At 37.8% G+C, this 280,725-nt stretch overlaps 4 protein-coding genes and 8 long non-coding RNA genes across 38 annotated transcripts; 6 read left to right on the top strand and 6 right to left on the bottom strand.

The window, feature by feature from the left end:
* Window positions 1-15,945: 15,945 nt before the first annotated feature.
* tbrg1 (transforming growth factor beta regulator 1) lies at window positions 15,946-41,354 on the bottom strand. 4 transcript variants are annotated; one of them, XM_087292631.1, is made up of 15 exons: window positions 41,224-41,354; window positions 38,109-38,226; window positions 36,285-36,342; window positions 36,113-36,195; window positions 34,744-34,780; window positions 34,422-34,484; window positions 32,497-32,709; window positions 32,354-32,424; window positions 30,221-30,453; window positions 29,105-29,244; window positions 28,622-28,768; window positions 23,514-23,611; window positions 20,416-20,526; window positions 20,130-20,284; window positions 15,946-16,235 (listed from the first exon to the last, which is right to left on the bottom strand). In XM_087292631.1, the coding sequence occupies exons 2-15, from the start codon at window positions 38,222-38,224 to the stop codon at window positions 16,147-16,149; spliced, it is 1,614 nt and encodes a 537-aa protein (XP_087148757.1). In that variant the 5' UTR covers window positions 38,225-38,226; window positions 41,224-41,354; the 3' UTR covers window positions 15,946-16,146.
* Window positions 38,084-41,738, top strand: LOC141378749 (uncharacterized). Its single transcript, XR_015515166.1, has 4 exons — window positions 38,084-38,576; window positions 38,855-39,051; window positions 40,815-40,953; window positions 41,330-41,738. It is a non-coding gene; the product is annotated as an uncharacterized LOC141378749 (long non-coding RNA).
* Window positions 41,739-66,181: 24,443 nt separating this feature from the next.
* LOC147832899 (uncharacterized) lies at window positions 66,182-70,627 on the top strand. The gene is made up of 2 exons (XR_015515187.1): window positions 66,182-68,739; window positions 69,098-70,627. It is a non-coding gene; the product is annotated as an uncharacterized LOC147832899 (long non-coding RNA).
* Window positions 70,628-72,928: 2,301 nt separating this feature from the next.
* cfap45 (cilia and flagella associated protein 45) lies at window positions 72,929-95,488 on the bottom strand. Of its 2 annotated transcripts, NM_001082996.2 has the most exon segments (12): window positions 73,373-73,490; window positions 82,512-82,736; window positions 84,380-84,573; window positions 84,744-84,857; window positions 86,655-86,801; window positions 86,897-87,026; window positions 87,111-87,289; window positions 87,366-87,536; window positions 89,558-89,702; window positions 90,060-90,199; window positions 94,325-94,444; window positions 95,301-95,488. In NM_001082996.2, coding segments are annotated over 12 exon segments (1,632 nt in total). In that variant the 5' UTR covers window positions 95,304-95,488; the 3' UTR covers window positions 73,373-73,426.
* Window positions 95,489-97,327: 1,839 nt separating this feature from the next.
* LOC147832898 (uncharacterized) lies at window positions 97,328-105,177 on the top strand. 11 transcript variants are annotated; one of them, XR_015515152.1, is made up of 11 exons: window positions 97,328-97,411; window positions 97,824-97,914; window positions 98,584-98,633; window positions 99,541-99,648; window positions 99,862-99,997; window positions 100,129-100,172; window positions 100,302-100,392; window positions 100,472-100,619; window positions 101,834-101,905; window positions 102,372-102,459; window positions 104,982-105,176. It is a non-coding gene; the product is annotated as an uncharacterized LOC147832898 (long non-coding RNA). The 11 variants fall into 11 exon arrangements; XR_015515153.1 differs by having other exon boundaries at window positions 100,126-100,172; window positions 100,489-100,619; window positions 101,834-102,000; XR_015515151.1 differs by having other exon boundaries at window positions 99,350-99,648; window positions 100,489-100,619.
* A 3,452-nt stretch (window positions 105,178-108,629) lies between these two features.
* Window positions 108,630-113,265, bottom strand: LOC147832897 (uncharacterized). The gene is made up of 4 exons (XR_015515178.1): window positions 113,130-113,265; window positions 109,561-109,593; window positions 109,426-109,461; window positions 108,630-109,266 (listed from the first exon to the last, which is right to left on the bottom strand). It is a non-coding gene; the product is annotated as an uncharacterized LOC147832897 (long non-coding RNA).
* Window positions 113,266-121,030: 7,765 nt separating this feature from the next.
* si:ch211-195m9.3 lies at window positions 121,031-172,994 on the bottom strand. 9 transcript variants are annotated; one of them, XM_087293336.1, is made up of 15 exons: window positions 172,840-172,981; window positions 151,635-152,245; window positions 143,544-143,721; window positions 141,210-141,331; window positions 141,037-141,081; window positions 139,652-139,679; window positions 138,876-138,970; window positions 138,641-138,775; window positions 137,721-137,894; window positions 137,583-137,622; window positions 137,034-137,053; window positions 134,956-135,035; window positions 134,590-134,810; window positions 125,931-126,280; window positions 121,031-122,375 (listed from the first exon to the last, which is right to left on the bottom strand). In XM_087293336.1, the coding sequence occupies exons 4-15, from the start codon at window positions 141,232-141,234 to the stop codon at window positions 122,089-122,091; spliced, it is 1,500 nt and encodes a 499-aa protein (XP_087149462.1). In that variant the 5' UTR covers window positions 141,235-141,331; window positions 143,544-143,721; window positions 151,635-152,245; window positions 172,840-172,981; the 3' UTR covers window positions 121,031-122,088. The 9 variants fall into 8 exon arrangements, 8 of the variants coding, with proteins under 8 accessions (XP_087149462.1, XP_087149463.1, XP_087149461.1 ...); XM_087293337.1 differs by having other exon boundaries at window positions 151,639-152,245; XM_087293335.1 differs by lacking the exon at window positions 143,544-143,721 and having other exon boundaries at window positions 141,210-141,385.
* LOC141378750 (uncharacterized) lies at window positions 142,493-147,935 on the top strand. Of its 2 annotated transcripts, none has more exons than XR_015515185.1 (2): window positions 142,493-142,565; window positions 143,364-147,935. It is a non-coding gene; the product is annotated as an uncharacterized LOC141378750 (long non-coding RNA). The 2 variants fall into 2 exon arrangements; XR_015515184.1 differs by having other exon boundaries at window positions 143,293-147,666.
* LOC141378748 (uncharacterized) lies at window positions 168,025-213,392 on the top strand. The gene is made up of 3 exons (XR_015515167.1): window positions 168,025-168,137; window positions 200,527-201,342; window positions 209,273-213,392. It is a non-coding gene; the product is annotated as an uncharacterized LOC141378748 (long non-coding RNA).
* Window positions 213,393-231,196: 17,804 nt separating this feature from the next.
* On the bottom strand, window positions 231,197-250,992 carry LOC147832896 (uncharacterized). 4 transcript variants are annotated; one of them, XR_015515508.1, is made up of 4 exons: window positions 250,888-250,992; window positions 234,940-235,410; window positions 233,839-234,774; window positions 231,197-231,614 (listed from the first exon to the last, which is right to left on the bottom strand). It is a non-coding gene; the product is annotated as an uncharacterized LOC147832896 (long non-coding RNA). The 4 variants fall into 4 exon arrangements; XR_015515507.1 differs by lacking the exon at window positions 231,197-231,614 and having other exon boundaries at window positions 232,546-234,774; window positions 234,965-235,410; XR_015515509.1 differs by lacking the exon at window positions 231,197-231,614 and having other exon boundaries at window positions 232,839-234,766; window positions 234,973-235,410.
* Window positions 250,993-265,455: 14,463 nt separating this feature from the next.
* LOC141378747 (E3 SUMO-protein ligase ZBED1-like) lies at window positions 265,456-269,497 on the bottom strand. The gene is made up of 2 exons (XM_087293345.1): window positions 267,794-269,497; window positions 265,456-267,570 (listed from the first exon to the last, which is right to left on the bottom strand). The coding sequence occupies exons 1-2, from the start codon at window positions 268,235-268,237 to the stop codon at window positions 267,481-267,483; spliced, it is 534 nt and encodes a 177-aa protein (XP_087149471.1). The 5' UTR covers window positions 268,238-269,497; the 3' UTR covers window positions 265,456-267,480.
* A 7,624-nt stretch (window positions 269,498-277,121) lies between these two features.
* Window positions 277,122-279,719, top strand: LOC141378751 (uncharacterized). Its single transcript, XR_015515191.1, has 3 exons — window positions 277,122-277,355; window positions 278,556-278,902; window positions 278,983-279,719. It is a non-coding gene; the product is annotated as an uncharacterized LOC141378751 (long non-coding RNA).
* Window positions 279,720-280,725: the final 1,006 nt, after the last annotated feature.

Here is a 280,725-nt window from a genome sequence, read left to right as displayed (position 1 = left end):
GATCTCAGATCAGTTTATCCAGACATTCTAATCTGATTCGCGAACTCATTTGAAGAACCAAATTAGCGAGAGATCAGTTATCAAGATTAAAAGATCCGGGATCTGCCAAATAATCTTAGATCAATTAAGCGAGGTACAAAGAACGGACCCCAAGGCTGCATTTCTTTCATCAAAAATACAGAACAAATCATAAAATTGCTAAATGTTATTGCACTATAAAAATAACTGTTTAAAGGTAGTTTATCATTTAATTGAATCATTTATCCCAGTGATTTAAAAGATGCATTTTCAGCTTCATTACTCCAGTCTTCAGAGTTACATGATCCTTCAGAAATCACTCTAATATGAATTATCATTATTGTTATTAATATTATTATTATTACTAATGGTAATATTAATAAAAGCAATAATGTCAGGAGTAATAATTTCACTTGAAACTTCATACAATAAGAAAGCAGTTATTTATTTATTCATTCATTCATTCATTCATTTTCTTGTTGGCTTAGTCCCTTTATTAATCCAGGGTCGCCACAGCGGAATGAACCGCCAACTTATCCAGCAAGTTTTTACGCAGCGGATGCCCTTCCAGTCGTAACCCATCTCTGGGAAACATCCACACACATATTCACGCACACTCATACACTACGGACAATTTAGCCTACCCAATTCACCTGTACCGCATGTCTTTGGACTGTGGGGGAAACCGGAGCACCCGGAGAAAACCCACGCGAAGGCAGGGAGAACATGCAAACTCCACACAGAAACACCAACTGAGCCGAGGTTCGAACCAGCGACCTTCTTGCTGTGAGGCAACAGCGCTACCTACTGCGCCACAGCCAATAATAATTTAATCAATTTTGCAATGAAGAACAGACTTTTCATTAAAAAGAAACCCTAACTTTTGAGCGGTAATGTGCCTGGACTCGTACCAGAGGGACCAAGCCTGAAAAGAGTTGACAGAGGCAGCAGGTGAACATGGTGTGTAAAGTGGTTGTGATTGGCTGTTGTCATTATGACAGTCGTGTCAGCACAAAATGCGATGCATAAAAACTCTAGTCAGTCCCCCTTTTCATCAGTCACATATGGTGTAAACAGGGTCTCATCATTTTAGCGTATTTAAAATAATTTTTGTTTATATGTCATACTTTAAGGTGTATCCTTCAACAGAAGTTTTTCAGTTGTTTCAAAAGAGAGTTCTTTTTTAAACAACAGTGTGATGAGGCGCTGTGCGTCTCTTTCACACTGCGCGTTTTTTTTTTTTTTATGTCAGGATTTCTAATCTCTGGCACTTTCAAGCCAGTCGCCCTTTACAGTGAAAACAGTCATGGCTGCCATATTGATGCATCATTCCATGCTCAAAACTGGTCACTTAGAAGGACTCTTCAGAATGAACCATTCCAAAGGTTACAACAGATGAACATTTCAGGCCTTCATGAATCTTTAGACAGTGTAGTTGATTGGTGTCACACACTGTGTTATATTCAAGAGGGCACATCCCTACACCCTAATCCCTTTAAATCAGTCACTCTGTAGTCCAAACCTTCTGTAGGCTTAAAGCTGGATTTATGCTTTCATCTGGTGCTGCATCGCGCATCTCCGCTGACCGCACATCGCAAAATGGACGAGGCTTTTATACTTGCTGTGTTCGCTGTTGTGATGTTCTTTACAACGACAGGGGGGCAGTCAAAAGAAACCCACCGTAAAATCAGACGGATAAACTGAAAAGTTGAAAGTTTCCGGAACTACGTCATATCATTAATATCATTCAGCATTTTTAAACGACTTATTTTTAAAGTTATTTTAATGATTATAAGGATTTTTATAATTATTCAAGATTTTTTTTAATCAAACTTTGATGCATCACTTGATTTTGTTCACATCTCGGACAGTTTTACCTTTAAAAGTTTATTAAAATAGTAATGACAAGAAAAAGAGTTGCTCTACAAATATATTTTTATTATGGCAAGAATAAAATCAACAAAAAAAGTACACTTACTAAAAATACAGGTGTTTATTAGAGCCCGCTCCACAGTCCACACATTACTGTCTGGCTAATTTCTGTCCTCTTCTTATGCTAAAAAGGCAATAATAGTCCAACATGCCTGACAATTATCACCAATAAAACCTAGAAAAACAGGGCATCAATATATTTTAAACTGATAAGTCAGTGTTAAACCTATGAATGATGGAAAAACAGATTCTGTAACTGTGTACCCGGGTCTCCACTTTTGCCATGATCTCTTTTGGTTTTAACAAACTTATCCTTCAGGTTTTCCCAAACCTTTTAACAAAAACTTTGTCCTTTCCCACGACTGTTGCAGTTTCTAGCCAAGAATTATTGATCATTAGTTTATTTCTATGATCAGGGATCATAAAGATGTCTGTACAGTCGTACTGCTTCAGACAAAATCTCTTCAGAGTGTTTCATATTCAACTCAAATCAAACAGGGCGCCGTGTCTCAAAAAAAAAAAAAAAAAAAACATGCGCACTGCCAGCCGAAACTATGTCGCGCACACCCAAAGCGAACATCATGAAACTCCGCGATGGCATTACATTCGCTGCGCGCAAATCAAGCAAACAAGCGGACGTGTCGAGTTTAAACCAGTCTTACCTTGTCAAACTCAGTTCCTGCAGGGCCACAGCTCTGCTTCATTTACTTCTAACTCTAATAAAGTACACCTGATCAAACTATTTGAGTCCTTCAGTCTTGTTTGAAACCTACAGGTAAGTGTGTTGGAGCAGGGTTGGAACTGAACTCTGCAGGAACTGAGTTTGACAGACCGGGGTTAGGGCTTTGAGCCCTTCTAAATGAAACACAGTGTTAGGTTTCAATAGTTGTGCAAATCGTGATTTTATTTTCAAATTTGTATTCAAATACACAAGAATCAGATCATCATTCTTATAATTCAATTGAAGAATATACATTCTTTATAGAAGCCAATGGTTCAGTGAATCCATGTAATTAACCCCAAAGCCATTTTTAACACACATTTTACACCTCTTGAGAGATAATTTTGAGCCCTGTCAGGTCAAAAATGAGTTTGAAAGAAGAGCAAGTGTTATTAAGGCCAGTAGTTCAACATCTTTGAATACTGAATATTTAATTGTGTTCTATTGTGTTTACACTTGTGCCCTATATATTCGTACACATTTGTTTGATTGTTTGAAGAGTGTGTGTGTTTGTGAGCATGTAAGTGTTAATGTGTGACTGTTAACGTATTTGTGGATGGTTTGCCATAAATTTCCACAAAGCCATCCACATTACTGCAACTCCCTGACTTTTTGATACACAAGTAAAACAGTATATCTGTGTCTGTGATTGATATTTGAAGGACTCGTGGAGAAAGATAGCAGCGCTGACTGATAAAGTGCCAGGCGACATCTTTAATTATCTTGCTAATTATTGCCCGTCGTGTTGGAGATGTAAAAGATGTATGATTTTTATAATTTTTGGATGTATATAGTGCTGCTGTACATATTTTGTACATATCAATTTTTGCCATTTTTTTTGTACGCCGACTTCTTGCAAAACGATGCCATTTTTATTTCCTGTTCTCACTCTTTTCAATATTTGCCGCAGGATTGAAATGTAATTAAAGTGCATTTATCAACCAAAACGTGTTTTCGTGAGCGATCATTAAAGGAATTGGTTTAACAGGGTGTGTGTTCAGTAATCTTGTTCACTGACTCTTCCTTATTGTCTAATTGCCTTTTGGTAAGCTGAGAGAAATGAATAAACTATCTGGGACCTCGTTTATAAAATGTTGAGCAGAATTTGTGCTAAATTGGTTCATTTATAAGATCATTTCACAAATGTGCGAAAGTGTGATTCGGAGAAACCGAATGTGTGCACACATAAACCTGTGCTTATGCCACTCTTCCAAATGTGACGTTATGTTTGCGTCCGAAAATGCAAATTAGATTGATGCACAAAACTGGAACACAGCATAAAACGTGTCCATCCAATGAAATAGAATTGAAATAAAGTTAATAATGAAAAAGAAACTTTTGCTAAGCCATTTTATAATGACAACATTTCAGATGCTTGGTCAGATTGCTGGTTTGTCCATTAATATCGTCCTATCTTGCCTACTTTGCTGTCACATGACTTTAAAATTACATTGTTTATGTGTATGTTGGAATTTATTCAGCAAATGTCTTTCCGTAGTAGTATCATTCATTCATTTATTTTCTTGTCGGCTTAGTCCCAACATTAATCTGGGGTCGCCACAGCGGAATGAACCATTAACTTATCCTACACGTTTTTACGCAGCGAACGCCTTACCAGCCGCAACCTATCTCTGGGAAACATCCATTCCACACACTCATACACTACGGACAATTTAGCCTACCCAATTCACCTGCACCGCATGTCTTTGGACTGTGGGGGAAACCAGAGCACCCCGAAGAAACCCACAATGCAGGGAGAATATGCAAACTCCACACAGAAACGCCAACTGAACGGAGGTTCGAATCAGCGACATTCTTGCTGTTAGGTGACAGCACTACCTACTGCACCACTGCATCGCCCCTCCTTAGTAGTTTATGAACATTTTTTTTCCAATCAGCTGTGCGCATCAATTTTTAATGCTCTTTTTCGCATGGTGGCATAGTGGGTAGCTCTTACAGCAAGAAGGTCATTGGTTTGAGTCTTAGCTGGGTCAGTAGGTATTTCTGTGTGGAGTTTGCATGTACTCCCTGTGTTTGTGTTTCCTCCAGCCTGATCTCACGAGGAAACATTATACATAAGTATTTTACATTTTGTCAGTTTAGTGGCTAATTCGTACTAGTTCAGTACGAGTACTATTTTAAAAAAGAGACGTGGCACCCATTCCCACCTCTAACCCTAACCGTCATTGGGTGATGAGTAAATCGTACTAAATTGTATGAATTAGATTAGACAAATTAATACGAATTAGCCATTGAATCAAAAAGTTACGAATTGTTGTGAGATTGCGTTGGTTTCTTCCAGGTGCTCAGGTTTCCCTCACAGTCCAAAGACATGTGCTATGGGATAATTGGGTAAGCTAAATTGTCCGTAGTGTATGCGTGTATGTTTTAGTCTTCCAGGTTGAGGGTTGAGCGTTGGACTAACAACCCACCTTGTAAAAATTAGATGTTCGATGTCAACATGGTGAGGCTAAATATCAACTTCGATATACACAGCCCTGGTAATACCGTTTTTACAAATTTACGTGGACTGAACATAAAACAATCAAGTTGTCTCAAACAAAACTCAAGATTTGTGAATTGATTCAGCTCATTTTAAATTAGTTTGAACAAGCAGCAAAAAAATTATTATTTTTTTTTTTACATATACTCTCCCTCGTGTGGTTTCTTTCTTCTGTTGAACACAAAAGATGATCTGTTGCTGCCTGACTATATTCAATGAAGAAAAATATACTGAAGTTTTTTCCTTTCCAAATTTACAGCAGTTATGTACAATTAAAACTTGACAAAGTACTCTATTTTGGTTTAATTTCTGTACCAATTACACAATGCTTGCTGCTTGTTCAAACTATTTATTTAAAATGAACGGGAAACAATTATCAGTTTTTAGCAGTCAGAAACAACCTCCTGCTCTCCCTCATGAAGCAAATACGGAAAAACTGAAACTGCAATTCATAGAAATTCTGCTGGTCCTGACTCCTGGCTCCATAATAGAGCAGCTTTCTATTGACCCGACTTTTAAAATGGCCAACATTACAACAGAAAAAAGGTGTTAACAGCCTGGTACTAAAAACAATTTTGGTTCATATAGCTAATATAACCTTGATGACACCTGTTATTTTTTTTATAACTCATCCGTTTCTTTATATTAGGTTATTTTAAGGGCATACTCACACGATGTACAGTTGCCTTGAACCGGGCCGAAGCACACTTGTCCCCCCTCCCGTCTCTCCCGATGGCCAGCACTCACATCACATTCTTGCCTGAGCACACTTACGTCATCGATGATAGGTATTAGGAGGTATGCTAAAGGTGCAGCTGTTGTGCAGTGAGGGGTTTGCGTCTTTAATAATCCACGACAGTTTGCGTTTATTGAACAGTAAGAATGATTAATAAATCCACATGAAAAAGTCCATTAAAAGTCACGTCTTGTCTTCAGTTTGGAGCTCAGTCGCACTTTGCACTCACACTACAAGCGTACCGCGCCTGAGCCTGTGCTTGGCACACTTCTTCCAACAGGGTCAGGGCCGGCCAAGTGAACCGTGCCTGAGCCAAATTCAGAGCACTCAGACTTCTCAAACAAACCGAGAAACAGGCCTAGGCACGGTTCGGAGAGCATAGTGTGAATACGCCCTAAGTCTGCATAATTAAGGTCGTGGACACTTGAGTGGTCTCGCTGGTTGCAGTCACTTCACCTCAGCTGATTCCGGCTGATTAGCCGCTGAACTCGGCATGTACATCGTATTTTTGTGTTGTTTTATGCGTCTTTACACAGTAAGTTGCCTTTTGGAATTTGCAATCCTACAATTATCAGATGATAAGGCCTGCTGTGTTCACTTATTTGTGCTCACAAACCTTTCACGTGAGGTAAATGATATACTTATACCATTTCTATAAATGTATTTGTTTTATTTAAGATCATTTATCATTTATAATTTTCTTTTGACCTGTAATGCACTCCAGAATCTGACAGATTGATTTGCTGTAGGCTATTAAACAGTCATCTGAAGCGTTGTCAAACAGTTTTGTGCCTTATTTCATAAATAGCCTTGCATTTACTAACACAGATTAGATTTGAAAGTAGTTGGAGTAATTCACATTTTCCTCCTCTTAAAAACATCATACGAACAATGTTCAGTGGCTCAATGTATTACAATAGTGTTTTTAAAGACTTAAGACTAAACATTGATACAATACACAACCAAGCACATGAGGTCAGAACACAAATGAGTCGCAGGTAATGAAGTATTAAGAGTTTCTCCCAAAGAGGCGTCTGTAGCTCTGCTCATCGCTCCACCTCTTACCCCTTGTTTGGTATTCTCGGTCGGTGCGATGATGCGCAAAAGAAATAGCGACGGTTGGCCACGCCTACTTGTAGCTTCTTTTGCGTTCTTCAGAAACCTATGGGTGACGTCACGGATACTACGTCCATATCTTTTATAGTCTATGGTTTTAGGGTGGCAACTTAATTATTTTACATTCAATGCACCTAAATTTTTAAAAACTACAGAGTAAACTTAATTCCTTCATGTTGTCCCATCACATTGATTGCGTGGAGCGCAGCATTTTAACAGTGTATCAGTATTTGTAATAACAAAACCAGAAAATGAAATACCTTTGAACCTAACTCTACAAACGTGTTAGAATTTGCTTTCAAATAACAATACCTGCACAGCACAGTGGAGTTGGCCAGGGTCAGAATGACTGCACTTTTCACAACAGTGAAAGTGAGTGAGAGGTCAGCAGAAAGTGAGAGTGCCAGACTCGTAGGTATGACAAATGTGAACTGTGACCTCTCACAGACAGGCAATGGGCGGATATAAATCTTGGCTTCCTGTTCCCACCCGTCCGTGAGGAAATGTAGGAAGTTCAGTCCTCTTAAAACACAGAAACGAGCCCAGTGTCATGGCGGCAGTGACCGTGATGAAGCTGAAGCCTCCCTCCCTCCACACCTGCTGGGTCTCAGGATACCCAGCCTTCCCCTCATTCACTGCATTGTGCTCAAGACCAGCAGGTCACACTCTGAATTAGTCTTTTTCCTGTCTTAGCTGTCAAATGTCTCTAATGTGAAGTCACAGTTGCTGAGGTGTTCTGCCCTTAAAAGGTTTGTTCACCAAAAATGAAAATAATGCTGTTAATTACACACCCTTATGCCGTTCCAATCACCTAAGGCATTTGTTCATCTTCAGAGCTCAAATGAAGTTATTTTGGTAACATTTTACTTGAAGGGGGTGTTCATATGACTGTCATGAAACCTTTATGTCATGAATTTGATTTAGATTGTGACAACTGTCATTAAGTGATCTGATCGTTCATATGAAATGCAAAGGTGACATTTGGGATGTCTCTTATGATAACTTGACATTGTAAAGGCTTGTCATAAAATCTTATCTTATAAAAAATAAGACTTGTAATAAATCTGTCATAAACATGATTGTAATGAGGACATTATAATTGTCATAAATTTTATAACGTCATCAATAATATTTTTTCTGAAATTTAATTTGTCATTAAAATGTCCTTTAAATTCAATATATATATATATATATATATATATATATATATATATATATATATATATATATATATATATATATATATATATATATATATATATCAGGGGTGGCGAACCCGCGGCTCGCGAGCCGCTTGCGGCTCTTTTACTGCTCTTGTGCGGCTCAACCTCTCGCGCGATTTAACATACATTAACCAATTGACTGACGCCCCATTCACACGGGGCTTCTGCGTCTCTTTCTGCTTTTGTGCGGCTCAACCTCTTGTGCGATTTAACATACATTAACCAATTGACTAATGCCCCATTCACACGGGGCTTCAGCGTTGCTCGCTGCAGAAGCTGGGAGTAGCTCAACTTTTCAATTTCAAAAAATTTCAATTTCAATTTCAATCTGATTTTTCCAATCAGATCGCTGTATGCAAATACACCTGCTAGACAGTGGCCTATTGCTGACTGAATTTCATTTTCTGACGCTTCTATGACGATCGTTTCAACTCTAACTTCAGACACGCCTTCAGTCAAGGGTTGACACTGAAGCCCCGTGTGATTGGGGCGCAACACGAGTGACGTGCAGTTCGTTAATATCAATCGTCATGGCAGAGTCAGGAAAGCGTACATCTAAGCGTAAATACAAAGATGAGCGCAGAACATTTTTATCTGAAAAAAATCTCATTTTTATCTGAGGATTTATATTTTTTGTTGAAAGAAATGGAAAGCCATTCTGCTTGATATGCCAGACTTCGTTGTCACATTTTAAGGCTTCAAATCTCGAGCGCCATTTCACCTCTCTTCATTCTGCCATAGCCCGGGAAATTCCCAAAGGCAGTGAACTTCCCAAGCACAAGGTAAAGACACTGAAAGGTCAGGCAGAAAAGCAAACTCAGTTTTTCCGAAAATTTACTAAGCATTCAGAGACGGTCACATTAGCATCATATCAGCTAGCATGGAACATTGCTCGTGCAAAAAAGCCATACCTTGAAGGAGAATTTGTTAAAAAGTGCCTCAGTGATGCTGTTGCTATTCTTTGTCCCGAAAATGAAAATTTGAAACGTTCAGTAAAGGACCTTCAACTGTCATGACACACTGTTGAACAGAGAATATCGGACATTGACAATTCAGTAGAAACACATTTACTGTCAGATCTTCAGAAGTGCCAGTATATTAGCATTGCGTTGGATGAGTCCTGCGATGTTCAAGACAAGCCACAATTGGCAATATTTGTACGGTTTGTGTCAGAAGACTGCACAATTAGGGAAGAGCTGCTTGACATAGTGCCGCTAAAAGACAGAACTCGTGGCATCGATCTGAAAGAGACACTGATGACTGCTGTTGAGAAAGCAAATTTGCAGTTATCAAAACTAACAGCCATAGTCATGGACGGAGCTCCAGCCATGCTGGGATCTGAGAGAGGTCTTGTAGGGCTGTGTTAAGCTGACGACCGTTTTCCAGTATTTTGGACTTTCCACTGTATTATCCATCAAGAGCACTTGGTGTCTAAAAAGCTAAACTTAGACCACATTATGAAACCTGTGCTGGAAATTGTCAATTTTGTACGCACACATGCTCTCAATCACAGACAGTTCAAAAATCTCATTGATGAACTTGATGAAGACCTTCCATCTGATCTGCTTTTTCACTGTGCCGTGCGATGGCTTTCAAGAGGACATATGCTTTCTCGTTTCTTTGAGCTTTTGAATCCAGTGAAGCTGTTCCTCGCAGAGAAACATAAGGACTATCCTGAGCTACATGATCCCCAGTGGATTTCAGATTTGGCTTTTTTGGTTGACGTGCTGCATTATCTGAATGGACTGAATTTGGATCTGCAAGGGAAGTTAAAGATGCTGCCTGACCTGGTGCAAAGTGTTTTTGCATTTGTCAACAAACTAAAGCTGTTCAAGACACATCTACAAAAGAGAGACTACACACATTTTCCAACCTTGTTAAAGGCAAGTGGACAAGAAGCAGAGGTTGTAAAAGGGAGTACTGCACGGTATGCTACGCTACTTGAAAATCTTGAGCAAAGTTTTGAGGAAAGATTCTCCAACCTACGACAAAAAAGACAACAGATAACATTTCTGATCAACCCATTCACTGCTGAATCAGGCTGTTTAAAAGCCCCTTTAGTGGAAGATGAAGCAGCATCTCAGCTTGAAATGATTGAACTTTCTGAGGATGACAGACTTAAAAGTGTCCTGAGGGAAGGAACCATGGAGTTTTGGAAGATTGTGCCCGTTGAGAGATATCCCAATGTCAAACAGGCTGCACTCAAACTGTTGTCAATGTTTGGGTCAACTTATGTCTGTGAATCACTTTTTTCGACACTGAAACTAGTGAAATCAAAGCATCGCTCTGTTCTTACTGACACACATGTGAAAGAGTTACTACGAGTAGCCACAACTGAATACGAGCCAGACCTGAAAAAGATTGTGGAAACCAAGGAATGTCAGGTGTCCCACTGAGTCAAGTAAAATGAGGTAGGCTAATTTAAATCCATGAAAACTATTGCGTTATATAATTAGGTGTATAAGTTATTGTGACAGATATACTGTGGTTTGCGCATCTGTTGTGTGGCTCTTTGCAGTGATAAAAGTTTTTTTTTTGGCTCATCATGCCAAACAGGTTCGCCACCCCTGATATATATATATATATATATATATATATATATATATATATATATATATATATATATATATATATATATATATATATGTGTGTGTGTATATATATATATATGTATATATATATATATATATATATATATATATATATGTATATATATATATATATATATATATATATATATGTATATATATATATATATATATATATATATATATATATATATATATATATATATATATATATATATATATATACATACATACATACATATACACACACATATATATATATTTTTTTTCTTTTTTATATTCCCCAAATGATGTTTACCAGAGCAAGGAAATTTTCACAGTATGTCTGATAATATTTTTTCTTCTAGATAAAGTCTTATTTGTTTTATTTTGGCTAGAATAAAAGCAGCTTTAATTTTTTAAAAACCATTTTAAGGTCAAAATTATTAGCCCCTTTAAGCTATTTTTTTTCTATAGTCTACAGAACAAACCACTCTTACTACAATAACTCACCTAATTACCCTAACCTGTCTAGTTAACCTAATTAACCTAGTTAAGCCTTTAAATGTCACTTTAGGCTGTATAGAAGTGTTTTGAAAAATATCTAGTCAAATATTATTCACTGTCTTCATGGAAAAGATAAAATAAATCAGTTATTAGAAATGAGTTATTAAAACTATTATGTATAGAAATGTGTTGAAAAAAATCAGCTCTCTGTAAAACAGAAATTGGGGAAAAAAATAAACGGGGGCAAATAAATCTGACTTCAACTGTATATAAGTTATTACTCATCATATTTCATATAATAATTTAAGAGTATTGGCACCTTCACTGAGATTTTTTTTTAAATTACAATTTTATTTTGCTCCACTGTGTGATCAATCAAAAATACACTAATGATAATTGTATAAGCCTCATGACAATCCAGTTTAAGACAGGTTTATAACAGTTATATTGTCTTGGTAATGTTAAGCTGTCATAAAGACGTCTCAAACAATGTCAATTTTGATTTAATAATATCGTAACTGAGCTCATGACACTTAATAACAGTTGTCAAATGCATGCATGCAATCTTCATGTTCATGAGATGTGTCATGTCATGATTTTAAAGGTTTCATGTCAGTGTTATGCCTTATGATCACCACTTACAGTGTCTTACAGATATTTTGGATGAAATCTGAAAGCTTTCTCATTCTCAGACAGCTATAATCCCAAGACGGTGAAAAATAATAAAAACGATTTCAAATGAGACCATTTGTCTCAATCAGAATACATTCAATCAGAATACATACAATCAGAATACATTCAACATTTTGACAATATACTTATAAAAACTTGGACTGATAGACGAATATTAAGAAAATGATTTGATAGTTTCCTAGGTCTGGACCTTTTAAAACAAAAATAACTTTGTAATAGGAAAGCTTTGATGATGGGGCAATGAATTATTTGTTTTGATGTTTCAGATTTCTAAATATTTCAGATGTATGAAAATTGCAAATTTGGATGATTTAAGAAAAACGGCTTTGGTACTTTAAGTATTGTATTTTTCAAAAAAAAAAATAAAAATAAAGTCTGTGTAAAATCAAAAGTTGCACTGTTTATCTAGCTAGCGCACATGGTTATTCTTTAGGTGAACAATCTCTGAAGGTTAATCCACTGAAAAAAAAGTTTCAGCGTTTAGATTGGTGGTCCTTCTCCATTGATGTCAGTCAGCCACAAAATTCGTAACCACAACCATTAGTTTGTTAAAAGGGATTGATGGACAAAAAGATAGCCATACTACTCTTTCAGTTGGAAGTACATCACCATACTTAAAAGTCTCTGCAACTTCCTAATACACATTGCTGATTTTGAACTGCCTGTCTAAACTATCCTGTGCGGAAAAAAATAACTGATAAAAAGACCAGGAAAACAAAAAGTTAATGATGGCCCAAAGATGGCACCTGCCTATTTCTTTACCTGTACGGCATTGGCTGCTTCAGGCTTATGATATATAATGTTAGAACTTTCAACAGCCAGAATAAATAAAGCAAAAGACTCAACTCTAGAGGCAAAGAAAGCAACTGCAGACAAACTGATAGAAAGGAAGAAGGCATTAAAGATGGCAGAACTTAAGACCTGAATCTTTACACCTCTGATGACCTAAGAGCTCTAATTACCTGCATTTATGTTTAAATTAACTTGTATTAATCTTTCCCGGTATTTTGATTGCAATTTGTAAAATGGCATGGGCCATGGACATGAGTTGGTTTGGAGAGAAGGGGTTTGGATGGCTGGGAAAGTGATGTGGTCAAAGGGTGAATCTATTTTGCTTATTGTCAGAAAGACTTGAACATTCTGTGTGACCATTGTAAAGTCAATACAATATGCATCTAAAGTAAAAGCTTTACATTCAAAGCTTTGAAAAAACAACAGCAAGATCACTACTGACTACCATATACACATAAATGGTGAACAAAAAAGCACAAACAATATAAAGCTGGTTTGTAATGCAGGTTTATTTAAACAAGTATTTTACATATGAACAGTTAAGTTGTGTCACATTACATACACTGTCAACGCATATGATGTGAAGGCATCGTTTTTTCGCAGCTCTACAGTGACCTCTAGTGGCCGTCTGAGGCATTTTAACCTCCAAATATTACATCAGCAGGACACGTCTGTCGGAGCATCAAATGCCAACAGTTCTAGTCCAAAAGTCCTATCATTTACCACATGATGACAGCATTATAAATGCCAAGAAAGGTATGATGTCATTTCTTTACGAAATCTGTTATTCGAGGAGAATCTCAGGAGATCTACTCTAAGGGTACAAAATCTTTTCAACGCATACACAGAATAACCTACTACATAAAGACAAAATGAAGCCTAAAAGCGTATTGTACTCTGCTCTAAAGAAACTGGAAAAACAAGTTGAAATTTAAAACTTAAAGACCTGTTCACACCAAGCGTGTTCACTGAAATGCTACATATAGCTTAAAAAATGCTCCACTATTTACAATAATAGCCCACATTTGTAGACTGGAAAAGTCAGATTTCTTTAAATAAATACCACATTCATAGGAAAACTGATTTAAACAGTAAATAATGAACTATAAAGAGCTGCTGCTGTGGGCTCAGATGTTGATAATCTGTTGAATATTCTTTTGATAAAGTCTTATGTTTACATTAATTCACATTTTTTAAAACCATGTTTACTGGCTAAATCAATGCAGGAAACCTCTATTGTCCATTCACTCTTTATAAGACACTCATTGAAATCCTCAGCTAGTCTAACTTAAAGCTTTAATAAGTGATTTTATTTAGAAGCAACTTGCATCAAAGGCATCACGGTGGCCCAGTGGGTAGTATGATCGCCTCACAGCAAGGAGGTCACCGGATCAAGCTCCGGCTGGGTCATTCAGAATTTCTGTGTGGAGTTTGCATGTTCTCCCTGTGTTTGCGTGGGTTTCCTCAGGGTGCTCCGGTTTCCCCCACACGTCCAAAGACATGTAGTATGGGTGAATTAAATAAGCTAAATTGGCCATGGTGTATGTGTGCGAAGGCAAGAGTGTATAGGTGTTTCCCATTGTTGGGTTGTGGCTGGAAGGGCATCCGCTGTGTAAAATATATGGATCAGGGTTTCTGCAGGTTTCACAGAGTTCAATTTAAGACTTAAGAACTTTTTATGACAATTACAAATAAAATTTTAGACCCATAAAATCATTAATTAAAAAAAAGAAAATTCCTCACTGCTCTGGACTAGCTAAAGTGTTTTTCTTACAGTGAAGATGCTTAAAGCACAGTTTGTTTCATATTTTTATTCTATTGTATTTATTTCTCTTTTCTTTACAGGGTGGAAAATAATATATGCAGTTGAAGTCAGAATTATTAGCCCTCCTGAATATTAACAACCCTTTTCCTCCCCAATTTCTGTTTAATGGAAAGAAGATTTCTAAACAAAATAGTTTTAATGACTCATATCTAATTTCTTTATCTTTGCTATGATAACAGCACATAATATGTGACTGGATATTTTTTAAACTACAATCATTCAGACTCAAAGTGCAATTCAAAGGCTTAATTAGAGTAATTAGGCAGCTCATTGTGTAACAGTAGTTTCTTCTGCAGACAATCAAACAATATATTGCTTAAGTGGGCTAATATTTTAGACCTTAAAATGGGTTTTCAAAATATTTAAACCTGCTTTTATTCTAGCCGGAAAAAAAGCCTTTCTCCAGAAGAAAAAAATATTATAGGAAATACTGTTTTAATTCCTTGCTCTATTAACCATAATTTGGGAAATATTTATATAAAAAAAAAAAAATCTCAGGAGCGCTAATAATTTTGACTTCAACTGATAATCATTTTGAATAATCGTGATTACAATTATGACCAAAATAATTGTGATTATGATTTTTACCAAAATCCAGCAGCCCTAATGTTAGGTCCAAACATATTCTGTTCAGCCTGTCGGTCAAAAAAACATCTAATTGTAATTTGTAAAAACAAAATGCACACCCTATTTGTACAGAAAGGATTACAAAATATTGTAAAACAAATCCAGATGAAAAAGCAGATGTCACTAACATTCTCTGTTTCATTAACAGCAGAGAAAAACATTATTATAGGACTCAGAATCCATCCTGCATTGTAGAGCACTGAAAGCAACACTGCAGCATTTGTTGGTGTGAAAACTGTACAGTTACCATTTTTGGAATGAACAGGGTTTACCACTAAAAGCTCAAAGTTTGATTTAGTCCCCTACTTCTGTCATTTTTTTAATCTTAAGTATTTCAAAGTAAGGATCACCACATTTCAATTTAAAGGAATAGTCCAACCAAACATTCTGCCATTTACCCATCTTCTAGCTGCTGCAAACAATGCTTCAGTTTTTTTTTTCTTCTGTTGAACAGGCATCCATTTTTTTTGGATGGCTGCTATTTTCAAATATTTTTTCAATTTTCTTTCCGATAATAAAGTTTAGAATCACTTGAGTGTGAGTAAATGTTGAGGAAATCGTCAAATTGCTTAAGTGAACTATTCCTTTCATAACAAATTAAGAAGTGAAAAAAAAAGAAAAAAATAAGAGTGATTATTTTTCTTTGCAAGGATGTTGTGGAATTGATTATAAAAATAGACTACTGTTACTCAATCCAATGGTTATTTTATTCAGCATTTCTTGGCCATAATGCAGATGCGAGTATCACATTATAAATATTATAAAAGGCTTTACCACAATGTAGGAATTATTTCATTAACAGGAATCGTTTGGGTAAGAGCTTATCGTTTGAAAGTTTGAAAGCTAACCTTGGTTTAAGCTCTCTGTCAGAGGTGTTTGAATGAGCTCAAGTGCTGGAGAGAGACGTCCCAACACTGGCCTGCAGGGCTGCTGGACTCAGAAGGTGAGAGGAGATGTTTGGCTGCTGGGCTCGAACTGTAAATTAAACAAATTTCATTTATTTCCTTCATAAAAGACATTCAATTTAATTTTTAAGGTTGTATGCAAAACATCCCACATGAAAAAACATATATTATAGTCATTTATAGTAACCAGTGTTTTTAATCATGCCATAGTAAAGTCAAACATACTGTACATATTATAGCATTTGCTTTACTTTTTACTACAGTAAACATACAGTGTGTTGTAGTGTTTCAATGTAATGAACACAGTACAGTATGTAATCATTTTTTTGTATTATTATTATTATTATTATTATTATTATTATTATTATTACAGTTTTTGTATTACCATAGCAACTACAGCACTTCCAAAGCTGATTAAGAGTTTTCTGTACAGGGCTGTCACTAAGCTAAAAAAAAAATCTCTGATATGGTCATTGATGTGAATGTGAAAAGCTGAAAAAGCCATTATAAATAAAAAACTGGAGCTCTTTAATAGCCACTGTGAGAACAACAATCAATATTTTTTTGTGTGGCTGTGAAGTGCTTGCTCGCACATAAATTGATACCTCAATAATAGTTTTACAAACATCACATGTATTTGTTTTCTTATTAAAATTATTTATATTTCAATTAAAAATGAATTCTGTCATCTAACCAACCATCACTTGTTTAAAACCTTTACGAGTTTCATTCTTTTGTTAAAGACAGATGGAGATATTTTGGAAAATGTTGTGAACCTGTAACCATTGACTTCCATAGAACAAAAATAAATACCATGGATGTCAATGGTCAATGTTTTCAGCTTTCTTCGTAATATCTTCTTTTGTGTTCAACAAAAGAAAATAAACTTAAAGGTTTAGAACCAGTTGGAGAAGAGTAAACAAAGAGTAAATAAAATTTTTGTGGTGAACTATCCCTTTAAGCTACCTACATTTGAAAATTATAAAAGGAATAAAAATGTAGCTGAAAAATCATACCAGACTTGAAAGGTTAAATCAATGGGATTAAAAAAAAGAAAATAATGGAAACTACAATTGAAAGTGATAAACAAAACACTCTGATATTTCATGACGTGGACAAAAATAACTAAACCCTCCCAGCCTTTAAATACCAGGAATTTACCTTTTTAAATACCATGATATTCCAAATATTTATTAGCATTCCTACTTTGTGTAAATGAGGGGCAACATTGCTACATTAATAGTTATTAAACAACACTAGACTTGACTGAAGTGAATTATCATACTTTTATTGTCTGTAGAGCTGCTTTACAACTGAAATTAAACATTATAATATTATATATACACACACCAGCCAATTAGCCAATCACAAGGCAGCAGTTAAACGCACATATGCCTTTAAACTATAGAAGGGATCCAGCTCTGGCCAGAAGTTAACAATAATTATTTATTTTATTTATTAAACTACCCATTACATTGTGTTTTATTAATGTCTACCCCCATCCCAACCCTAAACCTACCAATCACAACAATGTAAAAATAGCTATTACTGTTGCACAGTTTAACAAAAAGTATGCTAAACGAATAAGTACAGCTGTATCCCTACTAGACTTGCAGACATGATGTGCCTTAATCAGCTTTCTTGAAGAACACATTACACCTGTACTGGTTTCTCTACACTGGCTGCCAATCCAGTTAGAATTCAGTACAAAGTACTGTTGTACGTTTTTAAATCTCTCCATGGCCTGGCCCCGAAGTATATTTCTGAGCTTATTAATATACACCAACCCGTGAGATCTCTTCGCTCTAAGGATCGTCTCTATTTGACAGTTTCACGATCACGCTTAAAATGTCGAGGTGATGGAGCTTTTTCAGTGGCAGCTCCAAGACTTTGGAACGATCTTCCAATCTCCTTAAGAAAAGCTCCAACTTTTGAGTCTTTTCAGAGGTCTTTGAAAATACACTTATTTTCTTTAGCTTTTAATCATTTGTTGTGAGTTTTTGTACTTTGGCTTCTTTTATGTTTGCATGTGCTTTGTGTGTTTTTATGTACAGTATTTTCGCACCCATTGTGGTTGAGTAACTATGTTCATTTATTTAGAAAAAAGCAAACATTTTATTATGTTACAGCAAGTTTGTTCATTATTCATGTTTTGTGCTTCAGAATTCCCTTAAGGGAACAGTGAACATCAAAGTAGAGATCTGCATTTCAGAATAAAGCGTGGGAGCAGTCGGTCACTGGTTTAATTTTGGACGGGAGCAGACGGTCTAACAATATATAACAATAATGTATGTGTGTGAATGAATGCTGCGTTTAGCTTGTTTGTTGCTGTGTGTGTGTTTATACAGACAGCTTGTTATAGGCTGTTTGGACTCTGTATAGCAGGGTGGTTTTCTCCCCCTGTTCGTTAGCGGGAATGGCCGAGGCGGGTAGAAAACGGGGTGGGGCGGGCATGATAAAGACAACCTGTTAAAAATGAGCATCAAAATTGATAAAATTTCATTCAGTCATTTAAATTGACTGAAAGTGTCATGGTTGTTGGTGCAAGACTTTAAGGTCTACTGTCTACTTAAATTTTTACAAACAAACATCTCGATTTTACAGAGAATGGCTTGGATCATAAAAAAAAAAAAGTCCAGTGTCAGTTCTATGGGTAAAAACGTCATATTGAAGAAAGAGGAGAACTGCCAGAATGATTATAAGAACATAAGGCAACACTAACTCAGTGGTTAAATGTTGTGAGGGATATTTTTCTTGGCACACTTTGGGCCACTTAGTAGCAAATTGAGGATAATTTCATGATGAAATTAAATTTATGAAGTGACAATGAAATTTAATCTGGGCAACCTCAAAATTTGAGAGCATCTGTGCAAGTGCGGTGGCTGTTGTGGTGTGAGCGGTTTTCATTCCCTTACATAATCATGCCAATTCTTGCACATTATGGGGGAATAGAGAATCACCATTGGAGAAATAGGCTTACAATTGTCAGAAAGAGAGAGCAGTCTTTACTGTTTCATTGAAGTAAAAATAAACAACATAACAAATAAAAACAGAGAAGGTCAAAGATCAGCCCGATGTTCACAATGCTTAAAATACTGGAAGAAAAATCGAAATACTCAATAGAGTATTTGGATATGGATTTTTCGATTTTTCCAAAAAAAGGTTTCCATTGGCATTTTACTGTCATTTTACATCAATTTAGGAACAAATGTCCTACACAATCACAAAAGGAAAAAAAAAAAATAGAGATAATCATGACATATGCAAATGACAATTTGATGTTGCTTACTTTTTCGTGGGTGCTCCAAATATTAGCTTGCACCTCCAAACGTTTTGTTACCAAGTAAAAAAAAAAGTTTAATTTGAAGCCCTGACATTACAATGAGTTCCCTACACTCAAATGACCTCCTCAGTCACATCTCAATCCAATAGAGTAGCTTTGGGATCTACTGGAATGAGGGATTTCTATCATGCATGTGAAGCTAGCAAACCAATGCATCCTACGATCTTGTTAATATGGACGGAAATCTCTGAAGAATGTTTTCCGCACCTTCTTTATTCTATACCACAAAGAATTAAAGCAGTTCCGAGGACAAAAAAGAATCCAATTTGTATTAATAAGCTGTAACTAATAAAGTGGCCAGTAAGCAAACATTAACTTCTTTAGACCTAAATTATGTTCCAAGGAAATTGTAGAAGTGCATTTTCTCTGCTCTGTTGTAGACTAAACACAAATAATAAAAATGTCAAAATACAGCTGTTCTGCAAAAACAATACAGCAAGGTGAAACTAAAAATCTGTCTTAACTTCAAGCTTCTTCTGAAGGTTACAAACTTGAAATTTATAACATTTAAGAAGCATAGAGGAAGCTGAATTCAAGCTAAACATAAGTAAAACATCACCTGACTTGACAAAATAAATGAATGCAAATAGGATTAGCTGGGGTTTGTGGTAGTTGTCCTACCTGTGCTGCTGTATTCTGCCTGATTGCTCAGACTCTCCTCACAGCTCTGCAATCGCTGAAAGGACTCAAAGTTCACAGATGCATCGTCCTCAGAAAGACCATGAGCCACCTGTCCATCACCAGGACGACAAACTTCAAAACGCACCCACTGATAACTACAGTAGAGAAAAAAAATAAGACAATTTATCTGTATTCACAAGGCACAGATAAGGACAAAGTGTTCCTTTTATGTCATTAGTGCATTAATATGTAAATAATTACAACACAAGTTGTTGTTGTTACTCACTTGCTACATTTGCGAGCCCCAGGGCAGCTCTGGATTAGGTTCTGAATGGTGGGATGAGAGAAACCAAAAAAGTCTGCTCCAGATGGAACAACGCTGGTCAAGGGTTTGCCTCTACATTAAAAAACAATCATGAATGAATATCTTTATTTGTAATAATTTCTTAGATTATTTACACAGATTTTAAAAGTTAAAATATATATTTAGCTTTATAAAAGTAGCTTTAAAAAAAACTCATATGCACATAAGGCTATATTTGTTAAAATAAAAAAATAAGTAAAACAGTTATTATATTATAAAATGTAATTCAATTTTTTTTTATTTTTTTTTTAAATGTAATTGTAGTGTTGTTGCAATACTGGAACTTAGAAACTTTATATGGCACCATAAGAATATCTGTAATCAGTGATGTAAGGAAATACTGCCACAAAATAAAGAGCATCAAATTTGAATTCTACGGAGACCCTGAAGGGACGTGATGGTGGAGAAAAACATCTTCCCTTGTGAAGATGTTTTGCGTAATCTCGCAAAGATGTTTTGCGTTGTCTCGCAAAGATGTTTTTCGTTATCTTGTAAAGATGTTTTTCGTTATCTTGTAAAGATGTTTTTCTTTATCTTGTAAAGATGTTTTTCTTTATCTTGTAAAGATGTTTTTCTTTATCTTGTAAAGATGTTTTTCTTTATCTTGTAAAGATGTTTTGCGTTATCTTGCAAAGATGTTTTGCGTTGTCTCGCAAAGATGTTTTGCATTGTCTCGCAAAGATGTTTTGCGTTGTCTCGCAAAGATGTTTTGCGTTGTCTCGCAAAGATGTTTTTCGTTATCTTGTAAAGATGTTTTTCGTTATCTTGTAAAGATGTTTTTCGTTATCTTGTAAAGATGTTTTGCGTTATCTTGCAAAGATGTTTTGCGTTGTCTCGCAAAGATGTTTTGCGTTGTCTCGCAAAGATGTTTTGCGTTGTCTCGCAAAGATGTTTTGCGTTGTCTCGCAAAGATTTTTTTCGTTATCTTGTAAAGATGTTTTTCGTTATCTTGTAAAGATGTTTTTCGTTATCTTGTAAAGATGTTTTGCGTTATCTTGCAAAGATGTTTTGCGTTGTCTCGCAAAGATGTTTTGCGTTGTCTCGCAAAGATGTTTTGCGTTGTCTCGCAAAGATGTTTTGCGTTGTCTCGCAAAGATGTTTTGCGTTATCTTGCAAATATATTTTGCGTTACCTTGCAAATATGTTTTGCGTTGTCTCGCAAAGATGTTTTGCGAGGAAACGCAAATATGTTTTGCCAGGAATTGTAAATATGTTTTGCGTTCCCTCGCAAAACTGTTCGACAAACACTTCACTTCATACATGACAACACTCCTGTTTTTGCTGAGATTCTTACCTTTACATCCTATTATTAGGTACTTTCCCATATTTCTCTCATATTTTTAAACTTGAAAGCATGTTGAAATGAATATAAAAATGTCTGCGTTCACTTTCTTTCCATTAAAGCTGTGTGTCGATCAGCGGCCCTCATATGCAATCTCTGAACCAGTGAATGCATGAATAAGCGCTGACTGACTTCCAGATCAGCTGTACACGCCATTTAAAGAGGAGCTGAAGTGCAGGACAATTTGGGATTGAGGTGTGTGTTTAAACAGACAAATACTCTTAATAATATGTAAACATGCCCAGACGCCCTGCGGGTTTTATTTTAAACACAACTAATTTCCGTTTAAATGAGCACAAACAGTTAAAGTATGCTGTCGTTATATATCAGTGCGTTCGTTAAGTGAAACCTCTGTTATCAAACAAAACAAAATGAGAGATTAATTTGCTGCTCTTTACTTGTTTAATAACAGAGGTGTCACTTTAACTGGCATGTACAGAAGCTGATCTGGGATCAGTTTATCATACGTAGCGCGTCCGTCAGTCAGCGCTTAAAGATGCATTCACTGATTCAAAGGGTGCATATGAGGGGTGCTGATCGAAGCACAGGTTTAATAGAAAAGTGAATGCAAACATTTCTATATTCACTTTAACATGCTTTTAAGATTAAAAATATGAGAGAAATATGGGAAAATACCTAATAATAGGATATAATGGTAAAATATGGGACAATCCTGGCAAAAACAGGAGGGTTGTCATGTATGAAGTGAAGTGTTTCAGTTTTGCGAGGGATATAAAACATCTTTGCGAGGGAACACAAAAACTTTCAAAAATATGTTTACCTATCACTCGTTTTTTTTCTCCCACCCATTTTTTTTCTCCACCATCACGTTCCTTCCGTGTCACCGTAGAGTTCTAGGCAACAAATCTTATAATTTAAAGTTAAATGCAAGAAAATTGGACAATATAGTCACAGATTCATATTTTGGGGCTGAAATACAACTAAAACAATTCATAACAGTTTTTCAGGTAGGTCGAACAGTAAATAAGTTTCAACTACCCAGAGTTAATGTGCATTTGAAGTAACGCATGCCAAACGACGATTGGTTGGTTTTGGATTTGTGTGAATAAGAATTATGCGTGAATAACGGGAGATGGAAATGATTTGCAGAATAAACTGAAAGGTTTCTGTTGACTACTAGGCTACCACTCTCAGCAATCAGTTGTTAGGAATTAGGAAACATGCCTAATTCATAATTGGGATTTTTTTTTATTGTTTTCATTTGCTTCATGTTAGGTTGGAAACCACACAAGTGATTGCCTTTCTGTCTTGTGGTGTTTAGCAATGGCTGACAGCAGAAGTTATTTTAAGTTCCTGTCATTATATGGGTCAATAATAATACACAGATCCAAAATACTGATATACGTCTGAACCATTCATCTTTATTATTTACTTTTGAACTATACTATAGAAAGGTTGACATTCATCTGTAAACACCAGTGAAAGAGAGCTTGATTCAGCATTCATGGGCTGTCCGAGAGATGCATGTCTGTGCTCCCACACCAACAACAGAACCTTATTTATTCAATTACACTTAAAATCTTCATAATAAAAGCTGGTTTGCAATATATGCAGATTGGTCTCATGTTAATCATTTATCAGTATCACTGTACACTAAATTTGTGGCACTGAGGTAAAATTTCTTCAAAAAGTTCTGAATAATCCTACATGACTTCACCTGCGAGCAGCAACGGCTTTGAGCAGGTTAGCATGGCAGGTGAGGGCTGACGAAGCCACGATTGCGTTCTGTGGGTCGTCCTCTGGAGCAATCTCAAACTAAATAATACAAAAAAAAAAGATAGTTAAGATACTTCTGTTAATAAGTTAGTCATAGTTAATAGTTTCTGCAAAAAAGTTCTGCTTCAAATGTGGAGGTATTTCACCACCTTTACTACAATATTTATAGAAGCACAAACACTGATTTTTTTTTATGTAATGGAGCATTTTAAAAAAAAGTACAGCATGTCTGAACAATCAATAGGGTATATGCCAAAGCATGCTAATAGGACTTTTAATTTGCCAGCAACCTGGGTTAAGCGCTTCTGGCGAACTGTATGCCAATGCAAAAACCGGGGCATTTAAGGGCTGTTTTCTTTAAAAATCAGCAATCTCCACTAGCTGAGTGATATCTGATATAAAGTGGGTATCAGATTGTACAAGAGACACAGCATTAAATTACATTTTCCCCCGCCGGGTCTTTATAATATGAGCATTTATTTTACCTGCACTCTAATCAATGGAACTTCTGCGCTAGCCTGCCGATGCCGATGTGCGTGCAAGTAAATGGCTTTTACGCTTAAGCAACTAAATGAACGCCAAAAACTATTTAACTGAATGTATTTTAATGACATTACAACATCGATGCTGTAAAAGGAACTGTATAAAATGGAAAAAAAAAGTTCACAATAACAGGTCACCGGAAGTTTATCAGTATGGGAAAAACACTAGCTCGACATATACCCTATTCGGATTGGCTGGAAGGGAATTTTAATCCAACTTTTATTAGTAACATAGCTTTGCTAGTATAGGAGTGTGTGTATTTATCAGCAGTTTATTTTATTTTTATTTACTTATTTGCAAAATTAGAATATCCCACATGAAAAAAAAAAAAAACACTGTAGTATTTTATAGTAAGTACTATAGTTTTAGTTATTATCACTACTAAAGTGAATTGTATTCTACTGTACATATTACAGTACATGTATATAGTACATTAACCCTTGGTTAATGAATGCTACAACATACTATAGGAATCAGTAATAAATACTGCAGAACACCTTTTAATTTTAACTACAGTAAAGTGTAGTGTATTAAAGTGTAATATTTACAGCATATTATTACATCAACTATAGATATTAATTCAAAAACTTTACTATAGAATAGTTCAAAAACATTATAGTATGTGTTACACATTACTATTTCTTTATGTGGGATGACAAAAAACATTTGCAAAAATGACACTGACAACAACCAAGAATCAAAAGAGTAAAATCATCAAATTCCGGGACACTAGAATGATAAATAAACAAATTCCTGCAAGTGGGGACACCACAACTTTCTCCTCCATGATAAATGCACTGCGCCTCAGAGGGGCAGAAACCTCACACAATAACAAAAGCTGTCATGTTATCTTGGGTTTGGTGAGGGTATATGATTTTGGGGAATACAATAATGTAAGATATTTCTGGAAGGCAATTATACAAAATGATTTGAACAACATTTGCGATAATATGACTAAGATGTACTTGTTTGTCTATTATCCAAATGGCATCATCCATTGAGGAAAAATGGCAACATTTTTTTTAATCGTAGCTCATGAAGTTTTGTTACAGCCTGGAATCCCCACTACTCCGGCATCTTGAAAACACTAAAGACCCTTTTTTAGCTTGGAAAAGCTGGCATTTAGTTTCAGTATAGATTGACTGAGGTGCTGTTTAAACTAGTGCGCTTTCCTTTTAATATGATTTAGAATAAAATCATGCCTCGTCAAGACTCCAGACTTGCTTTACAGAAAAACAATCTCTGTGCATTAGAAGTAAATGGTACACTTATACAACCCAAACCATCAGGGTACAGGCACAGTTCAATTCAAGTATTCGGACAACAAAAACAGTCAGTCCACAGGCGCCAATAACTAGACAGAAAAAGATGACAATAGTGCAACAACTTAGGTGCCATTCACACAGAACTTGTCTTTGCATCTAAAAATATGAGATTCAGCATTCAGGAATGATTAAAAAATAACTTTGACTTTCAAAATTTCTATGTGTTTTTAGCATCACTTCCCATGGTACAACCAATAGTTTCCAGGATAGTAATTATCTCTAAATAATCTTTTAAAAGAGGGTTTTACCTCAAGCAGTGTGCTTCTCAACAGTGTTGTCTGTATCTTTAAATAGTGTGAGCCCTTTAATTTTTCTTAAAGTGATCCCAACGGGTTCGTTCCTCTGTATCTTTATTGCTGTAGATAACGTTGTGAACTATGCCATTCTTTTTTACTGTGAATGTTTTTTTGTTTTTGTTTTTTTGTTATCTGTGTAGTTATCATGCTTGGTGTGTGAACCCCTACTCCACTATTTTGTGCCTCCATGTGAAATATCTATCTTGATTTGATTATTTTAATTAGAGGGGTAAAGGGAAGGGCAAAAATTGTTAGAAATGCAACAGCTTTTTTTTTTTTTTTTTTTTTTTAATAATAAGGATTTTAGGGACAAATTATTATTTTGTCAAATTTAATTTTCCAGAAATTGTTAAAAATGCAACTGTTTATTTTTTTTTTATAATGAGGATTTTGAAAGACAATTTATTATTTTATTTGTCACATTTAATATTGTGTGTTTATGCTGATGGTAATATTCTTATTCTTACATTAACTAAAATCAAAACAGTAATATCAAATCATGTTTTATGTTTGATAACTGAGGATCTGAGAGCATACCATGTTAGAAATAGTACAAAGCAATACATTTAAATTACGCATTATAACATAACATTAATTACACTTGTACATTTCTCAGAGTTACATCAACAATATATGCCGACCTATGATGATGTAATGCAGTGTACCAGTGGTGTCCCATCTCTAGGTGAATATGTTCACCCTTACCTCTTGTCACTCTGTTTCAAAGAGCAAGAGTAGGCAAAGGAATATAAAAATATATAATGTACATTATACATATAATGTATATGTATAAAATAGAGCTTAAAGTGAGCCATAAAGTGTGCAGAACGTTACTGACAGGCATGTGTTCAACCAAAGACAAAAAAGAAGAAACACTATATATATATATATATATATATATATATATATATATATATATATATATATATATATATATATATATATATATATATATATAGGTTGATTTGTGTGTATTTAAAAAATAATAATACAAAAAATAATACATAATATTCTTTTTATAAATATTTGTTATTGGCCACACAATTTAAGTAATTTTTTTTTTTTGTTTTATCAGTTTAAATGTTTAGCAGTTTAATAGTCACCTAAATCAGGGATTCTCAACTAGTGAGCCTCAGCGATCCTGCAGGTGGGCCGCAAGATAGCTTAAAATTTAATTAAACATTATACTATAATTATTTGATTTCATTATTAAATATGTCATATTAAAATTATAGTAGTAATGGCATTTCCCGCTCGCACGTACCTCACGTCTGTAACTTGTGCTGTATCAAAGTCACACAAGTTCGTTGATGCACAAACTATGCGTGCTTTCTCTGTGTGAACACTTTCAAATATTCGCATAGTTGTCCAAATTAACATCCTGCAAGCATTTTCTAACTGACGCACGTCCGTACAGGACAATAATGTCCAGCTACAAACCAAACCACCTTCAGATTGAGGTGTTTTAACAGACTTAGAGGGTTTTTACCGTATTTTACATTTAGCGTTAGGTTGTTTATTTTAATAGATATAGATCAATAGATGAATAGACGTCAGTCTAATTCAAAGCAGCTATCTCCTGTAGTCCTGTCAGGCTCCTTTACTGAAGAAAAGGCCTAAATACTTTGCAGTTGTAAAGAATAACTGAAGTAATAAATTCAGGAGCTTTGATCCTGTCTGTGTGTTGTTTTATTATATTGAAATAAATTATTATATTTTATGAGAAAAAAAGAAATGTTTTGCTAATAAATAAAGCTTCAAAATAAGCATTTTCTCTAGACAATCAGTCTTAGAGAGGCCTTCAAAAGAACTTTGGAGAAATAGGAGGGCCTCGAAATTAAAAAGGTTGAGAACCCCTGACCTAAATAATATTTAATAGGTTTATAATTGTACCTCAATATCAGGACAGATCCACAAACCGCCGCCAGATGGCGCAACTAACTCGGTTAGTTCTGTTGTCTAAAGAATATAATTTACCTGTAATTTAGTAGACTCTTTATTCCACGTAATAAACTATTAGTCTGTCAACAATGTCGAAGAGTGAAAATATTAAGCCCAGTTGAATTGAGTAGCCTTATATGTTTTAACATTATGCTCCATAAAAGATATCATACACTGATAAAAATAGTTTATCACTTTCCCTTCTCTTCACTGTAGTCCCTACTTTTTAATATTTTAGAATTATTAAAACTATATTTTTAAATGTGTAATATCATCTAAACCTAACTTTCTGGTACTAAACTTCAGGTGATAGGCTGTAGCACTAAATAAATGAAGACGTAAGGACAGATGACTTGGAGAGAATAAAAACAAATGTGCATCCTGGCCTTATTTATAATGTATAGAGCGCACGTGGTCATGATGTGCAAATGTGAAAGCAGAAAAAGTGCACAGACGAGCGTGCATTCAAAGCCATTTCATAATATTGCATATTGTCAGCTGCTTCATCATCTGTGTACATTATAGGACTATATTATATGCACAGTTGTCTAATAGGTCATCCCTGAATAACGTCCGGAATTAACCAGTTCCTTCTTGTGCACAATAATGAACAATGACGGCACAAACCATCAATTAGAATCTCTGCTTTGATGACAATGAACCTTATAGAGACACCCCCCCCCCCCCCCCCCCACATTAAAATAAAAAACATTAAGGCAAATTACAGGGGTCGCCCCACTAAGCTCAGAAAATACGGAAATCCCTACTTATACAGAACAATCACATCCCTGAGTGAGCACATTACACACAAATCACATTAAACGAATCTAGCTGTGAATTATCTCTTATATATTCCATTTAAAAAGCATTAGTGCTTGTGTATTTATACATATTTCTCAAAGTAAATTAGAGATACTTAAATTAACACATAAATAAGTGTGCACCTGTGGTCCTTGGCCGCCATCTTTGATTTGGCAGGTGTACAGACACTTCTGATCAGGGTTCTTCATGCTGGCGAAAACTCTAGTGCTGCAGAACCCCACAGGATAGATAGCGGTGTCATCATGAAACAGAGCCCTGTCTGTGATAATCTGCGATTAAAAGCACAAACATAAAACAATAATTATAATCAGCAACCCTTGTCTGGTTGATCTTCAATATATAATAGTATTTTAGTTATTCTAAGACCAAAATCGAGAGTCTAGAGCGCGAAAACAAGAGTACGCTAATTTGACTGCCTGGCTTTCAGTTAATAAAGCGAATTAATTCCCTATTCAAAGAAAATAGTTTTTTAGCTGGTAAAAAAAAATGACTGGTAAGCTTTCTAACATTCCCAGCCATTGGCAAAAATGTTTACATGAATGCAACTTCAAGGAAACAGCATAAAGACTGTATAAGGACACATTAGGATTGAATAACTGTCTGACCTCCCCGAGGCTATAAACAGTGAGTCCACCGAGCACAATGGGAAAGAGTGGCCTTCCAGAAGAGTCTAGCGAGATGGGCTGCACGAGCTTGCGTGCTCCTCCCTCAGCTACCTTCCTCTTCTTACAAATCTTCCTCATGACTGTAAGTAAAGCAAACAAACATATGCAATTTCAAAATACAGACAAATATGCAGTTTCACATAATTTCACACAATATTCATCTTAAATAGTTCTAAAAAAAAAAAAAAAAAATCATAATAGTTTTTGGAGAAAAATAAAGTTAGTGTGTCCCATAATCAGAGTATCTTTAAATAAGTAACCTAAAGTTACATATTGGGTCTATTATTTCCTGTAGAATTTCATAGTGCAGACCTATCTTATTTTAAATGGCACATTGCGTGTTGAGCTGTGAATTTGATTGGAACTACAAACATTGGTAAAAGTGTTAAAAAACTACAAACCTAGTAAGTGAAGAAGCTTTGAATGATTACTGAAATGTGGAGAATGTGACCAGATTGACAGGGCTTGTAGCCAAGCAGCATAAAGGTTCATTAATGATGTAGTATGTATCAAACTAGAGATCTGCCCGGGACTAAATTTTGAATCCCGCACCCGCCAGGTTTTAGCCCGAACAAAACCGCTCCCGCTTATATTAAGAATTTATTGTCCCGCTGCCCGACCCGCCCCGTTTTCTGGCCGCCGCGCCCGATCCCGCTAAAGAGCGGGGGAGAACAAAACCGAAAATCTCCCAGCTATACAGTCCAGACAGCCAAGCTGTCTGTATAAACACACACACACACAGCACCAAGCACACACACACAGACAAATCTCTCTCTCATACACGGGCGCATGCGCGCACTAACACACACACAAGCACCAAGCAGACACACAGGCGTTTGCTGTTATATCAACTCAAAGGCTTGTAATACCATGTATCAAGTACCAATGTAATACCAAAAGGTTTTATATAAAAGTATATAAATACTGTCGCGCCAGCTCCGGGCCGCAGTGCACATTACTCTCGGCCCGATTCCGGCGCGGATGCGGCAGTGTCGGCTCGCTTACGGCGATTAATGCACACACAATGTAGAAAACACTTTGGTCAGAAATACATACGTTCTTCCCTGCTGGTCTCTCTTCCTCTCTCTTTTCGCTCTTTTTTGGGTTTCTTCAAAAGGCTGTCTTCAGGTCCTGAGAGCCCAGTGGTCAGGCTGTGACTCCCTGCTAGAGTAGCGCCACCTGGTGTGCTGGAGCTCAGAGCGACAGGTGTATGTGTGCTGCAGCCAGGAGTCACCACGGGCTCTCCTTCAGCCACTGACTGATACTGCAACAAAGACTTCAGCAGGAATCTGGAAAAACAGAAAGCAGACTTTATGTCAGGGGTCAGGTTTGCAAACAATGACCATTACTTTACTCATTAAATAGAGCGCAAAGCATATACAAGTACACCGCTTTTGAAAATGAACATTTTAATCCCTTTCTTAGTGAATGTAGACAATATACTTTGGTGGATTTCAACAAAAAACATTTGATTAAACAGTTGTATTCAAATTCTAAAATTAGATTATGGTAACCCAAGATCTCTAGAAAGAGAAAGATAACAATTCATTTAAATTAATTAAAAATAATAATAATTACAAACAACAATGTACCAACTAACTCTAACATGGTTTGTGATTGTCCTGATTTTTCCTTTTTATTAAAATTAATTTCAATATTTTTCCACAACATATTCATTGTAATTTTTGCACTGTGATCTTAAGTAATTTAGTAAGTAAGTTAAGTAATTAGTTCCTAAATCATTAGTTTTGGCTTTGGTACCAATTATTCTAATGTATATGCACAAAAATCTCATTGCATAGCATGCCATGTAAATTATTCATTTAAAAGAGAATCGAAATACAGTATAACCAGTAATACTTTACAATAAAGTATAAAATGTTAACATTAGATATTACAGAAGCTAACATGAACTAATAGTATACCATATTTAGTATGCTTTATAATAGTATGCTCCTAGCTAGCTCTATCAAACCTCTTCAGATGCTTCAGAACGCAGCAGCAAGAGTGGTCTTTAATGAACCGAAAAGAGCACATGTCACTCCGCTACTCATCCGTTTGCACTGGCTCCAAGTTGCTGCTCGCATCAATTTCAAAGCTCTGATAGTAGCTTACAAAGCGATTTCTGGCTGCGCCCTTTCTTATCTGCTCTCACTTCAGCAGATTTATAGGCCCTCCAGAAACTTGATTCTGTGAATGAACGTGGCCTCGTGGTTCCATCTCAAAGAGGGAAGAAATCACTTTCCCGAACTCTTGCGCTCAATCTGCCCAGTTGGTGGAATGAACTCCCTAACAGCATCAGAATTGCAGAGTCACTCACTGTCTTAAAAAAAACGACTAAAAACTCAACTATTTAGTCTCCACTTTCCTTTCTAATATGCAATTCCCTCTCTGACTTCTCCAATAACTACATTAAAAAAAATACTAATGTTTTGCTTATTACACTTTCTTTGCATACCTGAAACTTGCCTATAGCACTTATTCATTGTTTCTCTTATAGTTGTGTAAATTGCTTCCTTGTCCTCATTTATAAGTCGGTTTGGATTAAAGCGTCTGCTAAATGACTAAATGTAAATGTAAATATTTTTAGGGCATTTATTAATCTTGTAATATCTAAAAGCAGTAAAACTTTAATTGTTTATGTTAGTTTACAGTGTTTTGCTTAACAGAAGTTAATTCTCTGAATTTTAAAAACTTAACTCATTTTCACTTATTGTAAACATATTTTGGAGTATTGTGCAAATGATTAGCATTTATGTCGCATCATAGTAAGCTGTTTAGGGGCTCAAAGCACACTTTTTTTAAATGACTGATGTTGAAAAAGTTGTGTTTAATATTTTAGTTAGAATTTTTATACAAATTTAGTTTGAAGATTCTTAAGCTTTTTGAATTGAACTATTTTGCAACATTAAATACATTAACTGTCGCTTAATGCATTCTTGCTAAAAACAAACTAAGAAAAATACATTTTGGGAATACAAAAAAAGTATTAAATGAGGACATTTACCAAATACAAATTTTGACAGAGATTTTTCTGTAAACCTCTTTATTAAATTATTATGATTAAGCAATCTGAATTTTATTTTAAAAAACAAAAGGACAAACAAATAAACAAATACACTAACAAATAAATAGTAATGTAAAAAGTAATGTAATGTAACAAAAAATAAATAAAGAGTGCGGACATACCTCCTTTCTTCTTTTGCCCTGACAAACTTTTCTTCCAGGTGAGCAATCTCATCATATAATGCTGCATTTTCCTGTGAGTCGAAAGTCACCAGTTCAAGCATGGGCACCATAATAATGTCCAAAAAACCTTTTCATTTACTCACAAATATCATGGCACGAGAAGCTTTGCGAAGGCGGATATACTTCAACCGGTACTTCTCATTTTGGTTCTTGCGAGGACCTTTCCTGACTTTAGATCTGGACTCAGTGTGGCTCGTTGGAGAAGGAAGGGGTCCCAGAGATGAGCCAGAACCTGAACTTGAAAAGGCCGACTGGGCAGAGAACGCCTGCAATGCATGCTGTCTCTCTTCATCCGTCTGCATACACGAGATGCAAATAATTAAAGAGTTAACAATAAAGAAGTTCAGCAGTGATGAGAGAGAAGTTTATTCTTTATATGCCATTAAATTGATGAAAACTATGTAGTACAATAGGGTTGGGTGCTTTCAAGGTAATTCTTTTTGAACTTTTGAAAGCTTTAAAAATTATTTGCAACCTGCAGTTCAGAGCGCATAGAGTGAATTCAGTAAAAGAAGCTTTCTTATGCTACAACTGTATGTTTTGACTAATAACCAATGCAACATGCTATGCCTAGTTAGTAGATTGTATTGCTAGATATTACTTATGCGAACAATACTATTACTATTTTCACTTGTAATTAGGAATGAGTGTATTGTTACAAGCAATACATTTTACATTTTTGCCATAGCCTTCTATGAGATCTTTGATTAGCGTGTATCCCATGTGTGACTGGTGCATACTGCCGGGTTTTAGAGGCAGTTCTAGAACATACATTAGGTTCTAGAACTAATATACTTATTTTTATACTACTAATAACATTTGAAATAACTACTAGCATCTCATAAATGTGTACTAGTATGTCTTGAATATATACAACAGCTAAAAAAATAGTAAATAAATAGTAATAATAATAAGATAAATAGTAGTCCATTAGGTATTTTACCCTTGTAATCGATATAATTACTAGTATGTAATGATTAAGTGTGAGTATCTATTGATAGGTACTAGTATTTGAAAAAATATATAGTATATCGTACCTATATAAGTGCATACAAAGTATGTACTCGTCACAGTTGTAATACACAATAGTAAAAGCTGAATAGCAGAGACTTCAGAGACAGATTCCAATAAGTCAATGAAAAAAAAACTAACCCATAGCAAATAAAATATAAACATTCTAGTCACTAATTAAACAACTACTACTGTATTATTATCCATTTATTAAGCACTAATATCTAAGCGCTACTAACTTAAAATACAAATATAACAAAAGATAATTAATATTAAAAGTGTCAAACGACATTTTTATACTACACCAACACCAGTAATAAATGTAAATGTATAAATGTTTGAGCTGTGTTTGTTGCATTTAGAATTGCTGCAGCCTTCTGACCAGCAGGTGTCAGTGGTGTTTGAATTTTGATGGCACTGAAAAAGCAAATCATTTAATTTCATAAAAATAGATAAGAAAAATTACTTGAGATAATTTTTTAAAACTTCATTTTAAGTTCTGGTTGTTTTTAGTTCAACTCAATTCAATTTGACTTCTTTATTCCTGTAGTAATGTAAATTATTTTAGACAAAGTCGCTTAAAATGCTTAAAAAGCCAAAATAATATCTTAGATTTTAGAAAATTCAATCATATAAAAGCAGAAGAATATAGTAGAGTAGTTTTAGTCATTTAATATGTCAAAGCATATTTTAACCTTTGTAACAAATAATTAACAACTGCAAACCAGTAATGTAGACATTAAGTTTGCATAAACGCATTTTGCACTTCAAAGCATGCTTAATTATTTGTGTGGATGACCTTGATGTAGAATCTGAACAACATTCAAAATATGAAATAAAAAATGATAAGAAAATTGATGACTGGACATCAAAAATAGCCCAAAAATAACTTAAAACATCAAAGAGATGTGGCACACATCGTCCTAAACACTATTTCTAAGTTAAAAGCAGTCTAAAACACTTACAGCTAGCTGACATGTGCTGACAATCAACTTACCAACAAAGCAAAAACTCCATTTCTGCTCTCAATCCTCTTGAAGCGTCTGCTCCCTTTCTGTGTCTGTAACACACCGTCAAACTAAAGCAAATGCTGTAGAGCGAACGCTGACCTCTCATTATGAAGACTCTCTGAGCGAGAGACTGCTCTGACTTTACAGTTTTTTTCCCTATATTATTAATTCTCGAGCTTCAATGAATGCAAACATGAAAGACAAATAAATATGAAATCATGCACAAAAGTAAACAGTAAAGGAAACTGACACTGAATGGGAAAACAAAGAAATATGGTAAATAGCAGTGTGTAGTGACGTGAATCTTACCTCTCGATACATGACCGCCTCAAGGCTTGACTTTGCACTTTGAAAAAATAGCAAAAGAAACAGATACTGTTAGAAAGATGCAGATACAGATGCACCAATGTATAAGTCACCCAAGTCCATTAAATGATTTTTTATCAATATAAAACAATTTTATATAGCAGGAAAGAAGCAGCTATAATAAACTGAAATAACTGAAGGGATAGTTCACTCAAATAAAATGTATTCTGTCATAATCTACTCACCCTTTACTTGTTTCATACCAGTTGGAGTTTTTGTTGGTTCTGTTGAACCCAAAAGAAGATATTTAGGGAAAATCAGTAACCACTGACTTCCATAGTAGGAGAAACAAATACTATGGAAGTCAGTGGTCACAGGTTTCAACATTTTTCAATTCATCTCCATTTTTTGTTTAAAGGTCAGGACACAACAAGCAGATGGTCAGCCTTTGTCGGGCTGGTGTGTTCGTTCCTAGAGTTGGCATCAAATGTTGGCTTAAGAGAGTGCTCTGATTGGTTATTCAGCAACAAATCAGCATGTGAAAATAAAAACTGCAGTGACGTACCCAAGTAAACAATTCAAGTCAAAAAGTAACACAAAGTCAGCAGTAATTTTGCGACATTTCTCAAATATTTGCAAATGATATGGATTATTAGATTATCAGACATATTTGGTCCAGGGTAAGTAACAATTACTGTGATAATGTTACTTAATGATTTGTCTCTTCGCATTTAATTTTCTGCTTACCCATTGCCAAATGAGAAAACAGATTGCTGCATCCAGCAGCTGCAGAAAAAACACACACTCTTATTTCAGTCGGCTACCATACGTTTGGTTTGTTCACACTTAGCTTAGCTTTTTGGTCCAGATGGGACCAGAAGTGAGCCGATGTGAGCTGACAACACAGTTGGCTTTGGTTGGGTCCTGGCCCTAACAGAACAGAAAAACTCAAACTGGTATGAAACAAGTAAAAGGTGAGTAAATGATGACAATTTTCATTTTTCAGTGAACTATCCCTTTAGTGAACAGCAAAAAAAATTAAAATAAAATAAAAAAAACATGAAAAGGGAAACAGAGATGCATCAATGTAAAGTATCGGCCATCGATATTTATCAGACCTTTTTGGACAGTTGTAAAGGCAGTCATGCGAATAATAATAATCATCTGATGATGCAGCAATAACCAACTAAACTTTTAAATTATCTTCAAATGAGTGGTTAAATTAAAGTGAGCAAGTGACAAATACTGGTATCAAAATCAGCCAAAAATGTATATCAGTTAAATATTACTTTTGGTGCATCCCAAATATAAATATGAACTGAAAAAAATGTAAACATGGCAATATTTATTCATTTTTAAACTGTTTCTGTACTTTGACTGCACCAGTCCGCGATCAATGATCCGCTGCTTGATCTCTTTGATGTGCATGGGCCGTCCAGCCTCTTCCAAAACAATCTTGAAAATAAGAAAAGTTATTGAATTGATGACAGGAAATTGGTGTCAATTAACCACAACATAATTTAAAAAAAAAAGATTATTTTTACCTGAGCAGCATCGAGCCATGTGAGGTTTGGTTTATCTGCAACCTCGCTGGGGGTTTCACTGAAACACAGCAGCAGTATAATTAAAACACTTCACACAAACCCACTCCAGCTCTTGTTTAGAAATCATGGTTCATGATCAAGTATTGACAATGCACAAATTAAAACATTGGGTCATTTTTATTAACAAATGCCATGAATAAATAAGTGTGAATTAGGTGATAAACAAACAGAACATTAAAAACTACTATGGTTCAAAATGACCTTAGACATGCTTTCTTCTTGGTGTTAAAGAGTAGCATAAATACCATTAAATTAACGACATAATAAATTTAATAGATTTTTTATTTCAATTGATTAAATTTAATAAATAAATTATGCTACTAATTTAAACACCCCTTCCAAAAAATGCTCAAAAGTTCTTAAATCATAAGGGTTTAATATTCTTTGGTGTGCATAATGTACACATAAACTTAAGTATTGACTATTATACTACAGGATGACACAAAAGTAAAAGTAATTACATTTAATATTATTCATTCATGCATTTATTTTTATTTCAGCTTAGTCCCTTTATTAATTAGGGGTTGCCACAGTGGAATGAACCACCAACTTATCCAGCATGTTTTACGCAGCAGAGAGACTAAGCCAAAAAGAAAATGAATGAATGAATGAATGAACGCCCTTCCAGCTGCAACCCAACACTGGGAAACACCCATATACTCTTGCATTCACACACATACACTATGGACAATTTAGCTTATAGCTTATTCAATTCACCTATAATGCATGTCTTTGGACTTTGGGGGTAACCGGAGGAAACGCACGCAAACACGGGGAGAACATGAGAACTTCACACAGAAATGCCAACTAACCCAGCCGGGGCTCGAATCAGGGACCTTTTTGCTGTGAGGCGATGGTGCTACCCACTGCGCCACCATGACGCCCCACATTTATTTTATCATCTTTAATATAATTAAACTGGACTGTAAATAACATGCAGTTAATTGCTCAAAACCAAATACAATAAGAAATGTAAAAGTGTAAAAGCATTATTTTTCATAAAAGAGGGACAGATCTATTTTTTTTTTTATTGAGACAGACCCCTTTAAACTCAATACTTGCAGCTTTTGATGGAAGATTCACCCAAAAATAAAAATCTACTTATCCTCAAGTGGTTAGTAACTTTCATGAGCTCCTTTCTTATGTTAAACACTAAATAAAAAGCTGAACATTAAATACAACTGGCACTGACATCCGCAGTCAGAAAAAACAAAGACTATGGAAGTTAATGGCAAACGTTACAGGATTTCAACTTTCATCAAAATATTTAAAGTTCAACAGATGAAAAAAAAAAAATCTAACAGGTTTGGAAGTGAAGAACAATTTTCATTATTAGGTGAACTTAATTATTTTTTTTTATTGTAAAACTACAGTAGGCATCAGATGGCATCATGTATTTGTAGCACTCAGGGTTCACTACATTCAAGTGCTTTTCTTTACATGATAACTTGAGTAAAAAACACTAAGGTTATCACAATGTTTTAGCTGTTGTGCTATAATATCTTACTAGAATGTTTGGGACGTGCACTACAGCACTGTCTTCTGAACATTTTTCATGGTAACGTAAATTAAAGTCAGAGGGCGATGATATTTGAGTCTGGCACCTATCGTGGGACTATAACGTTAGTTAAATTGAATTTCAAACCTAGCAATTCTTCCACGCCCTAAACATGACGCCAGGAACTGGATTTGGAGCATTTTTGTGAAGTAAGATCACACAGCTTGGAAAAATAATGCAACAATCAATCCTCTTATTAAACTCACGGGTCAAGACTCTCGGCGGCTCCAGTCAGGCTGCTCATGCTGTCCAGCGCTGGAAACAGAGAGTAACTGCCCTGCCCATCCGCCTCCATCTCAGACTCAAAGTTCAGGGAATCCATAGCTGTGAAATCAGTGTTTTACTGCTGTGTCGTGAACGAAAAAACATACAGCATCGGTGATGCTAAGCTAAAAACAGGAAACACGCGTTCCACCTATTTAACGTTAGGATTAAGACACGGTTTAAAGTCGCCTGTGATCTCAGTCGATATTTACTATGGAGTGAGTACTCATGCTGTGCAAATGAAAAAATGAATATGATCTTTAATTGCTGATATGTTTGGTTTAGGATTTAGTGGAACGCTTATACAATAATTGGCTCGTTTTTGTTTGCGGGGGACCTATTTAAAGAGCACACATTATCGTGAGCTTGCGTTAGTGCCATCTACTGGACTGAACTCTCAACAAGTCTTGGTACGAACCGCAGAAATTTGTAGCTTTTCTTTTCAAGTCCTTGTATAACAAAACCAAATTTTTAATAGATAGATAGATAGATAGATAGATAGATAGATAGATAGATAGATAGATAGATAGATAGATAGATAGATAGATAGATAGATAGATAGATAGATAGATAGATAGATAGATAGATAGATAGATAGATAGATAGATAGATTCAACTAACCTGTTTTTACATTTTAAGATCTTTTATGTTTAAAATAATAATAAGATCTGTGCTTCTACTGTTTCAGTTTATATTCTTATATCAGTATCACAGCTATTTGGGTTGTGATCACAGAGGGCCCTCCGGAGCAGCTGCAAAAACAGTCAGGATGAAAGTCCTCACTGAGGATGTTTCAGTGGAAGTTGTTCAGGATGTGCATGTGTGGAAGTTGGTCAGAACATCACATCCGAGGACCGGTTGCACTGCAGATTTTACAATGAGAATGTGAGTTCATTAATGGGTGACCAGTCTTTGCCAGTAATATATTTCCACCAAAGTCAGGCTCGTAGCCAGCTTGGTGAAAGAGGTGGTTGTTTTTTTCTCAAAAAGTTGAACTATTTACAAATAAGCATCATTTTCTGCAACAAGAATCAGTCCAAGGCACTCGAGTAAAGTGAATAAATTAAAAAGCCTTTATTCACATGGCTAGATCTCTAAAAACCAACGCGTTTCGGCAGAAGTCTGCCTTCATCAGGGTAAAAGTCAAGAAGGCAGACTTCTGCCGAAACGCGTTGGTTTTTAGAGATCTAGCCATGTGAATAAAGGCTTTTTAATTTTTTCACTTTACTCGAGTGCCTTGGACTGATTCTTGTTGCAGATTTGATGAATCTCTTACCCAAAGAGCACCGACCATACATTTGAACTTACCCCAGAGCGCTTTTTGTTTTGTTTTTTTCTGAAGCATCATTTTCTATTTAATTATGACATGTAAATACATTTTAAGCACTATTTTTAGCTGAATAAGCTTGTTGGATGGTCATCATAACCACACATTTTGATGTACCAAAATATTTACAAAAGATTTAGAATAAAGAAAAAAAAACATTTAAATACAAAATTATTACATTATATATCATTGGATATATATATATATATATATATATATATATATATATATATATATATATATATATATATCCTATTTGCATTTTTAAGTTGTGCAAACAACATTTTTTGTCTGCAGGACTGAAATGGCATAAGTTGAGTGAACAAGAAAATACAAAAGGAAATTAGTACTGAGAAATTATATGTTATCAGAGCAAAAGTTGTGTTAACTGAACATTTCTTGTCTGAATGGCCTGAAATTACAGAAGTTAAGTGAACAAGAAAATACAGAAGGAAATTAGTACTAAGAAATTATGTTATCCGAGCAAACACACATGGCTCAGTTTTTTTAAGTTGTGCTAACTGAACATTTCTTGTCTAAATGGCCTGTAATGATAGAAGTTGAGTGAACCAAAAATACTATTGGAAATTAGTACTGATAAATAAAATGTTATCAGAGTAAACACACATGGCAAAAAAACAGACACAAAATTTTACCAAAACATTAATTTTCTTGCAGTACTTCACTATAGTACAAAAACGAGGTAGTGTATCTGTAAAAAAAATAAAATAAAAAAATAAACACACACACAAACACTAATAGTCAGAAGAATCACATAAACAAACAATTAAATTGTTATTGTTGTATGACATTACAGCACATCTGTGAAACTACCTTACACTATTAATTTTAATAACCTTAGAATATCCCATAAATTATTCATAACACCCTGCTGAAAAAACAGCATATGCTGGTAAGGTATATTTTGATGTTGGTCTCAATGCTGGTTTTGCTGGTCTAAGTGCTGCTCCTGACCAGCATTGAGACCAGCAAGACTAACATTGAGACCAGCAAAACCAGCATTGAGACCAACAAAACTAGCATTTATATATATATATATATATATATATATATATATATATATATATATATATATATATATACACAAATTCCTTACGGATTGAATCGGCTTGAGCCAATGACTCAGAGGAAAAATAATTTTGAGTGTAGCCTATTCGATTCAAAAGTTAAGATAAAACTATGTGAAATTTTAGACAAGTGGTGGCGCTAGAGAGTTTGAGTTAGGAAGTCCAAATTTGTTGTTGGTGAAGATCAAACTGTCCTCTATCAGTGTGCCAAAGTTTGCGCAAATGCTTCATAGGGCTGCCTTTGACTCCCAGAGTGGAAGAAGAAGAAGAGGAAGCTGGAAGAAAGACCCGGAATGGAGTCTTTCCATCATCTCTCCTCATCCACCACCAGTGTGCAGCATCCACCTGGATGACGCGACGTGATGAAGCCAAGTACGAAATGGGGATGGTTAGGAGGCCATGATGAACAGAGGCCAGTGGGCAAATTTGGCCAGGATGCATATATAGATTGCACCACCAAACACATTAAAATGAAAGTAATGAACGTGGTTTAAGAATGTAAGGACTGGAAAATAAAAATATTTATGTAAAAATAAGGAGTAAAAGTAAAAAGCTGATAGACAAATAAATAGTGAAGCAAAGTACTGATAAATCCACTTAAGGACTAAAATTTACTTAAGGACAGTAACAAAGTATTTGTACCTTGTTCCTTCCCATCTCTGTCCAGCAGTGAAAATCTTGGCTGTGGACAATGAGAAAATGTATTGTTCTCTTATAATTCCCCCTTCACTGTTTTTCCCCCATTCAGGATTGTTACAGTGTGGGAAAACCACAAAGAATATCTCAGGCAGTCGTTGGATTTACCCAGTTCACCAGGACACGCACACCTGTTCCCAATCACCTGATTTCTAATTACCAGCACCTGAGCACAGACACACGCACGCACGCACGCACTATAAGAGCACTTCTGTTCACTTCACCACTGCCGGTTCTGATGAGTGTTCACCCGATCCTTCTCCAGCAATTCTCCTGCTCCAGCATCTTAGTGTTTCTCCTCAGCGTCTCTGTGTTACTCCCAGGCTCCTGGTTTCCCATTGTGTGTGTGCGGTGTGCGTCTGCACCGGATTTCCCCATCTCTTCTTTAAACTCTCATTCAAAAGATAAGACTTTGAATACATTGTTGTTGTTTTCAATAAACTGTTTTGATTTCTACACTTCTCATGCCAAATCCTCATTGTGTTGTGACAGAAGCTTACCACCCAGATTGTTGCATGACTAGAAGTATACATGCAATATTAAAATAATTGGGTTAAAAATACCCAACTTAACATATAACATATACAGTTTTCAATAATGCTGAAAATGCTTATTTCCATTACATTTTAATTTCCAGACATGTGTGTTAAAATATATCAAGAATCACAAACAATGAAGAAACAGAACAAAGTAGACAGCCATAAACTGTCAAGCAGAAAATTATGTGTTGATGGAGCAGAATATGGACTTCTGTGTGCCAAAGAGCCTGTTCAGCAGCTGCAGCAGGCTGCACTCAGTCTCCACAATGAGCAATACATTTAACCACATCCAAACACTTCGAAAAGATGGTCTTGCTTTGGTGATACTCCTCCCATGATAATGAAGATTTTGTACTTTGGGATTTTATCCCAAAACTCCACGACATGATGGATTTGCCAGTACATACCAATTGATGTCTACTCTAACCTTAAAAAAGAAATAAAAAATTGTAAATTTGCACATGTATGCAGGACCAAATAACAAATATCATGTACTTACCTAGTTTAGCAATAGAGAAATGATAACTGGAAAGCTGCAGAAGGTCATCTCCAGGGCCCGGTTTTTCAAAAGTAATCCACTAGGATTTTGGATAAGGGATTGGATCAAATCTTGAAAATGGGTTTTTCAAAAGAAAAAATGGATTACATAATCGGATTAGATCACGTAATCCAATCTTGGTTTTAATCCGGATCAAACCTTTAGTTTGGGTTTTTCGGACCTTTTTTGTAGGATCTGGATCACTTTGATCCAAAAAACATGGATTAAACTGATCCCATCAGAAGGGTGGATTTAGCGTGGATTTCATGCCTAAAATGTAATGAAAACTTAAAAAATTTATTAAACAATACTATTTCTGGATCATGCAGTATCTTACGAGATATACTATGTATTCATAAGGTTTTAATTTTATTTGTTTATCTGTCAGGCTATAGTTATTATTGGCTTTAACGTATTTAGCCTTTCTGTATAGGCCTCCAGCAAAGTAGAAAGAGTTTAGCCTCATAAAATAATTCCCCAAACAGCTGTCAAAACTGACCAAAAACAATCAATTTTATTCTGTCACTAATTGATATATATATATATATATATATATATATATATATATATATATATATATATATATATATATATATATATATTCATCACAATGGAAAATATTTTTCTTTTAGAATATTTATTAATGATGATAGCAATGATTACAGAATAAACAAAAAATGCAAGAAATGGCAATGACTGATTTTTGAAATCTCTTTCAACAATTGCAAAAAGAGACTGAAAGGGCAGAAGCACAACTTCGCCTGGCAGAGGAACAACTGACTCTGACCAAGCTGCAGCAAACCAAGGCCAGACTTGAGATCCCCCTCCTAAAGGATACGCTTCACATCAGATGAGGAAGTCTGAGATTATTGTGGAGTTTTTGACATTGAGTATTTTTTTTATTTACATCTATATTGGAAACTTATTATAAATATCCTCAATGTACAGTGTTTGTGTTGTAGGTCTCAGATGAGCGGACTGCTGGAAAAGGATGGGGTAGGCTTTTTCTTGTTTTTCTTATTTATTATTATTATTAATTTAATATTTATTACATTTTCTTAGTTTTCATTTAAAAAAAATAAATTATATTGACCCCACGCTGGCTATTCTACTTGTCGCTCTTAACATATCTACAGTTCTACATTGTGATTTCCTATCCTGTTTGAGCACTGGTAATCCAGATTTAGTGATCCTGAAAAGTTCCTATCCAGATCAGATTGATCCAATCCAATGTCGCTTTGAAAAACTGGCTCAAAAAGTAAGCTGGATTACCTGATCACGGATCGCAAAAATAGAATTACTAAATCTGGATCAATTTGATCCGGATTAAACCTTTTGAAAAACCGGGCCCAGGGGTATCTTAAACAGATAGAGAGAGATAAAGAAACTATGAAAATGTGCAATTTTAAAGCCGCAGGATTAGTCTTTTGTGTGAGTTTTTAGGGTACATCACATTTGCAAATTGGGTGGGCAAATTTGTCAGTGGTGCACTGCTGTGCATCAGTGTGCTCAATTCTCATGCCCGGCCTCCTACACCAGCTGGGTTAAAAATGTGAATTTCAGCAGTCAACCAATTTAATTGACACAGAACAGCTGTCTTAATATGCATGCCTAATGTTTATTTAAGCCTAAAGTTTATTTAAGCTATAACATATAACATATATAATGCAATTATATCCTTTTTTTTTATCAAATTACCACTCTGTGTTATGTTTTTTTTTATATCTTTTTCTCCAGCACTTTTAATTACTGATGATACAAACGTGCGCTTCATAGTCTTTTTATATTGAACGGATTAAACTCTTTCTCTAGCTCCCTTGTTTATCTTTGCAGTTGTGCATAAACCACTCGGCCACTGCTAACGAATGCTTACAAGCAGACATGGTTGCAGTGGGCTCATACACATATGAAGACTAATATTCAAACAGTCTTGTTAACTTATGAGTGCTGTGCAACCCTGGATGGTACAGATGGATGGAGTAGTGGATGGATGATGGATGGCCATCATGTCCCAACAAGGCTGTGACATCAGCAAGAAGGTTTTGGAGTCATGTTTTGGGCTCGAATCATGGAGAGAGAGAGAGAGAGCTGGTAGGCCTTAAAATATTAAAAAATGACCTCAGCAAAGTATAGAGTTTCTGACTGACCAATTCCTTCCAAACATAAAAATAACCATGCCTTGGTAGCAAAATCAGCTTCATACATGACAATGCACCATTTCATACTGCAAAAATACTTCTGTAGCTGCTATGGGCATAAATTGGTGTGGCCACCATCCTCTCCTAAACTCAACCCTATTGGAAACAATTGGAACAGTTAGCATTTTTTGGTAATCTTCAATCAAAGTCGTACTGTCTGCTTTATTCGGTTGACTTTAACCCAATGGCTTTTATAGCAACTGCATATCAATAACCATGGTCCTCTTACCATTAGTTTGCTATAAGAAAATGATACACAGTAGACGGCACTTCCCCTAATCAATATTCTGTTTCGGTTGGAAGTACATTCGAATACTGAAACAAAAGTGTCAGCAACTTGTGGTTCACGAGGACTTTAAGCCTCCACATAATTTACTGGATATATGATTTGGGGGATTAATCAAAACTTTAATATTTATTTTTCCAGGCAGGTTTAAAATGTGAATTGACCTTATTCTCCGCCGACGAGGGGGCGCAGCCATTTGAATCTTTTTGGCACGAGACTTCCGGTCTCATTCACTTCCATTCATTTTTAGACATTAAAAACCGCTCGTTTCGTTGTTTGATGTTGCAAACTGATATTTCCTTGTTGTATTATTCTACTTGGTCTGTATATTCATGCAAACATTTGTTTGTAGAGCAAGTAGTTTGACCGTTTTTTGATGTTTATTATTCCTTGTCATTTCTCCCATAGGCAACTGAAATGGAAGTTCTAAGACAATCGCGAAAACATGCGCACTTCCGCATTTGAGAATAAGGTCAATAGAAAATGAACACAAAATAAACAACAGCTTAGCCTAGCATACAAAAACACAAAATAACATACCATTCTAAGAATAATTGTATAAAGCCAGCATACCTGGAAATAGGAAGGGACACAAAGAGGCTGTGCAGGAAGTCTGGCAACAGAATCTTCTCTAAGTGATTCACCAGGTCACTTTAAATACCCAGATACAGCTATAGCTATTTATCACCCTTTGTTTTGAATTTCAGTGCCTCTAAGGTTTGCATATTTGCTTAGGGATGAGACAAAGGTTATCAAAAAGGCAAGCGGAGGAGGCATTTTTCTCTTTATTTTGGCCTGCTATGTTGATGAGTAATCAAAACATTTTTACGTCACATGGAAGCAGCCCCGTGCAAACACTATCCAATGTGGGGGGTGTTGTCCTATGTGGGACAACATAGGTTGAGCCCCATCTGTGCACGTGCCAGCACGGAAGTACTTATACTTGACCCTAAACATTTTCAATGCCAGAGGGGAAGGATAGGTTATTTGTTCTTTCTTGTATGTCTTCATATTCCAGAGTTGTATTATTTCATTGTTATTTCATATTGAGTAAAATCCATCCTTACAGCAATATGAGTATTACATTAAACATTGAATCTAACTGCACAATATCAGTCTCATCTGACTGATATCTCAAGTATATTCAATATTAGTTTTAATATGAAAAAAAAAAAAACTAAAACAAAACAATGGCTTATGAGAAACAATGACTTGTGAATAACGTATTGACATTGCGTTAATAGTATATCACCATGTAATCCATAAAAAAAGTAGCTGTAGCCTGATTACAAGTATTTAAAAAAAGTGATTTTTGGATTCTGATTGCATTATACAGATTACATATAATGTGTTCCTCCTCAGCTCTGCCTACATCTTGAATAGCCATTAGGTAGTAAATGAATGTGTATTTAACATTTGTTTGTTCATTTAACTTGCTACAATAACTCTTTCATTCTATGATATTAAAAGACAATACAAAAAGAGTAAAAAATCATCAGAAAAGAAAAAATTTGAGTGCAATTTTGAATGCCTGACCATATAACTTTGCAGTTGTAATCATTTCTTCCTGTAGTTTTGCAAGTCTGGCAGCCTTGTCTGACAGTATATGGCGACACAGAATGTATTAAATTACAAATGCTTAAACTCTGTCTTTCAGCCTGCTGATGTTTTTTTATTCAGCTGTTCTCACACCTCTTTGAGAACTTTACAGCCAATCCAGGATGTTAAGAATTTATAGCAGTTGGAACAATTGTTACAGTTGTTAACATAAATAAAAAGACTGCAAATTTTGTGAAGAGAATCGGAACGTTTGAAGTTTATAACTGATTGACCTACATTGCCAGTAAAGCCATTCATCCCTTTCCAGGAAATAAACATCTAAACTGCGGCTTTGATTTTCCTGGCCCCAGGCCTGTGTCCTGTCTCCTATATCCTGCTCAATTCTCGCTGCAGACAACTGCTGACAGATGCAGACAATTACCACATTTTTAGGTCTCAGACATTCAATGATCCTATTCTTGTATTCAGCATGTTCAATCAAGAACAAACTGTGACAGAGTTAAAGGGATGAACATGTTAGTCATTATTAGTATTGTTTTACTAATTATTATTATTATTTTACTCATTAAGTAATTTCAAACCTTTAGGATTTTCTTTATTCTGTTGGAAGAAAGCGGAAAACCTGTAGTAATTGACTTCAAAAGAAATATGGAGGTCGGTGGTTACAGGTTTTCATAATCTTTCTAAATATCTTTTTTTGTTTTCAACAGAAGGAAGAAACTCATTAAGGCCTGAAACAAGTAAAGGGGGATGATAAACAATGACAGAATTATTATTTTTTTTTTTTAGGGGGAACTATCTTTTAAATACTTGGTAACTTATGTGAGCCAAGTAGTATTCATTCATTCATTTTCTTTTCAGTCCCTTTTATTAATCTAGGGTCGCCACAGCAGAATGAACCACCAACTTATCCAGCATATGTTTTATACAGCGGATGCCCTTCCAGCTGCAAACCATTATTGGCAAACACTCATACACTCACTACAATCTATTTTAGCATACCCAATTCACCTATACCACATGTATTTGGTCTTGTGGGGGAAACCAGAGCACCCAGAAGAAAACCCAAGCGAACCCAGGGAGAACAGGCAAACTTCACACAGAAATGCCAACTGACCCAGCTGAGACTCGAACCAGCGACCTTCTTGTTGTGAGGCAAACATGCTACCCACTGCGCCACCAAGTAGTATGACCTAATTCATATTTTCATAAAACAGTAGGGGCCAAAGAACTCAGATTACTTACTACTTATAGACAGATCTTGGAGTGACAATTGAAACATGATAGATGCAGAACAGTTTGCCCAGATTTCACTTTTACCAATCATATTCATACTATGAATTTACATTATTATCAGTTCAGAAATAAGTAATGTGTGTGCATTGTGAGGAATTGCAGAATGTGTGCTGTCAAACGGATGAAGATCATTTCTTAATTTGCTGGCATTTTTTGTAATTGCATGTGTTTTGTTAAATTGCAGCACCGTAATTTTAGCCTTATTCTGCTTCATACTAATCTGATGTTAAGTTTTCAACCCAGGCTCATTCTGAAAATGTACCTCCATATACATTTCTGGAGAGCGCCAAATACATCCACCAGAGGCTGCTGTGTATGTTTTTGAAGATTTCAAATTTCTCTCGCGAGTGCCATTCACGCCTGCCCTTCTTGCATAAATCCACCAGATGCCGCTGTCAACTTACTGACTGACCAACCGATTCCCCCACCCACCCACTTCCCTAAATCCAACCGAGTGTGTTTTGAAAACTGGTAACAGCAAAAAAGCTATCCATATGGAGGTAAGTGCTCAACTGCTAGCGAAAAGGAACGGCATCATACTGCCCAATAGTGTTTGTTTTAAAAATGAAATGCAGCCATTTGTAATTCTAGCTACATAAATCGCAATCTCCAGGAATGTATAGGGCTATGTTTTCAGAATGTGCCTATGTTGCAAGTTTTGAATACTTTGAAATTGTAAACTTAATTTCTGCAGGATTGCCATAGGACGTAATGAAGACAATGGCTGCATCCAGTAGGTACTCAATTTGAATTTAAATGTACTACTAGATTGTTAGAAAAGTATGTTCTATACAGTATGAACGTGAGTAGTATAAATGGAACTCATCCGCCATTTTGTCATGATCATGTGACCTACCAGCATCTGTTGTGTCACTTCAGTCCCATTTATAAATTTTCTCAAGGAGTATCAAGGGATATATTAGCGAGAATCATATGCGCACTTCAGAATCTAGCTGGAAGTAGTAAGTCATCCAGGTACTTCTCGCATACTGTTTTCGAATTCTTTAAATTCAGACATATTACTCAGTTTGCATACTCATTTTAGCATACTACGTTGTATGGAAGTTTGCGATTTTGGACGCAGCCAATGACTCCCATGTTTCCACACTCAGACGTGTGCTGCATCCCGATTCGCATGTCCGTCCTAAATAGTATTTGAAAATATAATTAGTATGTCCCAAACCATAGTATGTTGAAAAGAGTATGCCAGAGGTTCCTGGATGATTTGCTATTTCCGGTAAAAAATGTAAGTGTAGAACCGTCCATACTCTAACCACTAATATTGCCCACAATACATTGTGTATTGGACACAAGTTTGATTAGAACTACAAACGCGTGTGAAAAGTGTAAATAAACTGCAAAAATTATGGACGCGCGAGACCAACCGTCAAGTAGAGGCTTCGGTAAAGATGTTTGAATAACTGTTAGTCAATATCTAGCCAACTGGAAAATATTTAAATCACATTATCTGTGTTATATGCTCTTTATCGATTACAGTTCCGCATTCAACACAGTTATCCCCCATAAACTCACCCACAAGCTGTCTGAACTCGGATTACACTCCACACTCTGTGACTGGCTCTTAGATTTCCTCACTGGCAGACCGCAATCTGTCAAATAAAATAAAACAAAATAAAAAATAAAAGCTGGAAATAAAAGCTCAAGCACCATTCTCACCAACATCGGCACCCCACAGGGATGTGTTCTAAGCCCCATCCTCTACACTTTATTCACACATGACTGTGTCGCATCTCACAAGAACAACACTATCATTAAGTTTGCGGATGACACTGCAGTGATAGGACGTATCACTGGGGGAGATGAGGCAGCTTACAGGAGGGAGGTGGCCAGTCTAGTGACATGGTGTGATGACAACAACCTCACCCTCAACACAGACAAGACCAAGGAGATGATAGTGGACATGAGGAAGGAAAGGAGAACTCATCAGCCACTGTTGATCCGCGAATTTGAAGTGGAAAGAGTGAGCAGTTTTAAATACCTAGGGGTCCACATCAGTGAGGACCTCACCTGGACACTGAACACCACCCAGCTGGTCAAGAAAGCACAACAGCGGCTGTACTTCTTAAGGAAGCTAAGGAAACTGCATTACTGTATGGTATGGCAACGCTACTGTAAAGGACCACAAACGTCTGCAGAGAGTGGTGAGGACTGCAGAGAAGATCATCAGGTCCCCACTGCCTTCTCTGCAGACTGTCTACCATCCCAGAGTCCACAAGAGAACTGCCTCCATCCTGAAAGACCCCACGCACCCACAACACAGATTATTCACACTGTTTAGGAGTGTGAGATGCAGGACTACCAGACTCAAGAACTCTTTCTTCCCATCAGCTATCAGACTTTTAAACAGATAACCAATGCACATAAACAGTCTCTTTTTCTGCTCAGTACAACACTACATTCCCCATCCCAGTTTGCACTATTTTTTTTGCACATAACTCAATTGCACTAGGCACTTTTTGCATAATAAGTACAATTTAAGAACCACTATACATTGTTTACATCTGTTTCATTACTCCAAAATCAGTTTTATATATTGTTTACTTTCATAGATATTTATATACTTAGATTTTATAACTATACTTCAGTCACTTCTGTGTATATATGTGTATTTATGTGTATGTCGTGTATGATGTGTATGTTGTGTGTATGACTTCACTGTGGACGGCAAAGTAAGAATCTCATTGTACAGGGAAACGTGTTTCCTTACTGTGCACATGACAATAAACAATTGAATTGAATTGAATTGAATTATATTTCATCTGCAACAACAACACTGAACTTATATAAAGACACGTTTGGAAGTCTGAACGTCTGAATGCAGAATTATCCAAAGACCTGATGAGATTTCTCTGCATGAAAACTCATGAATGGGAGATTAACCTGCTGCTGCTTCTCCAATAAGGTAGGAAATTAAATAGGACAGAAATGTGGATGGTGTGTGGATGATTGACCGAGGGCATAACTAAGCAACACAATGATCTGTAAAAGAGGAAGTAGTATGTCCCAAAGCTTGCATTCTCTTCTGTTGCACACTCAAAAGTCTAAACTTTTCCTTCACAAAAACAGTACATACTTTTGGGGCGTAGTATGAGTATGTGAATTGGGACGCAGCAATGGTGTCATGAAACTACACATTTGTTTGTTGTGAATACACACCCTCTAGTGGCGACAATTACATACGTAATTAAATACATGGGACTACTATAAAATGTCATGTGAAGGGTTTTCAAAGAAAACTTTATTTTAGTAGCATTTTATGTGTAAATCAGCTGTAAAAAAAATGTCATTATACCAAATGAATAACCTTTTTATTATTTATTTATTCAAACAGGTTTACAAAAAAGTTTGATTCATGTGGACAATTGGGAAAGCCTAACAGTGGACTATTGGCATGTTGGTAATAGGATATAGGACAATAGGATAATAACTGTTTTAAGGACACAATGCTGGCACACAGAGTGAATATACAGCATTCTGATTTTTTCCTGTCTCCTTCATGTCTGATTTCTTTTCCTGTTGGATACAATCACTTATGGCATCAATATACAGTTAAACAGATTAGAGGATTAGGTTCCATATAATTGCGCATATTATATATACATACTTATACATATTATAAACCCTTTGATGGGATTTTGAAAAATACATTTCATGCAGTGAGTAATGAAGTGAATAACAACATACAACTGGGGTTTAAATCTGCCCACCCATTGCCCACCCAATTCATTATTACCAATGGAAGTGACATGCTTGCATATTCCATGCGCATCTCATTGAAAATATCTCAACTTTTTAGAATGCTGTGAGCGCACCACGAGTCATGTGACAAAAACTGTCTGATCAGCTTTACACTTTGTATGGAATATACCAGTATGATCTCACAACGAAACATCAGTATTTTACGTTTTGTCAGTTTAGTGGTTAATTCGTATGAATTTGTACGAGTTCAGTCATACAAAAATTTATGATTTTAAAAAGGAGGTGTGGCACCCAATCCCACCCCTAACCCCAACTGTGTCACGGTATGGGGGTGGATGGAGGAGGCGAGGACCCAATTGCAGGAAGTGAAGGATTTATTGAAAAAATAAAACAATAAAAAAACTCAGATCTCCCCATGTGGGGAAAAACACAACATTATTATACACACACAACTAGACTCGATCTCGGCATGATACACTAATTTAAATCACTGTTGTAGAACAGATACGAACAGACCTCATACAACAGAAAAGGGAAACAATTAACAGTGGACCAGCACAGAACAGAGCACACTAGGAGAATAAATAGCAAAGACAAACCAATAAACAGACAGGCGGACAGGTGAAAATAATAATTACAAACAAGATAACAAGGTGGGTGGGACAAGACAATAGACAGGAGAGCGCATGACAGAGACGAGACAAGCCATGCGCTCACATAAAACAGGACAAGAACATGCAGCCAATGAGAGAGCTCATTAACCGCATGTTCATGACAACACAAACACAACACTGAAGCACACGACTAAAGCACGTGACCACAATGTAAACACCTAGCCACATGCTTTGACAAGAGACGCAAGACACGAGCACACGATAGATAAACACCTTACCCTGCGCTCACACATAAGCAACGCGCATGCTTCATCTCAACGCCAACCAAAACTGAAACCAACTAGACGGAGACACCGAGAATAAAGCAGCGTGATGCTGACAGAACAAACACTAGTACAAGAGTGCGCGCGGCCGCATCAAGCGGCAGCACGCACACTCTGCGTACACCTACAACGGCGCGCGCGCACAGAGACAGAAACAGGACCAGACATGGGTAGTGTCAGAGCTCTGCCACCAAAACAAGAATTTACAAGACCAGAGTGGCAGAACCCTGACAAACGGTCATTGGGTGATGAGCAAAATCGTACTAAATTAGCCACTAAATCAAAAAGTTAAAAATTGCCGTGAGATTGCATTGAATATACACATTTCAGTAGATTAATTACTTCAGAAAAACACAGATCACCCAAACACTGCAGTGCTTCTTTATTTTTCCATAAATAAAACTTGTTTCAGAACTGCAGCAATATTTTGTCATCCTCTGAGAAAACCGTTGATGGTCGCCAAACAACAGCAAAAGACCATGATCGCAAAGCTAAGTAAGTTTTGGAAATGATGAGGAAAGCAGTGCGCTCACACTTTCCACATGATTTTAGGCGTGATATGTAAACAGTCCCTAACCCTGCACCACCACAGCCCCTTAACCCCACACCACCACAACCCTCCAACCCTCACCCCAAACACTGTAGGGCTTTAGAATAATTAATCGCGAAACAAATTATTTTCCCAGAGATGGGTTGTGGCTGGAAGGGCATTCGCTGCGTAAAAACGTGTCGGATAAGTTGATGGTTAATTCCGCTGTGGCGACCCCAGATTAATAAAGGGACTAAGCCGACAAGAAAATAAATGAATGAATAAACAAATCATGAGTTGATGGACTAATTAGATATTAATACATGAGACAATGAATGTGATTTTTTTGACCTTGCTTGCATGTAAGCCTGTCTTTGAACACCCTTAAACCTGTAAGGTCCACCCGGTTGGTCCAATGACGGTATCCACTGGTGGATGAAGGTTCACTGCATGTTCGGTCTTTCCAGTGTACAATGTTGATTTATAGTAAACTTAACTCATATCTGACTCCAATTTTAGTATGAGGTGGTTTAGAATATTAATATATTTATCCTCGTTTTATCTGACTCCAATTATAAAACATTAAGAAGATTATATCAATATCTAATTTAGATAAATGTTTGAACCGTTTGTCTTCACTAGTAACTATTACATCCGTTCATTCGGGTGCTCATGTCGCTCAGAGAAATCGCCTCGGCCGAAGGCGTCCCTCACGATCACACTCCGGTCAGTCTTGAATATTAAACAGAGGTAAATTGACTAATACTTTAGATGGCCGCTACCAGTGCGCTCGTTCTAAAATACTTTAGTTAGTCCCGCTTAGATGTACACCTTTGAGTTAAGACAATCATCATTTCTAATTAGAGGTTAGGGCATTAATATAAATGTACCCGACTACTGGACTCTATAGTAACTTTGGATTTCACCAAGCCCATGGTTTCCCATATGAACTTAATTTAGAATAATATTACCTTCAAACAAAGGTCGGGTACCCAATCTAGGTTAGTCGTGCAATACCTTGTTGACCTAGACGGAAGTTATCGCCCTTTCCACCTAAGTACACATAAATCAATATCAAGAGTCAGCCGGATCGCTAAAACACAATTAGTGTGCCAATGCTCCATCTCAATTGGATTTTAGTCCGTCTACTGACCTGACGCAAGACGTGCGGAAACAAGGATACAGCGTAATCTACTTGAATTAATAATTACAGAGTGAGCAAAATATGGTCAAACATTACAATTTATTAGTCAGGTAAATGTATTATGCCAATTCAATCAGTCAATTCATAAATGATCAATACAAAACATCAAATTATCAAAGATAAATCCAAGATGAAAAAGATGCATTCCTGACTTTGTAATATACATAACATGGCGCAAGCCATGTTATGGGCTGATCTGGTTAGGCAGAATTGCCCTGAGTTTTTCTCAAACCTTGCCTTAAATAATCCAAGAATTCCCTCAAGGAAGGGTGTGTGTGTAAAAAGTCACACCCTTCACAGTGGTTCAAAAGATGCCTGAAGTTATATATTTATTGTGTTGATTATATCTATTTCTGAGAAAATGAGACCATTGTACCAATCGCACTGAGACATTTCAAATGATATCAAACATGATAATTAAAGTCAGTTTGGTTAATCTAAAACATTCAAACATTGAAATGACCATATGCGTGAGTTGGGGGGATAAAGCTGAGTCTCAGCATAGTCAGATGCAAATGCAGCAGGAACTGGTTTTTCACGCATTCCCCCCTGGTGGGTTGTGGAGTCCATTGGCCCTGTCTTCAGCTCATGTTTTGAATTGTCAAAGACATCAAAAATATTTGTAATATTTCAATTCTTACAAACCCAAACTATGACTTTTTGTAATCCATAATAGAAGCACATTAATGAATCGTAATGGAACTGGAATAGATTTTAAGATGTTAGTTTTAGAGTTTCCTCTAAATTCTTTCATTCTTTCAAATACACGCAGACACTCAAAACCATTTATGTGTGAATTTACATTCAAGCTATGTAGAGCTGACTCCACATCTGTGATGAGTAGGTTGCAAACCCATGTCAGATTATGGGAGGATTAATGGTGCTGCTGCCTGTGGCTTTCAGTTCATTTAAATTGAAGGCTTATAAACAGATCATAATTTGTGCTCATAAAGGTATTTATGGAGACACAGTTAAACTTCCAGTTATGTCCGCAAAGTTTTATAAGATATACAAAGACAATGTCTTTGATGTTGTGCCAACCAAACATCCAAGCCAGTTGGACGCAACTCCAAAGAATGTACTGGTTCTTTGATTATCTGAAGAATCTTTTGCACTGAAGGATTTTTTGTGTAGTTCTTAAAACGATCGATGGAATTAGTCTCCTTTTTAGCAGCAAGTTCACACAGCAAGAAATAATTTATTTGTAAACAAGCCTGCGCTGGTCCTTTAACTTTCAACTTTTGCCATATGACCCAAAGATAAGTGTGGTAAGAAAAGCTGAATTAGAAAGAATTAATGAGGTTATTAGACAACACAATAAAACAAGAAACTCAGTCTGTTAAAACTAAACAGTTCAATAGACAATACCCTAAAAACAGTACAAAAATTAAAGTGTGCTGTAAACATCTCAGTGATAGTTTCCCAGTGCATATATACAAACTAAAAGAGTGATAATACCCTTCTGAAAAATAAAGTTTGCAGGTTCAGTACATTCTAAAAATGTAGGTTCAGACATAGGTAACTTCAAAATCCAGAAAAGTTTGCAAGCTGTTAGTAGCCCTCTTGCGTTGGCCATGCTGCTCTCTGTATATTGTTTCTTACCTCCTGTCAGGTGACTGGTCTTACTGTTGGCCATACTTTTTTTTAAAGACATAGGCTGCGTTCGAATGCGCTTACTGCTCTTCTAATGTATAGAAAAAGCAGTACGCAAGTGATTGAGTATGTTTGAATCCCCAATGTTCAAAAAAAGAGTAGGCGAGTATTACTTTAATCCTCACAAGATTCAGCCATACGTATACTCAATTTGCTCAATTGCTCAATTTGATACAGTATGTGCATACTCATGTAACGTACAGTCCACAGATAAAATTTCTTATTGATTTTATCACGGTCTGGCTTTGGTCGACAGAAAAGTTTTACGACTCCTGGCTCCAAGAAGTCTGGATTTTCGTGACAGCTTAAGTAATCTAGGGAGCCTGGAGAGATAGGCCTGTCACTTCAAAGACATTCCTGCCCAAATACACACACACACACACAACCACGAGGCTGTTCCGACAGAAAGAAAATGAACTCATCAAATCCTGAACCAGCACAAAACTATGGTGTTATGTTTTGTAAACTTTGTATCTCATTTCTGACTTTTCTTACCTGTGTAACCTCTCTTATAACCTGTATGTATGTTCCCTTTAGGCCTTTGTAAAGCATAAATATTGTAAGGATATGAAAAATTATGTTGATGTACTTTAAACCCCCCCATGTTTGGTACCGATGGGTTTCTGCTGACATTTTACCACACATGATGCATAGAGAAAGACCATAACTTGCATTGCTTTATTCTTTAAAGCCCTGTATTAAATGCCTGTCCGCATGCTTTAGGCGGACACTCAAATTTGCATACGAGCAGCCCCGAGACAAAGGAAGGTTCGCGCGCAAACTTTCCCCTGAAATCATTGGTCAGAATACTGTACGGGTTGTCACGTGACCTGCAGGTATAAGCAGACCTTCTGCCCAAACATCTGAGCAGAAAGAGAACGTCCTAAAAAGAACATCATTGACGGTGGCCCTCGTGCCACACGTGGCTTTCTAAGCCGCATGGACTTTTTCCCACCACGCTTTCTTTATTTTCCGGCAAAGTAAACTCAGTTTAAAGTTTTTCGATTGTGTTCGTCCGAACTGCATTACAAACTCCACGCATCAAGAAGGACATCAAAAAGAGTTTCATCAGGACGGAAGCATAAAGAGAGAGACTCCAGACATGAAAGACCAGGTGATTTTAGTTATGCGATTAAGCTGTGCCCCTTTTATCAAAAAGGTGTTTTTTTATAACCTTGGTGGTCCGTAATGGTGCATGTGGAACTGAAAGTTTTGTCACTCTTTTATCTGAAATCTGTATTTCCTAGCTTTACTATGTCTCTTTGCTGTTACACGTTCTATAGACCCAATATCTCCACGTGGTTTACCTTTGTTTTGTGTTTAATGTATGTTTGTGCGTTTGTTTTTTCGTTACGTCTGACTAGTCAATAAATTCCATTTATAATCAAATGAATTGTATTGTTTGCCTCACGAGAAAATGTCACTGAAATACAGATTCCCCTGCCTAGCTATTATAAGTTGTTTAAAACTTTTGAATGATTAATCTACTTCACAAGAAGTAGCAATTAAATTCCCTTTTTCTAAATGAATAGATTACCGTGTCCGCTCGGAAGAGCGGCAGCTCTGCTTGTGTTCGTTTGGTCAAATTAACAATAAATTGATCCGGAATTTTAATGATTAATAACAATTCGTTATTGTTGATAATTAATATTCATAATCTGGGAATCCGCTCGGTCGCGCGAGCATGATCATTTACAATCATATGTTTGTTTGACCAAATTGACTGAAGCTTAAGCCGGAATATTAATAATTAAGAATAAACCGTTATTGTTGATTTATTAATATTCATAAAATGAGCTAATTTCATGTTACACTCACCTACAACACAATGGGACAAAACAGTACGTGAAGAAAGAAGTACGTTTGAAACTTTTAAGTAAAAATGGGACGCAGACAATTTGAAACGCAAGTTATTGGAAAGCAAAGAGAAACCCCCCTGAGTTAAATCGCATTTGTTGAGCTAACGTTAATGTTAGTGTACAGTAAATATAAAGTGGTATAGAATGAACTAAAATGTTAATTCCCCACTTCAAATTTTGGTCATGTAAAATAAGCAGGCTAAAGCACTACTTTACACAAAGATGAACATCACTCTTGGATGTCCTACAGTAAGTAACAGCACACTATTGATGCCAATATAATAAAATATTACAAGAATTCTCCGTATCTTCTGGTATATATATATGAAGAGTTCAGATGCAAAAACCTTTAAATGCCATCTGTTCTAAAATTTTGTAAGCTTCAGTGTGTATGTTCAGTAAATCCATTTTTATGGTAAAAATAGGTTCTTTGCATTGACTTTAAAGTGACATAACTACAAAAATATTGGAGGCTGAGAAAAATGCTCATTTCAGAAGAATATTTCAGATGGCACAAATTTTTGCATTTAAACGCTATATATATATATATATATATATATATATATATATATATATATATATATATATATATATATATGTATATATATATATATATATATATATATATATATATATATATATATATATGTATATATATATATATATATATATATATATATATATATATATATATATATTTTTTTTAAGAAAATGCGTTGAAAACTATTTGGTCGATTGCGAGGTGCTTCTGTCCGTTATCTTATTTATATTATTATTATGGGATTGTTATAATTGTTAATAATAATTAAAGGACTTATAATTTACAAAGGCTCTGAAAAACATGGTTGTATCGTTTACAATTAACAAAAATGATGTAAACGTGATGGTGTTTCTTGTATCATATGAGATTATTTGCAAACAAATCTACAATGAGAAGGTTAATTATATCTGCATTGAATAATCAAACAAGTCAGAAAAACAAAGGTTACTTGTAGATAAGAATTGTTATACAAACAATAAAGACAACAAAAATTCATGTGAACCTTTATAAAAATAAATATATTAATTTAAATTAAGATTCATTACTACAAAAATATTGGAGGCAGAGAAAAATGCTCATTTCAGATGAAAGTTTTTGATGGCGCTGGTGTTTGCATATGAACTCTTGTTTAGGTTACTTGTATTATATGAGATTATATGCACACAAATGCACAATGAGAAGGTTAAATATATTTGATTAATCTAACAAGACAGGAAAACAAACTGTAACAAACAGGACTAGTAACCACCATCCAGCCAGCAAAGGGAGCCTTCGCCCGAATTCTGACTGCCTATTCTTCGTTGGTTACTTCCTGTTTGGTGGCCATATTAACCTGGCCACATCAAACACAGTGCGGAGTATTGGCAGTATCTGCTGCCTTACCAAGCGTTTCACCTTGTGTTTTACTGCTTTTCTGCTCTAACCTTTGTGCCTGATTTGTTGTCTACTGCTCTTGGATTTCTGGATTACTACGACTGAGCCTTATGATTTGGATTTGTTTGCTGAGCACTATTAAACTTTTGCACTTGGATCTAATCTGTCTCCATGTTGTCATCACCGCCATTGTCACAGAATACTTTGCCCAACATGGATTCAGCAGAAGTTTCTCAAGTACAGGCTACGTTTGCTTATCAAAGTGATTTACTCAAGGGATATAAGAAACAACTGAAGTGTAAGTAATATGGCCGACCAGACACATAAATATTTTGCATTTTAGTCCACAACCGAGCCAACTTTGCCAGAGAAGACTCGAAACCTGATTCCAAGGTATTTACGACCCAAAGGAATGTGCTATGCGGCATTAAACACAGGAACAACTTACAAATGACTCTTTAAACTGCTTGTTTAACACTGATGTTTTCATATAAACTTTACTCTCTTTATGTTTAATCATATGTTTTGCAAAGTTTCCCTTTCTCTTGTATTAATATTTTTGGTTTTAATACCCCTGCATATAATGTTTACTGTACCTAAGCTAAACATCCTCTCATACTGTTCAAGTTTGGACTTTTTGAAAAGCTTACTCGTTGTACAAATCGATCGTTGACATTTTATTTTAATATGAGTGCAACATATTAACGCTATAAGAGACTTTAACATTTCTGTCCCGATTTGCATAAAATTTGCCTATGCAAATTCTTCTGCCTCGGACAAAGACCCATAAATTTAATATTCCAGGAAGTTAGCTTTTAATTGGTCAACTTTCCATGGAGGGTGAATCTGAACCCACCCTATAAGTTAGGACCAAGCTAAACTTGCTCTCTCTTCTCTTTGAAACGCTCTTGGGATCTCTCTTCGCACCCGCTCTGTTCAACCTCTCTCCCCCAACTCCAGGCAACCGCCCTCTCTGCTCTGGAAACACGTTGCTTTAAACTTTCTTCAACTCTATACAACTTCCTCAGAGAATGAGAAACCTCCAAGAAAGTAGGCAGAAACCCAGACAGAAAAGGTTAATCGCACCACGCTCAGATATTTCACCGCCCAGAATCCTTTTTGCAACTTCAAACACTACAAGCCTCGTGGAGAACAAAGGATCAGCCAGCCAACCACGTGCTTTAACAACGGGAGCTCGGACATAACAAACAGACCGCAAGTTACACCTTTCTCCCAGCATCTAAACTGGTGTGAACTAAATTCAGCCCTAAAGAGACAATAGAAGGGTTATATTAAATTTGATTACGTTTGGTTTGCTTGGTTTGTTCTTACAAACTCCGAGGCTTTCCCATCATTACACCTTCTCAACCTCTTACCTCACGTTACTCTTCCCTATGCTTGTATGAATGTGTGTTTGTGTTAGGTGTTAGTTTCTCTTAGATTAGTCACTAAAGTTTAATTTTGTATAAAGAAAGGTGCCTGTGTATATTAATGAATCTAATGTCTTGAACTTTGATCTTGCTACCCTGCTCAAATTTTATGTTGATAGCATCGCTGAACGATTCGTTTGTTCGGATCAAAAGAGTCGATTCATTTGAAGCCCCGTTCAATTGAATCTTCCTCCCGCTAAGCTAGCCTGCTATATAATGTTCCAGTAGGTACGCGAGCATTGAAATCTAAATCATAACTCGCAACATTATAACGGCGGAAAAGGTGCGGGAAGAATAACTTTGAGCTAATTTACTACAGTAATAATGGTGTAGATATGCGAGCACTTTAATCTACAGTATAATTTGTGACAGATTATTAATGTGGATACATGTGCAAGTTAATCGACATTATTATTATAATTTGCTACATGTTTATTTGTGGAGAATAAACAAAGCATGAAATATGTAATTATTACAGATGCAATTATCAAATGTCAACGATCACCTTACTCAATACATCCGGTCACTTCCTTCTCCTCAAAGCTCTCCGGTAAGATAAGCTTAGCCTAACAAATTTGATGGCTCACCTGAGCAATGCCGTGGGTCTGTTCGCCAGTGTAAAATATTCTTTACCAACCAACCTGATACTTATGTGCAAGAGACTCAGAAGTGTGCAGTGTTAATGTCATTGTTAACTGGACGAGCCCTAGATTGGGCATCAGCGGTTTGGGAGAGTCATGCTAACATACAAACATTGTTTGATTGTTTTATCTCCCAACTACATGAGGTGTTGGCTTATCTTGAAGGGGGGCAGGTAATTTCTAAGCGTCTCCTAAACTTAAAACAAGGAGTACGCACCGCAGCTGACTACGCTATTGAATTCAGAACGCTGGCAGCTCAAAGTGGATGGAACTATGTTGCCCTCAAAGCAGCATTTATTAAGTGGGGATTAGATACGAAAATACAAACCAAACTAGCCTGCAAGGCGGTAGATACTACATACAGTGACACACCCTGGCCATCAAGATAGATTATTTGCTACATAACCAAGAACACCTTTATAAACAACAAGCAACCAACCTGGAACAAGCCCAGACACTCTCCAACCCAGGCAAATGGCAGCCGCTCGTCTCTCAACTAAGGAAAGAGACCATTGTCAGCATGAAAACCTGTGTTACAACTGTGGATAGGAGAATCATCGCTCTGTTTTCTATCCCCACAAGACCAGCCAATCCTCCCAAGCTAAATACAGTGTGAGTACCATTGAACTTCCTACTACTTCTAACCACAGTTTTCTTTTGAGCTGTGAGGTAAGTTTTGATACTACCTCTCAATGGGTTTCGACATCTGGATCAGCAGTAAATGTTGTTAGCCAAGAACTAATCAACACATTAAATGCTACAACATGCCCCTGTGTCCCCGCCATCAGCACAACCACCGTTGACAATGGTACTATTGGTTCTAGGATAACAGCCATTACTCAACCCATGTCACTTTGCATTTGACTCTTCCATAAGGAGACCATAACTTTCTACGTTGTCAAATCATGCAAATATGAAGTAATTTTAGGGCACCCATGGCTTACCATCCATGACCCAACCATCTCCTGGAATAAAGGTAAACTCACACGCTGGTCAACGCATTGCCATCAACAATGCTTTACTAACCTCTTGTCTCTACATTGCCTATCCACTAGCATAGAAAGCCCAGAAGTCCAATCACAAATCATGTTACCACCAGCCTATGCAGAATATGCAGAGTTGTTCAGCAAGTCCAAAGCAGCTCAACTACCACCTCAGCGATCTTGGGACTGTGCAATTAAACTGTTGCCTAATATGTCTTCACCTAAAAGTAAAGTTTATCCCCTGTCTTGCCCTGAAACACAGGCCATGAAAACCTACGTTGAGGAGGCCCTAGCATCGGGTTACATTCAACCCTCCACTTCCCCTGCCGCAGCGGGATTCTTCTTTATAGGAAAGAAGGATGGAGGCCTACTTCCTTGTATTGACTACAAAGGATTGAATAATATCACCGTCAAGTATCGCTACCCTCTTCCCCTGGTCCCTCCAGCCCTGGAACAATTACGTGATGCCCATATCTATATTAAACCTGACCTTAGGAGTGCTTATAACCTTATTCGTATTTGAGAGGGCGACGAATGGAAAACCGCATTCTTGACCATTAGGGGCACTATGAAAACCTCGTTATGCCCTATGGACTTGCTAACTCACCTGCTGTCTTCCAATCCTTCATAAATGAAATATTCAGAGACCTGCTGAACAAATGTGTCATAGCTTAAATAAAAGAAATTTTGATTTATTCTCCCAACCTAGAGCAACATATCAAGGATGTCAAAGCAGTCTTAGCACGCTTGCAACAGAACCATCTCTACGCCAAACTAGAGAAATGTGAATTCCATATGTCCAAAACCAAGTTCTTGGGATATATTATCAGCCATCAAGGAGTGTAAATGAACGATTGTAGGGTACAGGCAGTCACTGTTTGGCCTCTCCCCAAAACTGTGAAAGAACTACAACTTTTTTGGGAGTTTGCTAACTTTTATCGCAGGTTCATTAGAAACTACAGCCTTACTGCAGCCCCCCTTACCTCAAGCCATGTAAAATCAACTGGAATCTGGAACTACCCTTCATTGTGGAAGTGGATGCTTCAGACTGTGGCATTGGAGCTGTCCTCCCACAACGTCATGGAAATCCAGGTAAACTCCACCCTTCTGCTTATTTTTCTCTTAAACTGACTGCTGCTGAAAGAAATTATGATGTCTCTTTTCAGTTCACTTAATAAAATAAAAGAATCTCTTATTTGCCATAAAAGCGAAATTACTGAATCTGCACATAGCAACCTGAGAAAAATGATCATTGTAGAAGAAAATTCTTCTAATTTCAGGGGGAAAATGAGCAACGCTGAGGTCTCTCAACAAGTCAGTAAAAAGGGGTAGTGCTGCTTTAATTGCATGGAAAACTAAAGTGGGCTGCCAACACAATGCCTGCAAAATCCTAGAAAAAAATATCATGGCCTGCTCACACAGATCCTGCAGTCAACCTACAACTGTGGGCCACAACCAGACAAACCAGCACTGAGTCCATTTAGATTTAGTGTGGGCAGACTTTAAACCTATTGTCCCCATAAAAAGCAGGCATGGGCCCTGCAAGAGCATGCAAGGAACAGGCTGACATTATGGGATTAATAGTCCTCTTGTGTGGCCTGCCCACACAGAGCCAATGGTGAGCCTACAGCTGTGGGCCACACCTGGACTAGATCACACTAGGCCTGGGCTGGTCATACCTCACTGTGACCGCAAAAAGCCAGCATAGGCCCTGCAGAAGCATGTTTTGCAGTGATAGGATTGTTGTTATTCATAGGAATATGAGAACAAAATGAAATACCAGTGATGTTGATCAGATTAATGCATGCCAAACAAAAATACAGGCACAGTATATTAAAGACATACACATACAGTAGAGAAAGCTAAGGCTAGGCTGGTGGCATTTAAATGTTTGTACTTTTTAAGCCTGATATTTTATGTTGTAATACAATTAGATTCTAAGATTCTAAATTTGTCATTTTAAAAGCATACTATAAAAATATGGCCAAACATTCAATTATTTTGTACTTAGCAGGCATTTAATAGACCTAACAACAGAGTTTTGCACACATTCTAGACTTTTTCTTATCACTAATAATTGGTTTTCTAGTTGGCCACATGCACGATTTTACAACATCACTTAAATCTATTTAATTACTATAAAAACAGACACTAAAAATACAGGAGGATCTATGATTGTGATATAATACAAAAACACATATACGTTTCGCTCTCCGACAGCGAGTCGACTCGCCTCTGACCTGTCACTCCTCTAAATACATTCTGAATGGCGGCGCGGGAATGAAGGTATTGCGCAATTACTCATCTCTGCAAATGTGGCGAGTGCTTTATTTTAACACGAGAGAGCGCATTCATGTACGCAAATCGCTAAAACAGATATGCGAGCTCTTAAATAGGCTTTTTTTTTTTTCAAATGTACTGCAAGTGCTCTCAAGATCGCATGTGTGCTCAGATTGAATACAATCGCGGTCTTTCTACTATTAAAGTAGACATTATTTATCTTTGTTCCTTGACTAAATTTATTCAAAAGTATTCAAAGTTATCAAGTATTTAGAAATAGATTATACATGATCGATGAAAATGCTAATGGTCTTATTTGGCTGTGTTGTGAAGTGAAACTTACTTTTAGCAAAGGTGGAACTTTTTTTTATTTCTTTACGACAAAAGAATTATGCTGGAAATGTTTCTGGATGAGGTATTTGTGTGATTTATAAATTTAGCTGTATTCTGATCTGTCCTAAAGCATTACAGATCAAAGCAATCCATTGTTACTTATTGTTTATTTTTCAAAATTAACAATAAGGCTTTAAAAGCACTGCTTTGATAAATGTAGTGTTGTCATATTTCAAATACCTCAAGTAAAATGAAGTCATTTGTTTTATTTTATTTTTTTACTGACAGTGTACTTGTATTTTTTTTTTAGTTTCTATTTTAGATTAGGTTAAATGTAAAATAAAATCTACATGTGATGTACAGCTTTTTAAGAAACAAATTTGCCATATTGTAAAGAAAAATAGTGTAAAATATGCAAATAAAAGGCTAAATTTAAATCTTTTTACCATATACTTCAATTAAACCTTTCAAAGCTTGTAAATATCGTTTTAAAAAATGGGCAAAAAGTGTCTCTATGGCCTTAAAGATTATTTGGTAGTTTTACCAGTGCTATTGAAAAAGAATAATTGTCATGAAAGGAAAAATCGACCATACTTCCTTTGTTAGTGCAATTTCCTATACATGCAGCTTTGGGATTTAAGCAATTAAACCATTCAATCAGGTTTACACGTAAAAAAGTTATTTTATAATGAAAATCAGTTTTTTTTTCCAAAAGTAACCAACTAGTACTTTTTAAAAGAGTACTTTGTACTTTTACCTATTAGTATTATTTACTAAAATGTGTGTTGTTTTAGCAGTGTAACAGTATTTTTACCTGAGTACAAAAAAGACTTCACAAGCATTTAGTGCAGGTTTATTATATTATTAATATATGATTAATAAATATTATTTTTAATGATTTTTATTTGTATCTATTCCTATGCAATGTTTTATGGGTTGCTGAGAATACTTTTCAGGTCTTCAATACATAGCATGTCAGTCTTGAAAAAAAAAAAATAGGTGCTGGAATTGATTTTCATTAGGCTGTGCCTGTATGAACCCTGTCATATGTACATTTAACATATATTTCAAGATTGTCTGAAAGTGTAGGAATATGACATATATCCTATATTCATAAGGTCCAAGCAAAATCTCCAGCTTTTGATGAATAGGCTACAATGAATACTTTAGATTTAAGTACAGCAGTTTTCTTTTTACTTTTTAAGAACAGGTCATTTTTTTATGAACTTTTAAAAGCACATTTTAACTAAAACTTTTTTTTTTATCTGCAAGCACAGTTAATGTTCAGACTATCACAAATGTTTAAAGTGACTGATAATAATACATATTCTTAATAATAGGAATTAATCTGCATCATTTTAAAACTGTGCACACCTGTAGCTGCTCAATTAGGGCTACCACGCTATTTTTTAATACTGGTTAAAAAATAGCATCGTAAGGTGGTACTTGGAGAGACAATTTTTTTCTAAGGTGGTACTTGGTGAAAAAAGTTTGAGAACCACTGATCTAGATACAATCCCTTCTTGTACTTACTGCTATTGTCAGATCTTTTTGAATAGCAAGACAGGAAATGGATAGATCTTATTGTGTATTTAAATCACTGAAAGACCCCTCTATAAATCACATAAAACTTACCTCTATCACTCCATTCACCAAAATATCTAACAGGTGAACTGAGAATGCCATTGTCTTAGCTATCCACTTTGCCCAGAACGCACCTAGATAGAACCAGCATATGCTTTTTCAGTTTCACCTTTAATACTGTGATCAAAGCTAATCTCTGAGCTCTTTGATCTTAGCATCAGATCCTCCATCTGTAACAAGATCCTGGAATCTCTCAAACCACAGACATTTAGGATCAGTAACCACATCTTCTCCATTCTCCCATCAAACAAATTGGTGGACAAACCACAAACTCAAAACTTAAAGAATAAAGAGCAGATTGTGGACCACCTGCTAACAAAGCACCACACGCAAACAAACAAACTCTCTCTTTCTCTGATCTACATCAATAGGATAGCAATGGAGTGCATGGCTAGTTAAGTTCCTTTGTGTTTGCCCCTCTGATCTCTCTTGTACCCACACTATCAATCATACTTTGTTTTAAATTAGCACAAATGCTGCCTGAAGAGAATGAATATAAAGTATTGTCTACCTGATTGTGTCTCCTCTTTTATCTGGGAGACATTATAGGAGTCTTTAAGACTCAAGTGGCAAAACGAAGCATTTAAGGCCTCTATTTAGTCTGCAAATACAAGTGTTGTTTCAGAGGGGATGGACTGAAATGCTCTTTCGAAAACTTAGCAAAATCGATTTTTGACTGGTTTTCTGGAAAATTGCATAGCGATACCAGATTCATTATGCTCCTAAAAAGTACATACTTTTTATAACGTTAGCTTTTGGACATACCACTCTCTCAATAACAGACCATTCAGGTTACATGCCCTGTAAATCATCTTGTCACGTCATCTTCATTTCTTTCTTAATTCATTTTATTTCAATTGACTTTTTTTTTAAACATGGCAGTATCCTCATAATAAGTCCCCATGAAATCAAGGCAAGGCAAGTTTATATATATAGCACATTTCATACACAGTGGCAATTCAAGGTGCTTTACATAAACAGCAATAAAATAATAAAAATTATTAAAAACGGATAAAAACAGATTAAAATGTGTTTCAAAAAACAGTTTGTAAAAGAATGGAAAAGATCAGAAAGACATATTAGTGTGATCTGTCGGACGTAGCAAAGTGCTCATCGGGAAGGTCGGTGAGGAGGGCCTTACAGTAATCCAACCTGCTGCTGATAAAAGCATGAGGAAGTTTCTCCAAGTCTTAACTGGAAACAAAGCATCTACTTCTTGCAATGTTTTTGAGATGATAGTATGCTGATTTACGGATTGCTTTGACAAGACTACTGAAACTCAGATCTGACTCCAGAGTTTCACCAAGATTCTTGACCTTATTTTTTGTTGTTTGACCTTTAGAGCCAAGGTACACATTCACCTTGAGAACCTCATCTCTGTTCCCAAAGGCAATCACTTCAGTTTTCTCACATCTTCATAGAAAAGGCTGATGTAGATGGTTCATCCCTACTGTAACTTGGCTTCTTTAAAGTGCCAGTTTTTAACCAGGTGTTCGTTTTAATGAATATAGTAAGTAAAAAAAAATTACAATTGTACTATCGCTTAGCCCATAATGGGAAAGGGCGGGGCTATTGTGACGCAGACTTTAAACCGCGAGATGAGTGTGTATGTATAGGTTGTATATTACAATTTGTAGTGTGACTTTTTTTCTCTTTCAGTGAATTTCTTTACTCACAAAAATATGACATGAGAGTGCATGAAAATAATAAAAGATAAAAATTTTCAGCCATTACAAACATTCTCTTGCACGCCCCTGGTGGTCAGACTGCACACTTCTAGGGGTGCACACACCCTAGTTTGGGAACTGCTGCCCTACATGGTACTCCAATATCTGTGACATTGTCTCTCAGTACACCCCTTCTTGTTCCCTGCGGTCTGTTGATACTCTCACAATTCAACAGCCACCATGTAGATTAAAATCAAAGGGGGGAAGCCTTCTCTGTTGCTGCACCCAGGTTATGGAATGCTCCCACACTAAAGTGTGGAAGAAATACTTCCACACTAGCTAGCCCAAAGAAGATCTTAGAAACTCATCCTTTTAAGACTGCATTTTTAGATTCCTAAACATTCTAATGTATTTTTATATTATATAATTTTTTTTCTGTGTTGAATCCTTGCATGTAATTGCATGTTTGACTTCTCTGTTGTTGAAGAGCTTTTGGTTTTAGAAAAGCACATATATAAGTAAAATGTTTTCTTATTATTTTAAAATTTAACTGAATTTCAGGCAAATTAACATTTAAATTTGAATTTCAGGTGTTGAACATTTCCCTTGATGGATCATCTAATGCTTTAAAAATGCACTGTACAATAACCTCATTCTCACTACACACACACACACACTACTTTCTCTGCTCATATTTTGCTATTTTATTCTATCATATCGTAATGCTATTTGCACTGGTCATTGACCATTTGTAATTTACACACCTTCTTAGGGTGGGGCAGTACGTAGTGCTGTCGCCTCACAGCAAGAAGGTCGCTGGTTCGAGCCTCGGCTGGGTCGGTTGCCATTTCTGTGCGGAGTTTGCATGTTCTCCCCGTTTTGATGAGGGTTTTTTTTCCGGGTGCTCAGGTTTCCCGCTCAAGTCCAAAGACATGTGGTACATGTCTAAATTGTCCATAATTGTCCGTAGTGTATGTGTGTGAATTAGAGTGTATTGTGTTTCCCATTGATGGGTTGCAGCTGAAAGGGCAACTGCTGTGTAAAACATATGCTGGATAAGTTGGCGGTTCATTCCACCGTGGCGACCATTGATTTATGAAGGGACCAAGCCAAAAAGAAAATGAATGGATGAATAAACCTTCTTATTTGCACTTCTAAATGCTAACTGAATTTCATTTTTACTCTGCACATTGGCAATAAAGTTGAATCTAACCCAATCTAAGTTCTGTGAAAATTAAATGTTTATTGTCCATAATGAGACTGTGGGTGCTTTGGGCAAAGTTTTCCCTTTGAATTTTTATCACATGCTGCATGCATCATGTATAATTTGCTGCATTCCATGAATCAGCGTGACATCTCTGCCCCCTCCTTTTCCATTTCCTAACTTTCTTGGCAACACAAACCCTTTTGCTCTTTCATTTTTCATGCTTCCGTGTAGGAAAACTCAATGGGAGGACATCAAAACAGGTCATTCAGGGGTCTACTGCCTATGAGGTCCACTGTTAACATCTGGACATATCCTGGCTAATCACAAGCTGAGAACTTCATGATCGAAAAAAGAACAATTTAAAATAGTTTCAAATAGAGCAAGAAGAAAGTAGAAGCTAATATTCTGATTACTTTCTAGTATTTTGTACAGAATGCAGCCAGAGCCAAATTACATAATTATTCTGGAGTGGATGCACCTTCATAAGTCACAAACTCATAGATTAACTCATTTTTCATGGTTGATAATTAGTCATGTAATCTCCACAAACTTTTTGATAAAATTTGATCTTCAATATTTTGCCATATGTTTTGGGACACCCCTCTAAATAACTGAATAACATTGTTTAATCACTTCCATGTAGAAAATCTGTAGAAAATCTTCAAACATTTGTGAAAGAATGGGAAGCTCTCAGGAGCTCAGTGAATGCTGGAAATCTAGTGAAATTAGAAATAATTGTGACATTTCCTCACTACTAGAATTCGAAAGTTGAATGTTATTTATTCTCAGCCTCAGATGTCTGCAGCGTTTCTGGAAACACTTCAGCAGATACTCAGTTATCCTCTGATTTTTGGGAGTCGAGTTTGCAACAGTCTTAACCAGCCGGTAAACAAGTTTAATCAATAAAAAAAAAAAAAGAACTGGGATGCTCATTAATAGATGTTTTACATGCAGGATTCTTAAAATTCCTAGTTAAATTTGAGACACTCGTGATTGAGTAATTTACAGCCTACACACCTGTCTGTTATTGTAGGGATAACTTTGTGACGATTAGCATTTACTTACATGACGTGAATGCAGGATTATTAAAAGTATGCAAAACTCACTGCATAAAAGCTTCAACCCGTTTTGTTGCACGCAGGTATGCTAATACTTCTTTTTTTTCTAATGGCAGAGAAAAAAATTTGATATTGTGTAATGTTGGTCATAAATACATTATTCCACAAATACATCATTTGCATTTATAGAACAATGGAAACTTTCACTTAATTGTCATCCCAGTCTGCGTGAGCTTTATTTAAAAATTCATCAACAAAATAATCAATGTCCTACTACTTCCTATATGTTTTGCTGACAGATCATTAAGCATATTGATGGGTCATTGTTGTACATTTTAAAGAGGCTAGTTAATAAATGATGCATGGTTGCGTGCCGCCTGGGCTGTTACTCTGTAAATATTTCCACAACCTTAAACATCACACAGCACAAAAGGAAACGTGACTGGTTGGATAACCTGTTAGTCAAATAGCATTGTGAGCAGCAGGAGCGGCTCCAGGATTTTTCAAAGGCATTCTTTACGGCATAATTTGTTTCCTTTTTAATTTCAATCTTTTGTTGAAATCTAAATGTAATTAAAGCACATCAGCAACAATGAAGAATATATATATATATATATATATATATATATATATAAATTGAAAATATATGACAGAAGATTGTAATACATTTCAATTAGTGAACCAACAATAAAATCCTTACTCTTCACTGACTGAAAATCATCCATCCGCAGAAGTTGAGTAGTGGACGGGCTCAAACAAAATATAATTTGTACATTTTTCTTGGAAAAAAAATCTTTTAAAATGAATTTCGTATATAGTTTGTCTCTTTGTTTACATATTTTTCTTGGTCAGTTATCTTCTAAATAAAATAGAAAAACAAACAACATTTGAGGTGAAGTGCATCAAAACAAATCCGCTAGGCCTATGCTTCAACAATACCAAATCACGAACTTGATTGTCAATGAAATAATAATCTAGCCTAAATAAAATTAAAGTGAAATATTCAATTTCAGAGAAGCCTATATTAAACAATTTTCCATGTTGCTCCAGTCAATTACAATTTAATTTAATCAAACAATTTGAATAAGCAGGACAGGCATTTACAATATTTACAACTACACTGAACATGTTCCCACATTACCTCGGTGGCACAAACTCGGTTGGAAGGGTGAGAAAACTCAGAAACTCTTTATGAGAATGGAGATGTCTGCTTAGTTATGCCAGTCTGTCAGATAAAATTGTTTAAAACACCTTGAATGATTCCGTTCCATACGAAGAGGCTGCACAGCAGCTGGATCTGATCTGTCTGATGATTGTGATTGCTGCCAGCTTTGTACGCTGACACCACCAATTCATTGGCATTTCATTGGCCCGTTTTATTGCTCTTTCAGATGATTGGCTTCTTATGAAATTCCCATAGTAGAAGTTTCAACATAGCATTTCCGTAAAAAAAACTTGTTTTAAACAATAGCTATCTGAATTGAATTGAATTAATTTTTAGTGTGCAGAAAAACAGCCAGCAAAACTAAAGCCAATAGATTTCTTTACCCATCTTCCACCATGCAAGTACATACACACTTTAAAACACACAAACGTACACCTTTATTTATTCTCATTCTTTCTTGATTTGTCACTATATTGTAGTTTATACTGTTTAATAATCAATTTAAATGATGTAATAAATAAATAAATAAGCGCCATTAATTCCTGCCCTCTCATGGTAGGTACGCACAGTGCGTACAGCCGTACGGCTGCAGGCGCCACTGGTGAACAGTCGTTGACCATTTAAAGTGGCCAAAGTTTTCTGACCTTCAGCCATCTGTCAAAAGCCTGTTTTACACAGCAAGCATGAGCAGCGCGTGTCTTTTTAGCATCCATGTTAACAGATTAGAGCTTTTATACTGCACACAGAAGCAGCGTGTCAGTGCGAAGCGTGATCGTCGATAAAGCAGCAGTGTCACAATAGTTTTGGTGCTGGGTCTATTTTTGACATGCTACTCACGGTCATTTAAAGTGGCATTACATTGATGATGACCAAAAACACGATGAATGGCAATAAAAAGTAGCAATTTTACCCAACAAATGCATCGATAATATCCACTGATTTTTATATATTCAATTAAATGAACTTAAATGATTAAAAACGGCAGCAAATATTTACTTGGCCCCGAACTACAAAACAAAATTTAAAAGAATTTTAGTATTAGTTTTGCTTAAGTTGACTGATTGTTTGATTGATTGTGTATAAATAGCATTATAATAATTATATTGCAATTATTCATATCACTTATTGTTCAATTATTCATATTGCAATAATTACTCATATCCTAGTGAGTATTGATGGCAGATGGTCACAGATCAAATTAACCAGTGGATTAAATGTGAACAGTTGTATACTGAATATGTCCTGTAATGGAAATTGAGAATAAACTTTTTTTTTTTTAATGAAAAAACCCTTTACCCTTATTTTCTGATTGTATTCTAATAAAAATGATTACAAATGGTCATTATATCATCACTAAAAAAGTGTGATGGTGGCCTAAAACCTTATCCCAGTACTGAATATTATTAGGTCATTCCAGGATTTTATATATATATATATATATATATATATATATATATATATATATATATATATACTTTTTAGTGGTTACTTAAGAAAACACTTTAAAACATTTACATTTTAATAATCCTTTATTTCTTGAATGCTTGTCAGTACATTACACTTTAACCATATTTTAAAGCCAACAGCAGCATATAATTATGAAATTATATATAAAGATGTGCTTAAGACCCACTGTACTTAAATGGGTAAAAAACACAACTTTACCCAACTACAAATAATTCATGACATGTCTTGAAATATTACAACTAATTTGCAATTCATATACTAAGAATATTATCTTTGTAATACAGTGTTCTGTTTTAAACTGCAGTAACATGTACAGATTTTTCATAAGAGGTTGATTAAATTGCACTACATCAACAAAGAATGATTTTTGGCATCAAAAGTCATTATGTTGCAGTCATATTGCATCAGCCAGATAGGAGTGTCAAATGTGTTTATGTTTATTCAGTTCTTTCACACGAGTCTTACCGTCACTGAAAACCACATTTCCTTTTTTTGTATACTTGGTGGTTTCTCTCGCTTCTGCTCCTCCTCAGTTTAAAAGTCATGGAAGGACACAAGCCTTCCGCTCCACCTCCTTGTAGTACTTGGGTGAAAGCCCAGCTGCCCTGAGTCAAAAGAAAAACACATTTTCCAAAACAGGTCAGGTCAATTCACAGAAGAAACAATTAATAAAAACAGACAAGACAATTAAATGACCCCAGAAAAACATTTATTTTTTCATTGTACAAATCACCAATATTTCAAGCTTTTGTGTTTGTATTTTTTTTTCACATCCTCTTTCTAAAATACAGGGTCTAAAAAATGCACCTGGACACTTAAAATGTTAATAGCAAAAAGAAGAACATTGCTAATGGGAACATGTTCACAGCTAATGTGCTTCAAATAATCTTCTAAAAGTAAATGTTTTTTAGTCCTGCTATCTTTAAGTGTAATTATTGGTAACACTTTAGTTTACAACCCGCAAATTGCAGTGAAATAGCGGTTTACTTTTCTGTAAGTATAGTATAAGTATAAAGAACGTATGTGTAGGTATAAGGAAACAAACTGTAATGCTTGGGTAACTAGGGGGTAACAACCAGATATACAACATGCAAAGTACAGTGTATATTGAATTTACAGTGTACTTTTCTATAAAGTGCAAATGAACAAACCGTAATGTTTGGGTAATAAGGAAGTAACAACAACATATTCAACACGCAAAGTACCACGCAACTATATTGAATTTACAGTTTACTTTTCTGTAAGTATTGCATACATATAAAAAATTATGCAAGGGGGTGTCAACCTTATGCAACCAGCAATAACCTGCGTCAGTACATTAATAATAGTATGCTTATTCAGTGCTTGGGTTTTATATGGTGTGTTTGATAAATAAATAGTTTACAGCGGGTAATCTATCATAATCTATATCATAAAGATTTTTTTTTAATTAATTTAGTTTTGCATAACACAGCACTTTTACTAATGGGTGCTTATTGAATGATTTTTGACAAGTAGTACTTTCTGGGCAACAACAATAACCACCTGTTTATTAATTAATTTATTTATTTATTTATTTATTTTGTTTTAATAACTCATTTCTAATAACTGATTTATTTTATCTTTGCTATGATGGCACTAAATAATATTTTAGTAGATTTTTTAAGACACTTCTATACAGCTTAAAATGACATTTAAAGGCTTAATTAGGATAACCCCATTTTTTTTCCTAATTTAAAATATAAAAAACGTTTACAGATTCAAATTTTTCTGCTCCCACAACTCTATGGCTAGTTGTTTTGAAAAATTTAAAGATGTTTTAATATAATGTTAACATATTCTTCCTCTGTTAATTTATGTTTAGAGATTTTACTGCAAATGTCATAATCCATAACGCTGGAATTGCTCTTTTTTTTTTTTTTTTTTTTTAAATTTCACTTCAGACAAATCTTTGGTTTTTAACAAAGTAGATTTTCTTTTGCATCAAAACCAACTAAATCCATGTCTACTTTTAATGCAAAACCCTCTAAATCCACCATTGGGACAAGGCGTGTAATTAGAATTTTTTTACCTGCTGTTCTTAGAATGGTTCGACATAGTGGGAAAGCAGCTGAAAAATAGTTCAAAAGAAGTGAGCCTGTGGCCTGAAGAGGGTTGATTGGTGTTTTTTTTCATACTGAGAAGACTCCAGAATATGCCTTTTTTGTCTTATGCTTTCTTTCTTTTTTCTGCAGAAGTTGCGAGGAGAGCTATTCACCTTCATCACTGTTTACTACAACACTGTTAATGGCTGATCAGACAGGAAACATTACCTGAACATCATTCTCACAACCCTCTTGTATACTCTTGAGATCTCTCTGTAGATACCTTCAAGGCACTTAACCATAAAGGGGGGCCAAAAGGGACGTGTAGGTATTTTTGTTCAATGTGATGTGCCTCGAATTTGGGCCAACCAAGACTCACATTATTCTGAGACATCAGCCTACATAAGTTTCCACCACTAAGGTGCAAGCTCAGATAGTGAAGTAATGTAAGTGATGACTTTAGAGGAAACAGACCCAACTTTGCATTCACTGCGTCTTGTTCGTTTTGTGGACTGCACACAAAGCTTTAGAGATGCTAAGCAGCTGTTTGTGTGCTTTGGGGGTCAGTGAAAGCACAAGGCAAAGTTGTGTTCAAACAGATGTTGCTATTGACCTTTATGACTATTTGGAAATGTTGGACTATTGTCAGAATCAGGGGAGTAGGGTGCATACCAACTCATCATCACATCATCGACCACCCCCATAACCCCATCCCCCCACAACCCACCCTATTCACCCCTCTTGCTTTTCATTTTCGAGATCACTAACATCACTATCAAAACCCCTCAATAAACACAGGGAGAACATGCAAACTTTACACCATAATGCCAACTGGCTGAGCTGGGACTCGAAGCAGCAACTTTCTTACTGTGAGAAGACAGTGCTAAACACTGTGCCACCTTTTTGACCCCATCAAATTGCACTAGCCTTTTTCATGCTACTCAGGTCTGAGTAGCATTAGACATTATCTATTTCGATATGTTGTTTACATGCCCACTTTAATATGGAATGCACACACCCGTCTGTCCTGTTTTCTGGCTTTCTTTCTGTCTATATAAGTTCAGTTGAATTATTTCTGAAGCACAATCTTTTTAAAGGAAAATTGTGACGTAGAAGCAAAGTAATTGGTTTAAATCTTTCACATTGCTGAATATTTATTTTATTCGGGTTACAGAAAGGTTTATCCCACCTCTCTCAAACCGAGTACAAATTCATTTGGTTTGAGCATTTTTATTAGGATTGAGGTGTTTATATGGAGCATTTTCATTGGGATTGGACACTTAAACAATAAAGATGCATTTTTCAGAGGTGACTGGTGTTAGCAGGAGTTAGACAGGATGTGTTTATTTTTACTTAAATACACATGCAAACACACAAAATAAATAAAATAATAATTCTGACCCACATTCATGAATGAGGCCCAGTGTGTATAACCCCGTTTTTTCTTTTTTTACACTTTTCTACTTTTTCTTTTCCTTTTGTGGAAAGCATCCAAAAGACCATGCATTGAAACACTAAAATCTGTTTCACATAAAGTATGTGCTGTGGTTCAAATTATTTCAATGACGCATTTTGACGTAAATGTAATGCCTCCTCCCCTGGATATTTTGGCTTTAGTTCCTAAAGAATAGCAACCTTAAAAGTATCACCCTAAACTTTGGTGTGAAATGTTGTTGCCAGTGAAAAGAAATGTATTCTAAACTATTTTTAAGGGTCACTGTGTCTTCTCACCTGTATGTAATCAATAATTTATTACTTAAAAATCAAACAGTTACTATGTAACCCTCGTTATGTGGGAGGGGGGTAGGGGTGTGGGGGGGATAGTCAGAAGCTAATCACCTGAAAGAGTAAAAAACAGGCCAATGAAATGGCGGCGTCAGTGTACACAGCTTGCAGCAATCACAATCATTTGTGTATAAAGATGCCAGCTGTGCATCGCAAAGATACCTTTTCTAGCTGAAAGCGAAAAAAAGTGTTAGAGGAGCGTGAACACGACACAGCAATGAAAGGGCTGGGTCTGCCTCCTTTGAAGGCATCGCTTGCCGGCTCACTACCTGTTCTTCAAATGGTGTGGTAGGAACCTTGGACACATATCCAGGCCAGGGTGTCAGGATCACAAGAGAGAAAGCCGGGCCGAATTCCAGGCACAAATCACTGACCGAAAATGTCTCTATGTCCCCGACCCTCTTGATCAATGCCAACATGATCAACAGAGAAATCTCAAGGATACTGAGTGGAGTGGTTTGAACGGGTCTCCGCGTAGGCTCATAAGCACTACAGAGAGATCCCAAGAAGACATGAGAGGAGTGCGCAGTGGATCTAATCCCCTCATGCCTTTTTGCTACCGGATGATAAGGTTATGCCTCCCAACGGTGCCACCATCCACCACACCAAGATGAGCAGCAATGGCAGCAAAGTAAACCTTCAATGTGTAAGATGACAGCCTCTGCTCTAACCTATCCTTAAAATAAAAGAAAGCACAACACTTATCTGGCAAATCCGGGGTTCTTATTAGAGAGAAGCGCACCATTCAGTGAATAAACTCCATTTCAGGGCATAAGCATGTCTCGTAGAGGGTGCTCAAGCCTGAGTGATGGTGTTATCCACTGCAACCGGTAGGTCATCTAAGTCTTCTTGCTCAATCTATGGAACACATGTCCAGGTTCCAGTGATCTGGGCGTGGGTGCCAGATGGAGCCCTGTCCATGAAGAAGAAGGTCCTTCCACAAAAGGATCGGCCAGAAGGGGGGTGCTGGAGGAGTAAAGGAGAGGAGAGTTCTGATATCCAGGTCTGGTTGGGCCAGAGAGGTGCAACTAGCAAGACCCGCTCCTCGTTCTCCCTGACCCTACACAGAGTCTGTGTGAGTAAGTTCCCTGGGGGGAACACATATTTGCGCATGCCCCGAGGCCAACTGTAATCCAGTGCATCCATGTTGAGCGAACCTTCTCCGAACTTCTCTGAAGTGCGTCCATATCAGATGAACAGACTTGGGGTGGAGCCTCCATTCTCCTGGGCTGCCAGGTTGAGCTTGCCGGGGATGTGAATGGCATGCAGCGATTTCAGCTGCATATGACTCCATAGGAGCAGACGGCAAGCAAACTAAGACATGTGGCGGGAGCGGATACTCCTCCTTATCAATTAATTTTATCCTCCTTACACTGGCTGCCTGTTAAGTTTCATATTAAATTTAAAATATTACTTCTCACCTATAAAGCTCTAAATAATCTAGCTCCTGTTTATCTAACCAACCTTCTGTCTCGCTACAATCCAGCTTGCTCTTTCAGATCTCAAAACTCAGGGCTTCTGGTAATACCTAGAATAGCAAAGTCGAGTAAAGGAGGTCGAGCCTTCTCCTTTACGGCTCCTAAACTCTGGAATAGCCTTCCTGATAATGTCAGAGGCTCTGACACACTCTCTCAGTTCAAAACTAGATTATAGACCTATCTGTTAAGTAAAGCATACACTCAGTGCATCACTTAGCGGGTTTCCACACAAGTTTCTACATCTTGTTTATATACACTATAAACAGCAGCTACGCTAATTATTCTCCATTTCCACCAGGGGATACTCATCCCGAGACCCTTAGATTATGCGGAGTCACTGATTGAATCCAAGACCAGTGACGAATTGATCCCACAGTGTCCATATCCAGGACCAGGCCGTATCCTGAGCTGCTGCTGCGCTGTTGGTCATAGGGGAGTGGAGAGCATGAGACTGATTCCAGTGATGCTCCAGGGACAGACAAGTTTTCGCTGAGGCCAGCTTACAGCCTTCACGCATGAGACTGCAGCTCTGCACAAGACTTTTGGCCAGCGGAGTAATTAAAATGGTCGTGCCGAACTGAGTCTGGTTCTCTCAAGGTTTTTTTTCTTCACTCTTCTATTGGTAAAGTTTTTTTTTCCCTCTCCGCTGTCGCCACTGGCTTGCATGGTTCAGGATCTGTAAAGCTATGCATCGATGAATTTGCTCTTCAGTGTTTGGACTCTCAGTAATGATTTCAAACCACACTGAACTGAGCTAAACTGAACACTAAAAACTGAACTACCCTGATCCAGTTACTATGACCATTTATGTAAAGCTGCTTTGACACAATCTACATTGTAAAAGCGCTATACAAATAAACCTGAATTGAATTGAATTGAAAACTCCACATACGGTTGAAATACTCCACTGTCGCCGTGCTGTCCCCTCTAGTACCAATAAAAAACGATGGAGAGCAAAATACACTGCCAACAGCTCCAGGCAATTGATATGCTAATGCAACTGGGATCCTTTCCATGGACCCGCAGCTGCATGCCCACAACACATGGCCCCCCAGCCCTTGTTGGAAGCATCTGTCGAGACGATGACATCCTGGACACTTGTTCTAGAGGCACTCTGGCCTGTTGAAATGCAGTGCCCATACAGGGGCTTAGGGCATGGCGGCACAGTAGAGTGACAGTTACTCAGTGTGCTCCCGCTTGCCATGCACGTCTGGAAACTTGATTGTGACGTCAGTGCTGAAGCGATGTCATATAGAGCAATCTGAGCGGCAAGACAGCAGCTGCGGATGCCAAATGCCCCAGGAGCCTCGGGAATAATTTTAAAGAGGCCACTGTCGAACTCCCTCAGACAGATCAGCATAAGCTCGGCACTCTCGGGAGAGGCACACAATCATGGTGATTGAGTCTAGCTCCAACCAGAGAAAGGAGATTCTCTGCACCAGGGCAAATTTGCTCTATTCTCAGTTGGTCAACCTCAACTGGTCGAGGTGCTGAAGCACCCTGTCTCTGGGCAGAATCAATTGATCCCGCGAGTGAGCTAAAATCAGCCAGTCATTGAGATAATTGAGTATGCAGATGCGTAAGAGCCGAAGGGGTGCTAGGGCACCCTCCGTGAGTCTTCACCAAGCTCAGAGAGAGCCCAAAGGGGAGGATTTTGTATTGCCAACCTCGACCCTCGAACGTAAACTGCAGAAACTGGTGGTGGCATGGAAGAATAGAAACATGAAAGTACGGCCTATTGCTGCAAACCAATCCTGAAGAGGCACACATCAGAGGATGCGCCTCTGCATGATCATTCTAAATAGCAGCTTGTGTCAGCGCTAATCAGGCTGGCAAAGGTTGCGCAAGTGGCAATTGTGCTGGAAGCGAGACAGTCCTCCAACACAGTCAAAGCTGCTGGCTAACAAGGGTGTGCTGAGAAAGCGGACTATGTCAATGTCTCACATATCAGCCAGGTTTATCCATAGCCCGCTTGGTGGTACGCAGAGCATAGTCAGTTGTGGACCAACACCTGTGCTTGAAGGCCATAGCATGCAGGGCAGAAGCAGCCTGGCCTGCGGCTGTGTAGGCTCTGGCCCTGAGGTTCACAGATAACTTGCACACCTTGGGCGGGATAACACGCATCTAGACGCATAACACGCATTTAGATGGTCCGACAGGGGGACTGGGGGATGAACAATCTCCAGACCCAGAGCAGAAGCAGCCCTGGAATGCACGGCCATCACATCAGCCTCTATATCTGATGCCTTAATCACCACCCTGGAGGGAGGGAACTGGTTTGGATCCTCGTCAGATAATGACAGCCCACCCTCTGATGCAGTGATGTACATCTGATCCTTGGTGTTATTAAGTGAGAGGTGACCATCCAAGAGAATGGAGCATTTCCCTTACTTGAAGCTTGGAAGGAGTGCGCTGAAGAGCGGGGGGTCCAAGAGCCTGAGGGCGGTAACCCTCACATCTGCCCGAGTGGTAACCGCAGTGGCGTAGCGCAAAATGCGGAGGTTGGGGGGGTTGGGGGACGGGCGTATACACATATACACATAGATGTACACATATACACATATATCTGTGATCGGGAGTTTTCCTGGATGTTAGTATGCATTTTTTTTAATTATGAAAATTTTTATTTGACATCACTTTTCTACATTGATGGATCACTTATCGCACGGGCATTCCTGACAAAAAGCTTGTATTTGTGTGTATGGAAATGTACTATTCACTCTCCCTGTTAAATTTGATCTAATCATGTGCTGAAACATAATCATACTGACGGAGGGAGCGATTCGTTTGTGAATGAATCTCCGTTATGAACGACTCTTTTGCTAGCCGACAATAATACAAGTTTCTGGCAGTGCAGCATCTCTTTGTCATATTTCTTTTGCATTGCTTGCTGATTTATTCAACAAACCTAGCATAAACCGAGTGTTTAGTGCGGGTTGGTGCTACTTTGCCTTATGGTGAATGCAGTAAGTAACTATAGCTATTATTATCAAAAACGTGACCTGTTTAGCACAAATTTCAAAACATACAAAAACGTAAAAAACTTAATCCTATGAAATGTTCTGCCTTTGTGCTTTGTTTCCTTTGTTTGCTCGTTACTACACTCGTAGACAGCGCTTAAGTCCAGCATCTTCACGTAATAACACTGTCTTGACTAGTGCGGTTGAATGACATTTGTCCTGGGAGCACTGTACCAATGTGGCGGCGCTATGGACGCATGCTCAGGGTCCCTATGCGATATCTAGTGTATATATCTCTGTCACAAATTGAGGAGCGGGGAAAGGAGGCGGGGTGGCGTGACAACGCGGGGAATCCTTTACAAACTAAGGAGCGATCACAAACTGAAAGTGGCGAGAGCGTCAAAGTAGCCAGAAGTCATTCATTTTTTAACGAGAACTGGTGGTGAGAAACAGCGGCGCGTCTTCATTGGCTATGACGCGGTCCAGCGGCAAGCAATTAGAATTAAGTAGTCCACCGCTTGAGCGGAGTTCAGAGAACACAGACCTGTAAACTTTGGTTCCGACCACAGTTGTTCCCAAGAGTTTGATTATTGCGGTTCCTGGATTTTCAATTATTAAAAATCACGACGACGTGGGGCCCTTAATCACGCGGGGCCCCCCCCCCGCGGTGCGTGCCCTGCGGGCCCGTCTGCTACGCCACTGGCCAACCTACTTGCAGGGGTGGTTTGTTCTTTTGCAAGAACAAGCCATAATCTTAGCTGCGCAACAGAGAATGCCATCGCGGTGACGGCATGCGGTGCCCGTAAGCACTGCATTATCATGCTGGACCTCTAAACTTCAGTGCTCGTGCTCATCCTTCGGGGACAGGAGACCATCTCATCCAGAAATGCACAGTCAGAACGACATCTTGAAAAAGATGTCGCACGACGAAAAAGAGCTGCACGACCGTGTTGCTTTTTTAGTACCCAGAGAATGCCCAGGCAAGGGAGAATACCCAGCTCAAACGTCTGCCACTGCGTGGAACACACTCTTTCACCGGGAGAAACAGTCTGTCAAACACTGGCAGCTTTCTCGTTCCCTTTCTCTTTTTCTTCTTTCGAATGAGGTTTTGAAGGAACCTGAAGACTTTCTTAGTATTGTGAGGCTTTATTAGCGAATAGGTATCTCTGCGATGCACAGTTGGTATTACGAATGGTTGTGATTGCTGCCAGCTGTGCATTTTATTAGTCTTATAGATGACTTACGATTTCTGACGAAATCCCCATAGTGGACGTTTCCACATGACATTGAACCCCCCCCACCCCCCATGTTTTCTTTTATGTTTTACGTTGAGAACATACTTGAGTTCCTTGAGCTTCTTTTCTTTAATCTCATCCAGTCGGGCTCTGCGATTGCGTGCCTCCTCCTCCAGCCGTTCTCTCTCTCTGAACATCTCCCGGCGCTGAGTGACGGCCTGCATCTCTCTCTCCCGAACCTGCTGCCTAACAGCATCTGCATGCTTTTGGATTTGCTGCTGCCGCTGCTCCTCTTTTTCATATTCTCTCTCAATGAGCTCCTGCTGTGCCCTGGAAAAAGATTACAAAGCATAAATATTTTATCTTAGTCCATTCTGTCTTAAACTTTATAATATAAAATGTTCTGTCTTAGTGTAAACTTTCTGGTTTGCATGGATCTTTGAGATGCTTGTATAAGTTTCAGGTTGACACACCTAAGGGTAGATTTTGTAATACTTAAAATATTGAGAATTATTTTACATATGTATAACTGAAACTAGTTGAAAGCTCACACTGAGAATGAATGAGAAATGGCTCTTTCCTGTATAACCGTGAATATAACGTATGTGCTATTTCTCACTTAGCACTAGAGGGATCCCTCACGCGAATAGTGACACTGTTACCCCGGACTTCTACATAATCCTTGAACCTGATATTTATTGCTTTTACCCACATGGTTTAAGCCACATAAATCCACCATCAAGTTGTGAAACCTTTATTTGGAAAGTGGCTGAAATTCCTGTATCTTTCTGCCTAGCCTGTTATGACCTTCTTTTAACTTTTTTTTTCCTGGCCTGTACCTGTAAAAATTTGCTGCCTGCAAATTATTTTACAGTCTATGTGCACTATTCCAGTACATTCAGCCTTTCTTTAGGTTCTTATTGAAAATCTAATTCATATTCTTAAAAGTATTGTTTTCAACATCTTCAGAGTCAATACTTGGATAGCTGAAAGCTCCACAATCAAGAAAATCCACCAAAGGAAGCAGTCACACTGATAGAAATACAAAAAAAAAAAATACAAATAAAAATGGAGAGAGTGATGAATGACATCTAATTTGCCATGTTTAAAGTGTTACATTGTGTGAATAAAAGTGACCTTACTTAAAATAAATACACATTGGGATTGAGAGACACTCCTTGATTTTACCATCATTAAATAAATCCTTAATTAATGATTATGAGCTTCAGACTTTTTTGTGATACTATGTATTATCTGTTCAGTCTGTAGGCATGCACTGATAATTCATAACCAAAAAAAAAAAAAATACAATACAAAATACAAAAGATGACTTCATGATCATTTTTGCACTTGCAGATAGGGTTTCTTTAAAAAGTGAAATTGCCAAACATTTGCCTGCCATACAAAACACAGCATTTTAAAATCAGAATTCACAAATCCATGTCAACCAGGATCATTTTGCCAATATTATTAATTATTTTTATTAATATGATATATTACTGAAATTGTATATCATCATTATATTAGTGTATACACATTAAAATTATGTATTTTCATACATAGTATGTAAAAAATATATTACACACATAAAACACACACACACACACACACACACACAAATAAAAACTTTAGTACATTTTTAGTTCATTGTTGTCATGTAAACACCCTTAGTTTTAATGTTTTTTTTTTCCACACAGTATTTCATTCCTTTATTTGGTAGTCAGCAGATTGTTATCATAGTTGCTCATTTGTTATCATAGCTACTTATACCTAGAGCACAACACCTGTCCTGTGTTGAACTTATTTATTTTTAGACAAAGCCAAAAAAGCATTGTATTAGTATAAATGATTGATTTTTCTTTTATGGTCAAAATCATTAGAAGGTAAAAATCATGTTCCATGTAACCATTTATTACATTTCCTACTGTAAATATATCAAAACTCAGTTTTTCATGAGTACTGTGTGTTTGTACCTCAGAACCCTTTCAAACTCTGCTCTCTCTCGTCCAGCTTCAATGGACAGCAAGTGTTCCTTATGAGTGACTTGCTCCAAACGAGCAGCTTTCAGTCTCTCTTCCACCTCCAGCTTTCTCTTAGCCTGCTCCTTCTCTTTTCTTCTCCATTCCCTCGCAGCCGCTTCCTGGTTCCTCCGTGCTCTGATCTCATCCTTACGGTTCAGAGAAAAAACTCATTTATGCAGAATCTAGACTGTAAATACAAAGCTGTCCATTCAACACTGTCCATAATCACTTAAATTAACTATCAAATTAATTCCGCCATCATGAATGTCCATCTCATATGGTACAAATGCACTGTATCCATTAATATTATCTTTACCTGCTCAGCTTTATGGTCCCTGTCCCTTTCTTGAAGAGCTCTCAGTCGTGCCACTTCCTTCTCTTTGTCTTTCTTGATTCGTATCTGCTCAGCTTCATATTCTGCTTCTCGTTCCTAAAAACACATCTTAGATGTATGTGGCTCTCATAGCATTTAGGTATATTCAGGACTAATCAGGACTAATTACACAGACTATATACATCTCTCAAACACACACATGCTGCTGAGTCTTGTTTCACAGTTTTGTGACATTAGGACGCGGTTTCCTTGCCCTGCCGTGTTTGTGTGTTTGTTTATGTTGTCTGCTACCTGCCTGTTCTGACCTAACGCCTGTTTTTTTTTACTATGACTCTGGATTTGCCTCCATACATCTGTTTGCTCCTGATTGTGACTGTTGCTTGTCCAACCATTCTCAATAAACCTGTGTTTGGATCTGCATTTTTTTATCAGTGTCCCACTTCACATTACACTACATTTTTGTTTTTAAAGATGAGGAGCTAATTTTTTTTTTCTGTTTAAACAAGTGTTTCTTATTTCTAGTCCTCATGATCCACAGCTCTGCTTATTTAGCATCATTCTCTTATTAAACACACCTGATTATTTGAACTGGGAGCTTCCTGCATAAATGGACAGGGTACACACAGGGTGCAAATTACAGGGGGGGTTGGGGGGATTGACCCCCAGATTTGGGCTTCTGCACATGCACAGATGTGTTGCTCAGCCACTGAAATCTTCTGGCGAAAAATTGATGTGACTATTTTCAGTTTCATAAGGGACCTTTTACAGCATCGATAATGTAGATTTTTATTTAGTTTAACAACAGAACGTCAGTAAATAGCGCTATTCCACCTAGCCTGCTTTACTGAGCTGAAGTTGCTTTTATATTCACAATGGTTCATTTTTGAACAATGACAGCCTCCCTATACTGTTTACCATGGTACTCTGAATGTTCGCTATAAAATAGCATGTAACTGTGACTTAGTAATAAGTGAATTCCTGCACATCGCCAGCCAACCACTAGCTACATTTCTAACTGCCGAATGACATGAACTAGTGGGTTGTCTGCTGTCATGTCGCGGTGTGCATGTTTGCAGTTTCAGGAGGTGTAGCTTTGAAATACTGTCCCTCCCCTGCCATCCAAAGATAATATGCTAAACGGTTAGCATTTTGGCAGATCACCTACTGCACCTTTAATAATAAAAAATAATATATAATATATACATTTTACCACCCTATAGCGGTTCATACCACTGTAGATTCATAATGGAGCCAATGCCTATGTGAGAAAAATACTAATTCAACAGTCTGAATCTGGGAGATATACACCACCGATATACATCTTAAGTGTTAAAAATACACCTTTCAAGTAAAATAGCTGTTAGTATTTAGATATAGCCCAAAAGTAAAGTCAAATTAGACACAGTTTTTATAGTTTAAGTTAAAGTAACCTCTGAAATAGCTAATCAGACGTTACTGTAGGTCGAAATACACTAAATATCCCTCAAAACAAAGTAAACCTGAATAAGTTTATTAGGAAATTATATGTAATTTCATTAAATACATTCATTTGATTCAATAAAGCATGTTAGGCAAATGAAGATTACCAAAATATACATTATACATTAACCCCCATTCGTCAATGTATAATTCGCACCCTGGGAACTTTGGAACTTGTTAGCATTAATTGAATCTAGGATATTTCTGCTACATATAAAGATCGTATAAAGATCTGATAAACATTTTAAAAGGTCTTTACTTCACTTTGCAACATTTGGAACATTCTGGGATCATTCGTTGATAAGTGCGATGCCCTGCTTGCAGTTTCTTCACACACAGACAACACTTACTACAGAAGACCTGCCAAGACACTTGAAAAAAAAATAGAGAAAAAGCAATAAAGACTTTCCTTACCAATTTATTGCGTGTGTACTCTACAGCACGTAGATCTGCTAATCTTTCTTCTTCCTTCTTTTGCTCTTTAGCAAGCAGATTCTCTTCATTTATCTTTTGAATCTCCTGAAGCAATTTCTTCTGCTCCTCCTTTTTCTTTTCTATACCCTGTGGTACCATCACACACAGAAATAAACTCAAATACACTGCGGCTTAAAACAGCTACTCGAAATTTGAAGTGATTTAGATATTCCGTTGTGAACCTTGAGCTCCTCCATCTGCATCCTCTCCATGTTTTCCAGCAACTGCTGACCCTCCTGTTCCTTCATCTCATCCTGTAGCAGTTTCTCCTCCTGACGTGTCTGTATCTGGTCTATGATGCACATCTTCCCCCTTTAATTACCCCCACCCATTAACTGTAGAGAGCAATACATTGTGTTGCAGTGTGTTCAGAATATAGAGTGTGAGCATGCTTACTGAATCCTCTGCTGTTTGCGAAGCTGTTCAATTTGTTCCTGAGCTTCTAAAGCCTGGCGGCGCTCCACCTCCATCATGGCGTCCAGTCTCTTCTCCTCGGCCAGCCACTCTGCAGAGTTTAGTTTCCTCTCCTGAATCTGTACATCCCGGACAGCATGGCACTGCACTTTCTGAATCAGCTGAACAAGCAGAAAGACAACATGTTGGCAACAACTTGTGGCTCACAGTTTGACATTTTAGTCTGGTGCTTTTTACCTCATTGAGCTTCTTGACTTCGTCCTCTTGTTCCATTCTCAGGGTGTTGGCCCGTTCCAATAGATACTGGGCCCGGTCCCTCGCCTCAGCTTCGAGCTCACTGAGGTTCTGGTTCTTCTGACGAGATAGGTCAGCCTGGCGCATTTGTGCTTTCCTCTGCTCTGCAGCATCCTTACAACATCAAAAGAACTAGATTTACTGAAGGACATAACAGTTTTTACTGTTTGTACAATGACAAAGTGATTCAAAGATGATTCCTTGGACTAACAAAAAAAAAAAAAGTTAAGTGGTTGTAAACAATTTATTTGTGTGGAATTTAAACAAACAAATTTACTAAATTTTAGTTGTTTAACTTCAATCCATATACGTTTTTTGCAGAAATCATTTATTTTTTTCAGTGTATGACAAATGGCAGAGAGGGAGTCCATGAGCAGCACTAAGTTGGTGATGTTAGGTAAATTATAAGGACCGTCCCAGACTCTCCAGAGATCTGCTTTATACAGTAGGCAATAAATCTCATCATCTTTCATAGGCCCCAAAAATGCACATGCATACATATACGCATATGCATAATGCACATCAGGAATCACAAGATATCTCTAGTAGACCAAGCAATTAAACAAAAATTCCATTAAATTTGACATTCGTAGTATCAGATGAATGTAAACTGTCCAAGATTTCTTTGGTGCCTCGTATAAAGATTTTCTACAGCGTCAAAGTGTTCAGTTTATGGAAAGTGTTCATAGTTGATGATAATTCTAGGTACAGTAATTCAAATAGTGAAAACAGTGCTTAACAAAGAGATCATGAGGGGGTTTTCACCTCTGTACCAACATTTTCTTTGTAGCAGATGAAGCAGGCAACCAACATATTTGGACCTTTGCAAAAGACAATGTCCAGCACAAAATCCCAAAGTTTTGTAGGTATCCAGACACTGGTTCACAAAATTTACAATAAAGATCTGGGAATGTTATGATATTTGATAAAAGATTCTGAAGTGCACAAATGTTTATTACAAGCACTACTACGTCATACACATAAAAATAAGAAGAGTCAAATTTGATTTCATTCCAACTTTTTTTGTAAGTTTACAATGGATGCTTGTTAATTACAGTAAAACAATTTATTCCTTACACATAGATTTAAAAAGATTACTGTAATTTGGTATATACACTGCTGGTCAAAAGTTTATGTTATTATTATTAATTTTATTTAATAATTTAAAGAAAATTATTCTGTTCATTAATGTGGCATTCATTAAATGTAAAAAAAAATATTGTTAAATAATTATTTATTAAATATTTATTTATTACTTATTTTATGTAGTTACTATTACCATCAATAATAATAATTATAATAATTAATATCAGAGTGATTTCAGAAGGATCATGCAACTCTGAAGACTGGAGTAATAAAGCTAAAATTCATCTTTTAAATCACTGGAATAAATTATTAAATTAAATGATAAACTACTTTTGAACAGTTATTTTAGAGTACAATAACATTTCACAACTTTACAATTTTCTATAGTTAAATAAATGCAGCCTTGGTGAGCCGGATACGCGTATTTCAAAACATTTAAAAATCTTACTGACGATTATGTATTTTTTCAAATACAAGTATTTTACATTGCAATACACCGCATGCTGTAATTCTCTAAATAGAAGCCTTTCTGTGGTAAAGTCTGTTAAGTTGCTGTAATAAAAAAGTAAGCTGCAGTATAGATGCAAGTTATTTTTAAAATGTAGTATCTAACATGTTATGCCTCTTTAAGATGCTTCTCATTTGCTTTTCAGTTGATGATGATCTGTATAACATCGAATTAAAATGCACATTACAAAGAACTTCAAGGGACCTTTAATAGCAAAATGCAAAAATATTACCATTAATGAGGCTGTGAAGAACATTCCACCAATCAGTACTATTGACTTTTAGCTTCACCAAGACTCGTGAAACACCATGAAGACATAATCGGGTCAAATGAAAGATTGTAATGTTGTCATTTACTTCAGAACTGTTTTTTTTTTTTTAGTGCATGTAATAAGAAAGGTAAAAATACTTCTAGTAGCAGGTCTGCTGTAAAAGTAGCTGGGGACTAATGCAGCGGTTACTGTTACTTTTAGAGTCCAAATGTATGATTTTAAAGTACTAAGGTCAAATTTCAGAGTTAGATTTTAAAATGTTTGGCTCACCATGGCTTCCTCGAGTGCTTGGCGTTGGGCCTCTAGCCTAGCTGTTTTCTCTTCTTCACTGGGAACATGAGACTCTGCCATGATTCGCCTGAACTCATTCGAGGAAAGAATGACAGATTGCCCAGATGGGTCCTCACTTGGGATTCTGGTTCAAACGAACAATACACCAAGAGCATGATTAAAAATGGTGAAATACAACTGGTGAAATTATGCAAATCTGAGATAAAGACATACGCTTAAATTATTATGTAATTTGTTAAAATTCCTATTTTTACTGTTTTTCACATTTGCTGATAGACATTGATTTTTAATGTAGATTTAAAAGTCTGTTAAAGACAATTAAGGGTGTGATGTTGTTGTGGCAACCAGATACATTGCACACAAAATACTTGTCCTTTGACCGTGCAAGCAATAAACATGTAGAAAGCAAAAATGTTCAACACAATTTCAAAGTAAGCTTTAATTTAGCAAATTAAGAATTATCCACAGTGACTGCACTTGCCTGAGATCCCTGATGAGGTCTTTAGTAATGATGCGTATTGTCTCTGACTTTGGCTCTTTAGATGAAGGAGCAGAGTGTGACAGTGACCTTGTCCTCTCATTCTCACCTTCAGGATGGTTGTGCATATCAGCAGTGGAATGCTGATGAAGATACCAAAAGACAATTGGAAATAACAATCCATTTAACAATCTATAAAACATGCTAGTACCTTTTTCATGCTACTTGTCTACTAGAATTTATTTTTTATACTAGTTTCATTTTCATTAAGTATTCATACTTATTTGCCACTAAGTGCGAATAAAGTTATGAGAACGACTTTCTTGAAGTGTTTTCTTACAGACTGATACTGCATGGCACTTAAAGATAGGCTTCATTTTGTTCTAAATAAGATCCTGGCCTATATCTAATGCCACTCCAAAGCCTCCAAAACCTGTGAGGAAAATAATATATAGTATACTTTAAGTTTTCTTTCTTTTTAAAGATACATTTTTACACTATTAGTTCTTACTTGTTAGATACTTATACATATTATATATATATAAACTATAGAAAGATGAACTATTTCTTCATTTAACTCACTCTTCAGCAGGTTTCGTCTTAGTTGAATGAATTACTTTAGAATATGTTTTACCGGTAGATGCCCTTCCTGCCGCAAACCAGCACTGAGAGAACTCTACACTCTCTCTTACCCACACATGATGGTCAATTCACAGTTTATCCAATTCACCGACAGTAGACCACGTCTTTGGCTTGTGGGGGATACCGGAGCACCCGGGGAAGAACTCTGCAGAGAAAGGCCTTCTATAGCCCAGTCGGGACTCAAACTAGGTACTTTCTTGCTGTTGTCCCAACATTGCTGCCAACCGAGCCATGTGCCGCCCTTATTTATTAATGACTTATAATTAGATATTATTGATTAGCTACAAGTACTAAAAACTTCTAACTTAATACATACTAGTTCACACATTTGAACAAAACTGAACATTGAAAAAAATACATTATTAAGCCCATTCTATAAAAACTTAATTAGTTAGAGTCTACACTGTAAAAACAACTGCTGATATCCTGACAACAACATACATTTTTATTAAACCAGTAATAATTCTGTACAAAACTATGCACTCTGTTTTAAGTAAGTGTTCAGGTAACAGAAGCCTCAAAACATTTGGCTGTGTGAGAACTCACACTCTGTACCCTCCTTCACTATACCCTACACCTGATTAGTCTACTTGACCGAGTGAAAGAACAAATAATTTAATTCAGACACTGGTAAACAGATTGAAAGAGAAACAAGAAATCATTTAAAGCTAAGCCACAGCTTTCGATGTGCAGTAATCGGTTTAATTAAAACACATAAAACACACTATAATAACACTAATTGGGTTGGGTCTCACCTCCAAATTTTGATTCAGAGTCAATAAATTGAGACTTCCACATTTAATATGGGCTTTAGATTAGCTCATAAGCAGTGTGTAGAGATCTTCATGGCTTTGGTCAAAATAATTTTTATTTAGATTTTTAAAAATAGTTTTTATAACTTCAGTAATGAAAAAATCCTTAATCTTTCACTTTGCCCAAAAATCGACATCTATAAAAAGTGACTGTAAACACTAAAATTCAAAGCTTTTGAAAATGTATTTGTCCAACAAAATCCAACATAAAGCCGATCAATCATATACCTAAATGGAAGTTTAGTGTCATAGAAATGTTGGATATTATGACATTTGGTCCCACTTTAAATTAAGTGTCCTTAACTACTGTGTACTTACATAAAAAAAATACAATGTATTTACTGTGTTTATAATGTATTTGAGAAAACTTGTGGTGCTTTTGAGTTGGGATAGAGGTTGGGTTACGGACAGGTTTGGTGGCATGGGTAGGTTTAAGGGTGGATTAAGGTGTAAGGGATGGTCAACAGTGTATTTACAAATGTAATTACAGATGTAGTTACATACATGTATTTAATCAAGCATAAGTACACAGTAAATATATTTATTTACACAATAAGTACATTGTAACAAACTATTAATTTATGTGTAAGTACATATTAGTTAAGGCCACTTAATATAAAGTGGGACTCCTGAAGTAAGATAAATATTATCTATAACATTAAAATAAGCATATCTTTACATAAACATTTAACTGAAAAAATAAACATTTTCAAATGGTTTATTTATCTTAATGGTTAAAGACTTGTCTACTTTCTATAAGTTTTCGGTTGGCCTTGACCTCTAGAAAAAGAACTAAATGTTTAAATGCACCCAAGATATTTTTAACAAATTTCCTGTTCCCAACTTCATGTGAACATTTTGGCAATGGCCCCTTCCTGTTCCATAACATGAGATGATCAAGTTGGTGTTGAGAAACATTTACTTCCATGCACCACTCCTGACCTTAACCAGACATAATTCCTTTGGGATAAATTAAAGAAGAGATACAGGCCAGTAGACCTTCTAATTCCCACATATAAACATCTAGAAAAAACGGTCAATAATTCCCACACTCTGAAACCTTCCAAAAAAAGTGAAGCTGCTATCGTTGCAAAGGTGGGGTCAACTTCATGTTGAACACAGATTTAAACTCTTGATTAGTAATGTGATGTGTAATGTGTATTTAAATAGCACATTTATTGTGTATGGCCATCCATCCAAAGTGCTTCACAATCATCTCTCCACACCACCACCAGTGTCCAGCATCCACTTGGATGATGCAACGGCAGCCACAAAACAACGACGCCAGTGCTCTCACTATACATCAGCTATTGGTGAAGACGAGAGATGGTGAAAGAGTGAATTCTGTGAATGGGGATGATTGGGGCTCTACGAGAAGTGCCATGGGATTTTTTAATGACCACAGAGAGTCAGGACTTTGGTTTAACATCTTATTTGAAAGATGGCGCTTACTGACTGTGTTGTGTACCCTTCACTTCACTGGGGCATTAGGACTCACACAGACCGCAGGTTGTGTTCCTCCTGCTGGCCTCACTAACACCACTTCCAACAGCAACCCGGTTTTCCCAAATGGTCACCTATCCAGGTACTGAACAGACTCAACAATGCATAGCTTCAGTAAGGTCTTGGGCTGCAGGGTGATATGGCTGTGGCTAAAGTTATGGATTTGTAAGATCTCAGCAGAGGGTCACTATAACTCCAAAAACAGCATCATCATTATCAGCTGCAGTTATTACATCACAGTTCAAGTTTTCATGTCAATGATTACCAAAGAAACATTGATGTTTTGCTCTTTGTTCTATTATTTATGTTCAATGATTGGGCTTCCGAGAATCCTGAAAGGTCCACATTGATAAATAATGCGGCAGCTGTTTTAACGTTAAAATATGATGCAGTTGCCTCTTCTTAGTTAATAAATTAGTTTGACAACAAGCAGGAAATCTTCATAGGCCAGTGACAATACCACATTGAAATTGCCTATAGGTGTAAATTATTAACATGCTATAATATTACTTTATTGTTTGCGTGGGTTTCCTCCGGGTGCTCTGGTTTCCTCCACAGTTCAAAGACATGCGGTACAGGTGAATTGGGTAGGCTAAATTGTCTGTAGTGCATGATTGTGTGTGTGGATGTTTCCCTGGGTTGCGGCTGGAAGGGTATCCACTGTGTAAAACTGTGCTGGATAAGTTGCCGCTTTATTCCGCTGTGGCGACTCCGGATTAATAAAGGGACTAAGCTGACAAGAAAATGAATGAATTTTACACATCATGACAATGGTGTGTGATGATATTTACTGGTACCTGAATAAGTAGTAGTTATAAGCTATATAAAAAAGTACAGCATAATAATTAAGTACGAGTATCTAGCACTATATTGAATAAAATACTAGTCAAAATAAAAACCATTTTCTAAACAGATACTTAACCTAAAGAATAAACACTAAGCTTTATTTATTTTAGTAAGCTTTAAGTATTTTATGTTTTGTCAGTTTAGTGTCTAATTTGTACAAATTTGTACGAGTTCAATTGTACGAAAATGTACGATTTTAAAAGACGTGACAACCAGCCTTGCCCCTAAACCCAATTGTCATTGGGTGATGAGCAAACTGTACTTAATTTTATGAATTAGATCGTCCAAATTCATATGAATTAGCCACTAAATCAAAAAGTTCCAAATTGCCGTGAAATTGAGGTGTAATTTATTGAAAATATACTGTATTAGCATCTAAAAAACTACAATGAAAATGAATATCAATAATTTTTATAACTATAAAAAACTGTCCCTTTATCTTTGTAATGTGTATGTGCAGTTTACCAGTTTGGGGCTCCCAAAGAGACTCTCGTCCACATGAGAGGTCAGAGCTCGTGTGCGATAGCGGCGAGTGAAAGCACTGCCGCCTGAAAGCTTTCCACTTGAGGATGCAGCACTTTGAGGCTGAAAGCATGTGAATCAAAATCATTTTTATATTTCCTGGAACAAATATCCTGTGAACAGCTAATTATAACTATAATTTGTGACTGATGATTACTACAACAAAAACAGTTCAACTTTTTTTTATTTTTTTTATTATTATTACATTTTACAACATTTATGTAAACACCCATAACTGTTATCTATGGAAAAGTGTACCTGTTATGTTCTATAGACACCATTATTGGTTGCAATGTAGTCACACAGCCAGCATACTTAAGTATTAGGCCTGTTTGCAAGCAGTACATAAAGTCTGAACAGTGTTAAAGATTATTTTTAAATGTTGCCAAAAAAGCAGCTGTCACGATGTAGCAATTACCTATATGTGTGTTTAAGTAAACTCTTATCAGCATTAATATACAATTTTTTCAGCTAAATTGCTATGTTTTTCAAAACTAATCTAAAATGCTAAATAATAGGCCTGATTGTAGGGATAGAATAACGTTAAATCCATTGGCATGTATAAAGTTTGGGTAGTTAGATTCTTAAGTTAAATTCTGTTAGAAATGAAAAAGCAATAACATTTTATTTATTTAGTTTTCAAAAACATGTTATTTAGGTGGTATTTATTTTGTAGAACATATTACAGAGTAACAATCCGATAAATGCTATTATTAGGCATTTTTATGAAAAAAATGAGACAACGTTACAGATGCACACTCAAAATCATATTGTTTTGATCACTGAACAAAGACATGCCCTAATTCAGAAATAAATAAAGCAGCTTATTAATAGCAGTTTATAGTTTAGTATCGATAAATTAAAGCAGAAATATTTAACAACCTTCGGACAAAGAAAAATCTAATAAAGCAGTACTTACCATTTCTTTTCAGCTGTGATGAAAAGGCTCAAAGGACAGACGTTAGCACGGGTACACAACAAGGTAAACACCTGATCGTCAACCAGGAATTTATGAATGAAACAGGTGTTGAAATGCCGCTAAAATAAAAACAACCGGAGAACAGCAATAGTGTTCACCAGTGTCCACAGCTACTTGCAGTGAACTGTAACGTTGCGCACCAAAGAAGTGTTTGTTGTTTGGCTTCCATGGATACGCCGTTACTGCGGGGACTGCCTCGCTTCAGCCTGCCTTTGTGTACAGCAGCAAAAGCGCATGTTTGCTGTTAACAAGAATCATCAATTGATTATACGGTTATCACACGCGTCTTCAGTCTTTTATTTTGGAAACTCTCATGGTTGAAATATTGTCCAAAGTCTTTTATTATGTCACGCATTTTGCTGAGAAAAACAAAACAAAATCTATAATTTTTATGGCTATAAATTATATTCTGTTTAATAGTAGCCACTAGCCAGCTAATGGTCTTGGTTTCTAGTGGTGATGTTTGCCTTCTATTTACAGCAATAATCATTTTTAATGAAGTATTAAATTTGAAAACGCAATAAAAATCATTCATTCATTTTCTTTTCAGCTTAGTCCCTTTATTAATATGGGGTCGTCACAGCGGAATGAACCGCCAACTTATCCAGCACATGTTTTACACAGCGGATGCCCTTCCAGCTGCAACCCATCTCTCGGCAACATCCATACACACTCACACTCAGACAATTACCTAATTCACCTGTACTGCATGTTTTTGGACTGTGGGGGAAACCGGAGCACCTGCAGGAATCCAACTGACCCAGCCGAGGCTCGAATCAGCGACCTTCTTGCTGTGGTGCGACAGCCCTACCTACTGCGCCAACGCGTCGCCCCAACAAAAATCATTAGAATGTTAATAAAAAATAATAATTTAGAACAAACAATTAAGCTATCCCCCCTCTTGTTTCTAAATAAAATAATGCACTGAAATGAAGTTTACAATGGACCAATGCAAGTTCTCTGTATGGTGTTTAAAAATAAAATTAACTTTTTTTCTAATGTTTTATTTGTACACTAACAAGAAAGGTTTAAATTCTGATATGTACAGGGTGTTTATAATAGTCAAAAGTGCAGAGGAAGTTACAATTAAAAGACCAGGAGTCAGAAATACTATTCCCAGACAGCACACATACGTTGGGCCGACGTCGGCCGAAGGTCAACACGTCGGCCCCTTTAATTCTAACATCGGTATATGGTCGGCCAAACATACGCATGATCGTTCGGTCGTGTGTTCTATTGTTCCAGCTCAACAAACGTCGGCTCTGCATCGGTTAACGACCAGAGGCCGACGAAGCACTTCATAAGCACTTTATCTCTCATGCCCATGAAAGAATCCGGCAACATATTTGGTTTACAAGTAGGTTTTTGCGTGCATAATAAATTAGACAAATGCGACATGCATCATGTCTATACTGCGTCGGTCGGTCCAGCTTTAAATAGCCTACATTAATACAGTAAAACTGACCAAAATGCCTACAATACTTGATTTCAATTCATTAAAATATAAAAAGTTTTATTGTTATGCTTTAATAATGAAAACGTTGTTTTTTTCTGGTGTTAACTGCTGTTTGCTTTTTTTTATTGTGGCTTTTTCTAATACATTTTCCCAGTGTAAAAATCAAGTATGTTCTGCAATTCGGCTGTTTAATTAAAATAAACACCTTTTTACAGAGTGACATCTTTGTTTTATATATACTTGCATTTATATTTATTGGTTATTTATTTTTGACAGTGAATCTGATGCACAAATAAAGTGTTTGTTTTGTAACAGTTTAGTAGTCTATAAAGCTCGTCTTAAAGATAATAGCGTATATAAAACTGCTAAATACATTTTAAATTCAAGATTTAAAATACAAGGTTATTATTTAAATTGTCTATGGAGTGATCATGTTTATAAATGTAATACTGCAAGACTTTAATGTGCGCGCGCGCGTCTTCCAACACTGGAGCGGAGGGGATGTTGCTATGGGAAACGAAGCTACAACACGACACGACACCACCTAAAAGACACAACACGACTTCTCTCAAGCTGCCGTTTTGACTGTTTTCAGGTAAGTTTAGTCCCTAAAACAAAGCAAATACTACATAAAACTGTTCCTCACACATTTATTATTGGCAATTGATGAATATTCAGTTGAATATTATGTTATATAAGAGTGGTAAGTCTTCGTAAAAGTCCGTTAGCATATTAGCACTGGTAACGTTAGCGTCGGGGTAATATTACGTTAACTTACTTAATGTTAGCTCTTGTTAAACTTGTTTGTTAAAGTTTTGGCTTTTATTTATTCTTTATGTGTAGATGAGAGGTTTTGTCAATGTTTTATTGAATGCACTTCATATGTAGTCTAAAATACGCATTGTAATGTTACTGTAAAGGACCGTGAATCAAAAGTTCAATCGTGTTTTGATATTTCATGGTATCTTAAACTAAATGTTAAGTAAAAAAGTGTTCTGTGGTTTCAGGAGTGAGAGAATAACCTCCTGCTACAGAAAATATAACTCAAGATTCCTAAATTTCTGAAGGGAGCTGATCACAGAGATGCAGGAAAGACAGGTAACTTTAAGCAGAGGATTAATTCATATGAATTTCCATTGCACATCATTATGCACATGTTACATGTCTATATATTATGCATCTGTTACTTGTCTTTATTGCAGTTGTTTTAAGAAAGTTTTGACATTTGAAACATGTGAGTGGTATTAAATTTCACATCACATGATTCTTCAGAACTTAGTAAATATATAGATTTGCTGCTAATGAAGTAATATTTGTGATTTTCATTTTGTTTAATTTTTTATGATTAATTGATTTATTAAATCTTAGAAAAAAGTTTACACTAAATTATTTGTCATCACATCTGTTTTTAGCATTGATAGCAATCCGAAATGTTTCTTGAGCAGCAAATCAGCACCATTTGATAATCACCATTATATTAGTTCAACCTCAAGCACTAAATCAACATCTTAAAAAAAGATTTCTGAAAGATCAAGTGACACTGAAGACTTGAGTAATGATGCTGAAAATTTAGCTTTACATCATAGCTATGAATTACATGTATATTTACACTGTTCACCCATCCCTTACACCTTAACTCATCCTCAAACAAGTCAATTTAAGCCCTAAATGAATAATTTTTGATTTGTACAGGCATGATATGCAACTTGTATTCAGTCGTTTTGTTTTTTCTTTCTTTTGCTTTTGTTTTCCACATCAACTGAAAAGGAGGTCTAAGTTTAACCTAAGTGCCGTGTTGCTGATGAACATCTTTATATGTAAGTATATTTTTGACTGACTGCCAGACACTTGTCAAACAGTGATGAGCAAACGAGGTGCCGTTCTTTTAAAAAGATCAGTGAGATGCAAGTCTGGAGATTAATATACATTTTAATTCAAAATTGATTTATCTGGAAATATTTCATAATGTTTTGAGATATGTGCCCTATATGCATTTAGATGTCCATGCATGTTTAAAATACTTTTAAATTTAACAACGGCTGCAAGTTATAAAAACATAAACAAACACAAAAATGTTAATGTAAATTGAGAAAACATTTTCATCAGTTTGACAACATACACAATCTCACAAATAGCATAGAAAAAGTGACAAAGCTGTCTTCTTTGTCTGTGTTTTATTACTCTCTTTGCACTCTCGGCCACTATGTAACAGTGATTAGTATAATGTAACAGTAGACAGATGAGGAATGTGAATATGTAGTTTAATTTTAAGGAGCATTACTACTGGAACCATTTTTTTGTACAAATATATATATATATATATATATATATATATATATATATATATATATATATATATATATATATATATATATATTTATTTATTTATTTATTTATTTATTTATTTATTGATTTACCTGTTAAAAAAATTAAGCAAAAAATTAATTAAAAGGTAGATCAGCTCCTGACAGACATGTTAACAAATCAGTTTAACTCTTATTAAATTTATTCATTCATTTTCTTTTCTGCTTAGTCCCTTTATTAATCTGGGGTAACCACAGCGGAATGAACTGTCAACTTATCCAGCATATGTTTTACGCAGTGGATGCCCTTCCAGCTGCAAGCCATCACTGGGAAACAACCATATACGCTTATTCTCACTTATACACTACAGACAATTTAGCCTACCCAATTCACCTGTACACCATGTCTTTGGACTTGTAGGCAAAACCGGAGCACCCAGAGAAAACCCACGCAAACGCCGGGAGAATTTGCAAACTCCACACAGAAATGCCAGCTGATCCAGCCGAGGCTCGAGTCAGCATCCTTGCTGTAAGGCAACAGCACTATTGTGCCACCACGTCACGCTCTTATTAAATTATATTTATATAATGTTGTGTTTCAGTACATGCTATTTTGGGAAGACAAAATATATTCATAAGCTCTCAGAAAATTCAATAAGAGAATTAACTGCACAATTACTTGAAATGTGTGGATGGGATTACATTATTTGTTAACCCAAAGTGAGTTTCTCTTTCTTTGCAGTATTGGATGCCTGATTGCAGTTCAACTCCAAACTCAGTTGGACCAGCTGATCAGTGTCTTCAGTATTACCACAAGCTACTGGGCAGATGTGTGGACATGACAGCTATGAGCCAAACTTGGGACGTTTGGTTTTTAGGTAATACCAGTGACAAAGTATTCAGTAAATTGCTTATAATAAAAGATGCTCACTGCTTACCCCCTTATAGTTAAGTTGTTTGCAGTTTCGTTGTTGGAAAAATACCATACTTTTTCCTTTTTTATCAGCAGGTGGAGAGACCGTCTGGGCAGCAGAAACAAGACAACTTATCATAGTTGAGTTGAGATTAGTATTATTAGCTTGACTAGTTTGGTTGCAGACTTCTTCAATACTTAACAATTTGTATAAGTTACAAGATCAATGGTCCTGCTATCAATGTTTTTGTAACTTAAATTCATTACAGTTTAGATACAATCAAATGTCCAAACCATCTCTGAGTGAATGACATCAAGGAAACAGGATCAAAAGATCATTTATTATAGGCCGTTTCATAGGTAACAGCACATCCTTTGTGAAAAATAATTTATTTTTGTGTCATCATCACAAGACAAAATACATTTCAACGGATTTCAGTTGGTTATATTTTTTAGGTTCTCCTGATCATTCTGTTCTCCTGGTTGTGAGGATGTGCAGAGGCTGTATTTGTCAGTGTTAAAAGACTTGTGCAGGTGTATCCAGACATACAAGCAGCCGACAAAGAGTTCTGGAGCAGGACAGACAGGTAGTTCACAGTGGCTAGGCTAGAAGTTTATACTTGGGTGACCAGAAAGTGGCCTCCGCTATTTTGGGGGGTCCATACAAATACACCAGTGTAAGCGATACTATTGCACAGAAAAAATTAAATGAAAGAATTAATTAATCGGTTGAACACAAAATATTTTAAAGAAAGCTTAAGTATCAAGGTGGCAATATACAGTATGTTACATTGTAGTACATGAGCTGGCTAATACAGAGTCGTAAATGTTTAGTTGTTAAGATTAGTTAAATACTAAATCCTAAACTTGAGACCGGCTGCATATACAGCTTTAACTGAACTGAATTTAACTAGAACTACACCAGCATTCCAAGTGCTCTAGACTAGCTTTTTGCACTGGTGCGTCTAAAATGTTTGATGGCATTGCAATTAACACTGCAATTTTACATGTTAATTTTTTTTTAAATCACAATCCATATAGGCAATATTGACTTGTAAATGATTAACTAAAATCGGGTCAACACACATTATGGGGATTGTGTGTAGAATTATTAGGAAATTAATGAATTTAATCCATTTTGAAATAAGACTGAAACATTAAAAATGTGGAAAAAGTAAGCGCTATCAATACTTTCCGGATGCATTGTATATGGTTTTTAGTGCGTTATCAAAGACTTAAAAAAATAGTCCAACATTATCTACAGCAGCAAAAGACCCTCCACATCAAAAGCTACTGGTCAGCTCACGATTCAGCAAACATCTGAAAAACAAATAGCTTATTATGCCTTCACAAGAAATCAGTGTTTTTGAGTCTAATGAAGATAGTACTATTTTATTAAATTATTGTTTAGCCTGGCATGTTTACTGTTACAAAATATTTTAAATGTTTCTTAAAATAAAACATATTGTGTTCAATGGGGGAAAAGTAGCTGTTTTTTACACAGAGATTAAAAAAACACATTTCAGAGCAGTAATCACAATACTGTGAAACTGTGATATTTTTATCCAAGATTATACCCTCAGAATTTTTTTATTTATTTATTTTTTCAGTTGTCCTATATTCTGTTTTTCTATGTTCTTGGAAATGCTGCTGTGTATGAAAATGTGACGATATATCCAGGTTCTATAGTTAATTCTGAAATAAATCTTAAAATGAAACAATATTTAAAAATGCAATATTTAATGTGTTAGACACTAAATAAACATGTCAACTCATTTATATTAATCTGATTCCTTAACAGGGCCGCACGGTGGCGCAGAGGGTAGCACGTTTGCCTCACAGCAAGAAGGTTGCTGCTTCAAGCTTCGGCTGGGTCAGTTGGCGTTTCTGTGTGAAGTTTGCATGCTCTCCCCGTGTTGGCGTGGGTTTCCTCCGGGTGCTCCGGTTTTCCCAAGTCCAAAGACATAGGTGAATTGGGTATGCTAAAATTGACCATAGTGTATAAGTGTGTGTGAATGAGTGTGTATTGGTTGCAGCTGGAAGGGCATCCGCTGCGTAAAACATATGCTGGATAAGTTGGCCTTTCATTCCGCTGTGGCGACCCCAGATTAATAAAGGGACTAAGCCCAAAAGAAAATGAATGAATGAATGAATCCTTAACAGTTAAAATTAACCATTTGAGCGTGCTTAGTGTGGGGTATGTTGTGCCATTAAATTGTCAATAGGTTTTATTTTTTTCTACATTTTAAATCTGCTTTAGCTTTCCTCTTTCCTATAAACCTGGAAATATAAAATATATATATTTTTGGTTTTTAACAAATTGCTTATTTTATTCTTAGATTGGTGTACGCTGATGGTCTGCTGAGAATTCTGCTGAGTTGAAGGGATCCTCCTGTCAGACAACCTCTCCAAAGTACAACAGGACTAGTAAGTAACATCTTAAACATACACTACTGTTTCATAGCTTTTAGGTTGGTATGGTAAATTCCAGGGATGTAACGGTATCAGAATTTCACGGTACGGTAAGACCTCGGTATGAATGTCACGGTACGGTATTTATTGAATCATTTACAGGAAAAAACAAAACTTATGAAAATACTCCAAAAAAGTGCCAAAAGTGTCAATGACATACAAATTAGTCATCTATCTGTAAGCTTTGAAACACTAACTTCAATTTTAATAACAAAAAAATATTAAACCATGTAAAAAAAATAAAGTTTCAATTTAGTATTGTTGAAAACTCATCACATTCAACATTTAATCACTCACTCACTTAGATAGAGATGGGTTTAAAGGAAAATTATCATATAAATATAATCTGGTAAAAGCTGGTATCTCTGGGTATTTACAATGTCCCCTGCAACAGAAAAAACCCCTCTCATTTGGGACTGAGGTTTCTGGGACAAGAGAGATATGACTTGGCCCAGGTTGACAGCAGTGTGGTAACGTTGTGCATTGTCTTTTCCCCACTTGAGAAGACAAACCATGAGTGAGATAGAGGTCTCATGTCTGCATCAATCTGAACAGTGTGCTGTGTTTCTGCAGTCCCCATGACTGATCATTAGTCGTATTCCCCAACTTGCAGGCACGTGCACACATAGGGCTCAACCTGTGCAGTGTACATGCCCTTTTTAGTCTTGGATAGAAAATGCCCTTCCAAAACGATCAAAAGTGCCCCCGCGACGCGACACAACCTCCGTCCAATCCAGCCCTTCAGTAGGCGCGCGACAACACCTCTCTTGAATATGCGCGCTCAACCCCCCCTCGGCGCTTTACAATACGCGCGCCACAACACAGCTGATCAGAACGCGCGCGACAGCACCGCTATTCAGCACGCGCGCGGCGACAACACCCGCTTTAGGTTCGATCATTTCTATCTTTTTTTCATCTCCGCTACTAGCAGCACACTCCATTTCCGCATTACTGGATCTGTAGCGACAACAGACCGCAAAAGATTATGGCCACGCCTGGGCTGATGGGAAATGTAGTTTCAGCTACGTCCCGTTCGCTTCATTCGCCTGAGCAAATTTTCTCAGGAGACCTATAGTTTTACCGAGTCATGCGACTTCGGTAATATCGAAAAATTTAATATTGCGGTATGACGGTATTTACAATACCGTTACATCCCTAGTAAATTCTCTTCTGATAGTGTCAACTTTATTTAATTAATACAGTCAAGCAGTAATACTGTGAATTTAATACAATGTATATAATTAATAGTGTCACATGATCCTTCTGAAAAAATAGTACTCCAATGTACTGATTATCTCCTCAAGCTGTTTTTTTTTAAATATAAAACATTTTAAATAAACATATTTTTAGTATTCTTGATGTATGAAAAGTTTATTTTTAAGAGCATAGTATTTATTTGAAAAAAAAAAGCTTGCTCTTTGATGATTGCTAGCAATCAGACATGTTTCTTTAGAACAAAAAGAATTTGTGCAAAAAAGTATTCTCACTGAGCGTTGTCCAACTGTGGTCCAACACGTCATTTAAGTTTTCAAATAAGCCTAAAAGACTTGATTAGCTGCATAAGGTGCATTTAATTAGAGACTTGAATATATCATTTCTTTATATATCCTCCTCTATAGCCTACATATAGTAGAAGTTGTTTGCTGAAAAACCTTTTTGTAGCAGAAATAAAGCTATGATTAGGCCCACTCGGATTTTTCGCAGAACTCCGCAAATGTTTAGCCTATCATTAATTCTGTTTATTTACTTGAGTAAATGTGTGTAAATCTATATTTATTCAGTTTTTTAATTAATTTCAGTAATATTATTGACTAATGTGAAAATGTTCATCTGATTTATGTACAATGCAGTTTGTACAGTAATATTTTCTGTCTTACTAGATATGTTATATGAAAAACTTGCTTTATTTACCAAATAAAGTGAATCTAATTGGATTTGCATTTTAAACATTAAATAAAACTTAAAAATATATTATTTTTTATTTCATATATTAAGGTTTTAGTTATGATACTCCCAAAATAATTCCGCAGAAATCCGCAGACTTCCACCAAAATTTTAAGCAGAAATAGCAAAAAACATCTGCAGATTCCTCCTGGCCCTAGCTATGATATATTAAATGTGGTGTACAGTGTGACATTTTAGTTGACGAAACTTAGTTTAATTTGCATGTAATGTGGTATCTGAAGATTAGACATATATTTAGATACAGATTTATACTAACACAATGATACTAAAAACCAAAAAAAAAAAAAAAAACATTCATTATGATTTCACAAGGAATTTAACTTTCAAATGGCTTTTCTGAAAATTAGTGCTCAGACACACTCTTTACGTTTAAATTAAATGACACATTTTAGCTAGGCACTTGCATAACACATACTCCAGTTGTATGTCATGAAACAAATAATATATATTTGTGGTAATATGAACTGCTGCAATGCTAATCTTTCTCTTTTTGGTTTCTTGCTTTATTTAAGGGTTCCCACTACAAGGATTAGATTTGGCTACTGCAGTCCCGGTTTGGGCCAGCCTCACTTGTGAAGACTAAAGATGAAGACAACATACAAGAACAATTTAGAGAATGGCGACACATTTTTTATTCCACCTATTTATCCCCTTTTATGTGTAAGCAACATTCCACAAGATAACTAAATGGCAGCTTATTTCTTTTCATTTTGTCTGTTTTCTTGGCACATTGTACACAATTTACAACCAGTTTTATATATATATATATATATATATATATATATATATATATATATATATATATATATATATATATATATATAGGTCAGAGCAAGAAAATGTTATGTTTTCTTCTGGAGAAAGTCTTATTTCTTTTATTTCGGCTAGAATCAAAACAGTTTTGAATTTTTTAAAAAACATTTTAAGGTCAATGTTATCAGCCCCTTTAAACAATTGTTTTCGACTGTCTACAGAACAAACCATCGATATACAATAACTTGCCTAATTACCCTGACCTGCCTAGTTAAGCTAATTAACCTAGTTAAGCCTTTAAATGTCACTTTAAGCTGTATTGAAGTGTCTTGAAGAAAATCTAGTCAAATATTATTTACTCAGTTATTAGAAATGAGTTATTAAAACTATTGTGATTAGAAGTGTGTTAAAAATATTTCCGTTAAACAGAAATTAAGGGATTTTATATATATATATATATATATATAATGACAAAATCTGTTTTGTGTTGTGCATTAGAGTTTGCTTAAAAAAACTGGTTATCTCTGAGAAAGTATTGTTATTTTATATTATTGATGTGTTATTAGTTCAGAGGAGATTGCAAATTGTTAAATTCCATTTATAAAAAAATTGTAAAAAATAAATTGACTACAGACTTTAATAAGATTTTATCAGACAATTATTTTAATTTGTATGATTGTATTTACTACTGTAAATATTGTTTGCTTGGTATTTATTTTGTGTTTGTGTACTCTTTTATTATTGTAACTCCCTGAAGAAAGTCTTTTGGATACTGAACACATGACTGGTATTATCTTGTATTTTAAAATTATAGTCTTGGAAACATGCGTTTTCTTTAACACTTTTTAAGAAATTATAAGCATTATAACATGTGTTGACACAAGTTATTTGTGTTTTTACTATAGTAAACTATAGTCACCCTTAGTGTACATGTTTTGAAGTACTTTTAAATATTCCTATGGTCTTAATGTAAATGCTGCAATGGACTTTGTATTTAAAATCTTTATTGCACAGCAGTTCAGCCATGGTTATAGTACAACTTGTTGGTTTTGTTTTAAACGTGGTAAAACATGGTTATGTGTGATAAAAGTATGTTAATCTATTTGTATGTTTGTGAAAATATTAATAAATCTTCAACTGTTATTGAGAGTGGTGTGTCGTGTTTATTATAAGCAGCTGCTGCAGCTAGTGGTCCATAAGTATGAGCAAAACGCCTGAGAACAGCGCCTCCGCGGAGCGGCCGGCATTTCCGGTTGCGTCGTCCTAACATCGGCCGGACAGCGTTTCCGATCATTTGCCGACGTCGCGGCGACATTTTGCCAATTAGCAAACGCTCCCTGAGCGACATCGCGCCGATGGAATTTTGAAAGTCGGCACGACGTCGGCCCAACGTATGTGTGCTGTCTGGGTTATAGATAGTTTTTAATATGCTGATAAATAATTTGCAGATTCATCATCAAAAGCCAATAGGCTACTCACAAAAAATTAGGCCACTTTGTGTGCATGATCAAGACTTTAGCAATAATTGTAACAGATCGGTAAATACCAGGTAACATAAGTAAACAATTCGGGTAGGTTGAAATATAGATAACTTCAAAATCTCCACACAACATAAATCAAAGCAATTATAGGAGAAACACAGGAAACTCTGCTCCTCAAGTGCCAGAACATCACAGATGTGCAGACAATCTTGGAAACAGAACAGTTGTAAAGCCAAATATCACAGACCACATTTTCACAGGAGTTATAGGAGTATAGGATTTCCAAAATCCAGATTTTAAATGATAGCTGTCCATGTTAGTTTTAAATTTAGCTGTATTAAAAAAAACCCTTATAAGTATATTTTGACATTTTTTGCAGAAAAAAATAATATAACTCAAAACTTATTTGAATTATGTCTGCTGTATGTTTAAATAAAATGTCTGATTTATTTTTTACCATAATTTTTGTGACAATTCTAAAATAAACATCGTTGGTAATCTAAATCACTAACCCTATTCCTGAGAGTTATGCCTTCCTGCAGAGTTCAGCTCTAACCCTGACCAAACACAGCTGAACTTGAAGAAGCAGACAATTAGAGACTGGTGTGTTTGGTCAGGGTTGCAACTAAAATCTGCAGAAAGGTAGTTCTCCAGGAATAACTTTCCTGATTTCAATAAAAAAAAAGTTTGAAACTGTTGATTTCTGTGCATATATTCTTTTAATCAATGCACAAAATGTTCTCCACTTCACTAATTATACAAATGCAGTCTAATTTCACTGATGTGTCAAACAACAGTAAATAAATTGAGCAACAAATACTGTATCTCCATATGGTCATAGTTGTTCCTTACCTGATCCAAAGAGCATTGCAAACAAAAACAAGATTGCCAGTACTGCGAAGTTAACAGAAAAGTTATCAAATTTAATTATATAAATGCATCCAGCGACAACCAACTTTTAAAGTTTTGTTAATTGGGAAATGTGTAACCATATGGTCAGATCAGTCTCAGTGTTTTGGCTCTTACCCCTTTTCTTGCAGGTTTGGCTCTTTGCCACTTTTCCTTGGATGACAAGTTGTTCAAGACCTGATAGGGGTTCAGTAAGGAAGGGTTTTCTTTGGCAGATTGTGGACAAATGTTTGTCATGGCAGTGTGGAGCTGAGATTCAAACTTGTCTCCCACATCACATTCCTCTGACTGTGACAGTTTATGGTTACTGACTGGAATGTTTTCTTGGTGAGTGTTAGGGTAAAAACAGTGGTGTTTTCTAAGATTTCTGGGTTCTAATTTCTGTGAAAGACCTCCCCCTTTAGGTTTTGTGTTGTTGCAGAACAGGTGGCTGTCATTTTTTCTTTCCCAGAGTGATAGCCAATGAATGTGTTGGCTAATGAACAGTAACAAAGTATTTCTGTTTCCTCTGCTGAAAAATAAACGGTTTCCTTTGAGAGTAAGCAGTTGCAAGAAGCTAAATTTGTGTCTATGCAGTCACATACTTTGGAGCTTGAGGAGGGGGATGATAGCCTGGATGTTTCCACAGAAGTGGTTGTTTGAATGGAGGTTGTTAAAAAAAATTCTGAAGTTCTAAAAAGTTGTCTTTTGAATTGTCTCATCTGTAATTAATGACCAACAACAGGATGTGATCGGTTTGGTGAGGATTTTTCCTGAACTGCATGACTGCATCTGGAAAACCTTGCGGTGCACTGTAAAAATAGTTAGTTCACTTAACTTATTCAAGTCATCCTGTTGCATTGTATTAACTTAATTCTCTAAGTTTTCCCAAGTTAAAATGTTTAGTTGACAGAGTTAAATAATTGAGCCATCTACTTATTTCAAGTTAACTGGACTTGCAAAGTGTAAATACATTAACTTACCTTATCAAGTTAGCAGAACTTGTAAAGTTTAGTTTAAACACAACTGACAACAAAACACTTTACATATTTTATTAAAGGTCTTTACTCCCAATTTAGCAATTATACATAACGTATTTACAACATAGTTGTCTTTTTATTTAGTATTTTTTCTTACAAAGTATTTCTTTACAACATAATTGTAAAGTAAAATTAATCTCAAGACGAGAAAATTTTTTATAAAATATCTGTAAAACTGTAAAATACGCAACTAACACTGCCTCTCTGGGAAAAAAAATGAGACAAGAACATCTGATCTCAACATATGTATTTCAATGTATTGAGTCTGTTTTGAGTCAGTATGTTTTGAGTCAGTGTACTCTTGCAGTGCAGATATCTGCTCCAATGTTCATCAACAGTTTTTGATTTCCAGTAGTCATTCCTCTGCTCAGCTCTTCTTCAGAATCTGTGTGCTTTATATTTAAATACAAACAATGTAAAAATCTTCTTTTTTTTACATTACAATATCTAAAACACTAAAGCTGAAAGACACAAACACAACATGTACACTAAATCTTGTTTAATAAATCATTGCTTGCGTGATAGCAATGCTTCAGCTTTTCGTGTCTTATAAGAATTCATTGATTGGTTGTTATAAAACTTGCAGCTCCTCTTAATTTATCAACACCAAATGCCCCACACTGCTTGTAGTAATCCTTTGAATAAAAGAAAAAAAAAAATAAACCAAAACATATTAGTGTACACAACCAAGATCAGATTAATCACTAAATCTTTGACATATAAATTATGTCTACTTTTGCTTAAATATTTGTTTACTGTAAGCATATTATGGGATATATTTGGTAAAATCTCACCTGTAGAAAGTCAGTCTTTCTCTGGGACTGCTGCAACTTTAAAGAATGAGAAAATAGGATTTATATGTTTAGTAAAATCATAATAGTAAAATGTTGTAAGTCAATCTGGCCCTGGAAATACAGGTAAAATCTCACCTTTAATATGTCAGTCTGCTCTCTGGGAACAACCTTTAGAATAAGAAAAGTATATTTAAATGAATTACTGTTTATATTTTTCCAAAATATATTGTACTGTATAATAATAGGAGATCTATTAAAATATATGATCACTTTTAATCTTTATAATTGTGGCCAAACACCACAAGTATTAGCAAAGGTCTAATCTGCTCTAGAAACATTTATACTGGGAACAATACATTGACAATCGTTCATATGTCATTTTACATGTTATAGCACATTTGAAGAAGCATTACTTACCAAATGTGATAATTGAACAATTCAAAAATCTGGTGAAAAATATCCCATGTGTTTGACTTCTTCTGGTGTTTAATTGGTAGTTGGCAAACTGACTTAATGGTGCATATTCTGCTACCTGCTTGATTGAAAGCATTAGGCGCAACTTAAAGGATGCTGGTTCAGCATATGTTTTTAAGTTGAGACAAACACTCTATTACAGACTAGTTGAGACAGCAAAAACTTCCCAGATTAAGTTTAAATACCAACTTTGTTGGTTCAACTTACAAAATCATGTTGAAAACAATAAAATGCAGATTCATTTTTAACTGTGTAGGCAGCACAAGACCCGGTATAAACAGCATGCGTATCACTGTCCTAAAGGTGAGAGGGATGAAGCATGAAATGCAGTATTTGATGGAGATTGGCTTTGCTAAAAGAGCCACCAGTCTTAAGAGTTTACCATGCGTATTAGTTCTAAAGGCAGTAATTTCTGTGATTGCACTGCATGCTATTCCAGCCTGATCTCACGAGAAAACGTAAGTATTTTACGTTTTGCCAGTTTAGTGGCTAATTCGTACGAATTCGTACGAGTTCAGTCGTACGAAATGGTACGATTTTTAAAAGGAGGCGTGGCGTTTCTGGAGAAAGTCTTATTTGATTTATTTTGGCTTAACTAAAAGCAGTTTTACATTTTAAAAGATGTTTTTAAGGTCAAAATAATTAGCCCCTTTAAGCTATATATATATATATATATATATATATATATATATATATATATACATATATATATACAACAGTTCTGTCTGGTTCTCGAATCTGATTGGCCGATAGCCGTGATATATTTAAGTAATATCAGCACCCGTACAGCCTCTTTACCCTTTGTGTATTACTCCACCCACATACAGCCAGCAAAAAGCAGACACCACAGATCTAAAGTTTAAAAGATGCTTGCTCCGCTGTTTAACTGTCAGCCTATGATTTGAATCCAAACCGGAAGAAAGTCGTTAAAAAAGGGTTTTTGAGATTCTCCATATTTAATTTTGTTTTTATATACATAATTATGCCGTCAAACTGTTGTATAAATGCAATATCACACTCCTAGCAGTGCGATATGGCTGTATATAGGCTGTATATAATTTTTTCTACTAATCTACAGAACACACCATCATTATACAATAACTTGCCTAATTAACCTAGCCTACCTAGTTACCCTAATTAACCTATAAGCCTTTAAATGTCATAAATTGTGCAACTATTTTATTTATGTTAAAACAGCTTAGCTAGAGTGCTGACAAAGTTATTTTTTATTTCTATATTTGTTTTACTTTTTAAAAATGATTTTACTTAGCTGACAGCAAACACCGTTGATCAATGAATAATATTTTGAAAGAAAAAAAATGGTGTAGTATCGAATTAGTATCCGAATCGTATCGAAGTAAAAATGTTGGTATTGTGCAACACTAGGTGCCAGATGGGGCCTTTAGAAATGCACGTCTCAGGGAACAGAATGCCATGACCAACCACAGTTACTTTATTCTCAGTAGTGGCCAATTCTAAAGGTGAAGGACTCTTGGTGGCTGTTTCTTTATGGAAGGTGGAGATGTTTTCTCCATGTTTTGTTCATATTTGCTAAAATCTTATACAATGCTTTTCACAGAGGTCAGTTAAATGTTCTTTGATTAGACTGGTCACCAATGAACTGTTAAAGCCAAAACAAATGGTAAAATACAGGTTGCAAATTAATTTTACATAGTTTAAATAAATAAATAAAATATAATTAAACAGCGTATATATATATATATATATATATATATATATATATATATATATATATATATATATATATATATATTGTTGGCTAAATAAATATAACATAGTTCTGTATGTGTGAACAGGCCCTTTTTGAAAATACCAGTACATTTTTTCTGGCAATTTTCTGGAAAGAGAAGTTGTAACATTATCGGTAATTGTCGGAATGCTGCTCTGTGTGTACGCAGAAGGAAGATTGTCAGAAATAACATGCTCACAATTAGAACGTGCTGACGTGAGACGTCTATTTCAGCCAATCAACCAACGTCACACATGACATCTCACAGGTCCCTTGCAGTCAAAAACCAACAAACATGTGCAAACATGTGGTGTTGTGCGGTAGGATGCCAAAAATAGAAAACTTAACTTTTACCATACACCACATTTCTTTAATGCCAACTGCAGACGTCTTTGGCTAAAAGGGAGCTGAATGAAGTGACGACCTAATTAGAAATGCTCGACTCTGCAGTTCTCATGTTATATGAGGTAAGTATGCTGAATCACTTTACATATAATTAAACTGCGGGAGATGAATGCTAAGAATGAAAGTGAAAGTGTAAGCTATTAAGGTAACGTTGGTTTTATATTCACACATTCATTCAGTGACAACTTGTGACACTCCCTATATTGTTTACCACGGCACTTTGAATATTCGGTCTGAAATAACCTGCAAGTGTGACTTGAAAAAGACATTAACACTGTTTATTTGACTGTGACTTATACTTTGATAGTCATTGGCTGCTAATATGATTTTGCTATTTAGAGTTTGCAAATGATACTTTTATGAAATTATATTATTAATGAGAAAGTCAGAATGTGCGATTATAAAACCAACTTTACCTCTATGTGTTAGTTCACATAACCTGCCGTACAGGTGTAGTTCGCTGTCAGAATGCAGTTGTTTTGCTTGTCGATGATTAATTACCCAGGCCTAGAACAGTTCCGTCTTCTTTCCTTGTCTTTGGCCAGGCAGAACCTCGGTTTTAGCACTACATAGTGTTAAATCTGGTAAGCACATGGAACATTATTTCTGGCACATGACCACACAGAACAACATTGTTGGCATCCAAAGACTTGAAGGCCTTTAACTTCTCCCTTGTAAAATCACTTGGAGCTTCAATGAGATTGTATATTTTGGGCTGGATGCTTGGACATTTCATTGTATCCAATATTCAATGGGAGCGTGCTATCACAAATGGACCTGTCAGATGAATGCTGCTCAGTTTACTGTTAATTTTGTCAAATTATTGTGCTTATCACTGGGTGACAAGCTGTTATACACCGAAAGCATTATGTAAATTATATATATAATTGTAAATGCTAGTGCTCCAGGTTTGTTTCTGCCACCTCCCTGCACGTGCATCCTGAATGTTTACAAACATGGTAATTTGTCTATATTTTTCCAGACACACTTAGCAGATAGATGTTAGTCAGATAAAGTTTCAGTGTTCATTATAAATGCCAATGTGGAAAACAGTATTGATAAAATGCTTGCAAACCTGCAGCTGAATGAGCGCTCCGGGGAGTGCTAGCACACAAACACATGTCCTTCATGACATGCGAAAGTGTTCCTCCATATGTTTACATCGAAGTTGTTCTCAATACTTATCCGTCCACAGAATTTGTCACCAGTTCTCTCTCTTTTTTCTGCTGTGTATGCCCTCCAGTCTTAAATAGCATATCTTCTGCTCAATCAATGGATAGACACAGGTGTTAGTCATGCATCAACTGAACTTTCTCTCCTCTTCTGAGAAGCGCTTGACCACACCTTGCGAATAGCTGTTATGTTTCAACATGTTTAAATGTGTCTGAATAATTCTGTGGTGTTTAATAATTTCATTAAATTATATTTGTCAGGTGACAGTTATAAAACATCCAAAACTAAATTGTGTTACATAAGTTGAAGTGTTAGTTTTAAAAAAAGTGTATGAACACAACACCACAATTATAATATCATGCAACATCTACAGTAACAGAAACAGTGTTTGAAACTGAGTACCATGCTCTACAATGTTTCTGGGTGTTTAATTGCAGGAAAATATTTAGAAAAATGTTAACCAAAAGAAATATCTTTAGTCAAACATTTAAAAAAATGTGTAAAGGCACTATAAATACTGAATGTTGACAGCTCTTCCCCTAAAAACATAAAGGGTCATCCATGATCTGACTAAATCTAATGGAGGTGAAAGTATTAAAACAAACAGCAGTTGGACTCGTCATAAAACTTGCTAAACTCTATCTGACCCTTGAAACAGACATGAACTTTTCATACTTCCATTCCAATGAGCACTGTAACCACACCAGAGATTACAAATTACCTCCAGGCACAAAATCTCTACACCACAATAACAAATACAGCAGTTGAAACACAATTATTTTTGAATTAATCTATCTAAACTCTATCTGGCCCCTTATGGGAAACTCAACTCACCTGTGAAACATGTTGACAGTGAATGAACATCTAGGATGTGCTTGCCAAGACAGAAATTGTAAAACACATCACTGAATCTTTGATGACAGTTTACTGGAAAGTACTCAATTTGACCCACATTAATCATGACTGAGGAATGAGCTGAAGGAAAGTAAATTAGTGCAATAGGGTGAAGACATTTGGAATGCACATTTTTACTGAAAAAATAAGAACAAAACCAATTCAGATTATTGAAATAATGAAGCCAATAAATATAGTGTATATTTGCTGGATAGGCGTCACAGTGGTGCAGTGGGTAGCACAATCGCCTCATAGCAAGAAGGTCGGTGATTTGATCCCTGGCTGTGTCATTTCTGTGTGGCATTTCTGTGTGGAATTTCCGCTTGGATTGCTCAATATGAGACCGCTTTAGCACTGGCTTCACAATCAAGTGTCTAGATGCGCATGGCACACAGACACGCACCAAGTGACTGTCACTCTGCTGTGACGCCGAACCGTCAGCCCCAGGATGGACTCTGCCTTTCTATGGGCCAAATGGCCTCTAGAACAAGTGTCCAAGCATGTCTTTGTATCGACGGATGCCTCCAGCACGGGCTGAGGGGCCATGTGTTGCGGACATGCAGCTGAGGGTCCATGGAAGGGAACCCGTTTCCATTGTCATATTAGTGCCTAGAGCTGTTGCCAGTGTATCTCACTCTCTGCTATTTTTCTAGAATTTTGTTCCTAGGTCCTAGAAGAAAAACACATGCTGGTCAGCAGGGCCGAAGTGGGACACCTTTTCAGCCCTGGAGTTTCAAGCCTCAGACCGGCCCACCTCAGTTCACGACTGACTATATTAAAATAAGGTCATTTCCAAATCAGTTTCTAATGACACTATCACGTCTTTTTTTGAAAAAAACAGCTGCTTTAGAACTTTAAATGTTCAACAACCCTACAGTATTATATGTCTTAACAATAAAAACGAAAACAATAAGTTACTCTAATGAGGATCGAACCCAGGTCCGCAGCGTCTTAAACTAACATGCTAACCGCTGGACCACAGTAGCTGTGTACAGACCAGAGACACATATGAGTTTTATAATCATTAAATTAGATGAAAAGAGAAGAGTTACGATAAAACAATGAATAAAAAGGCTGTGGTCAAGTAAATAAATAAATTTAAAAAGTGTGACTGCTGAGAGCAAAAGATTCTGAAGCTATGGACACCGGCCCTCGCGGCCAAAAAACGGACCAGCCCACCAGGAATTCTCCCGGTCCTCCCGATTAGCCAATCCGGGCCTGCTGGTCAGGACTCCTGTTGCATGTCTCAGCTCAGAGAAGCCCTGGTCGACCTGTTTGCTTCCTCCGAGAGCGCTCATTGTCAGTGTTTTTTTTTTTTTTTTTCCCCTGACCGAGGGCTCCTTTAGAATGTACGCACTGGCCCACAGCTGGCCTCGGGGCATGCACAAATTCATGTTTACTCGCGCAGACTCTGTGCAAAGTCAGGGAGGACGAGGAGTGGGTCTTGGTTGTTGCGCATATCTGGCCCAACCTGACCTGAATTTCAGAACTCTTTTTCCTCATGGCGGCCCCCCGCTGGCAGATCCGTTTGGGGAAGGACTTTTTTTCTCAGGGACAGGACACCATCTGGCACCCACGGTCAGATCTCTGGAACCTCCACATGTGGTCCATAGATGGAGCGAGGAAGACTTAGGCCCGGTTTGCAAAAGTGCGTTTTAGTTTTAAAACGGCGTTTTAGAACGAAAACAATCCACGTCCACACTAGCGTTTCACCCAGCTTTTTTGAACAGCTCTCTGTCTACACCAAAACACTGAAAACGCACTTCACGTGCCCACACAGCACAGCACTCCTGGCATGCGCTGCAGCATATCTAGCCAGATGAGAACTCTGCTCGTCTGAGTGTTCATCAAGGATCTCCCGCTAGATCTAATCTCACAATATTTGTTAAACAGCATATTTAATTTATCTTGTTGTCTATATCTAACTACATATTCCCTGACTTTAGTCTTTTGAATCTATTATTTGTTCTCAGGTAACGTGCTTTGGCTGAGCGCAATTAGTTAATAATTAATGTAACCACGTACATTCTGTGTATTGACTGATTGTATAAACTTAATGTATGTTATACTTTTATAAAGGCCATTATTGATTATTAAAACTGATATTCAGCAAAAGAGAGGGTTTGTTATTTTCAATGAAATTGAAAGGGGGCAGTGATGTTATAGGCTCCGTTTTGTTATGAATTTGTATACAGCGAAGATGACGCTCATATATACAGCTACATAACGCCTCAACATTTCTGCTGTCTGTTAAGTTGCTAATATCAAAATGAAAATAGCAACTCCTTATATCAGCTTTTCATTATATTATTAAAATAAAGTGAAACAACGTAACCAAGATGATGTGAATAAGGTCATAAAGTACACTGTTCCCTTTGAAGATTTACCGGTCCTCAGGAGTCTGTTTTCCATATCAAACTTGCAAAGTCTGAACTTACAAGAAGAGAATGCAGGACTTAACTGTGTGTAGGGTACTTCTTATTGAGGGAAAAGCCCCAATCAGAGTGGCGAATGACTGCAGCACCACCTCCGTTTTCAGATGTCTCCGTTTTCCCCATCCACACTGAGACGGAGCAGCAGCGTTTTAGAATGAAAACAGCCTCTTCAGCGTTTTCAAAACGCTCCATTTTTGGCGCTCGAAAACTCCGGCGTTGTGTGGACAGATGGTGTAACTGTAGCAAAACTTGCTACGCATATGCTTTTTTGAAAACGCATAAGTGTAAACGGGGCATCAGGTGACCCACCGGCCACGTAGGTTAACACCATCACTCAGGCTAGAGCACCCTCTGCGAGGCATGCCATTGCCCTGAAGTGAAGTCTTGTCACTGAATGGTGCGCTTCTAGCAGAGTAAACCGCTGAACTTGCCACATAAGTGTTGTGCTTTGTTTCCTTTAGGATAGGTTGGAGCGGAGGCTGTCACCCTCCACACTAAAGGTTTACGCTGATGCCTTTTTTGCTCACCTAGATGCGGTGGATGGCGGAACCACGGGCAGCCCTTTCATTGCTGTGTCCTGTTCACGCTCTGCATATTTGTGTGGACCACACTCAGAGGTTTAAATCCTCTAAGCAGCTCTTTGTCTGTTAAGGCTGTTGGCACAAGGGAAGTGCCGCATCCAAACAAAAGTTGTCCCACTGGATAGTGAATGCCATCTCCCTCCCTTATTTCAGCCAGGGCAAGCTGTGTCCCCCTGGAGTAAGAGCGCACTACACTAGGAGCGTCGCTTCCTATTGGGGGTTAGCAGGCAGTGCCTCTCTAGCAGTTATCTGTAGAGCTGCATGCTGGGCGACACCTAATATATTTGCAAGACTTTATCCTTTTTGATATCCTCATGGGTGCTGGTGAACTCCAATGAATAAGTTAAATTTAGCTTGGTGCTGTAACACACTTGCTGCGCCTTTCTCTTTAACACAGAGATACTTGTGCTTTTTTAACTCTGTTCAGTTGAGTTCCCCTTCTGGCGAACCCTTCAGAGTTCCTCCAAGACCCCCAGCACCTGACTCAGCGAAGGAATCAGGTGCACTGCCCATTTTGTTGTTGGCATGACCGCTGGTCAGCCCGCGTTCTAGGTATAGGAGCCTGCTATGCGCGATCCCCACTGACGATCCCAGATGCTTCACTCAGCCACGGTATAGTTCCCCCTTCGTAGGCGGGCCCGTGTCTCCTTACCCACTAACCATTTAGGCAGCAGGTGGCCTCCGCAGTATCCTCCCTATTAGGACTGCACGCTTTCCCAATGTACTGTCATATTTTTAAATTCCTAGAGAATTAACTAGGTGTATTTTTATGACTCCTCCCAAAATATAAATTAGCCTTAAATTCTTAACAGATAAGTGAGGTAAATTAGGGCCAGTGTGCACGTTGAAGGGCTGCGTCTCGGTTAATGATGGTGCACTCATGCTAAGAGCCTGGCAAACCTCTCAGCAATGAAGTGGTAGAGTTTAATCGCTGTGGCGTTTTCTTTACATTTCCCCATAGTGGAAGTTTCCACATAGCATTGAAGTTCCCCTCCTGCTGGATGTAAGAAACAATTACTAAAGTAACCCTCGTTTCCCGAGGGGGGGAATGGAAATGCTATGTTCCTTCACCACAAGCGATTGTGCCTTAGCTGACAGCTGTAGTTCGGCTCTTCAGCTAGAAAGGTGAAGGTTGCAGCTGGAAGGGCATGCGCTGCGTAGAACATTCATTCATTCATTCATTCATTCATTCATTCATTTTCTTGTCAGCTTAGTCCCTTTTTTAATGTGAGGTCACCACAGCGGAATGAACCGCCAACTTATCCCGCAAGTTTTTACGCAGCGGATGCCCTTCCAGCCGCAACCCATCTCTGGGTCCACACACACACTCAAACACTACGGACAATTTAGCCTACCCAATTCACCTGTACTGCATGTCTTTGGACAGTGGGGGAAACCGGAGCACCCGGAGTAAACCTATGCGAACACAGGGAGAACATGCAAACTCCACACAGAAACACCAACTGAGCCGAGGATCAAACCAGCAACCCAGCGACCTTCTTGCTGTCCATGTGGTTGCTACAGTTCCTTTGCCATCTGAAACATATTAATTTATTCTTTTTTCCACTTCGTTTGTTTTTTGCCTCTGTGGGAATGTTTTGTATTTCCATGACATGGAATAAAGTGCTTTAGGTGACAGAATCAAACAGAAAAAATAGCACGGTAAGAACATAATGAATAAAGTTGTGACTGAAAAAGTTAACTTTTTTCATACTTAGTTTTAATTTTATATAAAGGTTACATTTCAGCTGTGATTTCAATGTTTTCAGAAGTTATTGTATAACAACATTGATTCAATGATATGAGAATTTTGTTTTCCTTCCAACCTAAATAGTGTGTTTAGGGTTTCATGGTGGCGCAGTTAGTAGCACAATCTCACAGCAAAAATTTCGCTGCTTCGAGTCTCAGCTGGGTTAGACGGTATTTCTGTGTGGAGTTTGCACCTCTTTTCTCCTCTTGCTCGTGTAGGTTTTCCAAACCGGATGTTCCAGTTTCTCCCACAAGTCTAAAGACATGCGGTATTGGTGAAATGAGTAAACTATTGTCCATATTGTATGTGTGTGAATTAGTCTGTATGCATGTTTCCCAGTGATGGGTTGCAGCTGAAAGGGAATCCACTGCGTAAAACATAAGCTGAATAAGTGGGCGGTTCATTCCGCTGTGGCGACCCCTGGTTAATAAAGGGACTAAGCCGAAGGAAAATGAATGAAATACTGTTTTGTATGTAATTGAGGGACCAAAAGTGAGGTGGTTGTGGTACTTATGACATTTATCTAAATAAAAATGGCCTGGAGTGTGAAATGACTGTATTAACCATAAATTCTGAGAAAGATAAACATGATAGTTCAAAAAACATGAAAGTCACCTTTAATTGCTGCCCAAAAGGTAATGACAGTGGTCAAGCCAGTACACTGTATGCTAACAATTAACAGTGAATACTTCACAGATATTTTGTTTATATGGGTAAAGCCAAGTCAACCAGGTTTTAAAATATAAATATGGTCTGTGAAGGCAGCCAAGAATATGAGGTCCAAGAAGCTTAGACCAATACAGGCTTCTTTAGATAAATAACATATTTAATTCATACACGGAATAATTCCCAACATTAGCCCTAACCAAAGTGGCAACCTTTGAAAATCCTATAAATAACTTTGAGGTTACAAACTCAGCAAATGTTTTTATTAAAAATTCATGTAAGCCACTAATTTCAAGTTAAACACAGAATGAGAGGAGCCCTTTTTAAGGACAAGAGTAGTCTCTGTTCATTTATATGGAAAAAAAATTAAAAATTGTAAAAAAATAAAATAAAATCCTGTGGAGCTCCAGTTTCCCCTACAAGTCCAAAGACATGCTCTATTTGGGTAAGCTAATTTGTCCATAGTGTGTGTGTGTGTGTGTGTGTGTGTGTGTGTGTGTGTGAATGAGTGTATGGATGTTTCCCAGTAATGGGTTGCAGCGGAAAGGGCATCTGCTGCGTAAAACATATGCTACATAAGTTTGTCAGTTCATTCAGTTCATTATATGAATTTGTATAATCTCATTCGTACAATTTAGTATGATTTTCTTACCCCCAAATGATGGTTGGGTTTAGGGGTAAGGTTTGGTGCCATGCCTCCTTTTAAAAGAACTTACACTTTTATTATCTCCGAACTTGTACAAATTAACCACTGAATTGACAAAACATTAAATAATTGTTTCCTCATGAGATAAGGCTGGTAAATAAATACCATAGCGGTTGACTATAATTTTGAACAAGTTAAATACCACACATTTTACAAGGACAATACATTTATGTTAGATTTTCCCCAACATGATAATAGAACAGTAAATGTACAGCAAACCATGTTTTACTTTTTAAAGTTACTTGAATGTCAATCAGGTTTGTATTTAGGCCCTAAACCTTTGACTGGGTACATTTCTTTTTACCCTTTTAATTTTAATTTAAATGTTTTTTGTTCGTTTTTACATTATACACAGATTACTAGTGGAAACATTACTCCCTTTAACACACAAAACATTGCAAGAACTTGATTTACAGACAAAAAAAAAAAAATGCATTTCAGGCAGCACAGTGGCACAGTGGGTAGCAGTGGGTCAGTTGGCATTTCAGTGTGGAGTTTGCATGTTCTCTTCGTGTTTGTGTGGGATTTCTCTGGGTGCTCCGGTTTCCCCCACAAGTCCTAAAATGTGTTATAGGTGAATTGGGTGTGCTAAAATTGTCAATAGTGTATGTGTGTACATGAGTGTGTATGGATGTTTCCCAGTGATTGGATTGCAGCTGGAAGGGCATCCGCTATGTAAAACATAGACTGTATTAGTTGGTAGTTCATTCCACTGTGATGACCCCAAATTAATAAAGGGACTAAGTCGAAATGAAAATGAATGAATGGAAATGCATTTCAATGCTTCTAATGCTTTATTTAGAAAATTGTTTGACATACAATCACAAATGGCAATGATTATAGCATTTCTTGCCAAGTGCAATATCTGCAAGTCGAAATTTAACTCACATTAGCAAACACGAGTCACACAATGATTATATGGAATCTGTCTGATTAGCACTTCTTCACAGTTGTTTGTGTATAAATCTAGAAGTTACAAAATAAATTATCTGTATTGCATACAATTAGTCTCATTTACTAATAATTATGTAGTGTAGATTCCTACTTTTGTATTTGTAAATACAGGAGAACTTCACAAAAAAATGGTGTGAGATTCACAACAGGTCCAATTGCACATTAATACAAAGTGTGTCTTAGCACATCACATTCCAAAATTGTAAACTTACCTACAAAAATATATTTAGTGCAAATTTATCAGTGAACCAAGACTTGAGACCAAGAAAAAAAAGTCATTTGAAGATTTCTCTCTACAAAAATGTTGACTTTTATTAGTAAATGAAGACCAATGTTTGGCTAGTAGTAACAAACCTACCAATCTTTCATTCAGTGAAAAGAAGTAAAATGAGAAATACTCAGCTCCAAGCTTATTGCTGTTAAAAAAGTAAGATAACCAGCAAATATGCAGAAAATATATTTGAGTGTGTTATTATAAAGAACATTCTTTAAAACGACAATTAAGTTTAAAAGCACCTTTTAAACTATAGCACATAGTCCTTCAGACTTGTCAAATTGTTAAAACATAAATTTGATAGACCTGAGACTGATAATATATAAAAATACAGTACAAGAAAAATGCTTATATAATGTTTGTATGATAACTCGGTATACTGTTGTTACTGATTAATAGCTTAACAGATCACTCCAAACAAGATCAGTTCACTGTAGGCAACAATGACAGATGTGCAACGTGTGATGCCTCTGCCATAATCATGCCTACACTAACTGACACTTTGTTTGATTTAAGGTTGAAATAAATGTTCAGCTTACAAATACAGTGACCATTCAATTACTGGGGTCAGAAATCTCATGATAGACCTCATTCCACATTTCTATCCATTTTTGTGATCCTTAAATTGGTAACATAAAAAATAGAACATGTGAATGTCAGAGGCTTGGTCAATAGGGTGTGACAGAAGCTTAGACCCATTGGCCTCTTTCTCCCAAAGGTAGATCATGCCTTTCTCAATAACAGGAGAGCTGCAGTGATCCATGAACACGTGATCCCAAGAGTCTTTAGTGACATTTCTCAACTTCAAATCCACCTGCCAAACGACTTGCAACAGAACATGACGCCAAGAGGTTTTAAGGGTCATGCTCTCCACTTTGCCAAAGAACACTAGAAACAAACACAAAAATAGTTAGGACCATTTACTCCACTTCTAAAATGTTATATTTTATGGCTTATTTCCACTGAGTAGTACAGTTCAGTACAGTATGTATTTATTATTGTTTCCACCATCAGAAGTACGATAGTACTGTAACACTATTTAAACCCTCACTTTAAGGTGTAGTAGGAGATCTGAGAAAACTGGCATAATAGCATTGAAAATGCACATCCCTTCCTGCAGTCTAAATCCATGCCTAAATCATGAACGGACACTGAATAGATGACCATAGACAACCCAATCACACTACATGGCTCAAATTAACCTCTTTTCTTGGTAGCACCGGTGCTCCTAACTTCAAAAATGTCACACCCACCAAAGATTATGAGCACCGTTACAACACGTTTTATATTAACAAATATAAAAGCTAGATCATTAACAAATATCAAAGCTAGCAAATAAACTAAAATCTACATGCGCCCACCGGTCTTGTATACACTACTAGACGTGAAAGAAATTAACAACTCTGCTGTTCTTTGGTGTAACTTCAGATGGTGTCTGAAACTAAATCTGTCAGTGTTGTTTTCATTCTCTCGGATGCAGACTTTTATATTCTTGCGGCTGTAGCTCCATGTCATTGGAACTCAGTAATTGACGGCTGATATTAACCAATCCATTCACGTTCTGTTCTAGCACAGTGGGCTAATAAGAAACACTTGAAGGCGGGACAAGCATTGCGGGCATTGTTTCCTGCAGCAAGTTGAAATGTCAACTGTTTTAAACCATTCCTGAGCGCTACGTTTGGTGTTTTTAGGTGCAAAATGCGTAATACGTAAATGCCTCCTAAATCCGTGCATGTGGTGAACATTTTGCTGTAAAAACTGGTTGCACGACAACAGTTTTATGCACTCGCACAAATGCTCCTAAATATATTTTGAGGTCGCACAGATAAAATTTCAGGTGCATATGCGACTAAAACAGTCGCAATTTCGAGCCCTGCACTAGATCAGGGGTGGGCAAACTCGGTTCTGGAGAGCCGGTGTCCTGCATAGTTTAGCTGCAACACTAATCAAACACACCTGAACATGATAATCAGTGTCTTCAAGATCATCAGAAATCTATAAGCAGTTGTGTGTGATCAGAGTTGGAGCTAAACTGTAGCAGGAACTGGCCCTCCAAGACAGAGTTTGTCCACCCCTGCACTTGATCATCTCATTAAACCGCTAGACAACTTTATAATACTACAATTGTAGAGACTGCAATTGTCAATATAAAGATTGCTAAAACTAAACTGTAAAAAGTTTAAATGTTAGAATGTTCTAAAAGAATAGGAGGGTTCAAAAATGGGTTTCAATATTGTTTTTGGATTATGGAATGTTTTTGTGATGCACAACTTTGAAAGGCGTGTGTTATTGCTATAATAATCTGTCAGATCTGTGGTTCAAGCGCGAGAGAAAAACAGTATCCTAAGCCATGTTTATTTTCATTCTGCTTAATCACGTGCCCCCCAAAAAGAAATTTAAAATAAACAAAACATTATGATGTCTTTAGACTGCTTCCTTTAATAACTACATTACACACTACTTGTGCTTTTAATTTCAGTACTTGAGTAGTACATTTTGAAATGAACTACTTGCAATACTTAAGTACAATAAATGTTGAATACCTTAGTACTTCCACTAAACTTCTACTCAAGTCACTTTTTGATGAGTACTTGTACTTTTACTTAAGTCTGGCTATCTAGTACTTTATACATCTCTGGTTGTGTTACGAGTAGTTGTTGTGGTGTAATATGGTGGTGTTTTTTTTTCTCTCTCGCTCTATCTCATTTCTAATTATTTGCAGTTGCAGTGGATTACGCTGGATTGTGATTGGCGCTTGGATTGGCGGTGGCTGTATTTAAAACCTCTGAGTGCATGGATTCAGTGGCTCCCCGCTCTCTCTCTCTCTCGATTCCTCATACATTATTCCCTGTAGAAATATTATTACTCGAGTAATATAAATGAGTGTTTGTTGCTGATGTCTCCTATATGGCGTTTTGTGAGATGCCGATGTGAAGTTGTACATTCTCACCGGAGAAACCCAGTTTTCTGTCTCCCTGTCTGGCTTGGAGCATGTTAGGGAGGTTTGGTACCTTCTATTTATTATTTTCGTTTTCTCCTGTGTTGTTAGTATGGAAGTAAGTTTTCATTATTTTATTTTATTCTCTACTATCCAGGGAAGTTTACTCTAATTTAGTTAACTTGGTTTATTATCATTCAATTTGGCTGAACCCCTCTTGATGTTCTTTTTGCTCCTTATTTTCTGTAAATAAATAATATTTTCTGGTTAATTCTCAGTGGTTGTGTTTTTGGTTTAAATTTTGGGGAGAGAGAGCTTAGGGGCACCAGGGATTATGTTTTTAATCCCTGTTACCAAGTTTTGGTTCAACCTCTTTTTGATTAAAGATTTTAAATTTAATTCATAACAGTTGGCTAACATAGTATTCGCAAACGTACCCCTGGACAAAAAAACATTTTTCTGAAAACAATCACCTCTTACACGTTGAAGGGTAGCACAACAAAAAGGTGGAGCTAGATGCGGCAGAAAATCATTGGTTTACAGAGAGTCATCACTTGAGTACAGAGGAAGCCAGGGTAACAAAAACACAGGAAACATCCTTTTTAAATACACAGCCAAAACATGACATCCTAATATGTAATGACAGCATGCAGGAATGCAATTTGGTGAACCCAAGGTCAAACAAAGGTTATCATCATCTAGTGACAAACAGCTACAATCCAAGAAGCAAGAACAATATCTGCTGTAAGTCCTTAATTGTTGATTATGGTGCCATTCACATCTTACATCTAAATCTGTGGAAAGCGTAAAGGGTGCTGCTCACTCTGTTTGCATACACTTGTAAACTGCAAAAAATGCTTTTCTTATTAAGATTTTTTGTCTTGTTTTTAGTCCAAATATCTACAAATTCTTAAATCAAGAAGCATTTTCTAGACAAGCAAAACATATTGTCTTGTTTTAAGAAATAATATGCCAAAATGAAGCAAGTTTTTTCTTAAATCAAGCTAAATAATCTGCCAATGGGGTAAGCAAAATAATCTTGTTTTTCGATTTGTGATAAAATTATTTTGCTTACTCCATTGGCAGATTATTTAGCTTGATTTAAGATAAAACTCACTTAATTTTGGCATATTGTTTCTTAAAACGACAATATGTTTTGCTTGTCTAGAAAATGCTTCTTGATTTAAGAACTTTTTGATATTTGGACTAGAAACGAGACAAAAAATCTATGTAAGAAAAGCATTTTTTGCACTGTACATTTGACAATGAACTTAAGCCAGCAAAAGTGATTTATGAATACGCCCTATGGATTTCATTGAACAAGGATTACATCAGTCATCACTTTCTGGCATTCATCTTACCTACAAATTAAGAGTACTGTTGGCAGTGGAAACGCAAGCATGATCAGGGTGACCTGTACCAAATTCTACTGCTCTGTACCGCTCAGTGGTAATGAGGCATATTATTTTAGGCAGCAACATAAAAATATTTTCAAGACACCTCACCTGGTTTTTTGCATATGTCTGGGATAAGCTCCATTAGTGGTTTAGTCCTGTAGTCTGCAAGAGGGGTGTGACGCTCCGGTGTTGGTTTAAGGTGTTCAGCACAGCAACTCCAGATGGACTTGTTGTAGTAGTAATGCCCACAGCAATGGTGATTCAATTTGGTGAAATATTTCACGGCCAGGGTTGAGGAGGAACAGCAAATTTGATTTTTTTCCAGCAAGTGGTTTCCACAGCACTCTACTTCTCCACTAGGTGTACTGTAAAGATGATCAGAGCAGCACCTCAAGGACGTGTTGTGGTGGTCATAGACTTTGGAACCACAACAGACATTACCATTTTTCTTGTTGTGTCTGAATAGACAAAACGCAATAGAAAAAACAAAGGTCAGGTCAGTTTTACATTTGCAAACATGCCAGAAAAATACTGCTGTACCTGGATTGAGTTTTCTTTGGAAATAGTGATGACCAATCGAGAATTAATTCTTTTTTTTTTTTTAACCGGATCTTCTAAGACAGCGGTTTTCAAACTTTTTTCATCAAGTACCACCTCAGAAAAAAATAGTCTCTCCAAGTACCACCAAAATAAGCACTATTCAAATACAGTAGCGTAGTAGGCCCAGTAAAGCAGCTACAACTCTGCACAGTTAAAAAAACGTGGCAGACTACCTCAGAAATATAGGCTATATGTCACATATGACATATTATATACATCATTTTTGATACATTTTTTAATGTGTGTAGCATGTACATGACATATTTAATTTCTCCGCGTACCACTAGAAGGAAGCATGCGTACCACTAGTGGAACACGTACTACAGTTTGAGAACCACTGTTCTAAGAGAACTGGTCAAACCAGTTCACCAAATCAAACTGGATCAATTTAAATAGTTCACATCTCCAGTAATCCTTATCCACAAGTTACTTAAGTTGTGACATGCCCAATGTCCTTTCTGACTCTGACTTCTCAATAAACATATTTCCCGAGTTCAGGTACTAGAACAGTACACTTAGATCAGATTTAAGCAGAGATGTATAGTAACGAAGTAGAACTACTTCACTACTGTACTTAAGTACTAAAAGGCGGTATCTGTACTTTACTGGAGTATTATTTTTTTCTCCTACTTCCACTTTTACTTAAGTACATATTTTCCATGAGTTTAATACTTTTACTCCGATAGATTTTTTATGTGCTGCATCGTTACTCGTTACTAGGGGTGTCAAAATGATTGATATCAGTTCAGTAATAGGTCATAACCGGTTATTACGTGATGACGTCATTTATCTCCTATGCGCGATGTCGCAATACTATGGCGAAGGACGGAGGCGCGAGGGCGAGGCGGCACAGCACTCCAGCCGCTAGTTTACTGTTAGGGAGAAATGTTGTAAAACTATCTGCCTATCTCTCGCTCTCTCACTTTGGACATTTGACCCGCTGGCCAGTTTGTAAGGTAACTTTTCCTCTCTTCTTAGCTGTTAAAGCTGTGGATCCAGACATGAGCATGTCTCATGTGCAATTAAGTTTTCTCCACTGTGTCTATTACCTGTGATAATCGCGTATTTTTCCCGCCATGGGTGAACAGCGCTTATATTTCTAAAGCCCTTTCTGTTGAGGACAATAACCAATCATAGCCGTGTAAGACCCGCCTGTCAGAGCTCAATAAGCAGGCGGGATAATATTGACATGAGTTTATTTGCTGTAAATGCTCGTGCTGTCTTCTGTGCATGAGTTTTGTTTGATACATCCAGAAAGAGTGTTTTCTTTGAGCAGGTCAAATTAAGGGCACAGTTTGTATATCTGACTGCTGTATTAAAGGACAAAATTTTATTACAAAAACCCTTTAACTGTCACACCAAGACAAAAGCAATAGAATTTTTTTGATTGCATTTCTTAACTCCTAATGTCGCTAGTTAACACAATCAGTGCATTTTTATTCAACACATCACATTATTTCTAAAATATCAGCCTCTACCAAATGGTTGAGATGTTGGTTTATGGTAAAAGTACCAGAATTAATAAATATATTACAGAAAATATGAACTGTAAGACCAATTTCATTAAAAACATGATAAAAATAAATAACAATTATTACTAAATCATAGCCATAAGCCATAAAATATTTCAGATTTTCATTTAACACAGTAATATACACATTTTCCTGTTTTTTTTTTTTTTACAATAAAATCAAAATCAAGTTAATTAGTGAAGCAGGATTTAGTTTGCTTGTTTAGTTTAGTTTCACGAGTGCTTCCAGAAGACAGAACTCCTGTTCATTGTGGTATTAGAGAGTACAGTATGTATGTGAGTGAACATGCTGAATTATCTCATCAGTGAAGAGATTTTCTGGTTAAAGGGCCTGACGATGTAAGCTCTTGTACCATAGAAACTATTTACAGAGAAAAACAGTATCATAACCCATGTTTCTTTTCGTTCTGCTTAATCAAGTACCCCAAAAAAGATATTTAAAATAAACAAAACAATTAGTGTATTTTGACTGCTTTCTTTAATAACTACATTACACAATACTTGTACTTTTACTTTCAGTACTTGAGTAGTAAATTTTGAAATAAACTACTTGCAATACTTAAGTACAAAAAATGTTGAATACTTTTGTACTTCCACTTAAGTATGGTGCTTAAAGAGCACTTCTACTTCTACTCAAGTCACTTTTTGATAAAGCACTTGTACTTTTACTTAAGTATGGGTCTCTAGTACTTTATACATCTCTGGATTTAAGTATAGATGAACTGATAATACAGCAAGTGCGTGATTCAAATATTGATTTAAATACAACAAATATATTTCCTCCACATTCCATTATGCACAGAGCATGGGCCTACGGCAGCTGGATTAGTCCAAAAAGGCGCAGTACTTTTTGCGGTTGGGTCTGTTTTAGTTCGAATCATATTCTCACCACAAACAAACTGCTCCAGGGTTTGTTTGAAAGTCTCGGTACACTTTTTTTGTCTGCTTTTGGTGCGCACTCGAGTACGATTGCTACATTCACACCTGGCCAAACAAACTGCACCAAGAGGGAAAACAAACTCTAGCCCGATTCAACCAAACTAAATAATCGGCCCCTAAGGCAGGTGTGAAAGCACCCTTACAATGTCACGCAACTTCACAAGAACTTGCGAACAACTAACTTCAGACATGACTTGTACTTGAAGACAGACTTAGTATTTCTTATTATGTTCTTGCATTACTACCCAACATATTCACATAAAACATTATATTTTAATCCCTTCTTCATTTAGGTTTGTAAAGGCATGTCTAGGTGCTTCATATTATACTTGTGTACATAGAAGTGATTGAAGCACTTCATTGATTTAAAGGACTGTCTTAAATCTTTTCACAATAAAGGGTCCAGCCACATTACATTTGGCCACATAAATGTGTCTCTGTCGCCCGGAGCTGCAAAAAAGTGCTGGATTAAACAAGATGATAAAACATAAAAAAAGCAAGTAATGTTTCAAATTTCTGTCCAGAGAGGTCATATTTTGATTCTCGATTGGTCTCACGCAGTCTAGTAATGCGATTTCGCAGGTCAGAGTTCACCAAGCTTGAACTTTGCACCGCAGCAACCTGTGAAACTTAATGCATGATACTACGTTTCCGGTCTGACGCATTCACATACACATACGCATGTGTATGAATGGAAGTCTATGGGAGGAAAAGCCCAGTGTGACCGCAGCTTTAGGCATGTAGACATGGTCGAGGCAATCAGCTGCAGTTCAAACGGAGCATAAGAATGGGGAAGGAAGGTGATTTAAGTGACTTTGAACGTGGCATGGTTGTTGGTGCCAGACAGTGTGGTCTATGTATTTCAGAAACTGCTGATCTACTGAGATTTTTATGCACAACCGTCTCTAGGGTTTACAGAGAATGGTCCGAAAAAGAAAAAATATCCAGTGAGTGGCAGTTCTGTGGGTGCAAATGCCTTGTTGATGCCAAAGGTCAATAAAGAATGACCAGACTGGTTTGAGCTGATATAAAAGGCAACAGTTACTCAAATAACCACTCAATGCAACCGAAGTATGCAGTAGAGCATCTCAGAATAAAGCATCATGTCATAAAGCTCAAATCATCTCAGACTGGTTTTTTGAACATGACAAGGAGTTCACTGTACACAAATGGCCTCCACAATCCCTAGATCTCAATCAAATACAGAACCTTTGAGATGTGGTGGAACGGGAGATTCACATCATGAATGTGCAGCCAACAAATCTATAGCAACTGTAGCAACTGCTTGATGCCATCATGTCAATAAGGACCGTGTGATGTTTCTCATATATAAATAAATATATATATATATATATATATATATATATATATATATATATATATATATATATATATATATATATATATATATATATATATATATATATATATATGTCTGTCTGTCTGGGCACAGGTTGGTCACAATATTCAGTTGTAGTACAATGAGTATGTGTTCTTCCTGCAATCAGCATTTTACAATGATTTTTGAAGAATCATGTGACCTGAGCTGTTGCTTGGAATGCAGTCTATTTATTTTTTATGTTTCGAATTCATTTCGATTCAAATGTTATTACTTTACAGTTCCATGTATTTATTTTTAAACAAATACATTTCAGATCATTTAAACATTCAGCACAAGTCAAGTTTAACACATAAACAACAATCACAACAAATTTCTCCAGAACACATTTGTTTTGGTGAGCATCCATTAAAAAACCCTACATTATTTTGGACAGCTACTGTAACTGAATATTACAGTGACTGAGATTATTATGGATTTGCTTATTATGCAGTGACTGTTGGTCAGTAAAGTTGTTTGTGACCTGAAGGTTAGTTTTTTTTTGTTTATTTTAACACCCTGATGAAAATATTTATTTCAAATTATACCTTTTGCATATTATTAGTCTAAATAAACTGACCATAAACTGTGAATTTTTATTAGATAACTAAATTAACTTAATACTTGTATAATATATAAGGACAACATTATACAAATACAACATGCTAACATCAGTCTCAGGGGGCTTCTGGGAGCAGCTTACAAAAATCGACATAAGCATGCCCCACACATGCAAGGGGTATAATTGTGCATCGGCCGCAAGATGCAAAAAAAAACAACAAAGGATAGCTATTCAAACCAAAGTATATTCAGACAAAGCAAATCTACACTGTTTATCTTGGTTACAAGCTTACTGGTACTCCAGTATAAACTCAACTCTGGATACCAATATCTACTCATCGGTGCATTTAATCACTTATGTTTAAAATTTTCACTTTTTGCAAAACAAAAAAAAAGAACACCTACATCTCCAAATGACTAAATGCTGTTTTGTTTAAGCCGACTAAGAGAAGACCCAGTCCAGGAGAAGGTCACAAAGAAGGTTGCTGGCCCTAACAACTAGAGCTGTGAACCTACACTGGTCTCACGATTCGGTTCAATTCGATTTCTCAGTGCATCACGGTGTACTGACGATGCTTTCCATACACAATGTTATATTTTGGGGGGAGGCTACAACAAGCTGTTACAACACACAGACACACAGCCCCACACTGTCTCTCATTCAAACACGTACACAAACATAGACAGCACCAAACAAACTAACAAACTAACACACACACAAACACAAACACACACAAACACTTAAGCCCTCGCAATATGCGTTTCGCTAGGAGAGCTCATGCTGAGCAGAGCAAGGAAAAAAAAACGAAAAAAATAAGCACTTTTTTAACGGTCCCTTACTGAGAGCTCCAATCCGCGCAAGCTCTCCTGGCTAAATGCATATTGCGAGGGCTAAAGGGAGCAGTGGTCGTAATGTAGAGCAAAAAAAGAGAAAAAGACAGCTGTGAAACATAACCAGCTTTGTCTTTTTGTAGGAAACACACTTTTAGGGTTGGGTATTGAAACCTAGAGATGGTGAAATGAAGCTTTCTGAACCAGTGAAGCGCTCGACTCAATTGTATCGGAAAAAGGTTCGTTACTCGAAGCTTTCTAAATCAGAGCTCGATGAGGACCTCTTCTGGTTAAAGTGTGGGAAAGCACTGTGCTGCCACAATGTCAAATGTTCACAACTGACCAACTCATTCATGTAGTAATACAACAACAGCAATATAAACAAATTACTCAATTACTGTAGTTTTTACACAAGATATATTACAATACACAACTGATGACTTTAGTAAAATCCAAGGTATTCAAAAATTTATCATAATACAACTAGTCATGTTCCAAGTGGGAATCGAACCAGCGATTCCTGCATGGGAGGCGAGTGCTCTAGAAGGAAGCTATGTAAGTGATGTTTCAGAGATGCCAGCCAGCTGGTCTCTGTTAAACACAATACTACGATATGCGGTGGTTTTCTTTAAAGAAAGTTGTAAAAAAAATACGCTAATACACTTTAGTATGGTTCAAAACCTTTTTACTAAAAATTACTATTGTATTTTAGTTTAATTACTGGTTTGTGGGACTGGTGCAGTGCTTTGAAACAGTACAAATGTATGTAATCGACGCCTAATCTCTCGCTATACACTTTACTATGAGGGTGTTTAAACCTTTGAATCAAAATTAGAAGCAGTCACGTGGGTATAGACGAAAATGAAGCTTCGGACGTCACTGATCACGTGATGATAGCAAAATGAATCAAGCTCAGGTACACTGCTTCACTATGAGATGTATCGTTTTTTTAATACGTGCTTCGAAGCCTCGGCGCACTTGGAACCGGTATGCACCGGATCAAATCAGCATATGAATTTCGGTGCCTAATTTCGGTGCTGCAATAAGAAGATATAGCAGGTTGCGCACCAGACGCTCAGCGATGTACAGCGCCATAAATTCGCAAGTCAGCGGCTGTCCGCAGTGCCCAGGCACGACTTATGACTGTTTATATTTCTGCCATGCCACAGAGCGCCATCTGAATAGTTTCATTTTAAATAACATGCGAATGTGCACGTCTGGTGTGTGATCAACTGTCATGTGCACGCCGTGCCGCGGCTCTGAGCGGCGCATCCGCTGACGCCCTTAAGAAGCACAAAAGGGTGCGTTAAAGGCACACGTGAGTAAGCGTTGTGTCACACTATCTCTAAATGTTTAAATCTAAACAGCTTTGAGGGATACGGATGTCAGCGATGTCAGGTGTTTGTTATTGTAGCTTATAGTAGGCAAAGCGTGCAGTACAGTGCATGCGGCGAGAAACTCACTTCATCAACACGCATGATCGCGTTCATCTAATTTGCTTAAACTAATCATTCTAAAGTATGGCTATATTTTATAAGCAAGGATTCTGACACACCAACATGCAGCAGATGTTACTAAAGTTGCGTGTAAGGGAGAAACACGTCAAACTTAATAACATGTGAAGGCTCATGGAATCACCTTAAAGGTGAGGAATGGACTGTCTTTGACAGCTTGTGACATCATCTGAAACATTATCTGTGTACGTTTTCCTGGACACCAATACTCTGATTTTAATATGATTAAGACAATACTCTGATCACGAGTCTACCACGTAAACAGTGATGTTTGATCTTAAAGGACCACGGACACAAACTGCGGAGTAAACATTAGGCTGGTCGTGACACAATGATGTTAGTGATCTATGTGCTAAAACATTTAATTGGGAATCATGAATGTAACAGCATGTAAAGCAGCTCATGTAAACACCTGAATCATATTATTGTCTTATTCAGATTAAGGCAAATCATTAGATCACTGTTGTCCATGTAAAAGTAGTCACAAGCCCTAAACCCAGAAAAAAGGTGCTTTCAGATTTTGATGACAGCCCTCCACAGGTTAGTAGTAAGCTAAAGTAATGTTAATAGCATAATGCAAATCTTGCATTTATGCTAATAAACAAATGATCAAAAGAAATATATTAATGCAATTCAAATAAATAAAATATGAATTGATGTTTACTTTAAACGTATTATAAATACTTATTTATATTATTAAATTTTAATGATATATATATATATATAATTTTTTTTTTTTTTGTCGATTAATTTTGTGGCTAAAAGGTATCGGTTCAGGCACCGTTTTGGCACGGTACCGTTTTAAAAGTATTGATTTAAAAAAAAAAAAACGATACCCAATCCTAGGGGTAAGAGGTTTTTGAGTTATTGTCCCTATAGCTGAACGTTTCAGGAGTATCGAAAACAAAACCAACTTAACCGCGCTCATTTCTGGATGTACAGCGCCTTAGCATTTGCCTATACTGCCTATGCCACGGGCTGGCCCTGAGTTGGCTCCTGAGTGAGATAAATGACATCAGTACATAATAACCGGTTATGATTATTACTGAACCGTTACCGAATTCTCTACTCTGCATCGCGGTGCACCGAAAAAAACAAATAATTTTGACACCCCTACTATCAACATAACTAGCTATGTACTGTATGAAGAGAATGTACTGCATAGCTGACAGATATCCAAACTGATATTTTGAGCCAGACCACCACCAAGTGCCAAAGAAATCATCTGTGTACTGTCTGGGGTCAGTACTGTCATCACACAGAACTAACCCCAATAACGATAAAGTGCTTTGAGAGGCTAGTCATGTCTAGTCAAATTATATCAGTTTGCATAACATCCAAACCCTTTCCCAGACAAAGTAATGTCTTCCAACTTCCAACTAGCTCTTACTCACCAAGACTCTGTGGGCTTACCTGTGTCCATTACAGCAAATATGGATAAGAGGATCGAAGGTTTGATTTCCACAACAGTGCTCGCCAATTTGGGGACGAACAGGCAGATGGCATGTAGTGTTTCCTGGAGAATATACAACACCTCCAATACATTCTGACTTCTCAGGCATATCTCGATGCAAGATTCCATTACAACACAGAACGTTTCCCTCGGAGAAAGTGTAAAGGTGTTTTCCGCAGCACTGAGGACACAGATATACAAAGTTGTTTGTTCAAAGTTTTTGAATACTCTATATAAATTCTTCAAATTCTCCATATGCACATTTTACTGGAAAATTACAGAATCATTTAACTTTATGGGATGTTTAGGTCCAAAAGTAATTCTACCTTAGTAAGTTCTGATGCCTTCCTGTACAGAAACCCTGAGCAACAAATATGTGTCTGAGGATCATAGGATCCACAATTCTCTAGAAGAGAATGAAATTAGTGAGGGAGTGGAATTATTGCTTGAATAACCATGCAACCACAATCATTTCCATGGTGACTAATAATTCACTCAAGTTATACACCTGGAATATATCAGTTTAGGCCATTTACACAGTTGGCATAATTTTGATCTTATTTTACATTATAATCCTGACGTGTAAGTCATGCTTTCCAAACCATCCAGGGGTGCGTTTCCCAAAACCATCGTTAGTCAACTAAGGTCACAAGTTCTTCGTCACAAGCATAGTTTGTTGATTGGCCTTTTCCCTCATCCATCGCTCCAACGAACATTCGCAACTGCTTCGCAAACTTGAGCACTTGCAACTAAAGCTCTGGAACTGTTAGAAACATAGTTCCGACTGTGTTCTATTCCCACTTATTCCCCCTATGCCCTATTCATATAGAACATTCTAACATTCAAAGTTGGAATTATTAAAAATAAAAAAAGCATTAAGCTCATCTCCCTTAGGTGTAATTTGCTTTCAAACTATTTTTACAGTTCAGTTTTAGCAATTTTCATGTTTACAATTGTGCTCCCTTCGCAGTGCACTTTGAAAACATTAATGTCATTTTGAACACAGCCTCAAGCGAAAGATATAGGTGACCTATTATTTAAAAGAGGAATTTATGTTATGTCTCCAAAGCTTGTGAAAACAAAAAGCATACGTTAATTCTTTTCATTTTTAGTGGGTTATTTATTAAGTATCTGTACTGTATATGACAGTTTGCATGTGTCAAATTGTAAAAGTAGACTTTTCTAAAAAAAAAAAAAAAGAAACAATACCTTACTTTTTTTCATTTTTTAATGCATAATAATAATATTAATTATTATTATCATCATCATCCTCATAATCATCATTAGTATTAATAATATTGTTATTAAATTAGGATTTTTTTTCATTTCCTAATATGTAATAAATTTTAAATTTTATTTTATAATAAATAGACTTTTATTTATTTATTCATATGATTTATATATAATATTAGAATATGTATTAGCTTTTGTAAGTGATTTTTTTTAGAATAGGATATGTCATATTCTCAATATTTTAAAGGAAACAAAGGTTCTATATGTGGCATTTTCTTAGAATTCGGTTAATTTGGAAAGCGAGTGCATGTTTTTACCAAAACTAATATTGGATTTTTTTTTTAAATGCGTGTTTGTGTAAAAAATTTAATTTGCACAAAGAAATGATGGGGTTCTTCTCTAAAGAAGTAGTTCCTCCACCCCGTTTAGAGCGACATTATGGGCGTTTTACGTTATGACTAATTTGGTTCTGTAATGTAATGTGGATGTATCTGTGGAGGAGAAACTACGGTAAAACACTCGTCACTACATTGTTCTTTTCCCAAACGATGCATCATACTATTATAGCTCAGCCGTGAGTTACGTCGTTGTTTGGGAAACGCACCCCAGAGTGTTTTTTTTTTGTTGTTGCATATTTTAAAGTTGAAAATTTATATTTTCTGATAAAAGTTCCCTACACTAAGATCATGTCAATTAGTGACAAGTGTGTATAATAAGAACATAAGAAAAAACAAAAATGGAGATGGTGCTAAATTATTATGGCTCAGATAAATGTTTTGTGTTTAATTGTTTAGTTTTGTGGCAAGTAGCTGTATAATAAACAAGAAACTGAAAATCCATCAGCTGTTTTCGCAAAATAAAGCCCTCCAGTCTATACAACAACTCTCTGCTTTGCGTTGTTAACAAAACTATTACCTAATTACCATAGCTAGCATTAATATTTACTCAGCAACAGTCACCAATTAATAACAGCAGTCTATCGGAAATGTAAGTATACTTGAGGTGACATGCCGTCAGAACACTGAACACTTTTTTTGATGAAAAGGGCCACTTGTCAGCATTTTCTTGCAAAAACATTTAATTAAAAACAAAACAAATGTGAACATGCCAACTAAGAAGGGAACTAGACTTGCTTTTAGTAACAAATAGATTAGACTACGAGGATATTTACCTGCAATATTGTTGTGCGCTCTTGTAGGTTTTTCAAGTCCCACATAAACACAAACACACAGAGAAAATTATGATACAATAAAACTATATTTTAATAAATTGTTAAATGTCTTTTGTTATTTTTTGGATTTTTAATAAACTGAATAAAATGGTTATTTATTATTATTAATGTTATTGTACGCAATAATAATTAAGCCGGATGATAATATGTTGTAAAACCAAAGTACAGTAATATATAGTCTACTGAAAATATTATAGTCACTATGTTTCCATGTTTAGGATTATAGAACCTACTACAAATTTCTACATTTTTTTAGGTACCATGGCTGTGGGACATTAGTTTTGCATTATTTATTATTGTAAACTTAATCAAACCATGATTTTGGTTGCTGTAATTATTTATGCATTTTCAAAAGATACACTTTCCAAAATGAAACCTGTTAAAGCATTTTGATATTTTTGTATTCAACAAATGCTGTGACTAGATACGGCTTTTATGTGTCTTTTAAAAATAATTTGAGGACTCATCTGTGACAGCATAGAGACTTACCCAGAGGCCTGAGAGCATTGTGAGGATTCAGATTTTTCAACTGTGAGAAAAATACACTGATTATAACATACTAACAACACTGTTTGCCATTAATTTGATGTTAATAAAATTATTACTGTAAGAGCTGTATACACACACCTGGTTTAGTCTGACAGCAAGGATCACTTTTGGGCTTTATTGCTAAGACTAGGTCTTGGTCACAGCAGCACTCGGTCAGTGTGTCAAATAGTTCCTTGCCACAACATTTCTTCTTTTGTTGTTTTTTCAGCAATACATCACCACAACATATATGATTCGTTGTTTGGTAAGGGTCTGTAAATGAATGTAAGTAAGAAAAGTAATTCAGTAACTCAGAAAATGCTGGTAAGTACAAGGTATAATTGTATTTGCATTTTTCTGTTCAGGAGTCTCATTTAGGGGTTGTGACCAGTGGTTACCCAGGCAAGGAATAAACTTTCCTTCTTGCAAAAAGGAATACCTGTGTGTGCTTGTGCGTGAAAAGGACAGAATATGAATGAGTGCGAGCAAAGGCTGTGTGGATTGTGTGCATGCCACACAAATGACAGTAGTCACCATGCGCAAGTTAAGGAAGACATCACGTTTAACTCTTGATCATCAACAGTATTTTCAGCCAATCAGCCTTCTTATGTTTACAATCACTCTCATTAGTTGGTGATTGTTTTGTGTGCAGTAAGCAGCAAAAATAAATAAAAGCACCGTGGCCTACCTTAATTATATTTGTATTTTCAAATTGGCAGTCACTCATATTTTCATTTTTTTTAAAGCCACGATTAAATCTGAATATGAGCCTGATCAAAAAAGATCTTGAGAAGATAAAACTGCGGATTAACTAAAATAATTTCCTGTTCCAACAATGCAAAAAAATGGGTAGCTCTGTCAATATTTTCAGAACTAAGAATATGTTACTCTGGTTTGAAACACCTATTATAAAGAACTCACTGTAGTACACTGAGCAACAACCTCAATGCCAAAGAGTGTTAAAACTGAACTATGGTAAACAATGGCAAGGTATTAGTCACACCAAGTGCATTGCTTACCCTTGCCACAGCATTTAGTGTGAGCACTAGTTCGAATGAAAATACTGCCACTACAGCAAATCTCATTTAGGGGATTGTAGGGTACAGAACCACAGCAGTAAGTCACAAGCTGGCTTAATCCCAGAGTTAAATTACCTGAAACACATTCAAATAAAACACAAATCCCATTCAATATTCAACTTTTGTAATTTCTCTGTAAACCATTACTTTCACGACTCACCAGGTATAGACCTACCATTGCAGCAGGAGCTTCTTAAGATGTTGTAAGACTGATTTCCACAACAGTGCAGGTTATTGCTGCCTTCCATCTCGCCACTAAAACCTGTGTTTCTGGTGGTTTTACAAAAAAAAAAATAATAATAATAATACATATATATTATATACAGTTGAAGTCAGAATTATTAGTCCCCTTTGATTTTTTGTTTTTTGTGTCTTTTTTAAATGTTTCCGAAATTATTTTTAACAGAGCAAGGAAATTTTCACAGTATGTCTGATAATATTTTTTTTATCAGAAAGTCTTATTTGTTTAACTGTGGCTAGAATAAAAGCAGTTTTTAAATTTTTTAAAAGCCATTTTAAGGACAAAATTTTTAGCCCCTTTAAGAAGATTTTTTTTTTCGATAGTCTACAGAACAAATCACCATTATACAATAACTTGCCTATTTACTCTAACCTGCCTGGTTAACCTAATTAACCTAGTTAAGCCTTTAAATGTCACATTAAGCTGTATAGAAGTGTCTTGAAAAATATCTAGTCAAATATTATTTACTGTCATCATGACAAAGATAAAATAAATTAGTTATTAGAAATGAGTTATTAAAACTATTGTGTTTAGAAATGTGTACAATTTTTTTTTCTCTGCGTTAATCAGAAATTAAGGAAAAAAATTAATAGGGGGGCTAATAATTCAGGGGGCTAATAATTCTAACTTCAACTGTATGTATCACTAATTCTACTATTACTAAAAAATAGTCTCTTGTGAAACTGTAAAGGATATGTGCAGTTACTTACTGCTTCCCCCTGTCATGATGGCAGATTCCTGAAAAAACAAAGATATGATTCAATATAAAAAGTGTTGTCTTTGCAAAAAATACGTTTTAATCATTCAATTGACTTAATGTAAGTGCATGACCTTTAGTCGTTCACACTAAACAAAATTATTGAATGAAAAAATGAATGAATGAATGAATGAATGAATGAATGAATGAATGAATGAATGAATGAATGAATGAATGTTATGTCTGTGGGCAACCTCCCACCCACCTGGCTCTATTCAGTTCTATGATAGCCTAAAGCAGTTACTTTCACAATTTCTAAAAAAAATAATAATAATAATAAAAAAAAACTTCCATAAAGTAGTCAAAAAGGAGAATAGGCATAATCATTCTAGTGGTAACTTAGCAAATGATAAAATAAATACGATTTTAGCAAATGATAAAATAAAAAAGGCAAACCATTTTTGTTGAATTTCTACCCCAACCAACCACTATTTACAAACAGGCTGCGCACATGAAAATGGACTGCGTCACGTGTGAAGAGACATTTTTCAAGTTCTCAAGAGTCTTGTTATCGGTTCTTGGCAGTTTTGACTGTAGCAGGCTTGTTTGTTCAAATAAATTAGCTGTTACTCCAACAAGCCTTTAAAACAGGCATGTTTTCGTTCGGCTAAGAATGCTAAGCAGTTCCAAACAAATACAGACAAGAAACTATAACATTATTGCCATATGCAGCATTTCTAAAGACAACATATGCGCGCACATACAGCCATTCTGCAACGAAATACTGACTGACAACTTGCTATGATAGATCGATAAAGAAATAGCAGAACTCTACTCGGAATCACATTCAACAATACAGAGCACGTCTAAACGGAGACAAAACAACGGCTTTTATCATAACATCAAACAAGCGCTAAGTAAGATACACCACAGGATAAAATAAGCTGTGTACTAGTGCAAATATCAAATCACGCTACCACAGTCATAGAGTACTTTCCCTCGTTGCTCTGTCAACATTGTATCCAGTGTAGGTGGGTGTGTAACTATTCCTTGCTTTACACTTCCAGGCTCAGTTGGTGCGTGTGCGCACATCAGTAATCTGATTCTGCGCTCTGTGCTTCAGAGCGCGAGCAACAGTTCGTCACTCAACAAATGTAAAATAATTTCTATGGATCAGATTCGTCTCTCCACCACCAAAAAAGTTAATAAAAAATGAGTAACAAAGTAAATAAATAAACATAAGGAGAAAAAGCTTGCCATGTATTGTTTTGGTGGTTAAAGAAATAAATACTAATAATAATTGAAATGATAAAATCCACATTATTTAGACACATGTGGAATTCTAATGGCCAGTGTTAAATAGTAAAGGTGTAATTATAGCAGTGTTCCCTTGCTTACCTTGTGCAGAGGATGTGGCAAAAATCCACAATATTGTCACCACACCTGGAATACAATTAATTAATTAATTAATTAAATAAATAAATAAAAAATATATAAAATTACATTTTTACAATAAAAATCGAAAAATCTACAATATACTAAGCAACTAAATAAAAAATGAGCTGTCATACATGAAGTTGATCTGTAGACTTTCATTGTAGTCAATACCCCTGTTCAAAAGCTTGAATTTCCAAGCTAAGTGAGATGACAATTTATGTACTCCAAAAATAAAATTTAGGTCCGCCTCCACAGGCTGCATCACTGGATTAAGGAAGGATCACATGTAGTTTTTGATTCCTTGCAGCACCTAAAGGAAATGACAATTATGGGCATTCTATTTTAAATATCTAGAGCTTTAGATCTGATGCCCTTTTGAAGTTTTCATTTAGCTAAACATGGATCTGCGTGGGATCATGTAAGTAATCCACGCAGCTCACTGATAAGACTTTACGCTGTAGTAATAATCTCTCAAAGGTTTCTCCTGTAAAGTACTGCATAAAATTGCTTTGGAATATTGCCATTGCAAAATAAACAAGAAAAGAAAATCTGAAAAAACCTGGTGGCAGCAATTCACTACAAGAATGATTCAAAATGATTAAGCAAGCCACTGATAATTTTCTGAATGGGCAACTGATCACTGTACTTTTCATGTTTCATTTTATTATAGTGTTTCTGAATTAAAGAATATTTCTAAAATATTAATATATTAATAACAATAATAATAATTATAACATTATATATATATATATATATATATATATATATATATATATATATATATATATATATATATATATATATATATATATATATATTGTGTGTGTGTGTGTCTGTGTTTAATTTCATGCAGGCATATATTTCTGCAGTAACACATTCACATATCCAGAATCAGTGGTTTCCTCAGATCATCACCAGAGGTCACCATCACCAGAATATTGACTGTATCCCCAAACTCCACTTCCTACTATCCACTGAACACATTTGCACCTGTTCCATGTCAGATGGATTATTTTAGTCACACACATAAATTTTTCCTGGTAACTCCTTTTGATTACTGTGTTTGACTTTGGATTGTTAGCTAATTTTTCATTCTGTATGTTTTCTGTGGTAGTTCTGGGTAAATTGTCAAGAAAGTTCGGAGAAATAGATGGTCAAATTGTTGAAGAGCCTCCTGTGTATACGTCTCCTGCTCCTGGACAGACATAGGATATAGCAGCTTAATTGGAGTTTACCTGTGATGAAATTAGTTGATTGGACATGATTTGAAAAGGCATATGTGATACACACAAAGTGTATATTCAATTGTGTTGTTTTGTTTAAATAAGATGGGTTTAAAAGTTATAAAATATGTTCGTGCAGTATTTGTTTGCAAAATAGTGGACATTTGCGTTTTCATGGAGAGGACTTTTATTTTGACACTCGATCCACGGAGCTGCAAGGGAGCAGACGTGACTCCGTGGTTTTCATTTCATTATCCTGTTTTACAGGTAAATATGGACAAACTAAACATAATATTACAGTGAATGTGTATTATTTTGACGTGTGGAATATGTACAAGTGTATAAGGTGATTTAAAAGTATGTTTGAGTGCCGATTATATGTTTTGTTTGCACTAATGTACAAAAATAAGTTGTTAAGTGTGCTCCAGTGATCGCTATAGCAGTCTATGTTATTGTAATATTTATTTTAAGGTAAAAGCCACCTGTTTAGACATGTAAAGAGTTAATTTATTATGGTTAAATGGCTCCGTGAGGCTCACTCAGCACTCGCGTTTGGCGCGCTTAATGGTCACGTGACCACTCACTGAAGGGAAGCACAAAGAGCTGCTGCAGCTAAGGGGTTTCTCCTAAAATGCCTCTACATGAGAGAAAATGGTGCAGTTCAGTTCACATTGACTGAGAATAAGAGTATTGCTGAGTGTATACTAGTTTTACAGCTTCATATGTACGTCTATAAATAATATATTTGTAATTAATAATTGTTAATACTGATTAAGATGTGTATTGAGTATTCTAAGGACAACTAAAAGGGAAAAAAAGAGAAGATAAGACAGAGTGTGATTGATTTTCAATGTTGTAGACACTAGAGTGATTATATGGTTGATTTTATCTGTTCTAAAGTGACAAAATGTGTGAGACAGACAGTTTATTGTGAATCGTGAATGATTTAAAAAGCAAATTTATTGTTATTTTCTGATGCTGTACAATAAATTAGCAGATCGCCAGAGGAGCTGCAAGGGAGCAGACGTGACTCCGTGGTTTTCATTTCATTATCCTGTTTTACAGTTAAACAGTAATCTGTCTGCTGGGTCTCCGGAGGCAGGGCCTGCAACACATACACTTGTCTATATAAGGTCCCAGAGTTGACAGTGCATGTCAAAGCACAAACCAAGCACGAAGACAAAGGAATTGTCTGTAGACCTCCAAGACAGGATTGTCTCGAGGCACAAGGCTGGGGAAGGATACGGAAAAAAAGTTCCAATGAGCACAGTGGCCTCCATGATCTGTAAGTGGAAGATGTTTGGAACCATCAGGACTCTTCCTCGAGCTGGCCAGCCATCTAAGCTGAGTGATCGGGGGAGAAGGGCCTTAGTCAGGGAGGTGATCAATAGCCTGATGATCACTCTGTCTGAGCCCCAGCGTTCTGTTGTGGAGAGAGGAGAAACTTGTATGGTAGAGTGGCCAGAGGGAAGCCGCTCCGTGCCTGGAATTTTCTAAAAGGCATCTAAAGGACTCTCAGACCATAAGAAACAAAATTCTCTGGTCTGATGAGACTAAAATTTAACTCTTTGGAGGGAATGCCAGGCGTCACACATCACCAGGCTAATACCATACCTACAGTGAAGCATGGTGTTGGCAGCATCATGCTGTGGGGATGTTTTTCAGCAGCATGAACTGGAAGACTAGTCAGGATAGAGGGGAAGATGAATGCTGCAATGTTCAGAGACAACCTGAATGAAAACCTGCTTCAGAAGGCTCTTGACCTCAGAATGGGCGACGTTTTATCTTTCAGCAGGACAATGACCCAAAGCACAAAATATCAATGGAGTGGCTTAACAACAACTTGGTGAATGCCCTTGAGAGGCCCAGCCAGAGCCCATATCTAAATCCTATTGAACATCTCTAGAGAGATCTGAAAGTTGCTAAAAATGACCAAAGACAGGTGTGCCAAGCGTATGGCATGATATTCAAAAGACTTGAGGCTGTAATTGCTGCCAAAAGTGCATCAACAAAGTATTGAGCAAAGGCTGTCAATACTTATGTACATGAGATTTTTCCCTTTTTTTTGAGGAAGTAAATTAATTTAATCCATGTTGGAATAAGGCTGTAACATAAAAAAGTGAAGAGCTATAGATACTTTCTGGACGCACTTGATACTCAACATTTAAGGAAATTTAGCAGCCAGTGAGTAGATAGGTGATAGCTAAGGGGGTAGATAGGTTGCTGCCTGTTTGCTGAAAAAATCCTGGAACAACATGTATTTAGATAAGATTATTGGGATATATTGGGTTTTATGGTGCATATTACAGCATTTTTATTTTTTTTATATGGTCTTAGGTCTTAAATTGAGATATAGGCTGAGAAGTAATATCTATTTTACATATATGCTAATACAATACTTTAATATCTTATAATAAAATGAAGTGACAATTATTGATATGTTAAAGAGTAGCGAGATTTATATAGTCTGCCCCCTTGAGGGCAGCTATAATGCTGAAGTGGGCCTTATGATAAGTTTGGCAGTCATCCATATGGTGTTTGGCGCAGTGAGCATGTTGACTTGACTGTGGAGACCATCTGTAGAAGAGCTTACTTTGGCATTTACATAAAAAAAAAAAAGTATTGCAGTCTTGCATCATCTGAATCATGTAAAAAAGAAAAGAGGAAAAGTCTGTCTTTTCTTTAAACCTTCTGACAATGATCAATAATCCCTTGAAAAAATCTTTTTGTTTTCCCATCTGTTTCTCTAGTGGGCTGTTTAAGGCCACAGAAGTCTCTCCAAGAGTTTAAAATAATAAGAAGGGAAACACTTTTGCACGTACACTATCTTTGATAGACATTAGTTTTTGTTCTTTTCCCTCTGTTAGACACACCTTTATCAACACTGAGAAAACTGACAATAAATCAATGAATGAATCAATCAATCAATCAATGAATCAATCAATCAATCAACCATTCAATCAGTCAATCAATCATAGCACTTATATAAGTGCTATCTGGATCTTTTAAATATGAAGACCACTAACAAAAGCCCTGCTCACACTATGGAATTTTAGCCACGATTTGGTCATTTGAGACAAATTTGGGAAATCTTAAAAGACTTTTGAAATCTTAGGCTAAAACCTGTGATATTTAATCGTTGCTTTCACATGTTCATAGACTGCCGCTTATTGGCTGTTGCATGATTTCCCTCCCTTCTGGCATTGTCAGTTAAACTTTCCTGTAATGTTACAACAGCTGTGACAAAAGTCAATCCAAAAACCAATGGGAGCATCAAATGTGATGATGCAACAACAAACCACTGCGGGGAAATGTCAAAACAGCTTTTTTTCCTGGTTATATTATTGAGGCACACCGTGTGCAAAATCGCAGCTACAGATTGTTTTTGTTTGCTTTGTGGGATCATTTCAAAAAACAAGATAGTGAAAGTGTCACGGATAAATGACCTCAAACTCTAGATGAGTTTTCTTTCATGTTTGGCACATCTTTACTTTTGTTCAGACGTTATGACAGCTGAGATATTACAGTGTGATGTGGAAGTCATGTTAGTGCAGTCTGACATTATTCTACAATCATTTTGGTTTATATATATAAAAAATTTAAAGTGTGAGCCTGGCTTAAGTGGCATTTTAGTCTTAAAGGGCTCATATTAAGGGTTTTTGAAAATGCCCTGCCATGTAGTGTGTAACACAGCTCTAAGTGAAGTGAAGTACCAGCTAAGGCTTACATCTGTAAGTGTACAGTGTTTAAAACTGTTGATTCATCTATAAAAGAATCTACTCATAGTCCTTTAAACGAGTCGCCTTGATAACAAGTCATTAGGTGTTTCGCCATGACGTACTAACGAAACCAAGTTATTCACGTGCACGCGCAAAACCGGGAGATTTGAAACCTGCAGCCCCGCCCTCTAACACAGAAACCCCCCCACACACACACAAACATTGAAACAAACGATTGAAGTCACACCGCAGATGGATATTATTGAGTCTCTACCCAAAGATGAAACCTCAGCATAAGGCTAGCTTTAAGCAGTTAGAAACTACTGGAAACTACATGCTACAAAGAATACTTCATCGGCGTTTGTTAAAGGAAGGATCAGTAAAGAGTAACTTACTGATGGACATGTCAGGATGGGTTTCTTCCTCCATTTCTCAAGTGTAAGTACGTGTGATTAAAGTTGTTGCCTCGTTTACTCTAGCTTGCATATGCATTTAGTTGTGATTTGTTACTTGTAACCGCGTGTACTGTATGAGGTTAACTCGCTATATTCTCATATTGCGTGCAAAGCCACATTAAAAACACAACGCGTGCTGCTTTGTTTACGGAGCTCCGTGGAGGAGGGTAGTGTGTGTGCGTGCGCTGTCATCCGGAGGTGTGTTTGTGTGTGTGCGCGCATTGTCGTCCGGAGGAGGATTAAGTGTGTGTGTGTTTGTGTGTGTGTGTGTGTGTGTGTGCGCGCAAGGACAAGGGCAATTTGTGTGTGTGTGTGTGTGTATGTCTGTGAAAAGAGCAGAGTGAGAAGCTAGGAGATCTCCAAGACAGTTTTTGGAGTTTTTGCTAAATAAATTGTTAGTCGTCTGTATTTTCTGTATTTACATTGACCCACTGACAGCTAAAATCCACGCCTACACTATCGAGCGTGTATGAACTGTGACTACTTTTATATTGCTGATTAGTCTGTCACTGAAGGCAGTCAACCAATTGCAACAGACTGTCATCGGTCCAATCAGCGCAGATTAGCTTGGTGCTAAGGAGTGGTTTGGGAACAAATGAATCACTGGACAATTCATACGGGTGTCGCTGGGAAAATTAGGTAAAATAAATGCAGATTATAAGACCATGAAAGTTTTTTTTGAGCTTGCATGCATATTAGACTGTTGTTGGAGACCCTTACAACCAAAATATTACCCTATTTCATGTATAATATAGGCTCTTTAAGTGCTGTTTATTCGTAAAATTGATACTTCTACTGCTATTTCAACTTAAAAAGTATAAAAGTAAATGATCAAATTTCAAAAGCTAACAATTACCCTCCAAGTTATTTAAGAGGTCTCTCAAGTGGTTTGGAGTTCCCAGTAGTAGCTTGTGGTGGAACTGTGGCATACAGAACAGTGTGTTGTTGTTTTTTCCCCAGTGACCTCAATGAATAAACAGTGATGGCCTGAAACCGTAACGCAGACACCATGCTCGACTACAGAAAAATTTCACTTTGCAAAAAAGTTGCAGCCAGATAGCAATTCAGAATTGGCCACTTCCCATGTGAATCATCTATTTATTTATTGTGTCTCGTCTTGAGTGCCTAACTTCAAATGCCCAAAGCTCTTTCAGCACACTGTAGGGGTGTTTATTAAATCTGTTGAAACACAAACAAGCTTGAGTTTATATCACAGTTTATATCACTTCCATATGACAGTGGACACACTATACCTGCAAACAGTTCTGTGTGTCACAACATTGTCACAACATTGATTCTGCATGATAGGTGCCCTTTAAGAAAAGAGTTTTTCATTTTTATTAGTTGTGTTTTCTATCACAACCTATGTAGAAGATCATTATTGAAGTACTGGAAACATTAGAATGTACCGTATGTTACATTTACAAATAAACATGACAGTATGTTCACTTTCAAGCTGAAAATGTACATGCTGGTCTAGGTTAAAGGTGCAGTAGGTGATTATCATTAGATGTCTTCAAAGTCTATTCATATTTCAATAGTGATGATTAAAGTAAATGATCTAAATGTATTTAAATGTATTTTTATATTCTGGGCATAACACTAATGTTCATCCAATTAAATATTGTCGGACCATCAAATAACTTAATTACAACATCATCTCAAACTTTTTGTCAACAAATTTAATTTGAAATTCTGCGCAGCCACTTTACAGTGTTGCCAATTTAACAACCTTGTCATTATATTTAGCGACTTTTCAGACCCCCCTAGCGACAAATATTTTAAAAAGCGACTAGCGACAAATCTAGCAACTTTTTTGTGTGTTACTGGAGATTTTTATAGATTATCATTTGTCCATACTGTACCACCCCTACTCAACGTCCCTTCTCAACGAGCTGCGGGTGATGCCGCCGGTCCCTCCCCCATCTCAGAGCACTGACAGGCAGCCCAGTCCTCGTACACCAGCCTCTCCCACCTGCAGACTGAGAGCAGATCACTCCTCTGCATACCAATGACAAATGATTTGGCACTGGGAGTATGAAGTTATTTCCCTTGTACAGTCACACCGAGCTGCTTCTCCTTTATTTTAACAATTTATTGAAATTACAATCGCAGATATTTTAAATGAGAGTTTCATAACTTGTCTGAGTTTATTACGTCTGAGAGATTACTGCAATTACACTACGCATCTATAATGATATACGGTATTCAAACAGCAATAAATTGAGTTAAATTGACATGCTTGAATAAAGCGTAGTGCAAATATAAAAACCCCTTTATTAACTATAGGCTGTTAAACAAACAGAAATGCTAGAACGTGATGACGTCAGTAATATGCAAATTGACGTATGATGTAATCTAGCGACTTTTCAGGCAGAGCTTAGCGTCTTTTTGTTGAAAATAGTTGGCAATAGAGCCTCTTTAAGCAAACAGATACATCACTCCCGCCATGTCGAGCATACACGTGAAGTATAGATCTACCGCTGACAGAGAGACGTCATCAGGCAAACTCTGCATCAGTCTGAACTTCTTTCTGAAAGATCAATGTGGTATTGTATGCATGAAAAGAAGGGTTGTTTCTGAAAGTGCTTCTGCCAAAAATGCAGAATCAACACTTTTCTAAACCCTGAATCAATATCGTAATTACGTTTGCACACTGGAGGGAAATGATGTTATGCACAAAACAACGATCTAAAGGGTGACACCATGGCTGAAGTATTACATTTAGACAGGTTTAGGTTTTAAAGGGCACCTAGTTTTACCCCTTTTTAAAGATTTAATATTAATATTATGGTTCTTCTAAGTGTGCCTATTTAGGTTCACTTCAAAACACAATTCAGATTTTTTTATTATAATGTGTTAAAAAAGAGTCATTTTGGGGGCGTGTACACAGGTCGTTGTTTTAGGGGTGTAATGCTTCACATGAAAATTAGTTTCAACTTCCTGCCCAACTTAACAAGTGGGCAGAACCAAGAGCTCCACCGCTGTGAGTATGGCAACAGACAGGCAGACAGAGAGAAGCAACATGAGTGAGAGGACCAGTAATTAGCCGTACATGTTGGACACAGCCCAAGCAGAGACCACTGTTAAGGAATTATAATTCCTAATGTGCCAGAATGTATCTAGTAGTAGTATTTAGTATGAGTAGAAGTTACAAAATCATTTGTGTCTTTGTATATTTTTACAGCCACTATGTAACGATGTATGTGTCATCCGTGTAGGGTTGTAATGATTAACAGCACTTTAATTTGTCATGATTAATTGATTAATAAGGCTTCTCAACACGCTGAGACTAATAACCACGCACACTGGATTTATGTCTATCAATATTGGTGGGCGGGTGATCTGCTCTCCTACATCAAGTTGTGGTCGGTTTCAAAACCGCTCCAATTGGTCACCATTTTGATGTTGTTAAATTGAAAAAAGTACCGGGTGTGTTTATATCACCCTAATATGACAATCTATACACTATACACACGTCTGTTCAAACTGATTTTTCCCCATAGGTGCCCTTTAAAACAATTTTAGCCACTCAAAGCGGTAACACTTTACAATAACAGTACATGAATAATGATGTATTAATATGTAAACTAAACATTACTTTATTATGAATTAATAATGTGTTAAGGTATGCACTAATTATGAATTAACTTTAACTGCAACATGATTCACATGAGTTCATGTGTGAATAATGGCTACCTTAATTACTTGTTAGTTCATGATTGTTTGTTAATTAATGTATTAATTACCACATTAGTTTATGCTTAATTTAACCATGATGAACTCATGATATGTTAATGTATAATTATGTTGTGACTTTACTTGGAGGGTCACATCATCATTAACCAATTCTTAACTTCTCATGAACTCCTTATGCACGTCCAACTAGTGAGTTTACACTGAATAACAATAGAAAAGTGTTCTGTCAACATCAACATGAAGAGGAGTTCATAAGTAGTTAAGGATGAGTTAATAGTGATGTGCCCCTCCAAGTAAAGTCATGACATAACTATACATTAACAGCTCTTGAGTTCATGTTGGTTACATTTAGCCGAAACTTAAATGTTAATTAATACATTAATTAACAACATGTACTAACAAGTAATTAAGGTAGTCGTTATTCACACATGAACTCATGTGACTCATGTTGTACTTAAAGTTAATTCATGACTAGTGCATACCTTAACTCATCATTTATTCATAATAAATTAATGTTTAGTTTACATATTAATACGTCATTATTCATGTACTGTTATTGTAAAGTGTTACCCTCAAAGCTTATGTAGATTGTGTTCTTGCTTATGAATGTGTTTATATGCACGGAAGTATGTTTCAGCCGATGAAAACATCTGGCGTTTTCGATAATATAGTTTGTTAAATAGACTTGGGCATTCGTTTAGGTGATGAAAACAAGCGATGTACGAGAGGATCAGCGAGCACAATTAAAAATGAAAAGTCACTCGTTGTCTTAGTGTAATGTAAAAAGATAACAGGATATTTCTGTTTTAGCACATTTAGCACATAGCATTTTTTTTCTCGTAATTTTTATACACAGTAGTTGAATAACAAATCATTGGGAATAACAAGATTGTTTGTTTTTTTGTTTTGGGTTTTTTTTTATTCATTCCAGGTTTTTACCCACTTTAGATAATGGCAATACTGTTTACATGAATGCGTCATTGTATTTACTAAAAAGTTTGGATAACATTTATCATTCTGCATTGTGTTTTATTTCCAATGCTTACTCACACACCTACCATAGTTTACTGTACAATAATGTTGGCTTTAATGTATCGTCTTTCGGACGAGACATTAAAACAAGGTCCTGATTCTCTGTCGTCATAAAAAAATCCCATTTTAACTTTTCGTAAAGAGTAGGGGTGTAACCCCAGTGTCCTGGCCAAATTCCCTCCATCTGCCCTTACAATCATGGCCTCACAATTTATCACTATCCATCAAATTGGCTGTATCACTCTCTCCACTCCACCAATAGCTGGTGTGTGGTGAGTGCACTGGCGCCACTGTCCTGTGGCTGCTGTTGCATCATCCAAGTGGATGCTGCACACTAGTGGTGGTGTGGAGAGACTCCCTTTATGATTGTGAAGTGCTTTGGGTGTATGGTCATACACAATAAATGTGCTATATAAATACACATTACGTACTTACTTACTTGGCTGGTCCTCCTTACATCAAATAAGAAAATCATATATGTTGCTGTTTATAGTAAATGCATTGTGGGGTATGCTTTCAAAATATATTTCTAGTTCTAGTAATGCTTGGTCAGAAATAACTATCAGTCTAGATCTGGATTTAATTAGAAGTGTCTGAATTGCATTCAGAACATGGAAAATCAGCAATTCCTTCTTTGAATCATTTTGAAAGTTTATTGCACCCTGAATTGAGTAAGCCTTGTTGTCGTTTTAATTAGGAGGTTTATGTGTGATCCCAGCAATGCAGTGGCAGGGCAGTAGGTAGTGCTGTGGCCTCAAACCAAGAGGGTAACTGGTTCGAGCCTCAGCTGGCTCAGTTGGCGTTTCTGTGTGGAGTTTGCATGTTCTCCCTGCATTCGTGTGGGCTTCCTCCGGGTGCTCCGCTTTCCCCCACAGTCCAAAGACATATGGTACAGGTGAAGTGGGCAGGCTAAATTGTCAGTAGTGTATGAATGTTTCCCAGAGATAGGTTGCAGTTGGAAGGGCATCCACTGTGTAAAACGTGCTGGATAAGTTGGCGGTTCATTCCACTGTGGTGACCCCAGATTAATAAAGGGTCTAAGCTGAAAAGAAAATAAATGAATGAATGAATAATCCCTGTTGTTTTATGGTAAATACATATAATGACATTGCGTTATCTTACAAGTATTTTTTTATTTATTTATTTTTTGGCCAGAACTTCCTGGAAAAATACGTTTTATTAATCTCAATGGGACCTGAGAAAGGAAAGAAAGAAACAAACAAACAAAAAGAGAGAAAGCAATATAGATCCATACATGCATACATACATACATATATGTATATATACACATACATACATACATACATGCATACATACATATCTTCCTGCTGTGAGACAACAATGCTAACCGCTGAGCCACTGTGCTGCAAATAGCTGTATCTTAGTGAAATATTGTCCTGCACTCTCATAAATAAAGGTACATGAGCTGTCACTGGGGTGGTACCTTTCCAAAAGGTACACATTTGTACATAAAGGGTCCACATTGGTACCCTTAAATGTATATATGAGTACGTAAAAATTGAGAGGAACACTTCTGTACTTTTCATTTTAAAGATTTATTTTTGGCTTTTTTTTAGGTAGGACAGTAATGAGATAGGAAGCAAAGTGGAAGTGAGAGGGGTAGGATTGAGAAATGTCCTGAGCTGGGATTCAAACTCGGGACACCCTGATGTGCTACTGCACCATATGTCAACCATGCTAACCACTAGGCTACTGCGCCAACACCTTTGTACTTTTTAGGTACTAATATGTACCCTTGTGGTATTAATATGGATCCTGTAAAAAATCTCTATTTCCAAATGTATACACTTGAGACTTGTTTTGTGGTCCATATATGATGTCAACATGTCTGTACTCCACTAAGAATCCAGTTCATGTAAAATAAAACTTTTATCAGGCATCTGATATGTTCATGTGAGTTTTCGTGTGTGTGTGTGAGAGAAAACAGTTAATGAGTGCACTTTTAGATGAAAACATAACATGTTTTCATATATGAAATATTATCTTCACAATTGTTCTATAAACACATTAGGCTGGTCTTGAGAAACTGCACCCATACTCCAGCTTCACCCCTTCCTTTTACGTCAAGATATCTGTATTCAATTCCCTAAGAAAACGTCACACCCAGGGCAGGACTTATTATTTTCAGTGAATACTGAATACTCTGGCTTTTATTATTACGGAGTAGCATAGCCAAAAAATTCACAAAAAAAGAAAATTGCATTGAGGTTTCATGCAATCACGTGGTTGAGGTAATAAAAATTCATTATAATAAAATTTAAATCAGAAAGTTTTTTTCTTATTTGAAGAACTGAAGTGTTATCTAACCTGGCCAGCTGATAGAAGAGAAAATTGAGAAAAAGAGTTGTATGAGTGCTAAAAAAAGTTCCCTTCAAGGAGATTTGTTCTGCATCATGAATAGCAATAAAATCACAATGACATTGTGTGATGACATCAGACTGTGAAATCTAGCCAATGTTGTGGTGTGACCTCATAGATTGGACAGTGAAGATACAACTGCAACTAAAATAAAGCAGAGTGTCTTCTCTTCAGCAAGCGCTCTGTGTGTAATAGTGTTCCTTTGTCTGGTGTTATTTGTTTCCAAGCATAACTCACTTTATCTTAAACAACAGCAATTTAGAGAACGTTTTAATGTTGATTATAATCAAAAATGCCTGTAGCCACTCAGGCTAGCACATGTTTGCATAAAACAGTATATAATTATATCTTTGTCTACATACAGTGGCTTTTGTCTCAGCCATATCCCTTGCTAATTTCAGGAACTGCCACAATGCAGGAGGTTTGAACAGTAGTGGTCTGGAACCTTCCAGAAATAAGACATGATGCAGTGTGCGCTTTCATTTAAAATAAATATAAATCTTGCACAACAATCATGGGTTTTATTCCTTGGCCAGGGATGAATGGGGCACATTTTTAGCCCAGGAAATTCCACACTCACCCAGGCCCTCTTTTAGTATATGAACTGATCACAGATTTGTACGATTTGGCCAATACAACAATATAAAGAGTGTGACACTTTAGAGTTTGTCAATCATTTCTGTATTCTGTCTTTGGTGAGTAGTTGGCAGTTACCCCTGATAAATCAGAGACTAAGACAATCGGAAATTAATGAAAGAATGTGTCCATTTTAGACAAAAATGGTGTTTAATCTTCCCATATAGCAAAATTTCTCTGGTCCTGCTCTGGCCCACACAATCAAGTTTTGCTTGGCCCACAGGCCGCAGCAAATTACGGTACATGACTGGACCAAATCTGGCTTCAAAACAAGGGCCAAACATGGACCATATCTGGGCCAAGTCTCAGCCAAGTTAATAACCCATAACTGGACCTGAACTGGGCCAGATAGGTTGGTGTGTCACAATTGCAATGAAATTGATAAACCCATGAAGTGTTGCGCTTTATGCAACTATGGGCATACTTTTTCTCAGTGACCTGATTGGTAGAATTTTTTTCTTTACTCAAAAGTTATTTTAATGTATTTCAAATGTGGGTCAAGACTGGCCAAATTCACGTGGCCCACATATCAATTTTTCAAATCTAGGCCAAATACTACGTTTTACATCTGGCCCAAGTCTTGTGTGCCGCCTTAAAGATGGTGCCACCTCTGCCAAACCCGGGCCATGTTTGACTCACAAGCTGTATGCCAGTGCCGGATGAATGCCTGCTGTGCCAGCTTTATGCCAAATCTGGGCCAGAATTCTTTACTACTAGGGTTATTGTCTCAATTCTACTATGTTATTTATACAGGGGATTAATCATGAGCAGAGGTCACATTAACTGAAATATGTCAGCAATGACAGATTTTTTATGAACAATGGACAAACTGTGATTCATCTCAAAATTGGTTTTGTTTTTTAGTAATGTTTTTATATATGTACAGTTGAAGTCAGAATTATTAGCCCCCTTTTGATTTTTTTTCTTTTTTACATATTTCCCAAATTATGTTTGACAGAGCAAGGAAATGTTCACAGTATGTCTGATAATATTTTTCCATCTAGAAAAAGTTTTATTTGTTTTATTTCGGCTAGAATAAAAGCAGTTTTGAATTTTTTAAAAACTATTTTTGGGACAAAATTATAAGCTCCTTTAAGCTAATTTTTTTTTTCCGATAGTCTACCGAACAAACCATCGTTATAGAATAACTTGCCTTATAACCCTAACTTGCCTAGTTCACTTTATTAACCTAGTTAAGCCTTTAAATGTAACTGTAAGCTGTATAGAAGTGTCTTGAAAAATATCAAGTTAAATATTATTTACTGTCATCATGGCAAAGATAAAATAAATCAGTTATTAGAAATAGGTTTTTAAAACTATTATGCTTAGAAATGTGCTGAAACAATTTTTCCTCCAATAAACAGAAATTGGAGAAAAAAATAAACAGGGGCGCTAATAATTCAGGGGGGCTAATAATTCTGACTTCAACTCTATATATAGTGCACTCTATATAGTGTATAGAACAGTTATGTCTGGATCTTCAATCTGTTTGGCTGATAGCCTTGTGATATTTTGTAATATCAGCACTTGTACAGCCTCTTTACCTGTGTTTATTACTCTGCCCACACGAGAAAGGAGAGGACTCACTGCATTTTGACAAGTATTGCAGCTGTTGGACCACATAATGTACTTTTGAGGCTTTCTGGGTGAGAATGTAGGTGTTTAGATTGAAGCTACAGTTTATTTATAAGAATAGCCTACTTGAAAATATGTTTGCACAATTTCAGAGATGGGAATTCCAGCACGTCCGTTGCCATTAGCCTGTCAAATTGAGCAAAGAGCAAAGAAATGGATGGTTGATGTTTCACTACAAGATGGTGACAGAAAATATTAAGTTCTTAGGGTGTGAAAAAGTTTTTCTCAAGAGTAAATTTAAAACTACAGCTGAACAAATCATTATAGTACAGGTAAGTGACATTCTAAGTTAATCTCTATTTTGTATTGCTGTATATATACCATAGTTATCTAGCAGTTTGCTTTGCTTTGGGTTTTTTTGGGATTATTTTTGTGAAATCCCGATTGCAACTGAAATACTGGGAGATCTCTATAGACTAGGGCTGGACTGGGACAAAAAAAATCAACCCTGGCATTTTGGGCCAGAGCGGCCCACTACATACAATCAAAATGCTACCCATCTGTGCACACCCTTGATATGTTTACCAACTCCTATTCTATAAAAGCACAAAAGCTGCATATATAGGAAATAATGAGAATTGACAAATTAAAAACTTTAAAAATGTAATTATTTTGTTATTATTTTAATAAAAGTATAATCCACACTGGAAGTCCATTTTGTGTGTGCCTTTGTGTTTTGAGGGAGCCTATATTAAATAATGAACTTAAAAACTGCCTGCTGATGCACACAGTTAATGTTGATTAATATAATAACGATAAATAATAAAAGAAATGTGTCAGAGACCCCTAAAGATGTTTATATATATATATATATATATATATATATATATATATATATATATATATATATATATATATATATATATATATATATGTACAATACGTATTTATATGTATGTATATGAGCAATATTACATGAGTAGCAGTGCGATGGGGCTGTATATCGTCACTGGAAAAAAAAGAAAATCAAACATGGAGACTCTTAATACCCTTTTGTATGAGGAACTACTTTCTTCTGCTATTCATTAACATCTGCAGCTGATGTCAGAACAGCAGAAGCCCTTACTAACTCACTAATGTCACTTTAGAGCTAGTATTCTAATGATTCTCTAGCGGTAATGTGGAAAGTGATGACACATTTTACACATTTTTCACATTTTTGCTCACATTTTAAGATTAAAAGGCTGAACGGCATTAAATGTTATCTTAGTCTACAAAGATTTCCAAATACCTCTCTGTTGCAAACACACATCACAATAATAAACTAAAAGCCAAAAGCAACACAGTCACTACTGGAATGCTCTTTGTTTGTGATAACGAAAAATGCTAAACACATGAGGGCATCTGTTCTTTCATTCTGTTTACGGAACTACTCTGCAATAGCGAAAACAGGAGTCGCATTAGAAACAGATGACCATCTCAGTTTTAAGACTTTAGGATGAGTCCCATCTCACACTCAACACACTACAATTATTATGATATAAATACAGCACTACAACATACAAAAAAAAGAGATCAACTTAAAAAGCCGCTTACCAGTTTTATGATTTGATCAGCTGTAGTTTAAAATTACGCTGAGTTTTTCCTCATCTGTAAGGACTTATTATGCAGTCTCTGTTCCCCTGTTGTGGATGGACAACGTCAACCATATTTGGTCTGGTCAATGACTACGTTTACATGGACATCAGTAATCGAATTATCTGCCTTAATCTAATTAAGACAATTGTAGCTGCTGTCAAAAGCAATTCTCATATATTACACTCTATAAACATACACTTTACATTAAAAGGTTCAATAAATAGTTAAAGTGTTCAGATTAATCATAAAAATAAATAAGTAATGTATATTTGTTGTTAATGCACGTTAATTAATTTAAAGTTATTTAACTAAAACTATAAGGGGGAGGGGGGAACCTTTTCTTGTTATGTTTAGCTTGGGAATTATTTCATTGTTGCAATCAAGATATTCTTCCGTTGCACTACAAGTAGTACAGCTACAAGGTGCAGTGCTAATTACATGTTTTTAAGGATTAATAAGTGCAAAGAAGTTTAAGAGAAACTGCAACCCTTCAAGTTTATTCCTCTAGAATTAAAGAGGCCAATGAGGTATGTGTCGTATAGTGCTCACGGATGTGACATGTATGATTATGTGTCCGTATGTTAATTTATAATTAGCCAATTAAGTGTATTTCTTTACATTTTGAATGTGCACTTTATCTTTTGGTTGTATGTATGTTGTTCATTACATGCAACATCACCTTTAAAGGGTTAATTTAAGTTTATGTATTTATTTTCGTAGTTCTGACGGCAATATTGGTGACATAAAGGAGTGCAAGGCTAGAATGTACAAGACATACAACAGACTCGTGTCCGAATAAATGTCAGTTAAAATCAAGAATGACTGGAGCCTTTGTTTCATCTCGAGGAGAGTAACAACAATAACAAGATTAAGGTGTTTACATGAGTTGCTTTTTGAATGTTTCTTTCGTGATTGCGTTTTACATGTTATAGCACATGCTCAGATTAACGTCATTGCTTCACCACGTAATCCGCATTTTCTCTGAAGTATCATGTAATTTTGGATGTTTTATTATTATTTTGTAAACTTTAACTGAGGTTTGGCACTTCACTTTCATTCGAGCATACCTCCAGTGACAAACGAGATATTGGATGCAATGAACTGCTGGAAGAGTTGTTTTAATGGAAGTTCATACCACAAGCTGAATGGAAGAAAAAAAAAAAAAAGCTCCGCATTTCAAGAGGCAGGTGTCTGTGGTCTGCACTGACTGGGTAGGTGCAAAGAGTGTCAAACAGCCGTGTGTGTGTGGACTATCCTGTCGTAAAATGCGGCAAAAAGCCCTACATGATGGTAATAATTCGATTAAGGTGTTTACATGTCTGTAATGCACTTTAATAACGTGACTAAAATCGGCATACTCCAAACGTCTTAATTTGATTTCTCTTTAGGTCGATTATGACCTTAATCTGATTAAATGAATCAAAAATCTCTGTTTACATGGTCGATTCTTAATTAGAGTATTGTCTTAATCGCATTAAAATTATTGGTGTCCATGTAAACATAATCAATGATAGGCTAATGGACGCCGATGCAGAGTCTCTCAGAAATTATAAGTATTTTAAAATAGCTACCATCTTTATAAATAAACTGCATAATTGCAATCTAAACAATGTATGACTTAAAAAGCCCCAAACGTACAGTATGTTGCCCAACAGCAGGACTATTTGTCAAACTGTAGAGTGTCCTCTGCTTGTCGCTGTATGTGGGCGGAGTAATCCAAAGGTGAAGAGGCTGTTATTGCAAAATATCATATGGCTATCAGCAAATCAGATTCTTTAACCCGACAGAACTGTTGTATACACACACACACACACACACACACACACACACATATATATATATATATATATATATATATATATATATATATATATATATATATATATATATATATATATATATATATATATATATATTTGAAGTCACAACTATTAGCCCCCTTGAATTTTTATTTAAATATTTAAAAATGAAAAAATCTAATACACACACACACACACACACACACACACATTATACTTTGATAGTCCAATTTGGACAGTGAGCTTATTCCAACACTTATCTCAGAGTGGAATCTGAGACAAACATAATTTAACTTTGATAAGAAGGACTGTATGACATCATGCTAGGAATGTGGTTGCCTACTACTGGTGCAATGAAAATCCCCTGTGAGATGTCATCTGTTAGAAACCTTTGTAAGCAGAGCTCTTTTTCTTTCCCAACCCCCCAACTGAGGTACACATGTTCAGCTCAGCTAACACAGTTAAGTTGTCCAAGTTTATGTAGTTTATGCAAGCATGACATATTATTTGACAAAAATAGTACATTGTCTCATGAGTGTAAAACATAATGTGTGATTTCATACTAGGCATGTGATTACCCACTAAGGGTGCAATGAAAAACCCCTTGTTACATCAGCTTTGATAAAATCATTTATTTTGAAAAAAATAGGTCTTTTTGTTTCACAACCTCAGCAATATCACAAATTCAGTGTTACTTATCTCATTCACTATGTGAACAAGTGAAAGCTTTTTTATATCGAGCAGATTTTAAAACAAGTGAGTGTTTTATGTGCTGTTGAAGATAATTGCATTATTTTTTTATGATACATAATGACTGAAACTATAAAAATCTGTGGGAGAGTGAAAGTGGAGTGGTGTGAAAAAGATTTTGCTCCTTACAGATTTCACATTTTTGCTTATTTTGTTACAATTTAATGTTTTGGATCATAAAACAAATTAAACAATATTAGTCAAAAATAACATGAGTAACAGCTTTTGCAGTTTTGAAATATATATATTTTTTATTATTAAGAGGAAACAAAATACAAACCTACATAGTTCTGTGTGGGAAAAGAGTGTTTGCCCTCTAAACCTTATAACTGATAAGGCCACACTTAGCAGCAACAACTGCAATCAAGAGTATTCAAAAACCTGCAATGAGTCTGTTATAGCACTGTGGAGGAATGTTGGCTCACTCATCTTCAAGGATTTTTAAGGTTACGCCACAGCATCTCAATTGGATTCAGGTCAGGACTTTGACTAGACCACTCAAAAGTCTTTATTTTGTTATTCTTTAGCTATTCAAAAGTGGACTTTCTGGTGTGAAGAATCACTTTAGCTTGAGGAAATTAATGCTGCATTTACACTTGATGGTTAAATCCGATTTTGTGACTGTATCTGATATTTTGGGCATCCCGCTTACATCATCTTCATCATCATTTTTTCAAATGTGACTCGTATCTGATTGTCTGCATTTACACAAAACACAGCAAAGACGCAATGACCAGGAAAAAAAGAGCGGGCACTGACTAACAGCTGATAATTAAAGAGCGTTTTTTTCTCCATTTGTGTTTTTAATCTGTTCGCAGGGTTTGTTTTTATTATTATTCTTTTTTGACAAGTTGTTTTACTATAGTTTATGGCAGAAAAGTTCTCATTTGGCCATCTTTTTATGTAGGCTTTTATAAACCAGTAGGCATCTTACTGTAATGTCTATGGCATGATTTATGCATGTAATTTACAATATGCAACAGTTTCAGTTTATATAGTTTATGTGGCCAACATTGCACTCTCTCTTTCTCCCTCTTGTTAACATGCTTAAATAATTGTGCTACATGACAATATAAATGTTTTTTTGTTGTTGTTGTTGTTCTTGTATATTAGATTTAAGGTTTGGGACTCTGCTGAAGTCTGTTTTGAAATGAAAGCACAGTATTGACATCATTCACTATCGTTTTTTAATGATGTGCGACTCGCATTAACAGATGAAAATCCAATCTACCCACTTATGTACACTGCAGATACGAGGGCATGGATCCAATTCACATCGGACAAAATTTCCACATATGAACAAGGCCTGAGTCTGATTTGAGTGAATCGGAATCCATGTGATTTTTTTCCTGCTTGCATGTACATGGACAGAATCCAATTTGTGCCACAATGGAGAAAAAAAAAAAAGCAAAACACGTTCTCCACTTTTCCATGTTTTTGCCACTTGTAGATATTTGCTCTCAGTGTGGTTCATCGCAGTCCCAAAAGTTTAGATATGGCTTTATAACTTTTTCTAAACTAGAAGATCTCAATTATTTTCTTTGTCTCTGGTTTTTGAATTTCTTTAGATCTCAGCATGATGTCTAGCTTTTGAGGATATTTTGGTCTACTTCACTTTGTTAGGCAGTGATTTTTTATGGACAGATTTGGCAGTAATCAGGCCTGGGTTAGGCTAGAGAGATTAAATGTCTGTTAAAGTAGAGTTAAGATATTTTAAGATTGGGGCAAACACTTAGCTGTGTAGTTTTTTTTATTTTTTAGTTTTCCCTTAATAATAAAAATCGTCATTTAGAAAATGTACAGTGTGTTTACTTAAGTTGTCTTTGTTTGATGATCTGAAACAATAAAAACATGCAATATATGTAATTCATTTTCTTTTCGGCTTAGTCCCTTTATTAATCTAGGGTCGCCACAGTGGAATGAACCGCCAACTTATCCAGCACGTTTTACACAGCAGGTGCCCTTCCAGCTGCAACCCATCTCTGGGAAATATCTATACACACTCATACACTACGGACAATTTTTGCCAACCCAATTCACCTGTACCACATGTCTTTGGACTATGGTGGAAACCGGAGCACCCGGAGGAAACCCACGCGAGCACAGGGAGAACATGCAAACTCCACACAGAAACACTAACTGACCCAGCCAAGGCTCGAACCAGCGACCTTCATGCTGTGAGGCGACAGCACTACCTACTGAGCCACTGCGTCACATAATATATATATGCGTTTGCGTGGGTTTCCTCCGGGTGCTCTGGTTTCCCCCACAGTCCAAAGACATGTGGTATACGTAGGTGAATTGGGTAAGCAAAATTGTCCATAGTGTATGGGTGTGAATAGATGTTTCCCAGAGATAGGTTGCAGCTGGAAGGGCATTCGCTGCGTGGAACATATGCTGGATAAGTTGGGGGTATATTGTGCTGTGGCAACCCCAGATTAATGAAGAGATTAAGCCGAAAAGAAAATTAATGAAAGAATGAGTATGTATGGATGTTTTGCAGTGGGTTGTGGCTGGATGGCATCTGCTGCTTAAATCATAGGCTGGATAAGTTGGTGGTTCATTCTGCTGTGATGACCCCAGATTGGTAAAGGGACTAAGCCAAAAAGAAAATGAATGAATGAATATATTAATTTACTTTGTATTTAATACATACACCTATTAATTATTTTACAGATATATTCTTGTTCTATGTACTGTATAGTTGCTTTTGCAATACTGTGCAAGTCATGCTAATAAAGCTCATTTGAAGAATCCATATGGTGTGCAAAAAGACTAAACTCCTAACAATCCAGACAGTCCATGTTCTTTAACTGATTTAATTTTTCTGTTATCTGCTGCCCTGGGTCAAAAACACTAAGGCCCAATCCCGATTCTTCCCATTAGCCCTTTCCCTTACCCCTACCCCTTGTTTTGCGTGTGCCCATGAAGGGGTAGTTATGTCTCAGTTCTCTTTAGCTTGAAGGTGTAGGGCTAAGGGCAAGGGGTATACATCCCTTCAAATGAAGATTTTTCAGGACCACACTCGAAACCAAGGGGTAAGAAAAATTTCCCAGAATGCAATAGCCACAGCTGCACCTGGAAGTAAGGACATCCACTAATTAGTATTTTTTTGTCATTATAACAAACTTTTTTGAATTTTTTTGTTTAGAAAAGTCTAGTCACTGGGAATGAGCTTTTTACAGTGTCTGCTATAATGTTAATGTTTTTTTTTGGTGTGTTTACATAGATGAATATGGCCACTCTGTAAATGCACAGTACTGTTACGATCTTATTGCCACATTAGATCATTTTGATGACATAATATATGCCTTTAGTGATTACCTGAAGATAAGTACTAAAAAATAACACAACTGGAATCACTACAGCAGTCGCGATAGTCTGATCTCATATGAAGCAAGAGATCGCGAGGACATATGATGATGTGTACAGGTGCTGTAGTGCTGTCCCAATTCTTAGGGGTAAAATTTGAAGCCCTTCCCCTTAACCCTCGGTTATAAGGGCTAAGGGGAAGGGGTACAAAAATAGAATTGGGATTGGGCCTAAAGCTGATGCTCTTTCATGTCTAATTGATGGAGAGACAAAACGAACCACTAATGAATCCATTCTACCCGAGAGCCTGCTCATTGAACCAGTACAATGGGACATAATGACTGAGATTTATCAAGCTCAATCAAATCAACTGCCCTCTAACAGATCACTTGTTCCACAATGTCCTAGAGAAAAAGTACTACAACCTGTTCATTCTGTTCTGAGATAAGGACACCCTGGTATTATGCAATTACTCCAAAATCGCTTTTGGTGGCCTACTATGCAGAAAGACACCACAGAATTTATCCATAAATGTGCCTTGTGTAATAAGCAAAAACATTCCTGCCTCCAACCAGTAGGTCTTTTACAACCCTTACCCAGGTCATGAATTTCTTCGACTTTTTACTGACTTATCGCCCTTTCAAAGCAACACAATTATTCTCACCATTATTGATTCTCCTAGGCCTGCCACCTCATACCACTTTCTAAACTTCCATTTAAATCTAACCTTTTATTTCAATTCCACAGACTCCCAGATGATATTTTATCAGACCGTGGGCCACAATTCACATGAAGAGTATAGAGGGCATTCTGCCAAAAACACTTACATTACCATTAGCCTTACTTACGAGTATCACCCCAATCTAGTGGTCAGGTGGAAAGGTTATATCAAGAACTAATCTGATTCCTCATAACAAACTGCAGCAACAACTAAACTGACTGGATCTGATACTTAATATGGGCAGAATATGCAGAAAATTGTATCCATAAACATGCTACCGTGTATGTCACCATTTAAAGGCATCTTAGGATATCAACCATCATTATTCCCTTGCTCTGTTGAACCTACAGATGTAGTGGATGTCTGGTTACGGAGAAGTGAGGCTACCTGGGATTCAGATCATACTCACTTAAAACAAGCTGTAAGGAGATTCAAAGACCAAGCAAATCGATCTCGCCCTCATATGTATGAATACAGCACTGGTCAATGGGTATGGATGTCTACTCAAGACCTTTGTGTACGCCTGCCATGCAAGAATCTCTGCTTCCGGTATGTGGGTACATTTAAGATTATCAGACAGATTACTCCAGTATATTACTGCCGTCCCTTGCCTTCTAATTACCGCATCTCTCCCACATTTCATATGTCTTAGCTCAAACTGCTGGTCCAGTTGAACTGGAGATATGGCAATCAGTGCACTGTCTGCAGAATCCATCCTCATTGATGGAGAGGAGGCATATCAGTTACATGAAATCCTGAATTAGTTGACTGGGAGGGGTTTGACCCCAAGGAGAGATCTTGGGTCAACCCATTTTTGATCCATCTCTAATCCAGCAATTCTACCAACTTCACCCAGAGAAGACGGCTGCTAGACCCCGTGGAAGACCCCAGCATTAGTTGCCTCCTCGTATCAGGAGCTGCTCGCAGAGGGAGGGATCTGTCACGAGCTTTGTCCCAGCTAAACCCATCACCAACCAGCAGAGGTCATTATTAACCGAATACTGAAAGCTGTTTCTGGACTTCAAATCCCAAAATCCTGTATCTGGTGCTAATTGCCCAGCAACGGATGACAATCTTCACTAGAACATAAATACAGACTTTAATCTCTGTTCATTGTGAAGTCTTGTTTTGTTTGCAGACAATTCTGAGCGGTTTCTTATATCTCTAGACTGTGTTTTTGGTTGGCAACTTGACTGTTTCTCTGATTGTGATTGTTCTCTGCCTGCCCTGACCCCTGCCTGTGAACTCGCCTGATTTTGTTCTGCCTGCCCTGACCATTGCCTGGAATCTTGCCTATGATCCCTCTTTGTGTGCCCTGACCATTGCCTGGACTGATTACTCCTGCATTAGTGCTCAGTTGCCTATTTTAGTAAGTGTTACTTAATACTTTATTTCAGTTTATTGTACTATAATAAAGAATGTTGGAAATGGAACCACAACCTCCTGAGTCTGCATCATACTCGTACTTAATCCTTCTGACCTCTGGCATCAACAAGGCATTTGTGCCCACAGAACTTCTGCTTACTGGGTATTTTCACTTTATTGGACTCTTCTCTGTAAACCCTAGAGATGGTTGTGTGTAACGATCCCTGTAGATCAGCAGTTCAGTATCAGAAATACTCAGACTAAACCATCTGGCACCTACAACCATGCCATTTTCAAAGTCATTTAAATCAACTTTCTTGCCCATTCTGGTGCTCGGTTTTAACTGTAGCAGATTGTCTTGACCATGTCTACATTTCTAAATGCATTTAGTTGCTGCCATGGGATTGGCTGATTATAAATTTGTGTTAATGCGCAGTTGGACAGCTAAACCTAATAAAGTGGCTGGTGACATATTAAATTGAAAAAAATATAGTACTATAAATAAGGAATGAAACAAATAAATCTTAGTTTGAATCCTGTGATGTTTAATGTTACTTTTCTGTTAAAAATGTGTAAAGGTCATGTGACCATTAGGAAGAGTTCTCGGACTCTCCTGAGTTGGTTCTTACAAGGTAACTTGGCAAGACCTTGGCTGTTTCTCAATTCCAAGAATGCAGAGAACGGACTTGCGTTCTTGTGGAGACTGGTCTTGCCAGGTGTCCTCGGAAGAACAAACTCTGCAGACCACGAGAACAGAGAATGCGTCCTGTGAGAAATAAGATGCTGTGTTTTTCCTTATGGTCACGTGACCTTCATGCATTTTAAATGGGAAATGATTTAAACATTACAGAATTCATACAATGATTTATTGTTTTTCAAAATATATACTCTGCATAAAAACATTATCAATATATGTTGCACAATACAAATAAAAATAAATTAATTAATAAAAAAAATAAAATTAGCAAACACCCTTCATGTGTTTACTCCTTTATTAAGATGTCCATGGTAATGTTTATAATCACCGTCTCATTTAGGGGAACTCCTGAAATAAATAAGTTATATCTCTGAACTTAAATAAATAAATCTAAAAAAAATTCTGTGCTTCCCACCCCCAGGCACAATGACTTCTAGGACTTCTAGAGCAAGTTCGTTGCTCAAGTCTGCATTGGTGCATCCTCGATATCAAGAACACATCCGGAAAGTTTCACGTGTCCTCCGTTCTTGAGTACTGGAACTGATCTTTGGCAGCAGATCATGACATTACACAAGAACACGAGGACACAAGACCACTGAAGAACGCATATTGAGAAACATCAATCATGATTGAATGTCAATCATCCACACATCATCCACATTTCTTTCATATTTAATTTTCTACCTTTCTGGAGAAGCAGGAGCAGGTTAATCTCCCATTTACAAGACTTTCATGCAGAGAAATCTCTCCAGGTCTTAGGATAATTATGCATTCAGACGTTAATGTCCAAACATTTTCAAAAGTTCTATAATTTTATGTGATTTCATGTTGTTGTTGTAGATGAAATATAACACGAAAAATGCTATTTAAATATTTTCCAGTCATGCAAACATCTGTACGAGAGCCTCTCTACCTCTCGACGGTTGGTTCCACGCATCCACCATATTTGTAGTATATTTACATATGTAGTATATACATATTTATTTACCCACATTTGTAGTTCTAATGAAATTCACATCAAACGCACAAATGTATTGTGGGCAATCTAAGCGGTTAAAGTATGGACAGTTCTACATTTTGAATTTTTACAGGGAAATAGTAAACCATCCGGGGAACCTTCTTATCAACTTACTACAATTTGGTACTTACTTATTTTATTTTTAAACATTATTTAGGATGTATAGCATGCTAATTAGGATGCATCAAGTGTATCTTCACTAGAACATTTGCCAGGATGTGTGTGTGTGTGTGTGTGTGTGTGTGTGAGTGGTGAGTGTATATGGTCCATGTAATCAGTCCCGAACAGCTTCAGCTGTGTGTGTGTGTGTAATCAGGAGGTTAACTGAACCTGGTGTGTAAATGCAGGGTATGATGGGATACATAGGCTGTTTCTCAATTCCAAGAACGCAGAGAACGGTCTTGTGTTCTTGTGGAGACCGGTCTTGCCAGGTGTCCTCGGAAGAATAAACTCAGGAGACCGCGAGGGCAGAGAACGCGTCCTTTCAGAATTGAGATGCTGCGTTCTTCCTGATAGTCACATGACCTTTACGCATTTTAAATGGTAAATTATTTAAACATTACAGCCTTCATACAACGATTTATTGTTTTTCAAAATATATGCTCTGCATAAAAACATTATCAATATATGTTGCACAATATAAATAAAATTTCAGCAAACAAACACCCTTAATGTGTTTATTCCTTTACTAAGATGTCCATGGTAATGTTTACTTTCACCGTTTCATTTAGGGAAAATCCTGAGGTAAATAATTCATATCTATGAACTTTAATAATAAATCTATATAAAATGCAGCGCTTCCCACCTCCAGTTGCAATGACTTCTGGGACTTCCAGAGCGAGTTTGGTGCTCAAGTCTGCATCGGTGCGTCCTCGATATCAAGACCACGTCCGGGAAGTTTCATGCATCCTCCATACTTGCGGTCTTGAGTATTGGAACTGAACTTAGGCAGCTGATGATGACGTTTCACGAGAACATGAGGACACAAGACCGCTGAAGAACGCATATTGAGAAACAGCCCATAGTTTGTCTAAATGACAGGGTGTGTTCTCCAGTGATCTGCGAGGCCTACATTGCTGGTGATCATAACAGAGTCTGTCTTGGTAAAGTCTTAGACACAGAGAATGATTTGCATAGTTTTTTGCCAGCAAATAAAAAACAAACAACAAGTACTTACTATATGTGGAAGAGATCAATAAAGTTGTCAAATAAACTTTTTTTTTTATTCTTTTCAATGACACATGGGCTGTTTTGATGATAAAATGTTGTTTGTACCACATTGTTTAACCATTTGGGCCAAGTCCTCTCTGTGAAGTTTTCATCTTTTTTTTTTGTTGATGAGACCTACTTGTTTCATCAACAAACTTGATGATGTAGATGGAGCTGAAAGACTTGAAATTGTATTCTCAGGCTTGCACTATCAGGCACGTGCAGTTCACCATAACAGTAAGAGGTAGGTTAGCAGACTGCAGAAAGCAGAAAGCAGACTGCCTCTGTGTGAGATCTTAACAACAGACCAGCAGTTCACTCAAGTCTGGTCTGGTCTGCTCAGTTCAGACAGCAGGCTTTGTCAACAGTGTGGTTATAGGATACTGTGTTACACTTTTATTCCGTCAATTATTCACAAAGTCCAACATTCTTAAATAATCAAAACAGGAGACAGAGAGAGACAAATAGACAAAATACAAGACAAGTTTTAAGCCAAACTTCTGGGAATCAACCCAACACATGCACAAAAAAACAGACACACAGTATCCCTAACACTGGTCTATGCAGATGCAACAGTTATTTCTTTGAGAGGTGCAGGTCAGGCTACCTACAAATGAGTATTCAATGTTTGGTCAATGGACGGCATATAAAAGTTACTGACAAAAAGATAAATAAGTTAAAACAATAAAGCCTAAAAACATCTCAAAGACTGTTCATGAAAACAAAAATAGAAACATGTTTTGCATGAATGCACATATTTAACCAACAGAATCCAGTCATTTACTGGAATGAAAAATATCTTTTTGCTATTCATTTGAAAACAACAAGGCACACCCAATTTCTGTGAGTCCACATATTTTCCATGTTGGAAAAAGTCTGAGATGCATATCATGCTGGCACTAGTGTGACAGTTCAGATTCTTGCAATTCCTAAGGAACGGCTACTAGGGATGTCTGGTGATTTTTTTTTCCATTGTGGTTTCCCGGAGTTGGCCAGTGTTTAAAAACATTCCTAACAAGCTTTATCCACCCTCAGAATTCCAAAGTTATGTGAACAAGTGAGGGAGTCTCCTCCTAATGAACATCACTTAAGAATATAAACCAGACAAGTTCCCACACATTATTCAGGTCTTTAGTAATGTTTCAGCTGCCTGGTTGGCATTAATCAAGAACTCACTTTTGGCAAATTATAAAAGGTCATGCAGCTGCACATTTCAAATCCACTGAACTTTTTGACTTTCTATTGTCTGTAAAACACACACAGAAATATATATTGTAAAGAAAGCTGGAAGCTTGTAACCATTGACTTCCATAGTATTTCTGTAGTATTCACAAATATATTCACAAATCATATATGAATAAAACATATAATCATATATTTATAAACCATAAATCATCATAAGACACCAAACATTAATTGAGATGCTAATGGGATTAAAAACAGTACTTAAAAACAAAACTTTTTTTTAAGGTTTAATCTGTAGTTGAAACAGGTGTGTAAGTTAACAGTTTAGAAAGGTCACACTGGCCACTGTAATAGGTACACATTGCTACACCCCCTTTTCCCTCAGAAATGCCTCATTTTTTTAAAGGGTCACGAAACACCAAAACACATTTTTTGAGCTGTTGACAGTCGTATATGTGTCCCACACTGCTAAAAACACTATTAGGACACCTATATTTCACTAAAAAGTGTAAATTGGTTGTTTTTGCGTTATTTCAAGCAAATTCGTACTTCCTGTTTGAAACGAATTTTTGAAGCTGCGTCACGGTCATGACATAATAGCGTGTATTCCAGCGTGCAGACTGGGCGTCTGTGCCAGAGTGAGTCTTATTACGTCTTACAGTGTGATGCATTAATGCATGAGCAAGGCTTGGGTCAAACCAATCAGCGCGCTCTATTGTGCAACTTCATTAATATTCATTAGCGTCACCGTGTTAACGCCACAGAGACGCCACGTTGTGTTGGCAAAACAAGCGTGAAGTGTTGTTTTATAGTTTGCTGCCATTAAGTTTCGTTTTCATTTTCTCTCTGTGAGAGCTCAGCTGGTTCACGTGTGGATTAACGGTGTACGTGACGCTCGACAACAATAACTTACGTGTCTAAGGAGGAACATTGTTTACCTGAGAGCTGTTCTCATCTGCAAACGCTGAAATCCGGATTCACTTGTAACGTTATTCTCCTCTTCATAAAGACACGGCTCTAGTTGCTGGTGATTGTCCTGTCTCTACAGATTTGGTAAGTGAGCGACCAGTGCTCTTTGTTTATTCAGTTTGTTCGTATCGAATTAAGTTAACTATTGCACTGAGTGCAAACATAGCACCGCATTTTGTGACCGGAATAACACACGCGGCTTTCTGACGCTACCTGCCGTGTGCATCTAAAGCAGGTCGCACACCAGAAGCGCCGCTCGGCGGCGCGCCGCGCAGCGCCACGCAGCGCCATCTATTTTAGAATTCTAAACATAGGTTTCTATCAGGATACACACACCGGCACCGCAAGTCGGCGGCGCCCGGCGACGGCTCAGGACGCAGTTCATTTTTCAGCCGCGCCACAGAGCGCAATCTGATTAGTTTCATGTTAAATATCATTCGAATGTGCGCGTCTGGTGTGCGATACTTTAATCTGTCATGTACGCGCCGTGTCGCGGCGCCGAGCGGCGCTTCTGGTGTGCGACCTGCTTAAGTTTCCGGGAAATGCAGAGTTTTTTTTTCTCTCATTCGCCGTGCGGTATCAAACATTGCATGAAAAATACACGCTTAGAGCAGTTCCTCGAATCAAATATCGCGTTTGTCGTGAGGGGCATGAATGAATTCCCTGAATGAAAGAGCCAAACTGCTGTTAAAGTCCAACATTTAATAATTTGGCAAATAATTCGACTACAGATGTCCATGTAGGTTAAACACCATCACTTTCTCCTGTGTGTGTATTTTGACTGAAACTCGCGCGTGCCCAAATAGACACTCCCACACCATCCCACTTTAGTTCCTCCGACACTCCCCCCTAAACAGAGCTAGACACGCCCACTTTTCTGACTTTTTCCAAAGTAGAGGTGTGAAAACACCCTGCTGAAACGAGGGGGTTTCATGGCCCTTTAAATCATAGATTCCACACTTTTTTAAAGGTAACATTAGCTTCACAACCATGATGCCCAGCTCTCTCTCCCATTCCCCTACAACCAAAGGTGCTTGACTTAATTTAACTATGGTGGCTGTTTAAGTTTGGTGAACTCACTGTCTCATTTTCTTTTCAGCTTAGCTTAGACCCTTTATTAATTTAGGGTCGCCACAGTGGGATGAACGACCAACCTATCGAGCATATGCTTTACGCAGCAGATGTCCTTCCAGCTGCAACCCATCACTAGGAAACATTCATACAGACCCATGCACACACATACACTATGGACAATTTAGCCTACCCAATTCACCTATACCACATGTTTTTGGACTTGTGGAGGAAACCGGAGCACCAGGAGGAATACCAAGCCAATCTGGGGAGAGCATGCAAACTCCACACAGAAACACCAACTGACCCAGCTGAGGCTCGAACCAGTGACCTTCTTGCTGTGAGGCAAACGTACTACCACTGCACCACCGTGGAGCCAAACTAACTTTCTTGTTCATCAAATTAGGTTGAGATGACCGGAGCTTTGTACTGTCCTGCTGAAAGTAGCCATGACAGGATGGTTACACTGTGCTTATAAAGGAATGAACAGGGTCAACAACAATGTTCAAGTAGAAAGTGAGGTTTAAGCAAAGTTCATATGGTACAATCGGGCCCAAAGTGTGCCAAGATAACATCCCTCACACCAGTAAAACACAGGCCTCAGCATTTGGATCCATATATTGTTAGTTGTTTACAACAAATTCGGATCCAGCCTTCTGTATTTTCCTGCACATTCAAGATTATATATTAAAAAGTGTTTTTTCCCTTTACTTTTCTGTGGTCAAGTTTTTATGAGCTTGCAGTATGTGAACTGTTGCTGCTGTAGCTCATCTGATTAAATTTTCATGTTTTCACAAATTCAGAGATGCTTTTCTTAGCTGTGACATCCTCAGACCTCAGTTGTAACAAGTGGTTATTTAAGTTATTGTTGTTTTTTTATCAGATTGATCTAGCTTCCAGCCACCAGGCCCTCTCACAAAAAACTAGCATGTCACATTCAAAGACATTCAGATCACCCTGTTCTAATGCTTGGTTGGAGCTTCAGAAAATCATCTTGAAAATGTCTACATGCCTAAAAGCATTAAGCTGCGGACGTTTGATTGGCTGATTATATAATTGTATCAGTTAGCAGTTGCACAGATGTTCCTAATAAAGTGGCCATGTGTGTAAGTGGGGATTTAATATTTAGCTCCAAAACCATTTTGCAGAAAAACATGCAACATGCAATATTCATGCAGCTTTAATATGATTTGAACAGAAGTGAACGTTTAACTTTGCCTTAGTATTAGACTGTCACTAAACAACACAACACATGGGCTTTAAGGACCCAAAGTTGAACATTCAAACAAATATTGCATTCTAGAAGACTTACTTGAGTAAAACCTGGTGTCTTCTTAATAAGATATCTGAATTGCAGAATCTGATTTTCAGAATGACTGCCTTTTGGTCTGTATTCTTCTCCTGAAGCAGATATAAAGACTGGCAAATATTGTCAAAATCTTCTTGAAAACAGGGACGAGAGGGGAGGGAATACGGAGAAAAAAAGCGCAAGAACTAAGCAGCAATACAAGCCCTGCCCTTCATTCAGATGACTCTTAATGCGTGATATACAAATTGTAGTACATCGGTACTATATATATATATATATATATATATATATATATATATATATATATATATATATATATATATATATAATTACATTATTCATTTTTCGGTTGGTTCACAAAAGTCTTTTATATATTTGTGCACTCAAGTAAGCAAGAATAATCAAGAGAAGACCCAACGACAGACTAAATCAAAAGACAGAAAACAACAAATCAAAAAGCATTATGTCATTGTATTTTCTGTAATGAATAGGAAACAATTAATTTATTCTATAAACTGCTTGTCCTGTAGCAAATGATCCATAATCTGCTTTAAAAAAAAATCTCAAATTGCAGTATTTTAGACAGGCATTTTAATAGAATTAGATTTAAGAGAGTTTACAGTAGGTGTCACGTTTAGCCTAACATCTCCGAGTTTCCCCTCCGATTTTAGGATTATTTTACAGTTAGGGTTTGGTTTAAGACAGGAATTATGTTCCTGAATGATTATATGGGTATTTGACGTGGCGTTCCTTTTAAATGTCACACATGCAAAAGTGAATATAAATATTATTGCCTTTAATTAAAATACAGTCAGTTTTTAGACATTTCATTGTCGTTCATAGATCATGGAGTTATAAAAAGTGCTGTGCTATAATTAGTCCTTTTTTATTTTATTTTTTGAGTAAAATCTTTATATTCTGTCATACAGGGCTTTTTAAATTATCCAAGCACAAAGTATAAAACAGCAGGCACTAAAAAGTATTAAGGGCATGTTTGAATCCACTTTTACTTTTTAAGAATGGGAAAAGTGTGCCTGTGCATGGTCTAAGGGTGTACTCACATTAGGCTTACTGAATCAGGGGACATGGATGTAATATTTACCAGGCATACAAGCACTGGCTTTTTCCAGACAGCTAGAATAGATGTGGCAAAATAGTCAAAAGTGGTCTCTGTGTGTCCTTGGTCTATGCATTCAGCTGGTGGAATAAACACAGCAATACACATTCAGATATTTGTCTAAACACACAACTAACTTCACCCGGAATTCAAAGCTGGAAAGGATGTCATCATGTGCATATATCTTCTCTATGTTTGTGTGAAGGCTATCCAGGAAGTAGAGAGAGAGATTTCTCATTCCAATCACTGGTGGCAGAAAGAGAAATACTGTAGAATCCACAACGGGACGCTGTCCCTGACATAAGGTAGCCAAAAATAGGAATGCCTGGTGGCCATAAACAGAGTAGTTGAATACCTTAACCATTTCTTCTTTAAAGCAGTTACAGGAATAACAAAACTCTGCCTCTGACTCCGATTTAAGGAAGGATTAGCAAAGACTAGTAATGTCCTATCTTGGTAGAGATTTTAGTACACAATTCAAATATGAAGCAGATTCTTCTTCCTTCTGATCACAACCTGTAAGTGTTATTAAAATAGTTACCTCCTTGTTATCTACAGCTTGCAAAATATGTATTTAATTGTGTGTTATAACATGAATTCGCTATTCACATATCGCGTCTAAAACCATGTGGAAAACACAATGTGTGCCGATGCCCTTACTGATTTAAATGTGGTTCGGAGCTTGCGATAGACTGGCATTTGTTGTTGCTATGGCTACCATCAGCTGTCCTTACACAGACGGTCAACTTTCAAAACAGTTTAACTTGTGTGTCGATTAATATTGAATGTATATTTTTGGTATTTTTTGGCGTTATGGTTAAGAAGAGTAATTGTCTAGTGTTTGAGGGCCTACTCACACTGTGCCATCCGTACCTTGCCCAGGCCCGTTTCCGGGATCGTTTGAGAAGTGTAAGTGCGCTGAATTGAGCTTCGTTCCCTTGGGCTTTGGTGAGGTACGTTTGTAATTTGAGTGCAAAACACGCCAAAGCCCGAAACTGAAAGCGAGGCGTGACTTTTAATGGATTGTTTCATATTGATTTATTAATCATTCTTACTGTTCAGTAATCGCAAACTGCCTTAGTTTATTAAAGACACAACCCCCTCACTGCACGACAGCTGTGCACCTTCAGCAGACATCCTCATTCCTGCAGCACGAGGGGTTTATGATTATGAGCGCCAAAAGTGGTGGATCTGTTCGGCGAAATATCTGACTGCGTCACCGCATCCCTAAGGACTGTTTTGTGACATATTTGACTGCATGTCTGCATATCAAACGACTGCATATCAAACGACTGAAACGCTATAACTAGAGAAATCTCTACTGTGCTGCTGAGTGACAGAGCTTCTCACTGAACAGCACAGCAGCGATGATGTAAGCGTGCCGAGGCCCGATTGTGGTGTGAGTCAGGGCCGTCAGGGGAGACAGGATGGGGGACAAGCAAGTTCGAGGCAACTGTACCCAGTGTGAGTATGGCCTAACTGCATTGTTTTAAAGGGCCATGAAACCCCCGCCACAACAGGGTGTTTTCACAGCTCTAGTTTGAACAAGTCAGGAAAGAGTCCAGGGGGCTATTTCTTAAATGTGGTTAAGAAAAGCGGGGATTAAATTCAAAAGCCTGACTTCAATTATCTGAACTAAACGTGCACACTTAAATTGGTTCCATAACAGCAAGTTGAAAATCATTTGATCTGACTAGTCTGAGTTCAGTTTAATAATCTAAATAACTGCTCGTGCACCTTTCTGTCGTGAAACCTTAAAAGTCGAGCATAGATACATCAATTATGTTTTGTGCTACCATGGCAACTTCGAGAACTGAAAGAGCTCTGAAATGAGACACAGCTGTTCACAGCGAGTGAGCCGCGAAACTGCAGATTGTTCAATAGGCTACATTAGTAGCAATATATTTTTAAATATATGCTATTATTTAGACCTATTAACATAAAATTACATATTTGTTATAATACCTAGTAATTGTGCTTGACAGCGCGCATGTGCATGAGAGAGAGAGGATTTGCCCTTACTGCCAATTGTTGCTTGCAAGGAAAAGTTTTAATGCATTGCAGGCTCACTGTAACATACAAAATGTTCTAAATGTAAGCACATAGGTTTAAAATAAATAAAGAGTCGTGCACGCACAAGTGGTGGGATTTTTAATTTGCTCCCAAACCTGCTGCAAATCGTTGCTTTCCCTTTGCCACTTGTTTCCTGCGGCCCATGAGAAAATATCTTTACATTAAAGTGGCGCTGCTGCACAGCACGTATCATCTCCGGATTATTCCACTCATTTTACAGCTTTAAAGTCATTATTTAAGAAATGTAGTCTTCTTCTTTAAATTCATCAGTGTCTCCTTACCCCCGTGCTCGCGTGAGTTTCCTCCAGGTTCTCTGGTTTCCCCCAAATCCAAAGACATGCGGCATGCGCTATAGGTAAATTGAATAAGCTAAATTGGTTGTAGTGTAGGAATGTCAATGAGTGTGTATGGATGTTTCCTAGTGAAGGCGTCCGCTGCATAAATCATATGCTGTATAAGTTGGACGTTCATTGAGCTGTGGTAACCTCAGATTATTAAAGGCACTAAGCCGGAAAAAAAAAAAAAAAAAAAAAAATATATATATATATATATATATATATATATATATATATATATATATATATATATATATATAAATATATATATATATAAATATATCAAGAGAGAGAGAGAGAGAGAGAGAGAGAGATAAGAACACCCCTTACAGATTTCTCTTTTAAATTTATATTTTCTACAGGATGCTTTACAATAATATATTTGTGCATATACATTAGACTATTCAGTACCAACGTTATTCAGTACCAAGTTTGTTATTCAGTACCAAGGTAAAAAAAAAAATATATATATATATATATATAAAGTTAATATATGTATAAAGTTAATAATAGTAAAGTTTTAATCATTATTAGGAGGTTAAGTAAATTAAAATGGCATCAGTATATGGCAAGTGAATGTTAACATTACTTTGATTAGGCATGAACTTAAGACTTAGCCCGCGCCGGACCAGGCTAGTTTCCCAGCATAAGTTGCCAGGGTAACTAAGTTTGAACTATCATAAATTTGATTTGTGAAACCAAATCCGCCATTAATAAACCTGCCTTACCAAAATAAGCCTGGCTTTTTCTGTAAGCTTGGTTTATGTAATAGCCCCCAGCACTGATTAGGTGGGAATGTTGGAAGAGGGAAAGAGGGAAGGTTTTGCATAAAAATGGGAGTTTTAGTTCAGGCACGCGCTGATTTTCACAAAGACAAAACAACACACAGACGCAGGGGAGAAATACAGTGGGCCCTATCATACACCCGGCGCAATGTGGCGCAAGGCATGGCGCAATAGTCTTTTGCTAGTTTCAGCTTGGTGCAAGAGTCATTTTGAGGCGTTGCGCTACACTGTTTAAATAGAAAATGCATTAGCGCTCATATGTGCGGCCATAGGCGTTCTGGTCTAAAACAGAAGGCGTTCTGAGGCGCACTGCTGGCGCGTTGCTATTTTGAGAAACTAAAATAGATTTTTCATTAGACCAAAACAAACCCGGTCTAAAGTCCTGCGCAGAGTTGCGCCTCGCTTACTCTCTGCTTAATACGCACAAGAGAGCAATAGGCAAATATCTTTACATATGAAAAAAATGTAAATATTAAGGATATATATAGTATATAAATATAAAGGATTAAAATATTACAAAACATATTATTTTCTAGCCTACATAAATATGAAAAATCACTGCTTTTATGTCTTCATCTCGGGAGGCTTTTTCAGTTCATTCATAACAATTTGCTTTTGTATAATGTTATTATTATTAGCAGTATTATTTATTATATCCATATTTATATTTGTTTTATTAAAAACAAGCTTAGATTTGCCCACCTGTCAGGTTTTAGACCATCTGGGGCACAGCATGTGTTTTAGGATATAACTCAGGTTTTTGAGTACACTTCGTTATGATTGTTCATTTATTCGTTTGCTGCAAATTAGAACTAAATTTAGAAATAGTTTTGAAACGAATATTTGCGCTTAACAAACGCAATTATTTATTTATAGACTAATTGATGTCTATGCGTAATGGTTTCCCTGTCCAAGAGCAAAAGTGAAAGTAGTTCCATTATCTCTCATTCTCATGCAGTAGATGCTCTGCTCTGCAGTTTTCTGTTAAAAAAAAAAACTGTTAACTGTTAACTGTTTGCTAGTAAAATGCTCAGTTTTTCCACTTAGACTTATTTTACGTCCTGTAAATAGCGAATAGTGTGTTTACATGGACATTAGTAATCAAATTATTAGTTTGTCCACTTTAACTGCATTTTGGCACTTTTACTTTTTTCATTTAGGAACATTTCATGCATGTTTCCTGTGACAAATGAGATATTGGATGCGAGGAACTGCTGGAAGAGTGTAGTTTGAATGGAATGTTTGATACCGCACGGAGTAAGAGAGAGAGAAAAAAAAAAACCTGACTATCCTGTCAGAAAATGCAGCAAAAGACCTACACGACAGTAATAGTTTGATTAAGATGTTTACATTCTAAGAGCAGCAATTACAGCAGATCTTTCAGTCCACAATATTTTAGTGATATTACTGTTGTACTATTACTTCCACTTGTTTTAATTATGGTTGGCAACACAATGTGGCATCTCTCTATCATCTGAACACTGTAACAGGTAAAAACAGTCTTTGAAGCTATCATGCATATTAATGAAGTTGTTATTCAAACCTGAAGAACGAATTTGTTCGAAATAACGCGGAAACAACCAATTTTTACTTATTTTGTGAAATATATGTTTTCTAACAGTGTTTTAAGCAGCGTGGGACACTTATATGACTCAACCTGTCAAAAAAAATGTGTTTTGGAGTTTCATTTCCTTTCATTTCCTTACTGATTCTTTGCATTGGGCTTACACATATACGCTGTGCTCTAGATGAGGCACTGTTGGTGGGCCTTTCTTTCTGTCTGGCATTGAATGCAATCAACCAATTACAACAGACTGGGTCATCGTACCAATTACCACAGATTTAGCATCATGCAAAGAAGGGGTTTGGGAAAAAAAATCAAATAAAAAATAAATCGCTGAACAAATCATATGTGAGTCATTGGCATAAGGTAGATATAATTGCATAAGACATGAAAGTGTTTTTTTTTTACTTTGCATGCATATCAGCCTGGTATCCTAGCCAAAACCAAAATATGACTTTTTATAATGCATAACAGGGGCACTTTAAATAATGCTTACCTGCATGTTTTGAGCCAATTATGTTTATTAAGCTGATTTGTATAATGTAAACATGTCAGTTGGATTATGTAAGCATGTCAATGTCACGGGTAGAAGAAGGAGTGAACTCAAGTGCAGAACACAAAGTGTTTATTAAGGAGAAAGTCTTTGCAAAGAAACAAAAATGTGCTGGGGGAGTGCCGTGGAAAAACAGTCCAGAAACAACGGGAGACTCGTTCACTGGCAGCCCTGGACACAAATATGGGGTAAGTAACAGACCGTTATACACACACACCAACGACAACAGACTGACAAACATGAAGGGAAATGACGTGCTATAAATAGGAACAAAGGGATGAGAAACAGGTGGAGCGAATTACTCCGATGACCTGTGAATACTAGAAAAGCAGGTGACTGAAGGTAATCTGTAACCTAGAACTGGAGAGAGTGAGAACACAAGGTACGGTGACAGTACCCTCTCCCTCAAGAACGCCCCCTGGCGTTCCCTGAAGACTCACCATGGGTCTGATGAAATTGATCAATGAGAGAGCGGTCCAGAATGTCCCGAGCTGGGATCCAACACCTCTCCTCCGGGCCATACCCCTTCCAGTCTATCAGATATTGATACACTCTGCCCCTCCTCCTCACGTCCAGCTGGCGGCGCACTGTGTAAGTAAGTGTACCCTCAACTAGTCTGGGAGGTGGAGGAGCAGAGGTTAACGGCTGTAGGGGGGAGCGAAAAATGGGCTTTATTTTAGACACATGGAAAACCGGGTGAATGTTTTTAAACTGAGGGCTTAATTTGAGTCGAACTGACCCTGGACTGAGGACCTTGACGATGGTGAAAGGTCCAATGAATTAAGGTCCCAATTTACGTGAGGGAAGTCTGAGAGGAATATCGTTAGAGGACAACCAGACTTTCTGACCACACACGTAAAGAGGGGGTACGGAACGGTGGCGATCCGCAGATGCCTTGTTTCTGTCGCCAGTCCGGATAAGGGCTTTCCTGGCAAGCCTCCATGTTTGGAGACATCTTTGAATGAATGCCTGGGCAGAGGGAACAATGGCATCTGGTTCTTGAGAAGGGAATAGAGGGGGTTGGTAGCCTAAACAGCACTGGAAGGGAGACAAACCCGTAGACGAGACCGGGAGGGAGTTATGCGCATATTCGACCATGGTTAATCTGGAAGACCAAGACGACGGTTCCTCGGACGCAACACAACGCAGGACCCTCTCCAGTTCCTGATTAGCTCGCTCAACCTGGCCGTTAGTCTGTGGATGGTACCCTGAAGAAAGGCTAGCGGTTGCCCCCAGCTGTCGGCAAAATTTTGACACAAATTGGGGACCCCTGTCTGAAACCACGTCAACCGGGAGGCCATGAATACGGAAGACGTGGTCCAAGATAATGGCTGCTGTCTCCCTCGCTGAAGGTAATTTGGGGAGGGGTATAAAGTGTGCCGCCTTCGAGAATCTGTCCACCACAGTGAGGACTACTGAATTGCCACTGGATGGGGGTAACCCAGTGACAAAGTCTATCGCTATGTGTGACCAGGGTCGCGAAGGGACGGGCAGTGGCCGGAGAAGCCATGCTGGGGGTCGATTCGAGCCTTTAGCTACTGCACAGACCGGACAAGCCAATACAAACCGACGAGTGTCAAGAATAGTGCCCAACGAGCCTGACGAGAATTGAGACGTTTGGCTGATCTAATGTATTCTAGATTTTTATGGTCGGTCCAGACCACAAAAGGAACCCCCGATCCTTCTAGCCAGTGACGCCACTCACCCAATGCCAACCTGACAGCCAGTAACTCCCTGTTCCCGATGTCGTAATTTCGTTCCGAAGGTGTTAATCGATGGGAAAAGAAAGCGCAGGGGTGTATTCTGCCGTCCGACGAGGACCATTGGGATTAAATAGCTCCCACACATACTTCTGACGCATCCACCTCCACCACAAACTAACGAGATGGGTCTGGATTACTTAAAATAGGTGCAGAAATGAAACGTCTCTTTAATTCAGAAAAGGCTGTCTGAGCCTGGGGTGACCACTCAAATCGCTTGTGGATGGAGGTAAGATTAGTCAGAGGTAGAACAACCTGGCTAAAATTGCGAATGAACCGCCTGTAAAAATTGGCAAACCCCAGAAATCGCTGGACCGCCTTGCGACTGTCTGGGGTGGGCCAATCTGCAACTGCTTTCACTTTGGCAGGATCCATTCGCACTCCCTCGGGCGACAGAACAAACCCCAGGAACGAAACCGACTGTGTATGGAAGTCACACTTTTCCACCTTGGCGAAGAGTCGATTCTCCAGCAGCCGCTGGCGTGCTGGACATGTTCCCGTTCATTCTGGGAAAAAATCAGAATATCATCAAGGTAAACGAACACAAAACGATTTACCATGTCCCTGAGCACGTCATTGACGAGTGCTTGGAAAACCGCCGGTGAATTGGAGAGCCCAAAGGGCATAACGAGATATTCAAAATGACCAGTAGGGGTGTTAAAGGCGGTCTTCCATTCGTCCCACTGCCTAATCCGAACTAGGTGGTAGGCATTGCGGAGGTCTAATTTTGTGAAGATGGTTGCTCCCTGCAGGAGTTCGAAGGCCGATGACATCAGTGGCAAAGGATAACGATTCTTTACAGTGATGTCATTCAACCCCCAATAATCTATGCAGGGACGCAAGGAACCATCCTTCTTCTCCACAAAAAAACCCCGCCCCAGCTGGAGAGGAAGAAGGACGTATAATACCTGCTGCTAGAGAATCATGGATGTACTTCTCCATGGCCTCCCTCTCAGGTTTAGACAGAGAGTATAAACGCCCCCTAGGTGGAGAAGTGCCAGGTAAAAGATCAATAGCACAGTCGTACGGGCGGTGCGGAGGGAGAGATGAAGCCCGGGACTTACTGAACACAGGTCTCAGATTATGGTAAACGACAGGTACTCCAGTTAGGTTCACTTCCTCCTGCAACATAGAAAAAGAAGAAAGGGGAGAACAAGCAGAGCCAAGACAATGAGACAAACAATAGGAACTCCAAGAGGATACGGAGCTAAGAGTCCAATCAATCTGTGGATTGTGCTTAACTAGCCATGTGTGACCCAAAACAAGGGGAGCAGTGGGAAAGTGAATAAGGAGAAACTGTAACTGCTCCACGTGATAGCCTGAAAGTGTAAGAGTGAGGGGAATGGTGCAGTGGGTGATATCAGCCAGGTGAGAGCCGCAAAGTGTTTTGGCTGAAATGGGGTTATCCAGGAAAATCATAGAAACACCCAGCCGCTTAGCTAAGTCTAAGTCCATAAAGTACCCTTCAGCTCCTGAATCGATTAAAGCAGACACCTGTTTAATGGAACCCTTAACATGTATCCAGGCTTGGAGAGACGCCCGGCCCCCAGACAGTGCACGTATATTCGTGGCGCTCACCGTCAAACTGCCCTTAGCTGGCTTACGCCGCTCTCTGATAGGGCAAGAGGCCACCTGATGCCCCGCCTCCCCGCAGTAGAGGCAGAGATGGTTGGAAATGCGGAAGCGACGCTCCATCGCCGACAAGCGGGCTCTTCCGATCTGCATCGGCTCCTCCTCCGAGAACCCCGACTGCTACTTTCGCCCCGGTGTTCCTGGGAGAAAACTCTTCAACTCCGCCTCTGCGATGACGCGCTCTGAGAGTGATTCTGTTGTCGACCCGGATGGCGAGATCGACGAGTCTGTCGAGAGTAGATGGCAGCTCGAGCGAGAAGATCTCGTCCTTGACATACTCTGCCAGGCCGTGAAGAAAGTGGTCCCATTGGGCTTTGGCATTCCAACCGCTGCTCGCCGCCAGGGTACGGAACTCGATGGAGTAATCCGCCACCGAACGCTCCGCTTGTTGAAGCGCCGTTAGCGCCCTCGCCGCTTCGGTCTGCAGCGGGGAGCGGTCAAATACCTTCTTCAGTTCGTCAGAGAAGGCCTTGAAGGAATTACAGCACGCATCTTTGTTGTCCCACATTGCCGTTCCCCATTCTCTGGCCCGGCCGATCAGGAGAGTTATCGTGAAAGCCACCTTGGAAGTCTCTGTGGGAAAACAAGATGGCTGGAGCGAGAATGTGAGGGAGCACTGGGAAAGAAACGATCGACAGGAATCTGGCTCACCAGAGTAAGCGGCGGGTGGATTAAGCCGGGGTTCAGCCTGTCGTGGAGTAGTTATCCTCTCTTCCGGCGTGGGGTTCGCCGGGGGATCTGGGGAAGCCGCTGGAGGGCTCGGGAGAGCGAGCTGTAGCTAATCGAGGCGCCCGGCGAGCGCGACCAGCTGTTGGGACACCTCCACAAAAGCTTGGTGGGAGGCAGCGATCTCCTCTTGTTGTCAACCCAGTAATGCGCCCTGTTGGGCGAGCGCTCGGCGAATGTCGACATCCTCTGCTGAGTCCATGATTTGGTCAGTCTGTTCCTGTCACGGGTAGAAGAAGGAGTGAACTCAAGTGCAGAACACAAAGTGTTTATTAAGGAGAAAGTCTTTGCTAAGGAACAAAAAACCCAATCGGGTGAGTGCCGGGGGAGTGCCGTGGAAAAACAGTCCAGAAACAACGGGAGACTCGTTCACTGGCAGCCCTGGACACAAATATGGGGTGAGTAACAGACCGTTATACACACACACCAACGACAACAGACTGACAAACATGAAGGGAAATGACGTGCTATAAATAGGAACAAAGGGATAAGAAACAGGTGGAGCGAATTACTCCGATGACCTGTGAATACTAGAAAAGCAGGTGACTGAAGGTAATCTGTAACCTAGAACTGGAGAGAGTGAGAACACAAGGTACGGTGACAGTCAAACGTGACAGGTAACCAGTACACCGATTTTGAGTTGTTTTAGCAGTTTATTCATTTTTGCACATGTTGGATTGTGAATGCAAGGTATACTGTGTCATTAATATTTTGTATACTCCAATACATTCTTGTCTTGATAAAGCAGAAAATATTGTCATCAACTCAAGCAGTTGATGCAAAATCATCCACAAAAATAAAAATGTGCTCTGTTTGCAAGTACTGTAAAGAAGTGATAATTAAGGGTGTAACAATACGCCTTTTTATATTGAACTGTTCGGTACGAGACTTTCGGTTCAGTACACATTACAAACCGAACAATATATTTCAGACTAACATCTAAAAAGATAAAAGAATGAGTACAAAATATAATGTTTTCAGTGCAACAATGCTCAACATGGCATCCCAAATGACATAGCAGACAACATGCTTCCTTCCCGCTGTCATGTTAAACAGTAGACCATCGCTTTTAAACTCGTTAAATGCGTTTCCCAGTTCAGTTGAGAAATGTGTGTGTTCTGAATCTGGCTCAGGTGTGGTTTAGTTGGCCGGCCATGGCCCGGTTGGAAGAGGTGTGCCAGAGCTTGATTCACTTGGACTTTGGTGCAGTACACTTGTAGTGTAAGTGCGAAGCATGCCTAAGCCCGACGCTACATCATTTTTAGGGGACTGCTTCATATGGTTTCATTTATTATTCTTACTGTTCAATAAATGCAAACTCAGTAATTCATTTTCTTTTCAGCTAAGCCCTCTTATTAAACAAGGGTCGCCACAGTGGAAAGAACCTCCAACTTATCCAGCATGTTTTTACGCAGGGATGCCCTTCCAGTTGCAACCCATCACTGAGAAACATCCATACACACCCATTCACACACATACACTATGGACAATTTAGCCCACCCAATTCACCTATACCGCATGTCTTTGGACTTATAGGGGAAACTGAAGCACCTGGAGGAAATCCACGCAAACATGGGGAGAACATGTAAACTCCACACAGAAATACCAACTGACCCAGCCAAGGCTCAAACCAGTGACCTTCTTGCTGTGAGGCGAACATGCTACCCACTGTGCCACCGTGCAGCCTGACCGCAAACTGTCAGTTTATTAAAAGACACAAACCCCTCACTGCACGTCAGCTACACCTTTAGCAAACCTCCTAATACCTGCAGCACCAGGAATTTTTTTAGTGTCAAAAGTGGTGGACCTGTTCGGTGGTGTTTGACTGCGTGTCACTGCATCCCAAACCACTAAAAATAATACAAAAAAATTAAAATAAAGCAATCTCCACTGTGCTGTTAAACTGAACAGTCGCATCCTCGATGACGTACAGTAAGCATGCTCAGGTCCGACATGTAAAAATGCAATGTGAGTGCAGGCGGAGGGGGAGAGGGGATGAGGGATATCACGCTTTGGCACGGTTCAAGACAACTGTACCTAATGTGAGTGTAAGTAAGTTCTATTTTTAACTTTATTGCATTTTTATAGTTCTGTTATTTGTTTTTTAACTGCCATGTATGTTACAAGTGCTATTATGTGTTTAGTTGGTTATTTCCAAGTCATGTAGAATGGGGTGTCATGTTTTGTAATGTTATGCTAATAAAAGGGATGATAAGAATCATGATTTGCATAACTGAATTGGCAAATCGTGGCGATATACCATCGGAAAAGCTATTTATGTAACACGATGTGTTCTACCTGTATTACTTACAAACACACATTTGTATGCAATGAAAAATTAATTGTTCAAGTGCGTTTTCCAATCTCCACTGCTGCCATACTCTTCCTAATCAAATTTTTGGGCATGTGACCCTCTGACTTTTGAGCTAAATTAATTTCATAATAATTCAATCGGTTATGTGCTGCATCCTTATAACCTTTTGATTTTTGCTTTGCTCTTCCTGGTAAAAAAAAAAAAAAACAGCATATGCTGCTGATGCAGCTAGTTTGCTGGTCCTGACTCCTGAGACCAGCATCTAAAAATGCCGTACCAGCACATGCTCTTTATTTATGTATGTATTTATTTATTTTTACACACACTTCAATCAATGTGCATAAATTTGGCTTAATGTTGGAGTTTTGAGATTCACATATTTAGTGAGTGTCTATAAATTTCAGCATTTAAAACAGGAACAGTATGAGAGATTTCATAAAATCATGTTTAAAGTGATCATATAAGTATCCGGTATAACTTGCGTCTCTTTTTTATATCTTGGATATTTAAGGAAAAAACTAAAATTATATTTTTCTCTACCAATGGGAGTAACTGATGTTGATGTTTAATTGTTTTTCAGAAACTGAACAATATACTGTTAAGTATCAGTGTATTAGTTCCAGATTACCTTTGAATGAATGGGATACTTGGGAAAATGTACAACTGAAAATATGTACATTGCATATTGTGATTTTAAGACTATAAAGTTATTGGGCATGTGTCCAAATATATATATTTTTTAATAACGAACTGAATTCTGAGTTTGAAAAATATAGTTTAAGCTATTTGGAATAAGAATAAACTATTGTTTATCAATTAAAGTATATATTTTCACTCATTATTTCAGTTTATTTTCTCAATATTGAATTTATGTCACCGACTAATGATCCCGCTAATGACCCACGTACCCTTTATAAGCCGCACTCAAACACTCAGTCTTTGCGAAGTCTTGTTCAGCCCCGGCCAGCATTACTGAGCGTTCTATCCTGCCTGATCTCCTGTGCATTACTCCAGCCCGTTTCTGACTCTGCTTTGCCTTCTGCCTGCCCACGACTTAAGCCTGTTGCACGGACTCTGATATTCGCTGCCTGCCCTCGACCCAAGCCTGTTACACGGACTCTGAATCACGCCGCCTGCCTCTGACCCATGCCTGGTAAATCACTCTGTGTCTTTCAGCCGCCAGCCCTACGACCTTTATTGCTGTTATTGTTGTATGTTCGCACCTTTGTGCGTGTTGATTGTTTGAGTGAAAGTGTGACTAATAAATACTGCATAATGGATCCCTCCGTGTCAGTCTTCCCGTTACAATTTATTAATTAATGTGATGCTGATATGCATATACATTTATATTATCTATTGTTTGTAAATGTTCCAGTATGAGTAAAAATAATCTTTATTAAATCTTTCTTTTTATGTTACCTGGTAAGAAAGTCATTTATAAATGCAATCAGTTTCATCATTATTTACTGATCCGTTAATGCCTTAATATAGTGTCATATCGTCACCTACAGGGTGATTTAAATTAATATCTGTACTACCTTTTATTCAATATGAAGTTAATAGTTTCCAAATCTAATACTGAATAAAAATGTGTACTGATTGTACTTTAATAAATATTGACCTTGTTTTTTTTTTCTGTTTTTTTGTTTAGGTTCATGCTTATCTGCACATCTAGGCCTCAAGACTAAAGTGTTTGTCTTTCAGTGTTTCCTTGGGCAGTTTAGGAGGAAAAGAGACCATAAAACATGGATATATGGTAAGGAAAATAATTAATATTGTTTTTTTTTTTTGTGTTTTCCCTAATCATTTTGGATATACAAATCTTCTTTTAATAACTAGATCTTATTTCACAGGTGCAATTTTAGGATGTTCAATGGGCTTTGCTAATACTGTGCAGGTTCAGTCACCGGTTCTAAGTTGCTTTCAACATTCCAGAGCACAGTCTTTCTACCTAATTCACCCAAAAGTACAGCAAAGCAACGTGGATTTCTCTTCCATTAGTGGTATGTATTATATTCTATACTATGTACAAGATTTTGCAGTGTATGTTGGTTCTGCATCTGGGTTTTCAATCAGGCCTAAGACAATTTGCAGCTTCTTTTATTGCTTCCTTTGTCGTCAGATGTGAACACATGACATGTGTGGGGTTGGGTTAGGGCTAGGAAATTTTTTTGATTTTTTTCGATAAATTCAAATTTATGTTTTAAGACGATTTGATTTTATATTAAATCGAGATATAATGATTTTTTAATAAAAATATTAGATACATTATAATTGCACCAATGCGCTTTGGTTCACTCTCTATATGAAGCAGGTCGCACACCAGAAGCGCCGCCCAGCGAAAAAGCCGCACCACAAAGCGCCATCTGATTAGTTACATGTTAAATATCATGCAAATGTGCGCGTCTGGTATGTAATACTTTAAACTGTCATGTGGGCGCCATGTCATGGTGCTTCTGGTGTGCGACCTGCTTGACTGCCTGTCTGTTTCAATGATGGTAGTGACGGTCTGTGTGGATTGTCAAGACATATTCCCTTATCAAGTAAAAACTCGATCTCTCAACTTGTATGAAGGACATAAAAACCTGCCATGTGAAAAACTGCACCAATCTTAGTTCGAAACGCGCTGATCTTTTGGTTTGAACATGAGCAGAGGTGAGCAGCTGTAGTAGTGAAAATTAAAGTACCCGCCCCATGACGTCATTTAGCAGACCTAGGTGAAAGCCAGACAGGCAGCATAATACAGAGTGGTGCAAAGCGCATCAAATGATCGATATTTAAAATGGAGTAAAAAGAAAAATAGAATAAATATATTATTTTATATTAGACACAAATCTGGTGCTTTTATTTGCTCCTGCTATACGTCCACAACTTCCAACACAATCTCACGGCAATTCGAAACTTTTTCATTTAATTCTAATTCGTATGAATTCGTACGATCTAATTCGTACAATTTAGTACGATTTGCTTATCCCCCAATGACGGTTGGGGTTAGGGGTGGGGTCAGGTGCTGAACGACTGAACTCGTACGAATTTGTACGAATTAGCCACTAAACTGGCAAAATGTAAAATACTTGCGTTTTCTCGTGAGATCAGGCTGCAACTTCACACACCAGGTTAAATTAGGCTTTACAGTTTCCATGTTCAGTCCTTTACTTCCACTGTATCTTTTTAAGAAAAATGCAGCAGCATTACAACCTGTCATTCAATCAGAAGAAGACAAAGTCAAAGCTGAGCTGACAGCCAATCTTTTTTCTAGGCTCAGCAAAACTTGCAAAAATTACCTCTGTATTTCTGCAACTGCAATATTTACACATATTTTTTTAAAAATCTTCTGCAACGATATTTACATGTGAATTTGTTTTGCAACTATTTACACGTTGTTGATCAATTTATGTATGGCATGGCCATTAAAAATACAATGTTTCTTAACCAGATGTTTTTTTTAAAGTTACTTACAAAGAAAATGTTACTTCAGTCATGTTGTTGTAATGTTTTAAGTTGACTAGTTACACACACACAAAAAAAAATCTAAATCAAAATTGTGAATCGGTCAAACTTTATAAAAAAATTGATTTTTTTTTTTGCCATATCGGCCAGCCCTATATGTAGTACATTAGTTTTCTTTTTTTTAAATTATGTATGTAAAATAAATGTACAGTTTGCATACTTTTTTAAGTAGTTGGCTTGTGTGTGTGTGTGTGTGTGTGATTTCTTAAGTGTTGTCCTTTTACTGTAGTGCTGTTCAGTGACTCTTCTTTTCTAACAGCAATTTTACAAAGACATGAGCTTGTTTGTGAATATTAATCTAGGAGGGCTGGACATAGAGTTTAATTTATGTCATGCTACAAACTACTGGGTCAAGGTGTGTTGTTTTTCTGCTAATGGTTAGTTGCCAAATATTTGATGATACCATGCAGAATTAAAGTTTTTTTTTTTTATTATTATTGTTTTACTTTAGGGCTGCACGGTGGCGCAGTGGGTAGCACAATCGCATCACAGCAATGTTTCCTCCAGGTGCTCTGGTTTCCCCCACAGCCCAAAGACATTCGTTCTAGGGGAATTGAATGAACTAAATTCAACTAAGTTAAACCAAATTGGCCGTAGTGTATGTGAGTGTGTGCATGAGTGTGTATAGATGTTTCCCTGTGTTGGGTTGGGGCTGGAATGGCATCCGCTACGTAAAACATGTACTAGATAAGTTGGCTGTTCATTCCGCTGAGGCGACCCCTGATTAATAAAGGGACTAAGCCAAAAAGAGAGTGAATTAATGTTTTATTTTAAAATTAAATCCAAGGTGTAAAGCTGTTTTGGCTCATTTCAGATGAAATGGACAGTTCATTCAACAATGAAACTGTGCTGTTAATTTATTCATCCTCAGCCAGAAGCTGTAGGTTACCTTGTACTTCAGTGGGACAGTAAAAATATTTTTACCCATGCTTCTTGGGGATTCATATATTACATATTGATGGTCATTATCTCTTGGAAAGTCAAAGCCATATTAATCCCCTACAGCTTGGATGGCCTGAGAGTGAGTAAATTAACTGATTAACTAGGTAAACTGCGTCTTTAAAGTTGTTTTCACATAAACATAAAATGTCACTTGTCTTAATACTTCAGGTTTCCTGTAGATGTTTCTAGTGTTAGTCTAGTTGTAATGGCACTCTACACTACATGTCTAGACATCTCTTTAGAAAATGTGATCACAGATAATACACAGGTGCATCTCAATAAACTAGAATGACATCGAAAAGATAAATACGTTCAGTAATTCAATTTAAAAAAGTGAAACTCCTTTATTATATAGATTCATTACACACAGACTTATTTTAATTAAAGTCTTTTTTATTTCATTTTTATCATTGTAGCTTACAGCTATAATAAAAACTCAAATCAGTATCTCAAAAAAAATTTGAATATTACTTAAGACCAATAAAAAAGGATTTGTAACACAAATATTGGACAACTGAAAGGTATGAACATGTACAGCAATCAGTTCTTGTTGTTTTTATGATTTACTTCAGTAATGTAACATGACATAAAGGAAGTCGGTTTATGGCACTGCTGAGGTGTTATAAATCCCAGGTTGATCTGATAGGAGCCTTCAGCTCTTCTGTGATGTTGGGTCTGGTGTCTCATATAATCTATAGCAGTGTTTCTCAACTGGTGGGTCGCGGAGTGTGTGATAAAAAAACAACAAAAGTTTAATATTTAATTATTTTGCTTATAAAGGACTTTTATTTTGAAATGCACGTGCGACAACCGTACCGTTTGACATGTGAAATTGCAGCGCAAGTACGACCCCGAATATGTAAAGTGTAGATTTACATAAATTGACGACAAAAAGGCTTGAAACCTCAGTGTGTCATATGTAGTGAGGTGCTCTCACAAGACAGCATGAAACCCTCTAAATTATGAAACCAAACATCCCAGTTGCAAGGAAAACCTGTGGACTATTTTCTAAGACGACTCCAATAGCTGAGGGCATCACAAAAGTGCCGAACATCTTCATGTTCAAAACAAGTACAAGTATATCTTACTGTGCTCACTGTGTAGCGAAGGCCAAGAAAGCCCACACAAAAGCAGAAGAGCCAATAACTGGTGATTACTATAAAAATGGTTATGATTATTTTAATAATCTGACTTTAATTTGCTGGTTTCTGCTCAGTTCAACGAGATCAGTGTTAATGTTTTATTAACAGTTCAGTTTAGTTAAAGGTAATTGAACTTTTTCTCACACTAACCACTGTTTACATGACGTTTTTACTCTGTAATATTTCTATAATTTGATAGATTTTGTTAAATGACAGCAGTTAGATATTGTTTATTTAAGTCTTGGTGATTTTCTTATGATTTCTGCCACTAGTTGTGTTTGTTAACAAATAAACACAAATAAATTATAATTCCTAAAATTATATTATAGTTTCTAAAAATTTGGGTCGCGGCTTGATGACCATGTGAAAATGTGGGTCTCATGGCCAAACCAGTTGAGAACCCCTGATCTATAGTGAACAGAAAGATGAGTCTTAGGTCAGTTGAGTTTGCTGGCCAATCAAATACAGGGATAGCATGGTCCTTAAACCAGGTATTAATACTTTTTGCAGTCTGGACAGGTGTCCAAGTCCTGCTGTAAAATCAAAAATTTATGGAGATGCTAATTTGATTTTTCAGCAGGATTTGGCACCTGTCCACACTGCAAAAAGGATGTGTTTTAAGGCTGAGGTATCCCTCTATGTGATTGGCCAGCAAGCTCACCCGACCAAAAGCTCTTATAAAAGAAACTGTTGTGCATTGTGAAGAGGAAGATATGAGACACCAAATTCAACAACAAAGAACAGCTGAAGGCTGATATTAGGGAAACCTTGGCTTCATCAGCAGTGCCACCAGCCGTCACATTGCTGGAGTAATTCATGCAAAATAGCCCTGAACAAGTATTAACTGCTGTACATATTCATAGTTTAATCTTTCTATGTTAAATCCTTTTTTTATGGGCTTAAGTAATATTACCGTTTTCTGAGATTTCATTAGATGTAAGCCACAATAATCTAAATAAAAATTAAACAGAAATATATCAGTCTATGTTTAACGAATCTATATATGAGTTTCACTTTAATTGAGTTACTGAAATTACAACTACAATTTTTACAACTTTTTTATAACATTGTAATTCATTGAGATGCAGCTGTAAATTGATGAGAACTTTATTTTATACTTCATATTATACAACTTATTGTATTATATTTAGACTGTTTTCTTGTTAAAGTAACCTACATGTACCTTCTGCTAAAATTGTTTTAAATGGCATATACTGCTATTTCTTAGTGTAAATAGCATCTACTATCTATTAACACATAAGTGTACAGTAAACAGCATTTACTGTTTATTAATGTTGTGTAAATACCATGTTTTAACTAAATGGCATAAACCAAATAATGAAATTTAGTTTATCAAGTCCTATAGTGCAAACACTGTATGATTAATTTTTAGTGTAAATAGCATCATACTTTTAGTAACACTGCAATAGCATCTACCTTCTATAAGCACTAAAAGTGTAAATGGCATATATTTTCTATAAGCACAAATTAGAGTGCAAATAGCATATACCATACTTTTTGTTGCTATAGTGTAGCATCTGATGCTATTTAATAGGGATCTAACGGTATAAAAATTTCATGGTACGGTAATACCTCGGTATAAATGGCACGGTACGGTATTTATTAAATTATTTAGAGGGAAAAAAATGATTAAAAAACATTAAGTAAGTGCCAGAAGTGTTTATTAAACAGTTTACCTGAACACTGAACATATCAATGGCATAAAAATTAGCCATCTATCTGTAAACTTTCAAACAGGAACTTTAAGTTTTCAATTTAAATAACAAAAAATTATTAAACCCCCAAAAATTTAAAGTTTCAATTTAGTATTCTTAAACTTAAAAAAAAAAAAATTAGCAGCCTTTATTGCAGCTGGACCATGTGCTGAATGAGTATTTAAAAACACTTACCTCGATCAGTCACGCACTCACAGGTTTTTTAAGGAAAATTAGCATATCAACATTATCTGGCAAAAGCTGGGCTCTTTGGGCATTTACAATGTCCCCAGCAACAGAAAAAAAAACCTTTCACTTGGGACTGAGGTTGCTGGGACAGATAGATAGGACTTGGCCAAGGTTGACAGCAGTGGGTAACTGTGGCTAGGGGGCGTGGCCGAGAGCCGTGGGAACGGTGTGAGGCCACCGCGTAAGTGGATACACCTGCGGTGCGCACCTGCCTCGGATCCCACGGAAGGAGCTCTGGACCATAAAAGGAGGACCAATGGCAGAGGAAGGCGAGAGAGGACCGGGCCCGGGCATATTGTTTTACTTTTGCTTTCAGTTTGACACAGCCTTGGCGTTTCATGGCTGTGATGGGCTTCCTAACCCCATTTATCACTGATCGTGAGACATCCAGCAATGTCCACAGGTCTCAAGCCCCTTTACCCAGCACATCTTCTGACCAGTCCTCCATCGGTTTAGAGCCAGAGGATAGCCTGGTTGAGGGAGAGAGTCAGGCCATAACCCAGCATGCCCCATCAAGCAGAGGAGATGAGACAGGGATTGAAGGCGACAATCAGAGAGGCAGGCAGGTAGAAGCAGGCAGGCAGGCGCAGACGGAAACCGTGAGGGTTCCTGACAGGGGAAGAAAAAGAAAGGGGCATGAAATGTCTACTTTTGAAAGAGAGATGTTGACAGCATTTGAGCCACTTACACAGATGGCCACAATGTCACGTCTCCCACTGCCTCAACAGCATTATTATTATTATTATTATTATTAGCATTATTATTAACAGCAGTATTATTACAAATAATAAAAAAATATATACACTATTTAACTTACACACTTACTTCTGTAAGTTTTATTAAAACTGATGTTGTATATTCTAAAATACTTGTTACATGTTTGTATTTGTAGTAATATTACACTTTTGATCTAACAAGGAAAAAATTAACATGTTACACAAATAAACAAATAAAAATACACAAATAAATAATTTACAATGAAGTCATGCTTTTGCAGTGTTTTCACTTTCACATGAACAAAAATACAGATACATATATACATACATGTATGTGTGCATGCATATATATATATATATATATATATATATATATGTATGTATGTGTGTGTGTGTGTGTGTGTATAAATACACACACACACATGTGTGTATATGTATATGTGTGTATGTATGTGTGTGTGTATATATATATATATATATATATATATATTAATAATAATAATAATAATAATAATAATAAAAGTCACTTACATCATATCAGCAGTAGTAACAGTTTTGCTGAAACCTGGAAGTAATGCGGGCATTTGTATGTTTTCTCCTGAAATCTACACAAAAAATTAAAAAATTAAAATGCAAACATGGTATAGGTTGTGACGCATAGCAGTAGAATAAAACAGCATGCCATAATACATGTATGACATAATTGGAATGTACTCTGTTTTTAATATAAGTGTGGATAGCTCTTAAAAGAGCTTTTATGGCTTTAAAAAGAGCCTTTGGTGTAGTCTAGGACCTCGGCTGCCATGGCACTGCACCCTCCTCGGTGAAATGTGCACAGTATGCATCCCGGAGTTCGATAGCTCTACAGCTGGCATTGTTGGAGCCCATCCTTGGTGCATCTCTCAGGGCCTCAGGAGCTGAAGGTGTGTCGATGGTGTGTTCAGCTCTGCGTGTGCATCTCCCACTTGCCAAGGTTTTCTTCCTTAGGAAGTTGTGCAACACGCATGTGGCCATCACACATACCTCTGCAACCTTTGGACTCGTCGCGATGACACGGCGACACATCTGCCAGCGAGCAGAGAGAATGCCAAAGGCACATTTAACAACCAGCCTAGCACGGCATAGGCGGTAATTGAATGTTCTTTTTTCCATTGGGATGTGACGTCCAGGGTATGGTCGCAGGAGGTTTTTCATCAGCGGGAAAGCCTCATCCCCCACAAACACACAGGGCAGTGGCCCCCGCTGCTCTGCTCCAGGGATAGCAGCATCTGGTGGTAGGTCAAGCGTACCATCTCTGAGACCCTCCCCAAAAACAGAATTCCGGAGTGTCTCACTGTCACTGGTCCTGCCATAGCCACCAACATCCACAACACGAAAAAAAATAGTTGGCATGCACAACAGCCAGGAACACCAGTGAGTAGGTCGACTTATAATTAAAAAAGAAGGACCCAGAATTCGCAGGCGCTTGTAGGAGCACATGTTTCCCATCAATGGCACCAACACAATTGGGGAAGTTCCAGCGTGCGTGGAACTGGTCATCGATGGCCCTCCAGTCCTCCTTTTTGGGAACTGGCATAGTCTCCTCCACCAAAGCTGTCCAGATTGCCCTGGCCACATCCCTCACAATGCCTGTGACAGTTGAGTGCCCAACACGGTAACTGAAGGCGATTGTTTTAAACAAATCCCCAGTTGCCAAGTACCTGGTGGGAAAAAAGCAACATATAAGATTACATTATACAGATAACATAAAAAAGATGCATATAAATTACTGTGTATTATATAAAATATAGACTAAGTAATTTATCCACTCAATAATGTTGAGTGGTTGTTTAATTTATCAGTGATCATAATGATAGTTATCTTTACACATTTACACACAAACATTCATATAAATATAAAACATACACTAACAGATATGCATACACACACATTCATACATATAACATATATATATATATATATATATATATATATATATATATATATATATATATATATATATATACACACACACACAAACACACACATACACACACTCCAGATAATCTACTTTAACTTTTATTCACCAATGATCAGTCTAATTTGTTCGATAACAGTTTATACAGAATTTATCTATCTATTTATAAGTTTGTTATTAGGTTATTCTTACTGTAGGCAGATAGTGAGTCGCTGGGCAGGCCCAATTGCTAACCGCATCACTGAATCTGCCTTTGTGATCAGTGGTCCGACTCTGCCCAGCAACTCATCGAAGGTTTCCGGGGACATCCTGAAATACTGCTCAAACAGCATCGCATCCAGGCGCAGCTCCTGGACAAGACCATACTCTCCCAGTTGTTGTCACTTTTTAATGATCTAATGCACCCAAAATCGCAGAGTATGACTTCACTTACGTTGAATATTCACAACAATCAAACCTGCAATAGCAAGCGCAACCACGTTGGAATCCATCTTGTATCAAAATACCATGTTTTGTTGCTGAGTTCCGCTCTAATTTCATTGGCTGATGCTGCTATGACGATCGCTTTACAGCCAAACTTCAGACACGCCTTCAGTCAAGCGTTGACGCTGAAGCCCCGTTTTAATAGGGTGTAAGGCCCACTGGTGGGCCACTGCCCACCTGTTTAGAATCATTGGTCTAGGGGGTTGAATCAAGATTGCGATCTTGTTACGATTAATTATGCAGCTATAATATATAATATATATATATATGACAGTTCTGTCTGGTTCTTGAATTTGATTGCCTAATAGCCGTGTAGTATTTTGCCAGTAACCGCACACAAAGGCCTCTTCACCCTTCACTTTTGTGGATTACTCCGCCCACATGCAGTCAGCAAGAAGCAGAGGACAGTCTACAGTTTAACAAATAATACTGCTGTTGGACAACATAATGTAATTTTGTGGCTTTTTTTGCTGACAATGTAGTTGTTTAGATTGCAACTATGCAGTTTGTTTATAAGAATAGTGCCTTAAAATATTTACAATTTCTGAAAGACAGCTCGTCGGCCGCCACTAGCCTGCCATACTGAGTAGACCAAAGACGGTTGACATTTTCGTCCACAAGAATATGGCTTTTAAAAATTAAAAAAACTGCTGTTATTCTAGCTAAATTAAAACAAATCAGACTTTTTGTGAAAATTTCCTTGCTCTGTTAAACATAATTTAGGAAATATATTTATAAAAAAAGAAAAAAATGCAAAGGGGGGCTAATAATTCTGACTTCAAGTGTATATATACCTGAATTAGATTGTTACATTTAAAAGAGTTTGGGTGTTTTTTCTTTCTATTTTTAGAGATTTGAGAAGCAGACATACTATTTGTGTTATGATATCTAGTTGGCTGTATGTGCTGCAAATAATTTTAATTTGTTAACTGTGCGGGCTATCAGTTGGTTTAGCCAGTCTGCTTCCTGACAGACTTTCTGAGCCACAGTTATTCAAGTGCCAGCCCTAAGCTATAAGCCAAATTACCAGAGAGGAGAGCAGTCCCAGCCATGTTCTCAACATATATAATTAATAGGTATATGCACAAGGAATTTTGATTTTCAGTAACTTTTGGTAAATTGTCATGCCATTACAAAATTGCTGCCTTTAAGATCTGTTTTCTTTTAATATCAAAGATCTTACTGCCAGATTGATATACAATATAACATAGGTATCAGACTGTACAAGAAGCACTGCATTAAATTCCATTGTTCCACACCTTGTTTTAAAATATAAAATTGTATTTTACCACATGATTTTCTATAGAGTTTCTGTGCTCCCCTGCTGCTCCTTGACATCAAGATCCTAATCTTGAATCAGGGTCTTGGCAGCAAAATCACTGTGTGGGATGGTGTACTATGAGCAATGTGTGTCTAGGGAACATTACCGCAGGCCACAGGAGATACATGTCTCGTTTAAAATTACCTAGCAGATGTTACAGAGCTACAGACACACATTTGGCAGACTACAGTAAGTGCTACTACTGTGGTGGAGATGGAGTGTTGATGTCAACCGTTTGATTGTCCTAAACTATTTCACAGTAACTCTGAAATTACAAATTATAAACATAAAGACAAAATAGTCTGCCAGAGTACCATTTTTAGACAGCTGGACATCAAAGTTTTTCATGATTTGAATTTATTTTTTGATGGGTTTTTTTTTTGTGTTATACTTATGTAACATATTTTATATATATGTCATGTGTGTATATATTATTACATGTTATCATATATATATATATGTGTGTGTGTGTGTGTGTATAGTGGGTAGTGCATCGCCTCACAGCGAGAAGGTTGCTGGTTTGAGCTTTGGCTGGGTCAGTTGGCATTTCTTTATGGAGTTTGCATGTTCTCCTCATGTCACAGGTCTAAATGCACTATAGGTAAATTGGGTAAGCTAAATTGTCCATAGTATATGTGTGTGAATAAGAGAGAGTGTATGAATTTGAGAGTGTATAGAAAGTGTTCCCCAGTGATGGGTTGCAGCTGGAAGGGCATCAGCTGTGTAAAACATATGCTGGATAAGTTGCTGGTTTGTTCTGTGGCAACCTCTGTTAATAAAGGGACTAACCTGCATCACAACAGAGCGAGTAGATATCCATAGAATCCGAATTTTCCCGGCAGAGCGCACATCATGCCAGCTTTTTCTGTGTGCACCATTAATACAAACAATGACGATAGCTGCCTGCACTTGTGCACGCCCACAAACAAACAAAACTCGCTGGCTAGAAGGGTCTTATTCCCAGGAATAAGTTGAAATCATGACCCATTTAACCTCATGGGACCACCGTTATCTGATGCTGCTTTATACTGAACATGACAAGTTATACGAGTTAGTTTGAAAAGAGTTAACAAAGGCTGCAATTATTTGATTAAAATAAATATAAAAGGTCTTAAAATAATATTTTAATTTAAAGTAATTGTTTTTCATGTTAAAAATATTATTTATTCTTGTGTTTAAAGCTTTTGTCATTAAGCTACATCAGTGTCTCTTTATTAAAAACTCATGGTGTGATGAGAGAAACATACACCCAGTTAGATAATTTTGTTCTCCTGATCTGAAATATCTTTTGCTTCGGTGTCAGCCATACTGGCTGCCTAGGGAGTTCACAGCTGTTATCATTACGGCTGTCTACATCCACCCTCAAGCCAACACAGAGCTCGCATTCAGGGAACTGTATGGGACGATAAGCGAGCAGGAAACTGCACACCCGGAGGCAAAGTTTATTGTCACAGGGGACTTTAACAACGGTAATCTAAAAATCACTCCAAAATACAATTAACACATCACCACAAACACGCGTGGTAATCGTATTCTGGACCATCGCAACTCTCCATTCCGGGACGGCTACAAATTCCTCCCTTGCTCACAGTTTGGCAAATCAGATCAATCTTTTGTTCCGCTCTTGCCTGCTAACAGTCAGAAACTGGAACGGGAACCACCCACACTTAGGACGTTTCAGAGCTGGACGGACCAATCGGATTCCATACTTCTAGACTGTTTTGAGCATGTGGATTGTGAGTGGAGGGTGCGTGGGTTTAGGATGATTTAATGGGCCCACTTTTGGAGGCCCCCTGAGTTACTGTTAGGGGGCCCAATTCAACCTCTTCTAAATCCCTTTGCAATCCCCATAACACAATCCTGCCGCAGCATCTTTACCAAAAAACATTTGCGTCAACAGATTACTCTCCCAGGAAAAGATTATTACTAAGCACAGCCATACTTTTCGAGGGCTAACTTTGTGCTTTGCATCCAGACACCCTAACACCATAATACCCTACCTGTACAACCCCACACCACCTCTACATCCATATAAAAGCAATGAGGACAGACATAACATTGATAGAGTTGCATTAAAACATCTTAGACCAGTTGCGCACAAAACAATTTGCTCACATGTTAAAAATACACATAAAATGTGTCTCCACCAAAATCTGGAGCCATTTGGTGTCATTTTGGGCAAACCCAGTACATGCCCCAGATAAGAATATACCAGAAGTCTGACACATCTAATTGATATGTAGGAGTGGCTAGTATGTATTCATATCGGGCATAAAAGCCATAAAAGCATTGTCCATTCTTGAATCAAATGTAAATTTGACTACCAGAAAAAACGCATCAATCTGCTTTTTATTAGTCAATTATTAGCGGTTTTTAAAGATGATAGATATTTTAATGTATCTTTGATCTTTGACTAATATGTCCAGCATTCTGTCATGGCATGCAGTGCACATTCATTTGTAAGCAGGACACACACACACACACACACACACACACACACACACACACACACACACACACACACAGAGTCTTTTTCCAACACTACCTTATAGAGCCATTGGGAAATTTGCTGCGTATGAAATATCTGTGAGAAATCTTGTGTCTAGACATGTCTAGGTTATGCACATCTATGAAAAGGGGGCCAAACACAGTTGATTTTGGATTTCAATCATGGAATAATGGGTGTTGCCAGATTAATAAAAACTTATTATTACATGTTATGTTTCAGTCCCTCAATTGTGCTTTATGTTAAAAGATTTAAAAGTAAAAGTCTTTGATTATGTCAAAATCACACAGTCACTGTTGGAAAGTGGTAACATATACAGATGTAAGGCTTGAAACTTACGCTGCTATTCTGAACCAATAATCGGAAACAGGAAGCAGCTGAAGGATGGCGTGTTTAAATCCATTATTTATCTGACTCCATTGTAATTAATCTGACTCCATTAAAGTTGTTATCATCATTGATAAAGAGAAAGAATCTCTACGTCTTAAAGCAGGCAAAGTTGTTTATTAAGTTACATGTTTAAATATACAGACATTAGAATGAAACAAACTAACATACTGTATAAAGAAATTAGCTGTAACGTATGCACTGCTGAGCAACAAAGACAGTGAAACTGCCTTTGTTAGCATATGAGGCTACGCACCAGTGTGCGGGAGATGCAGAGTAAAAGCCATTCTCCCAGATCAACAGTTACCTTTCTTTCTTATACCCTGAGCAAAGCATTGTCAAACATGAGTGAAAACCAACCCCCAAAACCAGCTGAACATGAGAACAAAGTTGAAGAGATGAAGTGGGGGAGAAGTTCATTAACATACTCTCCTCAGGCCATGACCCAACAATAGTAAATATATTGTAGATTGAAATACAATTAATTAATGTCTCTGTTGATTTCATCACTACAACACTGAAGTCATAAACTGTCAAATGACACCAAACATGACAAAGTTATCTGAAGGAAGAACACAAGCAGATGAATTGTATGGTGAAGAGCACATGGTTACTGTAAGCAAATGGCAGAGATGTGTATCGGAGCTGTGAGGAACTCTGCCTCACCAGGAGGACCCCTCCCATGCTTGGAATGTCTCAGTAGTCCTTCATTAGCATATGTAATGAGACCATGTCTGGGCACTACAAGTCCCAGCAGGCTTAGCGCCATGCAAGGAAGTGTTGTTGTTTATGTGCGGACACTTTATTTCCTGATTGCGGCGTAAATTAACAACAGGTTGTAGATTGCTCAGCGCTATATAAGTGAGTCAAGGTTTGTTTGCCATTTTGCTGTCGTTGTTGCATTCTGGTCGCGGCACGTAAAGGCCGGTAGGTAGCAAGTTTATTTGTGTGATGTGCGGTCTCTCTCTCTTTCTCGCAGAGTTTCCTTTTTTTTTAACGCATGCATAAACTGACATTTATAGAGTCAACACTTCACGTGAGGGGTAGCTGATGAGCAAACAACATTTAATGCTGCCAGATCTTCATTGCGAACTTATTTAAAGAGGTAGTTGTTTTATAATTTTAATAAACCGTTTTTAGTATTGTGCTTTAATGATATTATCCTTTTTATTTCTAGTGCTATTACGGGATCATTGTTTGCTGATTGTTGCCTGAGTGTCAGCATGGGAAATTAAGGATCTTAGAGGTATTGTTTAAAACAAAGAAGGGTTTTTATCTCTTAATGCATGTTTTATTTATAGGATGTTTTATTGTGTTTGATTTCTTTATATTCTGAGTTTCTGTGTTGTAATAAACTGTGTTTCCCCTTTTTAGGGATGCACGGTTGCCGTTTACTTTAGACTTACAATAATATTTTTGTTATTGAATCTTTGTTGTTGACTTTTGTTGTATGCGAATTTGGGTTGTTTATTATGTTGCTAGGTTGACAACAATTTGTATTTTCCTTTGTTAAACTTTTCTTTCTTTTGTAGGTTCTGTTTTGGATTTGCTTTACCATCAGTGGCCACTGGGTTCCCTGCACTGTGTGGATGGCGGTGGAGAAAAGGTGGTTGGGATTGTGTGGTGATTTGGTCACTGTTGATTTTTGTGTTTTTTAGGTTGCAGTGTGATTGCTGTGAGCTGAGTGTGGTGAAAACACTGCTGCTTGGGTACCTCATCTGTCCTCACTTTCTGGGTAACCGGTGGCCATTAGTGGTTTGTTTTTTTCTTTTCTTTTATTTAGTTTATTTACTTTTTTTTTCCTCCTTATTTGCAATAAAGATGGAGACAATTTGTATATTACAACTTGTGGAATAAAAGATAATTGTCCTTCTAATTGTAAGTCACTTCATTTACCCTCTGCTGAATCATTAACACTGACAAAAGTCATCTGGTCACAATTGGCGTAGTCGGCAGGACTTATTTAAAATTGATTTAATTTAGCAGAGGCTGTTGTGAAGTGTCTTACTCTATCGATTGTGCAACTTTAAATGTTTTTTTGCATAAGTTCAGTGTAAGTAAACGGTGACCGTGCATAAAGGATTTCGCAGACTCTGCTTTGTGGACCCTGGATGTCATTGTGCTGATTGAACTGTCTTCCAGAATTCACCAACAGATATGGAGCAAGAACTAATGGACTTGAGGGAGCGGGTTCAAAGCTTACAAGCACAGAATGAGGAGTTGATGAGACTGCGTCCCCCATCTAGCAGTGATGCCCCTAGCCAACCTCACCCTTCTGTTTCTAATGACCCATCTTCAGTGTCTTTTAACAGAATGCTTTATGTGCCCCGAGAGAGGAAGTGCCCACGTTTTTATGGGAACATGGACTCTAACTTGAGTATTGAGGACTGGATTGACGAGGCTAAGGTGTGTATTGAGGGTAGAGGTTGGGCTGATAAAGAAAAGGTGGTCTTTCTGTTGGATCATCTTGGGGGAGAAGCTAGAATGGAGGTAAAACTTCATCCACCTGTTACTAGACAAACTCCAGAGTCTGTTTTTGAAGTTTTAAAAGATTTGTATGTGGGAAAACAGACATTTGTACAATTACAGCAGAGGTTTTATGAGCGAAAACAGAAAGAAGGTGAATCATTGACTGAATTTTCTCATGCTTTAATGTCATTGATGGACTTGATTCTTAATAGTAATCCAGGTAGTGTTCCCAATTCCGATAGAGTGCTTCGCGATCAGTTTGTTGAATATGTCCAAGATGTAACGCTAAAATGTGAGTTGAAACGACTTGTGAGGGAGAAGCCTTCTCTTACGTTGCTCGAGGTTCGACGTGAGGCTCTTAGATGGGTAGAAGAGGGGAGCGGGGAAGCAACTCTTTCATATTCCCAGCCATGGTGTAATGCCACTCAAACCAGGGTAGTTGACCAGGAACCTAAGGTTAGATTCCAGGAATCAACAGAGTTAAAAGAAATGAAAGAAATGTTGAGACAGCAACAAGCACAATTAAATGATCTTACCCAGCGTCTTGATAGACTTATGCCTACAAAGAATGATCCCCCTGCTGTTGCTTTACCAAGGCAAAATACATTGCGGCGATGCCTACGTTGTAACAAAATGGGGCACATTGCCAGATTTTGTCGTTCACCTTGGCCTACAGAGTCAAACTCCGGATCACCTCAGGCAAATGTAAATGAGATTTCAGTTGGGGAATCCGATACTGTAGCCCCTACTGCAATTTTAAGCCAGATTGTTGAAGGGACTAGGGAAGCTTCAAAGTCACCCGTTTGCCCTACTATTTTACAGCGACTCGTGGGCAAATGCCCTCTTGTAAATGCACAGATTGGGATGGGAGTAGATATTTCTTGTTTGTTGGATACAGGATCCATGGTAACTACGATAACAGAGTCATTTTTTGAGAAACATTTCCATCAATTAGGGGTGAATGGTCTTAAGAAATGTAACTGGCTTCAATTAAAAGCAGCTAATGGCCTTGAGATCCCCTATGTGGGTTATTTTGAAACCGACGTGAAAGTGTTGGGACAAACCCTTCGAGGACAGGGCATTTTGGTTGTGAAAGATCCAGTTGATGTTTTTTTTCATCAAAAGAAAGAATTTACTCCTGGCCTCTTGGGCATGAACATTATAGGACAATGTTATAATGATTTGTTTGAAAAACATGGCCCAGCACTATTTTCAGTTCCACAGGTTAGGCAGGCAGAACAAGGTTGGAGAGACTATCCCAGTGTCACAGGGTGGAGGATGCCCCTGTTCCTGGCTTTGTTGGGTATGCCAGAGTGCAGTCCTGCCAACCTGTTCAGATTCCAGCTGGAACTATAAGGTTAGTGCCTGCTTTGTGCCCAAAGAATATACACAGTGGGACAGTAGTGGTTTTAGAACCCCAAAACCCAGAGAACGGGGGGTTACCCGTTGGAGTGCTAATCTCATCTGCTATGCTGCAGTGTGTACAAGGTATAGTCCATGTACCTATAGTTAATGTCGGCACAGAACCTTTATATTTGCCCCCCAGAATTAGATTGGGTAGTTTGATTAATGTTGAAATCATAAGTTCATCTCAGGGCATTTTCTTTCAGGGTGATGGGTCACAGGACCCTAATGTAGTGGTTGTTCAGTGCCATGCTGTTACATCGAAGTCAAGCATTGATATGCAAGGCGTAGAACTGTCTGGGCTTTCAAAGATTGAGGAGGAGGAAGTTAAGAGATTGTTAATGAAATATTCAGACGTCTTTTCAAAACATGATGGCGATTTGGGATGTACAAATTTAATAGACCATCAAATCCCCTTAGTAGATGATACACCAGTACACCAACGCTATCGTAGAATTCCCCCCAGTCAGTTTGAAGATGTGAAGGCTCACATTAGACAGTTGTTGGACAGCCACATTATTAGGGAGAGCAGTAGCCCATATGCCTCCCCAATTGTATTGGTGAAAAAGAAAGATGGTTCTTTGAGGATGTGTATTGACTACCGCCAGCTGAATGCCAGAACCCATAAGGATGCCTACCCTTTGCCAAGGATAGAAGAGTCGCTGGATGCATTGACTGGAGCAAAGTGGTTTTCAACTTTGGATCTGGCAAGTGGATATAATCAGGTACCGGTAGCGGAATCTGATCGATTCCAGACTGCTTTTTGTACCCCATTTGGGCTGTTTGAATTTAACAGGATGCCATTTGGACTGTGCAATGCCCCGAGCACTTTTCAAAGATTAATGGAGTGAATTTTTGGGGACCAGAGTTTTCAGTCGCTGCTGCTCTACTTGGATGATGTGATTGTTTTCTCAACAACTATTAAGCAACATATTCAACGACTGGGGCTGGTGCTGGATAGGCTGAGACAACAAAACCTTAAGATAAAACTCAGTAAATGTTGCTTTTTCCGGTCAGAAGTACGTTATTTGGGGCATGTGGTCTCTTCCACTGGGGTTAGCACAGATCCAGAGAAAATATTGGCCGTAGCTAAGTGGAATCAGCCACAAAGTCTTCAAGAACTCAGATCTTTCCTTGGCTTTGCTAGCTACTATCGACGGTTTGTAAAGGACTTTTCAAAAATGGCTGGACCCTTGAATGCATTGGTAGCGGAGCTGATTAGGGGGCAAAAGAGTAAACGACCTAAGATTAACCTGGGGTCCAATTGGACTGATTCTTGTGAACATGCTTTCCAAGCCCTTAAAATGGCTCTGACTAACACTCCTGTTCTGGCTTATGCTGATTTTAGTAAGCCTTTTATTCTGGACATTGATGCAAGTCACCAAGGTCTGGGCGCTGTGTTGTCTCAAGAACATGGAGGTAAACATCGACCAGTGGCTTTTGCAAGCCGTGGATTGCGACCACCTGAACGTAACATGCAAAATTACAGCTCTATGAAATTGGAGTTTTTGGCCCTGAAATGGGCTGTTACAGAAAAGTTCAGGGAGTACTTGTTGGGCCAGAAGTGCTTTGTGTACACTGATAATAATCCACTTAGCCACTTGCAGACTGCAAAGTTGGGAGCATTGGAACAGCGTTGGGCTAATCAACTGGCAGATTTCGATCTGGAAATAAAATACAAGCCTGGACGTTCAAATGTTAATGCTGTTGCTCTTTCTAGAAAAACTCCATCTGTGGTTGAACTTGCTTTAACGACTCCAGTGCCAAAGGAGTTACATCAGTATGGTCCCAACAGTTGTCACACAGTTGCCAGTGAAACCATGTCTGTCTTTCCAGAACAGCCTAGGGAAGATCTTGGTGCGTTACAGGAAGCGGATCCTGCGATTGGGCGTTTTCTTGTTTATTGGAATCGCCAAAAGACCCCTGATGCACAAGAGAGAGCAATGGAGTCATCAGAGGTGCTGGAACTCGTGCGGCAGTGGGGGAAGCTGGTGAAGATGGAGGGAGTGTTGTACCGAAAGTTTCATCCTCAAGAGGAACATCGAGAAATCCGCCAGGTTGTATTACCATCTGTACTCAGGGAAAGAGTCTTGGCCAGTCTACATGATGATCATGGGCATCAAGGCATTGAGCGGACCGCAAGTTTAGTGAGAACTCGTTGTTATTGGCCAGGTATGTTTAAGTTTATTGAGGAATGGTGCAAGAGATGTCAGCGTTGCACTCTGGCTAAAGTGGTACGACCAAGAGTGCGAAGTTTCATGGGGCACCTGATGGCCGAGAGACCATTGGACATCCTGGCTATTGACTTCACATTACTGGAACCTGCATCAAATGGGCTTGAAAATGTACTGGTTATGACTGATGTGTTTTCAAAGTTCTCACAAGCTATCCCAACTAAAGATCAAACTGCAGTAACAGTGGCACGTGTTTTAGTGGAGCGTTGGTTCTACTTGTTTGGAGTACCACGACAAATCCATTCCGATCAAGGAAGGTGCTTTGAAAGCAAGTTGATCTACGAGTTATGCAAACTATATGGCATTTCAAAGACTCGCACCACACCTTACCGACCACAAGGAAATGGGCAATGCGAAAGGTTTAATAGAACCATGCATGATTTGCTTCGTACATTGCCACCAAAGGAAAAGTGTCGCTGGCCAGACCATCTTGCTCAGGTAGTCTTTGCGTACAATACCACAGAGCATCAATCTACTGGGTACTCTCCTCATGTCCTTATGTTTGGGCAGGAGCCACATTTGCCAGTCGATTTTCTGTTGGGATTGGATAATGGTTTCCAGAGTGACGTAGACTGGATGGTGTACCATAAGGACAACTTGGAAAGAATATTCAACAATGCCCGAGCTCGTCTTCAGTGTGCCACAGAACATCGTGCTCGAACAAATGACCAGCTTGTGCGACATGAGAAGCTAAAAGAAGGCAAGCTTGTGTATCGAAGAGCTCACAACATAAAAGGCAGGAACAAGATTCAAGATGCTTGGGATTCAACCCCTTACAAAGTAGTGCGGTGCCTTGATGAACTTGGAGCTGTGTATGCTATTGTTCCTGTAGAAGGTGGCAATATTAGAAACCTCCATCGTTCTGAACTGCGTCCAGCCTATACCCCCCCAAATGATTTTGGCCTTTTAGATCAGGCAGACTATCAAGAAAACTTCACTGATGAAGAGGGAGATATTGTAATGATGTCCCTGGGGCCTGGGGGTGTGTTATCTCAAGAAAAAGTTAATCCGCAACCTAGAACACAAATAATAGAAGATATTAGTCCATCTTTACCTGTAGTGGTTGATGTGGAGGACCAGTCTGCTCCACGGCCGGAAGGAGCGGTTGTAAGGCGTACGAGAAGAGCAAGAGCTGGACAGCATTCAAACCCATACCATCTTCCTCGGCCTGTACATGTCAGTGAAGCTGAGTTGCATAGCCATGTTGCTCTTCCAGTAACGGGGCTGTCCAGCAATGTCCTAAATGGTTTGTTTCGCCCATGGTTGTAGTGGTTTAAGTTAATCGACGAGACGTCGATTTAAATTTTGGGGGGTAGATTGTAATGAGACCATGTCTGGGCACTACAAGTCCCAGCAGGCTTAGCGCCATGCAAGGAAGTGTTGTTGTTTATGTGCGGACACTTTATTTCCTGATTGCGGCATAAATTAACAACAGGTTGTAGATTGCTCAGCGCCATATAAGTGAGTAAAGGTTTGTTTGCCATTTTGCTGTCGTTGTTGCATTCTGGTCGCGGCACGTAAAGGCCGGTAGGTAGCAAGTTTATTTGTGTGATGTGCGGTCTCTCTCTCTTTCTCGCGGAGTTTCCTTTTTTTTTAACGCATGCATAAACTGACATTTATAGAGTCAACACTTCACATGAGGGGTAGCTGATGAGCAAACAACATTTAATGCTGCCAGATCTTCATTGCGAACTTATTTAAAGAGGTAGTTGTTTTATAATTTTAATAAACCGTTTTTAGTATTGTGCTTTAATGATATTATCCTTTTTATTTCTAGTGCTATTACGGGATCATTGTTTGCTGATTGTTGCCTGAGTGTCAGCATGGGAAATTAAGGATCTTAGAGGTATTGTTTAAAACAAAGAAGGGTTTTTATCTCTTAATGCATGTTTTATTTATAGGATGTTTTATTGTGTTTGATTTCTTTATATTCTGAGTTTCTGTGTTGTAATAAACTGTGTTTCCCCTTTTTAGGGATGCACGGTTGCCGTTTACTTTAGACTTACAATAATATTTTTGTTATTGAATCTTTGTTGTTGACTTTTGTTGCATGCGAATTTGGGTTGTTTATTATGTTGCTAGGTTGACAACAATTTGTATTTTCCTTTGTTAAACTTTTCTTTCTTTTGTAGGTTCTGTTTTGGATTTGCTTTACCATCAGTGGCCACTGGGTTCCCTGCACTGTGTGGATGGCGGTGGAGAAAAGGTGGTTGGGATTGTGTGGTGATTTGGTCACTGTTGATTTTTGTGTTTTTTAGGTTGCAGTGTGATTGCTGTGAGCTGAGTGTGGTGAAAACACTGCTGCTTGGGTACCTCATCTGTCCTCACTTTCTGGGTAACCGGTGGCCATTAGTGGTTTGTTTTTTTCTTTTCTTTTATTTAGTTTATTTACTTTTTTTCCTCCTTATTTGCAATAAAGATGGAGACAATATGTATATTACAACTTGTGGAATAAAAGATAATTGTCCTTCTAATTGTAAGTCACTTCATTTACCCTCTGCTGAATCATTAACACTGACAAAAGTCATCTGGTCACACATAGAAGGAAATATATATCATATTTTCTCAGCTTACAAACCCCTCTCAGGTTCATTGGACCTCAGAAATTATAAAAGGTCCACATGTGACCTCAAATTAAAGCTGAGTAGAGTAATCCAGTGTCTTCTTTGGCAGAGTAGTGCAGACTGATGATGATCATTGTCAACGACGCTCAGAAGATATGCACACAGAACACCTTTTCCTGTCAGGTGTAAGCATAGTCAGATGATCACATGGGGACACTTGTCAGGATGTCTTGTCTGGATCCTAATGTCCATTTCACAAGATGTATGTCCGTCTCTGGCTTAGCAAGCCAAGTAAACTCTGATATCGGTGGGATTTAGTATATCTTGTGGAGGGCGTCGTCAATTCTCCAGTGTTTGTGTTCCACACTGAAGCTGCCTTTACCTTCATGCACAGAAAATGATTTGCAAAGGAGAGCAACCCATGAAAACTGAAAGAGGCATTCATTGACGATGTATAACTGGTGACAGAACAGCAAAAGAATAACCATGGCAATGAGAAGAAAAAACATATCTGGCAAAACTGGCATTTGTCATAGAGGTTATATGGCAATATAAGCATGTAGTAGTTCAAATATCAGCATTTCAAATGAAAACTCAATGTCCGAAGACAAAATAAATGACATATAATGTAATGTTTGCTCAGAATATAATGTAGGGAAAGTAACAACATGATAGGGATTATAATCTTTCTGGTGTTTAGAAAGAAAGCAAATAAAAATAAAATAAAAACAATTTGGTTGATTGTGAAGTGGCCAAATTAAATCGGTTTATGTTAAAAAGATAAAGTATATGCTTTGATATACAGGATTTAAGAGTAAGTGAAAAAAGTTTTGAAGAACAAGACAAATAAATGAGACCCCTGGAATGATAAAAAAATATTGTAATATATGTTGATTCCAAACCCCTCTCTGATAGTAGGAGCACCAACAATATAAATGAATATGGTGTAAAAACAAAAATGGGACTTTTAATGTTTCTGGAAAAATTTACGTGTCTTTGAAAAAGTCCACCAGTAATGAATTCAAACCCCTCTCTGATAGTAGGAGCATCATCTAAAAAACATAAAAGACACCGTTAATGTTTCTCAAAATATTTGTCTTTATCAAAAGTTTGGTTGATTTCAGGACTTGCTTTTATAGTAAGAGTATAATATAATTAATGTGATCAAATTCAGAAATTTCAAAAAATTGACTTGGTGATGACTTAACTGTAAAAATAAAAAGTGATCAAAAAAGGTTAATATCATGAAAGTCCATTCAGTTTTTAAAAACAAAAATTGCTGTAAGCATAAAAAGATTCAAAAAGGTAAAAAGCAAAATGGTTTAGGTGAACAAAAAGTAAATGGAAATTTTCCTTATTGGAAAGCACACCGCTGATGTAGGGCTTTCCAATATGAAAATATTTTAGTTAAAAAGAAGAGTTTAAGTTGACTATGTGTAGAGAGACAAATGGAATTGTTTATGTGATTGTATTTAACTGTGTGAATGTGTTGGTGTGACCATGCTCCGACCAAAGGTAACAAAAGTTACTATTGACAATTGTGATGCAAATTTGGTCCTGTTGTTTTAACAGGAAGCCCTTGAAATGTAAGATTGGGTTGTGATCAGGCTCAAAGATCCACACCTTGGTTTGTTATTAGAGCATGGTAAAAAGGACAAGTGCATTGATACTGAATCCTGCTGAAAGGAAAGCATTTTTATATTAATGCAATTGCGAATAACACTGTAGCCAGGTGGCAAGTTTTGTGCTCCTGTTTTATGGTTCGGCTGCAGCTATATGGAAAATAGCAGAGCAGTCCACTTATAGGAGACAATCAAATCCAACATTAACACAGTTCACTAGATATTGTTTAACAATTCTAGTAGTCTATGTATACATGTAGTAGTACAAACAACTATTGTGTGTTTATGAGGAAGGCTGCATGTTTAACACAATCTCAGGTTTGAAAATGCAAAAAGGATCAGTGCAGTCAGGGTGTAATATTATTAGGTTATTTCTATTGAGCTGTTAGCCCACTAGCAAATGACGCTAATAGCTGGAGACCTTGCATAGCCATATTTGTCAACTCGGTAATCGTTTTACTTTAAGTTGAATTTTGGCTGCTTCTAGAGTGTTGTTCTGTGTCCTTAGATTGAGACTGTCTACGTCTCAGGAAATAGGGCGGAGGTCTGCCTCTGTTCAGAGACCAACACTTTTGTTCAGTGTGGCCCATTTTTAAACAGGAACAACAGAATCGATCTTGTTTCTTGCAAGGTATTTTGCTAGATTGTCTAATAGCTTTAACATCTTCATGACACCCTGATGCTGCTAATTCACTATGCATTTGTCTGCGTGACTCGACCTTTGTTCCCCAGTTCACAATGTCTTCAAATGTGTTTTTTGGAGGACTAGCACCAGCCATGAGCGCTTTCTGAACGTGGGGCCCTGCATGTTCAACCAGTAATCCCAAAAGAATTGGATTGTTGCGTGTAACATCATCTATGCCAGAATATTCTTCAAAAAGTTCAAACTAATTTTCTGCATATGTTTCAAACGATTCTGCAATATTCTGTTTCCGGTTGTAAATCAACTCCCATTCAGCAGGGCTTTTACCACGCAGGTCACAAAGGCAGAGTTTTAGTCTGTTCAAGATCTCACTCTCAGACTCATTGGGGTGTATTGGCTGTATAATTGTGCCTTCAATTAAGACTTGTGGGGCCTTATAGATTAGACCATTTGGAATTGAGGTTAAAACAATTTGCCAAATGTCTTTTGGTTCGAGTTGAAATGCATATTTGTGCCTAACAACTCGCCTCCACCATGGTTGGAAGGGCCCTTTAAGAGGGAATGGTCCAATCTCTGCTTTAAACGAGTTACATTCATGAACTGTTAAAGCACGTTGAATGTTTGTCTCTGTGCCGTTTGGGTGTTTCATAACCTTTAAAGCTGAAACAGGCACCTTTTGCAGAGATATATCACCAGCTTTCTCCGATTCTGAAGTCATAAGCTTGTTAGCTTTTGTGTTTCTGACAGGCATTAGTTTTTGCACAATCAAATTGTTTTTCAAATCTTCAATTATGTCCATGTATTTCTCACATCTTTTAGCCAATGCTAATTGATCCTCTAGTAGTTTGTCTAGCTGTGATTGGAGGTGTTCAATTTTTTCCTGTGACTTTTGTGCTTCAGAATCTGCTGTGACCAATTGTTCAGTTTTCTCCTTTAAATTTGCAAACACCTTTTTTAGGTTATTGCGTATGATAGAGGCATTCAGGTAATTTAAAGCCTCAATGATTTCTTTGTGTTTACATTTCTTTTGTTTGATGCCCACTGTTTTCCACCATATGGAAATGTCCTCACTAGTAGAGTCCAAATCAAGGCCTTTTCTAGTGAGTTTATACAGTACAGGCTCAACATTTTCAGTCCATAATGTAAACAGATCATATTCGTTATAAGTATTCCACTCCATTTTGGAGGACATTTACTTGGATTTCACAGTGAGATGATTACTTGGATTATTCTGTTACTTCTAATTCCTGTTTCATACAATTCATGCAAATGGAGACTTTCCCTACTAAGCCATGAAGCAATGAAAACAGACTTACCCACTCTGTGGTTAGAAGTTCAGCTTTAAGCCATTCAGAAGAGTTCTTATTCTGATGACCATCGTGTGTCCAAGAGTAAAATAATCCATTTCCAGGATAAGCAAGATTAGATAAGATTAAAACTCGCCAAAATTATATCGCGTCGGGTTCGCCAAATTGTAAGGCTTGAAACTTACGCTGCTATTCTGAACCAATAATCGGAAACAGGAAGCAGCTGAAGGATGGCGTGTTTAAATCCATTATTTATCTGACTCCATTGTAATTAATCTTACTCCATTAAAGTTGTTATCATCATTGATAAAGAGAAAGAATCTCTACGTCTTAAAGCAGGCAAAGTTGTTTATTAAGTTACATGTTTAAATATACAGACATTAGAATGAAACAAACTAACATACTGTATAAAGAAATTAGCTGTAACGTATGCACTGCTGAGCAACAAAGACAGTGAAACTGCCTTTGTTAGCATATGAGGCTACGCACCAGTGTGCGGGAGATGCAGAGTAAAAGCCATTCTCCCAGATCAACAGTTACCTTTCTTTCTTATACCCTGAGCAAAGCATTGTCAAACATGAGTGAAAACCAACCCCCAAAACCAGCTGAACATGAGAACAAAGTTGAAGAGATGAAGTGGGGGAGAAGTTCATTAACATACTCTCCTCAGGCCATGACCCAACAATAGTAAATATATTGTAGATTGAAATACAATTAATTAATGTCTCTGTTGATTTCATCATTACAACACTGAAGTCATAAACTGTCAAATGACACCAAACATGACAAAGTTATCTGAAGGAAGAACACAAGCAGATGAATTGTATGGTGAAGAGCACATGGTTACTGTAAGCAAATGGCAGAGATGTGTATCGGAGCTGTGAGGAACTCTGCCTCACCAGGAGGACCCCTCCCATGCTTGGAATGTCTCAGTAGTCCTTCATTAGCATAGAAGGAAATATATATCATATTTTCTCAGCTTACACAGATAACACTGTAAACTGACTTATTTGCAAGAGTGGGATAATTTTTCTGAAGAATGGCAGGCAGTTTAACTAATCTGGACAAACAATAGGCTCAACTATCACAAAACAATAACAGATAACAAAAGTTCACGCGAACTTTTACTATTAAAGTATTATTTTTATGTCTTGAGGACTATGTAAACATGTGTTATGTGATAGCTTAAGTGGCACATAACTAAAGAATGTAATCCTATGCCTCCTCTCATATTGACGAAATCTTAACAATCTAGTTTATTCTGCAAAAGTAATTTAAATGGTTATTTTCCCTTTAGTATTTATTGTTATTTAGACCTATGTTCTTTACACTTAACAGCATAAGACTGAAACTGTATTAGTATTAGTAATGTATTAGTAAGTATTAGATGTTGAACCACTACATAAACCAATAGGAACATATTGCAGTGCTACCATGGTTTCAGAACTGCAAAATTTAAAAGTTAAATTTCCAGAAGTACAAGATCTCTGTTTTTTAGATACTAGCAGTAAAGAATCCTGAAATGTGTGAGCCCCTGTTAAAAGAACACCAACATGAGCATCTCAGTCTTTGAGAGCAGAGAATTGTCAATAAATAAATAAATAAATAAATAAGGTTCATGAGAAGCAATATATAACATTGTGAAAAGTTCCAGAATTGTCAGACTACGTTTACACAACAACAAACATTAGTAGCGTTGTTTGTTTTTGCACTCCCCTAACCATGTAATATGCACAAGCATAATGTCATTATTGTCAAAGATTTTTTATTTTATTTTTTTATTTTATTTTAAGTTTACATGACCATGCAATGGCATAATTTTTAATATAATACAGTATATATATATATATATATATATATATATATATATATATATATATATATATATATATATATATATATAGTTTTCAGTCTTAAAAATTATGTTTCCATGTAAATGAACAGTCCGTGTAAATGAACAGTTAAACAAAAATGTTTAATGATTTTGGCTGAAAATGTTGTCATGGAAACAGCCCCTCACTCTGTATAGAGTAAGACTGAAAACTTTAGCTGAATGTGCTCAACATTTAAGTACTCCATTGGCATTGGCATTGCATAAGAAAGTGTCATGCTGTGGTGTTAAATGAAGGGACACACTTTGGAACACAGAACCCAGAAAGTTCTACATCAGTTCAAATCATCACGATTTCAGCCATGAGGAAATAACTTTTCCTCACTCTTTGACTTTTTGCTACTCACACTTTTTCCACCACTGCTTTTGGAGGACTTTTCTTAAGTGTGCTGCATATTGAGAAGGCCAACCTCTGTAAGAACCTTGTATGTGATGCTTTTAATTTATTTTAAATCTGTGTGTCTAGACTTTTCTAATTTATTTTCATGGGCAGTAAAACAGCAAGTTGATTTTAGACTTCCTTCTGGAATTAATGCATGTTGACAGATTATTAAAGACTGAATGGCCAGATTTCACTAAGTCATTTTTTGTTGAAACAATTACTGTCATGGTTTTTTTTTTCTTGGAATGACTTAACTTAAAGTGCTGTAAAAATTTTGAGGGGAATTTTTTTTTTTTAATGTACTTTATGATATGTTGCTATATGGCTACTGCGCCACTGCTTCGCCCATTTAAATATTTTCTCCAGTAAATATTATAACAAATAAATAATAAGTCTAGTATATCCAGAAGCATCAGAATACTGTAGATACTAGCAAACAATATGTACATATTATACTATATACTATACTACACTTGTCTTATCTGCCTCAGAGCAAACTTACTTGAACTGTCTCCATCACTGCTCTTATCAAATGTCCAATCTGCATAATTCTCATGGTCACTAAAACCCATCTCATCCTCACTTTCATCTGCAGCAAGAGCCAGTTCTGTCCTTTTCTTCTTTCACTTAACATAGAACATGCCCAGGTAGCAAAGAATTCTGGCCCAGATTTATCATAAATCTGGCACAGCAGGCATTCATCTGGCACTGGCATACAGCATATGGGCCAAACATGGCCCAGGTTTGGCAGAGGTGCACCGTCGTTAAGGTGGTATGCAAGACATGGGCCAAAATGTCAAATGTAGTATTTGGCCCAGATATTACAAATGTATATGTGGGCCGCTATATTTGGTCTATCTTGACCCACAATAAAATCCTGTTATTTATTTAAAGCAATTAAGAGTAAAGAAATATTTTAATTAATTCATTCATTCATTTTTATGTCGGCTTAGTCCCTTTATTAATCCGAGGTCACCACAGCGGAATGAACCGCCAACTTATCCAGGTTTTTTTTACGCAGCGGATGCCCTTCCAGCCACAACCCATCTCTGGGAAACATTCACACACACACACACACACACTACAGACAATTTAGCCTACTCAATTCACCTGTACCACATGTCTTAGGACTGTGAGGGAAACCGGAGCACCCAGAGGAAACACACCCGAATGCAGGTAGAACATGCAAACTCGACACAGAAACGCCAACTGACCCAGCCTAGGCTCGAATCAGCGACCTTCTTGTTGTTAAATACACAACTAGATTGACGTTATGACATACCATTGTAAGTCTCATTTTATTTAATGCTCAGAATCTATGACTTGAAGGGAGACAAATCATACACAGTTTTATTCAGTATCTACTCTATTAATCTTTCCAGCAAACAATGAGCTGGTGGACTCCCTGTATTTTTTGGAACAATTTCAGCAACTTGATATAAGCAGACCACCATTGGAAAACCTTCTTGGGTGGCACAACCGCAGTGGCTTAATAGGAGTGGAGCTAAAATTTGCTGTTGGTCAGCAGGAATAATGAGCAACAAGGTTGAGCAGAATCCGCCTGTTGATTGGTGGTCCACCAGACGCCCATTTGTCTTGTGTTGCGTAAACACACACACACACTGTGGTGGGGAAGGCGTGATCGAACACCCAGAAAGGGGGGAGAGCAGGCGGAGACACCGGCGGCTGGTCAGTGGTCTAATCATAAATAATTATTAACACCTGTGTTTTCTAGTGATTGGGCCGGAGAGACACCTTCATAAGGGGAGGAGAAGGAGAAGCCGGGAGAGAGGAGAGCCTGTCGAACTTCAGTCTCGACACGCACACACATACACAGAACATTATAAATAAAAATTGTGCTTACCTGATATCGCCGACCCTGCCTTCTTCTTCCCACGAAACGAACGTTATTACAGTGGTGCCGAAACCCGGGAAGAAGAGGAGACTTCGCTGCCAAGATGACCACTCCGTCAGCTACTCCATTCGCGGAAGTGATCCAGGCGCTCGCGGTCCTCCATCGCGAACAACATGAGGCGCTGGTGGAGATCCGGGCGGACCAGGACCAGCGGTTCCGTGCTTTGGTGGAGGCCCAGCGCGAGGACCGCGAGCTCGTCCGGAGACTGCTGGACCAGGGGATCCGGCCCGCGTCGACATCTGCCGCCCACCCTCCCATCTCCCTTCAGAAAATGGGGCCTCAGGACGACCCGGAGGTATTTCTGGACCTCTTCGAGAAAATGGCGGAGGCGTGTGGCTGGCCACGGGCCGAGTGGCCGGTGAGAATCATCCCGCTGCTGTCAGGCGAAGCCCAGATCGCGGCGCAGCAGCTACCGGCCCAGAATCTCCTGGACTATGCTCACCTGAAGCGAGCCATTCTCCAACGGGCCGGCCGCAACCCGGAAGAACAACGCCAGCGGTTCCGGTCCCTGGAGCTGAGAGAGAGCGGCCGGCCCTTCGTGTTCGCCCAGCAGCTCCGCGACGCCTGCCGCAGATGGCTGATCCCGGATGGCCAGAACATCGACCAGGTGGTGGACTCAGTGGTGCTGGAGCAATTCATCGCCCGCCTCCCCTCCCGAACATCGGAGTGGGTCCAGTGCCACCGATCTTGAGACGGCCATCCAGTTGGCGGAGGACCACCTGGTAGCGAGGTCCAGGGTCGGCGATACAACCTCTCTCTCCTCTCTCTCTCTTTCTTCTTCTCTTTCTCTCCCCTCTCCCAGACCCAGACAGCAGGGACCTCCTGTGCCAGCGCCGAGGAAGCGGGGCTCTGGGGCGGATACCTCTCGCTCGATGCCTCGGTGGGGGGGATATCCGGAAAGGGGTGGGGAAGCACGCCCTCTAGTGGTTTCTCCAGCCACAACAGGTTTCTCTCCGGCTCAATCGGTTGGACCAACTGGCCCCGGGGGTGCAGTGGTGAGGTCTGGGCCGACGTGTTGGCGGTGCGGGGGCGTGGATCATAGCCCCGAGAATTGCTCCGCGATGGAGGTGGGGGCTTTGATCCGCGTACCCGACGCCCCGGCTGTCGCCCCCGGTCGCAATGGGCTATATCAGATACCGGTGAGTATAAAGGGGGATAAATATCAGGCCTTGGTGGATTCAGGGTGTAACCAAACCTCTATCCACCCATGCCTGATGCAAGACACGGCATTGGATAAAAGCCGCACGGTTAGGGTGAGGTGTGTGCACGGTGATGAAATTCACTACCCGCTAGCGGCCGTAGAGATCCAATTTCGGGGTCAAAAACATAGCGTAGAGGTAGCGGTTAACCCGCACCTCAAGCATCCGCTGATTTTGGGAACAAATTGGCCTGATTTTAATAAACTATTAGGGGTTTTGACAGCGGGTGCCTCTTGGAGGAAAGGATCGACGGCTAGGGGGCGGATCGCTCAGCTGGGGGAATCTCCGGTGACGTCATCGCGCTCTGACTCAGAGGGAGGCCTGGGAATTTCCCGCTGTAAGGACTTCCCTCTGGAGCAGTCGCGTGATGACACGCTGAGAAATGCCATCGAGCAGGTAAAAGTGATCGATGGGCATGTCCTCCAGCCTGAGCGACCACTCAACTATCCCTATTTTGCGATCATTAAAGACAGGGTGTATCGAGTGACCCAAGACACTCAATCAAAAGAAGATACCACCCAATTATTGGTTCCTAAAAGCCGTCGGGAAATGCTTTTCCAGGCGGCTCATGCAAACCCTATGGCCGGACATTTAGGTCAAGCGGCCACACTAAATCGCCTCATGGCCCGTTTCTTTTGGCCGGGCATTCACGGAGACGTCAGCAGATGGTGCGCTGCGTGTCCTGAATGTCAGCTGGTAAATCCGCCGGCCACCCCAAAAGCGCCATTGCGCCCGTTACCATTAATGGAGATCCCCTTCGAAAGAATTGGTATGGATCTCATCGGGCCATTAGAGCGATCCGCACGCGGACACCGTTTTGCATTAGTCCTAGTGGATTATGCAACCCGGTATCCGGAAGCTGTAGCTCTCCGCAACATCTCCGCTAAGAGTGTTGCGGAGGCTCTCTTCCGCTTCATCTCCCGGGTGGGGATTCCCAAGGAAATCCTCACCGACCAAGGCACCGCGTTTATGTCACGCACTTTGCGCGAATTATACGAATTATTGGGCATTAAATCGATTCGGACTAGCGTCTATCACCCACAAACAGACGGACTGGTGGAACGGTTTAATCGCACACTTAAAGCAATGATTCGTAAATTCGTTCACGAAGACGCGAAAAATTGGGATAAATGGTTAGAGCCCTTGTTGTTCGCCGTGCGGGAGGTTCCCCAAGCCTCTACTGGGTTTTCCCCATTCGAGCTCCTCTACGGCAGACAGCCCCGAGGGGTGCTGGATGTCGTCAGAGAGGCTTGGGAGGACGAGCCTTCTAACAGCAAAAATGAAATTCAGTACATTCTGGACCTGCGAGCAAAACTCCATGCACTGGGGCGGCTATCCATGGAGAATTTGCTCAAGGCTCAGAATGAACAACGCCGGCGTTATGATAAGGGCACTAAACTACGAACATTTTCACCGGGAGATAAAGTGCTTGTACTGCTGCCTTCTTCTAGCTCTAAATTACTCGCCAAGTGGCAAGGGCCATTTGAGGTCACACGGCGAGTGAACGATCTCGATTATGAGGTGGTACGAACAGACAGGAGTGGGGCACGTCAAATTTATCATATTAATTTATTAAAACTATGGAGGGAGCCGGAGGACGTGGCGTTAGCAACGGTGATTACAGGCGAGGATGACCTGGGACCGGAGTGCGTAGACTGTAATCGGTCGAGTGCTCTGGTCGCCGGGGGTGATCATCTCTCGCTCGCCCAGCTAGCTGACGTCCAGCTCCTACAAAATGAATTTAAAGACGTGTTCTCACCCCTGCCCGGTCGCACTAATATGATTCAGCACCACATCGAGACCGAGCCAGGCGTGGTCGTTAGAACCCGCCCGTACCGTCTGCCTGAACACAAAAAAAAAGTGGTTCAGGAAGAATTGGGGAAAATGCTAGAGATGGGGGTAGTAGAAGAATCACACAGCGACTGGGCGAGCCCGATCGTCTTAGTTCCTAAGACAGACGGCACGGTCCGGTTCTGTGTAGATTATCGTAAATTAAATGCCGTATCAAAATTTGATGCGTATCCAATGCCGCGGATTGACGAGTTGCTCGACCGGTTAGGCGCTGCTCGCTTTTATTCGACATTGGATTTAACGAAAGGGTATTGGCAAATTCCCCTTTCTCCAATATCCCGAGAAAAAACTGCCTTCACAACGCCGTTTGGATTACACCAATTCGTGACACTTCCATTCGGGCTGTTCGGGGCTCCGGCGACGTTTCAGCGCCTGATGGACAAAATACTTGCCCGCCACTCAGCATATGCCGCTGCGTATTTGGATGATATCATTATCTTCAGTAATGACTGGCAGCGGCATATGCAGCACCTGCGGGCAGTATTATCAGCGCTGAGACGGGCAGGACTCACGGCCAACCCGAGGAAGTGTGCAATTGGGCGAGTGGAGGTAAGGTATCTGGGCTTCCACTTGGGTCATGGGCAGGTGCGGCCACAAATTGATAAAACCGCTGCTATTGCAACCTGCCCGAGGCCCAAGACCAAAAAGGAGGTGAGACAGTTTTTGGGGCTGGCGGGATATTATAGACGATTTGTTCCTGAATATTCGGCCCTCGTCAGTCCCTTAACCGATCTCACTAAAAAGGGGGAACCAGATACCGTCCAGTGGACGGAGCAGTGTCAACAGGCCTTCACCAAAGTTAAAGCTGCACTTTGCGGGGGGCCGCTATTACATGCTCCTAATTTTGCTCTCCCCTTTATTTTACAGACGGATGCGTCCGATCGGGGTTTGGGGGCGGTGCTCGCCCAGGAGGTGGAGGGTGAGGAACGGCCGGTGCTGTACATTAGCCGCAAATTATCTAACAGGGAGGCGAAGTACAGCACCATAGAAAAATAGTGTTTGGCGATCAGGTGGGCCGTCCTCACTCTCCGCTATTATCTCTTGGGCAAGGAGTTCGTCCTCTGTTCGGATCATGCCCCCCTCCAGTGGCTCCACCGCATGAAGGATACCAACGCGCGGATCACCCGTTGGTATCTCGCTTTACAGCCTTTCAAATTCAAAGTGATCCACAGGCCGGGCGCGCAGATGGTTGTAGCGGACTTCCTCTCCCGGGCGGGGGGAGGTGGGGGGAGCTGCAGGCCGGACGGCTGCCCGGCCTGAGACGGGCGGTGGGGGTATGTGGTGGGGAAGGCGTGATCGAACACCCAGAAAGGGGGGAGAGCAGGCGGAGACACCGGCGGCTGGTCAGTGGTCTAATCATAAATAATTATTAACACCTGTGTTTTCTAGTGATTGGGCCGGAGAGACACCTTCATAAGGGGAGGAGAAGGAGAAGCCGGGAGAGAGGAGAGCCTGTCGAACTTCAGTCTCGACACGCACACACATACACAGAACATTATAAATAAAAATTGTGCTTACCTGATATCGCCGACCCTGCCTTCTTCTTCCCACGAAACGAACGTTATTACACACACATTTGAGCTTTTATGTAAAAATGGTTTTGTGATGCCGTCATATGGCCACACAAGACTGAGGGTAACAGACACACACACACACACACAAACACACACACGCATTCACTCAGACACGTGCGCTTACACATACACGCACATTCGCTCAGACACCCACAAACACGCACATTCGCTCAGACCCAAACAATACTCTCCTGCTCCTTCACTAGCTGACAAGCGCGCACCTTGCTCAACTACACGCATACAAACAGGTTTACTTTGAATATGTCTTTTATATTATTTGTTTGTTTAATTTAAATCATTGTTTATTTTGAGTAATTATGTCTTGTATTTTGTAAGTGTCTTTTATTTAGAATTAGTTTGATTAGTAAATTATTATATTTATAATTGTTGTTTTATTGTTTCACCTATGTTGTTTAAGTGGATCCACCGTTTGTGTATAAATATTCTGTAGTTGTTTCATTTGGCAGGTCAGTTTGGTTGTGTTCAGACTTCCTGAATTTCTGTTATATTTTTGTTGGCCTCAATTTGTTTTCCAACTAGTTTTTATGTTGGATTATTATTTTAAGTTAAATAAATATTTTTTGGTCTTAATTTTCCTGTGTCCTCATGCCTTAATGCCGGGCTATCTCACAGGTTTGTTCAAACAATAACAAATGAGGGGAGGGATGGGGTTATATTTCAAAGCTATTTACTTGAGAGCTATGTTTTCCTTTATTTGTTTTTCAGTTCAGATATCTCATCAGGTTTATGGTATGCCTGATATATAATTGAGTATAATCGGCATGGTAGTGAAAGCTAATCCGGTGCCTCATAATAATGTCTCCCAGGGGCAGCATATATTGTGAACAGCAAAGGGCCAGTTGATCGTTGAGGCACTCCATACTTCACTGGCCTGACCTGTGATGAAGCTGGAGAGGAATTTAAAGGAAAGTGTCTCATGTAGGTTATCTTATTGTATTTTTATTTTTGCTAAATATATACAGTAGTTAATGCAATTGTCTGAGCGTACAGTCAAGGTAAAGTGAACACAAAAATACAACAGACATTTATATTATATATATATTTTCAATAATACATTTATATCATTTTATTCTTTTCTACTGATATTTCATTTTACAAAGTAACTGCTGTACCATGCCCAATAGTTTAATAGTTTTTTAAATGTTTTTTTTTTTTTTTTATGTGGACCAACACATCAAATCAAATATACTGTTTTACAAAACTTTATTTCCCATAATTGTGTCATATATGGGCAGCACAGTGGTGCAGTGGGTAGCACAATCAACCCAAAGCAAGAAGTTTGCTGGGTTGAGCCTGGCAGAGTCAGTTGGCATTTCTGTGTGGAGTTTGCATATTCTCCTCGTGTTCACATGGGTTTCCTAGGGGTGCTCCGTTTTTCCTCACAAGTCCAAAAACGTGGTATAGATGAATTGGGTAAGCTAAATTGTCCGTAGTGTATGTGTGTAAATGCGTGTGTTTGGATGTTTTCCAGAGATGGGTTGCAGCTGGAAGGGCATCCACTGCAAAAAACATATGATGGATAAGTTGGCGGTCCATTCCGCTGTGGCAACCCCAGATTAATAAAGGGACTAAGCCGAAATTAATGTGTCATATCACAAAAAAATAGGAGAACGTATGGCTTGGTGGCTCAGTGGTTTGCACTATTGCCTCACAGCAAGAAGGTCGCTGGTTCCAGTCCAGTGTTTCTGTGGAGTTTGCATGTTCTTCCCATGTTAGCATGGGTTTTCTCCGGGTGCTACAGTTTCCCCTTACAGTCCAAAGACATGGTTCCCCTTCGGATGGGGAACTTCAATGCTATAGGGGATTTCGTTCAGAAAGCTAATCATCTGAAAGAGTATGTAAACGGGCCAATGAATTGGCAGCATCAGCTTGCACACCTGATACCTGTTGCAATCAATTTAGCATAAAAGCACAGCCAAAGCAAGATGAGGCATCCTTTTTGCTTCAGAGACTTCTAGATCCTACAGAGAGAGTCGATGAGGGTTCCTTCTGCTGATATCCAGCGATTTTGAGCGCACAGGAGCAGTCTCCTGGTCCAGAGTGTGTACACATGGCGGCAGACAGTCGAGCTGGGCTTCTCCCTTGCCTGGTGTTCTTTGGGTCCAGTCCTCCAGATTGGTTTGTAAATTACACTTTCACCTAAAAGTGCAACAGTAAAAACAGAATTATTAAGGTGTTTAACTTGAGTTGCTTTAAACATTCTCTTATCTTCTCCAATACAATGTACAATGTAAAGTTTCATTAACAAATTTTGTTTAATTTGAAGGACAATAATTGTTTATTTTTCCATACAGTACCTTTGCATATTGGTAAAACCTAATTGATAACAGAAGAGGCAGCATGGTAGTTTAGTGGTTTGCAGTAGTTAGTGAAAAAGCTGGATTCTTAAAAACTTTTAACCCTTAACCCTTTAATATTTCTTGCTTATACCTGTTGTTTTTCAAATTATCACCTAAGAATTATAGGAATTCTATCTGACATTTTTGTCAAAGTTGAGCTATTGACATATTCTTATTAAATAACAATTTATTTGCATTATGGGATGTTTTTTTATTATAAGTTTTTACATTTTAAGAGTTTTTATTTAAAAATCAAATGTTACACATACTGTTTGCTACAGTATATGGAATGCAAAAACTTTGAAGCTTAATGTCTCTAAATCATTCAGATGTAGATAGAACCTTATAAATCGAAGGTGCAGAAATGTTCCTCTATATTTAGTTCACTAAATAAAATCTGTCCACCTTGTCATCTTGTTTTCCACTGTCATATTCAACATTTATGAAAATAAACTAATTATTTATAAGCAAAGAGCTAACATTGTGTAATTTCTTAACTAACCAAAAAGGGCCAGTTAATATTGTTTGAAAGTTTGATAAAATATTTTAAAAAGGACATGCAACGATTGCATACCTTTTGGGGAAATAAACATTTTGTCTATTATTAGATTATTATAAATAGACTTTTTTCATAATCTAAAAAGTTGGGGTGGTAAAGGGAAACATTACCTTTTTGAAAATATAGTTTTTATAAATACACTGCAGTGAAGAAAAAATAAACACAGCCATCAATAAAAAAGCTAGTTTTCTATTGGAGCCAAGAAACAACGTGATGTAACATCATATCTCGCGATAACTGTGTATAAAAAACTATATAAACTGTGGGCTTTTGAACATTGGTTGTTAGAGCTGTAACGATAAACTGCTTCAATTTGAGAACGTCGAAGACCTCAGCTCCTTTTTTTTAAACTTAAGAGACTGTTGAGATTAGACGCAACTTTCCACACCAAAAAGCACGCAGATTATAAAGGGTGACCAAGTTTTGGCTTAACCCTCTCAAGGCAGGCATTGCTGATTTGCAACAGTTAAAAGCATAGACTTTGCTTGTTTCTAAAATTTAATTTGAGCCTGAAAGGGTTAATAATTTTGGTTTTCTGATGAGTGTGCTGTGAGGTAAACCAGATGTCTGAACTCATCTGCAAACATACCTCACCATTAAAATTAACCTTTAAATTGACTGAATACATTTAAAAGAGTAAAAAATAAAGGGATTAATAGTGAAGCTAACTATTTATAAGAAAAGAGGTCTTCCAGGCTGTCAAGGAATGTGCTTGTAATGAATGGCTGTAAATGATGCGCCAACAAATGGCTTTGCATTGTTCACTAATGAATGGCTGTAAATTATATGCGTTTGAAAGAGAGTTACATGCATGGAAACTGAATTACTAGCACTGGAGTGATCGCAAAGTGTGGTTAGAGTGAACACCACGTCTTTGTACTCGCCTGTGGATTGAATAAGACTCTACCAATAGAGGCAGGGAAATTGGTGGGAGGCCTTTAATCTGACCCTAAAAGCAACTACAGAGAGGGCTGGATCTCAACAGACTGGCCTGGCTTAGCCTTGTTACCCTATATGTTTTGTTTATTTGTGTGTGGTCTGGACCAAAGGGAATGGGGATTTTTTTTTTTTTATTTTTAGAAATGAGATTGAATGAAAATGTAAATGCTGAGAAATTTGTGAACGAGGATGCATGAGGTGAGAGATTTTAAATTTTAAAGAATGAGAAGAGTGTGTGCTTAAGGATATTGAGTGCTAGAGATGTGCGAGAGAAAGTGAGTATTATAATTAAGAGATTAACATACAGATATATTATTAATTGAGTAGAGAATAATTAAAATAGCACATTCTGGGCTGGAGGGACAAAGCAAAAAATGTAGTAAAAGTAATTTTTTGCATGTAAAAAGTTTGTTTTATGTCCCATGACCTGCTTGTGAGGGTAAAGACACTTAAACTGTTCCTCCCAATTAAAATAAGTACAAGTAGATAAGCGAGGTTTTGATTCCAGATAAAAAAAAAAAGAATAGGTTACGTATAAATGATCTGTGTTTGCTCGTTAAAAGACCTTAATAGCGACAAATGTAGTAACTCAGATTTGGAAAGTTTTTGATGATGTAGGATATACAAAGAGCAGATTTAGATTGTAAGAGTGAGTTCTGAATGTGTGGTGACAGTTTAGAGATTTAAAGCGGATTATAGGGAAGAGAAGTGCGCAAGGAAATTCCTGTGGCAACCACTTCAGTGTGTCTGTGAGGCTATAAATTCTGTACTAGTTGACAAGCAGAGCACAGCCCTCTTGCACCGTTCCATAAGTGGGACCTGGCAGAGACGAATGCTCACTGTGTTACACTAAAGCGTAGTTCACACTACAGGATTTTAAACATCAGCAAATCGCTGTGCTGTTCACACTACATGACTTGACTTTGAGTCTTTTAATCTCTGTGGTGTTCACACTACGCAACACTCCGTGAACGATCCACAAGAGGGGGGTCACACACTACATGATCTGACAACAACTCATTCCCCATCAGCTCATTCAAGCTACCAAACCACAGCCAATGAAATTTTGAGGGAGGAGTCGTCAGAAAAAGCTGAACACTATTGGTTGCTTGTGTGCTGATGACATCACTGACAGCGTTTCAAGCTTTGGAGAAAGCATTTAAAAACATCGTCAAATCAGCTGATTTATCAGCGGATTAATCACTCATTTGCAAGGTTCCAGTGGATAGATACACAGAGAGTTTTTGTAATTGTATAACTCTTTGAAATAAAACTAACATATTTATAACACCCTGCCGTTTTCTAACTATCAGTGTATTTCTTTCTGACATTGTTATTTTTTTTATTACAAAACAGTAAAGAACTGAGCATTTCTGCCTTAAATTATCATATTGGTCAAAATGACTGCATGCATGTCTGATACTTTTCGCTGTGACTTTAAATGTGTGTCCATTTTCTTGCCTGGCAACTTCCTGCTAACATAAACAAAACTTTCTGATAGCAAAAACATCAATTTACTTCAGATATCTTTCAAAACAGCATATTCTGTGCTGTTAAATAGCTCCTGTTTGAAAGTGATAATGAAAGCCAAGACCTTTAAGTGTTTTAGTATCTTAACTACATATTTATAGGCTGTATTACCAAAAAAAAATTATATTTTTAGGGTAATGGTGTCATTAAATATGATGCCAGACATTCAAAGCTTAATTTTTATATCTCAATAATAGCTTTGAATGTAAATATGTTGTGACAGTATGGCGTTTTATATGAGAACGGTCAGAATGAGCAGTATGGTAATTCTAATAGTTACAGAATTCTAGTTCCACTGTTAATATAGCCTACTCTCATGTCTGTGTTAACACAGAATGAAGCGAGTGCACCGATGCCCATTCTGACCAATCACAGATGTTTCTGCTGAGCTCCTGAACACACAGGCATTCAGCTCATGCTGATATGCTCTCTCATTGGCTGCAGCTCGTCACTACATCTGACCACACGTGGGGTTGAGTCGGCCGACTGCTCTGGAATATTTAGCATGCTGAATGTTGGATTTCCATCTGTGATGTGTCGGCGACGCGTCAGCGAGCCTCGTTGATGTGTTGTTCAGTAGTTCACACATGAAGAGCGCCGAGCGCCATGCACCCGCAGATTTCTTCCTGATCACAGCCCGATCTGTCTGCGAGCTCGTTAACTTCCAAATCGGGCTCAAATCAGGCTTAAAATCCTCTAGTGTGAACTAGGCATAAGAGAAATGAATGAATGACTGAATGAGCCCAGTAGATAAAAAATAAACAGTAGTTTTGGAAATCCCAAAGACGTAGTCAGTATGCAGGCAGAGGTCTTACAAGGTGGCAACAAATCAAAACAGGAAACCGCAAGAATCAAAACACAGGAAAACAAACCAGGAGAAACACTTCATAATGTTCGTAACAAAAACAAGACTCGGCCATGTGTGAATGAAAGTGCAGTTGCACAAGACATGGAGCATGGAACTGAAGAGTAGAGCTGTAATCGCGCCATAAAAATTAGGCCCAATGGTGGCCAAACCAGAAAAATTCGACCCGAGCCCGTCAGGTACATTTTGTTTGCCAGCTTTTTAAAAGCCCAAACCTGTTTATAGCTGGACATTATTTAAATGTGCACAGGCACACAGCTCTTTTGTGTTTTTTTTTCAAGAACGAGTCATTTATATGTTTTAACAACTTATTGGTAACAAATGTAGGTTGTAGGCCACTTGGAAGTTGGAACAAAGAAATAAAAAAAGTCCTTTGTAACATCGTAACATTTCAGCACTCTAAACAGGCCTTTTAAGCTAAATGATAGAAATCAAACCCGAACCCCCCCACGAACCCGTCGGGTCCTGTCGGGTTCGGGCAAAGATCTTTAGCTCTACTGAGGAGGGCATGGAGCGTGGCACTGTGGAAGGCTTGAAGCATAGAGCTTTGGTTTGGGTGGCTCGCAAAAGCGAAACTGTAAAAGAAAAATCTAAGCAAAATTACCAACAAAAGACTAGTGAAAATTAAATTAAAAACAGTATCCCGAAGCACCAGTCAAAAGCAGTATCCTAAAGCAGCAGCATCATTAGAAATCTCCCACGTAGCTACGGGTTGTCAAATGAAACCCAGCCGTATCACTTTCGGTCTGTAATAAGAGTTTATTTCTATTAAGTATTAGTTAACTCTATCAGACAAATTTCATGAATGAGCTATTAAAAAAAAGGCTTTTAAAAAACCTACCGCAAGCAGATGGTCAGTTTTGTCCTTTCAGAGGAGCAAAAAGAACCCCAAACATACAGGGGGAAACAGACTCGCTCAAATGTTGATAAATAAACTGTAGAAAAATTTGTTGGGTTAAACAACTGACGATTAGATCCTTGCATGTAAACTGGATGTCTGTACCTGCGAGTGCAGCATTATGTCTCTGAGTGTGCAGCCTTAATTCATGGGAAAGACTTGGTTCAAACCAATCAGCGCGCTCTATTGTGTATGCGGTGCAACTTCATTAATATGCATTATAGCTTCGAAGACAAAGCTTGCCAAAACAAGTGGAAGAAGAAATGTTTGGAGCCACAGGTTGTCAATGTTGCATTTATATAAGTGCTTCAACAAAAGTTTTGTTTTCATTTCCCGCTATGAGAGCGCAGCTGGACTCAGGTGTGAATTACAGTGCACATGACAGAAATACATTTGTAAGAAACATTTTTTACACAAGAGCTTTTCGCATCTGGTAATGGTGAAATCCCGATATGCTGCTCGTCTCCCTTTAAAAAAGACGTGGGTCCAGTTGCTATTATTAATTGTCCTGTGATTTGGTAAGCGATCTTGGAGTTATTTTGGAGCAATCAGTGGTCTTTGTTAGTTTATTCAGATGGCAAAGTTAGTTTGTATCGTCAGCAGTACTTTTTCAATGTTTAAAGATATACCTTAGTCAAAATGATTTAGTTACTAAGTTTACAGTACGTTAATATCACTACAATATTATGGACTGAAAGATCTGCTGTAAATGTGGCTCTCCGGGTGTAAACATGTAATAACTGCAATCAAACTATTACCGTTGTGTACATTTTTTTGCCGCAATTTGTGACAGAATAGTCTATGCACACATGGCATTCTGTCGCTACCTACCGAGTGCATCTTACAGAGAAATGCAGAGTTTTTTTCCCAACGTTTCCAAACGTTGTTGAATATCTCTAAGATGGTTTAAACAGATTATGGCGAGGAAATCAGATGAATCACTGGTTTGCAATGTTCCAAAACGGATGGGAGATAAATATTAGTGTGGGCGTTTATTTATTTATTTAGTTGCAAATGTCAACTTTTGTAATAAGCTGTTGGGTTTGTTTGGATCGTTTGGTATTTTGTCAAGTTGCCTTGCAGGTTGCTTTTTTTTTTTTTTTTTCCAATAGAGTTAAATTAACATTATTTGTGTAGTGCTTTTCATGATACATATATTTTCAAAGCAGTTTTACTGAAATAAAGCATGTTTCTAACTTAATAATAAAAGTAATGTGATTAACTGAGGTTACTATGTCAAAATAATGTGTCACGGTTTATGGGTCTGGGTGTTATGCCATGAGTGTTTGTTTACCTTTTGCACTGGCAACATGCTCTCAAATCAGCTGACTTAATCAGCATTCTCCGGCTGATAGGATTGGACGATGATTATGGAAGCATTATAAATAATCTGAGTTTTTCACTCCAGCTATCTCTGTCCTGAAGCTCCCCCCTTTTCCACCCCTACTTTACTTTACTGATAGGGCAACACGGTGGCCCAGTGGCTAGCACTGTTGCCTCACAGCAAGAACACCGCTGGTCCAACCTATCAGGTTAGTTGGTTTTTCTGTGCGGAGTTTCCATGTTCTCCCAGTGTTTGCGTGGGTTTCCCCCGGGTTCCCCGAATTCCTTCCACCGTCCAAAAACATAAACCATAGCCAATTGACTAAAATGAATTATCACCCAATACAACCTTAGTTTACACTTCTCACGGTGAAAAGCAGGGGAGCTTTCGAGACCTACCTGTGCTCGAACTTCCCTCTCGCCCTTCTAATGGGAGGGAGCCCTGGGCTCGAGGATATTACAAGCTCAGGGCTCTCTCCCAAGACAGCATGCCAAATACGCTTTATTGATTATCAGCGTGTGTGAAGTGTGAACTCTTGAAAATGACAGCTGTCCTGAAATACAGCATGTAAAAAAATTTACAAATTCATCAACTAATGCTTCAGGCTACCATGGGTGCTATATACATTATATTAATAGCCAGTGAGTGTGAGACCATGCAAATGAGCACTCACATCCCCGCTCTGTCTACAGATGCTGCACCAGCAGCTGATTTTTTTATTATATTTTTGAAGATGATACAAAATATGAAAACATGAAAGTTCTGGCTCACACTGGCTTATGAGTAAAAAAAGCAGGACTATTATGCATACAGTGAGGTCCTCCTGTGATTAGGTGAGGGCTGTCCATCCAAGCCCAACAATAATGGGCCAACACTGCAGCGGAATCTAGCTGCAGACATGATGCCTCAGATGCAGAATCAGTCGCAAAAGTGACTGGACAGATTTACTCGCCTGTTCCATTGTGCTTGCTAATTCAATTATGATTTCTGTGAGACAAATGCTTCAAGTGGACGCTCTAATGCATGAGAGCATACAACAGAGGTGGAGTTCCAAACGCAGCTTTATTATAAAGAAGGATGGTCAGATAGGCAGGGGTCAAAACATAAGTAGTCCATAAAGTGAACTCCAGACAACAGACAAAGGGTCAAGACAACAACAGGAATCATAAATGAGGAAACAGTCCAAAAACAAAAACAAGACAATAAACACCAGTAATGTACAATATCCTCAGTAATGTATGTGGCAGTAACAAGAATTTGTAATGAATGAGGTGCTAAAGTAGAGGCTAGTGTTTCAGTTTCAATGTCACATCCCTTTATGTAAAGTTAACAGTAACAAAGATTAAGTCATGCTTCACAGATGTGTTTGTTCATTGTTTATTTGTGTTAACCAATGCATTATCTGACATTAACTGATACAACCTTATTAAAAAGTGTTACCTTAAGGCAGGGGTGTCCAACCTTGGTCCTAGAGGACCTGTGACCTGCATAGTTTAGCTCCAACTTCCTTCAAGACACCTTGTGGGTTTCTTTTATATCAAGAAAGACCATGGTTAGCTGGTTCAGGTGCTTAATTGGTGTTGGAACTAAAATATGCAGGACACCGGCCCTCCAGGACCGAGTTTGGACACCCCTGCCTTAAGGCTATGTAAAAGTGTTGTTTTGATCTAATAGATAACGTTACACAAAACTATTCAAACATTTATATGATATAAAAAGGTTTTGAAAATTGGGCTCATGTTTTCCAAGCGTAAGTTAGTGAGGACTATCTTAATTCATATGTTTAGGATGATAATGAAAACCATTATTACTTTAATATTGGCTCTGTTTTGGTCAACAGGAAGTTAACTTTTGATATACATCTTTAAAGCAACTGTCATAAAAGAGTTAAAAAGTAAATTTAATGTTAACAAGGGTAAATCAAGAAAGGTATGGAATATCATATGCACCAGCACAATTTGATATCTGTCTTCTTCAATGTCTTAGCAGGTAAAAAACATCTGCACTGACTCCTCAGACTTCCTCATCTGCACTGACTCTTCAGACATCCACATCTACCTTGACTCCTCAGATGCATAATGCATACTAGCATTTAATGTGAGAGTAGCAGACTTTTACTTTTTATCAATCATTATAAATATATTTTTTTGATTATTAAAGTTTTGTTCACATTTTTTGTGTGCATGTGTCCACACCAGTCCTTCATGGAATTAATAAAGGCTGTCTGCTAGTGAAAGCTATTCATTTACCTTTAGTCATTTAGCAGACGCTTTTATCCATTACTCACATAGAGCCCACAGCTTTGGTCCATATCAGGGCTAGCCCACACCGGACCTGTTTGGATATGTTGTTGGCTTGTCAAAGCCTGCAGTGCCCGCAAAAAGCCAGTATAGACCCTGCACAAGCATGTTTATTGTGTTAAGTATTTGTGTGTAAGTACTTACCTGGCAAGAAACTGTGTAAATGGACTTATTATACATAGCAAGTTATACACAGCAATCCAAACAATGTGAAGTGAATATTATCAAGTATTGTTTTACCCTTATTGGCAATATTGGTCCTTAGCATCTGACCCATTCAGTGTACACACACATAATGCATAAGTAGTGAGGGTATTTGCAAGAGTACTGTTCAGTCTTTTCACAAACTTAATTTCCTGTACTCTGAATCAAACCTGCGACCTTTGGCGACTCCCTCTATTTATTAACCTATTTTTTAGCTCTCCACTGAGCACAGTTTTCTTCCTGGCCCAACTGCTCCCACAATATTTAAATCTTGTTTCCACAATCACACATTTTAAATTTCACCAGCTGCTATAATAAAAAAACAATATCAATCATAAATGTAGGATGTAAACATTTTTGTTTATACGCCATTAAGTTGCTTTTACCAATTCTGTCAGCACAATAGAAACAAAGTGTGACAACATTAACATTTTCATTTGCTCTTTGACATTTTTAATGTTTTTTTATTATTCTGATTTATGCGGATAATCCAAAAATTTCTGGCACCTTCCATGGTTTATGTAGGTGTTTGCCTAGAATGTCTAGAATGTCCTGCACTGGACGTAAACACAATAAAATGTCAACCTATAACCCTCATGTTGATATTTTTAATGTTCAAAATAGTTGTCTAAAAAAGATTTCCTTTCAGCAAATAAAACAACATAACAGCACAGATGTTATCAAATGTCTTCAAAACGTTGTTGAAAATCTCTTAGATGGTTTAAACAGACTATGGCGAGGAAATCAGATGAATCACTGGTTTGCAATGTTCCAAAACAAATGGGAGAGAAATATTAGCGTGGGCGTTTATTTATGTTATTCACTGTACCACTGCACTCTTTCATCCCAAATCTTAAGTTGCAAATGTCAACTTTTGTAATAAGTTGTTGGGTTTGTTTGGATCGTTTGGTATTTTGCCAAGTTGCCTTGCAGGTTGCTTTTTTGTTGTTGTTGTTGTTTCAATAGAGGTAAATCAACATTATTTGTGTAGTGCTTTTCATGATACATATATTTTCAAAGCAGTTTTACTGAAATAAAGCATGTTTCTAACTTAATAATAAAACCCTAAAAGCAAAGAATTCTGGCCCAGATTTGGCATAAAGCTGGCACAGCAGGCATTCATCCGGCACTGGCATACAGCATGTGGGCCAAACATGGCCCGGGTTTGGCAGAGGTGGCACCGTCTTTAAGGCGGCACACAAGATTTGGGCCAGATGAAAAACGTAGTATTTGGCCCAGATTTAAAAATTTGATAAGTGGGCCATTTGAGTTTGGCCAGTCTTGACCCACATTTAAAATACACTAAAATCATTTTTGAGTAAAGAAAAAAATTCTACTAATCAGGTCACTTTGAGAAAAAGCGTGCCCATAGTGTGCCTAAAGAGCATCACTCCATGGGTTTATCAATTTCATTGCAATCGTGACACACCAACCTATCTGGCCCAGTTCAGGCCCAGTTATGAGTTATTAACTTGGCTGAGACTTGGCCCAGATATGGTCCGTGTTTGGCCCTTGTCTGGAAGCCAGATGTGGTCCAGTCATGTACCGTAATTCACTGCGGCATGTGGGCCAAGCAAAACCTGATTGTGTGGGCCAGAGCTGGGCCAGAGAAATTTTGCTATGTGGGAAGTAATGTGATTAACCGAGGTTACTATGTCAAAATAATGTGTCACGGTTTATGGGTCTGGGTGTTATGCCATGAGTGTTTGTTTACCTTTTGCACTGGCAACATGCTCTCAAATCAGCTGACTTAATCAGCATTCTCCAGCTGATTTCTGTTTTGCTGGCTATATATTTAGTCGGTGGTTACTGCTGATTATCAGTCCACTGTTGTTCTTAATCCTGTCTGTCTGTCTCCCAGGGTTCCTCTGCAGTCTGTTTGTTGGGTGATGAGACTGTTTGGCCTAGTAGGAACTCTTTGCTTTTGGACTTACTGCAAATTTTTTTTTTGTCTTCGGCTTTCAGCCTTTTTGTACACTGTTTTACTTATAATGAACATCACTTCACTCACTTTTGGATCCTTTTTGTTTTCGATCGTGACATAATGTCTACATTCAATTTATCTTTAATTTGTATAGTACTTTTACAATGTAGAACAGGGATGTCAAACTCAATTCCTAGAGGGCCGCAGCCCTGCACAGTTTACTTCCAACCCTAATTGAACACACTTGATCAAACTAATAAAATCCTTCAGGCTTGTTTGAAACCTACCAGTAAGTGTGTTGAAGCAGGGTTGGAACTAAACTGTGCAGGGCTTTGGCCCTCTAGGAATTGAGTTTGACATCCCTGATGTAAAAGTTCCAGTACAATTAAACTGTCAGTCAAGTTTTCAGAGTTGAAGTTAACTTTAGTTCCGTGCAATTTAATTTTCACTGCTGAAAGTCCAAACACTGAAGAACAAATCCACCGATGCACAGCTCCACAAGTCCCAAAAAAGCAAGCCAGGTAACAGTGGCGAGAAACAAACTTCACCAACTGACAAAAGTGAAAGCAAAAAAACTTCAGAGAAACAATGCTCCGTTAAGTACAACCATTTCTTTTCTGGCCAAACTTCCTGCAGCCTAGGCACTGCAGACTGGAGAACACTGGACATTCATTGTGGAGAAGCTGCAGGTGTGTAAGTCATCAGCAGGTGTTCAGGCTGACCCACAGGATCAATGCGGAGACTCATCGGTCACTGGAGTCTCAGGCTCTCCACTCCTCCATGACTACCACAGCATCTCCTCAGGATATGGACTCAGGATTATGGAGACCTTGGGGTAAAGAAAAACAGACTAATGTAAGCGTAGATGCCGTTCAAATTATAATGTCCTTTGGAACATGTTCCAGGCTCTGGTTGCCACAGTTAATTCAGCCTAACAATCCTTTACAGCAGTGGTCCTCAACTACTGGGCTGAGGACCGGTACTGGTCCATGTTTCAACTGGTACTGGGCTGCACACAAAATCATGAATTAATTCCGTTTTATTCATTATCAGAGTTTGACTGACCTTTTATTTTGTTAAGTCTTTTACTTTAAAAATGACCATATTCTCTGTTACATCTCGACCACTTGAACACCCAAATTTACCCCAAAGAGGCAAAATGAGGTAGAAACAGACCCTTTAAAAAAAGTTTCTTTGCTAAGAGGAAAAGACCCAGTGAAGGACCCACAAACTGCCAAGGAATGCATTTTCAACCCATTTGTCAACAAATCAGGGGAATCCAGCATGGCTGTTCAAGATCAATGGATGAAGATCACAAATAACCGCAGGCTTTTAGGGGCCATTCACATATTGCACCTTGTCTAGAGTTAGCACAAGATCATTGTTTCCAATGGAGGTGTGTGGCTTGATTGCACAAGCGGCTTGTCATGCTCGCGCCTACCAGATGCACCAAGTTGAATGAATCCTGTGAAAGTACCATGAGTCACTTGACAAGATTTAACCAATCAGCTTGTATGAAATATGCACATTTCTGTAAGACATTATCTCAGACACACAGAACACCCAAATACACTACAGTGCTTAGTAATTATTTTCATAAATAAAACTTATAACAGTGACAGCGATGTTTTGCAGCGGAATGAACCACCAACGTATCCATCATATGTTTTATGATGGATAAATCATATCGCCTTCCAGCCGCAACCCAACACTGGAAAACACTCATACACTCATGCATTCGCACACGAACAAGGGGAGAACATGCAAACTCCACACAGAAATGCCAACTGACCTAGCTAAGGCTGGAACCAATCACCTTGCTGTGAGGCGATTGTGCTACCCACTGCACCACCGTGACGCCTCTGTAGGTAGTCAATAACATATTAAAATGTATAGAATATTTAATAGGGAGCCAATGCAATGATGAAATAACTGGAGTAATATGATCATATTTCTTTGTTTTACAAAACACTCTAGCAGCTGCATTTTGAACCAACTGAAGTTTGTTGATTAGGCCAACAGGGCAACCACCTAGTAATGCATTAAAATAGTCTGAGAAGTCATGAAAGCATGAATAAGCTTTTCTGCATTTCTCAAAGTTTGGCAACATTGCTAAGATAAGATTGTTGAGATGCTTAAAATCTGGCCTTCAAATGACAGCTTGCTATAAAAAATAACCCCCAATTTTTTGCAAGATAAGGACTGAAATGAGAATCCATCAAAAGTTAGACAGTGTTCTAGGTTTTTTGCATGTGAGGTTTTTGGATCCAATAAGCAAGACCACAGTTTTATCTGAATTTTTTAATAAGAAGTTTTCAGTCATCCTATTTTGGTTTGTCAAGCCATTGGTTTTTTTATATATGTGGAATGATTGTAAGTAATTTCTTGTGCAAAACTGTTGCAAGTATCGTTTAAAGTGTCAGAGAGTGTTTTTTACAAGTGGTTTGTCAAGCCCACTCATCTGTGTGAGGAACACTTACAATTGCATTTTGTTTGGAGTTTTTCCTGTAGTTTGGTGAGGTTATAGATAAGGGGTCCTGATTTCGTTTACACAAGTTCAGATTTCTAGTTGTCGTTTGAATGATTCTAGTGAATCACCAATCAATTTACGAATGGGACGATCATTCCACCAGCATGGAAAATTGAATGAAGATGTTTTGGAAAGTGACTTAGAGCCTCTCTGTGATTGGTACCAAAAGGTGGTGCTCATTCACTGACCGGAGACTCCTGGAGGGGAAGTAGACTTTCAGGAGCAGATGGAGGTAAGAGGTTGCAGTGCCAGTGGCTGTGGCTGTTCTGTAAGCAGGCATCAATGATTTGAATTTTATACATGCCTCAACCAGAAACCAACTCAGAGATGAAGAGAGACATGGACTCATTGAAGACTAGGTCAACTCCAGCTTTCCGGAACTGTAAAGGCTTAAGGGTCAAAGACAGGAGTCCAGGTAAAAGAGTCTTGCAGTAGTTTAGCCTTGAAATGACAAGACCTTGGACTAAAAGTTGTGCAGCATGATCTGTTAGGAGGATTTTTATTTATGTATTTATTTTAAGTACAAACCTGCATGATCTCATTCTTTGGTTTATGCATTATATGCTAGTCTGTCGGTGCAGTTTGGTGTGTGTGTGTGTGTGTGTGTGTGTGTGTGCGCGTGTGTCTGTTTGCATGTCTGTCAGTGTATTCGTATCTTAGACAAACTAGACAAATGAGACAAATATGGTTTCAGTATCTCAGGCAAAGTATCACAATGAGCCACAGATATTCTGAAGTAAACTTTAAATTAGTCAGGATAATCGAGCAGCTATTTAGGAAGATGGTGGAACTCCTTCCTCTCTGTTCAATCTATAGATGGGATGGTATTTTCTATTTCACTTTCCTTTGTTTAGCAGGGAGAAGACAACAAAATTATCTTCACTTTATTATGTGAATGCATGTTGTATTTTTTATTGTTTCCTTGTCTCTCTCTCTAGTGTACCACCCTTAAACAACATCTTTGGCAAAAAGGAAAACAGCCATATCTAATTGCTTTTAGCAAGAACCAGACTGAGCACTTTTGCATAACAAGACAATAATCTCTCCAACCAGAATCTCATCCCTTGTCAGTGCAAAACAGCCCAATTATTTTGTTAAAGTTATACATGATAGTACATTCATAATCATCCATTTTAACAACAATTTAATTTCCTATTTATTGATGTTGGAAAAAACAATGTTGGGAACGTTGTTGGGGGAAAAAAAACTAAACTATTCTTTATGTATAGGTGCTAAAAATGTATTTCATGAATCAACAATTAATCATGAGGTTAACATGTTGTTGTTTTTAAATAGGAATATGTCATTTTAGAAAAAGAATAAACACTAAATAGTGCTAATTTCTCTCAATTAACACTGTCAGTTTTACTGTGTGGGTTAAGCAGATTGTAAGTTAACTCTGCTTTCTGGAATAGACCCAAGGTATTGTTATTAAAAATGTTTGGCTTATCTAAATGTTTGGCTTATCTGATATGAGACACAATAAACAAAACAAAGCAGAAGATTGGGAATATCAACGTAGTGACAATAGAGTTCAGGTATATTCAGCTGAGGGCATGGCTGCTAGTTAATGACTCACAATATATTTATTATATGGACTTTTTTGTTTTGTTTTGTCCTGCTTTTGTTGATCGCTAACAGTTATGTGGAATGATCAACCAGGGGATTGAATCACTCTGATTTATTTGAAAACAAGCCAAGGAATGCCTATGAAATTAGCGAGTGCAGCTCTTAGGAGTATAAAAGGCTTCCTTGAGAGGAAGCTCATTAGACATTTGCTGGTCAAGGACGCAACATAAAAGAACACACTGGACATATAAATTCACTTTTATAAACCGTTGGAGTCAGGTCTGTTTCTCTTTCTTTTTTTTTTTTTTAAACACCCAAAATGAGAAGCCAAATAGCTTGGAGATGACCCACAGAAAAACAATAAACAAAAAGTGCATTACCTAAACACCCACATTAAACTAAATACACCAAACAAAATAACAGAAATAAAAATACCAAAAACTACTCCTACCGCCCTGACTATATGTAAAAAAACTGGAGAAATATTTACAGTAAAGTGTGCCATCCAACCCCTTCTGCTTCTCACTGTGTATATACAGCAGACAATATTTACAAAAACAACAAACAAACCAAAAACAAAATAAAAAGGTGTGTGGAAACACAGACGGATAAACAACAAAAAAGTCAAAATTTATACACCAAAATGGGTAACACAATCAAAAATAGCACTTAGCAACTCTATAGTTTTTTTTTTTTTTAATCGCACCATATCATCACACCAACCAACTTTCTTGTCCCACGCCCGTTTTCCTTTTTCTAAAGACGCCCTGGGTCACTTCAGCCAATACCAGGGCACATTGTCTGTGTAATTAACACACACACACACAAACACCTGCGAATGCAACACAAAAACGCAATGTCCCCTTATCACATGAGCTGAATCCACAGCTAAATAGTAGATGTGTTGGCTCTTCAGCAAGTAGCCTTAACCCCTTCTCAACACAGCTTTTTATACTTCTGATTGCAGAGTGCCTATACCTGTGAGAGCTGCACTCGCCAATTTCAAAGACATTGGCTGCATCCGAAACCGCATACTTCTATACTATATAGTATGCTAAAATCAGTATGTGAGCCGAGTAGTATGTCCGAATTCATAGAATTCGAAAAACAGTATGCGAGAAGTACCCGGATGACTTACTACTTCCGGCGAGATTCTGGAGTGCACATCCAATGCATGCTGCGCTATCCCATGATGCACCATGAGCGAATTAATGAATGGGAGTGAAGCGGCGCAAATTACGCAGGTATGTCACGTGACTATGTCAAAATGGCAGATGTAGTACGTCCGAATTCCATCCATACTTTTCCCATTCATACTGTATAGAATATACTTTTCTACCGACCGAGTAGTACGTTTAAATTCAAATGCAGTACCTACTGAGTTGTAAACGGTTTTGGACGCAGCCATTGGCTGCATTTGAAATTAAACATACTATTCTGGGACTTCCAGTTATGGCGCTCAGCTGAGAGGACGCACAATTTTCTGAACAAATCCTTAAAATAGACCCAAACCTGTACGTAACTGTTCGAGATAATATTAAAACATACACAGAGAAAATGCCACTGAAAGCAACCAAGCCTGGACAACAATCAAAGTCACCAACTTAAGTTTTAAGGATATAACGTTAGCCGAAAGAAAACTAGCCAACAGGGAGATGAGGTACAGAGCGTGGCTAACACGACCACAAACAAAGTCATTTTAAGTGCAATTAACTCTTTGAAAGCTGACTTTTCTAAGCAATCTGCTGAAATGCTAGATGCCATAAAAAGTATACAATCCGATTTGGTGGCTCATTCGAAAAGAATCAGGGAAACCGAGGAGAGAATCTCGCAAACCGAGGAAGACGTCATAGCTCTTCAACACAAAGTAAAAAAAATGGAAGAAGTAACTACATCCTTGCGCAACAAAGTACAGGATCTGGATCAACTTGCGGCTGGTGGGCCTACCTGAAAAAGAAGAAGGCTTGGACAAATGCGCTTTTCTTGAAAACTGGCTGCCAAAAATTTTAACCAACACTTTCGACCATGCACCAGTTATTGAACGAGTTCACCGGATCGGACAAATACACCCTAATTGCCCAACAACTTTGTGATCTTTTGTAATGAAGTTCCTGAATTACGAAAATAAAGAAAAATCTTTGAGAGCAGCTAGAAGGCTTAAAGAGCTACAGTATAATGGAAAACGCGTCAGCCTATTCCTGGACCTTTCAACTGAAACACGCCAGCAGCAGTGACAGCTTGACGGTGTGAAAGCCCAGCTCAGAGACAAGGTAATTTGTTACGGCATGATCTATCTGGCCAGCCTGATAGTCACACACGCCGATTGCGCCACATTTTTAAGTCCGTCACTGAGGCAGAGGACTTTATTCGATCAGTGCAAGCTACAGGTAGAATGCTGTGATCAAGGAATTGGATGACGACCGTGATGCATTTATGCATGGGTAATGCCCAAGGAGGTGATTAAAGATGTATAACTATTGAGTCAGATCGCATTATAATAGCAGCAGATCTTTGTGTTGGTTTAAATAGTTGAATAGTTTTTTTTTTCCCTTCTCTTTAATATAAAGCAGTTCAATATGTCCATAATTAAAAAAAAGGTTGGAAATTATACGGTTCTTCATTGTCCACTATGAGTGGAAGTTAAAAAAGTTAGTTCTCTGGTCCAGACCAGATAAATATTTGGCAGCGAGCCCAGTGGATATATCGTGAATATAGGGTTGCACAGTTTGCTCCATATTATGGATCAAACATTGTTAATGACTGTAAGTTGGTTATTGGGGGGATCTATGCATTTCAGTTATGGTTTGTTTGTTTGTTTGTTTGTTTTTCATCCTCCAGTTCAATGGGGGCAATTATTGCAGGACAAATCAAAGTAATTAATGGCTAATAATTCAGAGATCAAAATTAACAGTTGGAATATAAGAGAGTTGAATAATCTTGTAAAACTTAAACAAGTATTGGGTAAACTGAAGCAAATGAAATCAAGTGTTGTTTTCTTACAAGAAACACATCTGATAAAAGATGATATTAGCAAAGATACTAAGAGATGGCCGGGACAAGTTCACTATGCCTCTTTCACCTCTTATGCAAGAGTAGTCATGATTCTCATTCATAAATTAATCCCTTTTCAATTAAAAGAACAATATGTAAATCCTTCAGGGAGATACATTTATTCTTAATGGAACAATTTTATCCACACAAATTAGTCTAATAAGTTTATATGCTTCTAATAATAATGATCCCAATTTTTATCAAATTTTATTTCACACCATATCATCATACAATGGAAACAACATAATTGGAGAAGACTTCAACTGTGTATTAAATCTACTGTATGATCGCTCTTCAGGAAGAGGGAATGCACATCCGCAAACCAAAAAGGTTATTAAAAAAAAAAAAAAAAATATATATATATATATATATATATATATATATATATATATATATATATATATATATATATATACGGATTTAAATTTAAACGAAATCTGGAGGTACCTTAACCCTATAAAAAAAGAATTTTCATGCTTTTCCAGTACCTATAAAACATATTCTAGAATAGATTTTTTTATTTTTTTTTTCTAACAGCTTAATTTCAAAAGTGGGTAAATGTTATTATGATAGTATTATACTTTCGGACCATGCCCCAATTACATTAACAATCCAAATTAATAACCTGTCATTCTCCCCTTTTAGATTCAGATTTCAAGCAAGATGGCTTCAAGATTCTGACTTTGTAAATTTCATGGACACTTAAATAGATCAGTATTTTCTAGTGAATACAGACCAAACAAGTGCCTCTGTGAAATGGGAGGCCTTTAAAGCCTATATAAGAGGGGAGATACTAAGCTTTACAAGGCATAAAACCAAATCATACTATACTCAAGTTGAAAATTTAGAAAAGCAAATTAAAGAATTTGTAAAAAAATAGAGCAACAACTATTTAATATATATAATCCTCTGAAACACAAATAAATATTAATACTTAAAGCCCAATATAATGAATTGACTAGTATCAAGATATAGTTCAAAATTTAACACCAAGGACGCCTCTTGCCTCATTGCAAGAGGTTTATTTGCAGTTGAACCTCTTGCAATGCTTATATGGAATAATAAACAACCTAGATTACGCTTGTCCCTTCTTTATCTGCCATATGACCGGGGAGGACTGAGAGTACCAAATGTTAAACTTTATTATTGGGCAGCCCAACTTTGTACAGCCATGTACTATTTCTAGAATACAAGCACATCCCCGGCATGGGTTGATATGGTAAATAATGAAACATCACTCCCATTTCAGACATGTCTTTATTCTTCCCCAATGAAAATTCTAAAAAATATATATACTAAAACCCTTTTCTAAGAATTACCATATCTGTATGATATGAAGCGCATAAATTCTTAGATGAAGGAATTAAATTGTCGGGTCTTTCACCAATTTGGGGTAATTCAGTATTCATACCTGGTAGAAACGATATTGGATTCAAAAACTGGATGCTCAAATCAAAGACTTGTATGAAGAAGGTTCATTGATGTCTTTTCAATTAATTGTGAAACATTATGGCCTTCCTCAGAATCACTTCTTTAAATACACACAGGTCAGGAGCTTTGTGTACTGTCAAAGGAGAAATTAAACAGAACCTCCTCTGTCAACCATTGAGAATCACACCTTAAAGCACACCTTAAAGAACAGCAGGGGTTATCTATCCTCATTTTATATTATTATTATACTTATTTATTCATTTTTTTCTTACTGAGTTGTGTTATCCTGGAGTTGTATTGTTGTAACGTGTTGTTCAATATTTTGTTGTATGTCTGCGCATGCAGTAACGCCTGTCTGGTTGTTAAAGAATCTGCAGTTTCCTGGCAGATGTTGTCTGTAACTCTCTCTCTCTCTCTCTCTCTCTAGCTTCTCCTAGAACATCTGCATCCACACGCAGTTCAGGGAAATTTCTCTTTATAAAATAAATTATGAATGCACAATAAAGTGGTGTATTTTACCCTTTTATATAACACATATTTATTGATTGAGTTGTTTATTTATTTAAGAGAATGTATATAGAAAGAGAAAATTCCATTAAAAAAAGGAAAAACCCACAGTGGTCACTAAAATAACTTGAAATGGACAATTAATAATAAAAAAAAAACAGAACAGCAGAGCTTTATTCATGAACAGAATAAACCCTTTTCACAAGACTGTTATGACGTGTTTAATGGTCATCAGGGCTTGAGATTAACTTTTTTGATCACAAGCCACTGTGGCTAGTAGATTTTCAGCATTACTAGCCATGCGCCGTTTTCACTAGCCACATTTTTCTTGTTGTGAAAATATATTTTATATGCATAAATTTGACTTTGACATGCTAAAATTACTTGATTTAGATGTTGTATTATGTCCACATGCCTTCTCCTTCATTTAACTCTTTGTGTGTATTGTGTATTAGCTTGCTCTGTGTGCATGAGCAAATGGGTTTTTTACAATGCAATCAGATTTTATTGCACATGACTTTTCAGGGCTCAAAATAAAGAGTTTAATTTGTTGCCGGCATTTGACCAAATAAGAATTTTTTTTGCCACAATTTTTAATGTGTCAAATAAGGAAACTATAGCTTTATAGGTGCACTTTTTAATTCAACAAAACTTGTCTTAAAAAAACAAAACAAAAAAAAAAACATTACATTTAAAAAAGAATTATTATCATATATCTAAAATAGGCACAGTAGTCTGTCCTGGCTAAAAGTCCCAGATCACCAGTTAACTACACATAAACGGGGAGTTAATCCCACATTAAAGCAATGTTATTGTAAACAAATATAATTAAACCATACTAACAAAAATAACTGTAAGCAAAAGAAAGCAGGTGAAACATACCGTGTTTAATAATGAAAGAATGATTACGCGCACACAGTTAATATAGGCCTGTTAATAATCTGTTCAAAGAATAATTAAAATCAAAGCAGCGACTTATGCTGCTTACAAAAGAATATGAGTATTTTTTTTTCATCTTGAGCTCTTGAAAGCAGCAGGACTGTGGGTGCACGATCATCGCTCATTGTCCAGTCTATTTCAAAGGGAACCAATCGCACCAGTTGCGCTCCCTCTAGGCACGGTTGCTTCGCGCAAGTAAACGGGAGCGCGCATTTTTTAACAGTCACGCACATCACATCACCTGTGCGCATGAGTGATTACCCTCTCATTTGGCATTTACCTCCTTTTTTTGGAAAACAACAATTTAAATATTATTTTCAACCAGCCAAAATGGCTTGTGGAGGTGTCGGTCTAACCCTGGTGTCTCGATAACACAATGGAGTTTTCCTTTTTATTTCAGCAAATAGGAATGCAAAAAAAAAAAAAAAACATTATTTGTCTCCAGGATCCAGGGCGAGGGCATTGAATGAGACCGGTAGAAGTGTGGCTGTTGAAAGAGAAGAAGACGGAGTGTGAGAGAATGGCTGTGGATAGTTGGACTTTTAAACTTTTTGCCAGAGCCATTTGCGGAGACATGCTCGCACTTCTGACGGCTCCTGGATTGCAGGTAGGAGGAAAAAAAGGAGAGGAGGGGCTGCTGGCATTAGACTGAGTGACATCAGCGGAGGTGGCCTCATGCTAAAGCTGATGCCAGGGCCTGGGGAAACCCCAAGTGGTGCTCGCTGCAGAGCCATTTGAGGAGAGCTGAGCTCCAGCGAGGGGGAGCATGAGCTGTCGCTCCTCCTCCTGTAAGCTATTTTAATATGTACACCAACCCCACCCCTAACCCTACCCCCAGTGACATCACTCGTAGAAGAAGTGCAAAAAAGGTGGAGCTCAAGCTTAAGCTCCCCCTCGCTCGGGAAACCTGGGGAAGAAGGGGACGAATGACTGAATCTGAGATTTGTGCTGGTAGCCATTGGCGTAAATCTGATTTAACAATATATAAAACAATAAATATAAACAATAAATATAAAATTTCTTTCGAGCATTTTTTTTAAGGGGACATAAATAATACAGCCAAATTGTACTAATAAAGATATGTCCCCACAGTTAAAAATGGTTTTATCATAATTATTGGTATAGCATGGAGACTACGTCATTATGATTATTCTTAAAGTTTTTCTCAGGTTCAATGACGAAGCAAATTTTTCTTTAAACTATTTATTGCATTGTTTGTTGTGTTGTTTACAGTCAACTGACTCCTGAAGCAGAATAAATGCAGGAAAAGACATTTTCCATATTCATAATAACTAACTTTAAAAACGTTAAAATAACCAATCATATTGTAAATCAGTGAGCCGGTGAAATCTGCTAAACAGCCACAACTCAGAAAACATTAAAAAAAATAGTTCACCCCCCAAAAGAATTGTTATTATCCCTTCAATAAAGCACAACACCCTTACCTGACACTGTACATCTGACTGACCCTGCTCTGCCTGTTCCTCAATCATTTCTTTCTCCTTTGCCAGAGATTGATATTGTGACATTAGTATTTTCATAAGCACTCATTCTGAAAGCCAAATTGCTTAATATGTAAGCTTTTTGCACTTGGTGTTTAGCTGCACTGAAAAATGATCTTATGTCAATTTTCTCTGTCATTTTATCCAATACATGACACTGCCAGGCAAGTTTATTTATACTGTAGCACATTTTAAACACAATTCAAAGTGCTTTACATAAAGTTTGCAAAACTATGATAAAAATAATCACAACAATAAAAGCAAAGAATTAAAAAAGTTTAACATTTTATTTTCAAATTAATTGAGTCACTTAAAACAGAATACAAACTGATTATACAGAAAATACAATGGGGTTAGTGTGCTCAGTGTAGCAGTGCTCATTTAGCAAATACACTGCAAAAAAAAATGTGCTACTTGTGGTCGTTAATGTTAAGTTAACATTATACCAAGTCGTCACAAATAAAACAATGCATGGCAAACGGCTTTAGCCTTAGCAACAAGCTAACGTTAACTAGATAAGTCATTTTAATCGCTAATACGGCAGATTCATCGACAATTACATCCTTAATCAGCATTTTTGCCGCAACTAATTTATGAACGTGTGTGTGTGTGTGTGTGTGTAGGTGAGATGAGGGAAAGCACTCAGTGGACCGAACCACTCTGAGAAAGGGGAGGGGGAACTCAACTGTTTGTAAATGCATTTTAAATGATGAATGCGGTTTTCTTTCTATTTAGACAATTATTTTGGCTAAATTTTTAGGGGGGGCCAACCCTCAGGTGGGAGGGGACATGTAGAATTGCTCATTTACATCTGCGCATGCTCCTCCTGAAATGTGTTTATAACAAATGCAGCAAACAGTTGCATGCAGCAAGCATAACAACAATCTCAACCACCACAGCAATGAACTGTAAGGGCGTACTCACACTATGCTATCCGTACCGTGCCCATGCCCGTTTTCCCGATCGTTTAAGAAGTGTGAGTGCGCTGAATCGGGCTTAAGCATGGTTCACTTGGCCAGCCCTGGCCCGGTTGGAAGAGGTGGGCCTGAGAGCGGTTCACTTGCGCTTTGGCACGGTACACTTGTAGTGTTAGTGCAAGCAGAGCCCGAAACTAAAGACGCTACGTCATTTGCTGCGATGCTTCAAAACAGGAAAAGGTCATGTTACGTCACTTTCTGCGACGCTTCAACTCTAAAAGCAGCCGGAAAAGGACAAGTGACGCAATTTCTACTACTATTCCAAAACAACCATGGCGTGGAAAGGATCCTTTTGGTCAACAGAAGAGGTGCAGTGTTGGACGTTTGGGCTGACGAGAGTATTCAAGAGCAGCTGGACAAAACTCACAAGAACTCCGAAATATTTTGGAAAATTAAGGATAATCTTTTCGGCCGTGGTTACCAAAGAACCACCGAACAATGTGACAAAATCAAAAAACTATGGACACAGTACTTAAAAGTGCGTGAAGCCCTCAGTAGATCTGGGAGCTCTGCTGAAGAAAAAGACAAATTTAAACGGTACGACGCTGTCGACAACATTATCGGCAGCAAACCATCCAGCCAGCCGAATGTGTTGGAATCCCATCCACAAAGTATGGGTGACTCTACGCCATCTGAGACGGAGGACACAGGATCGGAGAGATCCCAGCGTGGTGAGTAACGTTGCTTCAGCATATGCGTGTCCCAGATGTAAATTGCATGTTTTATTATTTATATATAACTAAGAAACAAAGGTAACTGTAGTAAAACTATGGTTTCCACAAATTTACCAATAGTGTGGTAGCAAACATGTTTTACTACAAATGGAAAAAAGTAAATGATCATAAGGCATGTTTGTTTACTGTACATTATTAAAATGTTTATATTTGTGTTTTCTTTTCTTGTAAATTGGCAGTTATATGCCCTAGTTCGGACTCACCTAGCACCTCAAAAAGTGGTGTTGAGACATTAAACACAACACCTTCCAGGGAACAAAGGAAGAGGAAGAGAAAGGTGAAGGCAAACGACATAATGGCTGCCTTTGTAAACCTGCAGAAACGGCATGACGAATTCATGAAGGGGGAACAACTGCGTTACCAGCAAGAGAGATAAATGCTGGATAATTGGATGAGGGCTCAAGCTAATATGGAGGAGCGTAGACTGCAGCAGCATCAAGAAACCACAATGTTTCTGCAAACAATGAACAGACTCTTTGATGCCATAGTGCCTACAAACTCTTATCATCATTCTTCTTTTTGTGGCCATGTTCCTACACCTCCTCCTGCAACTCCTCCACAGCGGCCATATCCTCACCCTACCCAGTCATCATCACCCTACCCAGAACTTGAAAATGCAACTCATCCCCCGTATCAACAGCACGCTGAGTTATCACAGTACTCTGAGTGTGATAACATGTCAAAAGTTTATCGGAAACTTTAAAAAACTTCAAAAACACTCGGGTGTTTTTTTATTTACAGTATTGTTTTTTTACTTTGGATAATAGTTTCACTTTTTTACTTTTATTTTTTATGTTTATATATATATATATATATATATATATATATATATATATATATATATATATATATATATATATATATATATATATGTGTGTGTGTGTGTGTCAGGGTTCTGCCACTCAGGTCTTGTAAATTCTTGTTTTGGTGGCAGAACTCGGACACTACCCATGTCTGGTCCTGTTTCTGTCTCTGTGTGTGCGCGCGCCGTCGTTGGTGTACGCAGAGTGTGAGCGCTCCTGCTTGATGCGGCCGCGCGCGCGCTCTGCGTCACTCAGACGCGTGCGCTCTTGTACTCGTGTTTGTGTTTTCGTCTGTCAGCAGCGTGGTGTTTCTTTCCCAGCGTCTCAGTCTTGTTGGTTTCGGTTTTGGTCGGCGCTGGGATGAGGCATGCACGCTGCGTGTGTGAGCGCACGGTGAGTGCTTTCATTCATCGTGTGCTCGTGTCTTGCGTCTTTTGTCAAAGCACGTGGCTCGGTGTTTACATTGTGGTCACGTGCTTTTGTCGTGTGCTTCAGTGTTGTGTTATGTGAGCGCATGGCTTGTATTGTCTCTCTGTGTCATGCGCTCTCCCGTCTATTGTCTAGTCCCACCCTCCTTGTTTACTCATTATTAGTTTGTCATGTTCACCTGTGTGTCAATTTACTTTTTGCTTTATAATCCCCCTCATGTTTTCAGTCCTTTGCCAGTTTGTCGTCGATTGTTTCCTGTCTTGTTGTGTCCAGCCCTGTCTTGTCCTGCCAGTCCAGTCAAGTTTGTTTGTTCGTTTATTTGTTTTATTAGAGTTTTCCCCCTCGGGGTTGTTTGTTTTGCCTTTTTGTTTTTATTTTATTCTTAATAAACACCCATTATTTGCTGCACCTGAGTCCTCGCTCCTTTTTCCCCTCACCGAACGTGACAGTGTGTGTGTGTTTAAATAAATTCTTGGTAACCGTCATTCAAGGACAATGTATGGCACCAAAAACTGCACTTTTTTGTTGTACCACAGTATGCAACACACTTTATTTTTGATTTGCTTTCTTATTTTTGTTCTTTTATGTTGTTTTTTTCTTTAAATATATATATATATATATATATATATATATATATATATATATATATATATATATAATTTATTTATTTTGTATTATTATTTTTTTTTAAATAAACATTTTGTAATAGTTTTTTTTACCACAATGTATATCACCCAAAACTGCACTTTGATGTTGTACCTCATTATGCAACATAAGCTTTATATATATATATATATATATATATATATATATATATATATATAATACTTAAAAATGTATATATACATTTTTTATATATTTCTTTTATAGTTATTCAACCACAATGTATATCTCTAAAAACTGCACTTTATTGTTTTACCTCGGTATTCAACAAACTCTATATTTGATTTATATTTAATTTACTTTCTTTTTGCTGTTCTTTTATGTCCCATTACTGCACACGGTCATCTACTGTAAAGTGCTGTTAGTACTGCAGAATGTGCTTATATTAAAAATAATTTTTTTAGATATCATCTAATGTTTTGTGTGTTATTAAATAATTAGTGCAGTTCTGAAAATAAGCAATATGTCTTTAATGACAACAATTACAAAAAATAGTAGACCAATACTAACAGGGTAAATAACTATGCAACATTGCACAAAGTATGCCATCAAAGTGTGGTTTATTCATAAACTAATTTCGAGAGGATCACGTGCTTATAATCAACACGGCTGGCTCCTTGTTAGCTCCGTAATCAGCCCTATTAGATGATTACGGAAGCATTATAAATAACCTGAGTTTTCCACTCCAGTTATCTTCGTCTTGAAGCTCGCTTTCCGCTATAAAACGCTCCAGCAGCGCACCATTTAACCTATCGATACGGAAAAACACACAACAACAACAACAACAACAAACAACAACAACAACAACAACAACAAACAACAACTCCAGCCAGAGCTCCACTCTCCCTGGGAATTCAGCCGCAGCCTCGCCAAAATCGAGCCTGAATTCCCGCAAAAACGCCGGTGCTGCCCACCAGCTCTTCCATCTCCACTTCAAACTGCCTCACGCAAACGCAGTCCACAACTCCACCTAAACTCTCTAGGCGTCGACGATCCAAAACATCGCAAAGCCTGACTCACTGCTTCCTAGCGGTGCACCCTCGGTAACGTATAGTACGCTTTTAAGGGGAAGCATCGCGGAAACAACTAATCTCCATCAAAGACTAAACCTATTTAAAAACAATCTTTTAAAAACAAGACTTGCGTGATTAGAAGATTCATAAGAACTCACCCTTCAAGCCCGTCCGCAAATCCATAAGTAAATCACTGCAAAGATCACGACATTAATCCACGACATATTGATACGTCGATGGACCGCGCTGTTATCATCCAAACTAGTCGCTGGTGTGCCGCAGTGTCTTCACACAACACTGGTAAACAAACTTGGCCTCCGATTTGATTGACGCCCCATCGAGCCAATAGCGAAGGAGCAGCGCCCTCATCCAATGCGTTTTTAAAACTCGATATGGTTCCGCCCTCTCAACAATTCATGAATGAACCCAGCCATAAAAGACTCGTGAATGAACTGAGACAGACACGCTTGCAAATTAAGTTAAGATTAAGAATTTTAGAAGTTAAGATTCCTAACATGTATTTAAACAAATTAAGTAAAGCCCATAACTAACATTCCATTCAGACAGTTTCCACTAAGTAGTGAATTAAGCGTTAGATGTTGGGATTTGATATAATAAATAAATAAATTGACAAATAATAATAATAATAATAATAATAAATGAATGAATTAATAATAATAATAATAATAATAATAATAAATAATAATAAAATAATAAATAAATAAAATAAATAAAAACCTCTGCCAGATCTGATAGCATTTAACTTATGTAAAGACTACCCAACCAGTGAGAATTTAACACAAAAGTCCAATCGTAATACGTCAATGACCCATACTTGCATATACAGTGCCATATGTAACTTATAATGGCACGCCGGCTGGAGGTGAAAATGGTAAAGAAACTAACTTTTCGCTTGACTGCATGAATAGGACATTTAAATAAATCTTCAAGAAGAATTTCTAGGACCACCAGACAAGCTACACCCCATATCCCCAGCTCTGCATCCACCTGCTATCCTGTGGGGGAACAAATGCCCACCTCGATCATCCTCGCAGACTGCGACAACGAAGCTCACAATTGTCCATGCTCTTATTAAGATGCCTTGCATTAGATATCAGCTAAAACAATTTTGTCATGTTTGCTATACATGTATCATGTTGTAAATTAAATTTCTGATTTTTTTTTTCTTGTTTCTCATTCCAGACATTAGGACAGCCGGCCCAGAAGCTGACCTTCATCCAACCTATTACACTCCACATCCATTCCAAATGCAATCACAATCTACACAAGGATGCATTTCCAATCATACAGCCCACATCCATAATGCCATATTCACACTAGTCTTCGGGTTTTGAGATTCTCTGAATTACCATCAGTTGCAATCCCACAATCCACCTCACCATATCTGATCTGACTGGAGGAACACTATCTCTCTCCATTAAGCAAGCAAACCGATTATTTCGGCAAAGCATGTCCTATATACATTTTCGACATCCCTTCCCCCACTCACACAATTCAAATGTTTTAAGTGTAAGCACAACTTAAACTATCCCATACACCCATACATTTTCAGTCCCCACAGTTCCAACTTATTTAGGGGTTGCCTAAATTTTTCTATTACTGCAGCAGGGATGCTCTAAGCAAGCTCTATACACTTACAAGTCCAATAACACTCGTCACACTGCCCTGCACTAATACAGCAGTAAATGCTTCTGCAGGAGCACACATTGTCTCCATACTGATCCTCTGCAGCAGCAGAATCGCTCCACTGTGCCATACTCACCCATTGCACCTGTAGCTAAGCCCTTATTCACTTCCTCTCTACATATCACTACTAACAGTATTTAATATTCTTGCGAGAGCATTCAAAACTCTCCAATACCGATCACTACTGCACCTATCCAATAGCAGTAGCGCTCCGCTGAGCTACACTCACCATAGCATCACAACAACCGCAGTGACACTCTACCTGAGCCCCTACTTACTTTCATCTCCACACATCACTTCGGATATTTAATATTTTTGTGGGAGCACCTATAATGCCCCAATACTGACTACCACCGTACCTGCAACAGCAGAGATGCTCAGCCAAGCCTTATTCTCCCATTGCACCACTGTCACAGCGCAGCTCCTTTCCTTCCCACTCCCCAACACTGTACAGCAGTTATACATTTTCGGGAAAGCATACCCGCCTCCCGAAATTGACTTCCACCACACCTCTGCAACAGCAGAGAAGCTGCAGAGCTTCTTCCCCCCCCCCCGCTTCACTGTCGCAGCAGTGATGCTCTGCCTGAGCTCACATACACTTCCATTCAACATACCACTATTGACACTTCACAACAGTTTAAACGCCTCCATAAAAGCGTTTACTCTGTGTTTTCGTCTAGCCCAATTACACGTAACAGCCTCAGCGTGATGCATGTATACATTTGGAGAGGATATTAATTCATCCTCACAGCTCGCACTCACGACATCCACTATCTTGAATACAAGGACAGAAATTTAATTCTGCCTGTTCCCCAACTTTTCTCTTTTCAGCGTCGAGTTGCTCCGCTACTATCTCTTCCTTCTAGTGTTGTTCTTCCGCTACTCTCATCTCTTCAGCCTAAGTATCACCATTCAAGGCCTGACTCCCCCGGAGTCAATCAATTACCCCAAACCCCCCCCCTCCACAATCGACAACTTTCTTGTTTTCTAGCGTTGAGTTCCTCCGCATCTCCTATTCTATGTTCTAAAGCGTTGAGTTCCTCCGCACCTCCTTTCCTTCCTTCAAGCGTCGAATGCTTCCGCTCTTTCCTCCATCCCCTCCCACTCTCCCCCCACCTCCTCAATATCTTTTACTCCCTACCCCCTTTCCAGCGTCGAGTTTCTCCGCTTCTTTTCTTTTTCAGCGTCGAGTTGCTCCGCTACTATCACTTCCTTCTAGCGTTGAGTATTCCGCTACTCTTACCTTTCCAGTCTAAGCTTAGACTCCCCCGGAGTCCTGCCCAGCCCACCTCCTATAGGAGTCTCCACCACCCCCTCCCCATTTAGACTCCTGTAGGAGCCTAATCTTTCAGCTCTAACTCCCACGGAGTTACCCCAAGAGCTAAGACTCCCACGGAGTCCCCCCTCCCCTCTCTCTCTCGCCCCGGCCAAATACGCATCTTTCCTACTTTCTAGCGTTGAGTTCCTCCGCATCTCCTGTCCTATATTCCCTAGCGTTGAGTTCCTCCGCATCTCTTTCTCTTCCTTCCAGCGTCGAATGCTTCCGCTCTTTCCTCTCCCCACTCTTACAACTTCTCTCCTCTCCCCACCCTTAACTCCCAATCCCCCTTTCAGCGTTGAGTTTCTCCGCTACTTTCTTTCTTCAGCGTTGAGTTTCTCCGCTACTTTACTATTTTCAGCATTGAGTTCCTCCGCTACTCTTTCTATATTTCAAAAACATCACTCACCAATCTGACTCCCAAGGAGTCTTCCCACGTTCTGACTCCCCCGGAGTCCTGCTCAGCCCACCACCTACAGGAGTCTCCACCTCTCCCTCCCTTCCCAGACTCCTGTAGTAGTCCAATCCTACAGCTCTAACTCCCACGGAGTTGACCCAGAGCTCTGATCCCCATAGGTTTCTTTTCTTTACCTTTCCAGCGTTGAGTTCCTCCGCATCTCATGCTCTCTTCTTCCCAGCGTTGAGTTCCTCCGCATCCTCTTTACTTCCTTCCAGCGTCGAATGCTTCCGCTCTTCTCTCCACCCCCTCTACAACCCCTCTCCCCTACCCACTACATTCCCCTTTCCCAGCGTTGAGTTCCTCCGCTACTTTTCTTCTTTCAGCTTTGAGTTACTCCGCCACTTTCCTATTTCTAGCACCAAATCCCTCTGCTACTCTCCTTTCTTCCGTTAGGCTCCCCAACCCTGCCTCCCCGAACCCAACTCCAACAGAGTCCCCAGCCTCTCCTAAGAATCAGTTTCAACTTTTCTCCTGCAGTAACCTATCTCACTTCAATTTACATTCAGCAGCCGGATATGGCACTGACCTCTCGCCTTTTGGGGGGCACTTCAATACGCGGCTGCTGTCCCAAGATGAAAACCTTTGCCTTTTGGGGAGTTCTCGAGACCTACCTGACCTCGAATTCCCCTCTCGCCCTTCTAACGGGAGGGAGCCCCGGGCTCGAGGATATTATGAGCTCAGGGCTCTCTCCCGGGACAGCATGCCAAATACGCTTTATTGATTATTAGCTAAGTGTGAACTCTTGAAGTGTGGTTTATTCATAAACTAATTTCGAGAGGATCACGTGCTTATAATCAACACGGCTGGCTCCTTGTTAGCTCCGTAATCAGCCCTATTAGATGATTACAGAAGCATTATAAATAACCTGAGTTTTCCACTCCAGTTATCTTCGTCTTGAAGCTCCCACCCTTCCACCCCTACATCCTCCCACTTTTTCTGATCGGGCGACACGGTGGCCCAGTGGCTAGCACTGTTGCCTCACAGCAAGAACACCGCTAATCCAACCCATCGGGCTGGTTGGTGTTTCTGTGTGGAGTTTGCATGTTCTCCCCGTGTTCGCGTGGGTTTTCCCCGGGTTCCCCGGTTTCCTCCCACCGTCCAAAAACATAAACCATAGCAATCGACTAAAACAAATTATCACCCAATACAAATTGAGTTTACACTTCTCACGGTGACCAGCAGGGGAGTTCTCGAGACCTACCTGACCTCGAATTCCCCTCTCGCCCTTCTAACGGGAGGGAGCCCCGGGCTCGAGGATATTACGAGCTCAGGGCTCTCTCCCGGGACAGCATGCCAAATACGCTTTATTGATTATTAGCTAAGTGTGAACTCTTGAAACCATTGTTCCGCAAAATCTGTCCTTGCAGATTAGAGAAATATGAGCACAGTCCATCTCTAGTGGCATTTGACCTGGTGGCTGAATGACAAGAATTTCATTGAGCGTTCACAATTTCGTCATCAGTAGCAATGTCATCACAGTCCTCACCATACAATTGACAAAAATTGTGAAGCACGCAACAGGCACTGATAATAATGTTAATGTTGTCTTAGTGACAATCACACCTCTTCATCAAGCATCTCCACCTTCCTTTCAAGAGGCCAAATGCCCTTTCCACAGTCATCCGTGCCTTGCTGAGGCGGTTGTTGAAGGTAGTTTGTGCAGGGGTTGTCAATTGGTTTTCAGGGTATGGTTTCATCAACCATGGCAGCAACGGATATGCAGGATCCTCTAAAAGCATTACGGGCACATCCACATCCCCAAACCTCTCTATTTTAGGAGGGAATAGGGAATTACTCTGACCCCTATCAAACAAGGATGAATTAGCAAAAACCCTTGCATCATGTACCTTGCCTGGCCATCCCACATTAATGTCCCAGAACATAAGTCTATGATCAACCACACCTTGCAGAATAACAGAATAGAAACCTTTCCGGTTATAGTAGTCTGCAGGGCTGACTGGTGGAGCTAAAATCCCAATATGTGCTTTCAATGGCTCCTCCACATTGTGGGAACCCCCACTTGTCTCTGAAACCCTGAATTATGCTTTCAAATTCCTGTTCAGAGGGTGTTTTGATGAAAAGTGAAGGCAAATTTTTCACAATTGCTGAGGCAACAAAGTTTGTAATGCTTACTGCAGTTGACTGACCAATCCCAAATAAATGGGAGATTGTTCTGAACTAAACATTTGTGGCCAATCTCCATATGCATATTGCCACACATTGTTCCACAGGCACTGGTTTCCTGAATGTAGTGGTTTGTCTTTGAATGTGTGGCTGCAGGCGGTTGCACAACTGTAAGAATGCAGCCCTTCCCATTCAGAAATTATCCTTCCACTCACAATCTGTCGAACTGGTGAGAACATGCTGCCACCACACATCAGATCTCTGACGAATCCATGTAGTTCTGCAGCAGAATGGAAATAATATTGATAATTGTATAGTTTTTGCATACACAATTACGTTACAGCTCTTTGAAGTGGAAATAAACACACAACAAACCACTATGACAAATCAAATCACTTTTATTGTCACATCATCAGCAGCAAGTGTGCTATGATGAGTGAAAAGCTTAGGTGCTGGCAACGCACACATAATACTAATGTACTTAATATTAAATACCTAAAGTACAGCTGTTATATTTGCTATATGACTGCATACATTTAGTTGTGAAACATGATTTCTTTTGCATTTCCACTAAAAACTACAACATATTGTTACAAAGTAAATGCTAAACAATTTAATCACAATGTAGATCGAAGTGTTAGTTTTTAATTAAATAACAAATTTATAATTACATAACCTGTATATAACAGACGTAGTTACAAACAAGTAACGTTACGTGTTGGACACTTGATTGTACAATATGCAATATTCGCAGCTTTTTACTATTGTTATCGAACTTTATCAACAACATATCCCTAATAGTCTAAGGCGTTACACCATTAATAGCCATACTACGCTACAGTTATCATTAAAAAACATACTGCATTTGACATTTAATAATACACCTTGTAGGGTCCGCCTGTTTGGTCCAACGACGGCAGCCAATCAGACGGCAGAAGGATTCTTGCGCGTCACTGTCTTCTTTTAAGCACAAATAGTATTGAGTTAAATACATATATACAGTAAGTTTGATATGAGTATATCTTTCGTTTTATCTGACTCCAATAATAAAACATTGATAAGATTATTTTGTTTCCTTTCACATTATTTTAGGTTATGATTGAATATTCTTTTATTTTGTTATTATACCTTATTCTTATTTACTCAGATTCCGATAGCATCTCGAGTCTTGCACCGGCCGGGTATACAATCTCTTAATACAAGCTTGTCAGTCTTGGTCATTAAACAGAGGCGATTAACCACTCTCCTAAGAAGGCAGAACACTACTTGCTCAATTTAGGAGATTTTTATGTGGTCCCCATAGATCTGTTATCTACTTAATCAAGACAGAGTATTTTAATAATAATCGCACAGGATTATAAGTTTGTAGATGAAGGCCTAAATATCCACATTTAAATTAGTTTCAACAATATTTTGTTATTCTAAATAGAAAACCCACAGTTGGCCTTTTGCAGTCTACGTATACATGAAATAATGCCAATTTGCTAGTCGGATCTCTAACAACATTGAATAGCGTGCCACGCTGCTCCGTCTAACATGTTTTAGTCCGTTACTAACCTGTACAGTGGCTTGTAGTGCTATGGATAACAACATTTATCAGTGATAATAACACGAGGACTATTTGAATAATTCAAAACATAACAATTTATTTATCAGGTAAACAAGATAATTCAAAGATCAATTCAAGCAATCAAAACATTAATCAATTCATTATGTAACATCAATCAATCAAAATTACATTAGTGAAACGTTTAGCCAATTCAAAGTACATAAATGAAAGTTTAGAAGTTTACCTGAAGACGAAAAGACTACACACAGCAATTGTGCGGGAGATCTGGATACAGATTCCCCGACTTCTCTGCCACCTTCCCTTAAGTACCCATCTTTGCACCTCAGGGTTTTTCTTTGATATTTACATTTGGCCATCTCTCTACAGGACATTTTCATGGGAAGAAGTTTCGGTTGGGGTTTCTGTGGTATTACCATTTGTGTGTTTCTTTGTTCTTGGTGAGGGGATGTTTTGCTTGAGGGGCCTGATTATAATTTTATTACCGGACCGAGGGCAAATGTTTCAATATCTAAAGGGGTGAGACCTTCTTTATCAGACACGCTGGAACCTTCAATGCATTAGGTAAACAGAGACAAAAGGGGAGAGGGTATAACAGGAGATACGTGTCCGGGGGAAGTTTCGCTCTCACACTGAGAGCGACAGATGTGAGCTCTTTGATGCTTATCAGGTAGCTGTTCTCATTAAAACACAGATGTCGTAAATAATCATTCCTGATACCAGCCTTACAACCTTCCTTTTGTTCTTATTACTTCTCATTTTTCTTACCTCATAGATGTACGGGAACTGTAGTCGCTCCACAAAGCTGCAAAGTCTTCGCTGCATTTTATCTGCCACCTTGCAAACTTCCTGATACGAGCAGCACGATTTCAAGCAAATTTCCAAGCCACAAAGACGATAAATCGGCTCATCATTATGTTGTGAGAGGGCTGTGCACCACTGAGGAGCAAACGACTCAAAAAATCACCCACAAACTTACCAAAGCAATGGACTCCATTGTGCTTAGCGCATCTCCTACTGTTTATTTTGAGTATGTTGCACTACAATGACGCACTATAATGACGTAAACGGGTTTGGGTACGGATGCTAAAAACGTAGTGTGAGTGCGGGCCGTCGGGGGAGAGGGGAGGGGGCGCAATCATGCTTCGGCTCGGTTCAGGGCAACTGTGCATAGTGTGAGTACGGCCTAAGAGGGAAGACATTAAACAAGGACAAGTAAAAAGTCAAAAGTTGTATTTTTTTTATCAGAAGGGTGTGTGAGTGTAATGGCAAAATATATTTGGTACAGGTATTTCTCCTGAAATTGGATAAAGAACATTATATAAAATTCCAGTAGACAAAAGATCTGGAGATCTACAGTGGAGGATCATACATGAAATGTTGACTACAAATAAAGGGCACATTTGATTACTAGTTTTGCTAATACTTGCAAGAGATTGAAAGATTGAGGGAGATTGAAACTGTTAAACCTTTTATAACGTTCTCCAACATCCTTTGGTTGATATAAAGCTGTTTTAACAGAAGCAGTGATGTTTACGATGTGTCCAAGCATTTATATCTCAAGAATCATTTGTTTTCTTACAAATGCTACAAACAAAAAACTGTTTCCCTGCTATTCCTGCTAGCTGATCACCCATCACCTGTGTGCCCTTACATAAGCAGGTGAAATGTGAAATGTAGGTGGAGCTAATCCATATCACTAAACCACTCGGTCCGTAACACAGAATAAAGCTGCGGTCACACCGGCATTTTTTCCCCAAAGACTTCCATTCATATGCACGCAAATGTGTCAGACCGAAAACACAGGGTGCTGAGGTGCAAAGTTCAAGCTTGGCGAAATCGCATCACTTGACTTTGTGAGACCAGCCGAGGATCAAAACATGACCTCTGTGGACAGAAATTAAAAAAATGGAGCAATCGCTCGCTTTTTTAATGCCTAATAATTTTTAATGTTACTGTAGTTATTTAGTGAAGAGCAGCAAAATAATCTCTCATTGTGTTTTGTTTAATAAAAGAGGTGTCACTTTAAGAATGCACAGATCTATAATGAAAGCATTCCATTACTTTAACTGTAACTGTTTTTGGTCATTTAAGAGAAAATTAGTTGTGTTTAAAAAAAAAACACGCAGGACGAACATGTTTATATATTTTTAAATGTATTTGTCTGATTAAACAACCACCCGAATCACCAAAGTATCTCAAACATTCGCTCCTCTATAAATGGCGTGTAGAGAAGCTGATCTGGGAACAGTTTATCATAGGGAGCGCGTCCATCAGTCAGAATGCTTACACTGAATTCAGAGGTTGCGATGATCGACGCATGTCGATGACATGTTGAGTTTGGTGACCAATCAAAATAACAAAGAAATAGTGAAAGGTTCACTTTTTTTTTCTTCCCCTATTTCTGGCGCCCCACTGGATTCACGGTGCCCTAAGCATTTGCTTATACGGCCTATGCTAAGGGGCGGCCCTGCACACACACGGCTATTTGAAACTATTCTAAGTATCACTACTAAGTCAGTGACAAGGTTATAATAGTTTTGGATTTTTTCATTAGTTTTAGTTTCTATTTTGTTTTGACTTTTTGTTTTCAAATTCAGTTAGTTATAATTAGTTTTAAAGGTAGATTTACTAGTTTTTATTAGTTTATATATTTTGAAATGACTTAGTTTAGTTTTTATTAGTTTTAGTTTTAGTATTAGTATTAGTATTAGTTTTATTTGATTTTTTTCTAAATGAGGATATTCATTAGGTGCAAATTAAAAATCAACAGGGTAAATATTGTATAATAAAAACTCATACATTTTTTGAAACCTGTATTTAGAGGATACATGAACACTATCAAATTCAAATACAACAGCCCACAAGATAGCAGCCTTAAGTACAATATGAGTGCAAGGTTGCTCTGAGATTATGCACACAGTAGGGATGGGAAGTGCAGATATTTAACGCAAATGTTAGGACTCAACATTATGTAGCCAGCAATAGTAATTTTAGTCAGGTAAAACATCACCATAATCTGAAAAATGTCTTACACTAAAGTTTTGCAACCCAACTGAGTCATGGTTCACTTGTTTAAATTCCATTACGATAGTCTGTTATAAAAAAAACCCTACGTTTTTCACCAGATCCTCTCATTTAAGCCCTCGGTTCACTCGCGCTGCAGTTGTTCAAGTTTAGTTCAGTCGCACAGCAGGCTGTAATGTTTGTGTTTGGTTCACTGAATCACACATACACAGAATTATCGGTTCACTACTTCTAAATGTGAAGTCACTGTTCTAATAACTGAATTAGAGTATATATTGGATTATTTAGAGTCAGAGTTGGGTATTAGACTAGTTTAAAAGTAAGTAGTTTGTGGATAAGGGCTTGCTGGGGATGCGAATTGTTTCAAATGATTAAGTTTGATCTGTGAACTAGTTCAACCGGTTCACTTAGAAGATCCAGTTAAAAAGACTCATTCGCGATCGCGATACAGAAAGTTATAGTTTAAAGTGTCTGTATTTAATGTTGTCACCGTGCTGCTGTTATGTCCACTGACTTCACTCGTTGTTTTTGTCGTGGGAGTAACAGCGAGGATGATTGGAGGAGAACCGGCTCTATCTGGCCAATGGCAGCAGAAGACTCTGAGGTGCGAAACATTCAAACACAAACACCTGCAGCGCGGATTATATATACTTCTAAAAGGCTTACAGTGAGATTATGTGTTAAATACATTCACAAATACGAAAACGAATGAGGTTTTTGCTATAATTTTAGTTAGTTTCAGTTACTTTTGTAGGTACACAATACAGTTTCAGTTAGTTCTAGTTTTTAAACACTCATTTTTATTTTTATTTCAGTTAACAACAATTATTTAACATTTAATTTTCGCTTTTTCGTTTGTTTTTGTTAACTATAATAACTTTGGTCAGAAATGACCACAGACACCTATGTTTTCTTTTTTTCACTCAGTGTAACTTCTGTTAAATCAAGACTCTTCCAGCAGTTCATAGTTGCATCCAATATCTTGTTTGTCACATGGGGCATGCATGAAATGTTCCCGAATGAAAGTGAAAGTGCCAAAGTGCAGTTAAAGTTGACAAATTAAGAGTGAAACACCAAAAAATTACATGAAACTCCAAAGAAAATGAGGATATCATGCTGACGCAATGACGTTTCCAAATTATATGCTATAACATGTTAAACGGGATCATGAAAGGAACATTAAAAACGATGAAGGTCACCTTGTTCAAGCTTGACCAAAAATGTTTGGAAACACAAACAAAACTGTAATTACTGTAGTAGAAAGTAAAAATGATGCATGACAACATTAAAATGTATGATTTTAAGGGAAATGCCTGGTCCAAGTAATGTTGGGAAATCAGTTGATCCAAAAACTGTGACAAATTATTCAGGGGCTATTGAAGAAAAACTGTTGAAAACACAAGTAATTGATTTGAAAGAAAGTAGAAGAATCTTAAAAACAGAAAATGTAAGATGTCAATAGAAATGTGACAAGAGTTATGATGAGGCTATCATAAATCAATATGGTGCAACTACTGAGGAGGTGAAGAGTGTTTTTTTAAAACCAGATTCAAATGAGCCAGACCAATAAAGAGAGTGAAAGTGATATGTCAGAATGTATCTCTGCCAGTCTACCACTAAGTGGTATCGCCAGTAGAACATATACTATTGATGACATTAAATCCTTTCTGAAAACAACAATTTAAAAAAAAAGTACAAATTTAAGTGTATTTTCTTGATGTGATTTAATTTATTGAAAAGGTTAAAACCTTTAAAAGTGAAAGCTGTTTCACAAACCAGGATTTCAAATCACATCTCATCTCATTTTCATCTGCTTATCCAAGGCTGGGTCGCGGGGGCACCAGTCTTAGAAGAGATCTTCAGACCTCCCTCTCCCCAGACACTTCCTCCAGCTATTTCAAGGGGATCCAAGGTGTTCCCAGGCCAGCCGAGAGACCCTCCAGTGCGTCCTGGGTTTGCCCGGGGCCTTCTCCCTGTAGGACATGCCTGGAACACCTCCCTAGGTAGGCATCCAGGAGGCATCCGAAACAGATGCCAGAGCCACCTCAGCTGACTTCTCTTGATGTGGAGGAGCAGGGGTTTTACTCCGAGCTCCTCCTGGGTGAAATAGCTCCTCCCCCTTTCTATAAGGCTGCACCCTGCCACCCTGCAAAGGAAACTCATTTTGGCCGCTTGTATCCAAGATCTTGTCCTTTCGGTAATGAACCAAAGCTCATGACCATAGGTGAGAGTAGGAACATACATTTACTGGTAAATTGAGAGCTTTGCCTTTGTCTCAGTTCTTTCTTTATGTGCCTGTTAATCTTATGTTTCAACCTTCTCTCACTCGTGAACAGAACCAAAAGAGACTTGAACTCCTCCTCCTAGGGTAAGGACTTCCCTCCAGACTGGAGATGGCCAATCACCTTTTTCTAGCGGAGCACCATGGCCTCGGACTTGGAGGTGCTGATTTTTATCCCAGCCGAGTCACACATGGCAGCAAACCACCCTAGTGCATGCTGAAGGTCCGTGTTTGATGAAGTCCGTTTTTAATTACAGAGATGAAATCCTGTGGTCCCTGAACTAGACCCCCTCCAACCCAAGGGTCCGCTTTGAAATTCTGTCCATAAAATTTCTAAACAAAATTGGTGACAAATTAATACCCTGCCAGAGTCCAACATGCACTGGAAACAAGTTTGACATATTGCCGACAATGCAAAACAAACTCCTACTCTGTTCATACAGGGACGAGACAGCACTTAATAGAACGCCTCTGACTCCATACTCCCAGGGCACCCTCCACAGAATGCCTCAAGGGACATGGGCGAATGCCTTCTCTATGTCCACAAAACACACATGGACTGGTTAGGCATACTCCCGTGAAACCTCGAGCACCCTGGTGAGGGTAAAGTGCTGGTCCCTTGTACCACGGCCTGGAGGAAAACCGTATTGTTTCTTCTGGATCTGAGGTTCAACTATCGGCCAGATCCTCCTCTCCAGTACCCTGGCATAGACTTTCCCAGGGAGACTGAGGAGTGTGATTCCCCTAAGGTTGGAGCACACCCTCCAATCTACCTTATTAAAAATGGGAACTACCACACCAGTTTCCCAGACCATCTTGACTATCTTAACCTCCATGCAATATTGTAGAGACGTGTCAGCCAAGACTGTGGTGACTCTCATCCCCTCCCGCTGCTTTGCCACTGCAGAGCTTGCAAACTACCTCAGTGACCTCAGCTTGAGTGATGGGTGAGTCTACCCCTGCATCCCTAATCTCTGCTTCCTTAATGAAAGACATTTCAGTGGGGTTAAGGAGATTCCATCCACCGTCCGACCACATCCCTAGTCAAGGTCACCAGCTCTCCACTTCTGCTGTAAAGTGTCAATGTGGATCTGCTTTTCCCATCTAAGGTGCAGGACAGTTTGCCAGAATCTCTTTGGGGCTGACTGATAGTCTTCCTCCATGGTCTCCTTGAACTCTTCCCAGGCCCAAGGTTTTGCTTCCGTAAACACCCAGGCTGCAGCACGCTTGGCCTGTCAGTACCCATCAGCTGCCTCTGGAGTCCTGCAAGCCAACCAAGCCATGTAGGACTCCTTCTCCAGCTTTACGTCCTTGGATTGCCACCTCGACAGGCACCACAGATCTTACAGCAACAGCTCCTCACAGCCACATCAACTATGGGGTTGGAGAACATAGACCACTTGATCTCAGTGTCTCCAGCCTCCCTCAGGATCTGGTCAAACTCTTCTTGAGGTGAGAGTTGAAAATCCCTCTGACTTTCATCCAGACATTCTCAGAGGACCATCACAATAGGTTTGGGCCTACCAGGTCTGTCCAGCTTTCACCCCTGACAGCGGATGCAAGTCACAGACTGGGTTGTGATCAGTTGACAGCTCTGTGCCTCATTACCTGAGTGTCTTAGACATACGGTTGGAGACGATCATTCAAAGTCGATAATTGACCTCCACCCTAGGGTGTCTGGTACCATGTGCACTGATGGACACCGATATGCTCAAGCATGGTGCACAGTCCAATAAAGTCCAATAATGGAACACCACTTAGATCAGGGAGGCCATTCCTCCCAATCACACATTTCCTGGTATCACTGTCATTAACCACGTGGCATTAAAGTCCCCTAGTTGGTCAACAAAGTCCTCATTCTGAGCACCTTCCAGCACCCATCCCAAGGACTCCAAGAAAGCCGGGTACTCTGCACTGGTGTTTGGCCCGTGGGCACAAACCACGGTGAGAGACCTATCCCTGACCCGAAAGCGCATGGAGGCGACTCTCTTGTTCACCGGGGAAAACTCCAACAGATGGTGGCTTAGTTGGGGAGCTATAAGCAAGCCTACACCAGCAAACAATGGGTTAAATGTTATGGGTTATGGGTAAAATTTAAACAAACAAAATAAATTAAGTAATGTTCAAATTAATTTGTTAGTTTAAATTCAGCCAAAATATCTTGTTTACAACTTCTTAACCTCTTAAAAAATAGTAAACCCATAAATTCATCTTTGAATAGTTCTTTTTTTTTTTTGTGAAAAAAAAAATCCGCTTTGAAAAAAGAATGGTCAGAAAAAAGTTTATCCATGCTTTGCAGTCAGTTGACAAATTCTGTAGAAATTAGGAAAAGAGCCATAACATTTTATAGACTTATACAAATAAAAAAAAAATCAAAAAGAACAAGATAATAATTTATTATTATTATTATTTTTGATAATTTACCACAAATGAATAAAGAAGTTAACAAAAATATGTAAAATGTTAAATTTAGATAAACTTGAAGATGCTATTATAAAATGAAAAATAGCAGAGTACCTGGGATTGAAGGATTAAGATATTATATTTATTTGTGGATTTAAATATGCAAAAAAGTTTAAATTTTTAATAGGTCAAGCAAAAATGACTATTCATATGATTCAAAAATAAAACACTAAGCAAAATGTGTGTGGTAACTTGGAAGCTGTTTTTGTAAAACTGATCAAATCTAGAATTTAATTTATCAATATTATATGTTGATGTAAGATATTTCATCCTTTGAAGCAACCTAGTGTTTTAAAGGAATTTTAAAACAGCCTAAGCTCCAAACTTCTGACATGGGCGAGAATGACATTTCGATGACGAATTGCCATATCGTGAGATTGAGTTAGAATTAGCCATACGCTGCATACGAAGTGGAGCTATTGCAACTTTGAATATTTACTGTAGGTGAAGGTTGACAAAGTGACAGTGCTTGGCCGAATAGAAGAACCTAATACTGACATGCTTAGCCTACAAATGAGAACCTCAGGTATTTCCTGTATTGGCGAAGGATGGATATATGCAACACTACTGATTAAGATTTTTAAAAATCTTACATGGAACACAGTCCTCATGCTCCCCTTTATTTTTGGACCGATAAAATGGCGGCTGTAAAACCCTGATGTGTTAAGTGGGCTTCGAATAGCCAGTACTCCTTGTTTCCATAACTAGAGCCTGTTCTGGCTTCACCATTGTAGGTGTAACTCCGCCAAAGCAAAATGGACGTGCACAAAACTGGATTTTGCAGTCCAGTTTGGGGGGTGGCCCTAGTGAGCCAAAAGTGGCATTTGGTGGCCACAAGGGCAGTCATAGAGCGACCAATATTGGTTGCCACCTCTTTAGTGGCTCTAAGAGCTAGATCCGATGCCTGAAGAGCTTCCCAAAGCCGTTCAAGCGTTGCTCCCCCACTATCAATAAACACTTAAAACTTGAAAAGCCTGCAACACTGCTCTAGTATGCAGGCTAGGGGTGTGAACCTACACTAGTCTCACGGTTCGGTTCGGTTACAATTATTATGCCATCGATTCGGTTCAATTCGATATCGGTGCATTGACGGTTTATGTACACATTTTTAATTTTACTTCAAATGCATTTAAAAATATTCAATGAATGTATTCATTTTGTCAATAAACACAAACAGTCAAATATATGAACTAATCCTTTAATTTAACCTGCTATAAAACAAGGTTCTTGAATATTATCAAACATCTAACAAAACTGTCTTCTGTGCACAAACCTGGCCACAAAAGTCAACATGAGCATTAAAAATAAACAGTAAAGTGCAAAAGAGCATGCTTTACAACTATTTAAGCATGAAATAAATCAAAGTACAAATATGAAATCACAGCACTGGGTACAGGAAACTTCCTGAAACATCACAAACTGCTAAACATGAGTCACTTCTCAGCATTTGGGAATTTGAAGTTTTTTTTTTTAAGAACACTAACTGGTCTACATGCTCTGGTTTAAGAGTGCTTCTTTTACCAGTGACCACATCTCCTGCTGTGGAGAAAACTTGCTCTGCTGACACACTTGTGCCTGGGATACACAAGTACCTTTTTGACAGCCGAGAGTGGAGAGGGAACATGATCTCATGGACACGCCACCAGTTCAAAGGGTCCTCAGTAAGAGACAGAGATGGAGCTTTACAGTATGCATCAATTTCCTCAATAGCAATAGCATAGGGTGTCTTCCGTTCAACAGTGCTTTCATCAGGGTCAGCAAATGATTGTTCCAGTAAACTCACAAGCAGTGAGGAGGCCTTTCGTTAAGGGGTAGGAGAGGTGGTGTCCCCCATTAAAGTTTCTGCTATTTCAGGTGTTTCATCCTCTTCTGTCCTTCCAGGTGTGCCCTCAGTCTTTTTGAAAAAAGTGTTTAAACAAATTTATTGAAAATACAATTAAAATAATAGATTGGCAGTGCCCACATTAAAGTTAATTGGTATAAGTGTTTTTTTCTGTTTTAATTAAAAATAACATTATATTATGGCATTAATATTAACAATGATAATAGTTTGTTATTACTATTTAATAAAATTACCCATTTTTTATATTGTACAAGAAACATGATAGAATTATTACCTCCCCAGATGCAGCCTCCTCTGTCAGTGTTTTGTACACTTCCAATCTCTCCTCCTCTTTGAGAAAAGGCAGTCCCTTAAATCTGGGGTCCAATGCAGAGGCTGTGTGAAGAATCCTCTTCTCTGATTCGCTATTGTACCTTTTCAAGAGATCTGCTTTAATGGCATTTTTGATCTCATGGATCATGTGCGAGTCCCTAGGACTGTACGACATATTCTGGATGAGTTGTGCATTTAGAGGAGCAATGAGAGACACTGTCGGATTGTGCTCTTCTGACATCAGTTTTGTCACATTCTTCATTGGTTTTAGTGCCTTCACAGCATCCTCTGCGTTTGTCACATCTGTTTCTGTGAGAGTGCACATATCTGCTTCTCCTTTTCTAACTTCTGGTGACAACAAAGTTGCACAAATCGCAGGTTGCTGTTCCAAGAAGCGCTTGACCATGTCGTATGCGCTGTTCTATCTTGTTGCAACGTCAGTTATTAGCTTATGATTTTTCAAGCTAAGACATTGCTGTTTCACTTTTAAACAGTGATTCGCTGTAGCGCTGCGATGGAAGAATGATGATATTCGTCAGATTCTCGCCAAAAGCCTGGAAAGCGCAGCTATCTTAAGCGCATGCTGGGATGCCAGATTCACTGTACAGTATGTGCGAAGCATTTTACGTGAGGAAATGTTCCGCATTGTGCTGCAGCAATCATATTCGCCGCATTATCTGTCACAAGCACTACATCTTTATCCGAGAGCTGCCATTCCTCCACGACATGAGACATTAGTTCTGCCAAATGAGCACCTGTGTGAGATTTGTATACGGCTCTTGTTTGCAGAACATGTGACAGAATTTTCCAGTCCTCGCTAATGTAATGCACCGTTAATGTAACGTATGATTATTTCGCGACTGAAGTCCAAGAATCACAAGTTATTGCAACTCGGTGAGCTTGGGTCAGTGAGGCTATTACCTGGGCTTTGGTTTCATTGTAGAGGTTTGGAATAATTTTTTCTGAGAAGTGGCTGCGTGAGGGAAGCTTATATCTGGGCTCCAGTGTACTTAACATGTGGCGAAACCCAGGGTTTTCCACTACAGAAAATGGCCTCATATCCTTTGCGATAAAAGCTCCCACTGCTTTTGTTATTTTCTGCCCTCTCTCCGAGTTTGGCGGCAATGTTGACAACATTTTGTCTATTTTCGGCTGAGCTGGGTCTACTTTGACACTCGCACTTTAAAAAGTGGAGTTACAGCAGCAGATTTCCAGTCTCTTGATGGGACACCGGTTTGGAGAGAAAGGTTAAAAATACATCTGATATGCTCTGCAATGATGTAGGCTGCTTTCTTTAAAAAGAATGAATCTAGATCATCCAATCCAGCTGATTTGTGAGAATCCAAATTGAGCAGTTCCCCAAGTACCTCAGTCTCTTTGATCAACTGGAAAGAAAATGTGTGAGGACCTGAGGCAGGAGAGTGAAGAGTTGATGTCTGGTTAACAGGGGAGCCATTCTTGAAGCTACAACCAGCATTGACAAAATGTCTATTAAAATGCTTCACCATATTAAGTTTGTCTGTAATAATGACCCCATCATGTTTAATTAAATTTAGAAGATGTGAGTAAACTGTTTCATTTTCCATAGTTTTGATAATATTCTAAAACCTCTGAGAATCAGGACCATTACCAGCCGAATACAGCTTAAAATAACTTGATTTTGCCTGTCTAATATGTTGAGTACATCTATTTCTTATAGCCCAAAAAGATTGCCAATAAGACATATTTTTAGAAGTCTTTGCTTTACGCCATAGAAGGTGTTTTTGGCGAATGATCTCAGCTAACTCTGTGCTGAACCATTGGCTAAGACGATTTTTTACTTTAATTTTTTAAAAGGGGCATGTTTGTTTAAAACAGTTCTTAACAAAAGAGTAAAATACGCCCAAGCCTCTTCAACATCTGGAATCAGCCCAATAATCTGGAATAAGAACTTCTCACTTGACCACCAGCATCTGCACTATAACAAAGGCTCTCTGATGTAAATATAAGCACTTACATTTTAAAACACGCAATAATATTTGGTTTAAAAACGGTGTGACGAAAGCTGTTTTACTATAATAAAAACAATATATGTTGGACTACAGAAATAAACGCTCTTTTATACACTCTAGTCTGAGTCGGACTAATAATATGAGCACAAATAATATATTCTCTTACAACAGGGTCGTTGGTATTTGTAATCTTCATAGGGGTAGAAATAACATTTGTAAAACATATAAACAACACATTTTTAGAAAGGTTTTTATTTTTAATAAGCAATCAACAGAACCCAAAATTTTGCTTACACACCATAGATAATGATTTACCATGCGAGAAAAATCATGTGTTTAAAAGATAAATACAGCAAGATGTCTAAATATTGTAACAAATATGACCGACCAGACACATAATTATTTTGCTTTTATTCCACAACCGAGCCAACTTTTGCCTAGGGAAGACCCGAAAACTTATCTTAAGGAATTTATGACCCAAAGGACTGTGCTCACAGCACAGCACAACTAAATTGAACAGGATTTCTTTTCTGCTTGTTTAAAACTGATATTTTCATATAAACTGTATTCTCTTTATGTGTAATCATGTGTTTTGCAAAGTTTCCCTCACTACTGTATCAACATTTTAATTTTAATACTTCCGTATATAATGTTTAACTGTACCGAAACTAAACAAGCTCTTATACTGTTCGTGTTTAGACTTTTCGTAAAGCTTACTTACTGTACTAATTGATCGTTCACATTTTATTTCAATACGAGTGCAACCTATTTACATTTTAAGAGACTTTAACATTTCTGTCCCGATTTGCATAAAATTTGCCTATGCAAATTCCGCTGCCTTAGACAAAGAGCCATAAAACCTAGGATTCAAGGAAGTGGATCCAAACTCGCCCTATATAAGCTTGGGACCAAAGCTACACCTCTCTTTCTTTTCCAAACCACAACTCTTCTCTCTCCCGGCTCCAAAGCTCTCTGTTCTGAAACCCTCTCTTGAACCCTGCTCTGTTCTGAAACCCACTCTTTTTCAAACCGCAACTCTCTGCCCTGAAACTCTGTTTTTGTTAGGTGTTAGTTTCTGTTAGATTAGTCAATAAAGTGTAATTTTGTATAAAGAAAGGTGCCTGTGTATATTTATGAATCTCATGTCTTAAACTTCGATCTTGTTACCCTGCTCAATCTTAATGCGTTTTTATTTTGATAGCATCGCTGGACGATTCGTTTGTTCAGATCTAAAGGGTGAGTCAATTCATTTGAAGCCCCATTCAAATTAATCTTCCTCCCGTTAAGCTAGTCCGCTATATATATAATGGTCCAGAAGGTACGCGAGCACTGTAATCTAAATCGTAACTCGCAACATTATAACGGTGGAAAAGGCGCAGGAAGAATAACCGTGAGCTAATTTATCATAGTAATAATGGTGTAGATATGCGAGCACTTTAATCTACATTATAATTTGTTACAGATTATTAATGTAGATACGCGTGCAAGTTAATCTACATTATTATTTGCTACATGTTTATTGGTAGAGAATAAACGAAGCATTAAATATTTACAATATCAACAGGATATTTACACATCCCAACCCTGCAATTGGTCAATTTGTACAAAAAAACTTTGCAGTATTATTGTATCAACTGATGTCTATCAGCTGCTGCAACATTGCTTGTATTGTTTATATTTTTTGCGTGTATTGTAGGCTGTTATACTGTTTGCTTGCATTATTTATTCATTTTTTTAGCCACTGTTTTTATTTGGTTTATTTGTTGCCTTTATTATACCTGGTGAAGAGGAATTTACATTCAGTTTACTGTTTAGTAGGAGTTTTCAAATAAAAAGCCAACGATGATGTATATGTAAATGATGTATATAAATAATATATAACATTTACAGCTCTATTTGTCATACAAGATTCAGTTTAGAACATTAGTATTTTGTAACAGCAAATTCAGTAGATTAACTCAATAACATGCTGAAACTCAAAATGCAGAGTCGTCCTGTAAATCAAGTTCAAATAACCTTACAGGAGATATTAGTTAACATTAGTTAACCTAACATTAGTTTTGTGTTCCTAATTATTATTTCAGACCCATATGCATATAGAGAATTTGCTAGATAGCGATAACCTGTATTTTCCCCGTCATCGTTACTTAAATTTGTTTACAATGTGTCATTTAATGTGCAATTTTAATGGTATTTTTATATTGAAATTCTTAATTCTTGTGCACTACAACATGTATTCAATTTTATTATTATTTGTTTAATACTTGTGCAATAAATACAGGTTTATTATTATTTATTTTATGCTTTATTTGAATATTTGCAATACATGTATGCTGTTTGCAATTTTTTTCAAAGGCAGTGCCTACACTTTGCGTTTACATAGTAGCCTGCATTTGCTGTTACATCAACACAAATGGTTGTAATAATATTAACAAAGATGAGGTTTTATATAATAAAGATCTAATTGCGCCAGCTCCGGGCCGCAGCACACATACTCGCGGACCAACACCGGCTTGGATGCGGTGTCAGCTTCGGCTCGCTAATGGTCACTATATCTGGCCAGATTGATTCCGGACAGAATCGGGCAGTGAGTCCATCGTTAGGCATCCGGCCCGAGTAGGTCCAGCAGACAGAGTCAGGCTGAGAGGTAAGTCTCTGGCAGGCGTGAATCTAGCCAGAACTGGCCCGAGTGTATTTTGCTATCTGGGTGGTTAGGCGTGTATCAGCAAAATAATAAAGCCTGAAAAATGCCCTGACCTTACCAAATAAACAGTGTTCCACCAGATCCTGTATGTCAGAAAGTATAGTTTACTGCTGAACTCATTATGTCATGGTGAAATAACACAGAAATCAAATAATAACACTTCAGTCTTCTGCCGAAGTTTAGGCAGTCTGCTTTGAGAAACTGTCAATCACAGCTGTCATTCACGATGATACACCCAGCAATAAATTACTGCTTAAAACAAATAGTTTACAAAAATGAAGATCTGCACCTATATCAGCGTGATAACCAGCGCCTTAATTGACCAGAACCATCTTTTGGGACATTTTATTTCAAGTGTAATAATTGTTTTTATTTGGGCTCAAGTCTCCTTCATTAACTCGGAGGAGGCGGGCTTTATGACTTGTACTGCAGCCAGCCCCCAGGGGCCGATCTAATGGCCAAGACCTTTATTCAAAAGCAGGCTTGCAGCACACTTGGTCCAAACACTGAGGAGCAAATCCATTGATGTGCAACTCTACAGATCCCGAACCATGCATGCCAATGGGGACAGCGGCGAAGAAAAACTTCACCAATTGGCAAAAGTGAAGAAATAAAAACCTTGAGAAACCAGGCTCAGTTGGGCATGACCACTTCTCCTCTGGCCGAACGTCTTGTGCAGAGCTGCAGTCTAGGCACTGGAGGCTGGAGAATGCTGAACCTCAGCGAAGACTCATCTTTCCCTGGAGCGTCACAGGAGTCTCAAGCTCTCCACTCCTCTATGATCACTACAGCAGCTGCTCAGGATACAGCCTGGTCTACGATTATAGAAACCATTGGATTATCTTGCTGCTGGTCTTGGATCGAATAAGTGGTGCTGCATAGACTGAGGGCCTCGGGATGAGTATCCCCAGGTGGCAATAGAGAATAATCAGCATAGCTACTGTTCATACTGTATATAAAGGAGATGCAAAAACCTGCGTTGAGCACATTCATGCATTTTATCTTTAAGTGATGCACCAAGTGTGAGCTTTACTAAACAGATAGGTCTTTAATCTAGTTTTGAACTGCAAGAGTGTGTCTGAGCCTCGGAAATTATCAGGAAGGCTATTCCAGAGTTTAGGTTCCAAAAATGAGAAGGCTTGACCTCCTTTACTCGACTTTGCTATTCTAGGTACTACTAGAAGCCCTGAGTTTTGAGATATTAAAGAGCGAGTTGGATTGTAGCGAGACAGAAGGTTGGTTAGATAAACAGGAGCTAGATTATTTAAAGCTTTATAGGTAAGAAGTAATTTTTAAAATCAATACGAAACCTAAGAGGCAGCCAGTGTAAGGAGGATAAAATTGGGGTGATATGATCATATTTTCTAGACCTGGTAAAAGCTGAAGTTTATTAATAGCGGATGCTGGGCAGACAGCAAACAGTATTACAGTAATCCAGCCTAGAGGTCATAAACAATCTAATTTGACACCCAGATCTTTTACAGTAGAGCCTACGCTAACTTTGTATCCCTCTAATATATATATTCAACCTATAAAAGAGAGAGATCGACCTTGTTTAATTAGATTTGATCAGCTATAGTTTGAAATTACGCTGGTTTTCCTCTGTCACCATCTTGTGGATGAACATCATTAACAGTCTTTGCTCAAAGACAGGCTAATGGCTGCCGACAAGCTGTTTCAGAAATTATAAAAAAAAAAATTTAAACAGGCACTATCCTTATAAATAAACTGCATAGTTGCAATATAAACAACTACATTCTTGACTAAAAAAGCCTCAAAAGTACATTATGTTGTCTAACAGCAACCATATTTGGTTTGCTTGTCGCTGTATATGGGCGGAGTAGCCTAAAACACAAGGTATTTCTATATATATATATATATATGTATATATATATACAGATGAAAAATAAACAATTAGAATAGTGTCACAGAAACAACAGGCCATCCTACCTTACCAACCTCCACCAACCTAAAGCTGCGGTCACACTTGGCTTCCTTCCAATAGACTTCCATTCTTACGCACGCGAATGTGTCAGACCGGAAACACAGGGTCATGCGTTAAGTGTCACTGGTCACTGCGGTGCAAAGTTCAAGCTTGATGAACTCTAATCTGCGAAATTGCATCACTTGACTGCGTAAGACCAATCGAGGGTCAACACATGACATCTCTGGACAGAACTTTATAATATGGAGCAATAGCTCGCTTTTTAAATGTCTAATCATCTTGTTTATTCTTGACCCTTTTCACAGAGCCGTACGACAGAATTTCGCAAACTCAAACTCTAGTGTGACAGCAGCTTCAGTTGGTCTTCTAATCACACAAACCTGACTGTCACCCACTAATTACTAGCAAGAACCAGAACAGGACTTATCACTTATGCCAAGCTATTTATTTAGTAATACTACTATAATTCTGGACAGAAATGTAAAAAATTTACCGCAATCACTCTCTTTTTCAAATCATCCTGTTTATTCCCATCCCTTTCGCAGGGTCTTACAGATTTTTGCATGTTTTAACTCTAGTGTGACCACGACATTAGCCTGTCCCTTAGTGTGTTCCTGTGTGTGCACATTCTTCTACCCTAAATGCATCCTATTCTTGATACAAGCTCCTGGAAACTTACTCCTTGCATCCTACAAACTCCTTATACAGGGTGATACTGCTATAAAATCCTCAGTTAAATCTCCTTCGCATTCAAGAGATTATATTTGGCATTAATTACTAACAGTGACGCCGTGGCGCAGTAGGTAGTGCTGTCGCCTCACAGCAAGAAAATTGCTGGGTTGCTGGTTCAAACCTCGGCTCAGTTGGCGTTTCTATGTGGACTCCCTGCGTTCTCTGCGTGGACTCCCTGCGTTCGCGTGGGTTTTCTCTGGGTGCGCCGGTTTTCCCCACATTCCAAAGACATGCAGTACAGGTGAATTGGGTAGGCTAAGTTGTCTGTAGTGTGTGTGTGGATGTTTCCTAGAGATGGGTTGCGGCTGGAAGGGCATCCGCTGCGTAACGTGTTGGATAAGTTGGCGGTTCATTCTGCTGTGGCGACCCAAGATTAATAAAGGGACTAAACCAACAAGAAAATTAATAAATTAAATAATCACTAACATCTGCTCTTTGTTTTGTTCATTAACATTTAGCAGAAAGTTTTGTCTACAGCAACTTACAATTGATGAGGAATTGGTAATACACACAATAAGTGCTAGATATACAAATTAGCTTGTTTATGCTCAAAGAATTTAATGCTAGAGTGGAGTAAAATGAAAAAAAATTCACTTCATTATACCTGACTGTCTGATTTTATCTCTGTGTCTTGAGTCTGACTACACGCTACAGAAATCCAAATAAGAAAGGGAGGGAAAAAGACAAATTAAGCATTAGTTTAAAAAGGTAAAAAGATAAAGGAAAATTTAAATATACTGTGCATCTGTACGGTCATTCAAGTTATTTGTAATGGTTCTGACTATTTTTTTTCCACTGGGTAACTGTGTTTATGACAAGCTAATACATTCTTTGCTGCTGTTTGTATCAGACTGGAGTTCTCTCCCAAAAAAGAGCCATACTTTTTCTGTATTTGTTAGAGATGTAAGATTTGGTGTAATTACCTTGAAATTGGTGAAGTATTAGGTATGAGAAGTTTGACCAGTGATTTTTTGAGAGCACAGCTTCTGCTATATCGACAAATGGCATAGATCTTGTTCAAAATATTAAAATGAAAAACTAATATTTAAAATGAAATAAAATTATTATTGACATACAAGATGAAACGTGTAAAGGGGCCTGCAAAGCTACACTTTCTTTTCATAGGCCCAAGAATCGAGGCTTCACCCTGAATGCGCTACAATAATTGATTACTGTAGATGATTCACTTGACCAATAGATGGCAGAATATGAATACTAAACAAGCAAAACCTTTACCTAATCAATCCATTCATTCTTTTCTCAAACCTTTATTAAGTCTCACCAGTAACAGCATTTCAAGTCAAAGCCTGCGGAACACTTTGGATGGACTCTTTACCTATTACAAATCTTCAATAAGTTTAGCGCTAACGATAATGCTTGTTTCCTCTTAGCAAAATAAATTAGTATATAAACACATAAACCAGGTAATAATGAGGAAAAAAAGTAACAGCACACAATAAAAATGCAACTGTTTCCAATAGTCACACTTATGTGACAAAATCTAAATGTTCACAAAAGACAGAATTATGAGATAAAAAAAACAACTGATGTAAAGTAATAATTTTGAGTAACAATTGAGAAAGTTGCTGTTTTTTTGATTAATGTTAAAATTATTAACATTAGTCTGTGAAATAAAAAATCATTCCTATGAGAAAGTTGCAATTGTGATATATACAGTTACAGCAAGGATATATGAAGTTACAATGCCAAAGAGTTAGAATACAAATACAAAGCTCTTAATGCATATACAATCTAGCATTATCAACACAGAGATCTATTTGCAAAAGTGCAAATATTTCATGGACTAACATCTGCAATGTCAGTTTCTATCTGCTTCCTTTCCTAAAGCCAGCCACCCACAGTGTTTCGATCAGAGGGCCGTGGGAAGAGCTTGCATGAAAAGTTATAATCTCAACCCACAATCAGCTGTTGTGTCCTGCACTAAACAGACCGGAATGAAAATAAAGGTCTACCCCTGGATTTATTGTCTTCCACACTACTGTGTTTTGTCTTTTATATTATGACATATAAAATAACCAGAGCTGGGTGAACAGATAATTTGATTCCCTCAAACTTTAAGAAATAGAGAAAGTTGAAAATCCGCTAAGCCAAGGATAGCAGCAGAATTGCCAACAGTGAAGTTCAGCTTTGTGTGAGTTGGGTTAAATGTATTATTTGTTTGCATTCTATGTGTTTACTTATACAAATTATATATATATATATATATATATATATATATATATATATATATATATATATATATATATATATATATATATATATATATATAAAGAAAAGAAGGTATCTAAGATTTATATTTTTAATAACCTATTCTAATGTATTGTCAATGCTGGTTTGTTTGTTTGGAGAGCCCCACGAACCACATGACAACCAGATGGCAGCTGTGCTTCTCAACTCTTAATTGTGCATCCACTTTTTTTATTCACTTCCTTTCCTCAGGATGCTAAGGAAATGTATTAAATCAAGTGAAATGATAGATCCTCACTTCCCTTAGCGTCACTACAAATTGTCATCAACTAATGAATGGCACTATATTTATATATATTGTGAAGGTTGACATTATCATATTATAAATAATTATCTGTAGTATCTAAGAGTGTCTATGCCCAAGCTGAATACAGTGGTACAGTCTTTGTTGATTGATGACAATTTGAAGTGGCACTAAAGCAAGTGAAAATACATCATTTTTGCATTATTCAATTCCTAACACACAAAGAAAGGAAACAAGGGAAGGACACAAAGATGCATAAAAAAGCACTGAGAAACATTCAGAGCCAAGTGAATAATTTGGTGATGCGTCTGCAACACTATCTGGGTAAAAGGTCAACAGTGATCTGGAAGGCAAAATAGACAGGAAAACTGCAGTTTTTGGCAGTGAGGGCAATAGAAAAATTATTTCCACTTGTAAAGCTTTATATAACAGAAAGTAGCTTCCTATTAGAACCAAATGTTCTCTCACTGCTGTTTTTGCATCTATTTAAAATTTAAGTCCTTCTGAATATTTTTTCCTGGTTTATGGCGGGAGAATTTCATTTCTTTTTAAGGATTTGTTTAGTTTTTTAGTTTTTTTTAATCCATCATTTCAAATGACATTTCCTGTGTAGGCTGTTAAAAGTTTTTATTTATTTATTTAGAGAACTACTTTGTCAGTTCACATGCATTACAGGAAGAAAAATAGAGTAAGAGTAAGATGTAAAATATTCTGTGATTGCTTTCAGAACAAACAATAAAAACAAAATAGAACATCAAACACTAAATAACTGAGAATAACACTTTCAGTTATTTAGTTTTTAATGTCAATTTTTGTATTATTCCTTGTCTCAAACTGCAGCGGAATGAATCGCCAACTTATCCAGCATATGTTTTATGCAGCAGATGCCCTTCTAGCTCCAACCATTACTGGGAAACACCCATATACTCTTACACATACAATACGGCCAATTTAATTTACATGTACCGCATGTCTTTGGTCTGTGGAAGAAACCCGAGCACCTGGAGGAAACCAACACCAACACGGGGAGAACATGCAATGACAGGTCTGATGACGCTGCTTGGGTCTACCTACTAGCCTCGGCCAAGAAGGGCTCTTAGCTCTGCTCCAGGTGTGTCGACACTATTGGACAAAAGCCAAGGCAGACGGGACCGCAGCACAAGGTTCCTGTGAGGGAAACAGGGCTGGTTGGTAACCTACAGAGCACTGAAATGGTGACATACTTGTGTAAGAGACTGATAGACTAATATGATCATATTCTTTCTAGGACAGTTGTTGACACCAGGAGCTAGGATTCTGGGTTGCAAGGCAGCGGAGAGTGTGTTCCAAGTCCTGGTTTGCCTGCCTAGACTGCCTATTGGACTGAGGATGAAGTCTCGACCACAGACTCATAAAGGCCCCGATCTGTTGACAGAATTCCTTCAGGAGAACCAGGAGACAAACTGGGGGCCCCTATCAGAAACCACATTGACCAGAAGAACATGAATCCAAAAAACGTGGTCCACCACCGCCTGAGCAGTCTCCTAGGAAGAGGAATGAAGTGGCCGCCTTGGAAAATTGCTCCACCACCGTTGACAGTGTTCTCCCTCGATACTGGTAAGCCAGTTGCAAAATCAAGGGCAAGGTGTGACCAGAGATGGGAAGAGACGGGGGCGAAGCAGACCAGTGGGAGGCGAGTTAGAACAAATAATTTGCCCCCATCTCCAGGGCCCGGTTTTTCAAAAGGTTTAATCTGGATAAAATTGATCCGGATTTAGTAATCCTGTTTTTGCGATCGGTGATCACGTAATCCAGCTTACTTTTTGAGCCAGTTTTTCAAAGTAACATTGGATTGGATCAATCTGATCTGGATAGGAACTTTTCAGGATCACTAAATCTGGATTACCAGTGCTCAATCACAATGTAAATGGATAGATAGGCCTATGTAAAGAGCAATAAGTAGAATAGCCAGTGTGGGGTCAATATAACTTTATTTTTATTTGAAATGAAAACACACACACATTTAAAAAAAAAATTAAAAAAACAAAATAATTAAAAACAATAAAAACCACACCCCATCCTCTTCCAGCAGTCCGCTCATCTGAGACCTACAACACAAACACTGTACATTGAGGATAATTATAATAAGTTTCAAATATAGATGTAAATAAAAAAAGACTTAATGTCAAAAACTCCACAATAAGTTCAGACTTCCTTATCTGATATGGAGAGATTAGCTTGCTGAGCAAAGCCTTTAGGAGGCGAATCTCAAGTCTGGCCTTGGTTTGCTGCAGTTTGGTCAGAGTCAGTTGTTCCTCTACCAGATGAAGCTGTGCTTCTGCTCTTTCAGTATCTTTTTGCAATTGTTGAAGGTGATTTTAAAATCAGTGATTGCCATTCTTTGCATTTTTTTGGTTATTCTGTAATCATTGCATGCATCACTAATAAATATTCTAAAAACAAAAATATTTTCCATTGTGATGAATATATATATATATATATATATATATATATATATATATATATATATATATATATATATATAAATATATATATATATATATATAATTATTGACAAAATAAAATGTATTGTTTTTGGTCAATTTTGACAGCTGTTTGGGGGATTGTTTTATGAGGCCAAGCTATTTCTACTTGTTTTATGAGGCCAAGCTATTTCTACTTTGCTGTAGGCCTATACTGAAAGGCTGAATACGTTAAAGCCAATAATCACTATAGCCTGACTGATGAACAAATATAAATAAAACTTTATGAATAAATAGTATATCTAGTAAGATCCAAACATAAAAATTTTTAATACATTTTTTTAGTTTTCATTAAATTTTGGGCATGAAATCCACACTAAATCCACCCTTCTGATGAGATCAGTTTAATCCATGTTTTTTGGATTAAAGTGATCCAAATCCTACAAAAAAGGTCTTAAAAATCCAAAGTAAAGGTTTGATCCGGATCAAAACCAAGATTAGATTACGTGATCTAATCCAATTAGGTAATCCATTTTTTCTTTTGAAAA

This window comes from Danio rerio, chromosome 18 (assembly GCF_052040795.2).
Source record: "Danio rerio strain M-AB ecotype USA chromosome 18, GRCz13ab, whole genome shotgun sequence".
Taxonomy (NCBI): Eukaryota; Metazoa; Chordata; class Actinopteri; order Cypriniformes; family Danionidae; genus Danio; species Danio rerio.
The sequence above is the reverse complement of the archived record's forward strand: the minus strand, read 5'-3'. Positions and strand labels throughout refer to the sequence as shown.

Excerpts from the sequence above, each read along its gene's own strand:
- LOC141378747 (XM_087293345.1), bottom strand. The coding sequence starts at position 268,237 with ATGGTCAAGCGCTTCTTGGAACAGCAACCTGCGATTTGTGCAACTTTG. Across the intron at positions 267,571-267,793 it reads AGGAGGCTGCATCTGGGGAG|ACTGAGGGCACACCTGGAAG; the intron begins GTAATAATTCTA and ends TTTTTCAAAAAG.
- cfap45 (XM_087291614.1), bottom strand. Across the intron at positions 89,703-90,059 it reads GACCTCATCAGGGATCTCAG|AATCCCAAGTGAGGACCCAT; the intron begins GCAAGTGCAGTC and ends CGTTTGAACCAG. Across the intron at positions 82,737-84,379 it reads GAGTTTGAAAGGGTTCTGAG|GGCACAGCAGGAGCTCATTG; the intron begins GTACAAACACAC and ends ATCTTTTTCCAG.
- si:ch211-195m9.3 (XM_087293336.1), bottom strand. The coding sequence starts at position 141,234 with ATGAAAGTCTACAGATCAACTTCAT. Across the intron at positions 141,082-141,209 it reads AGTCTACAGATCAACTTCAT|GTGTGGTGACAATATTGTGG; the intron begins GTATGACAGCTC and ends ATTGTATTCCAG. Across the intron at positions 138,971-139,651 it reads CATCATGACAGGGGGAAGCA|AAACACAGGTTTTAGTGGCG; the intron begins GTAAGTAACTGC and ends TAAAACCACCAG.
- tbrg1 (XM_087292631.1), bottom strand. The coding sequence starts at position 38,224 with ATGGATTCCCTGAACTTTGAGTCTGAGATGGAGGCGGATGGGCAGGGC. Across the intron at positions 36,196-36,284 it reads CATGGCTCGATGCTGCTCAG|ATTGTTTTGGAAGAGGCTGG; the intron begins GTAAAAATAATC and ends CTTATTTTCAAG. Across the intron at positions 34,485-34,743 it reads AGGCGGTCATGTATCGAGAG|ACACAGAAAGGGAGCAGACG; the intron begins GTAAGATTCACG and ends GGTGTGTTACAG.